This window comes from Peromyscus maniculatus, chromosome 20 (genome assembly GCF_049852395.1).
Source record: "Peromyscus maniculatus bairdii isolate BWxNUB_F1_BW_parent chromosome 20, HU_Pman_BW_mat_3.1, whole genome shotgun sequence".
NCBI classification, from domain to species: Eukaryota; Metazoa; Chordata; class Mammalia; order Rodentia; family Cricetidae; genus Peromyscus; species Peromyscus maniculatus.
Window position 1 is genome coordinate 67,577,822 of NC_134871.1, and position 284,639 is coordinate 67,862,460.

The 284,639-nt window shown below is 47.2% G+C and overlaps 7 protein-coding genes, 1 long non-coding RNA gene and 1 pseudogene across 36 annotated transcripts; 4 read left to right on the forward strand and 5 right to left on the reverse strand.

Moving 5' to 3' along the window:
• The first annotated feature begins 18,120 nt into the window (after positions 1 to 18,120).
• On the forward strand, positions 18,121 to 25,184 carry Tmem106c (transmembrane protein 106C). 4 transcript variants are annotated; one of them, XM_076556691.1, is made up of 8 exons: positions 18,121 to 18,239; positions 18,776 to 18,969; positions 20,217 to 20,280; positions 22,068 to 22,227; positions 22,325 to 22,465; positions 22,875 to 22,924; positions 23,377 to 23,430; positions 24,445 to 25,184. In XM_076556691.1, exons 2-8 carry the CDS (start codon positions 18,786 to 18,788, stop codon positions 24,539 to 24,541), a joined length of 750 nt encoding a protein of 249 aa, XP_076412806.1. In that variant the 5' UTR covers positions 18,121 to 18,239; positions 18,776 to 18,785; the 3' UTR covers positions 24,542 to 25,184. The 4 variants fall into 4 exon arrangements, with proteins under 4 accessions (XP_076412806.1, XP_076412809.1, XP_076412807.1 ...); XM_076556694.1 differs by lacking the exon at positions 18,121 to 18,239 and adding an exon at positions 18,264 to 18,286; XM_076556692.1 differs by lacking the exon at positions 18,121 to 18,239 and adding an exon at positions 18,328 to 18,389.
• Positions 25,185 to 29,846: 4,662 nt separating this feature from the next.
• Positions 29,847 to 59,915, reverse strand: Col2a1 (collagen type II alpha 1 chain). The gene is made up of 54 exons (XM_006974352.3): positions 59,213 to 59,915; positions 55,362 to 55,565; positions 53,974 to 53,990; positions 53,552 to 53,584; positions 53,428 to 53,460; positions 53,274 to 53,327; positions 53,023 to 53,124; positions 51,990 to 52,067; positions 51,295 to 51,339; positions 51,141 to 51,194; positions 50,714 to 50,767; positions 49,985 to 50,038; positions 49,632 to 49,685; positions 49,445 to 49,498; positions 49,111 to 49,155; positions 48,546 to 48,599; positions 45,847 to 45,891; positions 45,383 to 45,436; positions 43,812 to 43,910; positions 43,479 to 43,523; positions 43,274 to 43,372; positions 43,052 to 43,105; positions 42,567 to 42,674; positions 42,154 to 42,207; positions 41,973 to 42,071; positions 41,798 to 41,851; positions 41,224 to 41,322; positions 40,793 to 40,846; positions 40,319 to 40,372; positions 39,987 to 40,040; positions 39,707 to 39,760; positions 39,431 to 39,475; positions 39,156 to 39,254; positions 38,819 to 38,926; positions 38,292 to 38,345; positions 37,944 to 37,997; positions 37,551 to 37,604; positions 37,182 to 37,235; positions 36,787 to 36,894; positions 36,306 to 36,359; positions 35,854 to 35,907; positions 34,958 to 35,119; positions 34,681 to 34,788; positions 34,366 to 34,473; positions 34,097 to 34,150; positions 33,861 to 33,968; positions 33,618 to 33,671; positions 33,406 to 33,513; positions 33,107 to 33,160; positions 32,557 to 32,664; positions 31,937 to 32,225; positions 31,371 to 31,555; positions 30,873 to 31,115; positions 29,847 to 30,420 (listed from the first exon to the last, which is right to left on the reverse strand). The coding sequence occupies exons 1-54, from the start codon at positions 59,295 to 59,297 to the stop codon at positions 30,274 to 30,276; spliced, it is 4,458 nt and encodes a 1,485-aa protein (XP_006974414.1). The 5' UTR covers positions 59,298 to 59,915; the 3' UTR covers positions 29,847 to 30,273.
• Positions 59,916 to 95,237: 35,322 nt separating this feature from the next.
• Senp1 (SUMO specific peptidase 1) lies at positions 95,238 to 162,856 on the reverse strand. Of its 11 annotated transcripts, none has more exons than XM_006974355.4 (19): positions 162,728 to 162,856; positions 156,404 to 156,451; positions 154,720 to 154,850; positions 153,475 to 153,553; positions 152,488 to 152,529; positions 148,022 to 148,181; positions 143,682 to 143,853; positions 129,416 to 129,519; positions 129,050 to 129,333; positions 127,511 to 127,565; positions 116,546 to 116,584; positions 115,403 to 115,487; positions 114,703 to 114,858; positions 113,149 to 113,280; positions 102,321 to 102,524; positions 101,539 to 101,618; positions 100,109 to 100,193; positions 99,373 to 99,468; positions 95,238 to 97,358 (listed from the first exon to the last, which is right to left on the reverse strand). In XM_006974355.4, exons 2-19 carry the CDS (start codon positions 156,405 to 156,407, stop codon positions 97,296 to 97,298), a joined length of 1,971 nt encoding a protein of 656 aa, XP_006974417.2. In that variant the 5' UTR covers positions 156,408 to 156,451; positions 162,728 to 162,856; the 3' UTR covers positions 95,238 to 97,295. The 11 variants fall into 11 exon arrangements, with proteins under 11 accessions (XP_006974417.2, XP_015848725.1, XP_015848723.1 ...); XM_015993239.3 differs by having other exon boundaries at positions 162,155 to 162,733; XM_015993237.3 differs by having other exon boundaries at positions 162,100 to 162,733.
• LOC102923589 (sorting nexin-3 pseudogene) lies at positions 159,870 to 160,370 on the forward strand (annotated as a pseudogene).
• Positions 162,773 to 209,338, forward strand: Pfkm (phosphofructokinase, muscle). 6 transcript variants are annotated; one of them, XM_015993235.3, is made up of 25 exons: positions 162,773 to 163,017; positions 163,826 to 163,916; positions 164,502 to 164,618; positions 188,558 to 188,650; positions 194,962 to 195,035; positions 195,939 to 196,016; positions 197,351 to 197,540; positions 197,747 to 197,912; positions 199,116 to 199,160; positions 199,548 to 199,656; positions 199,774 to 199,869; positions 199,976 to 200,068; positions 200,848 to 200,973; positions 201,975 to 202,039; positions 202,516 to 202,579; positions 203,263 to 203,412; positions 203,827 to 203,897; positions 204,401 to 204,488; positions 204,563 to 204,715; positions 205,152 to 205,316; positions 206,308 to 206,369; positions 206,571 to 206,682; positions 208,307 to 208,406; positions 208,488 to 208,593; positions 208,813 to 209,338. In XM_015993235.3, exons 2-25 carry the CDS (start codon positions 163,835 to 163,837, stop codon positions 208,955 to 208,957), a joined length of 2,550 nt encoding a protein of 849 aa, XP_015848721.1. In that variant the 5' UTR covers positions 162,773 to 163,017; positions 163,826 to 163,834; the 3' UTR covers positions 208,958 to 209,338. The 6 variants fall into 6 exon arrangements, with proteins under 6 accessions (XP_015848721.1, XP_076412819.1, XP_076412821.1 ...); XM_076556704.1 differs by having other exon boundaries at positions 162,843 to 163,013; XM_076556706.1 differs by having other exon boundaries at positions 162,922 to 163,081.
• A 2,678-nt stretch (positions 209,339 to 212,016) lies between these two features.
• Asb8 (ankyrin repeat and SOCS box containing 8) lies at positions 212,017 to 246,719 on the reverse strand. 9 transcript variants are annotated; one of them, XM_042264565.2, is made up of 5 exons: positions 246,598 to 246,719; positions 226,193 to 226,284; positions 216,303 to 216,466; positions 214,693 to 214,797; positions 212,017 to 212,860 (listed from the first exon to the last, which is right to left on the reverse strand). In XM_042264565.2, the coding sequence occupies exons 3-5, from the start codon at positions 216,429 to 216,431 to the stop codon at positions 212,228 to 212,230; spliced, it is 867 nt and encodes a 288-aa protein (XP_042120499.1). In that variant the 5' UTR covers positions 216,432 to 216,466; positions 226,193 to 226,284; positions 246,598 to 246,719; the 3' UTR covers positions 212,017 to 212,227. The 9 variants fall into 9 exon arrangements, with proteins under 9 accessions (XP_042120499.1, XP_042120501.1, XP_042120498.1 ...); XM_042264567.2 differs by having other exon boundaries at positions 216,303 to 216,462; positions 246,598 to 246,714; XM_042264564.2 differs by having other exon boundaries at positions 246,581 to 246,712.
• A 1,639-nt stretch (positions 246,720 to 248,358) lies between these two features.
• Positions 248,359 to 252,012, forward strand: Ccdc184 (coiled-coil domain containing 184). 3 transcript variants are annotated; one of them, XM_042264805.2, is made up of 3 exons: positions 248,359 to 250,677; positions 250,896 to 250,997; positions 251,281 to 252,012. In XM_042264805.2, the coding sequence occupies exons 1-3, from the start codon at positions 250,206 to 250,208 to the stop codon at positions 251,295 to 251,297; spliced, it is 591 nt and encodes a 196-aa protein (XP_042120739.1). In that variant the 5' UTR covers positions 248,359 to 250,205; the 3' UTR covers positions 251,298 to 252,012. The 3 variants fall into 3 exon arrangements, with proteins under 3 accessions (XP_042120739.1, XP_042120738.1, XP_076412810.1); XM_042264804.2 differs by lacking the exon at positions 251,281 to 252,012 and having other exon boundaries at positions 250,896 to 251,135; XM_076556695.1 differs by lacking the exon at positions 251,281 to 252,012 and having other exon boundaries at positions 248,359 to 250,943.
• Positions 252,013 to 256,910: 4,898 nt separating this feature from the next.
• Positions 256,911 to 263,513, reverse strand: LOC121824292 (uncharacterized). The gene is made up of 4 exons (XR_006066121.2): positions 262,104 to 263,513; positions 261,761 to 261,849; positions 257,824 to 261,342; positions 256,911 to 257,110 (listed from the first exon to the last, which is right to left on the reverse strand). It is a non-coding gene; the product is annotated as an uncharacterized LOC121824292 (long non-coding RNA).
• A 5,416-nt stretch (positions 263,514 to 268,929) lies between these two features.
• LOC121824248 (olfactory receptor 10AD1-like) lies at positions 268,930 to 271,696 on the reverse strand. The gene is made up of 2 exons (XM_042264548.2): positions 271,692 to 271,696; positions 268,930 to 269,942 (listed from the first exon to the last, which is right to left on the reverse strand). The coding sequence occupies exons 1-2, from the start codon at positions 271,694 to 271,696 to the stop codon at positions 268,994 to 268,996; spliced, it is 954 nt and encodes a 317-aa protein (XP_042120482.2). The 3' UTR covers positions 268,930 to 268,993.
• Between the last annotated feature and the right edge of the window lie 12,943 nt (positions 271,697 to 284,639).

Sequence of the window (284,639 nt, forward strand, 5' to 3'; positions counted from 1 at the left end):
CCACTGACCACACCCTCCAGACAGCCTCCCTCACCTCCAGGCAGGCCCTGGCCACTCTAGCTTCCCTAACCTCTCTCTCCTGAGGTTTGAAGGCTTGAAGCACCTACCCCAACACCTACCCCAGCACCCTCCCCGACACACACACACACACACACACACACACTACACTGAACTTAACATCACAGGGCCCTTCACCCCGAAAACTGTCAGCTTTCTTTCAGAATTTTTCCAAATGTATCTTATTCTATGTATTATTATTGCATGACACAGCCCACACGTGAAGATCAGACGACAACTTTCAGGAAGTGATTCTCGGCCTCTGCCGCAGAGGTTCCAGGAATCAAGCTTTGCTCATCACGTCAGCCTTGGCTGTAAGCACTTTTAACCAGCGAGCTCTCTCACTGGCCCCAGTTCAGTTTTCTCACAAAACTGAAGATTTTGATCCATTGAAGGAACACTACTGACTGTGTGTGTGGTGTGAATAGGAACTGAACCTAAGTTCTTATTCTTGGCAAGTGCTCTCTGCCACGTAGCCGTATTCTTCTTAACTTTATATTTCAAGACAATGTCTCACTAAGTTACCCAGGAGAGCCCTGAACTGGCTCTCCAGCTCCGGCTGGCCTCGAACCCTGTGGTGCTCTTGCTTCGGCCTCCTGAGTAAGCTGTACAGATGCAGGGAACAGAGACGCTCTACTCTCCAGCAAGTCTCTCCAGGTCATGCCAGGAGGGAGAGCAGCCCTGCTCCGGCTTCAGCCCCAGCTGCCCTTACCCAACTCTTCTCAGGGGGGCCGTGAGGGCAAGAAGGTACCAGCCCGAGGGAGGGGCCCTAGCCTCCCCTTCCTGAGCAGGGAAGGAAGGTGAGAGCCACTGACCCAAGAAGTTTCCATGAAAGCGGACCTTGAAGGAACTAACAGGTGAGAGGCAGAGGGCGTGCAAGCCCTTCCCAAGCAGCTTCCTAGTCATAAACTGAATCCTGTGGCAAACAGAAGCCAGAACTGCCCAGAGGGAGGGGAAGGGCTGGGACCCTATTGTCCCCAGGTGTTAGAGGGAGAGGCCCTGGTGACTAGGGGTCAACCCAGGGCAAGAGGACCCGGCGCCTAGGAAGGACAGCCAGGACTGTGCCATAGCCATCCCTGCTCCCAGGGCCTCTGGCACAGGTGCAGGCCGTTGGTGGCTGAACTGTAGGAACGTGGATGGGGGGGGGGGTGTCACGCTGGTCCAAGGAAGCGCGGAGTTCCTACACCGGCTGCTGACTCAGCCTCCCCCCTCCCCGCCCCCCCCCCCTCCGCTCCTCCCTCCCAAGCTGATGGGGACAAAAGATGCCGAGAAAGTTTCCAGTTATAAAAACCGGAGAGGGACAATCAAGAACAAAGATCAAGGCTTCAGATTTTCCATGACATTGGCACAGGGGCGGGGGCACCATGCCTACCTGGCACGGTCCCCATCCCCGGTGCCTTCTGGGAAGCAGGAACCTGTCATGTGCGCATGGCAATGCCTGCCTCCCCTGGGACGCCCTAGAGGAGGTGTGCGCCCTGGACTTCTGAGCCTATCTTCCTATTTCAGGGTCACTCGGCGGCCCCAGTTCCTTCTGTCTCTTTGAAGTCAGGCTCAGGGGCCAGGGAGCCCACCCAAAGGACCCCAGACAGGCATCAGGGTGCAGGGGTCAAGGGTCAAGAGGGGAGAAGGTAGAGAACTGAAGTCCCAGGACAGGTGAAGGAGGTATGGACTTTGTGTAGGTGGAGTCAGAAGGGTGTTAAGAAAGGCAGAGCTGGACTCTGTAAGAGGTCAAAGGGCAGCTAGAACATGGCTGCTTCTGGGGTGGGGTTGACACTCTGAAGCCAATCTCCTGGTCCTCTCTCAGCCCCCTTGCCTGCCACTCAGCTACTGGGAATCTAGGGCACCTCCACACAGGGAGGCGTACCCTTCCCGCCAAAAGCACAGAATGGCACATTCGTTTATGGCACTCTTCTGCTCTGGAGAGTGAGACAAACCCAGTCGTCAACAAGGTCTAAGCAATAGAGGAACAAACTGAGCCAGGTGTGGGGGCGCACGCCTTTAATTCCAGCACTCAGGAGGCAGAGGCAGGGGCATCTCTGTGTGTACAAAGCTAGTCTGGTCTGCAGAGTGAGTTCCAGGACAGCTAGGGCTACACAGAGAAACCCTGCCTCCAAAAAAAAAAAAAAAAAAAATCACCCTAATTCTACTGCATTTGGTTGCCTGTGCCCAGGCAATAGCTCTGAATGGCAGAGGAAGAAGTAGAGAACGATGAACGGTAAAGTCTTGTAGCTGAGATGCGGATTCAGATTAGAAGAGACTGTCACACTTGGGTCTTATCAGAAGCCTGTTGGCTTTATCATCTAAGAGAGAGAGAGGTGGGAGGGATAGAGACGGCCCAGCATCAAGTCTACAGACAGGGCACACAGCAAGCATCCCTAACCTGTCATGGAGGGTGCACCATGCGAATCAGGCAAACCCTGGGAGTGCCTGGCTCGGTACACATCCACAGTCCTGGGTACTCGGTACACACCCACAGTCCTGGTACTCAGTACACACCCACAGTCCTGGGTACTCAGTGCACACCCACAGTCCTGGGTACTCAGTACACACCCACAGTCCTGGGTGCTCGGTGCACACCCACAATCCTGGGTGCTCGGTGCACACCCATAGTCCTGGGTACTTGGTACATACCCACAGTCCTGGGTACTCGGTGCACACCCACAGTCCTGGATACTTGGTACATACCCATAGTCCTGGGTACTCGGTGCACACCCACAGTCCTGGGTACTTGGTACATACCCACAGTCCTGGGTACTCGGTGCACATTTACAGTCCTGGTACTCAGTACACACCCATAGTCCTGAGTACTCCGTGCACACCCACAGTCCTGGGTACTTGGTACATACCCACAGTCCTGGGTACTCGGTGCACACCCACAATCCTGAGTGCTCAATCCTGAGTGCTCAGTGCATACCCACAGTCCTGAGTGCTCAGTACATACCCACAGTCCTGAGTGCTCAGTGCATACCCACAATCCTGAGTGCTCAGTACATACCCACAGTCCTGGTGCTCAGTACATACCCACAATCCTGAGTGCTCAGTGCATACCCACAGTCCTGAGTGCTCAGTGCATACCCACAGTCCTGGTGCTCAGTGCATACCCACAGTCCTGAGTGCTCAGTGCATACCCACAGTCCTGAGTGCTCAGTGCATACCCACAGTCCTGGTGCTCAGTACATACCCACAGTCCTGGACATTCTCAGCTCTGTCAGTCCAAACCCAAAGTCCTTTCAGGTACCAATCCCTGATCAATCCCAGCTTCCCTTGCTTCCTAGCCTCCATCCTCTCTTCCCCAGGCCTCCACCCTTTCTCACCTGGGTGCTCACAAAGCAAAAGAGGTGACAGTTTCGGGTGGGGTCAGGGCACCCAGAGCCAGGGCCACCCCTGGAGTTAACTGTAGACTCTCGTTTGACAGACACGGCACCCTAGGACACCGTCAATGATAACTATGCCCTGCTCCTGCCACTTACTTGTTCGTTGGCCTTGGCTAGTTATTATAACCTAAGCCTCAGCTTCCTCATCTCTAAGATGGGAATAATAAAGCCATTGTGAAACCCCAAGATGATAATATCTAAGAAACTCTACGCGTTTTGGAAGATAAACAAGGAAATTAGAGTCTCAAGTCAGAGTGTGTGTGGTGGGGGGTGGGGGGTGGGAGGTGGAGGGTCGGGGGTCAGGTATGTGGGATGAGATCAGAGAAGACGAGGACTTCTGGTATGAGGTCGTGGTCGATCTTGAGCTGGGTGGTAGAACATAGGTGTTTCATTTGCGATGCTTTATTAAACTGTACATATATGCTTAGCGCACGCATGTTCCGCTTCACAATGAAAGAAGAAAACGTACCTTCTTTGCAAACCTCACATGTGAAGTATAAGCCCAAAAGAGTATCAGGCAGGGTACAGTCCCTGGGAACTGCAGGATGCTTGACTTCATCCAGCTCCCCGGCGTGGAGAGCAGCAGAGCTGTGGCCTGAACGAGCTGAGTGGCAAAGGTCGGCTCAGTGAAGCTGTTTCCCGTTCAAAGGCTGTTGTTGTCCTTGCTGGGGCTTGCCTAGAAAGGTAGTGGGGCCTAAGGGGTTTAGATCGCTTGGGACAAGGACTAAGGAAGGCTGTCAATCCACTCCGATTAGTGTCACCTTCCCCAGGGCTCATCCCCAGGGCAGACTGCTGAGCCCTCTCCACCCTGACTGGCTGGCTGAGGTTGTTCCGCTGCCCACTGCCCGACCTAGGTAGACACCCTTCTTGCCACACCTTCCCACCACCCCAGATTCTCCGAGAGCCCCCCTCTGTCCTCCGGGCCAGCACTTCTTGCTGTGCTGGCTTCCCCTCTTACTTGCCAGGGGTCCTCAGACAAAGATCCCCAGCTTTCCCAGTCCCCTTCTAGACCCAGCCTCCCCATACTAGGTTCCCCTAAACTGCGAAGAACTCACCATTCTCAGGGCTTCTAAAGCTAGGCCTGTACAAGGGCTACATCCACTTTCTCCACCCTGGCCAACAGGCTTTCCCCAGCCAAGTGGAGGCAGCGCCTAGAAGACCCAAATTGTGGAGGGCAGGCCCTCCTGCCACTCTGGCCCAGGACCCCATGCTGGGCCCCCCACGCTGGCACCAAGGAGCCCTCAGGGCTGAGCCCACCCTGCCATCAGAGGCCACAGGAATGTCCGTGTGGGCTAGCCAGGGCCTCCCCCATGGCTGACCTCCCCCTCTGTCTCTCTCTGACTCGGCTTCTGTTTGACTCTCTGATTTGGTCCCTCTCCCATCCTGGGTTTTTTGTGGCGCTCTGTGTCCACAGTCCATCCCAGCCCTCAAGGGGCAGCGGGCCTACCCTCCTGCCGTGGGAGGGCCAGGGCTTCTGATCCAGGCCTTTGGCCTGTGCCGCTGCCACCTCAGGACAGCTGCTGCCCCTGAGAAGCGACCAAGGAGAAGTTTTCCTCCCACAGCCCCAAAGTCCAGCGCTGCAGTGGAGGGCAAGGTAGAGCGGGAAGAGGAAGCGGATAAACCTGGGGGCAGAATAGGAAGCCGGGGAGGCGAAGGGGAAGTTTTACATTATTAGGTGCCTGAAGAGCCACTGGGCTGGGTGGGGCCTGTCTGAGGCCTTTAAGCTTGAGAGTGGAGAAGGAAGCTGAATTCTGGAGAAAGACAGGGTCTTGGGTAAAGTACCTGTGGTCTGAGGCCTGGATCCTGATAATCAGAAGTTCTCCCCAATGTCCAACCTCAAGCTTTTCTACTTTTTCTTGAGTGTTAATTCCTCACCTACTCAAAATGCAAGTACCTTGCTTCACAAGCAACCCCACAAAGTGCTTGTAGGGGGCCCAGAGTCTTTCTCCCCGCCTGGGAAGCTCCACAACCACCAGAGACCAAGCTGTGGGCAGAGCCAGCTCAAGCCATGCAGACAATCTTCCTTTCACACGCTCCTTTATGATTCTCTTCCCACCTCTCCATCCCTTCCCCAGCAGTGGCTTAAAATATTTCTCAAACAGAAAAAAAAAATCTAACCACAGCTGGAGCCCAACCCAAAAGTTAGTCTGGAACGTGGGAGCTGCCAAGGAAAGTCGCCTGGGCTTTGGCTGGCTGGGGGAGGAAGGGCCTCTGTCTTGGAGACAGGCCTCCTGCAGGGCTGTGCAGGCGGTACCCAGGCCCGGGGGAGGACAAAGGCTCCATCTCCAATTCCACAAATAGCCAGCAGAGATGCTGTGCACCAGGCCCTGTACCAGACTGCAGAGGACACGAGCTGGCTTAATAAAAGAGTGACGGGCGTCACAAGAAGGTTAGGACTTAGACTCTTCAGTGGCAACGTGCATTAGGGAGTGTTCGCAGCCCAGGAGACTTTGGCCTCAGCGTTTCTAAATATGATGGTTCATTTTAACCCCCAGTGCGGCAGAGACAGGCAAATCCTTGGAACTCACTGGCCAGCCAATCCAGCCAATCAGTGAGCTACAGGTTCCATGAAGTCTCTTCTCGTCTCTAGAAATAAACTGGAGAATGATAAAGGCACCAACACCAACATGGACTGATCTCTGTCATTCACAAACACACCCACCCCTGTGCATGGAGACCAACACAATGAAAGAACAAGACCTTGTCTATGGCTGGCTGGATCCTCAGACCCACTGACATCGAGGACCAACCGCATTTGAAACAAAGCTCGAGTTATTATTCCCCGAACAATACCATATAACCATGCCTTACACTGCCCTACATATTATATACAGTCTAGAGAAGGTTACAAGCACACAGGATATGCGTGGTCTCTATGCAATGACCATACCACTTTACAAAGAGGACACAGGCAGCCTCGGGCTTCGCTGTCTGCAACCCTGACCCCAATCCCTGAGCATGCTGAGGGCCTGCTGTATAAGCAGCCTGAGATTTCAGAGTGAGACGATCCCTAGGAGAGGGTCAGCATCTTTCCCAGGTCTTTGTGGAGAAAACAACATCTGTGTCTGGCAACACCACGAGCCTTTGAGCTTCTCCGTACAGGCAGATTTAGAGAGATGAAGAAGGGACAGGGCCCAAGGCGTCTTTCAATGGATGACATCCGGCACTGGAAATCCTCACAACAGCCCAGGGCCCACCAGGGATACTGGTCCGAGGAAGATGCTCAGGCAAGTGGAGCTCAGCCATAGCTGTACAGCCCCTGGGGTTGGCGCACACACACACACACACACACACACACACACACACACACACACACAGAGACACACACACACACAGAGACACACACACACACACAGACACATACATACACACAGACACAGACACAGACACAGACACAGACACACACACACACACACACACACACACACACACACCCTCCGGGTGTCCTGGCTTTTTTTCACCTCCTAAAGGCTCAACTTGTCTTGTTTGGGATGGTGGGGCCAGCAGGTTAGCCACACAGCTCTAAACCTCAGGACTCAGGGAAGAGAGTGTCGTAGGCCAGAGACTTAGAGTCTTCCCCCACCCCTCACCTTCCCCCCACACCCCTATGACCTTTCTTGGGGCCTCTAGCCCCTCTGGACAGACACCCTTTTTAGGAAACCTCCAGGAGCTCTGGATGGGCACTGCCCTTTTCCACACCTGAGAGCTAGTCACAAATGCCCCGCCAGATGGATGCCCAAGTCTAACCCAAAAATTGTGGCAGAAATGCCAGGACACTAGCCTGGCTGGCTTCGTGGGTGCTTTAGATGCAAGCTGCTAAGGACCTGTTGGTGGAGAATCAACCGAGTGAGAATATTTTATTTCATGTCTCCGAATGACAAGCACTGCTCTAAAAACCTTTACGGATTAATTTCTCTGATGGTTTCAACAGTCCTCCCGAGAGGATATGACGGTGTGGAAAGGGTTAAGTGAGGGTCCTGCAGCTGGTGACCCGCTGGGCTAGCACTCACATCTAGGCCTCCAGGCTCTGGAGCCTGCCCTTTTAATGCTGGCAGAGATCTGTCTGTGGCCTTTTGAGTGAAGGGCCTGCAAGGCAAGGATGTGTCCTGTTCCTCACTGTGTCCCGGGGCCTAGCCTAAGGCTGGGCACAGGTGGTGCTCAGGATGAGAGCCAGGCCTCCCAGGACCCTGGCAGACAGCGTTGGCCTTGACTAGCTCCAGGTAGGAGGTGTATGTGGTAGAGGTGGAGTTACAGAATTGCGGGAGTCCAGGACTCTGTGCAAGTAGCCTCCCCGTGGCCCATGACATCATGGGTAAAGGAATTCGAGCCCTTTCCCAGCTCTGGATTGACTAGACCCCAGAGGTAGCCTCCAGCTGCAAGAATCTACCTGTTTCAAGGTGGCCTTGCCAGCGGGGGCACCAAAATCCCTTCCTGCCTCACTGTGCCAGACAGACCAGGCCAGCCCGTGATCTGTACCTGCAGGCAAGTCTGTGTTGTGTGGGTTTCCTCTCTCTGACTACCCTGCTTCCTGAATCCTTCTGTGGAGGGGTCCACTGCCAATCCTCTTGAGGATTTTGTGGGAGAAGCGAGTCTTAAGTCTCAAGGTGCCATCTACTAGCCTCCTGCGCCCCCTGGTGGAAGGAACGAGGAATGAAGCGTCCTGTGCATTGCAATCTTGAGTCTAACCTTCCAGGACTCCCCTTGGCCCTCAGTCCCGTCTCTTCTCATGTCGATCCAGCTACCCTTGATTCAATTCCTGTTCAGTGGCTTCCGGGAACACATGTGATGGGGATGCTGTGTGTAAGTGTGACACTGCCCATCTTCCAAGATTCATCCTCACTCTCTCTCCCCCACTGACTTACTCATTCCTACTCTTTGCCAGGCTCTTCAAGAGGTTCCAGGGGTATCATCCCTGGTCTCAGAGAGTTCCAGGACACACAGCCTGGATGGACTGACAGGATGACACACGAGTCCCAGAGTCCCCAGAGGGCCAGGGTCCAACACAGACTGACCAGATGTCACAACAGCAACCCTGACTGAGCCGTGGCTGGTGTGAGCACAGGAGGAGTGTGTTTCTACGTGTGAAAGAATGATAATCCGTGCTGGTGGCAGCGCTGGTTACCGGCGGAAAAGTCACGGGCCACGGCCACGACTATCAGAGTTACAGAGAGCTTTATTGGAAGGAAGGAGGGTAGAGGAGAGAGGAGAGCCAGGCCTGGAGAGAGAAAGAGATGGCAGGAGCAGAGCAGAGCAGGGAACAGAGAGAGATGGGGGGAGAGGGGGGGTCCGCGTCCGGCTTTTTTTTTTTTAAGGCGCAGATTGTGTGACCACGCCACAGTGCCCCCGATGACGTAAGATGTAAGACCCAAGCTTACAGGAGTGCAGGAGTGAGGGCAGGATCCTAACATTCCAGACTTTCTGCTTATTGTAAAAAAGTGAGTGAATAGGAATGGGGCGTCGTTTCTCCTGGAAAAACTGCTTCCAGCTGACTTGGTGGGCATTGGTTGGCTCTTGGGGGGGGGGGGCGTGTAGGGAAGGGGGCCTTTGAAGGTAGACAGGCGTCCTGGGATGGTGGGTAAGGCTGTCCTGCTGCCCTGGAGCTGTCCATCCCTCTTGTCTTGGCACTCTGGCCTCTTTTGTGTCTGGCAGGATGCTGGTGAGACAGGAAAAGCCTGAAGTAGATCCGACCTGTCCAGATGGATTTAAGCTGGTTTCTGGAGCGTGGGAAAAATTTTGAACATGTTAAGAAGCAGCCATGAGAAAATTAGTGACCATTATGGTATTTAGTACTCTGCTTAATTTTTTTTTTTTTTTTACGTGAGATAAGCTTTATTAGAGGCAGTTTGTTTAAGGCACCTGTTTCCTTTATTAGTTTAACATTCAGGAGACACAGGTGACCAACTGTTGAGAGCATTTAACAGTGATAGACTGTTACATTAAAGTCTGTTTTTGCAGAGCCCAGACACTTTTGGGCCTGGGGGTGTAAATACCTTTTGATTATTACTGTTTCTTACTTGATGATCCCTGAGCTCTAGTTCTGTGGTGGTCCTGTACCATTAGCTGAGCAGTGAGTTAGGAGAGGGAACCGGGAAGAGAAAAGCTTGTGGTGCATGAGAACTTATTTCTCTGGAATTAGGGACAAGGCAGAGATCAGGGCCCTGTCTGTCTGTGTGCATGAGGAGGAGAAGCACTGTGACAGTCTGGAGCGAGGCACATGGAGGGAGCAATGAAATGAAAGCTCCTACCTTAGCTGGAAAATCTTTTTCCATTAAGTAACCCTGAAAGTACAATTAAATCTGGGAGCGGGGAGATAAGGCTGTCCTCTCTACCCCAACAATAGGGAAATGAGGAGAGGTAAGACCCCAAAACTGAGTAAGTGGCTCTGGTGTCCAGAAGGAAAGAAATGGATCGCTTCCATGCTGCATTCTGGGTTCCCTGCGAGCGAGCCTGTGGCCAAGCCTAGGTCTGCTGGAGGCCTTTGTCCCCATGCCACTCAGGGCCTGGGTGCAGTCAGCTGACCAGTTGTCTCTCTAGGTGGCACTTTTAACAAGGCTCAGTTGATGGCCTGGCAGGACAAGCACTAGCCCGAGTGGCCTTCTTTGGGACCCAGCGGCTTTTGGGAGCCAGTCGGACAGCGTGTGCCAGCACCTGGCAATTCTGTTCTCGGGCTTTCTCATCTCTCCCCCGGTACACCTTAAATGCCACAGCTGACACTTCCACCTGTGGGGTCAGGAGCCTTGCTCTCCAGATGCTCCAGTTTTAGCCCTAATGTCAGGGAGCTCTGGGGGACAAGTGACGGATTTTACTCTGTGTCTTGAATTTTTTTGATGCCTGCTGGCTTGGGGACAGCTTTAGGAAGACCCTCCAGGAGGCAGGCTACAAACTGTCCTCTGGCTAAAGAGCCATCCTGACTACTGTCAACTTATTTGCATGGCTCCTAGCCTGCTTCCAGGCCCGTCTGTGCTTCTCAGGGCAGCCTGAGTACGGAGTGGTAGGAGTTAAGGTGAGTTAAAGCCCGCCCAATACTAGAGAGCCGAGAATGGAAGTCAGATAGACAGACGTGGCTGCACATGGCCGAGAAAGAATCAGAGATGGAGAAAGGGAGAAAGTTTGGGGGTAAGGGAACTCTTTTTATTTGCCTGTTGGCTGGCAGAAGTTAAATAATTCCCGTGAAATATCGGGGTTGAAGCGGCCAAATTTACTGGTATCTGCCCCTACGTTCCATGGCTGCAGCGCCAAGAGAGAAAATTTTTGAAAATTAAAATAAAAAAAAGGGGGGGGGGGATCAGACTCCAGTCCCAGGCGTCCCCGAGGTCGGAGAAGGCTCTGTGAATCAGCATGGGTTACTCCCTGCTTCGTCAAGAGAAGAGTAAGGGCTGGGAGCATACACAGCACAAGGACCACCACCACCCCCTCCTGGGGGGGGGGGTCCGACAGCATTGACCCCTTCATCAAGGGAGAGAATGAGTCGGTGTCAGCGCAGCCCAAGGATCCCCCCCCATGGGGGTCCAGTGCGAGAATATAGCTCAGGCTTGGCAGCCCGTGTGGTGGGGGGGAGACGTGGTGGCGGCAGCAGTCTCGGAGGCACGAGTACAGTCCCGATGCAGTACCGTGGTGGCGGCGGCGGCGGCGGCGGCGGCGGCGGCGGCGGCGTATCGGGCAGTCGCAGGTCCTCGGCATAGGTTTCCAGCATCACTCAGGCCCCGGACACCGAGTGAGCAGAATTTCCTATCCGAGTCCAGGGCCCCAATGAAGGGATGATAATCGGCACTGGTGGAAGCGCTGGTTACCGGGGGAAAGTCACAAGCCACGGCCAAGACTACCAGAGTTACAGAGAGCTTTACTGGAAGGAAGGAAGGGAGAGGAGAGAGGAGAGCCAGGCCTGGAGAGAGAGAAAGATGGCGGGAGCAGAGCAGGGAGCAGAGAGAGGGGGGGTGGGGGGTCCGCGTCCGGCTTTTTTTTTTTTTTTTTTTTGGTTTTTTTTTTTTTTTTTTTTTTTTTTTTTTTTTTGGTTTTTTTTTTCGAGACAGGGTTTCTCTGTGTAGCTTTGCGCCTTTCCTGGAACTCACTTGGTAGCCCAGGCTGGCCTCGAACTCACAAAGATCCGCCTGGCTCTGCCTCCCGAGTGCTGGGATTAAAGGCGTGCGCCACCACGCCCGGCACGGCTTTTTTTAAGGCACAGATTGTGTGATCACGCCACGTGTACGTAGTCTCCAGTGCCCATGACGACGACGACGACGACGACGACGACGACGACGTAAGACACAAAACCCCAAGCTGTGGGTGTGCAGGAGTGAGAGCAGGATCCTAACAATGTGTGCTCTCTGTGGACGTGTGTGCACATGTGTGCACATGTGTGTGTATGTGGAAGAGGGCAGGAGATACGTTTGGACAACCCGGGCTGTGCTTTGACAGCCACGGAGGGGATGTTGGGGTGGAGAGCAGGATGACTGAGAACAGAGACTATTTGTCCCAGAAGCATGCAGTACAGGCATGTCTAGGAAGCTACAAATAGAGCTCTGTGGTTGGAGTGTGTGGTGAGTGGTTGGAGTGTGTGCTGAGTGGGAAGAGGGCAGAGGGAGAGAGGAAACCATCTTGGGCTGTGTGGGGTTTGGATCTCACCCCATGGCTGGGAGGAACCACTAAGGCGTTAATATGTGGAAAAAGGAGATGCCCACACTTTCACTTTACAAAAGGACACCAGACGAGGCCACTAGACCCACTGGACAAAGAGGAAGGACTGCAGACATGCTGGAGATGCTGTGGTCCATCTATCCCGGGCATGGCATGCTAGGCAAGCCTCATCACTCTGGGAGCCGTACACACCTCACCTGTCAGACGGGGGAGATGCCATCCAGCCTGTAAAGTTTGGGAAGATCAAATGAGATGACATGTCCAGAGCAGCTAGCTGTCTCAGTGCCTGATCCGTAATACTCAGTCAATTAGCATATTGAATCAAGTCAGGGAACCAGCCGAGAAGGCTATTGCCTTTGCCCTGGGGCCTCAATGGATGCAAAGGACCTGGCTGCCATCGCTCACTAAGGAAGGGGCGGGGCGGGGGGGGGGCACCTGAGGATGAGGCAGGGACTCTCCTTTACAAACTCCTGCAGTTCATCACAGCCCCTCATCCTCAGGCACCTCTCCGGCTCCTGCGTGGCTATCGCCCTCCTGGGGTTGCCACTGCCTACTCTTTAGTCTACCCACTTCCTCAGGGTGAATCTACCCATCAGTCCTTTGCCTAGCTGGCCTCAGGAAAGGTGGTGGGAGTAGAAGGAGGCTGCCAGGAGCTTTGCTGGCTGAGCCTGTGAGTTTACGATCCCGTACCGCAAGTCAACCCCGATAGTCAAACACAAGCCTCTCAGGTGTGCGTCTAGTCACTGTCCCTGACAGCATGAAAAGGAATTCTGGGACAGGGGAGACTGGCTAGGAAAATTAGCTAATGCCTGGCTTTTGTCACTCGCTCTCTGGGGAGCTGAAATCCAGCAAGCCCGCCTCTGGCCCCTCAGGCACAGTTCCTAAAATTCACCAGTCTGGCAGCCTTTCCTCCCACACCTGCCCTAGCGTGCCAGCTCTTAAGATGGTTCCCACTGGGGAATAGTCTACCAGCGCTGGAGGGGGTGGGAAGGGAAGTAATTTATGGTACATGTGACTAGTTTGTTCCCCATTCTCCTTAGAGCATGCGGTCCTCTGGTTGCCAGCCATGTGGGATCCTAAAACTACCCCCCACCCCCCCACCCCTGACCCCAGCACCACATAGTGATGACATCTTCCCAACCATGGGTATAGTTAACATGTTGTAGGCCAGCTGGTCATCCCTTGGGTCTATAGGTCTCTTTGCAAGAGAGTCTTAAGATGTTAGTGCTTGGGGCTGGACCAAATTTCAGTTCCTTTTCCAAGGAGCTAACCCAGCCCTTCGGATTTCTTTATTTAGTGTGATGTAGTTTTGTTGTTGTTGTTTGTTGGTTTTTGTTTGGTTTGGTTTGGTTTGGTTTTTTGAGACAGGGTTTCTCTGTGTAGTTTTTGGTGCCTGTCCTGGATCTCCTGTAGACCAGGCTGGTCTCGAACTCACAGAGATCCACCTGTCTCTGCCTCCTGAGTGCTGGGGTTAAAGGCGTGCACCACCACCGCCCGGCATGTGATGTAGTTTTAATTTCTCAAATCCAGTTCCTTGAAATGTTTTCCATGAATGTTTTGGTAGGCTAACGGGTGGCAGTAGATGCTCCTGGATGCTGGTAAGGAGCCAAAGCAATGTAGGAGCAAGAGGAGCTGGAGTCTCTGTGGAAGGAGCTTGGGCAGGCTAGACTTCAGGTGCTTAGTGAAGAAGGTTGGAGACCACAGCCTCAGCATCACTGACGGAAGGGGCAGGAATTCCCAGGGGAGTGGCCATACCACACACTGGACACACCAGGTCCCAGCAGCAGCTCTGCCTACCTGGGCAAAGATACTTAGTGTTTTAGTTAAGGCTTCTATTGCTGTGAAGAGACAGTATGACCATGGAAACTCTTATAAAGAAAAAAACATTTGATTGGGGTGGCTTACAGTTTTGGAGGTTTAGTCCATTATCATCATGGTGGGACAAGGCAGCATGCAGGCAGACGTGGTGCTGGAGAGGTAGCTGAGAGTTCTACATCCTGTGCAGGCAACAGGAAGTGGTCTGAACCACATGGCATGGCTTGAGCATATATGAGACCTCAAAGCCCACCTCCACAGTGACCCACTTCCTCCAACAAGACCACACCTACTCCAACAAGGCCACACCTCCTAATAGTGCCACTCTCTTTGGGGGGTGCATTTTATTTCAAACCACCACACTTGACCTCTGAGAAGAAAGGCCTGTGGGATTCTGGACCAAAAGTCCAGTGTGCCACAGGCTAAACCAGAGTGGTCTTTCCGTGCCCTGCCTCCTGGGCTCTAAAAAAGCATGTCCCAGAATTGGAGTGACCTTGGGAAAGGAGAGTTGACCTCAAAAAAATCAAGGAGTTTTCAACTCCAGGCTAATACTTGGGAGAGGCTTCTGAATTGGAATTCCACTTAAATAGGATTCCTTCTGGGTCCCCGGGTTGTGAAGGACTTTATAAAACCCCTTGCAGCTAAGATGTTCACGGTACACCCCTGAGCTAGATCTCTGGCAGCACATGCAAGTGGGACCTCCTTCCTAGTCCTGCACACAGCTCATGCCTCTCCAGTGGCTCAGGAACCTGGCTTGGCAGACTGACTTGAAGCTTGGCTTTGGGGGGCCTCGGAAGTGTTATCAGTTCCTTCACAGGACTCTGTTCCGACCACCACAGCTGGGGCCGTCAGCTTCCCTGTATCTGGGTTCCTTCCCAGCGCTACAGAGGCTGCAGTTCTTCAATACCAAGGACTCTGTCCTTTCTTCTCTCTCTCTTTCTCCCTTCCTTGCCTTAAAGAACTGCCTTTGGGCCTTCACTTTGGGGACACATGAGCTCAGGGCTCAGAGATCTCAGGTTCATGTGAGAAAAATGGTAGCACAAACCCTTTAAAAGGATTTATGTGCCCCCTTCAGCCTGGGTGTATGTCACAGTGGCTTCAGCAGAGGGGCTAAGGCTCTGTTCTCCACGTGTCAAGGAGTAGGCAGGTCCTTCTGTCACAGCCACCAAGGAGGATACAGAGGTCCTATTGTTTTTCTCTTACTGAGGGTCATTTAATCTTACACAGCTTTCTCATCTGTGGATAAACCAAAGGGGCAGTATGAGGTGCCCTGAAGAACACTTCTAAGTCAAAGTCCTAAGTTTCCATCAGTGCAGAACTCAGAACTCTGCAACATCTGGCCCGAGTAGTGGGGATGGGGGTGGGGGGGATGAGGAGCTGAACAGAGACCCTCCCCGGCCTCCAAGACCTCTAGAAAGAGCAACACTCTCGGGGTCCCACTGTCCTCAGTCTGTGGTGCTAGGGCCCAAAATGGTTGTGGAGAAACTGAGGAGGCTGGGAACTCAGAGATGCTCGGGTGGCCCCACTCTGCCCTGGCCACCCGGAGAGCCCCGGTGAGCTCACGTCTACAGTTAACTCCACTACTCATAAATGGGATGGTGAGACAAATCTGGAAGCTAGACACGGGTGAGAAGCGATGGCTGTCTCCTCAGGAATGTGCTGGCCAATTAAGACTCTCAGATGGCTCAAGAAGATGCAGGGGCTACTCCCTTGGGCCATGCTGGCCAGCCTCCAGGCTGGGTAGTTGTGCAAAGATTTGCTAAGGGTCTACTGCACACCGGGATTCCAGATGGATGTGAGCTAACACTGACCCAGGTGTGTGGTCCATCTGCCCAAGCCACACTTTGAGGAACAGACGGTCAGAGAGCCCCAGGATTCACTGGTGGTGATCCAGGCTCCCTGTCTTAGCCCAGGAACCCAAGCCTTGCCCCTTCCTGACCATAGGTTTTCTGCTCTCAGCCTTTCTTCCCCATTGTGAGGCAGCCCTGCCCTCAGTGTCCGAGGCTCTTCGTCCTCTGGAGCTGGCAGGTCCAGCTGCTGCCATCTGCTTCTCTCTGCTCCCACCATTTGCCCGTCCATGGTGCGGACGTCAGGCTTATTTGCATGTTACCACCAGCAATGTGTCTGGCAGAGGCTACACGTGGGGACACCTTTGTGAGGACAGGCTTTTGAGAGGTAGCATTTGACCTCTTGGTAGAGAACAGGGTTATCCTGCAGGTGATTTACTTACCAGAGGCTTCTTCATGTAGGAATCAGCCAGACAGGGCTCTGACAGCTCTGGGTCCCCCTCTCTAAGAGCAGAGGATAGAAACTATGTGGCCTACACCGTGTGGCTAAGGCAATGTGCACAAGTTAAAACCAAGCCTTTGCTTGGGCATGGTGGCACATACCTTAAACCCCAACACTAGGGAAGCAGGGGCAGGCAGATCTCTGAGTTTGAGGCCAGCCTGGTCTACAGAGTGAGTTTCAGGACAGCCAGGGCTACATAGAGAAACCCTGTCTGGAAAAACAAAACAGAATAAAACAAAACAAATGAACAAAAACAAAAACAAACAAAACAAAACAAAAAAAAAAAAACCGGAAACCAACCATGGAAACCAACCAAGACTTTGCTCTTTATTTGCATAGTTTCTGTATCTGTTAGGATTGTGTCCCACTGTGAAGACATGAAAACTCAGTAGCCAGGTATTCTATCAGGGACTAGACTTCTTTTACCCTTCTGTCCAGCATTCCTTGGGGCCTCGTGGTCACATTTCGGCTGCTGCCATCTCTAATATCAAGCCCAAAGTCCAAATAGGGGAAGTCAGAGGATCAACTTCTGTCTCCATCTCCTTTACATCCGATGTTCCCTAAAAAAAAAATTTCTACACTCTTGCCCCTCATTGGCCTGAACAGTATCACATGATCAGCTAATTACAAATGGGAGCTGAGCAATATATCTTTAGTTGAGTGTCTATTTCCCCCAACATCGTCAGATTTATTGAGGTAAGAAACATATAGTAGTATACAAATTTCAAAGAAAGAGTCGTGGAAAGACATTTCAGGGAATGGTTGGGGACCAAAGGTGGAAGTGGCTTGTGGCTCATTTTCACTCTAAAGGCTCACGCTAATGGCGGCCAGCTAAAGTTAGATAAGGCCTAGACAGTTATGAGAACCATCCACGATTCCCACAGTGATGTAAGGGAGGTAGCGGGTGACTAGCCTCTCTCCATTCACATGGGTTCCTTGTTCATCCAGTTTTAGAATATCAAAATAAGTCTTCTCTTTCTTACTATGTTTTGGTTGAAAACGGGGGTCTCACTTTACTGGCTGGCCTCGGACTCCGTGGCCTGGCTAGCCTTGAATTTGTGGCGACCCTGCTGCCTGTCTCTCAAACGCTGAGATTGCTGGTGTGCACCATCACATGGGGCTCCCGGCCTCATCTTTAGCCCCCGTCACCTGCTTCATTGGCTTCTGTGGCACTTTAGCTTTAGGAGGCTTCTCTGGAACCCTTTATGTCCATCACACCCTTTATTATTATTTATTATTAATTAATTTTATTTTTATTTATTATCTATCTACCTATCTATCTATCTATCTATCTATCTATCTATCTATCTATCTATCTATCTATCTATCTATCTATCTATCTATCTATCTATCTATCTATCTATCTATCCGAAATAGGACCAGCTTGCAAACCTGAGCTTTGGGCTTCATTCCCGTGACTAGCTAGCAGGACTCTGATGGAGCTTCCCCCAATTAGGTCTGGGGCCGCTGACCCAGTGGCCCTCCATAGGCTCTTAGGCATCGGCATCCTCTGCGGGGACCCGGGGCAGGTTCTGGGTGTCCGGTCTCTTTACCTTCCCTGTGCTGCGGGAATGACTCTGGCCACGGGGCGACGCCGTCCTCCTCCTGAACAGAAGCGCTCGGATCCGGAAGCTCTCGTGAGCTGCCTTTCCTAGCGTTTCTGGGGCGCAGAGGAGCCTGGCCTTCATTCACCCCCAGACCCCGCCACGCGCCCCCCACCCCCCACCCCCCACCCCCCACCCCCCACCCCCCACCCCCCACCCCCCACCCCCCACCCCCCACCCCCCACCCCCCACCCCCTGCCCGAGCGCTCCACTGCTCTCTGCCGCCCTCTACCGGCGGCTAGGTGCACTGCCGCTATGGGGCGGGAGGGCCGCCTCCGAGCTCAGAGCGCAGGCGCAAGCGCTCGCCCCGCGTCCTCCGGCCGGCGGGCCATTGTGCGCCTGCGCACGGGGCGGGGGGGACGGGGACAGGGGGTGCGCGTGCGGAAGAGTCGCTGGTGCGCGCAGGTGGAGGAGGGAGGAGGAGCGGCCCCGAGAGTGACTGCCCGGGGCTGGAGCGCCGCCGCAGGTCCGGGGGCGCCCGCGTTCCCTCGGCCTGGGAGGCGAGACCGCGGGGTTCGGAACGCGGCTTTCTGCGGGGGGGGGGGGGGGGGGGCCGTGACCTGCGCCCGCTGGGAGCGGGGGAGGCTGCGGATCGCTGAGGCCTTTTATTCCTTTGGTGCCCGTTTTGCTGCTTTGTGTGTGCGGGGTGCAGGTTGTTGGCCCTCCAGAGTTTGCAAACAGTAGGGAGGAAGCGGCGGGGCTGGACCACCCACGGCGGAGTTGGGGTTTCCCAAGCAGTGAGAGGCGGCCTGATCCAGCGACGGCCGGTCCCATTCCCTAGCTACCTGGGGCGGGGGACGGGGCGGGGGGCGAGGGGACACGGACGACCCATGACACTTGCAAAATGAGGGCCGCAGCAGCAATTGTACAGGTGCTGGGCCCACGGGCCCACACTTAGGATAGCAACTTGTCACTTAGTACTTTTTCTTTCTTTCCTGTAGTGGCCGGATAGAGACGCTAACACGCGCTCATTTACCGCCTCCCCCCCATCCCCCCCTGTAGGAGATGACACATGGGGTCTCAGCATTCCTCCTCTGCCCGCGCCTTTTGCCAGCGAGAGGAGGATGGCAGCCCGGAGGACTTGCTGGCTGATAGAGAGCAGGAGGAAGCCATCGCTCAGTTCCCCTATGTGGAATTCACTGGGAGAAATAGCGTCACCTGTCACACATGCCAAGGAGCGGGCTACATCCCAGCAGGTGAGACGGGGTCAGGCATCGTGGAAAGCGCTCTCTCTGGTGTCTGCTCCAGCCAGCCTCCACCTTGTCGTCACAGACTGCCCCGAACTGTAGCCCGCTCGGCTGACCTGATAAACCTGGGCAGATGGCAGGCCTCTCTTGATCATACATTTGGAAACCTTCCTTTTCTTCACCTCTACTCTGTGATTACCGCCATTAGTTTCTTCTCCGGTCGCTGTGATAAAAAATACCCTGACAGAAGCAGTTCCGGGCAGAAGGGTTTATTCTTGCATCCCAGCCCCGGGTCATGGGCCATCACTCAGGGGAAGTCAGGACGGCGGACTTTAAGATTGCCCGGTCACATTATAGTCCTAGGAAGCAGAGAGCAAGGAATGCGTGTACTCAGTCTTCCCCTGCCTTTTCAGTGAGTCCAAGACCCAGCGTGTGAAACGGGTGCCACCCCCATTTAGGGAGAGCCTGCCGACTTCATTTAACCCAGTTAAGAAAAATCACTTACAGACATGCCTGCCAGGCAGCCTAACCTAATCTAGACAGTGCCTCCTCGAGACTTCCCAGGTTCCTAACAGTAATGTCACTATCACCTCGGCCCCCCCCCCCTCTGGTTTCGTACATTTATTTCTCTGCTGTGGGATTTGTTGACAAGGCTGTTTCTCTACTGACTGACACAGCATTGTGGAGGAACTATCCTGGAAGCTTCTTTACAAAAAAGGCACAGTGACTCAGTAGCCTGAGGTCAGCAGAATACCGGGGGTGGGGAGGGACCCAGGCTCCGGAGTGGAGTCTGGAGTGTCTCTAGGAGCAGCTGTGACTAAATTGACCCTGGCTGGGGGTTGGGGGGAGTTCCAGAGTTCAGAGGTATTAAGAGCGTTGGAAGCCATGTACTCCAGAGCTCCAAATGAACAGTGAGGAAACTGACTTTAGGACATTCCGCGACTTTGCCAAAGACAGTACAGTAAGAATACGACTCTGGGTCCCCCAACCCCAGTGCCACGCCTGACAGTGCTGACCGATATTTTATAATTTGTACCATTCTCTATGGGTGTGTGTTTCTTTTTCCCCCCAGCTTCCTTTTTTTCTTTTTCTTTTCTATTTCTACACGTGCCTGTTTCTTGTTCATTCAACCAAAAATATACTTTTTAGTGTCTGGTCCCAGACGAATCTTTGCTGTGGCCGTTAGCAGCGAAATGTGAAGAGAGGGGCCTGCCTATACGTGGGATTTACAGACTGAGTCTTTGCTGCTTTTCTAGAACAACTCAATGAGTTGGTGGCTTTGATCCCCCACAGTGACCAGAGGCTGCGTCCTCAGAGAACGTGAGTTGGCCGGCTCTCAATCTGTTCACACCTCTTTCTGTCCCTGACTCCTTTTTTATGAAAGACTACCAGTTAATTATTCGAAAAAGATGCCTGTCCTTGTACCTGTCCCATTTCCTTTTTCTATTTATTTACTATTATTACGTACGTACGTATGTACATGTGTGTGTGTGTGTGTGTGTGTGTGTGTGTGTGTGTGTGTGTATGTGTGTGTGTGATACTGGGACTTGAATCCAGACTCTTTTGCATGCTAGACAAGCACTCGTCCACAGCACTAGACCCTACCCATTCCCATTTCCTTTAGTGCTTTTACTTAAGTGAAACGTCCCTGTCCCTGTGCCACGGACTGGCCCACCGGGAGTACCATGACCGTAGGAGAATCAGGGCTTGGGTAGTCAGGAAGGCAAGGATTCGGCGACTGACAGACAGACAACAAACACACTCAAAAGTGGTTTGAATCTGCTGCAATTTTACTTCTGCAAATCAGTAGTTTATATACAGAAAAGAAAACTATCAAGTCATACAGGGAACAACAAGAGCTTGGCAATAATTCAATTACATCATCTTTAAAAAACATCAAGCACACAGTTACTAATCGGCGCTAGACATATCCCTTCACTCACAAGAACTTTATGACCCAAAGAGCAGTCTGTGTTTTTTAAACTTAGTACAGTTCCTAGACTTGTGTAGGCTTCTTGTAGCTGTGTCCTTCATCTTTATCTCAGCCGCTCGCTAGTTTATTATTCATTTTTACTTTTCTGGTTCTCATGACCCATTTAGCCAATTTGAATGCTGCAGATCCTCCCTAAGTCTTTCTTTAGTTCTTTACTATATATCTCTTTTAATATAAAATCTTTTTACCTGCTGGAATATGGACACTTGTACTTTTACACCTGTAAGGGGAAAGGGTTCTGCTGTAGTCCTTAAGTTTTCCATGCTGAACTTCCTCAACAGAGGGGCCCACTATCTGCCTCCTATGAGATAATGTTTTCTGCCATAAATCTCTTTAGTTGGGATTCCTAAAGGATTCCTAGTGGGTGAGTGTTCATTTCCTAGAAGTGCCTGAACTATTATACTTTCTATTATCTAGTGGCTTGAGGCTTGAGGTCTTTAAGGAATAGTTCATTCTGCTATATCTAAATAAGGTCCATGTCCAGCTTCCCCTTTCCTCCATAGTTCACAACCCAAGCATTCATTAATTTTGGCTGTGTTTTATAGATTAATTAGAACATTATCAGGAAAGCAGTTATACAGAACCCATAGCCCAGAGAGCTCATGATCTGTGAAGCACGTCTCCTTCGAGAAGGAGGCATAACACGGGCACTCTGCCAGGGACCTCCAGGGAGCTTAGTCCCGTGGGACACATATCTCCCGTCCGCTATTATTGACATAATTGTTCATGTCACACGGACGACACTGGAGTTGGTGTGGCATCCCTGTTACCATCTGGGAAAAGAAATGCGAAGCTAGGAATATGTTGAGGGTCAGATGGAAGGACGGGATTGGAAGGAGCTGGAGAAGCGGGGGGTCCTGGGAGATGAGCAGATGTTTTAGGAAGTAAAGGGGTCAGTTTCTCTTCTCAGAGTAAGTGGTGTCCACATGGGTTGAGAAGTCCTCTCCTGCTCCCTGCCTTCCTGCCTAGTTTGTGCTTCCCTTTCACACGCACGCACGCACACACGCACGCACGCGCACACACACACACACACACCTGCCCCGTTTGCATCCGTTATGACCGTGTAGACCTTGACAGCTGACTACCCGACTTCGCCCTGTGCTGTCGTTTACAGCAAACAGTATGTTCTTCTGTCGGTCCTGCTCTGTCTCCTGGCCTCTGGCTTGGTGTTCTTCTTCCTGTTTCCACACTCCGTCCTGGTGGACGACGATGGCGTCAGAGTGGCGAAAGTCACATTTAATAAACAGGACTCCCTTGTGGTGCTCGATGTCACGGTAAGACGGACGTTGGCCCTCACTTCCTGGGTTGTGCGCCGGCCAGCCTTGGGGGACCGGGACACATAACACTCATTTCCTCCTGTGCCCTCTCCAGGCCACCCTGAGAATCAGGAACTCCAACTTCTATTCTGTGGCAGTGACCAACCTGTTCAGCCAGGTTCAGTACATGAAAGCCGTGGTGGGCACATACATGACCACTAATGTCTCGCTCATCCCCCCTCGGAGTGAGCACCCGGTATGCTGTTCTTGAAGGGCCTCCGCACACACACACACCAAGGAGGAGAGTGGATGCTGTGGGGATGCCCGGGGAAGGCTGTACTTCCTTCCCTCTTCTCTCGTTTCCGCCCGAGGAAGGCCTGGTGGGCTCTGTGACTATGGACCATTGGGAAGCGACAGAAACAGCTAAAACCACTTGATAAGAGAGAGACAGTTGTCAGATCAGGAAGAGGTGGGATTACAGCCTGAAGCCCAGAGGCCTCCAAAGGGAAGGGACCGGAAGTCTTCCTCCAGGCTCCCAGGCTGTGGAAGGAGGGTGGCTTGTATGGGATGGAGGAAGGAGCCAGCGTCTGTAGGTTGATAGCAGTAATGCTGTTATGCCAAGCTTGCTTATCACAGACTGATGCCAGGTCTTGTTTCATTTCCAGGTGAATTTTACGGTGAAGGCTGAGGTCGGAGGACCATCTTCCTATGTGTAGTAAGGACAGAGTTCTCTGTGCTGTGCTGTCTGCCTGGAGAGATTCAGAGTCCTCCTGGACCGACTGTGTCCCTGGCTCTGCCCTAAGCCCCAGATTCGGCCTGTGGACTCCTGAGCTTTGGCTTTCTGGAGAGTCTGGGGGGAGGAGATGTCATCTGATAGGTGACTGAAGTGCTGGATGTCTAAAGAGAACGATAAACCACTGAAACATTAGCAAACTCTAGCATTAAAGTATACGATGGCTTTGAACAACAGGAACATGATTTGGGACATTGGGAGTTTGAGGGTTGCTGGCAGTACTTTGGTTCAAAGCGGGGGCATGGGGAAGAGAAGGTCCCCCAGCAGTTGGACAGTATACCTCAGCACTGTCCTGCTGGTTCTCCTGGGACATTGTGGTGTTCTTGCTTTATTCTTCCTAACCAAGTGACCACGTCCATGTTTGCTGTCCACAGTTTCTTCTGCACGGTACCTGCCATCATGGTACACAACATCGTGATCTTCATGAGGTATGTTCTCTGTCCACTCTCCTGCTGGCTTTTCGCCGAGCCTGGGCCCCCTGGGAGCTTCCCACACTCACCAGAGGCAGGTGGCTAAGAGGAGGACCGTCGCCTGCCTCGCGGCGCAGACCCAGCCGACTCTCGGTGTTCTGTAGGGGTGGAGTGCAGAGCCCCTGCATAGGTTGCCAGGTGCCTGGTGAATAGTTAAACATAATGTCCTGGGGGCTGGAGAGGTGGCTCAGCACTTAAGAGCACTGGCTGCTCTTCCAGAGGCCCAGGTTTGAGTCCCAGGGTCCACATGGCAGCTCACAATTGTCTGTAACTCCAGTGTCAGGAGATCCGATACGTGCTTCTGGCCTCTGTGGGCACCACACATATATGTAGTGCACAGACACACATGTAGGCCAAACACCTATACACATAAAATAAGCGATTTCTTAAAAATTAAAAGAAATGTTCTGTCTGAAATGGGGTCTAGTTTAACTAAATGCGTGATCCCATCAGAGTAGAGGACAGACTAGTTTTCTCAAGGTAGAAGCACTAAGTATTGACTAGTTTACTCTCTGGTGACTGTTAAATGTGAAGATGGCAGGCTGTAGTAGCACAGACATTTGAAGTCTGAGGGTTGGAGTGAGGTGTGTCAGCGTTGGCACAGGTGACCTTTGGGCCCCTGAGTTCTCTGTTATCGGGGACTGCGCACTGTGGGTGCTTAGCAATGGCACCCCTTGTCTCCACTTGCTGCTGGGGGCGCTTACCACCCTCTGCCCGGCTCAGTTGTAACAACCCAAAGATACCCAGATGTTGCCCAAAGCTCTGGTGGGTAAGATCATCGCTGGTTAATAACCACTGGTCTAGAAGGTCACTCCATGACACAGCATGTTTGGACGTAGGTCCCCTGGCCTTCTGGTTACACAATCATGAAGATAGTTGCCTGGGACCCGGAGGAGTATCATGCCCTCAACTTGGAAGAAAACAGAAGTTTTTCCTGTTTATCTAGTCTCTTCGTGGTTTTCTTTTTGCCAGGACTTCTGTGAAGATCTCATACATTGGCCACATATCCCAGAGCACCGTGGAGACACAACACTATGTGGATTGTGGGGCGAATTCCACGGCTGTTTAGAGCCTGCCCTTAGTTCTCCCGTGGCTACACCTGTAGAAAGAAGCTGACATCTGTCCCACAGCCCAGCGTCCGTCCGTGCTGACCCCGCGTGGTGTAAGCGGAGGAGGAAGCGGTTCTCTTAACCCACAGAAAGCATCCTTCCGCACTCAGGAGAGAGCTGTCTTCACGGCACTTCGCGTTTTTCTTGGAACCAGCAGAATCACTGCCCAGTGCCTAGTCCGTGCCTAGCAAATAGTTTGCACTCAACTCCATCTTGAAGAGTTGAATTCAGACGTTTGGGCTGTCATTGAGTCATTATAAGTTGAGGTGAACCAGGGTTCTAGCTTTTCAGACCAGAGTGACATGAAGGTGGGATGCCGGGGTGCAGCTGTGGATGTGTGGGTACCTCATGCCCGTGCACAGAAGCACAGGGTGGGGGGGGACCTCCGGGGAGCCTCTGCCGCTGCATTTGTTACATTTGTTTCCATCTGTTCTCCAGGGCCCAGGGGCTTTGAAGAAAGGTTTGGGTAGTTTTTTCCCTTTCCCTTACAAAATTGTTACACACCCCCGACCCCGGTCTACTGTATGGCTTTGATGTAGCTTTGATCCACTGGCTGGACATGGATTGGGGGTTTGATAGAAAAATAAACCAAACTTTTGATTGCTCTGTCTCTGATTGCCTGTGTGCCTCTGCAAGCACCCATAAGAGGAACTTAGAAGAGTTGTTTCCTAAGGGGACCCCCGCAGGGTGTGCTGAGGGGAGAAAAGAGAAGGTACCCCAACTGTGTGTCCTCCTTGGCCCAGGAGCACCTTCAGATCAGCCACACAGCTGTGTGCCCAGCAGAGCGCTGCGCTTCCAGACCAGAGCACACAGCACCCTCTGGAGGTTGGAAATGACAGGCAGTCAGTCATGCCTGAGGAACAAGGAGAGGGTGACTTTTCCCAAGACCTGGTTTGAGGTGGGTTCCACTAGTCCCAGACTCAATCGCCTAGGCAGCCTCGGGCAGGAAGTGGTCAGGTCCAGAGCTCAGCCTCCAGGCTCCCACTGCCGCCCCCTGAGCAGCAGATGAGGACGGGGCTGATACTGGTTTTGCCCCCATTCTCCTGGCTTTTCAGTACCTTCACCCTTTGAATCTTCAAACCACGGTAACTAGTTTGCTGATAATGGCCATGATTTATGTAACAAAGGCAGGGCTTAGCGCTGTCATTGTGCTCATTAGGTTGCCCGCATGTCCACAGTTCTGGTGGCAGTGACCAGTGAAAAGCACACAGTCTTAAAAACCGATGCCCTAAAAATGACGCTCGTAAAACAGTGAGCTCCATGTCCAAGAAAACGTTTACACTGATTTCTTCAGTGTGTGTGTGTGTGTGTGTGTGTGTCTGTGTCTGTCTGTGCGCTCCATGTCCAAGAAAACGTTCACACTGATTTCTTCAGTGTGTATGTCTGTGTCTGTGTCTGTCTGCACACATGTGAAGAGGCCAAAGAATGTCATCTGTCTTCCTCAGTTGCTTTCTATCTTTCTTTCTTTTTTTTTTTCTCCTGACAGGGTTTCTCACTGAACCTGGAAATCAGACTTGTCTAGACTGCCTGGCCTGAAAGCTCCAGGGCTCCACCTGGCTCTGCCTCCTAGTGCTGGGTTATAGATGAACACCACCCTGCCCAGTTACTATGTGGATGATGGGGACCTGAGATCAGGTCCTCACGCTTCTGAGACAGGCACTACCCACTGAGCCATCTACCCACCCCTTGTTTTTTGTTTGTTTTCATTAAATATATATATATCTTCTGAAACGTTTTCTATATGGTTTTAAAAAAGCTCCTCATTGGATCATTTTTTGTGACCACGTGCCTCAGTAACATCTGTTGCTTGATATTACTGTAAAACCCAATTAATATCAAATAAGAGCAATTGAAGCTTTTAAACATGTACAGTTGGTTCTGGTTCTGTGAATTCTCACATCTAAACATATTCTTAGCATCCTAAACGTCACATTGGGATGCCCTGCATAGTTTAGCATGGTGTCTGTCAAATGTGTGTGTGTGTGTGTGTGTGTGTGTGTGTGTGTGTGTGTATGCACATATACATGTGTGTTCATGCATGTGGAGGCCAGGGGTCAACCTCAGGTATTCCTCAGGCACCATCGGGTGTTGTTTGTTTGTTTGTTTGTCTGTTTTTGAGACACGCTCTCACGGTGTTCGTGAAGTGGGACAGGCTGAGTGGCCAGTGGACCCTGGATCTGCCAGTCTCCTCCAGCACCATTATACCAGGGTTTTATTATTTTGTGTGCATGAGTCTTTTGCCTGTCACCTGTGTGCAGCGCCCTGGAGGGTCCCTGTGACTGGCGTTACAGATGATTGTGAGCTGCTATGTGGAGGCTGAACCACATAGCATGGACTTGAACCTCCATGGGTCCTCTGGAAGATCAGCCAACTGAGCCATCTCTCCGGCCTGGTAAGGTTTTTAAATGTGGGTTCTGGGGGTTGAAGCCTTTGCCCTTGTGGGCTGAGTGCCCATTTCCCTGGAGCTCAGCTCAGCCTTCACTACCCTCTCTCTTGACCTCACACTGCTGATGCTAGCCATCTGGTTGAGGACCCACTGTGTACAGAAATCTCCATTTGTTTGTTTGTATATTTACACATTCTCCCAAAGTGTTGAGGGTGGCCGTATGCATGACTTGCAATTTCTGACCCATTTTTCCAGCCACAGATAGGGATTTCTAACCATCATAAGCCACTTATGCATACCAGGCCCTAGTTTATCTCCAGGAGTTATTCTACCGTTCTAGTCACTCCACCATAAGACCTTCAAGATCTCTGTCAACTATCCTGGGAATTCTAGCCCAAAGTGTTAACAGATCAGTACAAGAATCTGCATAAATCAACAAGCCACAGGTTATTTCCCCTGGACAGAATAATCTTTTTCTTTATAAAAGAAATTCTTCATTACTTTGAAGATGCCATGTTCCTTTGGTTATTTAAAGGGGAAACTCCTTTGGTTATTTAAAGGGGACGTGTCTTTCAGGAAGTGAGCAGGCGGGAAACTTGACAGTACGTCTTACCTGGAGCTTGGACATCTGGCTCCTACTCTAAAGTCTTAATGGCAGATACTTCCAGAGAAAAGAACTGCAAGGTAGGAAAGTGACCCGATCAAGCCCTGGTGATCAGTGGGTCACTCTGCTCAGCCCTGCTGGCTCAGGAATGTACTTGATTCATTGTTCTGTCTGGAGAGACCTCAGGGATCCAGGACTTCATAATAGTCCCGATGGTCTTTGCCTTCCTCCCTGGGCCAGGTTGGGATGCAGAACAAGAGGCCAAGCATGCCTTTTCACTTGGCCTTTGGTCCTCACTCTGCTCCCCACTCAGCCCCTCCATTCCGCTCTGGGAACAGTTGCAATTGTGTCTAGGTTTTCCTGGGCAGGAAGTGGGTAGGCTACAAGGAATGACCCGGGAACCCCGTGGCTTCCCATAGAGCTTCCCAGCCATTGGGGTCTGCTGGACATTTTATTCACTCACAATGGTCACTGTGGAGGGTCGTGGACCAAGTCGGGAAGTTCTGATTCTCACCTCAGAACAGCTCTTCAGCTCCACCTGCTGTCTGAGACAAGTTTCACACGTGCCCTCCCAGTGGGCGGGGCCTCCCCTTTGCCTTCACTAGCTCTCCACTGATGGGAGTTGCTTAGTCTTCCTGATTATGTGTGGGGGGGGGGGGGGCGGGCGAGCATTAGGACTCAAGCCCAGGCAGGGGTTTGCATCCTGCTCGGGAAGCGCTCCACCACTGAACCACACTTCCAGCACTGATCATGTGTGTTTACACATGACGTGGCCGTTATACTTCCTTCAGCTCCACGAGCTAGCCCTGGTACTAGCACTTCATTCCGTTATTTTTACATCACAAGTTGAATATTAATGCACATAGTCTCCCCAAATTCTCTTTTTTATTTTTCTTACTTCTCTAAAAGAAAAGCTGCCAGCTTTAAACGAAGGGAGCGAGATGGGTAAGAGGGCCGGAGAGCAGCGTGGCTGTCGCGTTCATGAGATGTCTTGAACTTGGTTTCACAGATACCTGCTGTCATGGCATTTCCCTCCTGCCCACTTCACACATCACCACCCTCATGAACCCCTAGTGCTCATCTCTGCCACACACACACACACCCGAGGCATTGGATCCCTGGCCACAGGGCGAGGGAGGCTTCCCTTCCTGATCTGGAATCCAGAGAAGGTCCAGAGACGTTTTCAGCGCAGGTCTAGGGAATGGAGAACGGGGACCGGGGCGAGGAGGGACGGGACCGAGCGCCGTACTTTCTGCTCTCCTTGCCCCAGAATCCTACGGAAAGATGCAAATAATCATCCAGATCGCTTGCAGCGGTGGCCCCTGGGGGATTGGCTCCCCTGCCCACTGTCCCCCTTTCCACCCCACTTTCCACGAGGAACGTCTCCCATCTCTCTCACCCAGCAGCCTGTAGCTGTCCTGCCCACACATGCTAAGAGCTCGGTGCACCATGCCTATCTCCAGCTTGCTGGAGAGGTGTGCTCCATGTTCACTCTCAAGAACAAGGTCATCTGTCTGCTTCCGCAGACTTCCCAAACAATGGATCTAAAGTTTGAGTGGAGTGTCCCTCAAAGGTGTGTGTGCTGAGGTTTGGTCCCGGGGTGATGCTCTTAGGTGGTGGAGCCTTGAGAGGCAGGACATGGAGATCCTCGGGTCACTGGGGACAGACTCTCAAAGGGGTCTCTTCCTCTCACTCTGCTTCCTGGCTTGTGGCATGAGCAATGGCTTTGATGATGCTCCTGCTATGACACACTGCCTTCACCTAAGGTCCAAGTTAGTACGACTACCTGATTTTGTAAACAAATCCAACAAAACAGTCATTTTCTTATCCTACTTTTTTTTTTTTTTAATCATTTTTAGTCTCAAAACTGTGAACCAAAATGAACCTTGTTTTATTTCTTAGGCAACCCATGTCAAGTGTTTTGCTTCAGTAGCACGAGGCTGATTCAATTTTGTCTCTGGTCCCAGGTCACCACTGGATTCCACAAAGTGCCCAAGTTTACAAAAGACACCCCCCACCCCACCCCACCCCACCCCGCGCCTCTCTCCCTCTCTCCCTCTCTCCCTCCCTCCCTCCCTCCCTCCCTCCTCTCCACCTCCCCCCCACCCCATGTGTGTGTGTGTGTGTGGCCACCACACCAGGCAGTGTGGCCTCAGTGTGGCCTCAGAATCTGGACTGAAAGGTCACCAGGCAGCCCTGGGACCATATTTGGGCATGCCTACAGGATCAAAGTATTAATAGAAACAAACAGAAGAACAAAACACAAGCCAATATGTCCTTTCCAATAATTTTTTGGTTTTTAATATCAATTGATGTTTTAAAAAATACAGAGGTGTTTGACACAGAATAGCACCATTGTGTAGGACACAGTTCCTGCGCCCAGCACCTGGGGGGGTCTTCTGGCTGGGCTGGGGGCAGTCACTCAGGGGGGTGTTTGACTCACACCAGTTAGTTCCCTGCCTCTGCCTCGACCCAAAGGTCTTACAGGAAGACAATAAATAAATAGAACACCGAGATTTTATTTTGCAGTCTGCCCGGTTCAGGTCTCTCAGAAAGGGGGAAAATAGTCCGAACTGCGAGGGTTGGATGAATGGACGTCAGGTCAGGTTAGCCATTCAGTGCAGATCCTAGAGTGACTGGGATTGGAAAGTACTTGGGTCCTTTGGGTTCGCAATGGATTGTGTTGTTCTTGGGTTCGGGTTTTACAAGAAGCAGACGGGCCCTATGTCCACACCAAACTCCTGCTCGGGCCCTCCAATGTCCATAGGTGCAATGTCAATGATGGGAAGGCGTGAGGTCTTCTGTGACCGGTACTCGATGACAGTCTTGCCCCACTTACCGGTGTGTTTCTAGGGAGGAAAGGGGGAGATGTTATTCAGGAGATGTCTTAAAACAAGGGCCAGTTGCCAGTACCCCCCAAACTAAGCAACCACAAAGTGTGAACTACTACAAGGCTTTCTCCTGACCGGCTGAGCCCTCCTCCACCTTCCTGCCCCCCCTTCCCCACCTGTGATGCCCACCCCCTCCCCTCCTGTAGGAAAGCGCATACACTTCTTGTGAATACTTCGGTAAGAGTCACTGAGCATGCCAGTGTCTTTATCTCCTCTGAGGGAGGAAGTGGAGAAGCTGACACACGACAGATGCCTCCCCGTCACCTGTCACTCAGCTTCTCCCCTCACATATCCCCTTAACTCCAGCCCCTGAGGATCCCATCCCTCTAGGAGCACAGCACTCGCCACAGGCCACGGCACTCGCCACAGGCCACGGCACTTGCCACAGGCCACGCCTCAGCCTCACTCACCGTGCAGCCATCCTTCAGAGCGGTGTACGTGAACCTGCTGTTGCCCTCCGCCCTTATCTCCACATCGTTGGAGCCTTGGATGAGCAAGGCCTTCTTGAGGTTGCCGGCTGCTTCGTCCAGATAGGCGATGCTGTTCTTACAGTGGTAAGTGATGTTCTGGGAGCCCTCGGTCGACAGCAGACGAAGGAACGTCATCTGGACGTTGGCGGTGTTGGGAGCCAGGTTGCCATCACCGTAGCTGAACTGCGGTGGGCAGAGAGGTCAGGGTGTGAGACCTGAGGGCTGGCATTAGCTGAGATCAGAGGCTAATGGGAATTCAGCTGTCAGGGGAGTCTTGGGGGTTGGGGCAAGCTCAGAGGACCTCCCCTCCAGCTACAATGGGGACAAATATACTCCATTTCCTCTTTGGTGGAGGATGCGGGGGAGGTGCTAAAGTCTCCGAGGAGAAAGAAGAGCCATGGCGAGGGCCCGGCGGGGCCAGAGAGCCCGGGCACTCACGTGGAAGCCGCCGTTGATGGTCTCTCCAAACCAGACATGCTTCTTCTGGCCCTTGCTGCTCCACCAGTTCTTCTTGGGCACAGTCGCCGGGTTGGGGTAGACGCAAGTCTCGCCTGTCTCCATGTTGCAGAAAACTTTCATGGCGTCCAAGGTGCAGCCCTGGTTGGGGTCAATCCAGTAGTCTCCTGCCGAAGAGGGAGCAGCCTATCAGGCTCAGACTCAAACCCGAGGGCCAGGCTCGCTGTTAGCGGCAGAGAGCCTAGTGGGAATCTAGGTCAGCGGAGGCTTACGTGTGTGTCCCAAAGGGGGACAGACAGAAGGACCCGGGGATAAGGAAAGCCGTGTGGGAGACCTAATGCTAAAGAGGAAGTCGAGAAACAAGGGCAGCCGCAGTGCTCGCCTGCTGAACCCAGCCTGGAGTCACGTCTGTCACGGTCATTCACCAGAACCTTCCAGGTCTGATCCTGCCCCGTACTAAGGTGCAATGGGGTGTGTCTGCCTTCAGTAGCCACACTGGTGGGCTGACTCCCTTCTCTCTGGGCCAGGGGGCCTGTCTCCAGGCTCACCGCTCTTCCACTCTGGGTGGCAGAGTTTCAGGTCTTGGCAGGTTCGAGCAGGATTCTTGCGGGAGCCATCGGGGCTGCGGATGCTCTCGATCTGGTTATTGAGTGACTTGAGCGTGGCGTCCACCTCCACGTCATGCTGTCTTAGGGTACTGGCTGCCTCATCGGCCCGCATGTACTGCAGGGGATCAGGGCCCTTCTCTCTCTGGCCTAAGCCGGCAAAGGCTGACATGTCGATGCCAGGACCAGGTGGACCTGGAGGGCCAGGGGGACCAGGATTTCCAGGAGGACCCTGCAGCAGGAAATAGAAATGTCAGCCAGGAAGCTCGGGGAAGAGGTCCTCCTCTGTATCCACTGCTGTGTCCTCTTCCCGACCCTATGGTGGGGACAGAGGGCAGCAGGACCAGGAAAACCACGCGGCTTCCCCATCTCTGCCCTGACCCTTCTTTTCTATTTCCCAGAGCCCATCCTGAGCCGGGTGACCCTCTAAAGGGCCCCCAGCCTATAAGATGCCATCACCACTAGCTGCCAGCCTATGCCTCAAAGTTGTCCTAAGTACCTAGAACGTGCTAGGAATACTTCCCATGGCGGGGGTGGGGGGCTGGGGGGGCCAGGACACTTACAGCAGGGCCAGTTTCGCCTGAACGTCCACGGGGACCAGGAGGCCCAATGGGGCCAGGGATTCCGTTAGAGCCATCTTTGCCAGAGGGACCGACGGGGCCAGGTGGACCCTGCAGGCCAAGAGAGAGGAGATAGTGAGAAAACCGTCCCTCCCTCCCAGGAGCATCCGCGGAGCAGCCAAGCTACACGGGAGGCCATTGTGATGACCAGTCAGACCACCCTGCCTCCCGTTCTCAGAAATGCTCAGCCACACTCCCCAAGTCCATCTCCATTCAGCCAAGAACCAGCAGACAGCTCCATGTCTCTCCGATCCTCCTAAGTCATGTTTATAAAAACCTTTTTTTTTTTTTTTAAATCAGGTTTGTCTTCCAGTCACTGTGACCTCAGGTGCCGTAGCCATTGTAAGAAAGTCCTCCTTTTCTCGGGGTCACCTCCTGAGTAAGGGCTGCTGAGCCCAAGGCTCCCTACAGAAGCAATGCCCACCCCCATCCATCTCCTGGAGAAGCCACCCAGCTGAAAGGCTCACTCCCTCCCCAGAATCGGCTCACTTACTCTAGGGCCAGAAGGACCAGCCGGGCCGGAAGCACCCTGATCTCCAGAAGGACCCTGTGGAAAGGACAAAAATAGCAGGTGTCAGCACAGCTGGATATAGAAATCCGTCTCCTTCAAAGTGGGGAGCAAGCATATGCCCTGCCCACCCCCTCCTCTCTTCCCCTTCCGCCTGAGAGAGCCCCCCCCCCACCCCGGGGAAGACTTCAAGCCTTTTCGGTAGCAAAGGAAGCTCAGTGGGCCTGAAGAATGGAAGGCCTTGGGCCGCCCCCTCGTGGACAATGACGTGCAGTGACACCCACCGGAGGGCCAGGCAGACCCTGCAGTCCAGTGAAGCCTCGGTGACCCTTCAGTCCCCTCTCGCCAGCCTCTCCAGTTTCTCCTTTGTCACCTCGGGGGCCTTGAGGGCCCTATGCGAAAGAAAAACACCGATTCGGTCAGGTCCTGGCTCATATGTCTCTTGCCGGAGACCCTCCTCGGCAGGGGACTCAGTACAAAACGCTCCAGTACTTACTGGGATTCCCCGGGCTCCAGCGGGTCCTGAGGGGCCCATCGGACCTTGTGCACCCTGTGAGGGGAGAGTAAGAATAGCATCAGGACATGGAAGCTCATCTCCACACCTGCCTAGGGGCCCAGCGGTCCCCAGACCCAGGGGCTGGCTACCCCTAGGTGCTCAAAATGGGTAAGCAAGCGTGAAACACCCCCTGCCACCTGGTCACCCTCTTGACGGCAGCATCTCTGAGTTCAGGATACTCACAGACTCTCCTCTGTCTCCTTGTTTGCCAGTTGGGCCAGCAGGGCCAGGAGCTCCAGGGGGCCCGGGAGCCCCAGGGGCGCCCAGGGCACCAGTCTCACCCCGGTCGCCCTGTAGGAGCAAGGGATCAGGTTCAGCAAAGGACGTTCCAGAAGAGGTGAGATCCTTACTACCCAGACTGGCATGGTAAGCCCAGTCCGTCCCTCACCTCCCATCCAGGGTAGACACCCGTCACTCACCTTGACTCCAGCTGCACCATCTCTGCCGGGGGGTCCATCAGCACCAGGGCTGCCCTGGACAAGGGACGTAAGAATTCACTTAGATCTGCTCCCTGTTTGCCGTCTCACCCTGGCCTGAAGCCTGGGCCTGTTCACTTCTGCCCAGCTAAGGCTCTGGGTCTCACATCCTCCGTGAACTTCCACCCTCCCTCCCCCCTTGTACACACAAGTCCCAGCCTCGCTTGTCCGTCCCTCCAGATCCTCCCACCACGCCAAGCTCTTGGGCTCACCTCTCGTCCAGGTTCACCTGCAGGACCTGTCAGGCCAGGAGGACCCACGGGGCCAGGAGGACCTCTGTCTCCAGATGCACCGGGGGCACCCTGCTTGCCAGGCTCACCCTGCAAGAACAGAGACAAGGACGGTGAGTGTGCATGCTGAGCATCCCTGCCAGGACTCCACCACCCCCTCCAGGGGGTACAGCTGACAGAGGGATGCTTCCAAGGATGCTGAGTCGAAGGAAGGCAGAGGTGCCCGTGCAGCAAGAATACTTAGTTAGGAGCTCTGGGGCTGAGCCAGGGCTGAGGGGAAAAGCATCCTTCACTCACCGATGGCCCGGGAAGGCCGGGGAATCCTCTCTCACCACGCTGTCCAGGCAGACCAACGATGCCCCTTTGCCCAGCCAGCCCCTGGGGACCTGGAGGACCATCAGAACCCTAGGGGAAGAAGAAAGAGTTGTCACAGAGGCTGGCCCTGGCCGGGACCCTTCCCACCCATTGAGTACATCCTGTGCGGCTCCCTTCCCACAATTCCCACAGCACCGCACCTTCCTCCTAGTGCGTGGAGGAGCTCAGGTGCCTCTCCTGGGCCTAGCAGGGTACTTACAGGGGGGCCATCATCTCCAGGTTCTCCTTTCTCGCCAGAAGGTCCTGCAGGACCTTGAAGCCCAGGGTCACCAGCTCGGCCGGGGGAACCAGTGTCTCCTCGAGCACCTTTGGGACCATCTTTTCCAGAAGGACCAGGGGGACCAGGGGGTCCAGGGTTGCCCTAGGAGGAACAAATGTAGGAAGTGATAACTCGTCACCCTCCTCATCCAAGCTACTGAAGCCACCGTAGTTTCGGGGGCAAGGCATCCCGCAACTGCCCATTTCTGCTCTCCTCTCTCCTGTGAGAGCTCTGGGCAGCCAGCTGTGGCCTCCATCACCCTGCCTGGCCTTTCCTCACCCAGGTGGGTTTCTCCTGCTGGGGATCACCTTCATCCTCTATAACGGGTTCCTCCAGAAACAGCTCCAACATTGCCCCCTGTGACCCAGCCTTCTCTTCACCCAGCATCACTTCCTCCACACTCGGTGTTGGTGAACGGAGTTTTTCCTTCCTTACCTCCTCCCTCACTGAAGCCCACCCCCAGACCCCCTGAGTATCTAGTAGTCTAGGGCTTATGGGTTTCTTTAATGGAGTGTGGATCCATGTACATTGAACAGGCTTAGGAACCATGTCCCAGATGAAAGGCATCCTGTCAGCCCTTCCAGTATATCAAGTCTGAGGGTGATCCCAAGCCAACCAGGAAGGCTGAGTGGGGTGTCGTCCCCACCCCCCCCACCCACCCCCGCCACTCCCCCAATGGCCAGTCAGCTGTTCTTCCCATTGGTCGGAATGGAGAAGAGGACTCAAGGCTATAGGCTTTTAGCCCTATGTTTGGTGGACTGCTCCAGATGGTTCTGACCCTAGCTGGGTCTCCCATGCCAGGAGAAAGGTAGATCTAAATCAGGAAGGACACTTACATTAGAGCCTGGGGGTCCAACGCGGCCAGCAGCTCCAGGGAATCCAGTGGCTCCCTGTGGGCATGGAGGGGTGGGGAAGATCCTGAATACTTCAGGTTCTCGGCAAGCAGGAGAATCAAGTTGGTAGGTCTCGAGCGTATGTCTCAGAGGTGGGGAATCAAAGGGTTAAAGGCTACAGAGCAAGTGAGGTTCTAGAGGGAAAAGGGGACCCCCCTGCCCCTGGCCACATAATCAGGCCTGAGCTGGGACCACCCAGCCTTCAGGGAGCTGAGTGGCAGAGCTGAGGGCTGGGGACTCTGGGAGGACTGTGCACGCAGCCAAGTGAGGTGCCCTCTCTCCTGCCAGCCTGCAGAGTGGGCTCAGGCTGGGCATGGTTAGGGCTGGGGAGGGAGGAGATGGAGATTCCTGAAGCTAACCCATTGCAGATATCATGGGCCAGAACTCTTACTCACCGGGGGGCCTTGGGCACCTCGGGCTCCCTTAGGACCAGTCACTCCAGTAGGACCCTGGGAAGGAAAGAAGGCAGTGAGGTCTGGCGGACCTGGGGAAGGCAGTAAGCATCATCTGGACCTTAACGCAGGACTCCTGAGGGCCAGGCTTCTTGACACTAGGAACCCAGTCTACAAAAGGCTATCATAAGAGACTCCAGGATCTGACTCGGCAAGGCTTCTACAGGACAACCCCAGGGTTTCAACCTGGGAGACCTCTCTGCTCCCTCGGGGAACCAGCTGCTTTGTGGTCAGGGACACAGCCTGTACCTGGTGCTGGTGACCTAATACCCCATCTGCGTGCCCACGCACCATAACCTAACAAAAGCCCCTCCCTACACAGCTGAGGTGTCCACCAGGCTCCCAGTTAGACTCTGTCGGCCTGATCTACCAAAGCCCTCCTCCTGTCCCGGCAGCCCCTGCCTCTGAACTCAGCAATCCTCACCTGTGGCCCAGGAGCTCCAGAGGGGCCTTGGGGACCGGGGGCACCAGCGTCTCCTTTCTGCCCGGCCTCTCCTTGCTCACCCTTGGCGCCAGGCTGGCCGTCAGCACCCTGTAATAGGCAGAAGGGACAGATGAAGGAGAGGGAGGCAGCCTGACTGCGCCAGCTTCCGCCAATGGTTAGAGTACCTGAGCAGACACCTACCCGGGGCCTGAAAACTGGGTTTAAGACAGTGTTGTTATGTTGGAATGGAAATGTGAAAGGAGGAAAAGAAATTTCTCCCTCTATGTCCTGCTCGCCCTCCCTTTCTCTCTCCCCCACCAGAAGGTACCCTTGAGTTCTGGCTGTGGAGCCAGACTGCACACAGTCGGGTGGGAATGGAGTAGACAGATACTCACAGGAGGTCCAGCGAATCCAGCAGGTCCAGGTGGCCCGGTCTCTCCACGTTCACCCTATGAGGGGACCAGGAGGGGTCAGGTCCTGTTACCTGCCTCTACGCTCTCCTCAGAGTCCGAACCCACCGCACAGCCCAGGTCCAGGTCCAGCCTCCCCCAGAGAGAAGGTGTCTGGGCGTCCTGAGTCCCAGGGACCCAGAACAGGACGTCTCTCTTGGCTCAAAGGTCCTAAGCGCTGGCCGTCGCCCGGGCCTCTGTGCCTTTCCCCTTTCGACTCTCCTCTCCTCCCACCCCTAGTCCCAAAGCACAGGGTCAGGCTGGCTTCCTCACTGCCGGGGCCAGGGAGAGCCTGATTGAGAGGGACATGCTCACCGGAGCACCACGAGCGCCAGTACTTCCTGCAGGGCCAGCAGGTCCGGCATCCCCCTTGGAGTTGAGAAGGAAAGGATTAGAGTGGGCCCCCAAGGAGCCGAGTGCACCCAGGACGCCCTGATGTTGGGAAGGGCACCCCATCCCCACATCCAGCTCTTTTCTGGTCGCAGCTGCCCCAGCTGCCTCTTCAAGACCTGGGCTGAGGGCACTGTTCTACCAGGCTGGCTGCCCCACCTTAAAGGCCACACAGGTCATGCACTAACAGGACCCCACCCTTCACCCCAGGGTGGAAGGTGATGGCCAATGAGTGAGGTTTGGCTGTGTCTGGCAGGAGGTAAGGGGGAGACATTCTGGAGGCGGTGGACAGAGGGAGGAAGACCATCCACAACTCACCTTCTCGCCATTGGCACCCGCCGGACCTGGGGGCCCGATGGGCCCAGTCAGACCCTGGAGAGAGAAAGAGGCCGGTAAAGGAGGCAGGCAGGGTCAGGCCAGTGTCATTAGGTTCCTCAAGGATTCTGGGCGCCCTGTACCCAATAACTTTGGTGTACCCTTGCATGGTCTAAGAGCCCCCCCCCCCACTCACTGTCTGGTCCTGAGATCCAAAAGGGAAGTCCCCATGGTTTCCCAGCCCCTCCCCCGTTTTTGGGTGCTAGAGACCCATGGGAACGCCTGTATGGGAACACCAGAGGCATCTGCCCCCACGCCCGCTCCCAAGTCCTATAACCAACATTCACGTACTCGTGTGCCGTCCTTTCCAGGAGCTCCCTCTGGGCCTTTCTCACCAACATCGCCCTGCGGGAGAGAAAACCAGGTCCTTGAGGGGCCCTTCGGAACCAGCTGCCAGTTCAGCCCTACCTGGCTAAGGTTCTGGAACCCAGTCCTTGCCTAAGAGGTATTTTCTGTGGTCTCAGGGCTGGAGACAAGGGACTCAGAGGAGAAGGAAAGAATGTCACCGAAGCAGAGAGGGGCGTTTTCGGAGGACGGGAGGAGCTCCTAGTTTCTCCAAGAATGACCAGGACCCTCATCTTCAGAAGTACAAGAACGAGTGTGAGGGGCAGAAGTGTGGGATGAGTGTGAGGGGCAGAAGTGTGGGGTGAGTGTGAGGGGGCAGAAGTGTGGGATGAGTGTGAGGGGCAGAAGTGTGGGATGAGTGTGAGGGGCAGAAGTGTGGGGTGAGTGTGAGGGGCAGAAGTGTGGGGTGAGTGTGAGGGGCACAAGTGTGGCAGTTGTGGCTTTGGAGAGATGTGCAGTATTCTAGTACTTACTCTGTCTCCCTTGGGTCCAGCAATCCCAGCTGCCCCCCTCTCGCCAGGCATTCCCTGTAGACCTGGAGGACCCTGAGCCCCAGGGGGGCCATCTGGACCAGGTGCACCCTAGAGTGGAAGACAAGAGGAGTGAGCAGGGCCTCTCTCAGGGCCCCACTGTGTGCAGCCTAGGAAACCAGTGTCCCGAATGCTGTCCCCCCTTCAATCCCCTTCCCAGCACCACCTCCCACCAATCCCCCCGGTCCTCCTTCCTGTGTGTCCCCCCTCCGCCTCCCTCCTCTCAGCGGGTCTCCCTGGGGCTGGATAGAAGACCCCTGCAGGACTTGGCCTCACTTACTTTGGGACCGTCAGTACCGGGAGTGCCAGGCAGACCACGGGCGCCCTGCAGGCCTTGTGCGCCAGGAGAGCCACGTTCACCTGGGAAACCTCGTTCACCCTGTGGAAGAGACACCGGGCAGCAATCAGGCAAAAGTGGTGGGAAAGATGAGATGGGGGGAGGTGGAGGGTCCCCGAGAACCCAAGGCAGGCTGCCATGCTGGGAGGCATGGGCAAAACTGAATGGAGAGAAGGCAGGCCCAGGGAGACCCCAGCATTGGATGACAGGACACTCACCCTGGGACCCACAAGACCAGGGGCTCCAGCTTCACCAGGAATACCCTAGAGAACAAAAAAGGATGTAAGAGTGAAGGTCGCCTGCTCCAGACCCCAGAACATGCCTCCCACAGTGGCTGAACATGCGCACAGGAGGGCTGAGCTCAGACAGGTGTCGGGAGATGGGGAATCAGGTCTGGGACATTCCCAGGCTTCGTGGGGGCTCTTCCCACACCCTTTGCCTTGTCTCCCCGACATCAGCTAAACCTAAACAGGTTCAAAGAGCTCCGTACTTACCTGGTCACCTTGTTTTCCACCTTCACCTGGGGGACCGGGCGGGCCAGGAAGTCCCTGGAAGCCAAAATGACATGGATTAGCAAAGAGGTGAGTTTGCCTCCTTGGCCTCCAGGAAGGCACAGCACAGGGCAAACCATTAGGCGATAGCAACAAGGGCCAGGTAGGGGGGCCTCATCCCCTGGCTCCCCATGAGAGGAGTGGACCTGCTACCCATTGCGTGTGCCCAGAAAGTTCTAGACGTGGGAAGGGACCACACAGAAAGTCTGGTCCAGCCACCTACCTGGAACCCGGAGGGCCCAGGAGCGCCCTGCTCGCCTCGTTCCCCAGCGGGTCCCTGCAGAAGAAAGAAAAGGTGAGCCGAGGGGACCCTGGGGAGTGGATTAGAAGCCTTCCTGCGCTGACCCTTAAGAGGTCATGCGGCCAGGCTCTTCACCTCCGCCATCTACCCACACTTCCTTCCTCTAGGTAGGTCCCACTACCTCCAGGACCCCCTCTCTCATCTGGGGACGGTTCGGCCCAGATCCTTATCTGTCGCCTCCACTGCTCGATGGATGTAAGGTTCTTTGTTTTAGCTCCCACACAGCCCCCCGGAGACGTTGGGTAGATACTTACAGCAGGGCCAGGGGGTCCTGCAGCTCCTGTCTCCCCGTCCTTGCCAGGCAGGCCCTACAGGGCAGAGGAACAAGAGTGGTAATGACTTATGTATGCCCCATGGTGACACCTGAGGCCAGCAGATGTATTTTGGGGGGGCTGAGGTTTTCAGGTCAACCAGGCCCCGGATGGAACCTCCATCTCTACCCCTTCCTGTCCCTCCACACTGGACCCGCCATTTCCCTCAGCCTTTCTCCACCCAGACATCTTCCTCTGTACCCTGAGCCTTGCCTCTGAAACCCCTCAGCAGCCAATAGGCCCTCCGGGGAGATCCCAGCAGGCACAGCCTAGCACGTGCTCAGCCGTAAGAATCAACTCTTGATAACCAAGGCCCCGAAGGCCATGCCTAGGGAGTCCCACCTCCCATCCCTGGTAGGGCATTCCAGGGCATTCCACCACCACCACCAAGCCCTAGGCAGTGAGGAGAACACTTACCCTCAGGCCAGGGGCACCAGCCAGCCCCTTCTCACCAGCCTTGCCAGGCTCGCCCTGAAAGAAGGGGAGAGAGGACCGTGAGCTGGGTGGGTGAGGATGGAGTGAGGCAGAGAGTAGGCTAAGGAGCCCGCCCCATCCCGGTGCCCAGCAGGAGGTAACATCAAACATCAGCCCCTTCTCGGATACTCAGAGGCATCCAGGCCACCCAGGCTCTACGGCATAATGTCACAGAGGTGATGTCCTAAGGTTCTAAGGCACACAAGTCTCCCCCAGGCCACATGCATCCCTGGGAGGACATGGAGGACAGGGCTGTCCATGACACTGAGAGCCCATTGGTCACCTGCCCTGGGTGGACTCTGTTCAGAAAGCCGCCCCTTCTCCAGAGGATACAGAAGACGACAAAGGAGTTGGGAGAGCAGACTGTTACTTACGTTGGCACCTTTGGGGCCAGGGAAACCCATGACACCAGGCTGCCCACGAGCTCCCTGAGGACCAGGAGGTCCAGGGCGGCCGTCTTCACCAGGGACTCCCTGAAAGACAGGATGCAGTTCTCTGAACATAGTCCCTCTGATCATATGTCCCATCAATATCTCCTAAGTGCCTACTGTGTGACAGGTGTGGAAAGAAGTGCCAGCTGTGTGCATACATCTAGGCCAACCCCCCCCCCATATGGACCTATCTACAGGAAGGTGCTCCTGCCTCAGAAGTCTCCCCTGAACCTCTAATCTTTGTTCCCACTCCTCCTCCTAGAAGATGCTCAAATGCATTGTGTGTGCATGCGAGTATGCTTGTGGGTGTGTGTATGTACACGTGTGTGTGATTTTCAGAGCTCACAGTACAGGTCATGCATGTCTGGCCGTAAAACCTACCATCTATCTCTTACCCCATTCTCAAGATGTACAGAATCCTAGACTGCCTTCGCCCAGACTCCCTTCTCCCCTCCCATCGTCTCCTGAATCATATCCCCTATTCTCCCAGGGACCTCACTCAGAGTGATTGACTTACAGAAGGACCAACTTTGCCTTGAGGACCAGCATCACCAGGACGACCTGTAAGACCCTTTGTTCGGGAGAGAGAGGAGATCAATATAAGTCAGGGGCAGACCCCAAACCTCCCAATTCTAGCAGCACAGCTTGGATGATGTGGGTGGGAAGGCAGTGAGGGTCGCCTTCCTCCTTACCCGGGCTCCAGGAAGGCCAGGTTCTCCAGGACGACCCGGGTCACCATTGGCTCCCTTGGGACCAGCCAGGCCACTAGGTCCTCGCTCTCCAGGGGCACCCTACACCAGAGGAGACAAAGTCAGTGGAATGCTTTGTAGCCAGGGAAACGGGGAGAGACCAAGACTCTCTTTCTCCACTCACCTTGGGACCTGCCAGACCATCTTGACCCGGGAAACCGCGGTTGCCAGGGGCACCCTAGCGAGAAGTAGGCAAGAGGCAGAGGGTGAGGATGGTTTCTCTCCACCATGCCTGGAAAGAGTCCCACTAGGTTCCAGGGGGCCATCCCATCCACCCCCAACCTGTACAGTATCTTTGGGTGCAAAACCCCGAGAGCCTATAACCTAACGTCTAGAAACCTGTCCCCACCTCTCTAGGAAGAAGCTCAGTTTTATGCCCCCCTTGGGACAGGGGGCACAGACAGGCTAAGGATGCCTGTGTCCCTGGTGTTGGGTGGTGCAGAGAAGAGAACATTATCCAGAAAAGTCATGGGGCATGGCCAAATCAGAGAGCCACGGGACCAGACTTGTAGACCTGGGATCTGCTTGCTTACTTACTCTTTCTCCAGGGGGGCCGATGGGCCCAGCACCGCCTGGCTCCCCTCGGGCACCTCTTTTACCTTCTTCACCAGCAGGACCAGGGGCTCCCTGGGGCCCAGCAGGGCCCTGATGACAAACACAAGAGAAACAGAGTAACGTTTTCACCTTGCCTTGGGAAAAGCACTGGCCTGGTGTTCAGAGGAAGTAGCTTTGGGGACATGTTTTTTTTTTTGGGGGGGGGGGGTGGGCAAAGAGGGGCCAGACAGGATCAGCCATGGAGGAGCAGAAGCAGCCCAAGACAAGGAGATGGCTTGGACCTCGAGCTATTCAACCTGGGGGAGTAAGCCGTACCAGGGTCCCCTCGACCCTAGTTTGCTCTCCTCTCCAGGAACAACAGGAGAGCACCTGGGATGGGGAATGGCTGGGGGCAGGGGGCAGGGGGGCATCAGGGCGATCTGTGGGGCTGAACCACAGTAAAGGCAGACTTGAGGGCAGATACTCACGGTTTCCCCCTTGGGGCCCTGTTCGCCTTTGAAGCCAGCAATGCCGGGCTCACCCTGAGTGAGAGAAAGAAGAATGATCTCACTGTGTTCTCTCCCAAGAACCTGCCTGTCTCCCCACCCACCCACCCCCCACCCCAGAAACGTACTGCAGTGAGCCAGGGCAGGAGGGCACAGAACAGAGGGGCATGTGGGTAGGACGTGGGGATCATTTCAGGCTCTTACCATCTGGCCTTTGGGGCCCAGAGGACCAGTTGCACCTTGAGGACCAGGAGGGCCACGGGGCCCAGGGAAGCCAGGGGCGCCAGCAATTCCAGGAGCTCCCTGTCAGTGGCGGCGGGACGGGAGCAGAAGAGAGGAATGTGAGGAGAGAGGATGAGGAGGACCTGAGCCATCCCGAGGATGCAGCCCAGGGGCAGGCAGTACTTACAGCAGATCCTTTGGCTCCAGGAATGCCGTCAGTTCCTGGGTTACCCTGGCGAGGAGATCATATTGCCACAGAATTAACAACAAGGAACCCACCCAACCATCCTGCCCACCACGCCAGGCCACAATCTAGGGGTCGGGGACAAGGGCATTCAGCGGCATTGCTGCTGATATCTCATCAAGTGGACTATGGGCGGAGGGAGACAGGTCTAGGGGTCAGTGGGAGGAACCTTGCCAGCATGAAGGTTTAGTGGTTGGGCCCCAGCACCCCTTCAAGGGACGCATGCACGCCAAGGCCACAGATGTCGGCCCTTCCACGCCAAAGAATGGAACTTACAGAAGCGCCTGCGGGTCCAGGGGACCCAGGATTGCCAGGCTCGCCACGAGGACCTTGAGCACCTTCAGGACCACGGGCACCAGTGGGGCCAGCTTCCCCCTGGAGAGAGAGGGGGAGAGAGGGAGGGTGAAGGGAGGGAGGGGCAGCAGCCACTCAGGGAGACTCTTGCACATGCTCATACACCTGCGAGTGGGCAGGCGTGTGCACACAAGGGTGTGCCATTTCTGTTCCCACCTGGCCAAACAGCATGATGAGATGACATCCTGCATCTCTCTGCCTTCCCCACTCTGCACCTCACCCCTGCCCTGTAAACCCCACACGGCTACACAGATGCCTGCTGGGTTCCTGCAACAGGCAGCCTGGTGGTCCTACCCCGCCCTGTCAGAGAAGCCTGGGTTAGCGGATGTGCCATCTTAGGGCCCTGGGATGATGGGCAGGCGGGCAGTCCCTTTCCTTTCCCTTTGTGTTTTCTCTCTGATGGAAGAACAGAAGCCCAGGGTGATTCCCAGGCTCTCGGGCTTCTGTTTCCTCCAGCATCTCGGCTCAGAAGTGGCTTCACTTCTGTCCGGCCTGGGCGATCAGAGCTGCTCCAGGCTTTGGCCTCGGCTTGTCTGAGGTGCCAGTAAGCCAGGGCAGAAGCAAGCTGGGACAGGCTCCCTGACTCTTCTTTTCTCTGAGTTAACTGGCAGGCCTCTCCGATATAAAAACTCTCTTTTTATTTTCTTTTGTTCTTTTTTTTTTTTCCCTAAAAGTCACAGCTCGCTGCAATCTGGCTCTCTGGACTGGAGTCCCTGGGGAAGGCTGCTGACCTGGAGAGAGGTCAGCACCTCCTCAGGTTTCTTCACACAGCATTCTTGCCTCACTTTGGTAATTATTATTTTCTAAAGGTCAGGCCCCCTCACCTTCCGCTGTCCCTCCTCACAATGGGTCTCCTTCACCCGGCTCCCAGAGGCCTCAGACACTGTCTGGTTGCCATGGAAACCCCCAGGAGTGGAACAGCAACCTGATGCCAGTGTCACTGGGAGGCTCCGTATTCATTCCCAGGGACATTCACACTGGAATCCCTCCTGGGCCACAGGGGCCTTCCCCTGAGCTGGCTGGCCTCCCACCGGCCTCTATTAATCCTTGGAAGAACCACATTAACAAGGGCCTAGAACCTTTTTCTACAGTGATGCAGAAAAAGGAAGGGGGTCGAGGGCATAGAACTATCTCCTTCCTCTGTCCTCCCCTTCCCCTCAAGCTCCCTCAGGTATTTCAACTTTTGCACACCCCAGCCTCGACTTCTTTCCCTTTTCAGCCCCTCCCGGGTCTTTTCCCACAAGTCTCTAGGTTTCCCTCTTTCTCTACAAGGTGGACTTCCAGCCTCTGTCATCAGACCTTGCTGGCCCTCTCAGTGGGAGACTCTGGGAATACCCACAGAGGCTAGGAGGCAGGGACCCCTTAAAAGGAAGGAGGTGTGGAAAGGGACCCTTAGCAAGAGCTATGGGAAGAGAGAGAGTGCCTCTGAGATTCTCAGTTTGACCAGCAGATCACACACACACACACACACACACACACACACACACACGTACCTTGGCGCCAGGAGCACCAGGGAAGCCAGGACCACCTGCAGGACCGATAGGACCCTGGAGAGAAGAGGGGGATGAAGAGTGAACACTGGATCTAGGCAGATCAGAGAGACAACCCATCTCACAACTCCTTCCCCACTTGGATTGATTTTTGCTCTAGCCCGTTGTGGCTAGACGAAACTGTCCCGGCTGCTGTCCCCAGGGAACTTCAGAGGGATACTTTGCTTTGTCTGGCAAGTTTCTGAGTCTACATGTCATAAGGAGCCACATGGCTTTGACCTTTGACCTCTCCTCTCCGAAGAGACTGCTGAGGGCAGCCGGGGAAGTAGGCTGCATTCAGTGTTTCCAGTACTCTCAAGGGATGGGCCACCGCCTTCCTGATGTACAGCAGCCACCCCATAGGACTACAGGGCTGCTCCTAGGGCTACACAGCTACTACACACCTGCTAAGGAGGAGGAGGACTTACCGGAGGTCCAGCAGGGCCCGGCTGGCCGTCGTTGCCCCGGGCACCCTGTGTCCAAGAAAAAAGGAGCTAATGTAAGAGGTACCCACAGATCCAGCTGTGCCCGCTGTAGCCCACCTTCACATAAAGCGTGGGAACATGATGTTGGAGTGCCCCAGGCTGAGCATAAGCAAGGGGTGTGTCTGCAGCAGGGACCCCCTGTGGGATGTCTGCATGAGGGGGTGAACCGAGGCTAGCGGGGGAGGGGGGTTTGCTCTTGTGGGTAATGACGCTTGGGCAACTTCCCAATAGCCCTGTCACTTCTAAAACCTCAGCTAGGTCCCAAGTATTCCTGACTTTAAGCTGAATTATCCTTCAGAAACCCGGTGAACCGGGCAGGCCAAAGGAAAACAGCAGAGACAAGCGGCCACTTGCCTGTGTGCGCAGGCTGGGTTCAGGCTAAGGCAAAGCCTCCTCTCCGTGAATTCACAGGTAACCTCTGGTCCCTCCCAGACAACTGCTGTTCAGGACAGCAGGCATACCCCCAGGATGCTTCCTCCTGGCCTAGGGACCTACTCCATGATGAGGACAGGCCACCAGATAAACGAGCTCTTATCTCTGAGAGACTTGGCTTTGCCAAGCACTCAAGGCCATTCCTTCTCTACAGGACTTGTGCTTTCAGAGTCCACTAGTTTGTGGTGAAAACCTCAAAGATTCTCAAGTGCCTATGAGGAGTTCTACCCTAACTCCGGGAGCCATTACATGGGATACAACCAGGCCTAGGACCTGGCAGGGGACCCAGAAGGCTAAGGCAGTGGTCCTCAACCTCCCTAATGTTGCGACCGTTTAGGACAGTTCCTCATGTGGGGGTGACGCCCCCCACCATAGACTTATTTCCATTGCTGTTTCGTAACTGCAGTTTTGCTGCTGTTATGAATTGTAATGTAAATACTTTTAGAGAGGTTTGTCGGGGGGTCATGACCCACAGGTTGAGAACCAGCCGGCTAAGGGGAGCCTTCCTGCAAGTCCCTGTCTCTCCTCCGATGCACGAGGGAGGGATGCACTGTGGGACTCAGTCTCCTTCCTGGTGTGGACCGGCTCTCCTCTCGGAGCCTCCAGCCTGGCAGCCAGGGGTAGGCGGCAAGAAAGCAAGATTCGGTGGAAGAAATGGCAGAGGGGACGCAGACTCTGCTCCCTGGCTCTTCCTGGCTGACCCAAGTGCTCTGGAAAACTGTTTCTGGGGGAACCCCAGAGTAGTGTCCCTCAGGAGTCAGTCAGTCAGCCAGGCCTGCAGGCACACCGAGGCTCAGGAGGTCTCTGGGAGACCTCCGACAGAAACCAAGGCAGAGGGAGGAGGGCCACAAAAGGCCTCAGCACAACGCAGAGAATGTTCCAAGCCGAATCTCATAATTGCACTGCCAGCATGGCCGTTATGTGGACAAGAACCACCAAAGAGAACCAAGCCCCAGGACCTGCTGTGTCTAGTAAGGAAGAAAGCTAATGTGAGAGGCAGCAGGCTGTCTTCACCCCTTCACGAGGGAGCCACTCCAGCTTTGAGGCTCATGAGAAGCCCCAGGCCAGGGCTCCCCCACTCTGCAGAAGCAGCAGGCCCAGAGCCTCCTTCGCCTCACACAAAATGACCCTGGGGCTACGTCCTTGAGCAGCTCTGGTTGACAGTTCACAGACCTGCTACTGAGGGGCGCTTCCGTCACCCAGATGCATGCTGCATGCTCTAGAAAGCAGCAGTGTAGAGGGAAGCCGATTTGTTTCAGTTGCCCTGCAAGGACCTAGGAGGAGGGGCCTCTGAGCTTGGTTGGCTGGGGTGCAGACCAACAGAAAACCGTAATCTTTCTTAAACAGGGCTTTCATCACATCACTCGCCTGACCAAGCACCTACAAGGCCTCTCTATTGCCTGGGGATCCAAGCTACGCGCCTACATCTGCCACCTATGCCCTGCGTTGCCTGCCAGTCCCCTGGCTCATGGTTTCCCACAGCAGAGTCTGGGTCCTCAGTGCACAATCTGTTTATTCTTTCTAGGCCTCAATCCCCTCTTCTCTAGATGAGAAGAACAGATCCTACCTCGCAGGATGAGGGGAAGATTAGACAAAGCAAAGCATGCCAGGTCCTAAACCAAGGTGGAGCCACCAAGTGGAGGCCACCGGTGTCGTATCACGACACCACTCAGGGCAGCATCAAGTGTGGAGGTTCCTGTGAGCCAAGGCTAGCCTCTTTTCTCTCGTTCTAGGGTACTGTCATCCCCATCAAGAGGAAGTGCAGCGTTGATAGCCATCACTGTCTAAGCCTGTTCCCGAACTCTAACTGCACGGATTGGGGAGAGGATGCTGAAGGGCCTGACCTGAAGGATCCAGACGGCGGAAGAGAACCTTATTCTTACACCCCACAATCCTGTAGCGCTCCCCTCCGCCCTGCAGCCCCGCCCCACCTGAAGCTCGCGAGTTGGCAAGACTCAGGATGGAAACGTCTGGAATGACGATGCCCCTATACCTCACCACGTTGGGTGGTCTTTGCTAGGCGCTGGGAGGGTTGAGAAAGCCCTCGTGGTATTGCCCGACCTGGCCTTGAACTTGTGATGCTCCTGCCTCAGCTTCTCAGGCACGAGGATCACAGGGATGTAGCCCCTAGCCCAGCTTATCCCAGAGCTGTTTTGAGAGTCTATAAAGGGTTGAACACAGGGTGGCAACGGGCTTTGGGGGTCACTCACAGCAGCACCAGCAGGGCCAGTCCGTCCTCTCTCACCAGGCAGGCCTCGGGGACCCTGCAACCAACACAGTGCAAGTAGAAGTTGGCATAATGGTGGATGGTGGGTGACTTCTGCAGGAGGGCCCTTCCCGCCCACGGTGGCCCGGAAGCAAAGGGGAGCAACCCTGGTGGACTGTCTCGCCCCGAGGTCCTGCTCCCAGGGCACAGCAGAGCACGGTTTCATCCAGGCAGACCCATGTGTATCCCTGTCGCTGCCTGTGGAGCTCATTTTTTGCACCAGATGACATTGAAGACAGATTTAAAAAAAAAAAAAAAAAAAAAAAACCTGAAACATACTCTAGGTGTTTCTGACAGTTCCTATCTCAAGGAAGTACAGGCACGTGAAATTCTGAACAACCTGTCTATTGCATGTTGGCTTTGCTCATAATCAGATCAACCCACACAGCCAGCTATCTGCACGCACGCCTGGAGGGATGCTGTAGCTTGCGATGTGGCCCTCTGACGGCTGTTAGGGGAATCTTAAGAGCATATGGTGACTTTCCCACGGGTGGGTGGCTCATACTCACCATTGGGCCCGGGGAACCGTTCTCACCGGGGGAACCGCTCTCACCCTGGGAAAAGAGACATTCAGGGTCAATGTTTGGAGTCCTAGCGTTCAGAAGCTTCCTAGGTAGGTTATTGAAAGATCTGGTGGTTCAATGAGGGTGGAGACATGCCAGTTTCAATTCCAGGAGAGACAATCCCTCCCATCTCCAAGGCCTGCTGTTCATCTACCGAGATGTAGACTTGGGTGTTCCCAACTATGCTCTAGCTCCTTAAACCCATCAGCATCTCCTTGACCAGACAGACAGTCTCCTCCTGTCCTTTGTCACAATCCCTGTGTGTTTCCTGGTTCTTTACCTTCACACCTGGAGCACCAGCTTCTCCCTTAGCACCATCGAGGCCTGGGTAACCCTGGGAAACGAGAGGAAGCTTCCATCACACATCTGGGAACCCACACAGGAAATAATGTGCACACCCCAAAATGATTCCTCTCCTCCGGGTAGCCCCTGCTTTCCAACACCCTTACCCAATCCATGATACTTACTCTGTGACCTTTGACACCAGGAAGGCCTGGGGTTCCGGGGAATCCACGAGCACCCTGCAATGCAAAGTGGAGATACTCAGGGGAAAGAAAAAAAAAATGGGTGATGGCTGCTGTTGGCTGCCGGAGAACTGGCAGATGCAGCTCACGCAGGCAAAAGAAGCAGGCATCCAGGCATCTCCACAGCTCCCTCAGCCAAACCCAGACCATCACCTTGTGCTCACACAGAAATGATCGCCAACTTGAAGGCAGGACATACAAAGGACCCGTTAGCGCCCAATTTTACACGGAGCTAATCAAGCTAAGGGTGTGTATGGTCTACGGAGAGACACTGGAAACGCAAGATGGAGCTTTACCTGAGGGCCAGGAAGGCCTCTTTCCCCAGCTTTTCCAGGTTTCCCAGCTTCACCCTGAATAGAAAGAGAGGGGTCTCATTTTCCTTGGCAGGTCCCATAAGCAGGATTGGAGTGCTCCAGAACCACTCACTCGATGGCTGTGCATCTGCCTACCTGCCCATCTTGACCACCTCCTGCAGACGCCCCCTCCCTGAAAGCCTCTCCTGGGTCATGATTTATTCTTTAGCAAGTTCCTCAGAAGTTTGCCGCCCTCCCCAGAGCTCTGTGGGCTGGCCTGTATGCCCTGACCTCGAGAGGCTTTACTGTACGGTGCCAGCCATAAAGAGAGCTCAAGAAAGCGAGTTCCTGTCTCCACTGTTTTTCATCCTCTGTAGACATTTGGCTCGGGCTGAGCTTCCCTACCTCATTAACAATTGAGATGATGCTGGGGTGTTTGTGGAACGTGTCTTTCTTTGTTTTTCTACTCTACAGCTTTGTGCCTTGTGTTTTCCTTCCCTTTCTCTGATTTCTCAGTTTCCTTTCCTGAAGTTAATGATGTTTTAATTATTCTCCTTCTCATCAGATCTAAAACAGTCCCCAGAGACCTCGCAAGCTAAATTGCAAGTGGCGTGTGGGTGGTAGACAGCCGGAATTTAGGACTGGCCAGCCTTGTTCCCCGGGAAGCCTCTCCACCCCGAAGCCTCGGCACACACTCTCCCTGGGATATGGGGCCTTCTCAGGTCTACTCACGTCATCACCAGGTTTTCCAGCAGGGCCTGGAGGACCACGGGGACCCATGGGACCCTACAAATGGAGAATTGAAGAGACGGTTGGAAGGGAAATACAATGGATAAGATGCAGGATGGTAGTTTGGGGAGCTAGTTATCCTACGAGGGAGAAAAGCGAAAAGGTCAGAGCAAAATGCTCAAGGGGAACATGGTGGGAGAAAGTGGCAGTGTGGGCTAGTGACCCCCGGAAGGGGAAGTGTCATCGTGGAGTTCCTGCCATACTGGTTCTCTGGAAGAGTGTTCCATAGCTAGGGAGGAACAGCTGAGTTTTCTATGGCCCTCCAGTCGTGGGGAAGAGCCGGTAGAGCCTAGAAGCGGACAGTGTATCTTGGGTCTGCAGACTGTCCCTAGAAGTTCCTGGGAGAGGGTAGGTAGCCTATGGTACTCACAGAGACACCAGGCTCGCCAGGTTCACCAGGAGTGCCTTGAAATCCTTGAGGGCCCTAGAAGGGAAAGCAATGACACCGTGTTGACCCCCTAAACTGCTGTCGAAGCTTGATGAGCATCTGACAAGCCACCAAGAGGAAAAGAATGAACACTTACAGGGGCACCGGCAGGGCCTGGGGGTCCTCGAGGTCCCATGGGGCCCTGCATCGGAACAGAAAAAACGAGAGACTTACTGGGCCTGCGGTATCATCAGCTTCAGGGTCCCACCATCTACTAGTCAGCAGTCAGACAAAGGACAAGAAGATCTGGTGGGTGGGATGGGGCCGGGGGCAAGGGGCCTCCAGTGGCTGCTCCCTCTTCTTTCCCACTCCCCACTCAACCCCCTATTTTTTTTTTTCATAGGCACCATTTGGACCAAGAAGCTGGCCTTGCTCTCTCCTGGATGGCAGCCATGTTTACTAAAGTCTGAATTTCATTTAGCATGGGCCAAGCCAGCGCTGCAGGGTGAGATTTCCTGCTGGAAGCCTTGTGGATGCCGGGGGAACAGTAGCTGCTGTCTGTGCTCCTCAGTTCTCCTTCCAAGAGTAATAGCAACTGGCCGCCTAATCCATCAGCTCCATGCATCTCTCCATCCTCATTCTTCCTACTCACCCCGGAGCTTCATTCAAACCAGCACCCATCACCATTAAAAACCAAACTCCTCGGGCTCTAACTAAATGAGAGGTTTTGCGTAGCGGATGGAGATGAGATGCTCCCAACCGACCGTGATCTACAAGGCAGAGGTTGTTGGGACTCTGGCTTTCCTAAGGATGACCCGCTCCCTCTGGGGCAGCTAAGGACCGCTGTCTCACCATTGGGCCTTGCATCACCCCCATCTGGGCGCCGCCAGCTTTCTCATCGAATCCTCCAGCCATCTGAGCCGCAAAGTTCTGCAAACCAATGCAACAGCGTTAGGAGGCGGAGGGGCCCTGGGTCCTCCTTCCTGCTCGCCAGGGAGCTTTATGTGAAGAGAGAGAGAATTCTACCTCGTCTCTAGTGAGTAGAGACTGGCTGGGTATTGATCAGAACTACCAAAGGGACCACTGACCAAGTTTGGGGAATGTGTTCTTGAGACAGTGGAGGAATCACTTCCCTGGGGGAATCAAGTGCTATTGGTAATAGTCCCAGTCCCTCACGCTCTGCTTTGTAACCTTTTTGCCCTCTAAAACGTTACATAAATAAAGCATCACTTTCAAAAGGCGTTCTTTGTTCTCCCAAATGGGTGACGCCTGGCAAAGGCCTGAGATCTGGTCTTGAAATATTTCAGGAAGGGCTGGTTGTAGTAGGTGTCTGTGAGCCCACTTCAGCTGAAGAATTTCAAACATAGCAGACCTCCAAATGGCACACGTACAAAAGCCGGGCAGTCCTATAATTTGTTGGCTGGTGTGATTCCAAACACGACAGTCGCCACACACCTCCACTCAGTGGGGCTCTTTCATGAGAATGAATAGTCGCTTGGAATGTACTTGGCAAGGACCACGGACAAATGTCTTCCAAGGACAGTGGTCACCGCTCTTCCAGAGAAATACAAGTGCCCAGTCATTTTTTTTTTCCCACACCCCTACACCCACTCCCAAGACTCAACCGCATGATGGGGTGCCAGGAAGCCAGGTAGCTGAAGGCCTTCTTTACAGAAACCCAGTGAGGAGAAAAGCCAGCCTTTAGCCCCGTAGCCTCAAGCTTCCTATGTGATTCCACTCAATTACAGGCCCGAGGCAAAGCCTATGAACAGGCTATGTACACACGGCTGGCAGTCCTGGGGCCCGTCAGGTAAGTGAAAGTAGCAATTTAGAAGCCGCTGTTCTGGAGAGCCAGCCCAGAGAAAGGAGACATAAGGACACTTACTCCAGTAAGGCCAGGGGGGCCAGGGGGGCCTGGAGGGCCAGGGGGACCAGGATTTCCAGGGGTACCAGGCTCTCCATCTCGGCCACGAGGTCCAAGTGCACCCTTGCCAGGAAGAGAAAAAGGCATCCGTGAAGCAACACTTCCTTGGGAGCCCCCTGCCCTGCCCCAGGCGGCTCTCGGGGGGGGGGGGGGGGTGATCCGGCCTTCAGAGGACCCAGGGAACACACAAGTCAAGTTTTGTCGACACTTACCTTTTCTCCCTTTTCACCACGGTCACCTCTGGGTCCTTGTTCACCAGCAGGTCCCTGAAGGTGGGGGGCATGGTGGCATGACATGAGGCTAGAGGCCACCATGGCTCAGTTGCAGTAAGGGAAGAAGAGAGCGAGGGACCCTTCCCTTTCTTACCTGAGGGCCAGGGGGTCCTTTGGGTCCTACGAACTGTGGAAGAGAGAACCACAGGCCTGTTGGTTAGAGGGACCTATGTAGAACAGCAGGTACATGGGTTGTGGAGGGGATAATTGATACTTACATCCTTGATGTCTCCAGGTTCTCCTTTCTGGCCCTGCAACATGAAACATCGACAGGAGTAAGCTGAGCGGAGCCAATTTGCTCCAACACGAAAACCCGAAAACCCCACCCGGGGCCACCCTAGCCCGCGCGCGCGCGCGCGCCCCCTAGACTGACATCTTCTAAAGTCTAAAGAAGAGGCCCAGGCCAGATTAGCATCTCAGTGCTTCTGGAAAAGAGCATTGGGGAAGCAAAACACGGAGCCACCGAAATGGCCCAGTGGCCAAAAGCTCTTATGGCACCAGCCTGGTGGCCTATGGTGGGAGGAGAGAAGCAACCCCTCAGGGTCATCCCCTTCCGCCTCACACACATGCACCATAGCACAGGTGCGTCCGCACTCACACACACCTCACGTGGGAGGAAGTTAAAAACAGTGTGCCTTACCTTTGGCCCTAGTTTTCCTGCAAGGGAGAAAAAGAGAAGAAGATGAGACAGGGACCATTTCTTGTCATGCAAACTCTCTTTGGAGGATCAAAGTAAGGGACCACAACCAAGGAAGGAAGCAGGTTCCTCTGTGGCTCCCCCCCCCATCCCTCTGTTGGGGGGAGGGGGTTGTTAGGATCACAGAGCCCTTTTGTCACTGAGGACTCACAGGAATGGAGGTGTCTCTAACCTTGTTAGTCAGAAAGCATGCATAGTGTACAGGAGTGGTTGGTTGTGAGCAGGAAAGAGGCAACCAGGAGGCAAAGCAAAAAAAGACCCACAAGTCAGGCAAGCATCCCAACCCACGCCCTCCCGAAGAAGAGTTGTGAGCCGAGGAAGCCTTACATTAGCGTGGAGTCTCCTTGAAGCAAGCACAAAAAAGAGCAGGACACAGACGTTAGGAAGAGTATTGCAGCCAGAGCCATCCCAAACTCGTAAGCCCCTACCCCACCACAGCAGCAAAGGCCTATGGGCCATCAACACTGCACTGGTATGGGGGCCCTCAGACACCGAGAGTGTCCGAAATCTGCACCATACCAGGCATCAGTGTTGGGGAGGTATTCAGGAAAGGCAACTTCTCGATTCCTGTTCAACTCTCCTCTTGTAGGAGAGAACAAGGAGCCATGGGGAGGCTCCTGCTTGTGCCCACCTTCCCTGGAGGGAGATGGGACACTGTGTGAGCGCTGGGAAGCGGTCACCTGTATTCATGGCAGCACTGGTTCTAGCTGGGAGTTAATAACTGTCACCTGCATAAGGGAACATGGCCACCCTTTCAGCTCCCAGAGCCCAGCCATCCCTTCAGCTCCTCTGCTTCTTAAATGGTGGTCAACACCAAGAGGAGGTCAACATGCAGAGGGAATATCACCATTGCATTCTACCCCCAAAGTAGAGTACAGTGTCCTCTGCTCTGTCCCCCCTGCTCCCTGACAGAGGTTTCTCCGCATTAACGGCCATGTCCTTGAAGGTTTTCTATAGAGAGGACAAGATATGGGTGGCAGAAGATGAATTAACTCGTGCTGTAGCTAGACAGAGCCTGATTTCCACTGTGTGGCTCTGCTAATGAGCAGGCTTGGCTCATGAAGGGGAACTTTTGTGGAACCATAACGGTAATTCCATAAGTGTCAGAAACATCCTCCTGAGGTATCAGGCGAGGGAGGGTCTCTCTGATGACTTAGTCTCACCAGGTTTCAACCCGCAATCGAGAAGTGGCCTTGCCTTCTTCCTGCCCCTACTGCTGGGGTCAAATGGATAACGCAGCTTCTCAGACCCGGGAGAAGACCGACATCCACGGGGAGCTCGCTGCTGCAAGTAATTTATTTATGTTGAGTAAGAAATAAATAAATTACGACCACTGGCAGGGGGCAGTTCAGCCGTGCAGATGGGGCAGCACTCTCCGAAGGGGACTTCGGGATTGAGGCAGTCCTTGTCTTCACAGATTATGTCGTCGCAGAGGACATTGCCAGTGTCACACACACAGATGCTGCAGGTCGTGGGCTTCCATACATCCTTATCTTTGTACGTTTGCCCATCGTGCAAACAGCTGCCCGCCTCCTCTGTACCAAGCGGGAGGGAGTGGCCGAGTGCCAGCGCAGGGAGGGAGCAGAGGCAGGGAGAAAGAAAAGAGGTGGCCATCAACTTGACATCGTTCAGACGCTAAGGAATGGGGGACAGCCAGACCACACCAGACAGACTGAACGTACAAATTCGTTTTGGAAAACATGGCTCATCTTTCTGTGCATTCCGGGGTATCTCTTATGTGTCTTGTGCAAGATGGGTATGTTGGAGGGGGCGGGGGGGGGATGCGGTAGGAATCATGACCCAGCAATAAAGGAGAGTGAGATGCTCTAGCTGAAGAGCAAAGACTTTTTTCTTTTTTCTTTTTCTTTTTTTTTTTTTTTTTTTTTTTTTGGTCATCCTCTAGGGATAATGAGACAGCGAAAATTCAGAGAAAATGCAGAGACGTCTACCCACAAACATTAGAAGATATAAACAATATGTTAAACAATAACTTAAAAGGCAAGCTGGGCCCTCCCGCAGTGAGTGGCACTTTGGCCAGGAGTCTCAGTCTGAAGCTGGCAGCCCCACTATGGGGGGCGGCAGGCTCTAAATGTCTGGCCTTGACTGAGGTTGACCAGTCTAGACCTGCATCCTCCCAGAATGCAGAGAATAGCTCGGACTGGACCCTCTCCACCAGCGCCCTGCCGTCTGGAATTCGCCCTGCACACGAAAACTGTGCTGACAAGAGAGCTTCTCAGAGCGCCAGGGACCCAAGAGCCCGCACCACGTGCTAGGCAGCGCCCAGCGCTGTTTTTCTCATTAAAATCTCAAAAGCAATGGCCAAAGCGGAGGGCGAATAATAGCCGGGAGAGCCGCAAACCCAAGGGGCGTGGAGAGAAACAAACGCGCCTGCCTTCTGCTCTTGAAGGAGAGCGAGAATCCAAAAATCAAAGTCTCCCTTTTCTTTTCCACTGGAAGGAATCTATCTAGCCTTCAGGCAAGACAATCAAGAGGAAGGTGAGGGGGCCCCAGGAAATATGTCGAAGCTGCTGGGATACCCCCTTCCCCAGCGGAGCTAAAATTAGCTGGAGGTGATGAGAGGGCAGCGTCAGCTAATGGTGTCCAGTCCTGACTGAGAAAAAGCACTCTATCGCCCACGACAGCCTGGAGGAGCCCGAGGAAAGCCGGGGGAGGGTGCATCGTGAAAGCTGATCGGGTTCCCCAGGAAGGGAGCCCCGGGGGCGGCGAGGGCCAGGGGCGGGGCGGGGCGGGCCCCTGGGTGTGAGAGCCACTGGCCGACTCTTTGTGGCTGGGGCTCGGGACACTGCCCTCCGGCAGACAGACACCCGGAGAGTAAAAAGTGGGATTAAATGACTGCCCCCAGAAAGGAGCCAACACCGTAACCAGATCCCCTAGGTGCGGTCGGAGGAAGCCAGCACCACCCTTAACTGTGGCACGAAAGGGGCTACAGATAGCATCCTGGCCGCCCGATCGGGTTCCCCTCGTTACCGCCGCGCGGCATAAGTGATTCTTTGTGGCCGGCCAATTAAAAAGCTACCTCTTTCGGGGAACTGTTTTGCTTAGTCGCCGCTGCGCGCGGGGCCAGAGCCCGGGAGGTGGCGGCAGGCGGGCACAGGGGGGCATTGTGGGAGAAGGGGATCGGGGAGTCCGGGCGGGGGAGGGGGGCGCGACCCACCAGGCCTCGCCTCTCATGAATGGGGCTTTTCTCGAGCGCATACAGAGCCCGATTCACAGGTCTCCGCGAGGAACCAGTTTAAATAAATATGGGCAGGGTTTCAGCCCATCTGGAAGCCATCGCTGCCAATCCCCCAACGCAAACACGCTTCACAAAGGAGGACTGAGGTCTGCCCCCTCCACCCCCCCCCCCCCCCCCGCCACAGCCAGCAGCACTTTTGGAAGCTAGGGCTGAGATATGCAGATGTGGGTCAAAGTCCCCGGGGCCAAGAAGTTTCCCAAACTCGTGGAAAGATGGAGAGGAGGAGCGTAGTGGACTCTAGGTTTCTGACATTGCTGACGTCCATCCAGGCTACGCCTTTCCGTACATCAGGTCTTTGGGTCCTATGGACCCAAGGCTGGAGTGTGGGGGTGTTTGCGTAGATGGGACGACGACCCGGGATGCAAAATCAACAGGTCAGAGGCAGAATCGTATTCCTCCTAGGAGGAGGAGACTGGAAGTTTTAGACCGCCCCCCTCCCCACCAAAAAAACAAAAAACAAACAAACAAAAAAAAAAAAAACTGTGGAGTTCACTCTCTGCCAAGAAGGTTGCGGCAGACAGAGCTCTTCACCACTTAAGCCAGGGCCTCTACTATCCGATGGAGAATTAGGGAAATAGTTCAGACACAGCTCACTCCATTGCTCGCTATAGAAAACACCGGTCAAGACCACAACTTTGTGGATGTGTGCTTTCAAATTTAGGACAAAAATAGTCAGGCTGAGCTCAGACCACATACAAACACTGGACATTCCCCCGGAGCTTGAGCGCACGACCCCGGCTTAGCTCGCCACCCTGGGCGGCGGGGCCGGTAAGTGCTATCCTGGGCTCCACATTGCAAGGCTCTCCACTCCAACCCTGCCCCCGCTGCGCCCGTCCGGGGTAAGGAGAAGAAAGTCCGCCAGGGCCCGCCGCCTTCCAAAGCATCTCTGGAGACAGCCTGGTGGCAGGGGGAAAGCGCACAGTCTCAGAGGCAGAGAGAGGGTCTTTGATCCCCACCCGCTACCCAAAGAGTTTCAACTGCGATTGATTTACAGTCTGTAACATAAAAAGAGAAGACTGGAATCCCAGCCGTCGGAAACGTGCCCAAACACGTGGAAGAAAATTCTCTCTACCTAATACACTTTCCAGGCTTCGTTTGTCCTGAATATAATCCCAGACAGTGGATCTTACCCAGGGAGGAGGTGGAAAGGTGCGGGGAGCCGCCCTTGGACCAGGGCTGTACAGTTGCAACTACAGCCACGAACGGTTCTTTGGCCTTCCCCTTCATCCGCTGCTACAGACACAGTAAAGTAACTCATGGTAGACCCTCAGGAGGGAGGGTGTGCTCTGGGGCGCGCGGGGGCGGGGGGGCATTTGGAAAGCAGGTCTGGTTGGAGTGTCAATGTTTTTCAGACGTTCCCGCAGCCCAAAGGAGGCAAGGGGAGAGCGGAGTTTCAGAGAAAGGCCGGCTGCACCTTACTCTGGGCCAGCCTGGAGGGGGAGGGAGCTCGCGAGCGGCGCCGAAGTCGCAGAGAACCTCTTTTTCTTTGTAGCCTCAGATTTCAACCCATCAATGTCAGAGTTAGTCCTTTGTCTAGCGCCCCTTTGAGCCCCGCAGCCTCTAACCCCTGGGCTCGGCTGAGAAGTCAACCCGTAGGCGTCTCTCGATCTCTCGCCTATTTTGCTGAGCTCGAACCTCCTGATCAAAGCTGATGGAAAGGGGCGCGTTTACATCTGCGTTTAAACCTGTCGCCTCCAACGCTCTGCAAGTTCATATCCTTGCTTCACGCAGGGACCTGCAAATGTCTCCACTCACAACTCTCATCGAGGATGCTGCGACAGAGTTCCTCACTCGCGGAATTCGGCTCAGTGGACTCCTGTGCACTGTGCGCCTAGGTCTCGGCGCCCTAAACCCGGATCGGGGCTGGGCAGGGGGAGGAGAAGGGACGCAAGTCAGGAAAGCAGGCAAGGGATGTGGGCGACTTACCGGCATCCAGGCCCTGACACCGAAGGACCGCGGCGACGAGCAGCGTCAGCAGCACCAGCGATTGGGCAGCCCCGAGGCGGATCATGGCTCACCGTGGGGCCTGGCAGAGCCTGGCCCGGGCGAAGCGCAGCGAGGCGGCAGAGCACGGAGCGGGTCCGGGTCTCTACCGCGCCCTCATGCAGGAGGCCCTAGGGGCAGGAGGAAGAGGCAGGAGACCCGGCAGCCCTGCAGCGCTCTGCGTCTTCTCCCGGCAGAGGCTCCCGTTATATGCGCCCGGTCGCTCCAAAGGCTGGCAAAGCGGCCCAAACCGCGGGCCGCCCCCCAGCCCCCCGCGGGGCTGTAACCTGAGACCCCGCCCCCGGAGCCCGCCCAGGCCGGACCAGAGCCCACACCTGCCAAGGCCAGACTCCCCTCTCGTGAGCCCAGCTTCCCGCCCCCCATGTGCCCAGTGGCCTGATCGGGCGGGGCACCGAGACGGACTCCGGTCGCCCCCGCTTGGGACCGCCGCACAGCCCCCTCCAACCACAGGCGGGAAGGGGGGCCTCCGGCCCCTCCCCTCGAAGTTCTGCTGGGGAGTTAGAGGGGAGGGGGTTGTTTGCAGAGGCATAAGCCTGGAGCTCTAGACCCAGGACAGAAAAGACAGGGAGGACGAAGCAACAGAATCAAGGAAGGTGGGGATGGGAAGTTTAGGGGGCGGGTGGTGAATGGGGGACCCAAGTATGAGCCGATGGAAGTTGTCCGGAATCCTAAATCTGGGGGGACAGTTGTCCAGACCTGCCTTCTAGCCCCTTTGCAGAGTACCTGACCCTGAACTCCCACCTGGAGGCTCGCAACGACATCCTCCCTCACCCATCCCCCATTCAAGTAGCTATGAAAGGGCCTCCGCTGCAGCCTCGGCAGACACTGAACTGAACGGATGCCCAGGACAGGGGCTGGTGTATTCCTGCACAGAGGGAGACCTGTGTGGAGGTGGGGGCCAGGGGCAGCCCAGGGAAGGGACTGAAGGAATCGCAGAGAACCAAGGGAGCGGGACAAAACGGTGCACGCCGCCGCGGGATTGGAGATACTGTCTGGTTGGTCTCTTTCTGGCCCAGGTCCAGGCATCTCCGGGGAAGTGGGCGCCCTTAGCCTAGATGGAGCAGCGCTGGCCAGGGACTGTTGGCAACTCTAGCCAGAGAGTCTGGAGGCTGCTCTGGCTGGACTCAGTTTTGTGAGGGGCGGGGAAAGCGCCAGAGTTTCCTAGTTGCGCCCCCCCCCCCATTACTCTCCATGTCTTCCCCACCTCTGGGCTTCCAGCCTCGCTCACCTTCCCTGCCTGTTCCCCCCCCCCCACACTTAGCCCCAAACTGCCAAGGTCCTAGGCTCAGTCTGGCACTTTTTTTTTTTTGGTATAATTTTCATTTTCTCCCTTATATCTACTGAATTTGCTTCACCAAGCAGCGTGGAAGGTCTGTGAGAACACAGCTGTACTGAGCACAATTTTCAGCACAAAGGGGGAAATTTTGGTCAGCTCATGTGGACTGAGTTGTTAAGATTTTAAAAAAAATAGAATTTATTTTGCACTTCTATTTTTTTTTCATGTGTGCATACCGGTTCTGTCCTTCTAACACATGGGTTCTGAGGATGGAAGGTGAGAAGAGCCTTTATGCCTGAGCAATCTCACTAGTTCCTGCAAAGTAGACTTTATTTTATGAAACAAGTAACGCATAGGTACCTATAAAGTTAGTCACTCAAATAATTGGTCTCAATGCAAAAAAAAAAGTGGGCTATTCTTGATTTTTCCTCTAACTCTAATTCATTGTGACCAAAGGGCAGCATCTACGTATAAGAACCCTGCATCAAGGTTTCTGTTTCCCTGTAGTTAAAAGCAGAATTATCAGGGATGGGAACTAATTAAAGTAAATCCATTGAAAGCTCAAATCGACAAAGCCAGAATAAATGGAAATCATTGACACTCCACAGCCAGATATAGACTCTCATTGTCCGGAGCCTAGTGATGGGTCTGGAAAGAACCGAAGAGCCAACATCTGAGTAACCACAAGTTCTGCATCCTTCTTACTGGGTGTCTATCGGTTCATAGTTAACACATTGCTCCAAAGGGAGTGTCACCTGACCTCACTAATTAGATTCACACAAATAGAGCAGCTGTTTCCAGACAACACAATGAATACAGCAAGAGAGCCGGGAATGTGGTCAAGTGGTAGAGAGTTTGCCTAGCATCCATGAGGTCCTGGGTTCTATCCCTAACACTGGAAGGCGGGAAGGACCATTGCTGATAACAAACAACAAACACACAGACAAACAAAACCCCAGCAAATGGAGCTGGGACAAGACAGAGAAGCAATATGAAGTTGACACGAAGAAGATAACACATGAATGTCCGGGGTCAACAGGGAACAGGGAGCCTCAGTGGCAATGGCTCCAGAGAACATCCTGACGTACAGCCTCCTGCCTTTTCTTATGATGGAGACTGACCTTAAAGCCGCATTCCTGAGGGCTAGCTTTCATGGAAACAGAAGGTACAGTGCAAGCTTCCACAAAAAGAGAGCAACCAAGAGCCCTACACACAGCTAGGATGCCTAGGAACACAATGGCCAGTGTGCATGATAACCCTAAGGGTACAGGATGGCAAGAATACCTGGGCAGTAACCAGCGGCTCTCTAAGTGGACTTAAGACCTTCTTAAAAAGAGGGAAATCATGCCTGGTACTGGAAACTTAGCTAACTACTCCGAGCTAATGAAATCATGGATCTTGGAAGAGCGCCTACAGCCACCACTTTACTAAACTAGCATAATTCCTAACTACATTCTAAATATTTGTCCTTATACCCACAGATAAGTGTGGTCCTCCCCCCTCATCAAGGAAAGTTCTCTTTGACAGAGACCCACTACAGAAAACCACAACCAATCAAAGTGCAGAGTTGTGGAGCCCAGTCCCAACGGATTCATCTACAATACAACTCCCCCACCTAAGGCTCAGGGGTCATTGCAGAAGGCGCCCCCCCCCCAAAGATTGTAAGAGCCAGAGGAACAGGGAGTTAGCAGTGAGACTGTGTGTCCTGGGAATGTCAGAAGGTATGCCCACAAAGTCTCACCAACATGGCTACCTCAACATGAGCTGAACAAGGACAATGATAAACATGCTAACAAGAATTCAGGGGAAAGGTGGGTGGGTGGGTGGGTGGGTGGAGCCCAGGAGGCCTCAGCTCCACACACAAAAATCTACAGAACAGTAAGGAATCCTGAGAGTGGGAGAAATAGTCTTCCCCAGAGAAGAGTACACCAATTGGTTATCCAACCAAATGGTCAGTCCTGAAAACATAATATGCAAGTAACATTATACCAATTGAGCAAATTGTAGTTATGTGTTTCCTAATATATATACACACACACTTTGATTTTTGAGACAGGGTTTCTCTGTGTAGCCCTGGCTGGCCTTGAACTCACAGAGATCTGCCTGCCTCTGCCTGCCGAGTGCTGGGACTAAAGGTGTATGCCACCACTGCCCGGCTTAAACACAGTTTCGTAATGTGAAAAACTTTTATGCCGACATCAGATAGATGAGGAGATGTCACAATCTCTAGATGGAACTGGAGCAAAGAATTTCTGTCTGTCCCATTCGGGAGGAAAAGGAACCCGATTGTCAGAGAATAAGGGCTCCATGTGGCACCGTCATTTGCTCTTTCCTTTGGGAAGAGGTACACGGTAGGAGTTAGGAGGTTAGAAAGTAGACAGACAGTTGGTGTCTACCCTAAATCAGACAACTCACAGAACAGATAGGTGGATGGCTTTGTGTTGTGTAGACAGAATAAGTACTGCACTATTTTTCTTTCTTTATGAAGCTATTTAGACTTTTTTTGTGGTGCTGGGTTGAACTCAGGGCCCCACACCCACCAGACAAGCACTCTCCTGCTGAGCTATAGTCTCAGCCCAAATTTAGACTTACGTAGACACTCCCTTATTGGGAAAGATATTAATAGGAATACTGTAAAGAAAAGACCTCTTTCTCGTCCTCTACCTAAATCCACTTAAAAATAGTGATAAAGTAAGGAAGGATCCACATTCCGAAGAGGTAAGCCCACCCCAAATATGGCAGGTGGTGAATGACATGCTTCACCCAGCCTTGGAGGAGGGGTGGACCTGGCTCCCCCTGACACTCAGCCTCTGTTGGTTGGGCTTGGTTCAGACGGCCTTTCAAGACGTGTTTATGTTTTCTTTTGGCATTTTTGGGCCACAGTAACAGGATCATGACTGTCCAGGATAGGGTTGTTCCAGATTTATGGTGTACATTCCATTCCATAGGAGCATAAATGCGCTACTGTGTGTTCTCAAATGCAAACAGTATTAAGAATCCCACCCAGACTCGGGCCTGAACCAGTGCCACACAAATCCAGTTTAGTACTTATGCTAGACCTCTACTTCTCCACAAAACAGAGACACAGTGTGAATTTAGATGCTACCTCTGAATCCAAGGGGACGCAAGAGAAATATGATGATGAAAAATTATAGGAAATAAGCTTTATTTCAAAGGAAGGAAAGGGGGGAAGAAAAGGAACATTGATGCCAAGGAAGGGCTGAGAAGAAGGGATGAGAAAGGAAGGAGAAAGGAAAGGAAGTATTACAGAAAACAAATGATAAGCAGAAGCCAGTTTCCTGAAGGAAGTGAGTCTGAGGATGCCTGGGTTTGGAAATACAGATGTCCAGTGAGAATAAAGTTCTATATGAAAGCAAAGAAGGATGGGGGTGGGGAAACCAGGAGACATGGCAAGGGGTCCAAGAACAGTGTAAACTCCAAGGGTCTGGGGGGTGGGGAGGTGGGGATAAAACATAGAAATAAGGGAAGAAATTACAAATAGATATGGAGGGCTCCTTGAAAGGTACTAGTTACCTGTATTACTTCTTTCTTTGTCTGTTTGCTTTGTTTTTGAGACAGGGTTTTCCCCATGTAGCCCTGACTGTCTTGGAACTCTCTGTAGACCAGGCTGGTCTCAACTCACAGAGATCCTGTCGGCCTCTGCCTTCCAAGTGCTCGAATTAAAGGTGTGCGCCACCGCCACCCAGCTGCCTGCATTACTTCTATTTTATCCACTTCTATTTATCTCTTGAGAGCCAGACCTCTGGATGGAGCCGGGAGAGTAGAGATGGGGGAATAAAGATGTCTGGTATTTTAGACTTCCTTTTGTGGGGAGGCCATATTTTTACCCATAAGGATTTCCCCATGCTGTTTATTTAACCTTTTTAAACAAAACCTCTTATACCAAACCTTGCACTTTCTTGAAGCCTTCTGGCTTTAGGAATGTGAGTCTCTCATTGGCTCTCGATGGTTCTAGGGGCACAAGAAAAAATGCAACCCCCTCAAAGAGGACTCCCGACAGATGTGCACGTGAAGGAACTGGTTCTACATCACATGCAGCCATTCCCTAGAGCCAAAGAACGTCAAACGACCATATAGCATGGTGGCTCCAGGAGACCTTTGAAGGGTCCGTAACTCATGAGACAAAGACTTCCTCCCTCTGGCTCCTTTGAACTCTTCATGCACTTGCGCATGGCAAGCACCTTGGAGCTGTGCCTTAGTCAGCCCTCTCTCCCTCAGCTCGGTTAGTAAAAGGCTTGCCCCACAGGCATGAGGACCTGACTTCAATGCCCTGCACCCATGCAAAAGCTGGGTGAGGTGGTAACAGTGTCTGTAATCCCAGCACTGAACCTGGAGAGACCCAAGTTCAGCGAGCGACTCAATCTCAAACAATAAGATGGAGAGAGATCAGTGACTGAGGAAGGCCCTTGGCACCTCACCTCTGGCCTCCACACATATGCTTACACTCATTGTTTGCACATCTGCACACTCACGCATGCACACACACACACACACACACACACACACACACACACACACACGAGAAATAAATAATAAATCCTGGAGCGTAGGTAACCATGTGTAGCCCTAGCAACAGAGAAGATGTGGCCAGCATGGCCACCAGTTACAGGTATCTCCCTGGGCTCATGTGTGCTAGATGCAGGCTGCTCCGAGGGCAAGGGTAGGAGCTGAGCGGACAGTGTCAGGGAAGAAACCAGTTAGGGAGAGTGTGCTGTGGCTTGAACATGACTCGTTCACCTGAAGCTCATGGAGTTTACCCTTGTGGCAGCGTTTGGAAAGGGGGTGACCCCTCAGGGCAGGGGGAGGGTATGGGTTTGTTCTTTCAGGAGTAAGCTAGTACGAAGAGAAGATGCCTCCCATGTTCTCTCTCCCATACCACCTGCTTGCCTTTCCCTTTTCTGCTAAGAGTTGCAACCATAGGAAACCCTTGCTGGGTGGTACCAGTCTCCAGAGCTGTGAGCCAAAACAGCTTTTGTTATAACATCCCAGGAATTTTGTCATAGTAACAGAAATTGAACGGAGACAGAGAGCATTGAAAAAAGGCCTATTTCAGAGGTGTGGCTGTGACATCTTACAACATTCCTTCCTTCACAAGTAGGTGACAGGCCACTTCTGCGCTCCATTTCTTCAGTGGGAAAGGGGAGGTCAATGCTGGGGGAGAGGCTGACACAGAGGAGGCCTTGGCCTGTTGGCTCCACAGTGCCATGGAAGAAGGAAGAGGAGACAAGATTCGGTTACAGTATCCTCCTTCCCACTGTGCCCAGCTCCCCACAAATCATGGTCATCCCACTCCAGGGTGGGATGGGCCTTCCAGGAAGTCCCTAAAAAGCTCAAGAGAACATTTGGTAAGTTTTTAGTGGATTCCATCGCCAACAACAACACAGAAAGGAAACAGAAGGACAGAGTGTCACAAACTCAGGAGGATACCTAGTCTGTTGCTACCCCGGGCACCTGCCTGAGGCAGCCAAGGTGCCACTGTCCTCTACATCTTCAACTAGACTCATGTGTGTGCACGTGTGCGCATACACACACACACACACACACACACACACACACGCACACGCACACGCACACGCGCGCACACACACACGTGCTCACAACCCCCACTGCCCTGACACTCTCCCTCCTTGACTGTCTCTCTCACTCGGCCTTCCTCCCCGACACACGCCCCAGGCTTCCCTGTACAAGAGGACTAGCTATGCGCCAGGCACTTACCAAGAGGTACAGGACACAAAGGGCGATTCCGAGTGGATCCTTCCCCGAAGCCCATTAGCCCTCTCAGCGGAGGGGAGATCGTGGCATGGAGGGGAACAAGTTGTAACGCACCGTATTGTGAGATGGCATGGAGTAGTCTGCTCTGCTGCAGAACACCACCAGTGCCCTCCATCCGTCCACAACCTTGCCTGCCTCTGAGCTGAAAGCCCTCTTCCTGACACAGGCCGGGCAGTGAAAGGAGCCCGTCAATGTGGTGGTATTGTGTTCCCCAAAATATTGTGTACCCTAATAAATTTATCTGGGGTCAGAGAACAGACAGCCACTAGATACAAAGGCTAGAAAATGGTGGCACTCACACCTTTAATCCTAGCATTCAGAGATAGAAATCCCTCTGGATCTCTGTGAGTTCAAGGCCACATTGGAAACAGCCAGGCATGGTGACACACGCCTCTAATCCCAGAGAGTGGTGGTAGAAAGCAGAAAGATATATAAGGCGTGAGGACCAGAAACTAGAAGCATTTGGCTGGTTAAGCATGTGGCTGGTTAAGCATGTGGCTGGTTAAGCATTCAGGCTTTGAAGCAGCACAGTTCAGCTGGGATTCATTCTGGATGAGGACACAGACACTTCCAGTCTGAGGAAACAGGACCAGCTGAGGAACTGGTGAGTAAGAACCTTTAAGATTCCTGCTACACATCTGCATTTGTCTCCTGTAGTATCCAATATTTAAGACCTCGGACATTTGCTTCTTGGCATGCTGCCCTCTGGATGTAATATCGGGCTACCAACACGGGCCCCATGGTGGCTTTTGCTCCCCATTTCTTGGGGGAACTGGACCTGACCCCGTAATCCTCATCCAGTTGTATCTGGATTATGTTCTCATGAGGCCGAGAGCAAAGCACACTGTGTGCTTCACGCTTCCCTCCCCCGACATTGTGTGATCCGTGTAGAAGCAGCAGCAAGTGGGATGCTTCCACACAGCGCTGTACCCAGGAGGCTCGGAGGGTGGTGTACAGCCATTAAAGCCCCTTTCTTTGGTCGGTACTCCAACACGCTTTTCCCCCAGGAGGGATAACCACCTTCAAGTTTGTCCTGCAGCCTAGGAAGACCAGGATAGCAGCCATCGGTGGCTGCCAGACTGAAACAAGAAGGATTGATAAAGCTGGGAAGATCTGTAGTGGGGAAGAGCTGCCTGCAGGGTCTTTGGTCTGGTGACTCTGGAGGACCCAGTTCCAAGGTGAGAGAGAGAGAGAGAGAGAGAGAGAGAGTGAATGAGACAGAGACAGAGAGAGAGCTCTTTGTATTTCCACTTCTGCTGTCCCTGTAATCTTGGTCCACTTGCTCTGTCTTCTTTTCCTTTACCTCTACAGTCCTAATGGGATCTCCCTTACTCTCAGAAGCCTCTGGATCAGATACTAAAGTGAACCACTGAGAAGCTGAAGTGTGGCATTGCTCGGCCACAGCTGTGACTTTCCTACCTAGCGTGGCCATGACAGGCAGCTCCCTCCATTGGTAGCACTCAGTATCTCTCACATGGGTTCACCTGCTCTGGCATCTGTGACACTTATTTAAGGACAGAGAGCAGTGAGCTGGGAGCTAAAGCCAGCCCTCTCCAGGCACTTCCTTCCATGGTCCAAGAGAAAGGCCTCAAGACACCCAGAAAGTCCCAAGTAGTTGTACCTGCCACTTTGGCCGGCCTCCTGGCCTTTGGTGACTAACACCAGGTGGAATCTTTGGCGGGGGAGACCACTTACATCCCTGACTGTCACAGCCTGACCCATGCACCTGCCAGGCACTCACCACTGGCCCCTGCCAAGCTGACAGCCACTGAGCTGTGTCCTCTGTGCCACCCCATTAGAATGCTAATTAATGTCCAAGCAAACAGCAGCTAATTAGCTAGTATTTACATGACAGCAGTCTTTGGAGAAAGCTTAAGCCCCTAACTGGGCTAGCATTAATTAAGTACCTACTACAAGTCTAGCCACCTTGTGAGTAGTACAAAAGAGCCATTTCAGAGTTCCCACCACCAAGAAATCCTCCACCCACATTCCAAGAGACAATTACTGCTGTGTAGGAGTTAAGAGACAAGGTGTTGTTGGGCTGGCAAGATCTCAGTGGGTAAGAGTGCTTGCCACCAAGCCTGAGCACTTGAGTTGGATTCCCGGGACCTATATGGTAGAAAAAGAGAGTCCCCTGTCAGAAAAACTGATTCCCGAAAGTTGCCTTCCGACCTCTACACATGCACCTGGGACTGTACCTGCCCTTCTGCATGAATGAATGCAATTTTAAAAATCAAGGGGGAGGAGGACCACTGCTCTAAAACATGGCGGCCTGGTGGAACCTTCCTGATGACGGAAATCTCTTGGTGCTGTCCAGTAAGATGACTACAGCCATGTGTGTTCTTAAGTACCTGAAATGTAGCTAAGACAATTGAGAACGTGAGTTTTTAAAGTAAGCTTAGTGTTAATTGCTTTTAATCTTAAGTAGCCATGTGTGGTTGAGAGCTACCACACTGCGCCATGTAATGTGTTCTACTCAGTGCAGTTTGCAATAAGGAGCATTGCCTCACCTGAAGTCCTACTTTGGACCCACAGAATCAGAACCTTCATTTAACAAGGTCCTGGGGGGCAAATGCATATTACATATTGAGACTTAAGCATGGTCTAGGGCAGTGGTCTCCATTGCTGTTTATATGCCAGAATCCCGTGGGAGAACTTTTAAAATCCTAATTCTGTAACCGAAACCCAGATGAACTAAACGAGGATTTCTCGGATGGGCTCTCCAAGGCACAAGCATTTTCAAAGGGCCGCGGGTGATTGCAATGTATGTCCAAGGCTGAGAATCACCACTCTCCAGGCATACTGTCGGGATTGCTCTACTAGAGGAGTCCATGTGAGAGGGAGTGACTCTCCTCCCAGCCTCCGAATTCACTTGCTGGTTCCAGCCAGCTGGGAAGCCAACGGGACTTATTCATCCTTCTGCAAGTGTAAGAATTGGCTGGGACCTGTGTTTGTTTCCAGAATCTAAGTGAGATGTTCATTAGCTTTTGACAAAACATGTCCAAATACCACACCAGGAAAAAAGGTACTGAACAAGCCTGGGTGACCGAAGGCTGATTCACTTCCTCCCTCCGGGGCCTGCAGAACCCTGGCATCCCAGAGCAGTCCCCATGAAGAGAGCCATTCTTCCCAGGCAGGGTGGAGGGAGGCTGCTGCTTTTTCCAAGGTTGGGAGAGCCTTCCGGCTCCTCCTGCTGCACCTCCGTGCACCAAGGGGCACTGGGGCCAGAGAGAAGAGGCGAGTTTTCCTCAAGAGCTGGGATCTCTCATGGTGTTGATCTCAACCAGGCTTTGGAGGCCCAAAAAAATGTTTTCTAGTGACGAAAGATATTTGCCGGGATCCGTCTTCATCTCTGAGGTGGTGAGGGCTTGAGAAACTCCCGTCCGAATACGTTTTGAGGAAACTGAGTCCCATGAGCACCAAAGGTGTCCCAAGGGCTAGAGCATCAACGGACAGGTTCACTGAGGAAGAGCATCTTTGACCTTGACAACGTGGAAGCGCAAGCGTTTCCCCTTGAAAATGGGATCTCCCAGCTATTAGATCTTCAGCTTAACATAGCTGTCTCTCTGAGCCTGTGGGATTTCTTCAGCTTTCTAGTCACAGGTCTTCTCGTGCCTTGGTTTCAGACAGGCCATCAAGGACTTGATGAAGACAAAAGTGCCCTTGGGAAGATTATAGAAGATCAAGCCACGGTGCTTGGTCAACCTTGGGGCAAGGGAGAAGAAGACGCCATCACTGGCTGTGTCCCAGGACACCGGAGCAAGATGACGTTGCTGGCCTGCCCTCCTCAGGCGGGTTACAGGCATCGTGGAGGTATCCTTAGAAGGCTCTGTCACCACTAGGTCCCTGGACCACAAGCCACACCTGAGTGAAGCCTCCCTGTGTTCTGACTGGGTCTAAGCCCTGTTCCTAAGGAGAGTCAGGGAAGAGTCAGGGAGCCCCGTTTCCCTTCCATGCTGGTGGCCACCGATGCCCGTGGAAACAGCAGGAGAAAGCTGGCCAAACACCTTTACCTCCTTCAGGGGCTTTAACCCAATGGCTTTTCCTTGTTTCCATGAAGTGGTGCCCCACCCCCTGGTCCCCCTGCTGTCTGGGCTCCACAATTAGCACTTTGTGAAATGTTCCCTCATTTTCAATGGCACTTCATTTCCAAGCCATAAAACATCAGAGCCCAGCAGGCTCCCTGATGGTCAAATGCCTTAACCTTTTTGACTTAGAGACACAGGGCGAGAGGATGAGCGGGTGGGTGGGTCTTGGGACAGTGCTAAACCCAAGAAAAACGCATTAATAACGATCCATCTTTATTTGAAATTATGATGTTTTGCCATGGATTTCTTACACTAACTTATATATTTGAAATATAATATATACTGTTCACCTTAGCGACTAAGGTTCTTGATGCTAACAGATTAACAGGAATGTGTGTACTCTGAGGGCTGAGGGTGTAGCTCAAAGGACTCTTGTACAGCATGTGTGAAGCTCTGGGTTCAATTCTCAGGACTCCAAAAAAATAAATAGAAGTCGGGTGTGGTGGCCCACGTCTGTAATCCTGGCACTCAGGAGTTAGAGGCAGGCAGATCTTTGTGAAGTTAAGGCTAGCCTGGTCTACATAGTAAGTTCCAGAGCAGCCATCAATAATACATAGTGGGACCGACCCTGTCTAAATAAATACATGCAACAATAACACCCAACACTGATTCTGTACACCGAGTGCAGTAGGACAGGGCTGTAATCCCAGCGCCTGGGGAGACTGAGGCAGGAGGATCAAGAGTTCAAGTCAACTCATAAAGTGGGACTCTGTCAGAAAGAAAGAAAAGAAGGGAGGGAGGGAGAGGAAGGGAGGGAGGGAGGGAGGGAGGGAGGGAGGGAGGGAGGGAGGGAGGGAGGGAGGGAAAGAAAGGAAGGACATGAATTGGCATTCTCGGCCAGGTCCCGGCAGGGAGAGTACTGACTTGTCCAAGGTGACGCTAATGTCAGAAATAAAACCAAAGCATGAGTAGTTTTTCTATTTCCTTCTTGTCTGTCAACTCCAGTACTTCCCTGCTTCTCCAAGTAATAGAGAGTCCTCCCTCCCTGGTGGCATCATACGTCCACACGTTATTGTCCAGCCAAAGAAGCAAAGACACCTTAAAGTTCAATCAGCTTCATGCTGCCCCCTAAATATGGTGTAGCTGCTGCGGATAAAATAGAGACGTGGGTGCAGCAGGGAGCTGGGGCCCAGGAACACACGCCAAAGTGTGTTCTACTAGTGTAGACCAGTTCCCCAACTGGCCCGCTGACCTGCATTGCCCTAGAAGCCAGGAAGCCTCATTCCTTACAAACCCAGCTGACGACTTTCCAAACCTCACTTCTTTGACAAGGGTTCGCCACGCTGTGTCTTCTCCACACACTCCCTTCCCCACAAATGGCCTGTGCTGCACCGAACAGCTTGGGACACAGGGGGAATGAAAACCTGGCAAACAGACGTGAAGGTCACCTCCTCCAGAGTTGCAACAAGCATACTGCCTGGTGGTCCTCGCATGGCCAGGCCCTGAGTTACCAGTCCGTTGCCCAGTGGTTGACTTCTGGCTCTCTCCTCTCCCTTTTTGGCCCCCTTTTTCTCTAGGGTTGAATGGCAGGACCAGGCGACATTCACAGTTCCCACACACAGAGTGCACTGTAACACCTCTTGTTGTCGTATGTTCAAATCTATCCTATTTTTGTTTTATGGCAGATGGCTTCTTTTGCATATTTTCAAAATTTCTCTGAGGCTGAAGAGATGGCTCAGGGGTTAGGAGCCTGGGCTGCTCTCCCAGAGAACAAGGGTTCAATTCCCAGCACTCACATGGCAGCTCACAACTGTCTATAACTCCAGTTCCAGGGGGTCCGGCATTCTTACACAGACATACATGCAGACAAAACACCAATGCATATAAAATAAACAAACAAACAAATAAATATATGAGCCAGGCAGTGGTGGTGCATGCCTTTAATCCCAGCACTTGGGAGGCAGAGGCAGGTGGATCTCTGTGAGTTTGAGGCCAGCTTGATCTACAGAGTGAGTTCCAGGACAGCCAGGACTGTTATACAGAGAAACCCTGTCTCGAGAAACAAAACAAGACTTCTCTTGGTGCCTTTGGATTTCTTTCTGGTTTCATATTTACATTTCAATACTCATTCGTTCATTCATTTGTTTGTTTATTACTTTGGGTCTTTTCGAGGCAACATTTCTCTATGTAGCCCCGGCTGTCCTAGAATACACTCTGTAGACCAGGCTGGCCTCCAACTCAAAGATCTGCCTGCCTCTGCCTCCCGAGTGCTGGGACTAAAGGCGTGAGCCACGACCACCGAGCTGAGACATCAGCTTTTGATCTGCACACAGTTGATGGTATTTTGTGGCTTGAGAGGCACATCTGGATTGTTATCTTTCTCTACTTAGCTCTAGGACATCTACATAAAAGGCAGGCTGTCTTCTGTTCCTGTTTGGAAAGACAGCTCTGCCCTGTGGTAATCCCAGATGTGTTGGGGCACATCAGCCCTGCTTGTTGGTTGCACGACCCCGGCACCAAGTCATCCTCTGACCTTTGAACAGCTTGCGGGCTTGTTCTTGAGTCTGGGGCTTTCAGAGTTTGGCAGTGGGATGGGAGGGCTGGGGGAATAGCAAAAGAGTTGGATATTCAGATCCCATCACTGTCTCCAAAGAACCCCACTCACACATCTAGAAATGCTTCCTCTGGTGACTCTTCTCAAAAGAAAAACAGCCAAGCGTTAATTCCAGGCAGAGGCAGGTGGGTTGCTGTAAATTGGAGTGTAGTCTGAACTACACAATGAATTCCAGAACAGCCAAGGATGCATGGTTTGAGACCCTGTCTCAAAAATAAATAAATAGAAACAACAACAACAACAACAACAAAAAAGCAAAACCAAAGACCCAAAACCAGAAAACATTGTGATGGTTTGAATCAAAATGGTCCCCATAGGCTCATAGGGAGCGGCACTATTAGGAAGTATGGCTTTGTTGGAGTGGGTGTGACCTTGCTGGAGGAAGTGTGTCACTGGGAGTGGGGTTTGAGGCTTCAGATGCTTAAGCCAGGCCCAGTGTCTCTCTCTTCCTGATGCCTGCCCATGCAGACACCATGTCTGCCTGCAGCCTCCATACTTCCCACCATGACGATAATGGACTAACTGTAAGCCACCACCAATCAAATGTTTCCTTATAAGAGTTGCCGTGGCCATGGTGTCTCTTCACAGCAGCAGAACACTGACTAAGACACGCTTCTTTTCAAAGAGAAAGAAAGAGACGGGAAAGGGAAGAACTAGAAGGTCCCCGCTATAGCTCCCAGTCGGGACTCGAGGTCCCATGTGAACAGAACTAGCCTTGATCTTAAAGACTTTACAAGGACCCTAACCAAACACCGTAATCATTGCTGAGATTTCTCTGCTCCTTCCCATCTGTGCAGAGTCGGCTCCCAGGCAAGCTGCTTGGCTGCCTCCTGCACGCCGTCTCCTGAATCTCTCGTGGGTCTTGGCCTCTTCTCCTTGGTCCACCTGGACCCAGGATGGCTGCCAGGCATTCAGTCAACACTGATTGCCACTAAAACCACCGCCACCAGAGTCACCTCCTTCAAAGAAACAACCTACCGGCACAGGGGGACAGCTAGAGATCCCTATGTGCACATGACTCCTCAGGTTTCAGGAGCCTGCACCTGGCTGTGACTGTCACCTTACAGGCAGGCCTGTAACAGAGACAGTTTTTTGGGATGTGGGACGAGGAGACTCCTTGATGTTCCTGAATCCAATACTAACATGAAAACTAGGTACCTGTGAGGGAATGATGAGATTCTAGGATTTGCTCCAAAATATTTGGGGGGGAGGGGGAGGCAGAGACGGAGTGCAGCACGCAGCTGTAGCTTGAACAGTTTGGCCATAAGTTAAAGCTGGTGAGTGATGGCTGCTTGGGAGTTTATTAGATTGTCCTCTCGTGAAAAATGGAGGGGCGGGGGAGGAGGGGCAGGGGAGGAGGGGCAGGGGAGGAGGAGAGGGACATGGGAGAGGAGGGAGGGACTGAATATGCTAGATTGCACTAAAGGCCTAGCCAGCCCATCGTGTGAAATCTAGCTTCCTAAGACTGAAGCCTCGCTGTCTCTCTGTAGCATCCTGAAGCTGGCACATTTGCCAGGACAGACCCAAATTCCTTCCTTCCTCCCAACCCCCACACGCTCTCCTCTGCATCACATAGCGAGAGGGACAGGCGTCCTCGAGGTCATCTTTGTCTGTCTGCACCCTCTCTGCCAAATCTCCCGTCAGGAGCTATGTGGGGGCAGGGAAGGGGTCACCTGAGGCCTAGGGCTCTGCCTCCATCCCAGGAAGACGGAGCCACACTGGCTGGGTGAGCTTGCTCGGGAGACAGAGAGGACCACATGTCTGGATGTGCTGGAAGTAGAAAATTCACAAATTCCAAGTTCTGATCCCAAAGCAAACTCCCCAGCCCAGGTGGCTGTGTCTCGCCTGTCCCCTTCACCAGCTCCGTGGAGCCTGGGAGGCCAAGCCGGAGGCTTTGAAAACCAGTTTGTGTTGGAGTTGTGAAAGCACCAATGTCTGTGGTGTTGGTCCAGCAGAGAAGGGGCCTATTTTCTCCCTTCCAAATGCAAGCTCGAAAGATGCTCCATGGATTTTTTTTCTTCAGACTTTCCACAGGAAACACAAACAAGGAAGAAAAATGACTGTAGGTGCTGAGACCTGAAACGGAATTTCAACCCCAAAGGAACTGCTCAGGAACAAGCGTTCTCTGTCCCAGGTCAGACTTCAAGAGAGTTGGCTGGAGTTTCCTGTGAGCGGGCTTCACAGACAGGCTAGGGGAGGGCCTGGACCAGTTCTTAGGTCTGACTCTACCATGTGTCTTCTACAATGAATGAATGAATAGCCCTTGCATGGGCTTGTCTGCTGGGAGATTCCCTAGGTAGTGTTAAAAATGTGTGGTGTGTGTGTGTGTGTGTGTGTGTGTGTGTATGTTTTCACGGACGTAGGTGCACACTGGTGGAGGAGTGCATATGGAGGCAAGAGAACCATGGGGTGTCATCCTCAGGAATGTTGTCCACTTCCTTTTTACCTGGAGTCCACCGAATCAGCTAGATGGGCTGGTGAAGGAGCCCCAGGGATCCCCATTTCTGCCTCCTCAGCTCTTAGGATTACATATGTACAACACCGTAAGTGCCATTTTTATGTGAATTCTTGGGGTCTAACTCCATCCTCACACTTGCAAGGCAAGCACTTTACCCACTGAGACATCCACGCAGCCCTCTCATTTATCTTTCTAGATGGTGTTAAATGGGGTGCTCCCATGCTAAGGGCTCATCAGCCTTGGGGACATGCACCCCAGGAGCCTGAAGCCTACAGTCTACTGGCTTTCTCTACACTAACTTTCACCTAGGAATGATGTCCTGTCTGGATCTTATGATTTGCAGGCCAACACAACACAAGAGCAGTTGTGGTGTCTGAGTGGCCCTGACATGCTCTGCGGATTTGAACAGGCACAGAGTCAGATATAATAAGTGTGTGTGTGTGTGTGTGTGTGTGTGTGTGTGTGTGTGTGTGTGTGTGATGTATGCGCGTGAGTGAGATGCTACAACACACACTCGGAGGTTGGAGCGACAGCTTTTGGGAGTGCTTCTCTCCTTTCACAGTGGGTTTGGGGATCAAACTCAGATCTTCTTGCTTGCTCAGCAAGCTCTCGATTGTGCTGGCCCGGGAGTCAGCACCTGTCCATAGGTTAGTGCTGCCGACCGAGGGCTTCCATGTTGGGCGTTCGCAAATTAGACGTCTCAAAACCAGCTGAACCTAACAAAAGGCTCCAGACCAAGAACAGTGCTGTGAGCTCTGTGGCTGTCCCGGAGGCTTGGATGCAGTGCACTAGCTGATTTGTCCTGAGCTGCAGGGCAGTAGATAGAATGCAGTCTCCTGGGGCCATGGGTGGAAGGCCTCACCCCCACTGCTTCAGTCTCTTTGGCGTCTGAGAACTTTATTTCCTTTCTTGTAAATTCTGTCTAGTGATGACTTTGAGCGTGTTTACGTCTTAAAGTATCTGTACTGTCAATTCATATAGGCTCTGTGCTGAGCCCACTGGAAAAAGCTGGGAGTGTTGTTGGGAGTTCGTACTTCCAACTAGAGCGTTGATGTGTCAGATTCTGAGAAAGACTCAGCAGCACTGCTTCTTTTGGCCGAGATCCATCTGTGTCCTGCGGAGATAAAGCCACTCCCAAAATCCAAAAAGCTTTCAGCGGTTACAAAGGATGCTTGGCTGTAGCCAATCAGCCCGTCCCAGGAAAGTCATCCACCTGGGAGTAGCTGTCCCGTAGCTGTCTGGTGCCTCTTCTGACACTGTGACATCAGGAAGGGGATTTCCACAGGTATTTTTGTGGAGAGACACACTCACTGTGGTTGGCTCTGGGAAGAAATTTGGAGACAGCCAGGAAAGAAATCAATCTGGTGAGGTTGAAAAAGATATAGAAGTTATCCAGGTGCAAGTGGCTTGGCCCCACTGTCGTAAATCTGCATCCAGACAGTTCACTAGGCTCTTCCGCTCAATCGCTAAGCAACTCGATGTGTTTGTGTTTCCTGACATGGGGATGTGAGGTCAGAATTGTTCCTGATTTCTATTCCCCCCCCCCCCAGATTTTAGAATATTTGCATATGCTTTGTGGTATCTTGGGAGATGTGACCCAAATCTAAGCATGAAGCTTACACTGTTTCTTATACATGTTAAACACATAGCCTGAAGGCAATTTTTATTTCAGCCCTGAGGGTTGAACCCAACTGCACAGTCTGGGCAGTGCTCCACCACTGAGCTACACACACCCAAGGTCCTGAAGGTAACTTTATACAGCATGTATTAATGCTTATGCATCTTGACCGAGACCTGTCACATAAGGCTGGGTGAAACTTGTCTGCTTGTGGGCTCATCTATGGGACAGGCAAAAAGTGTCAGCTTTTGCCACTGTTCTAGTTCTGGGATTTGAGTTGGGGATGGTCAACCTGTCCCAACCTTTTATTTATTCATTTACTTAATTCATTTGTTTGGTTAGTTTTTGTTTGTTTGGGGAGGAATGTTGTTTGTTTAGACAGTGTCTCACTCTGTAACCCAGGCTGTCCTGGAACCTGCTTTGTAGTCCAGGCTGACCTCAAGCCCACGATGATGAGCCTCCTGCTCAGCTTCAGATTACAGGTGAGATCCACGACAGCTGCCCAGCTGTTTGGTTACTGTTGTTTTTCGTTTGTTTGGTTCTGTTTTTGTTTTCACTTTTGGAGTGCTTGTATCATTAAGTAAAACAAACTAGAGAAGGGAGCTGGTACCATGCCAGTTTCGCAGCACAGGCAGTTCAGAGCTGCTCTAATTATGCCGGGGTGGAAAGAGGTCAAAGCGGGTGTGCGGGAGAACAGTGGAAGAGGCGCACGCAGAGTCTTGACCTGCAGACAGCAGCCCTTCACCCAGCCTCTGGAAGCCAGGTATAGCCAGCATCCAGTCCAGTGAGCTCTGATGTTTATTAAGAAACCATCTATAGCAGGGCGGCAGTGGCGCACGCCTTTAATCTCAGCCCTCAGGAGGCAGAGGCAGGTGGATCTCTGTGAGTTTGAGGCCAGCCTGGGCTGCAGAGTGAGTTCCAGGAAAGGCGCAAAGCTACACAGAGAAACCCTGTCTCGAAAAAAAAAAAAAAAAAAAAAAAAAAAAAAAAAAAAAAAAAAAAAAAAAAAAGAAAAGAAAGAAAGAAAGAAAGAAAGAAAAGAAAAGAAAAAAGAAACCATTTATAAAGTTACTGGAGAGATCTGGAGAGATGGCTCAGGGGCTAAGAGCACTTCCTGCCCTTGTAGTGGACCTGGGTTTGGTTCCCAGCATCTACTTGGTGGCTCTCATCTACTCTAGCTCTTGGGGATCCGACACCTCTTCTGACCTCCGTGGGCTCCTGTACCGATGGTGCACATCCACACAACCAAGCATACACATACATACAAAATTAAAATATTTTTATGCCCTTACTGGAAACTGCATTGACGGCACCATCTCTGCACACAGCTTTGCTGCTCAGGAGCCCTCTGCAAGGCCTCACTCACTTCCCTAGGCCCCTTAGTCTCACAACCCAAAGTCCCCCCCCCCATCCTCGTTTAAAGAGACCCCCTCCACCCCCGCCTTGCAGGACTTCCTTCCCTCACCGGCACTGAATGATTTTTCTGACACGTCTTTTCCAGTGAGGTCTCTTCTAATGAATGAGGTCACTCAGCTGGGAAAGCAAGGGGCAGGCAACAAGGTAACACTTCCTGAGAGCAGAGGCTGCTGGGTGATTTGGGGAGGGTCCTGTTGAAATGGTTAAGGCAAAGTAGGGGGACTGAGAGGCCGACGAAAGAAACTACTGAGCCAGCCGCAGTCTGTGCTGACCTCTGACTCCATACATGATCCCAGTCCTCCACACTGCCTGCATGTGGCAATCTGATGACTGACAGACACATTTGGTCCCAACAGGAGAGTCTGCCCTGGATGCTCCAGGTCCAAAGAGCTCCAGGGATCTGTTCTGGTTCATGTGACCAAAGTTTTCCTGTCCTCCATCTGTCTGCACTGGCCAGGCTCATGCTCTCTGTCTCTCTTTGTTGTTTGTTTGTTTGTTTTTCAAGACAGGGTTTCTCTGTGTAGCTTTGGTGCCTGTCCTGGATCTCGTCTGTAGACCAGGTTGGCCTCGAGATCACAGAGATCCGCCTGGCTCTGCCTCCCGAGTGCTGGGATTAAAGGCGTGCGCCACCACCGCCCGGCCCAGGCTCATTCTCTTTAAGAGCTGCCCTTACCAAAGAGATGGCTGCTAACTCTTGGATTGGCCCTCCAGAGCCTGTTCACCACAACAGTCCCATCTCTACCCCAGGTCAGCCCCTCCATTACACCCAGGTGCTTCCTGCTTAGGGCAGTGGGATTCCTTCCTTTGGTCTACCCTGGGCTCAGACTGCTCTATGAGTGTGACTTGCCTAGCAGAGTTCTGCCTGTCTCTCGCCCTTGTGCCCTCCCTGTGGGTGAGACAGCTAGCCCAGCCCGTGATCAAAGACAGCTTTCATTCAGTGTGATCCTGCCACAACAGCTTTGCAGCTTGTGTCCTCCCAGACAGTTGTCTCACCTGCAGGAAGGTGAGGGCAACCATATCTGCCTCCCCCAGCTCTGCTGGGGAAAGTGAATGGCATGGGGCCCCGGGAACAGAAGAAGAGCTACACCAACAGGTGACCAGCGATGCTGCGTCTTCACTGAAAATGGAATCCAGCTCTTGCCAAAAGCAGTCTTGACACTCATTTTTCACGGAGCAGGTATATGGTAAACATTTGTTGGTTGCTTGGGTATGTCCTGTAGTGGTTCCCTATGGGTCTCTTGATTGGAGGTTCCCTAGAGCCCGAGAGCCGAGTCCCTTTCTGTGGAGACTTGAGGGCCATCTATTCCCAGTCATCCCACGGCCTCCTCTTCTCTGTGTAGTTACGTCTCCAAGGCCCTTTCTTAAGCTTCGTCTTCTAAGGTCAGTTTGCCCCAATAACCGGCATCTTCCCAGGTGTGGGTGTGTAGTGGAGGTGGTATATGGTCTTCCTCAGTGCAGGGAACTAGAGGGAGATGACAGAGAGGGTCCCGGGGGACAGGCAGGGTGTCTGAACAGACTTGAGAGAGGCTACCAGCACTCACCAGCCTCTGCTCATAACAGCCGTCAGACCAGGAGCACCCTGCAAGGTTCAAACCCTGCTCCTTGGTCCTGGTTCCTTCAGTTCTTGTTGAGGTGGCCACCACGTGTGGGGGTGCGATGAGTCCTGAGGCCACTCTGGAGCATGCCAAAGGAAAAGCAGGCCCCAGTTGCATGCAGCTCCACACTCCCTGCCCCCATGGGCTTTTCAGAAACTGCTGTGTTCCCTCCCTGCCTGCCTGCTTGCCATATCTCCTTCCCGCAGAAGCCTGGTCCCCGGGGTGGCAGTCCAGCAGTCTGTAAGCAGGCTTCCCAGCTACTCATGGCTTTGTTAGAAATCTCATTAGCCGTGACAGAAAAGCAAGAGGCAGCTCAGGGAGGCAATCCAGGTGTCAGTTAAGAGAGGCCAAGGCAGGAAAAGGCCGTTAGAGCCAAAACTAAGGTCAGCCCCCAGAGAACACGAAACAATAAACGGAGGCCCGGAGAGGGGCACGTGGTAACCAGAGAGTTGGAGGGTAGGGTCTCCAGCCCAGGCTGGGTCTTAAGGGACTGTCGGCTCTCTTGCTTGATTTGGGGGTGTCAAGAGATAAGGTCAGAGCAGCCTTCATTGTGTAAGTTTTGGGAGTCGGGGCAGGGCCCAGGAGCCTGGATCCCGGAGTCTCAGTGTAGCTAGCTATTCCCAAGCCTGAATGAAGGAGTCGGGATTTAGCCAGGGTCCTGGGGAGAAGGCCAGTTGAGGCTCCTGTGCACTGAGCATGGAGGTCAGGGCTGGCTTTGCCCGGCCTATCTAAGTTCTTAGCTCTTCAGTGGCCTGCGTACTATTAGCTCTGCTGTACAGATAAGGAAGCTGATACCTGGATGGGTTATTTTGGGCTCCTGGAGAACTCACTGGAGCTCAAGCCCCCCACCCCCCACCCCCCATGACACTTGGCGCTTCTCCACAAGGGCCACATTCCTTCTCTCCACCATCAGCCCTTCCTAAGGATTCCGAATGTGTGTTGAGGCTGAGGTGACGCTGGAACCGATTCCACGTCTCTCACAGGGGAATTAGTGTGAATGTCCGGTATCTGGAGTGCTCTGTCCTGCCAAGGAGGAGGGATGCTCCCCGAAGTTGGGGCACAGGCTCCGCTCAGGGAGGCTGAGGTCAGTGGCCGTCTGTGTGGACACCAAGTGTTGCTCCAGGGACCTGTTTGCCTTTGCTGTGCAGGGCCCTGCCGCCGCTGTGTATTTTTGTCATGCCTGGCCGGGAATGTGCATGATTTATGTTTTTTTTTTTTAAACCCGAGGCTTCGTCATAAAGGAGCTTTGTGACTCCAGTGGACCTGGTTATGAAAGGCCTTCCTCTCTGAGAAGAGACTTCCTTTCTTGGGCTCTGTCAGGGGAGGCGCCATTGCCGACGGCCCACCCTCAAGGATTAGGGAATGCTGTGCCCACCTTAGGTCTGGAACGGCCCGAGATCCCACCAAATCTGCACACCAGCCTATGCCTTGTCCCCACGTCCCTTCTCGGGCTTCTCACTCTCTATACCTTCTTAGCTGAAACTCTTCCCTACAGGGAACCTGCTGGGGAGGGAGATCCCTGAGTCCCTGGTGCTTGCTGCCCTTGACTTCAAAGGCACACATGTCCCAAGATACGTCACTTATCTCAGCAGGTCTCAACTTTGCCCACCCTAAGGAGAGCATAGAACCGTGGGCCTCCAGCTGTTGTGGTGTGGCAATAAAGGTCCCTCCCCGCAGCGGGTAAGCGTGCAGCAGAGCCCGGCCCATGTGTCTTGTTTATTTCTGTCTGCTGAGCACCTAACACAGTGCCGGGCACACAGCAGTGGGTACTGAGTGCTGACTAGTTCCAGGTGAATGGAGAATGTGGGGAATGCCCCTGAGAGCGGCAGGCAGGCCTGGCTGGCTGGCCCTCGATCAGCACTTAGGAAACCATCAACTAGGCCGGAGTCTACATCTTTCCCTACCAATGCAGAGCTAGGGACCCCACCCTGCCCCTGTGCTGAGAGCCCCTGCAGAGTCCCAGCTGACCCCAACCTCCTGCTTGGGGGGGGGGGGCAGAGGACTTCTGTCAGTTCCATTTGCCAGCCCAGGCACCCTTCCTCCAGCCTGGCCCCTCACTTCTGGGAATGGGCAGCCACTCTTGGGCAGTGGGTGTCCCCACATCGGCTCAGCCAGGTTGGGCCCCTCTTCAGGGAAGGGGCTGTGGGGTGTGAAGGGCTGGTGTGTGTGTCTGACTTTGTTTATTTTCTCTGAAGGATCCTGCTATAAAAATAACCTGCCTGGAAACCTCATCTCTGAGGGGGAGAAAGAACCTTTTGTACCCAAGGAAGTAGCTCTAACTGCAGCCCTGTGCCTGCCTCAGCCCCACCATCCAGGAGGGGCGGCTAAGGTGAGGAGGGGGCAGGGCCCGAGGAGGGGCAGGGCCCACGGAGGGCTGGGAGCCTCTCAGTACTGGAGGCCTTTCACAGGCCAGCTGGGTCTAGAAGTTCTGAAGGAGGCATAGGTAAGGTAATGAGAGAGGAAAGCTGAGCTAGAACAGATGTAGAAACAGAGAGCCTGGAAGAAAGGGAAATCAAGTCCCACAGAGTGGGACTGTAGGGTGATTGGAGCCTGAAGTCAGAGGAAAGCCAGGGGCTGTTCAACTTGAGAGCTACGGAGCCTAAGAACTCAGCACGTCGCCGTGGCCATGTTTCTAGACATAGCTAAGAATTTGATCCCCTATCTTCTCATCACCGAGGGACAGACACAGGGCAGGAAATGAGCTGGCCGGTTGCTTTGCTGCCCAGCCCAGTCCCCACTGTGGCTCAGACTGTGACGGAAAAGACAAAGGACTCAAGCACCCACCAGGCAAGACTCTGGGCTAGGTATGAGATGAGGACCTGCTTGGGACCCTCAAGGTTCTCTTGTCCAGGGTCCAGGTACAGCAGCAAAGAAGGACCTGGACTTTCAGGTGGGCCATTCTCCATTGTCTAGCTGGCTGGTCTTATGCAAGCCATTTAAATCTTTTTCAGACTATTATTCTTATCTATAAACTACAAAGAATAAACTTCCCTTGCCTTCTCCCTGAACCATCAAGCAGATCCACGGCACAGGGTCTTAATGGTGCCCACAAGGCAAAAGGAACTGTCCCGTTTGGATAATTTCCTCCAAGCACAGCAAGTTAAAGGCAGTTGGCTGGTGCTGACCTAGAAGCCACCAGAATCTTAGGAACCAGCACTCCTTGTGCCTAGAAATCCATAGGACTGGCTATGTTTGCTGTTCCAAGAAGGCCAAAGAGCGGCCCATGGACCAGCTGTGGACTAGATATCAAGTGATGTGAACTATACACAAAGTCTTTGCTCACAGAACTTTCCCATAGGGTCTTCATCTCTCAAACTCGGGATCAACCCACATAGAACCAGGAGTTGGTAGGTACCATTGACGGAGCCATTGAAGATGTCCCCTGAACATTCTATTTAGGAGAGAAGGTTGTGTCCCTGAGAGAATAGGAGCTTGGTAAACATTTATTTACCATAAGTTGTGGGACTGGTGTTGGAAGAGTACAAATCAAAGAACAGAACAGAGCAAGGGTCCAGGATGCCTCAAAACAATGTTGAGAGGAAGAACTTAAAATGTTTTGGCCATAAAGGAAGCTATTCGGTAGACTAGCTGCTGGGTGGAGCTGGGAGATACAGGGCTGCAGGAACCATGATCAAGAGTGGGATGGTAGCGCTCCAGAGCTGAAAGGATTCCCTGGGACCTGAGGCTAGAGGCTTAAGAGAGAAGCAACATGCAGAGACTGTAGCCACGGGACCACTCTGAAGCACTGAGGTAGGCTTGTACCAGCCAGGGTGCCCATAGGTAGATGAATGGATGCAGAAAGCATGGTACATACACACATGGGATGTTCGTCTACCATAAAAAGAATAAAACCCTGTCTGTCATTTGCGGCAGTGTGGATGAAACTTGAGAATAATTACATTCTAAAATTAGCCGGGCACAGAGAGACAAATACCACATGTTTTCACTCTTTTGTGGAAGCCAAAAATGTCAGTAGTCAAAGAAGAGAGTGGAATACTGGTCACAAGACATTGGGGGTGAGGGTAGAGATAATGTGTCCCAAAGATAAACTCCTTTGAGACACTGGAGAGATGGTTCGGCAGTTAAGAGCATTGGCTGCTCTTCCAGAGGACCTGGGTTCGATTCCCAGCACCCACATGGTGGCTCACAACATCTGTAACTCCTGTTCTAAGGAATTCATCAATTCCCTTCTGGCCTCTGTGGGTACCAGGCACATACATGGTGCACAGACATACATTCAGAGAAAACGCTTCTACGTGTAAAATAAAAACAAGTAATTCTTAAACAGGAGCAATTCCTTCTTACTTTTAGGAGACATTTCACAACTAGAAAATAACCCAGTGTTTCTCAACATACACAAATTTTAAATGTTTGGGTGGTGGGAATCCTGTTCATCTACTATTCATCTACGAATGGCCATTATACACTACATAGGTATTAAATTCTCCGTCTGCGCTCCACACATATATATTCCACGGCAAACAGATCCCCAAGCTAGCCCTTAGTGAAGTGTTGGGAGCAGTTTCACGGTGTGTGTCCGGGACAGCAATAATGCTAACAATTAATAAAAATGACAGCCCTTCCTACATGCCAGGTCCTGTTCGAAACCCTGTATGTTATCTTATTTAGCCCTTATGAATGCCCCTTATAAATAATACTTGACCTGGCTCCCCCAGCATCTGTCACACTCCATACTACTGTGCAGAAAACAGCTATTCTGATAGAATCCACTCTAATCTCCTAATGACAGAAAGGACCTGATTGACCTGGGTCAATTAAGCTAATTCCAGGACCCACACAAGAAATTGATTTTTTTTGTTAAATTTTTTTATTTTTAAGTGTGTGTGTGTGTGTGTGTGTGTGTGTCTGTGTGTGTGTCTGTGTGTGTGTAGATGTGTGTGTAAGTGCAGGTATCTGCAGAGGCTGGAGGAGTCAGATCCTCCTGGAGCTTGAGTTACAAGCAGTTGTGAGCTATCTGATGTGGGCGCTGGGAAAAGAACTCAGGGTCCTCTGGAAGAGCAGTGTACTTAACCAATGAACCATCTCTCCAGCCAAGAGGAAGTTTTCTTCAGTTTGGTCCATACCAAGTATGGGACAAAGCTTGCTTTAAAGACAGGGAAGTAAAAGACCCTTCTCTCTTCTTGTGCAAGATTTGTGTTGAGAAGGGGCCCTTACTGTGAGGGGCCAGCATGTTAGGAAGGCAGAGTCAAGGGAGTTACTGGAAACAAACTAAAGCTTGATCAAGCTATCCTGAACCTCCCATGATGTTCAGTTCTGTGAATTAATGTCTGTTTTGAAAGGCAATTGGATTTTTTTTTTTCATGAGACCCAGGGTGTGTGGCCTTCTCTCCAGTCTGGTGGTTACAGGCTGCTCTGGAAGGGCCAGGAATTGTGTTACCCCCTTTTAGAGAAAACCGATTTCAACCTTTAAAAAAAAAGTGTGCTCAGGCGCATCTCTCTCTGGAGACTACACCAAGGTGAACATTAAAAGGGATGGGAGTCTGCTTTTAGCCCAGTGTTAGAAGAGCTTTCCTGTTACTAGACAGCAGGCCAGGGCTTTGGGAGACCACTGGTGCCCATGTCGGGTACACACTGGATTTGACACAGGAAAGCCTACCCCAGGCCTCAGTTTCCCCCTGTGCGTGTCTGGGGCAGTACTAGGTAAGGGCTGTCATCTCAGCCAGCTCTAACATTCTGGAATTCCCACAGGCAGGCCTCCAGGCCCCAGGGCTGGCTGAGAGAACAGAGCTGTGGCTGTTTGTCAGTGTGGCAGAACAGTGAAACCCATTGAACCCGTGGGCTCCTGCAACAGAAACAGCCAAATGGCACATGTAGAAAAGATAAATTCATCTGTGGGGCTGGTGAGAGGTGCTGAAAAAAATATGCAGCTCTTGGGGGCTGTCCAGGGAAAGCCAATTTTCAATTCACAGGCTGGGACAACCATATGTCTGACAGGCTACACTGAACTTCATTCTGCCGCAGCCGGAGGGGAGGTGGGACTGTGGGAAGGCGGTGCTCATGGACACCGAAGGACTAAGCAGACTGTGCTGTGGAGAGTCATGCCTCTCAGGGTCCTGGTTTTGTGGTTTGTAAAGCAATGATATCCTTTTTAGAAATAGGCCTTGAATGGAATCTATAGTTCATGTGAAAAAATGTTTATTTCAGCAACTTACACTGCCTTCAGCAAACCGAACCCTGAACTGGAGGGGTCTGGGGTCTCCTTCCCTGGGGATCTTTGAGTTGAACTTGAGGCCAGGATGTAAAGAGCTGACATCTTAAGTCTTCTAGTGGCCACTCATTGACTTTCCTCCCATCCTCTTCACCAGTAACTAAGCAGACGGATGGAGTGACCGCTGTCAGTGTGCTTTCGTATCTGAAACCCATCTGCGGTTACTGCGATCTATAAAGAGACCAGACGCTGTCGTGTGTATAGATGAGAGCTGGGAATACTATGGCGAGGTGGGCTACAGGGAAGGAAGGCAAGCCAGAGGCCCCTTAGTTAGCAAGTGAGAGCGCTGAGGCGAGGACCAAGGCCCTGGCCCCGCATTCTCTGGTTTTCCATAGCACATGGCTGTTTCTCCTCCCCCAAGATTTATGGTGAGGGACTCGAGTGTTTCTGTTATTTGAGGGCAATGCAGAGCCCTTAGTGCTGGATTAAAACCTTTAAGAGTACCAATCGTTGAAAGACTGGCTTTAAAAAAAAAAAAAAAGCAGTTGTAATGGTGGAGATTTCTAAAATTCTGACTTTTCCATAGTGATCAATTGTTTTGACACATAATCAACATTGGAGTTAAAAATTTACATTTTGGAGCCGGGCGTTGGTGGCGCACGCCTTTAATCCCAGCACTTGGGAGGCAGAGTCAGGCGGATCTCTGTGAGTTCGAGGCCAGCCTGGGCTACCAAGTGAGCTCCAGGAAAGACGCAAAGCTACACAGAGAAACCCTGTCTCGAAAAACCAAAAAAAAAAAAATTTACATTTTGGGAAGCACTTGTCCTTTCCTGGTGTGTTGAGGAGATTCTGGGCCGCCTTTGGATCCTCCAGCCTGCATTTCCCCTCATTACACAGGACCCCCGGGCCGGGCCTTTCAGGGTAGGAAGCTAGCTTGTGCTGGAGCAGGAATGGCAGCATGGACCCCGGAGAGGTGTGTGGTGAGGGGGTCCTCAGGAAAGCTGGAGAAGCTCCTGTTAGGGAATGCCAAGTTCACCCTTGCACAGGCATGGAAACATCCAGAAATTGAGGTTCTCATGGTAGTGTCCTCATATACTTCCCGACACATAGCATCACGCTATTTTCCCGGCACCTGCCATCTTCTCTTGGTCCCTGCAGAGAGGGACCCAATCCAGGAAGTGGTGGGTCCATCAGATGAGAGCATCGCTGAGAGACGGAGGAGTTTCCAGAGCTTGGGGTGTAGGCACAAGGATCATAAAGACACTAGGGGGAGGGTGAAGTTGACCCTGACCCTGCAGGGCTGGGTGGGCTTAAATAGCAATGCTTGCATCATCACTTAAAAAGAACCGACTCCTGAAATCAGAAAATTCACTGCTTATTTATTTACTTTTTAAAAAAGTTTTTTGTGCGTATGGGCGTTTTGCCTTCATGTATGTCTGTCCGCCACATGCGTGCAGTGCCCACAGAAGCTAGGAAAGGGTTTCAGGTCCTCTGGAAATGGAGTTAGAGATGGTGGTTAGCCGACACAGGGGTGCTGGGAATCAAAACCTGGGCAGGTCCTCTACAGGAACAAGCCAGTGCTCTTAACCGCTGGGCCACCTGTACAGGCTCAGCTCGCTGGTTACGTTTGGAGGGGCCTCAAAGGCTCCTGCTTTGCACATCATTCCAGAAGGCTTACATAGGGCCCTTACGCAAGCTCTTCTCTCCCATTTCTCGGTAGGGAAACTGAACCCCAGATGGGTAAAATACCCAGCCGAAGGTCTCAAAACTCACTAGTGGTACAGCTGGCATTTTCCAGCTCCATGCTGTTCTTTGGCTAAGGTGATGTCTCTTTCTCCTCCGAGATCTGGGAAGTCTTGCAAGCACCACTAAGGTGGGCTGCCTGGGGTCCAGGAGTTTCTTGGCGGCAACTCCAACCGGCCTAACATTGGGTACAGGATTGAGAAAGGCCCAGCCAGAGTCTGAGCCAAGAGGTATGTGGTGGGGAGGGGGGAAAGAGCTTGAGTGTGGCTTTTGTGTGCGCTTGAGGGTAAGGCTGCATGTGCAAAGACGCACGTCGCTCCCTTGCACGCTGGTGGGACGGGACCAGGACTACAGGCCAGCCCGAGAGGTGCTTTGCGGCTCCTGGAATGAATGGGCCTCTGTCTTCAAGGCTGTGTGAGCCTCTGTGTATGCAGGTCCTGTTAGCTCAACCTCAGCCACACGCAGAAGGGGGAGAGGCCCCGCGAAGCCCAAAGCACACAGTCCTTCTGATTTTAGAATGAAGTCAAGTATGCAAAAGATAACACACGGACTGCAGCTCAGATCAGTGGGTATGTCAACGCCCCACCCGGCGTCCTGTCATCATCTCTCGTGACCCTGCTGCTAGTTGCCTCTTGAGCAGGCTCGAGCAAGCGAACCTATGTGCATGGCCACGTCACCTTCACTCGGTATGTGCTCCCCGCTTCCAGTGCCTGCGACCTTGAGTGTGGCTTTCTCCTACCTCACCTTTAGCATCCTCTTTGGATGCTCACACTTCCAGCGGGCTTCACTTGCACAACTGTATCTGTAATGGACAGGCAGACTCAAGTCCTGTCCAGGGGCCCTATGTTCCCATCCTCCCCCCCCCCCTTCCAGACTTCTCTGGGCCCAGACCCCTGTTGCCCTTGGCCGTAGTTTGTTTAATGGAGTGATTCCTGTCTGGGAGCAGCCTGGAGCACAGCACATAGGGAGACAGTTGTCCAACTTGCTTTTTTTTTTTTTTTTTTTTTTTTTTTTTAATTTCTTACCAGCGGAGCCAAACCACAATGATGGGTCCAGTGGCCTGGCTGGGTGCCTTCCTCATCCCTCCAACCACTATCCTGGCCCCAATTACCAATGGCCTCTGGTTTGAGACTTCTAGTTATCCACTAGAAGACCTCCTGGGTTGGTGTCTGATCCCCCACATGACAGAAGGGAGACCTGGCCTCTGAAGAAGCACCTGGAGCTGAGAGAAATTCCTGGGGACCAAAGGACAGACCCATGGAGGCCAGCAACCATACCATATCTTCCCTATACCCCCAGTGCCTGGCACCGAGTAGGACCTAAAGCAGTTAAGTGAGCGGATGGTTGAGTAGATGGTAGGAGACAGATAGGCAGATGGATGGATCTATAGATAGGAATACATTCATTTGCCCATAAAGGTATTTTTATCAAAATCTGATGTCTTGACCCAAACGTGGGAAAGACAGTATGATCACTCATCACTGAACTTAAGGGAATGTTGTTAGCCCTTTCTGGCATGTCTGAGACGACCTTAGAGGTCTGAGGCTGTGTGAAACTGGTCCACTCTGCATCCTTACTTCTGCCTCCCCGGATCCCTCTCACAAAGGATGCAGTGCCCACTAGAAAAGGCCCTGTGCAGCCGAGTGAAGAAGCTGAAGTGAGTCAAGATGAAGTGAGGGGATAACGGGGCTGTAGCTCAGGCTGCCGGGAGCCATGGCCCTGGGTAAGACACAGGGCTGGCACTATAGCGAGACGCTATGTGCTTGCACCAGGGGACAGAAAGCATCTAGTCCCTAGCGCAGGAGCCTGGCACACTGCAGGTGTCGCAGTGAATACTGAACCAGTAAAACACTTCCATGCTTTCTCTCTGGCTGTCAGCCCCAGATCATCTTCTGACCAGTGTATTAGACCCCCCGGGACCCTCTTCCTGGAGGTAGAATGAATCGCATCAGTAGCCCAGCCGAAGGAGAGAGGGACGACGTTATGCGCCACCCCCAAGCTCTCCAGCTCCGCTCAGGAGTCCTGCCATTCCCCGGTACTGAGAGTCTTAGGGAAGGAAATGTCCAACGCCCCCAGGTCCTTGATCTTCAAGTCTGGTCACTATTCTCTGCGAGCCTTCCGTCTAAATTGCATCTGGAAAGCCGGAGTTTGAAGCCCAAAGAGGCACGCCTCCCTCACGGAGTCCATGTTCTCTAAGCAGATGCAAGAGAGCTACTGGCTGAGAGCAGCCGAGAAAGGCCTTGGAAGCCAGGGAAAACAATTAGGAGTAATTACCATCAAGCGGGGCCTCTGGGAGGGTGGCAGCCATCTGTGATGGAGAGTAGCAGAATGGCTTGGGCAACAGCCGGGGGTGGGGGAAGGGCGGAGAGCGCAGGGCTTTTCTTTTCCAGGCCCAGGGTCAGGACGCCTCCCACTCAGCTCCTTGAATAAAATTTCCCTCAGAGGGCAGAGGGGCTTAGTGGGGGGGAGGGGGTGGGGATGGAAGACCCAGGGACAGCACTGGGTTCTGCATTCCTGAGATTCTCAAACCCGGGCAGAGGCAACTCCACACGGACAGAAGGAGTGAGGCAGTGGTGAAATCAGAGAACGGACCACTGGAAATGTCTCCAGACTCGTGTGTGTGTGTGTGTGTGTGTGTGTGTGTGTGTCTTCACCTAGCGCAAACCTTGCCTGCCTCCTGAGGCCATGTGCACGGACGGGCTGGGGCCACCTGGCGTCTCTGGATTTCATCACCCTCTGTCCTTAGGGTTATCTTTTTCCCGGTTAGACAAAACTCTAAAGGAAAAGGAATGGACAGGCAGTGAAGAGAGAAAGGACCCTGGGGAAGGATGGGAGAACCTTGTCTGAAGGAGCCAAGGGGACATCCTGCAGGCCATCGGACCCCGCCTCTCCCTCCCGCCTCCAAACTAAGGTGGAGAGGGGAGTAAGGACCCCATCTTGTTCAGGAGAGCCGAGGATGGCAGAGTGGATCTCACCCAAGGCTCTCTGCCTGGGTTTCAGCTGGGAGGGTGACCTGGAAGACCCCAGCGCGCTCTTGGGGGTCTCCGCTCTGTTTTCTCATTTCAGAAGTGGTGACCTTGGTTCCTAATCACAGACTGCTGAGGGGCGGGCGATGAGGCAATGCTTATTATTACATAATTATTCTATAAGTGGCTGGCATGTAGGTATGAGAGCAGGGCCTTGAATTTTACTGTTATCACACTATTGGTCCTGTCGGAAGGGGGCTCTAGCTGCCAAGTAGAAAACAAAAGAAACCTGAAGCCAGAGACCGTAGCGGACAGGAAACAGAAATGAGGAAGTAAAGAAGTTCATCAGGGGCCAGCCTAGCACTTGGGAGGCTGACAGATGGGGATCTCTGAGTTCAGGTGAGTCTGGTTTACATGAGTTCCAGGTCAGCCAGAGCTACACTTCGAGATCCTTCCTCCTAAACAAACAAACAAACAAAAGTCAAAGTGGAAACTCTCAAGAAGAAATGTATGGTATGTCGGCACATGCTGTTAATCAAAACAGTTCAGGAGAACGAGAAGGATCAAAAGCCGGGCTATACCATGAGGCAACCTCAAAAATAAACCCATGGGGCTCGAGGGATGGCTCTTCCAGAGAACCCAGATTGCATTCCCAGCACCCATGTGGTGGCTCAGCTGTTGTTACTCTGGTTCCCCGGGGGCCTGGCGCCCTCTTCTGGCCTCTGCAGTCATATATGTCTCTGTAAGAGGGGTACAGAGACATACATGCATGCAAAACACTCATATACATAAAATCAAACTAAATACACTTAAAAGCATAATAAAACACGAATCCAAAACAATAAAGGCCAGTTGTGATACACAACTTGGGAGGCAGAGAGAAGGATCAGGAGCTCACGGTCATCCTTGGCTACATGGCAAATTTGAGGCCAGCCTGGGTTACATGAAAGTAACTGTCTTTCAATTACCACACAACTTGTGAGACATCAATAGCAATTCATCCACCCCCTTCAACCAGCCCGTCTCCTTCAGCTGGGCTAGACACCTGGAGGAGAGCAGACATTTCAGCAGGAGACGCATAGCACAAGCCAGTAACTAGCATCATGCCCAGACACTGGGAAACACAGAGGAGAAGGATGTGAGTGAAAAGCTATAGACTTTGGGTCTGGGGCTCCAACAGTCAGAGGAAACAGTGAGGCCACGAGGCCAGAGGCCAGGCGGTAACACTCGGCAGCCCGGGAGAGGAGGAGGGCGGCAGAGAGGTAGTGAGCCAAATGCAGGGTTTGCGGTCATAGCAATGGGCTGATGGTGAAGGCACACGGGCAGATGAGGAACTAGCTCGGGTGTCAGTGTGTCAAGAACAAGCACCCATCCCTTTCCTGCAGAGCCATGACCGGAGAACGAGGAGCAGCTGGGGAGAGGTGTCTTTTATGGACACTGGTGCAGGTGCCACTTTGAGAAGTCTTCTTGTTTGGTGTCGGGTGGAGAAGATTCAGGCAATTGCCAGCTAGCTAACCAGAGTCAGGAAGTACACGGTTTAAGGGTTTCGTTCCTCACTCCAGCCACTGGACGATGTCTGAAAAATCTTAATCATGCCAAACCACCCCCAAGAGTTCTAAAATCTGTCCAGTGACAACCTGGGCTCTTCTAACCGACAGACAATGCTTCTCCACGAGGCTGTGCGCCGCTGTACGGTCAGTGTTTCACTCCTGTGAGGAGGCAAGGTTGTGAGAAAGGCATGCAGGAAACCAAGGAGGCAGCATGGCCTGGAGCCCTGACTGGTGCGCCAGGCCCGCCACCCGCCCGCCCGCCCGCCCGCCCGGCCTCTAGAGAGCTCTCTGGCTGCCTCTACAGACAGGGTTAGTTTGTGAAAGCACCAGAAAGCCACACATTTGCATGTTATTTGCGCCCCGGGCTTCACTTGCAGGTATGTGGAAGGAAATGAATGAATGAACAGTATTCAGTCTCCTGGTTAAGGGGTGGATTCAGAAATCCAGACCACAGTGAGGAGCCAATCACTGGTCCAGTTTGGATCAGCAGACAGTTGGGGATATCTATCTGTGTAATGTATTCGTGTATATATAGATATGTACACACTCACACACACATAATCTTATATATATGTGAGGAGACAGAAACAGTCTCAGAGACAGACAAATATATTATTGAGTCCAGTCCCCAGTCAAAGCACAGAAGCAAAATCCACAGAATTTATTTTAAATAAATCAATTAAAAAAAACCCCAAACTAAGGAGTGACACACGGAAAAAAGGCAGAACCCTGACACATCCCCACCCCTGGCCCACTTCGGCTTCCCTCTCAACTATGCTAATGACAAGGTCTGCTCGTGTCTGCTTAGCCTCCCACATCAGCCAAACTATACACTACAGACTGTGGACCCCAGGACAAGGTGGCCTTTATTTCCTTGGTCAAACCATCTTTCTTCCCCATTTCAGGGCCCTTAAGTCCAGTGCTTGGCCTCACACTTACGAAACACCTAGACAGGGACTCCCCGTGTTTCAGGTATGGAAGTGCCTTTAGAGGCCCCCATCATCCGAGTGTGCAAGGAATATCGCTGTCAATAAAAAGGATGGAGGAGAAACCTACCCAAAGGGTTAAAAAAAGATGTTCTGAGAAGCCTCTTGGGGTATAGTCTGAGAACCCCAAATGGCAACATGCTGAACTGCTGAGGAGGAAGGTCTTCTGCTGGAGACCAAGGGGAACACTGCGATCAGAAGGAACCCTTTGGGACTACAGCACTCGGAAGTCCTTCCTCACATCCTTACAGCACTGTTATTCTAAAGAAATGCTTCAGAGAAACGAGCCCTGCCGTATCCTCGGCACCATCAACCCATTCTCCCGCCTCAGCAGCTCCGTGCGTTGGTCTACCCTGCGAAGGCAAGCGGGAAGTTACCCCGTTCCCTCAGGACTACAGAAATCCAGACAGATTTTAAGATCATGTGACCAGAGGGCTTTAAGGTCAGATGTGGGTGTATGTAATCAGTAGGTTAAGAAAGGACTAAACTGAAGAAGGGTGCCTGAGCAGAGTGCAGTCTGGGCTCTTGGGTACCTCTCGCACTTGCCTTTCTTAGCAGTTGGGTTCCGTCAAGGGTAAGACAATCCCCAGAAGTCCTTAAATGACTGATGGCTGTTCCTCAGCTTAGAAGGAAGACAAGCCTGCCTTGCATCAAGGTCTGTTCTCTTTAGGCAAGGTTCTTGATTGACACTGATCTTCAACCTCAGTCTGAAATCATCGCACTCTGTCTAGCATCGGCAGACAGAGCAAGGCAAACAACACAACCCGTGCCCGTCACTTTTCCTCTGGGATTTTTCAGGGCTTGGAGGATGGCAGAGCGATTGGAGGGTCAGATTTTAAAAGCCAAGGGGCTCCTTCACGAAGCCTCTCCTGGATCCACTAGAGATCGTTGCCTTGGGCCGTGTAAGACCAGGTGGTGATGGCGGCCAGGCTGCGGGGGTAGGGTGGGGATGTCTGCCAGGTTATCTGTTCTATCCTTGAAGCACTAAGACACTAAAGCCACCAGTGCCGAGGACAGTGAGCAGAAGCGGCTAGCGTGATCACACTGGCTAAGGAACAGGAGGTGGGGTCACAAGGAGCACACCTCGTATTTGGAGGAGCGAACCGACAGCAGGTCTCTGGGCTGTATGACGGAGACACTTACACCAAACACCCCACAGGACTCCTGGGAGTCACAGTGGATCTCAAGCCATCAACCGGATGTAACAATCTTCCACACATCACACCACATGTTCTCCAAAGGGCAGAGACCAATCTTATTTTCTCTGCACACAGTCCAGGGATGACGGCTGGGACTGTGGTGTTTTTGGTTTTGTTTTGTTGTTGAAAAGTTTGTAACAGCCATGCAATCCTTATCATCCTTCAAACAGTCCTTTCGTGGGGGAGGGGGATGGATACGAGCACTAAAGCCAGGGGGAAAGAGACAAAGAGAAGGAAAACAAGAGGCACATTTAGTTTAAAGCAGGTTAAACAGATACGGAGCACACCCTTGGCCACAGACTACAGAAACTCTTCAGTCTTGGTCATCAGAGCTCACTCCAGAACTAAGGAGTTTCCAGGTACTTGCCCTGCTCTGGCTGGCTGGCTCTCGAAGAACGGCTTATTACACAATCTGTACACACTCCCGAGAAGCCACTCCTATTAGTCCTGGGATGGGCAGTGGCCTTGGGGTCACTAGCTTTCACCTGGTACACATTCAAACTGCACTGGAGAAAGGGAGCCAACTTCAGACAGGCTCAAGAACTCCTTATATATTTTGCAAAGTGCTTTTGTTGCATGTCTCATATTCTGCTATACATGGCAATAAATATTGGTTGCTTTGGTCCACACAAAAAGTCTCTGAGGAAGATAAAACAGATATTGTCTAAAGGAACAAACAATAAACACAGAAAACTCTCTTTGATGAGCCCCAGATAGTAGTGAGATAAGCCTGAAAGCTTGTCTTTATAGTAACAGTCCAAAGTGCCACGGAGTAAGCTGTCACTTAAATACAGCAAGTACCAAGTCAGACAGTATTCTAGAGTCCTACAGTGAGTCTGCACGCCACAGTTTCCTACCAGAGTGTGAAAGGTCCCAGCAACTCAGACACAGAAAGCTATTTATTTCCTATGGAAAATCAAAAGAAAGAGAAAGGGAGGGCAGAGGAGAGAGGAGCAGAAGAAGGAAACGTAAGTGTACAAAGGGGTCTCTTCCTCCAACATGCAGGGGCAAGGAAGAGCGGGGACACTGGGTGCTGGAGTGGAGACGCGAACATTCAGTTTAACAATGGAATATTAAAAAAAAATAGTTGTTGTTGTTTTCAAATTGTAACCTGTGGTAAAACATAGAAAAATGTACTAAACAAGCCTGGTATAAAACAGAGTAGAATTTTCAAATAAGCCCAAGGAGGAAGCACAATGCTGGAAAGGACGGAGCTCCGGGGAGAGGAGGAGATTTTATATAAAACTACCCATTACAATACAGAAAAGTATAAAATGTTCCTGCTCTGGAACGTAAGTACAAAATGACACTGGCATTGGATCATCTCACCATCTAGACCTTAGGAGCTCTCGGAGGGTGGGAGAAATGCTAGAAAGAACAAAAGGAATAGCAGTTTGAAAACCTCAGGCTTAGCAATCTAGCTCCACCCTTGTTTGTTTTGTTTTTCAGCTGAAAATGACGTTTACCTTGATAACCTTTACTCCTAAGTCAAATTCATCCAGGTTGCAAAATACTCTTAGGAAGTCTACAAACACCCAATGCAGAGCAGCTGGTCGGAGCAGCTGTCGGGGTCACTGTGTGCTGGAATTTTAAAGATGAAAATAAACCTACAGACTAAATGGTGAACACATTCAGTCTTTTTTTTTTCTTTTAAAAGCATATCCCTGTGAAATATATATTTCACGTGTGTGTGCATATATGCATGTATATGCACACACATATAGATAAGTATATATGTATATAAAATTCTCTGTGGTTAGAAACATATTTAAACTACTAGCCACAGACCATCTAGACCTGTATCCATCCAACTCTGGCATCTGATGCTAAAGACCGAGGTCCTTCTTCTTGGTCAGAAGCAGGCAACAGTGAAGTGGGGCCCTGGTGCTGACTCAGCACTTCTGGGGGCGTCCTCTCCACAGCACATGCGCTAGCACACGCGAACCCCTGCCTGCCAGGAAAGGACTGCTCGTTCAGGGTCTGCCAGGCTTGTGCGCTGTGCTCGGCGTGGGATGACTCTACCAGTGATCAAACAGCTCTGAGGAGAAGCCGTTGGGTTTCACATCAGGGCACAGAAACAGGAAGGGTTCTGCAGGGGGGGACTTAAGCGTGGGCCTCCAAGTCCAGTTTACAGTCCCACTGTTACCTCTGCATCTCGGGAATCGTGTATGTCTACGTGCTGGTGGTTTTTATCCCTACCTGCTGTCTATGCCCTTGCCTACTTCTTGGTAAGGCCTAACGACAAGAGTTTATAAGAAACCAATATTCTTCCCAAGCTTTCCGTGCGCTCCTAATTTGGGACTCAGTGAGGCTGGAGCCCTCTGGAAACAAGATGGCAGAAATGAGGTGAAAAGCAGTCTCTCTCCGGCTTAGGGGTGTCCCTCACCCCTTTCACAGCACCAAAGTTTCTTTGCAAAAATAGTATCTGAGATACAAAAGGAAAGGCAGATGTGCTTGTGAGTGCATCTCGCCTGGGCTGGTCCAGGATCAAGGGCTGCACAGGAACAGGGTGAGGAGCAGCTGTCCCAAGGTCTCTGGCTGGAGATGGCAAGGGCTGGTCCCCATACTCTCACGTCCGTTCTCTGAGACCGTCTTCACAAGAGCTTCCGGTGGAGGATCTCCCAGACCATTCGCTTCCGGAAATACGGCATGTGTTGCTGTAGGGGCACAGACACACTCTCAATTTTCACTTTTGTAGGCACAATACTCCTTTCTCCATACTCCCTTTTTTCTTAAGGTTTTCAACTAACAGACTCAGTGACATTTCTGGTTTTTCAAACTTCTCATTCATGGTTCCATGCAGTCTTTTCTTATTGTTCCTTTCCAGTACTATTTACACTCTGTACCTGAAGGAGTTACAGTGGGCATTATCTGGAGTCTCCAGGCTAGGCCCAAATGACTCCCAGAATTCTGAGAATGGTGCCTATCAATTCTTTTATATTGGTCTCTTAAGAGAGTATGAGACTAAGGTCTGAAAATGAAAAATACTTTCTCAGAGAAGAACTAAGAAAGAGAACCTCAACCATTATCTCAGTTTGGTCTAGGTCCCAGTGTCTTAATTTTTAATTTTGTTTTAAGACAAGCTCTCATTAGGTAGCCCTGGCTGACCTGGAACTCTAGATTGACCAGGCTGCTCTCTAACTCATAAGAGATCGGGCTGTTTCTGCCTCTGAGCGCTCGGATTAAAGGCATGTGTCACCATGCCCAGTTTTCCCAAAGGTTTTTTAAATGATACATTTCATTTGTGTGCAAACTCACTTTTGTCCTTAATCAACTGTAAAATTACTTGTATACCAGAGAACTGTTTTAACATAAATTCTTTGATTTATTGTCAGCATATGTTTCATTTATCTATTTAATATCTATCTAGGGTCGTGTAAGAACTTCTTGGGTGAAAACAAATGGTAAGTTTTTATCTCATTTTAAAGACTTACTTGTTCTATCTGTATGAATGGTCTCCCTGCACACACGTCTGCGTCCCACGTGCATGCAGTGGCACCTGGGACAGCCAGAAGGGGGCGGTCTTTGGGAACTGCAGTTACTAGCAGTTGTGTATGGCCACGTGGGTGCTAAGAACTAAACCCAGGCCCTTTGGGGAAGAGCAGCAAGTGTTCTTAAACCACTGAGCCATCTCTCTAGCCTCAGCAAGAGGAACAAATTTAAGAAGCCCTTAGGTTCAGACAAAATCTAGAAAAACCACTCATTCAAATAGAAGTAAAAAGTTAAGTAGAAAACATACTAGAATAAACCATAATAATTTCTGGTCTCAGTCAACTTTGGTTCAGGACAATAGATAGAAAAATGACCTGCTGAGATAAAACTGACCAGCCGCACCGAGAAAGGGGACAAGGATGGGGTGTTAAAACAAAGTATATAAGGAGATGAAGTTGTGGTCTGTGGTGGTCTGAAAAAAAATGGCCCCCAAAGGGAGTGGCACTATGTGGAGGTGTGGCCTTGTTGGAGGAAGTGCGTGGCACGTTGAGGAGGCGTGGCCTTGTTGGAGGAAGTGCGTGGCACTATGAGGAGGCGTGGCCTTGTTGGAGGAAGTGCGTGGCACTATGAGGAGGCGTGGCCTTGTTGGAGGAAGTGCGTGGCACTATGAGGAGGCGGGCTTTGAGTCTCTTTTGCCCAAGCTTCCCTCAGTGCTACTTTCAGCCAGCTTTCTGTTGCCTGAAAGATGTAGGACTCTCAGCTCTTCCTCCAGCACCATGTCTGCCTGCATGCCACCATGCTGATAATGGACTGACCCTCTGAGGCTGTAAGTGAGCCACCTCAATTAAACGTTTTCCTTATAAGAGTTGCCATGGTCATGGTGTCTCTTCCCAGCAACAAAAACTAAGACAGAGTCTATTCCAAAACCTGAACTGAAGAATGCTTTCTCTGGTTCCAGTTTTGTGTTTGTTGTAAGACTACAGGTAGGTTGGGGCGATGGACAGAGAATAGAGAATGCAGCTTTCTTTTTAATCAGCTCACTCACTATCATGTGACACACGGTTACCCAGGATGTGGTCAGTCCCTGTCTTCTTTGGTGCAGTGTTACAGACTGTGGAGAGTGTTATGAGACACAACCCGAAGCAAGCAAAGGTGTGGCAGAGGCCACAGAACAGAGAGAAAGGCAGCTACGGACAGCTGGGGGTCCGGTACCCAGCCCTGTCCTGAGGCCCACCTCACCTGGGTGAAGTTGATTGGTCTGTCTTTGGTAATGCAGTCAGCGTATTTGCAAGCAAACATCCCACAGTCACTTCCATTCATCTGCTGCGGAATTTCCTAAAAGACCAACAACACACTGTTTGTGCAAAGCTTCTTTATCAATTTTACACCATTTCCCTGAATTTTGAACATACGACCTTGGGTTGCCTATTGGACAATAAAGTTTAAGGGGGATTTTTTTAAAGTAGTATTTTCATCCCACCTTTCATCATCTGGGGAACTATCTCAGATTTTCATGGTACTGAAGGTTATAAAAACTGGTCTTTCCACTAAGCATCCAACAGTCAAGTATTTCTGACAGGAGTAAAAACTAGGCAAAACAGTCTGGCATTTAGAAAAGTTTTACACAGAACCATGTTATGAGCTTTCCCACAAATAATTCACCTTCCTCGAGGAAGTAGACAAAGTTGAAGGCAGGCTAGACATGAAGCCAGAAAATCTCTGGGAATCAAACAGCAGATCAACCCTCTCCTCCCCACACCATTTTCAAGGACCTACAGGAGATCCACAAACAGCAGATCAACCCTCTCCTCCCCACACTGTTTTCAAGGACCTACAGGAGATCCACAAACAGCAGATCAACCCTCTCCTCCCCACACTGTTTTCAAGGACCTACAGGAGACCCACAAACAGCAGATCAACCCTCTCCTCCCCACACTGTTTTCAAGGACCTACAGGAGACCCACAGGACACGTACCTGGCTCTTCTTGCTGAAGAGCTGCCAGCCATTGGTGTCGAACTCTCTCCTTTTCTTGTCAACACTTTCTTGCTTTAGGTATTGCCTACGGCAGTGGACGAGAATGAGCTGAGCTGTGTAGAGCTCTAATGGCAGCTGCCACCCACAGAATGGGGCTGGCAGTCCTTGGAAGCCAACCCTTCAAACCCCCACCACCACCCACACTGCCAACCCCGGAGCGCCAGGACCTCTGCTTCTGATGGCATGAGAGCAAGTCTTCTTCCCAAAGTCCTTCAGTCTACTTATCTCCTAAGGAGCAACCTATGAATATATTTCTTGGTTTGTATGGTCCTTTTAGTGCCATCAATCTAATGGATAATTTATTATTAAATTATTAAAAATGTCTCTAGCAGTATCAGGGTATGTATTTTAACACTGGTAGGTTTGGATCTTCTTGTAAAAGTTCAGTTCAAACCAACAATTCAACAAGTACAAATGCAAGCAGGGTGGTGGTGGCACAAGCCTTTAATCCCAGCCCTTGGGAGGCAGGTGGATTCCTGAGGTCAAGGTCAGCCTGGTCTACAGAGTTCCAGGACAAGCCAGGGCTACAAGGAGAAACTCTGTCTTGAAAAACCAAAACCAACCAAACAGAAAGTACAAATTCACAAAGACTCCTAATTGTCACGTGCATGTGTTGTAATGTGACTGTGTGCAGTTGTGTATGTGTTCACACACATGTGGGTATGAGTACGTTTGTGGTGTACATGTGGAAGGCTGATGTTGACATCAAGTGTCATCCGTGGTCACTCCCCAGCTTATTCACTGAGATGGGGTCTCTCACTGACACTACCAGTCTTGCTGACGAAGCCATGCGAACATATCACTATGTGAGTCCTGGAGATCCGAACGAACCATGGGCTTCATGCTTGTGCAGCAAGCCCTCTGACCTCCGGGTCTCTCCCTAGCCGAGAGCATTCTGTGTAAGTATTAAACGCTCACCTTCAGGAACATCTTCCCCCAGCCATATACCAGACGCACAGCAAAAGACCAGGTGTTTTAGAAAGAGAAGCAAGTAGGGTATAAGAGACCTACATTCTAATTTCCAGGAGAGCCACTCACTAAGTATTAAGAGGCAAGGAAACCAAGGTCGCCTCTCTAGGACTTGAGTTTTTTCATCTAAAATTTCAGAAAGCTGAATTCAATGAGTTGTGTTGACTTAATCTCTATGTATATAGTTATTCTATATTTTAGTGTGTCAAGACAGCAATTGCCCTCATTAATACACATTGTAGTATTATACTGCTAAATTTTTCTCGAATTTAAACTATGCATTTCTACGAGATATGACGATGTCATCCGTCACGTTTCCGAAGGTCCCAGACAACTGAGTTTCACTGCCGGAGAAACAGAGAAAGCAACAACAATTTGGTCTCTCTTCAACTCGCACTCACAAGAGGATCCTGCAGGCTTCATTGTTTATTCCACCCATAGAGTCGTAGTAGGTGACACTTTTCTTTCTGAAGTCTATGACCTGGAACAGAACAGAGCAGTGAGGGCCCTGCTGTCGCGCCAGCGTTTCCTCCCCGACCTTCTGTGACACCGTGAGATGCTGGGGGGGTGTTCTGATCGTACTGTCTTAATAGCAGTGGGTTGTTCATGGAGATGATGCCAGGGGCTCATCAATTCGAGGGCCTAGTGACTGGCCTGAAATCCTTTTCTACAGTGCAGTTTTCCCATGATCAACAACCATGATTCAGAGAAAACTAGTTAACTATCTTAAGATCATTTCCACAGTTTAAGATGATGACAAGATTCTGGGTTTGTCTTTAATCTTGATATTTTCTTTTTCAATTGGTATCTTCTAAATGTAATTCAACACAAAATATATAATAACTTTTATTAACATTAAATTAATGTATCCATACTCCCCGAGTCATAAAAACAGAGAGCAAGCCACAGCCAGGCAGGAAGTAGTGGCCAGAGCTGGAGCTGGCAGCATCATGAACATGCTTCCCCCTGTCTTATGCTGAGGCCAGTAGCCGGCTGGCAGCTGCCAAGGCTAAGCATCTCCTACTCTGATAGGAAATTCACTCATTCACCTCATTTCTAGCCAAGCTACCACTATTGAATCCTATCTTCCCCTGTAATCAAGCAAAGATGTAGAACTCATGACTCCCTAGGTTCTCTTTGTAGGTTTTTTTTCCATGTCATCAAAAATAAAGGAGCTACTCACAGCTAGACACCAGTGCACACCCAAGTGAATGGGTACCAGAAGAATGTCGACAGAAAATACATCCACTTTCTTTGTCCAACGTTTCACCGCCTGATAGCCAGCCGTTTTTAACTTAGTGAAGAAGAAGGTATTAAATGCATGGACACTTGGGAATCCCGTCTCTTTACTGCGCTCCATCAGCATGTTCATGTAGAAATTGATGATCTGTAGGAAGAAATCACACATGACAAAGTCACAGCAGTGGAGCAGCAGGGGAGCAGCTATACTGGATAACTAACCTGCCATTGACATACCGGATAACTAACCTGCCATTGACACACTGGATAACTAACCTGCCATTGACATACTGGATAACTAACCTGCCATTGACATACTGGATAACTAACCTGCCATTGACATACCGAATAACTAACCTGCCATTAACATACTGGATAACTAACCTGCCATTGACATACTGTATAACTAACCTGCCATTGACATACCGCGTAACTAACCTGCCATTGACATACTGGATAACTAACCTGCCATTGACATACTGGATAACTAACCTGCCACTGACATACCGCATAACTAATCTTCCATTAACATACCAAATAACTAATCTGCCATTAACATACTGAATAACTAATATGCCATTAACATATGTTTATGTGTTATGCTTTGAATCCCAACCAACTCAATGAATGCTTCAACAGACAGATTTAATATATCCAGTTTTCACTTACTATGAAGATTTTATCAATCATACTCCAGACAATCAAAAAACTAAGCTTAACTGCTGGACGACAGGACAAACAGGCAGACACTAGCAGGACTTGGAGAGACCCGAGAGTCAGGAGAAGGGGAGGATCCCGAGGGAAGGAGATGGAGTGGGCTGCAGTTTCTCTAATATTTTTGTGCTGAGTAAGTGGATCCTGAGCTCAGTTCTTATTCCCCCCATACGCCCCTTTCTCCTTCTTTTCTCCCTCCCTCCACTTTCTCTTTCCTCTTCTCCCTCCCTCTGTTGAAACAGGGTCTCACTCTGAAGCAGACTGGACTGAACTCACTATACAGCCCAAGCTAGGCTTGAACCCATGGAACATCTGTTTGAGACTTGAGTGCTGGGATTAAAGATGTGGCATGTGACATGATCTTGTATGGAGAGAAAATCCAGCTCCATATCCAAAGCCACACCAGTCACACCGCAGAGGCACACTGCTTCGGTCTCAGGCAGAGCTAAGCAACCAGAAAGCCAGGAGACAGACCAGGAAACCCCTTGCAACAGCACGGCCATTTCACGTAGGAGCAACGTCTTCTCCAACAGTAACGAGGCTGCCTGTGGTTCCTTTAGGTCCAGGGCTCCCTGGTGCTAAATCTTAAAAGTTACAGGCCAAAAATTACGGCATACTTGGTTTATGTGGATAGCTAAAGCCAGGCCAGTGTCTGTCAACTGAAAGGAATGAATGGGCTAACTGAGCCACAGCCTGGAAACATGGCTATGAAAACAGGCACATTTTTCAGAATGTTTTTTGAGGAATGGGAAAATGCCCCTGTCCTTTGACAAATATTTATACACCAGGATGCCAGAGCAGTGAGCCACTGTCCAGCAGCAGGGAGCAGGGCCAGGAACACAGGCGAGCATGGTCCAGCCCAGAGAAAGGGCCTACAGATCCACACACAGAGGCAGCTTCAGGGAAACTTCACCGAGGGCTCGAAGATGATGGGGGCCAAGTCTGAAGACACTGTTCTGGCGCAGCACAGACCCCAGAGGAAGCAGAGGACTCAGGTCGCTGTGGCTAATCCTATGTCCCGAAGCTAACTGGTTCTTAGTTATTTTAAATAATGAAAAGGAATCTAGGTACAACTGGATGGAGTATTTTCAAATCTAGGTATTCAGTTTAACTGCCTGAAAATAATGGTCCTAAATGATATATCTCCGTTTGTGAAAGCATCTACTAATACAGGCATACCTGCCCAGCAAGCACAGATTTCTAGATAGCAAACTATGATCTCCATTGAGAGAAAATTAATCAAAGGGAATGGTAAGTTTCCTCTTAGAGAATCAGGTAGAATCTACCTAGTCTATTATGTTATCCGTGTATATATCTTATAAACATTATAAACATATATTTACTGTACCCAAAGCTACAGTACACAGGCAGATAGCCAGACAGTTACTGAGAGTCAAACCTTTTTGCAGGGGCTGTCGGGTTACATACTTTATCAGGCAGTGAGGACTAAAGGAAAAGGTGAAAGACCACAGGCAGAGAGATAAGGACAGCCGAGCACACAAAGCCAGGCAAGCACTTCTCTCCCAGGTATCTACCAGAGTGTTAAGCTCTGCGATCGTTAGCTTGAAGCTTTAAAAAAAAAAAAAAAAAAAAAAAGCGGGGGTTGACATGTTATACCTAAGTACCCTATTTTTCAGAAGGAAAAAGTTCTAAAGACTAAATGGTTTTGAATAGTCCAGTTTTTCCTCGCTCCCTGAGGAACCAATATAAAGCTAGATTGACGAGAACAGAGAATCCTTTCTTCGTTGCTTGTGTCTCGACCCCAGCCAAGGTTGGTTTTTTTTTTTTTTTTTTTTTTTTTTTTTTTTAAATGGGGAAGGAAATGGCTTCTTCCCACTAGCCAATAGTTAATTAGCTCGATGGAATGATGTGAGTTCCTTTCCATTTTCCTATATTCCAGCAGAGGGAGTTTGGTGGCCTCCACATTCCTTCCCATTAGCTGAGAATTTGCAATCTGATATCTAGGCTGAGTTTAGATACAAGTCTCTCTCCTCAAGTGAGGAAAACTACCATCGTTCAGCCAAGACACAATCATACTCAAAAGAAGACACACAAAGACTCCTACATGTCATCCCACAGAGTGGGGCTGGGGATAAAGGAAAAGAAACGAGCGAAGGGGTCCTAGTGTCCAAGGTGAGAGAGAAGGAGATGCCACCACGTGTGCCCGCTTAATGAAGACCAAGGTCCTGCCTGCTCCACTGAAGAGCGCTCTCTGACACAGTCTCTTGGCCCAGCAAGTCTTAAATCCCTTTGAAATGAGGGCTGAAGTCCACCAGTCCTGTGTCTGCTGTTTGTCCGGCCACTAAAGCACACCCGAAAACCAGTGCTGGCTTTGTTGGACCACGTGCCGCCCTCTGGTGCCTACCAACTGCCTTCCTACGGTCTGAAGAGCCCTGGCTGGAGCGTCTGCTTGTCTATGCAGCCTTGTCTGAAGACAGGAGAACTGTTTACAGTCTCTGTTCCTTTTATAGTCTATTTGATGAGTTGCCAGCCTGAAGTTGCAAAGAAGCTTCTCTTTTTTTTTTTTTTTTTTTTAAAGATTTATTTATTATGTATACAGTGTTCTGCCTGCAGGGCAGAAGAGGGCACCAGATCTCATTACAGATGGTTGGGAGCCACCATGTGGTTGCTGGGAATTGAACTCAGGACCTCTGGAAGAACAGCCAGTGCTCTTAACCGCCGAGCCATCTCTCCAGTCCCAAGAAGCCTCTCTTTAAAGGAAAAGTCAACAGTCTTTTCTTTTTTAAATTAAAAATACATATTTATTTATTTTATGTACATGGGTGTTTTGCCTGAATATATGTCCATGTACCATTTGTATGTGGGTCCCCTGGAATTGAGTTACAGATGGCTGTAAGCTGCTATGCGGGTGCTCGGAAGAGAACCTGGGTCTTCTGCAAGAGCTTCCAGTGATCTTAACCACTGAACCATCTCTCCAGCTCCAGAAAAATCATACAGTATTTTCAAATGAAGACTGGGCAGAGAGATAAGGATTTCCCCCCTGAATGTTGACAGAACGACATAAATGATCGCTGGTATTTGTATCTTTTGCTTGCCCAATAAACTAGATAAATCTAGAAGGAAAGCATTCTCTAGCAGTAGTCTTCATGTCTAACTCTTCCACGGTTACTCTCAAGCCCACTGCTGGGTTTAGGAAGAAATGTCCCAACAGTCTTGGGCATGACAATACTCCTGAGCAGACACTGAGACAAGAAGGTAACAAAAGAGCCCCACTTGACTATTATGATTCCGAGACCATCCAATCAAGAGCTAGACTAATATAGAGAATACAGCTTCCCTACTGTATAGGACTTTGTCTCCTCATGTGTACATTCAAGAACACATGGTCAGAATCACTGCTGAAGTTTTAAAGAAGGACAAGCAGGCAGCACCTCCGTTTACGGAGAATAATTACTACTTTCCAAAGGACCTTGCCTAAGATCTTGGTTTATCCGCGGTAGCTTGGGGAACATTCCAGAGGCCAGCTGTAAGACGGGGAAGAAGCCTGTGTGTGATCCTAGAAACAACAGCTCTACTCTGATGGCTTCATTCTCATGGGTGAATCACATCTAGCCCGTCTATCATATTCCCTTTTCTAACTAGCTTTATCTCTCAGTGTCTTTCCTTTTTACACAGATTACCTCTTCCCTATTAAAAAAATGTATTCTCAGGGTTAAGTTTTGTGGGCTGTTTCCTCTCTACTGAGCATTACCAGGATCTACCTATTTCCTGGAGAGAATTATCAACTATAACCACTATCACCCACCCCTTCCATTATGTGTGTGTGTGTGTGGGGAGGGGGGGGGTGCTGAGGCTAAAACCCAGGGCTCTGTGCCCGGCAGGCAGGAGCTCTACCACTGAGTGAATACTATGCCTGGACTTCCACTAAATGCTGTGTCCTGAAAGTTAGAATTCTTGACTAAAAAGCACGAGCTCCAGTTCTAGATCTCAATTCTGCCATAAAATCCACTGAGCACGGTACTTCCCTGTAGCCTTACTTTTCCACTTTCCCACAACCAATCAAACAGGAACACTGTCTCCATATGCAAGGCTACTGCAATGGTGAAGAGCTGCAAGGCGCCTCTCAGGCTTACAAGTGGTGGCTCACCGGTCAGCTGGGGCCTCAGTGCACCTGCGCTCTCTACGCGGACTCTACCTAGTTCCTCCCTCTTCTCACACTGGTGGTGAGATTTCCCCAGGACCTCTCCTTCCCAAGTGAAGTTACAAATACCACGTCCTAGTATTTCTGGATTATTTTATTTTGAAAACGACTGGTAATAGTCAGTACGGCACTGTAAACCAAGTAGACACCCCCGCACCACCACCCAAAAGGGGCAGACACATCGTCCTGCTCGTTTCCAGTTCACCCGTGTAAATTCGCTGTTAGCAATGATTTGGGGACGAGGCTCTTGGGAGGGCAAACGAAGCAGGGACGTGACCGTCCGGCTGCTGCTTCACCCTGTATTGAGTTCTGCGTATCCCGTGGTTACGGAGGGAGAGCGGGTGCGGACAGCGTTCTTCCTCCTCCTCTGACCTCCCCCAGCGCTGCTTCACGTTTTCAATGTGTCAGGAAAATGTCTATGCATTGGGCTGTGAAGCTTTCTGGGCACACTGACCTCTGTTACTGTGAGATTCCTATCACTGCTAACAGCCCTCACTCTAAAGTAAACTTCCGGGCTGGAGAGATGGCTCAGTGGTTAAGAGCACTGACTGCTCTCCCAGAGGTCCTGAGTTCAATTCCCAGCAACCACACGGTAGCTCACAACCATCTGTAATGAGATCTGGTGCCCTCTTCTGGCCTGCAGGGACACATTCAGGCAGAACACTGTATACATGATAAATAAATAAATCTTTAAAAAAAAAATAAATGAAAAAAAAAATAAAAATAAACTTCCAATACTTTAACAGTCACTTTCTTTTTTTTTAATTAGTGCTTGCATGGTATAACTTTCCCATCCTTTAATTTGTAAATCCATCTGTATCCTTACATTCAGAATAGCATCTTGTATGGTTGGTGTGTGGCTCACTACAGAGCACATGGCTAACACTCACAGGTCCTGAGTTCAATTCCTAGGAGTGCAGGGAAGGACGCTTCTTACAGACAAGAAGCGTCTTTTACCCAGTCTAACAGTTTCTACTTTGAAACCCAATGCTTTTTTATTTTTTTCACTCACACTTGTCCAATACGATAGCAACTAGCCAAGGCTAATCTGAGCTATGACTATTACAAACTAAGATGTAAAATTTATAGCCTACTTCAAAGAGGAAGTAAAATAACTCATTAATATTTTAATATGGACTATAAACCAAAATGACATATTTTGGATATACCTGGGTTAAATAAAACATATTAGAGTTAATTTTTATTTAGTTCTTTTTCTTTTCTTTTTTCTAGTGCTAGAAGTCCAAACCAGGGCCTCATGAGTGCGAAGCAAGCACTCTACCAACTGGACCCCATCCAGCCCCTCTCTAAAAATGGCTACCATTCAATTTAAAGTAAGATACATGGCTCACATTGTAGCGCTACCAGACAGGGCTGGTCTAGATCATTTTGATTTGATACTGATAAGGTTGAATTAAATCTACTACCAGACTCATTTGTAGCATTTCTTCTTTTTTATCTTTTTTCCTTCTTTTGGATTTTTGAATTGCACTTTAGCTTATAACTACACTTTTGCTTGTTTTTCAGTCACTGCTCTAGATTTGAATTACGTAGGTCTTTAATGTTATCAGTCTATGTTCATAACATTATACGACTACACATAGAAGGGAGAACCTGATGGTAGTCAGCATGAACTTCAATTCTGTTTTCTCCTTTATGCTAGAATTATCAAACATCTATTTCTTACATATGTTCCACTAAAACAATATAGTTTAGTTCTGCTTTAGTCAATGTTCTTTTAGAGATGAGAACATCGCTAATCTCTTCACGCCTTTGCAGACTGATTTTCACTTGACGTTCTTGTGCCTGAAGGACAAGTAATGTGTGTTCAGTACCTGTCTGATGGCAATGGTCTATCAGCACTATGTAAGAAAGCATGGCTTTCAGCGGGCTAGACAGCTTACTGAGTAACGGTGCTCGCTGCCAAACCTGACAACCTGGGTTCAATCCCTGGGACCCACAGTGGAAGGAGAGAAGCGATTCCCGACAGCTGCTCTTTGACTTTGCATGCACTCTGGTATGTGCACACGCACACACATTACAAGGGATAAGAAGTAAAGGAGAGCAGAGCCTACTCGGAAAGGGTATTTATGACAGTGTTTGTCGTCTATGTCTTAGGGCCTGTGTGGATCCTAACAAGTCATTCTTTGTCCCTCTGCACTTAATGTGCCTCTCTCTGCCTCCCGGGCCCCCCCCCCCCCCCCCCCCCCGCCACCTCTTGCTGCACTGACTATTTTTCTCTTTAGTGCTGGTTTTTGGCTAAAATTATCCATTTTAGCATGACATTCTTCTACTCTAGATATCTTAAATTTCATAGATGTCAGTTCCTGGCTTCAAGTTCAGGACACCTTCCATCGCTAGTTCTTAAACAGTTTTTTATAGACATTGCTAATGCCTCTGGGATTCCAATCGCAAACTCAGGCTGCTTAACAACATCCTGGGACTCACTGATGATCCTGCCATCTTTCTTTTTCCATGCTTCAACTTGGGTGTCTACTGTCATACCTCCACAACCACGTTTTTATAAACTATAGCATATACCCCCTTTACCTCACTGCTCTCAGGGACCACTGCTGTACTCATGAAAACTGTTGTTGTTGTTGTTTTCTTTTTTAGTATACAAAGGAAGTTGAAAGGGTAAACCTTTCCCTTTCGCAATATCCTGAGCAGAAGCAAAACCAGTTTTATCTATACAAATACCTAAATTATTCCCATGTATTTCTAAATTTATTTAATGATCTATAAAACAATGCCCAAGGGGCTGGAGAGCTGGCTCTATCCTGAGCAGAAGCAAAACCAGTTTTATCTATACAAATACCTAAATTATTCCCATGTATTTCTAAATTTATTTAATGATCTATAAAACAATGCCCAAGGGGCTGGAGAGCTGGCTCAGCAGTTAAGAGCACTGGTTCCAGAGGACCCAGGTTCAATTCCCAGCACCCACATAGTGGCTCACAAGAGTCTCTAACTCCAGTCTCAGGGAATCTAGCACCCTCTTCTGGTCTCTGTGGGCACTGAACATGTGTAGTGCACAAACATCTATTCAGGCAAAACACTTACACACATAAAATAAGATAAAATAAAATAAAAATTTATCTTACAGTTTAAAAAACAAAAACAAACAATGCCCAGGCCTTCAAAGAAGCAAATCTAACCTAAAACAGCCCTCTTATCAGAATGATTAACACAGACTCTTAAAGGTGGATGATTTTAGAAGTCAGGGAAGTCAATCTCTAGGATTTAGTAATTGTTGGTACTGACATCCATTTGAAAATGCTTGCTTCTTCATGCCCACTTCCCATCTACTTCTGCGGGTATGCTTTCTCTTTTCTCTCTTTCCTCTTCTTAGACATTATTGACCGATTTACTGATCCAGGATAGAAACTCTCACCTACAGTATCAATTTTATCAGTTCTTTATAGTGCCTGGTTTTTATAGGGTAGTCAGTTTCCAAAGTCTGTTTTTGAGAAGTTTGGTTTTCTAATATGGCAGTAAAAATCTCAAATTAGTTCTCTGAAGCTATACAGAATTTAGTAAGTTCATTTTTGAAAATCTACTGAATAACAGGCATGAAGGTCTATTTTTCTTTTTAAAAAGAGATCAGGGACCAGGAGTGGTAGTGCACGCCTTTAATCCTAGCACCGTGGAGGCAAGGGCAGGTGGATCTGAGTTCAAGGTTAGTCTAGTCTACATAGTTCCAGAATAGTCAGGGCTATGTAGAGAGAACTGTGTCTCAAAAAAAAAAAAAGAGGGAGAAGGTAGCATATGGCTTTATAGATATCCCAAATACAGGATTTCTGGATTTTATTTCTTTTTATTATTACACTTATTAATTTACATGTCTGTATGGACACAGATGCACATGGCAGACCTGAGTGGAGGCCAGAGGACAATTTGTGGGAGTCGGTTCTCTCCTACTCTGTGGGTCTTGGGGATCAAATGCTGTCACCAGCCTTGGCAGCAGACCGCTCTGCTTGCTTGGCCATCTTGCTGTCCCGGGTGTTCTCTTCTCCCCTCCCTTTTTTCTTCTGGAGAACTGAGGATTTTATCTTCTTTAGAAACTAAATCTGATTCCTTTCATTACCTAGCATTTCTTTTATTTTGTCAAGGGTAAGAATAATTTATGAGTTACCTTATTTACAGAGAATTTTAATATATCCTAGAATATTGACAGGACACACAAAACAAAAATGGTTATTTACAAGAATATTTATTTGAGAGAAGAATAGAATTGAAAAAATATAATTTAAAAAGAAAAGTATCTGTAAAATAAATATCAGAATTTAAGCATATTTAATAGTTCATCAAAATGTTGGCTATTTAAGCCTAAGAAATATGATACTTCAAAACTGGTGCTTCTTAAAATAGTTCTTGTTATCATCTTGAAGGTATGACTTTCCACCTGCTTTCAAAGTTAATACTCTGAACTCAGAAAAAAAGCACTCCTCCCAACATTCTAGGCAGGTGTGGTAGGGATAAGAAGGACTCTCTCCTCCCCAAATCTGTCCTAAATGACTCATTGCCATTAATTCTCCATGCTCCAACTCCAGCCTCTGGTGGGTCTGGGGAAGGGAAAACAGGCCCTGATGAATACTGCCTCTGTAAGGAATCTCTCTGAGCAAACTGCCACAGTAGAGGGCAAGAATTCAGCTTCTATCCTGCTCACTGCTGCCCCCTAGGCTTTGTCCAATTTATAACCAACAGGCTACAGTCCTTTTGGAATAACTGACTTCCTTCTCCAGCAGCGGTAGGAAAAAGAGAAATGGTAAATGATTATAGACCAAAAATAATTTATAAGAGAACACTTTTGATTACTGTTGACTTTTTTTCCCCTCATTAATCTGGTGAGCTCTTCTCCACTACAATTTAATCCAGTGTTCTATTACCCGAGGAGCCAAAAGATGTGAGTGAGGTTTCTAACAGACATCAAATCATGTGTTCCTTACCATTGCTACTCAAAATAGTACTCAAGGAGTGAGAGGCCACTGAAATTCTTATCTTCTAGACTAACCACTGCCACAGACAACGGAGCAGTTCTGCTGGCCCCGACATGATGCATGGTCTTAAGTTCTATACATCGAATCCCACAACAGATCCAACTCCAGACTCTGAGGCAGTGGTCTGCAGTGACTACCAGTGCCTGGGTTGAGCCCCACTCTGCTAGTTACTGTAACATCTATGACCTTGGGAATTTCTTCATCTTCCCGTGCTTTGTTTTTTCACATGCTCAACTTGTCATATGCACATAATAATAAATAAAAAGTAGGAGTAAACCCTTCTAAAGTAAATAGGTTTCTAAAGGTCTAGGGTGAACAGGTCAATTTAAAGATCACGCCTTAATTCCTCTATTTAACTGGAACTGGGAGGTGCAGTCATCCCCCCTCCTGCTACATATCAACTACATAAAAACAATTTAATGTTTTTACTGTCATCTTTAAAAACATCATGAACAGATGAAGGCTACTTCAGAAAGCTTATCACGAACAATGTAAGTAACTGAAAGCCAGGAGACGAGGAAAAGGAAGTAGACCTGGTTCCCACCTAGAGATCCCCAGCATTCCCTCATGCTGCAGAAAGGTCAGACAGTCAAGATCTGCTCAGCTCTATGAACTGCAGAGCAGGTGCCTGAAGCCGAGTGAGGACACCCGTGTGAACGGCCTTTCCCTCAGTGTGTACAAGAGCAGGTGAACTCAGGAGACTTAGCCTGTAAGCACACAGAAGCATTCTAGAGACCTCCCTTCTCTGCGCCACATTCGTTCACACAGAGAGGCCTGGGGGGAGGGGTTCAGATGCAGGTGTCATCTAAACCACATCTGAAGAAACAGTGAGATGATGCCCTTAGTTTTCATTTACTATTTACTTACTATTTGCATATAAGTAAGTGCAAGATTACCTCATCGTTGAGCCAGTTTAGATGGTTTAGAGTTTGAATATCTTTGCGTGTAATGGTCAAGCGGAACGCTTCACTGAGGACTTCATCTTGGTTACCATTACGAAATACATTCTTTATTTCTTTCTCCATTTCCTGAAACAAAAGATCAAACATAATGGTTTGGCTTCTCACCAGTCCCCAGACTGTACTTACGATAGTCACTACCTACGGTTTACCGTGGTCTGTTTACATCTATCTAATGTTTTCTCCTGGTTACTCCCTCCCACCCTCCTGGCCCTCTCTTTCTTTTCCACACAGTGTGCAGATCTTGGTTTCCTATCAGCTCCTGAAGACTGCAATAACCTTTGCTCAAAACGTCCAAGCTCTTCACAAGGCTTCTTTACGTTTTATATTTCTGGTTCAAACGGTTCCCCAAGAAACAGAAGCTGACACAAAGGTGCCATGGAGTCAAAGGGAGCACCTTTTAGTCAGGTGCACTTTTCACAGACTGTGTCTCGTTTTACTTTAAAGGTAAGCTATGGAATTCGTACAACTAGAAGATGGGATGGTCACTGGTTACACGCGGTTCTTTTCGCATTAATGGTGCTGGCCATCAAATGCAGGGCCCCGGGTCTGGCACGAGTGCAGCGAGCTTGCTATAGGCACCAAGTGCACCCTAGGTCCAACAGTGTTGGAAGAGGTGTGAATGAGGACACGGATTCAAACACAGACTTCTAAGTACCTTCCAAAACGGTCACAATGATTACTGCTTAAAAAGAAACACTACAAAACAATGTATGAAAAGGTCATAATGAAGCCCATTTCTTTGCATGCTAATTAAAAAATAAGACAAAAACAAAAACACAAAAAGAAATAGTACTTCTCAGCTCACAACATGCATCAAATGATTTCCTATGTGGGCCTGGAGGTGCAAGCAGTATGTACGAAGTGGTGAGCTCAATTCAAAGCACACCAAAATCTCCCAAGCCAAACCCAGCAACAAAAATTATTTTTTGAAATATAATATATAAATGTTCTACATGCTTTTTCACTGAAATTGCTAAAACCCACCCATAATCATCTTAATTTTTTAATCACCTTTATAAGTAAACATTGGTGCATAATACAAATACAACTTAAATGTAGGTACTCTACTGAATTATGTTTGGAACTGTCCACAGCATCCTTTCTAAACAAAAAGCAATTGTAGATTTTTTTTTCAAGACAGGATTGAATTATGCGGCTCCGGCTGGCCTGGAACATCTATGTACACCAGGCTGGCCTCAAATGCAGAAATCCACCTGCCTCTTCCTCTGGTGTGCTGGGATTAAAGGCGTGCGCCACTACACTCTACTGCAGGAATTTTCTTTCCTTCTTTCCTCCCCCTCCCCAAGCCTTCTCCCTGATTTTTTGAGACAGAGTTTCCTTTGTGTAACAGCTCTGGCTGTCCTGGAACTTGCTCTGGAGACCAGGCTGGTTTCAAACCCACAGATCCACCTGCCTCTGCCTGTCGAGTGCTGGGATTAAAGGTGTGCGCCACCACCACCCAAATGTAATTTTCAGTGTGCATTTTACCTCTGTAATTTCAGGAAATTCGTCTTCACTATCAGTTAGCTGGTGACTTTTTTTCGCGGTTTCCTGGATGGCTGTGACAGGAATCTCCTTTTCAAGAGGTACACGAAGGTGCAGTTCTATGGAATCGAGAACTGCATGTTCCTGTTCCTGCAATCTCTGGAGACAGAACTTTACAATAAGCGGGACAAAGAAATGGACCACTGGACTTCTGTGAACCACTGGACTTCTGTGAGGTGAGTCAGTCTGGCACATAAGCCATTTAAAGTAAATGCTTTGCTACTGCATGAGCGCACAGCCATCACTCAAGCACAGCTAACCCCAGCAGCTCCAACCTGGGCGTGCTAGTTATTTCATAGTCTTTTCCAAAAAACATTTCCTCTATTTTTATTTATTTAATTTATTTACTATGTATACAGTGTTCTGTCTGCATATATGGCTGCAGGCCATCATTACAGATGGTTGTGATCCACCATGTGGTTGCTGGGAATTGAACTCAGGACCTTTGCATGAGCAGTCAGTGCTCTTAACCGCTGAGCCATCTCTCCAGCCCCTATTTTTACTTTTTATGTGTGAGTCCTCTGCCTGCACGTACGCATGTGCACCAAGTGGGTGCCTGGTTTCTGAGGAGGCCAAAGAGGGTGCCAGATCCCCTGGGACTGAAGCTGCTGATGGCTGTGACCACCTCAGCGGTCCTCCTCACCTGGTTTTGAAGCTGCAGTGCCAATGCCTTCTGCTCTTCAATCTGGCGGAATCTCTCCCGGGCTCGAGAGTCATACACACTCGTTCTAGAAAACAAACAAGAGCAGCAGCATCACGCCCGCATCGCAGCCCGACTGTGCCCGACTGTGCCCGACCTCGCCTCTGCAATCACTGTGGTAACCAGCATTACAGAGCGCACACTGTATACAGACTCACTCAGACCTCAGCACACTTACGTTTTAAGACACAGTAAAACAACGAGGTTATTTAAACTATTCTATCATGCTTACTGGAGTAATTTAAGTATAACAGGTGTGACTTCTGTGGGTATTTGTAAATAAATTGTCTCATTTCAAAAGCGTGCGTCTTAAGAAGGCTGGTGCAAGGAAAGCTGAACTCTAGAAATTCAAAAGCAGAACTGAGTCCCAGAGAAAACGGCACACTGTCAAGGCTACAGCTAAATATTGTGTATTTAGACTCACAAAGACCAGGGGCTGAGGAGAACTGAAAGGGTTTTGGTGCTTTAAACTAAATGCTTTCAATTATTTCTTAGACGCCCTAACAACTTAACTGTTTATCCTATGACAGAACAAAGGCATCTACTTTTCTTTCTATGCAGCGTTAACTTTGGAATAGTTCCCAATTCAATTTGGCTTCAGCAATTGTTACACAGTTGACAAATCTGAAAACAGACATCTCCTAACTGGGGCTGGAGAGATGGCTCAGCAGTTAAGAACCGCTGAGGACTTGGGTTCAGTTCCCAGCACCCATATGAAGGTTCACAATGTAACTCCTGTTCCAGGAGATCCTGCTCCCTCTTCACAAGACGCACACACATACATGCAGGCAAAACACTCATACACATCAAATACAAATACATAAAATCTGAAAAAAAAACAAACTACTGTAACTCGAAGAGAATCTTAAAAACCCAATACTCGAAGAGTACAAATAGACAATTCTTTTTGTTTTAGTTTTTGGTTGTTCCAGGGTTACTCTGTGTGTCCCTGGCTGTCCTGGAACTCTCTCTGTAGCAAATAGGTAATTCTTATTGAGTAAAAACAATTAGGATAATCTTAGTTGTTTAATTTCCTTCTAAAAGAAAATAAAATGAGAAGAAAAAATATCAAAAACAATGACTTACAATTCTTTGATCCATAGCTCTGCCTGGAAGAAAGCAGGACTAGAGATGGGGAAAGAAAACAAACAGAGTTAAGGGGAGATTCAAATCCTTTCCCCAACAAAAGCAATCATTGTAAAATGACTTTGTAATTATGGAATAAAAGATATCCAACTGACACGAGGTAACTTGCTGCGGGCCACAGGACTATATCATAAGAACTCAGCTGGTTATGGCAAAGTCACTACCTGGAGGGATCAGGAGATTCCTCCAGAGGAAGCCAAATTCCAAGGAGCTTTTGGCCTTACTTGGCTTGTTATATATCAGCTGTATTCTGTTATGAAAATCATGTGTGCCTTCATAGTTTTCCCAGTTGACTTTTCCTAGAAGGGCTAACAGTGTGGATTCATCACTCTCTGAACATACAAATTACAGGAATTTGGAGAACTGCCTCAGGAAAGGCTTTCTCTGGAATCAGGTATCTATCTCCCTTAGCCACTTTCAAGGACTAACAGGAGACACCGCCTAGGTTGACGCCCAACTTCCAAGGACTAACAGCCCACATGCAAGTCTCCTGACTTACAGTAAATTCCACAAGGAGACACCACCTAGGAGAGGTGGACGTTAAGTAATAGCTTTACACAATTTAGCTCAGACCCTCCCTTTTTATACCGGGACTTCCAGGGCACAGGACAGAGAAGAGAAAAGAGAATGGAAGAACAAGATGGGTAAGAACTAGCCGGGCGTGGTGGCGCACACCTTTAATCCCAGCACTCGGGAGGCAGAGGCAGGCGGATCTCTGTGAGTTCGAGGCCAGCCTGGGCTACCAAGTGAGCTCCAGGAAAGGCGCAAAGCTACACAGAGAAACCCTGTCTCGAAAAAACCAAAAAAAAAAAAAAAAAAAAAAAAAAAAAAAAAAAAGATGGGTAAGAACTTGAGAGGAACAAACTGAGATGGGGAAGAACTAGATTGAAGGGCTAGAAGAGAGGACTAGAGGAACGAGATGGAAGATGAGGAAGAGCCAGGTGGGGAAGAACAAGATGAGGAAGAACCAGATGAGAGAGAAGGAGACGGGAGAGGAGCTGATAGGGGAAAGAACTAGATGGATGAGAACCTAGAAGGGACAGGAGATGAATATAGAGAGAAATCAGGCAAGAAAGGAGCTAGACATGAGAGCAGAATAGAAGCTGTGTAGAGAGAGAACTATCACAGAATAATAAAGTGTATGGACTAAGGAGTTTCGTGTACATAGATTCATTTCTTTTCATCAAAGATTAATTATCAGCTGGTTGTAGATTCTTCCCAGACCCTGGGAGGGGACTATCGAGGGACTGAACCTCTTAGTCCTCGATACCTGGCACCACGAACAGACTTAACTGTTTAGGTACTCAGGGGACTGATAGGAAGTAAAGTTTGGAGCATATCCAGGGAGAGAGGTGTCACTTCACAGAGGGTTGCCCAGTTACAGGCTCAACTCTTCAAGAGGTTCGATTTTTGGAGATCTCTGGAGTATCAGCTACAATCAGTCCTCACCGAAGGATGCTGCAAATCCCGGGGACACTGACCCCCGTTTGGAGCGGTGAGTAGCCATGAATACCCCCCCACCCTAAAAATAGTCAGAATGAGTCTGAAGAGAAACAGCTTTTGATAGAAGTTACAGGACACAGGCTTAAGATGAAAGGCACTTCAGTCCGCTTCAGTCAGTTTACAAGCTTAAATAAGGAAGCAACAGACTATCTTAATTCCATAAGGCCTCCTAAAAAATGTAAGGAAAGATTTAGGAGACCCCTAAAAGCTGCCAACCTTATGAAATTGATTTACCGTCAGACTATGATAAGCGGCAGAAATTCTAACCCTTCCCTTTTAGGGAGAAACCTGCTGTTACTTCATTCAGGGTCTTACAAGGAGGTAACACAATATTATCACACTACAACACCTCCTGAGTGCTTAAACTAGAGCTATGAAGTTCACTATGTTCTCCATACTAGCAGCAACATCCTGCTACAAACAGCCTTTCTTGTCAAAATTAATTGAAATCCAAAAGCTAACTTGAGCTGTAAACTTCTAATTGCTAACTAAAAGCTTGATCCAGCATCCTTCATTTAAATAACTATGCAAGCCTCACAGCCAGAGCCGGTTTAAAAACTAATGGTAACATCCTAACGCTCCTAAAAAAGTGTTCTTTTCTCTTTCCTCTTTTTGGGGTTGGCTTTTTTTTGTTAGTTTGCTTTTTCGAGACAGGGTTTCTTCTCTGTGTAGCTTTGCGCCTTTCCTGGAACTCGCTTTGGAGACCAGGCTGGCCTCGAACTCACAGAGATCCGTCTGCCTCTGCCTCCCAAGTGCTGGGATTAAAGGTGTGCGCCACCACCGCCCGGCTTGGGTTGACTTTTAAGTTCTTGGTAATTTACAAAAAATCTCGGCCAAGTACAAGAACTTTAGTTAACCCATTTCAAAAAAACAGGTCCTGGTTAGGGGACGCCCTACTATAACCTCTATGGATTCATCAGACCCCTGAAGACATTTGGGGATTGGAATCCTAAACATCTGCCGCCTTCTCTCTGAACCTAACTATCTGCTATCTGCATCTCAGCTCACTTCCACCCTTCTCCTCACTTTGCCATTCCCGGTGGCGGTCTGGCTTGATACAGACTGGACAAACTGGCTGCAGCTGCTACAAAAAACAAAACAAAAAAATTCTCCTCCGTTTTAGTTTGGGCCTTTTACTGTGCTTATATCATTTCATGATACACCTTAAGGGATTTATTAAATTGTTACTCTCCTCATATACTATATTTTTGAATAAGAGTTCCTGCTTCTATATTAAAATAACTTCAGTACAAACCTAATATTTTTTAAAGAAGATTTATTTATTTATTTTGTATACAGCATGTATGACCAGAAGAGGGCACCAGATCTCATTACAGATGGTTGTGAGCCACCATGTGGTTGCTGGGAATTGAACTCAGGACCTCTGGAAGAGCAGTGCTCTTAACCTCTGAGCCATCTCTCCAGCCCCAAACCTAATATTTTTAAGGCTAAACCTGACAGGTATAAAACCTAAGTTCTAAGTTTAGAGATAATTATCAGGATACAAATTAAAACCTGATCATCATAAATGATCAAATTCTCTAATGTATACAAAATCATATTTATATATATGCTAAATTTCATATAATTAATTACTTAGCCACCTAACATTTAAAAGTTTAAGCTTTGGACAAAACTGCCATACCCCTTATTGCCAAGGTTTTGTCCAAACTATGCTTTGAGATAATTTAGATTATATTTCCATTTACCAGGTTTAAAGATAATTTGCCTTACTATCCAGTTTCAAGTTAAAGACAGCTCACCTAACAGATTTCAAAATGACCTTTTACTGTTCCTTTATTAAAAGAAATTCACTTTACATTGGCTATTCTCAATAATCAATCACTTATTTCTCCTGACAAATTTAATACATAGATGCTTTTGGGTGTAAAGTGTTTATAGGAATATAAAGGTTTAGATATAGAGAGTGTTTAGCAAAGTTAAAAAATAACTTACGATATACGACTGACAGTTACTAGGATAGATCAATGTAACACATAAACGTCTAGATATGTTATAAATGATACATGAATCTCAGTAATAACCTAGAGATACTGAGGATGTATGCCTGCTAGATCTATAGATAAAGTTTTTTTTATTTTTATAATTTATTTATTTTTATTTTATGTGCATTGCTGTTTTGTTTGCATGTATGTCTGTGTGAGGCTTCTCTGGAACTGGAGTTACAGAAAGTTGTGAGCTGCCATGTGGGTGCTGGGAAGTGAACCCAGGTCCTCTGGAAGAGCAGTCAGTGCTCTTAACCGCTGAGCCATCTCTCCAGCCCCTGGATAAAGTTTTTATTGAGGTCTGAGATATATAAGCTTTAGGAGTGGACTTATATGTCTTAATACAAGAGTCTGTGGACCTCCCCAGAAGGGACACTGGGGCTAAATATAGGCTGTAGCTCTTCTGCTGTACAAGGTATAAAAATTGTCCCAGTAAAGGCTGATCCTGACTTTACTAAAGAAATTAAGATTATTGTACAACCCTCTACAAAAAACAATTCAGATTCATGCAAGGCGGCGACTAAGGGAGCTGCTGGTGTGGATTCCAGTGATATGGCCTTCTGGGTTCAGGAAATTAAATATTCCAAACCAACTAAACACTTAAAATACAGGGGAAAAAATAATTGGCTTGCTAGACATAAGCACGGCTGTTTCTTATATTTCAGGAAAAGATTTGCCAAGCACTTAAGATGACTATTACTCCTTCATCTCTTATAGGCCTAGGTCAACCTAATATTATTGCTAGCAACTCAAAAATATTAAGATGTTCAGATAGATAAAATTATGACATTCTGACCATATGTCGTTCACCATACCTAACACACTATGGGAAAGAGACGTATTGTAACAAATGGATGTACCATTAGTCTCTGCTAAGAACTAATATCATCTCAAATGCATTAGATGGGTTTTAAACTTAAAGGAACTTGAGTAAACAAGCTCAAGGCATAATTGAGCCCATTATCCCAGAAATCATAAATGGCAGACATGGCCTAGGCTGTCAGGATTTGTCCTAGGAGCTACTATGCCCTCACTGCTGACCACCTTTCAGGAAAATCTGATGCTCCTATCTGGGTTAAGCAATGACCTTTAAATGCTGAGAAAATTATAATTGCTACCTGTCTGGTGGAGGAAAAACTTAAATATTGGGCATATAAGGCCCCCACCAGCCCTTAAGTCACCCAATATCTTTTTATTTAGGAAAATCAGGCTTATAGACTGTTACAAGACCTTAAGAAATTAAATAAAATTTATTAAAGCCAAGGGGAAATCTCACAGCCTAGCTTGCCATCTCCCATGGCCACCAACAGAAATCAAAAAAATAATCGTCATAGTGCTTCTTTGCCATACCTCCTCAATCTAAAGATTGTCAGCATTTCACTTTTAGCTTGCCTACTCACCCTGCCATGATGGAAGCCAAAGCTGACATACAGAGCAGGAAATGCAAGTTCTGTTTATCCAGGACTCATTCACTGAACAGAATTCCTCCTTTTATATATACAGACTAACTATCAGAACTGTCAATTATAGCTTCCCCACAGTCCCCCAACCTAATGATATATGTGTGTGTGTGTGTGTGTGTGTGTGTGTGTATGCATACACACATATATCTTGCAATATACTTATTACACAGATGATATTATATCAAACTATGAAACTTATGAGTCTATAGATTGGCAGATAGCTCTACAGGATATACTGGCACCTTTTCTTATGTCTGTCCAACAATTACAAATTCTCTCCTTATGGAAGCTCACCCAACAAGGCTTACATCCTTATGATTTATAGTTATAAAATAAGAAGTAATACACCATTTATTTCACTGCTTTTCAATTTTAAGAATGCCTACAGCTCATATATAGACAATGGCCTTACATATACTCCAAGAGCTCTTGAGAACTGGTGCTTAATTTTTCAGATCCCCCACTACAGGCATTCTTTATTGCCCCCAGGCCAAGCCTCAAAGTTACACCTAAGCCTCTGTGATCTTCTCACTGGTATTTGAAAAGGTCCTGATGTTTTCATACTGTCAGGAAGAAGATATGCCTACATGTCTTCACAGGACACTGACCTGCCTTTATAAATCCTGGATTGCCTGGTCACACCATATATTGGCAGCTGCAGGACAAAGGCACTCTAAAGCTGCCAGACTGAATACAGGCTGTTATTTACCTCTAGATTCTTAAATATTGAGTTTTGAATATGAATAAATTGATACAATTCCAGATCCTTTTGATGAACTATTCATCAATGATATAAAACTCATAGAAATATCATTAGAAGTAATAATTCTGTTCTAAATATATTTTGTTAATATTTGTCAAAAGATAAATGAGACTTGAGAGATAAATAAATGACACACTTCAGATCTCTGGCTATCCTGATGTTTTGTTGAAGCTCCAAGGATTCATAATTTTGCTCTGACAAAATTTACCACTGTTATATTGCTAACATGTCTAAGCTTTTGTCCATTAAGAAGGTTCTTAGCCGGGCGTTGGTGGCGCACACCTTTAATCCCAGCACTCGGGAGGCAGATCCAGGCGGATCTCTGTGAGATCGAGGCCAGCCTGGGCTACCAAGTGAGCTCCAGGAAAGGCGCAAAGATACACAGAGAAACCCTGTCTCGAAAAACCAAAAAAAAAAAAAAAAAAAAAGAAGGTTCTTATAAACTTCAGGAGATCAAAATTTGCCAACGCTCACAAACCAAGAAGGACTGGGAGGAATGCAACCTAACTACAGTTCTTATCTCCCACTTACAAAATTTCTTTTTCTCCTCTGGGTGGGGGAGGAGCCTTCCCTCTCCCTGGCCTGGTATCCCCTTCTCTTATCTGCTAACCATGAATTTAATATTCCATAGGTACACCTAAGAGAAAAAGTTTCCTCTTTAAAACTCCTCATCTTTAAAACTCCTCAGCTGCATGTTCTACCATTGATACACATATTTGTTTCCAGCAGAAATTCTAACCATTTAAAGAGTTACAGGTTGTCATCCTCTGGACCACGGACATGCTGTCTAGCTGCAGGTCTGCACCCCACCCTCCAGCCCACACCAAAGTGCTGTCCAGCCCAGCCCTGCATCATGACCTCCAGCCCACAAGACAGAAAATTCTGCTATACTGCGTTTCTCAAAGAGCCTGAAACAGCCTGCGCTTCCTGGGTTTCCACTGCACTCCAGGCCTCAAGATCCCCAGCTTTGCCCCCATATCCGCAGGAAGTAACCATGAGAGATTTCTACAGCCCCCTTTGTCACGTACCCCTCTTTGTGAACTGAACTCTCCAGCCCAGGGGCTGGACTGCCCTTAAAAAATGCTCTATTATCAATTGTATAAGTTCTGCCCATGATCCTGAAATGTATGTACTATCAGATATTCTCCTCATGTACTTACGACAATTGTTCTGTATGTAAGTCTTGCTATGTATACCCTGACACGGGTTATTACTGTTTTCTCATAGCTAGTGGTTTAACATTGCATTGATTACAAATTTAAACTAGGTAAGCTTCAGCTGCAGCCTTGGTCCCACAGGTGCTCATGACTTACTCAGGTAACTCTTTACCTATGCCTCCTTAAAATACAGGTTAACCAAAAATTAATACCACTAACCGAAGATTAATAGATAGAAGTAATATTCCAAACTAACCATCTCTTTTTGATAAGTCACAATCATAGTATTCAGACACTTTTAACCACATTATGCCATACTAGCTAAGGACAGATTTCTTTATGATTACTCATCTGCTCCCTTTTGGAGACAGAGATAGTCTAACTATATATAGCTATACCTATTAGATGGTTAAACTAATCCTCAGCCTGCCATCTATACTGGGGACTCCCATAGTCCCTGATAGTAACTAATTGAAACTTTAAGAACATGTACTAAAAGGATGACCCAACGCTCAGAGGGAATGAAGTTCATGTATGAGAGTGGGTATGTAAAAGGGAATTGATGAGCCACGGCAGAGATGTCCATCAGCTCTACTCCAAAGATGACAGGCCTATGCCAGTTTACAAGGCTCTTGTGGACAGGGTCACAGGAATGCTAACTGCTCTAACAGCTTTCCCCCTCAACTGCCTTCTCTCTTTGCAAACCCCTAACTAAGGGATCTAGCATGAACACTTTTCCAAAGGAAACCTTTGAGGTCCATAAAACAAGTAAATGGAGCTCCAATTTCAAAGTTGGAGACTTGGCTCCATTTAGTTCTGTGGTTCTGAGCAAGTCACTTCCTGTCAGCTTCAAGGTGTGTAAAGTACAGTGGGTTAGAGTTCCGAGTTCCTAGTCACCCTTAGGCTGTGACTTGGCAAGGAGAACACTGTTCTGCCTCCTCCTGTCATTAAGGTTAATGAAAGCTGCTCACCTGGGGCTCGATGAGCACCTGATATATCAACCAAGACAGAGAGCTCGGAAACCCGCAGCCGCAGCAGCAGTGTGGTTTTAGTGTATGACGAAGAAAACAAACCAACACGAGAAGATGTTTATTACATGATACAAAGACGGAAGTCAGTTACTCAGGGTTTCACATGAGCAGGTCATGAGTTTGTCTGCATTCCATATCAAAACACAAATTTGACTGAATAGATTTTTGTCTATTTATAAATTACTGTATCCTCTACAACTAGAATACTGTCTGGTACAGAGCAGACCCATGATGGCTGAATAAATGTATAAACTTCTCTTCACTGGACTGAGGTATCTGTTGGCTCAGGAAGGACAATTATTAGGGAACTGCATTTCTGAAGAGATCACATAGCATTTCTTATATAATTGAGGCACACAAGAGCTACAAGCATATTTGAACACAGCTGTTTTCAGTGCTCTGTATATAAAACTGCTATAGTAGTTTTATGATTTTTTAAAATGATTTATTATGCATACAGTGTTCTGCCTGCATCCCTGCAGGCCAGAAGAGAGCACCAGATCTCATTACAGATGGTTGTGAGCCATCATGTGGTTGCTGAGAACTGAACTCAGGACCTTTGGAAGAACAGCCAGTGCTCTTAACCTCTGAGCCATCTCTCTAGCCCAGTTTCATATGTTGTTAAGCCTCATGAGAATCTCCACATTAGTTCATCTTCAATATAATATGTAACATGAAATTATTACTCATACTTTACAGAAAACAAAACTACCCTGAGGTTCAGAAGGACAATCTGTATTGGAACAACTAGTATTATAAGCCTTATTGGTCCAATTCCAGACTATGTTTTTTTCTTCTCACGTTGAAATGCCTTTCGGGATGCTAACACATTAAATAACAAGGAAAGCTGAGTACTTGGGCTACTTAAGAGGGCACTGGGGGTTTCCAGGAAGATCACTTATGTAGGAAAGATTGACTTACTAAGCACCCATCACATGTGAGGCACTAACATTAGCGCTGGGTGGCTGGTTACATGCAAAGATATTATTGGTAAAGATACAGGGACGGTGGAGTCTCTAATGTAATCTGGGAAACTCAGACACCATCTAGAGAAAAATAACATCTGAATCAGATTTTAAAAAGGCAGAATTAATCAGTGGTCAAGCAAAGAAAGGGAATCCCAGGCAGAAGACTCAAGAGTGTATAGAGCAGAGGTGTGGATGCCACATTCTGGGCAAACTGGGCAGGTCCTCACTGTAGGAACGTAACTAAAAGGCAGCGGCTAAAACTAAACCTAGAGGCCAAGCAGCCAAATCCTGTAAAAGCAGCTTTAATCCAGCCAAGGACACCACTCCGTTTGCCTTGTTAAATAGCTCACGTTTCAAGTCAATAGGAGAAATCCCCCATAAAAGAAAGGCATACTTACTTAGTAAAGAACCAATGAGAAACTGGGAGTATTCTATCTACTATCACCGTCTTCCAGGAAAGAATCCTAGCTTTTGTTTACTGTGAGACACGTGTGAAAGCACTGACCATCTTACTATTACACATCATCATCACGTGACAAGGTCTCATGCAGTCCAGGCTGGGTTCAAACTCACTGTGTGCATGACGATGACTTGATCTTCCTGCTTCCATTCTCTAAGTGCTGGGGTTACAGGTGTGCACCCCCATGCCAACTTTATGTCACTCTCCACACTGACAAGTGTGGGTCAAGAGAATAACAGACTTACATGAAGGCCAAAAAAGCTAAAGGCAGAGGTCAGCCCTGACTCCAAACACCACGTAGAAACAATGAATCTAACTAACAAAGTCTCCGTGGAAGACTTAGCAGAGAGAACTTTAAAGAATACCTGAAGCTTAGACTAAACGTGGGGGCTGCAAAGAAGGGACTGGCCTGAGAGCCCTCTGTCACCTGTAACCATCTCATGAAACTGGCTACTGTGATCACTCGAGCAGCCACACTACCAAGGCTGACGCACACGATTGATGCACAGCAGTCTGCGGACTGTTACAGAGGAAGAAGGGCTTGCTTGACACCCCAGAAACAAAGCTCTATACGGAGATCACATCTGAGCTGAGCTTTAGACCGCTGTCAGGCAAGCTAAAGGAGAGAACACATTAAAGACAGAAGGAACAGTGACAGAGGACCAAGTGTACTTGCAGACTAAGAGTAGTCCAGTGTGTCAGACACACACCCATCTATTTACAAATACGGCTTCCTCCGTGACTTCCGTCGGCTGGCACTTGATCGGATTTGCCCTAGCCACCTCAGATAAACAGTCCCCCTAGTCTCCCTGACTTCGTTACTCTTCACAGCATTGGTAATTACCACTTTTTGCTCCCTACTTGTTTCTTATCTTATATAATGTGAAGCTCCTTCTAACTGGGTGTGCTGGCACACCTTTAATTCCAGCACTTGGAGGGCAAAGGCAGGCAGCTCTCTGTGAGTTCAAGGCCAGCCTGGTCTACATGGCAAGTTCCAGGCCAGTCAGGGTTACACAGTGAGATCCCGCCTCAAATGCAACAATAACAAAGCACCAAACACAAAAATAAAATGCAGCTCGCTGAGAACAGGGAGTCTCAGTCACGCTTGCTATCCTAATGTCTACACCAACACCTGACACACAGTAGGTTCTCAGTAAATACTCGGTAAAGGAAGAAAGCGCCAGAGAATCTGAGACTTGTCAAGGTGTTCTTTTTCTCACACGTAGCTGTTTTGGCTTAACCCTAACATCACTAAGGTATCCTTGAGTGATGAATAATTTAATTAAATTATTAATAATTTAATGATTTAATGATCATCGAAGCTCTTTACTGATTAGATACGTATTTTAGAAAGATAACTGTGGTTACAGCATGGAAGGCAGACCATGGAAACTCAGTATGGTGGGAAGCATAATGAAGAAGAGTGAAGGCTGAAGGAAAAAGATGGGACAGGAAGTCACTGAGATAATCTGAACACACAGTTTTATGCCATGAGACTTTCGGTGCAGAACTGTAGCTAAGGAGGGAAATGGCTGACCCTTCCCCTGGGTTTACCTGGAAGCTGGAGTTTGAGATTCTTTCACTTTGAGTAAAATCACAGAGTCTGATCCTAAACAAAGAAACACAAGAGCGTGTCATTATGAGTAAAATCCCACCGTTTCCCATGTCCGCCTTCAGTTCAAGCTTCTGCACTGTTATGTTCTCTGTTAAGCATAGGGTAACTGACAGATGGAAAGAGGAACAGTCTCTTTCCTGAGCCCAGACACTGGTCTTGGGAAGAGCTGTGCCTCACAAATAAGGAAGCCATTAGGAGCAGAGGCATGTCTGTCTGTCAGCATCGACCCTCTTCCTGTTGCCACAACTTTAAAAGTCTTGAATTTATAACGTGTACTAAATAAGGTGAAAAGAAGGGAACAAAAAAACGGGAGGAAAGTGAAAGACAAAGGCAGGGTTTATAGAGAAAATTTCATCATTGTATTTCCAAGTCCTTCTCTAGTACCAGGACTATTCCCTCACTCAGAATATTTATTTACAAGGACATGATGCAATGTCGTGTTGAATGTTTACTCCAGTCTAGCTTTATCTCAGTATCTCCTACGTGACATGCACTTCTGAGGCTTGAGTACTTTTTTATTTAGATTTCTGGAAAATAAAATAGTTCTCAGCAAATCATTTCATAAAATGTAACACAAGTTTTCAAGTGTAGTTAAATAGTGATATCACTAAAAATTAAATTCCCAATTAATAATTTTCAGAAAGTAATGAGTATAATAATAATAATAATAATAATAATAATAATAATAGTAAATCAAATGAACTAAGAAAGGAGGAGAGAGCTTTAAGAGATGGGTGCTGTGTGTCAAAAGAACCCTACTATCTGACCACTTAATCTAAATGAGGATAACTACATAACAAAATTGTTACCACCACCATTGCTCAGACTGGATAGTTGGGTGAGCTGAGAGTTAGGCAGGATATTCTTGTTTCTAAAACTTTCAACCACCCTGAAATGCAAAAAGCGTCTATCAAAATTAAAGATTATATGATAAATACTTGTTTCATGTTTGAAAATTCTCAGAACTTCAGAGAACCCCATTTGCATTGTCAAGTAAAAGAAACAAAAAGAAATTACTGAAGCAGCTGGGTTGAGTGAGCTTAGACTCTTGGCTTTGCTCAGGAAGTTAAAATATTTAGCCTAGCAAGGTGAAGCATGCCTATAATCCCAGCTCTCTGGAAGCCAAGGTGGTGTAGGACTGCCACAAATTCAAGGCCGGCCTACCATATAGCAAGTGCCAAGCAGCCATGGGTACAAAGTAAGACCCTTTAAAAAACTAGTAATAATATATTATACCAAGTCATTTGTATGCAGGAAAAAAGAATACCCTTTAAAAAAGGAAGGGAGGGAAGAAGGGATAGAAGTGGGGGAGAGTAAAAGGGGAAAAAGGAATGAATTTTATTTGTGGGTTTGTTTGGTTTCTTCATGGCATGGCTAACTGAATTTAATTAGACTTCCGTATGTATTAAGTTACATGTATCACGGTTTTGCCTTCAGCAGCTACACTGAACAGTGAACTGGCTGACAGTGTTACTCACCTTCAGACTGTGCACTTGATGCTGGCAAGTTTTCTGGCTGAGGTGGGGTGGAGAGGTGAGCGTGAGACTGGCGGTAAGGAGCAGATGCTTTGGGTCCAAATGCAGCATCTCGGGCACAAGACGACAGGGGAAACGCACTGCGGGACAGCGGTTCCTGCGCAGTTATAACGCTAGCAGAGCCAGAGGATGAAGTATCAGAGCCAAAGACGTGAGATGCACAAGAGTTCCCATTTCTCAACAGGGAGTCTTTCAGGGAGTTCTTACTGGAACTAAGACATCGAGATCTGGTAAAAGAAGGATACAGTTTCAATATCGAACAGCAAATCGTGAAGTTACGTTCACATGAAAGCTACTTTTGTGACTTACAGGTGCAAAGGGAAATGTGTGGTGGGCTTGGCTACGGAGAACTGTTTCCCTGTGACCATCTGCAACAGCTGCCTATAGAGCTCTTTTTCCTCTTCTTTAACGGTCTGTGAGGGAGAGAAAAGAGAAGATCTTAACCACGAGGCAAGCAATTCTCAGGTTAGCATGTAGATACTCAGAACCTCTGCCAAAGCTCTAGCAGTCCTGAAGATAAAGAACTACTGTACACTGATGACACTCTCAAAGTATGCATAAGAGGAGCTAAGCAGAATTAAATCTCAGAGACAGCTTGTTTTGGGAAACTATGGTAGATAGAACAGTGCTGAGAAGCTATTGAATATGAAAGCAGAACGCCATGAAACAATTATTTAATCACTCAAATGATAATGAGCCCAGAAATGAAACATTTAAACTTCTGAATTAGAATCCTGATCAGTCCCTTGAGTCCCCAGGAGGTAAGCACACAGCGAAGCTCTGTCAGAGGCAGTTACCTTGCCAACAGCCCCTTCTTCCATGCAGGTGCAAGTATGTTCTGAAGATGGAGTCCATCTCCACCATTTAATTATTTATTGTTCTCTAAGTCTCAATGTAGTATTTAGGGAAAAAAAACCAAGACCACATATAATCTGTAACATTTACTCACTGACTTGAACATCTACTATGTTCACTTTTAGTCACTTGAGATTTGGCATTGAATAAAATAAATATGCAGCCTTTGTGGAGTTTATATTATAGTTATTACAGGGACTATCAATCAAAACTTGTTCACAGTATGAAGAAAATTAAAGAGCAAGGAGGATACAAACTGGGAGGGGAATAGCAGGAAGACACAATCTCTCTAAAAAGATGACGTTTCAGCAGAAACCTAAACTAAGGAGGGTAGTACATTTTACTTACACTTACATACTTACACATACACACACACACACACACACACACACACACACACACACACACACACACACACGCAAATGCAAAGTCCAAGACAGGAATGTACTTCAAGTTTTAAGACCTGTGCAAAAGAAGCATAGAACAAAGGAGGTCACTGGGAGAAAGGATTCTGTAAGGACCCATAACCCTACAAAGCATCTACTCTACAATGTGGAGCTCACTAAAAAATGCCCAACTACTTTTTTCAGCTGCCAGTCTTCACAAAGTGAATTCATTGTGTTAGGGTTTCTATTATGACATTTCAGTAAGCGTATTAACATTTTATGTAATTACAAATGTTTGGGGTTTTTTGAAGATCTATTTATTTATTATGCATACAGTGTTCTGCCTGCATGCATACCTGCAGACCAGAAGAGGGCACCAGATCTCATTACAGATGGTTGTGAACCACCATGTGGTTGCTGGGAATTGAACTCAGGACCTCTGGAAGAGCCATCTGAGCCATCTCTCCAGCCCTACAAATCAGACAGATCTCTGTGAGTTTGAGGCCAGCCTGGTCTATAGAGTGAGTTCTAGGACAGCCAGGCTGTTCCACAGAAGTCCTGTCTTGAAAAAACAACAACAACAAAACCAAACCAAACCAAAACAAAAAAAACTAAAACAACAACAAACCCAGAATTAACTAAAGCAGTAAGTACAAAAGGGAAAAGTGAACAGACACTAACACTTTTCTTCCTGAATTGTTCACTGTTGCTGCAAAGTAAATTACAATTATATTGTCATTATGTTACTCATTTGCTAGACGGATTTAAATTGTGAAGCAGGACAACTCCAACTATCCTGAAATTTGAACAGCTAAGTGATTAAAACAAAAGGAAGAATTAGGCAAGCATTTGGTGGACGAACAGACCCCAAGGAGAAAACAACAGCTTGCGACGTTCTCTGCAGGGCGTTGGGGTCCACACTGTTTTATGCCCAGCACGTTCATACTGTAGCCATAATACTGATGGATGACCTAATCTAGTGTTTGAGATAATGCTTAAGTTCTTCAGGATAAAGAGCTGGAGGTGCTTGTGGGATGCCATAAATGACAACAGTCAGGGGGACAGAGGAGAGACTATTCCAAGAGAAAGAACATGAGGAATCAGGAGGGGACGGGATAGCTCAACAGCATGGAGAGATAGAAAGGTGACCTGAAGGAACACAGGAACTGGAGAGACTCTTAAGAGTGAGGCTGAGAGCGGACACAGCCCGACTGACAACCAGCAGTTCCAGATTCAGGAGTCTTCCTAAAGGGCAGGCTTCCCTTGGAGGAGAAATCCATTACAACGCATCCCATATCCTGGATTGCTATGATCAGTGCCATTTTTAGGTAGCTAGTTAGACGGCAGGCTTGAAGGACCTTGGGGTTAGACCCTTCTTTGGTAGCCAGCATCCTGTGAAATCAAGGACTGAGCAGCAGGATTTCATTACCAGCCAGAAGAGTAGGACCTGAGTCTTCCCTCTGACCCTGAAGGAATGATGGTAGAAAATATTACAAGTCTTTGTTTTTTGTAGACTAGTCTTTTCCTTTAACTTTGCTTCCTTCTTTCTTTCCTTCTTGTGTTCCTTTGTCTAATCCTTTTATTTTTATTCCTTTTACCTTTATTAATCTTTAAGTTACCAGTATAGTTTACATTATTTTTGCCTCCCTTTTCTCTATGTTCATGGTCTAGAAGTCATTGTAATTGTTTTTGTATGTTTGTTTTGCTTTGTGTTGTTGCTGTCATGGCAATTTGATTTTTCCCTTCTGAGTGATATGAGGACTGAGCCCCCAGGAAAAGGCTGCTCCTCCCAAGTAAAACCATAACGACAGCTATCCAAGCCAAGAGTAAGGCTCTTGGCACGCAAGCATGAAGATGCGAGTTTGGCTATTCAGAACCAACTGAATGCCTCTGGGAACGGCGGCCAGTCGGCAATTCCAGTGCTCACAAGGTGGAGACGGACTCCCTGGAGCAAGCTGGCTAGCTAGACTAGTTACATGGGTGAGTTCAGGTTCAAGTGAGGGACCCTGCCTCAATAAGTAAGGATGAAGACCCCTGACATGAGTTTGGGACCTCTACATGCATGCGTCCACACACAGACACAAAAATAATATGTCCCTCACACAAGTGAACACACATACATACACATGCACATTCACAAAAAAAGACATCCTTACAGATGTCCAAATCACAACATAGAAACACAAGATACCAATATGGTGGAAATAAGAGAAAAAAATGAAAAGATCTAGTTTAAGAAATGATCAGTTGGTTGGTTACCTTTCTTGTCACTGTGACAGAACACTTCCTAAAGTAACTTACAGCACCTACTGGCTCCCAGCTCAGGGGACGCACCCCCTCCCAGCAGGGCAGGCACAGTGGCTAGAATGGCCGCCAGTTGTCGGTGCCAGCCTTCGGGTCCAGGCTGGCTGTAGGAGAGCTCGACTACACCCTCCAGCTCTGCGCCCACGGCCCTCCCTCTGCCAGTGAGGGCCCACGTCCACAAGGTTCCTCTACCTCCTAAAACAATGCACCAGCTAGTTCAAACTTCACACTCAAACCTTACCCATCACTGACCCACAACACAATTTAAATAAACAGATGAATGAAGAAGTCAGCTGAAGATTTAGACAAAAAATTCAGCAAAGGGACAACACATTCAAAGCCATAACAAAACAAAAGAAAAAAATCGGAACGGAAAATTTGGAAATTTTCGTTTTATTAAGGGCTGCAGAAATGGTTCAGTGAATAAAGGCACAACCCTGATGGCTCACGTTTGATCTCTAGGACCTAAATGGTAGAAGAAAAGCACTGATGCCAGTGAGTGCCGTGATATGGATATGTACACACACACACACAACAAATAAATGTTAAAAAAAAAAATAAGATGACAGACCAGAGCACTAGGAAAGAATAAAAAGTACTGAAGACAAAGCTGAGGAATTATTACAGTAAGATATCAACAAAGAGAGGGAGAGAAGAAAAAGCAGTATTTTCAGCTGGGAAGTGGTGGTGCATGACTTGAACCCCAGCACTCGGAAGGCAGATGCAGGCAGACCTCTTAGTTTAAGGCCAGCCTGATCTACAGATAGAGTTCCAGGACAGCCGGAACTACACAGAGAAATCTTGTCTCAACAACAACAACAAAAAAAAAAAAAAAAAAAAAAAAAAAAAGCAGTATTTTCAAAACATGCATGTATTCCAACAAACCAGAAAAATTCAGAAGGACTATATACATTTTTGGATGTTATATGACCTAACAAAACTGAACTTGTTGTTATGTGCTGTGGGATGGTCTGTATGTCAAATTGCTCTGATTGGTCAATAAATAAAACACCGATTGGCCAGTAGCCAGGCAGGAAGTAGGTGGGACAAGGAGAGAAGAGAATTCAGAGAAGCGGAAGGCTGAGGCAGAGAGACACTGCCAGCTGCCGCCATAACCAGCAGCATGTGAAGACACTGGTAAGCCACCAGCCACGTGGCAAGGTATAGATTTATGGAAATGGATTAATTTAAGCAATAAGAACAGTTAGCAAGAAGCCTTCCACGGCCATACAGTTTGTAAGCAATGTAAGTCTCTGTGTTTACTTGGTTGGGTCTGAGCGGCTGTGGGACTGGTGGGTGACAAAGATCTGTCCTGACTGTGGGCAGGGCAGGAAAACTCTAGCTACAGTTATGTGCTGTGGGATGTTCTGTATGTCCTGTGGGAGCCCTTCTTGGGTTCTTTGTGGCGTTACCCAGCAGGTCCGCATAGAGGATGATTAGGACCATGGGCCTGAGTGCAGGTGTCTGAGATGGTCTGCACTTGGCTGTGCTGGGGGATGGTCTGTATGTCAAGTTGTTCTGATTGATCAATAAATAAAACCTGATCGGCTGTGGCTAGGCAGGAAGGATAGGCGGGACTAACAGAGAGGAGAAATAAAAGGACAGGAAGGCAGAAGGACTGGCTGCAGCCGCCGCCATGACCAGCAGCATGTGAAGATGCCAGTAAGCCACCAGCCACGTGGCAAGGTATAGATTTATGGAAATGGACTAATTTAAGCTATAAGCACAGTTAGCAAGAAGCCTGCCACGGCCATACAGTTTGTAAGCAATATAAGTCTCTGTGTTTACTTGGTTGGGTCTGAGCGGCTGTGGGACTGGCAGGTGACAGAGATTTGTCCTGACTGTGGGCAAGGCGGAAAACACTAGCAACAGTTATGAGATATGACAACAACCTAAACAGATCAATAATGATACTGAATCACTAATGAAATGAATGAATGACCAGACATTCACTGATTAAAAAAATCTTCCAGACTTAAGAACTAACATCAATTTTCTTCAAACTATTCTACAAGATAAAAAAGAAATAAACACTCCAAAACTCATCCTATAGAGCCAATACTACCCTAAGGCCACAACTGGATAAGGACACAATAGAGAAAAAATGATAAACCAAATTCTTTGATGAACATAGATGCAAAAGTCTTAAATTATTTCCAAACAAAATTCAACAACACATTAGAAATACTGTACACCATGACCAAGTTGGTTTTATTCCAGTGATGGAAGGCTGGTACCACACACAAATCAGGAAACATAAACAGAAGCCAGGGTAAGTATCACATCATTATTCTGATAGATGCAAAAACGAGTCTCTGACAAAGTTCAATGTCTTTCATGCCAAAAAGCCCCGAAGGAAAGACATGTCTCATACCATATAATACTCCTATAGCCTTTATGGGCTATGCTGAATGGGGAAAAACTGAAGGCACTTGTTACAAAAACAGGAACAAAACATAGGTGCTCATTCTTACTGATTTCTAGCTAGAGCACTAAAGCAAGAAAAGCGCGTTATAAATGGGAAAGAAAGACGTCATCAAGTCACTCCCATTTGCTAATGATATAATCTTGTACTTAAAAGACCCCAAAGACTCCATTAAAAGATGTGTATGCTTGGTAAAATGTGGTGATATTGTGTTCCCCAAAATATTGTGCACCCTAATAAACTTATCTGGGGTCAGAGAACAGAACAGCCACTAGATACAGAGGCTAGAAAATTGTGGCGCACACACCTTTAATCTTAGCATTCCAGAGGCAGAGATCCATGTGGATCTCTGTGAGTTCAAGGCCACACTGGAAACAGCCAGGCATGGTGACTCATGCCTTTAATCCCAGGAAGTGGTGTCAGAAAGCAGAAAGGTATATAAGGTGTGAAGACCAGGAACTAGGCTGGTTAAGCTTTCAGGCTTTTAGCAGCAGTTCAGCTGAGATTCATTCTGGATAAGGACTCAGAGGCTTCCAGTCTGAGGAAACAGGATCAGCTGAGGAACTGACTGGTGAGGTGGCTGTGGCCTGTTCTGCTTCTCTGATCTTTCAGCCTTCACCCCAGTATCTGGCTTCAGGTTTGATTTTATTAATAAGAACTTTTAAGATTCTTGCCACAGTAAATTCTTTCAACAAAGTAGCAGCATAAAAACTAAATACACCCCATTTCCCCCACCAGCCTTCTCCAAAGCCACTGAGGAAAAAGAATCATATAGATGTCTGCTACTCAGAATCTCTACTCTTTCAACCTCTTTGCTGATGCATGTAAGGGTAATGAACTGCTTCCTGCTGGCACTGAGGGTTGTATCCATGTAAGAACTCAACAGAGGCCAGGCAGTGGTGGTGCATGCCTTTAATCCCAGCACTCGGAAGGTGGAGGCAGGCAGATCTCTGCTAGTTCAAGGCCAGCCTGAGCTACAGATGAGTTCCAGGAAAGTTCAGGAAAGGCACCAAAACTACACAGAGAAACCCTATCTCCAAAAAACAAAAAACAAACAAAAAAAAAAAAGGAGAGAGAATTCAACAGAGATACAGCAGGAAGACCCTCAATACTGTCCAAGGGATTGCTGATGATTAAGATTAAAGAGAAACTAATTTAAAGAGAAATTTGCCTGCAATGGACTGTAATGGAGCATCAAGAATCCAGAATTAATTCAGTTACAGGGTGACCAGTTCAAGAATATATATGCCAGCTCCTGATAGACACTGGAGTAAGGAGGATCAGTGAGAGGATCATGGATCTTAAGTGGCTGCTGTTCTTTGAAGTTCACTTGAGGATTTCCTTGCAGTGAGTCGACTTTCCCTTCTGTCCCTTGTCCCAGGTTTAAAACCCTCACAGCTTGTACAAGGTAACCATTTGAGGGCCTCTACTTTTAACTTGGACTAGTAACTCCTTCATGTAATAAACTGCAAAGAGCTGCAAACAAAAAACCAAAAAAAAAGCAAAAACAAACAAAAAAGTGAAAAACTCCACTTTAGGAAAACAATCTATTCACAGTAGCTTCAAACACACAAACCGTGGCAGGGGAGGACAGATACAAAAGACATGGAGGACTAAATCTAACCACACAGGTAAAAGACTTCTTCAGTGGAAACTATGAAACACTAAAGAAAGTGTGGACCCTGAAGATAGTGAGAACTCTCGTGTTCATGGGTCAGCAGAATTAATGCTGTGAAAATAACTATTACTGAAAGTGATCTAGAGAGTCAATGACAACCTCATCAAAATTCCAATGTCATTCTTCACAGAAATAGAAGGAAAACAATACTAAATAGTTTAGTGGCACATGCCTATAATTCCAGCACTTGACTATGGAGGCAAGAGAATCAAGAGTTAAGGTCATCTTTGAACACAGCCTGGGGTCAATGAGACCCTGTTTCAAAAAACTAAAGGAAGAAAGACAGACAAACCGACCAACCAACTGACCTAAATTCCTATGTAAGCACGAAAGACATTAAACAGACAGAATAATCTCGGGCAAAAGGAGCAGCACTAAAGTAGTATAGTATACTATCTGTTGTCAGATCACACTAAAGTACTATAGTATACTATCTGTTGTCAGATCACACTAAAGTACTATAGTATACCATCTGTTGTCAGATCACACTAAAGTAGTATAGTATACCATCTGTTGTCAGATCACACTAAAGTAGTATAGTATACCATCTGTTGTCAGATCACACTAAAGTACTATAGTATACTATCTGTTGTCAGATCACACTAAAGTAGTATAGTATACCATCTGTTGTCAGATCACACTAAAGTAGTATAGTATACCATCTGTTGTCAGATCACACTAAAGTAGTATAGTATACTATCTGTTGTCAGATCACACTAAAGTAGTATAGTATACTATCTGTTGTCAGATCACACTACAAAGCCGCAGGAACACAACCAGCACGCTGCCATCACAAAACAGACACACAGACCAATAAAGAAGGGCTTCCAGAAATAACTCCATACACTTCTTAGCCACCTGATTCTCAATAAAAGTGTCAAAAACATACTGAAGAAAGTCAGTTTTAACAAACGCTTCTGGAAAAATTAGATGTCCACATGTAGAAGAGTGAAACTAGATTCCCAGTTTCTCATGCTGTACAAAAACAATTCAAAATCAAAGTTAAACCTTCACATAAGACCTGAAAAACAGAAAGTACCAAAGGGATACTGAATTTAAAAATTGGGCTGGAGGCCAGGCATAGTGGGTCATGCCTTGGACCCCACTGGGAGGTAGAGGAAGGCAAATATCCGTGTGTTCAAGCCCAGCCTGGTCAAGACAGCCAGGGCTATGTAGTGAGACCCCATCTCAAAAAAAAAAAAAAAAAAAAAAAATCCAACTATGAAATGGGTAAATAATGGAAGACAGTTCTCAAAAGAACAAATAATAAATACATAACATGTTCCACATCTCTAGCAATCAGAGAAATGCAAATCAAAACCACACTGGGATTCTTTCTCTCTCACTCCAGTTAGAAGGGCTGTCACCAAGACAACAAACAACAAGTACTTGGGAGGATGGAGTGTGTCAAGAATCTTATGTGCTGTTGGTGGGAATTCCCACTAGGGAAATCAGTAAGGAGGTTCCTCAAAAACCTAGTAACAGAAATAATACATAGTTCTGTGACACTACTCTTGGTTATATACCCAAAGGAATCAAAAAGATAATCAGCATACAATAAAGAAATCTAATGCTGGAGAGATGATTCAGTGGTTAGGAACACTAAATGCTCTTCCAGAGAACCTGGGTTCAATTCCTACCACACACATGGTGGCTCACAACCACCTGTAACCCAGTTCCAGGAGATTCAATACCTTCTTCTGGCTTCCTCAGGCACCAGGCTTACAAGTGGTGCATAGATATACAACCAGGCAGAATACCTGTACACATGAAATTAAAATTAATAAAACATTTTAAAAAATACCATGTTTATGGCTGCACTACTCACAATAGCCAAGTTAATAAATCAGCCTAATTATCCATGAAGGGATTAATAGATAAAGGAAATATGATACACAGACAGAAAAGACAGACACACAGATACACACACACACACACACACACACACACACACACACACACACACACAATTACTCAGCTATAAAAAAATGTGATCGTCAGATTGCAAGCCCAGCGCCACTTTGAGATCTTTGGCAGCAGTTAACGCTGTAGCTTACACACAATTGAGCCTGTATGATGAGTATTCAGAGACGGGTAATGCCTGAGGGGCGCTCACCAACCTAAGACAGAGCGCCTATGTGGCCTGGGCAGGTGTCTCCATGATGGGTAAGGTGACCTGCTGATGTCCCAAGCAACCTAACTCAGAAACTCATTTTTTAGTAAAAGGGGGACCTGTAGGGCCCTGGCCCCCTTTTGGGTAACTGTTGCCTTGCTTGCTGACCTTGACCTTGATATCCTCCCTATGCTAATTCTCTGCCAGGTTCCACCCTCCTGAATGCTTAAGGGAAGTTCCTTGTCTGTGTATCCTGCATAATGGGCGTTAACAGCTTAGATGCAAGATTGTAAAACATCGGTTCCGGGGTTCTCCCATTGTGCTGTAAGTCTGTATTTAAGACTTCTTCCCTCCTTCAATAAACAGCATTTGGCATTATATTAAAAAAAAAAAAAAAAAAAAAAAAAAAAAAAAGAATCCACTCTGAGGGAAAACATTTCATTCTGAAAAATTTTTTTTGCCCCTTCTTCCTGTTTCCAATAGTTCTGAATGTTAACATATTTTTTTTCATGGGGTCAAAAGGTACCTAAGTATACAATTGTGAGCAGGAAAGTAAGGGACAGGGGGTCAGGTACTGGCCTGTTTTTCTGTTTTCATCTTTGTGTTAAATTTTAGTATATGTGTGGGATGTAAAGGATTAATGCAAGTCAGAATGTTTCAATAACTGCATTTCAATAGTTCAGCTTTGTAACAGTTATAAATAAACCTGGTAAATTTTTCTAAAAAAAAAAAAAATGTGATCGTGTTGTTGGCAGAAAAACGAATGGAATTAGAGATCATAATGCTAAATAAGGCAGACTCAGACAAACCCTGTGCGTGTGTGGTGTGTGGACTTTAGATGAGGGGGGCGGGGTGTGGGGGTACACACGTGAAGCCATCACTGTGGGGCTGAGACAGGAGGACTGCTACAAATAAAGGCTGCTCTGAGCTCAAAGTGTCGAGGCAGGCCAGGAGAACACACTGAGACCTTGTCTTAAAACACTGAGAAGGAAAGGGAAACGGGTGAACTAATCTGACAGAGGAAAGGACCTGGGGAATGGAGCCATCAACAGCGGTAACTGGGAGCTTACAGGATCAAATACTTCCATGCATGCATGAAAATGTTACAATAAAATGCATTATTATGTGCAATGAATACATACTAACATAGAACAGATTCTACCACACAGGAAGAACTGAAGACTAAAAGAGATACACAACTTAAAAAGAGTTACTTTGGTTTCAAGCAGCTTGGCCAACAAGAAAATATTCGGTATGCAGCTTCTAAAAAGAATATAGTTCATTGTGGTTAAGATATTTTCTGAAGATGAAAATTGGAATGGTGAATAAAAGATGTTCATTATGTGCCTGCAGGTACACACATGCGTTCATCACATACTCACTAAGTGACGTCTATTAGTAACACGTGATTAACTCCTGCACTTAGGAGGTGGCATTTCTGTAAGAGTACAGTATAAAACTGAGATGTAAGACTGTAAAAACACAAGAGAATACAAAATGAATTTCAGCAAGCTAATAATCTATTGTTATAAATTACTGTAATTTAGAATCCTAACTTCATAGTCCTTATTCCATTTTGCATAATTTAATAGCTTTACATATAAATGAATCTGAAGCAAAATGGTTAAAAACGTTTCTGCTAAATCCAAAGTGTTTGGTTCATGGTGGAACTACTATAGCACCACGCAAGAGGAGAGGGAGGCACTCCCTTCCATGATGCTCCAACACAAAATGCTGCTCAGGGGCTGGCTCACGGCAGCACCTGACTGCAAAAAACATTTGTGGTTTTTAAAAATCTCCCTCCACATGTGTTTTAGTGTGAAGGCTAAAGGACAACTTGCAGGAGTTGGTTCTCTCCCTCCACCATGGGGTCCCGGGGATCGAACTCGCGCTGTCGGGCTTGGCGGCAGGCACTTTTACCTGCCGAGCCTCCTTCCTGGCCCTTGACTGCATTTCTGTTTAGACTTTCTACTGTCATGTCAATTTCTCCTTTCCAAACATTCTCTATTACAGCCCTACACAGCTTACAACAGCCCAGAATGCTCCCATCTGTGCGGCAACACCGTCATCACATGTGGCCGAGGTTCAATTAGTCGGAATGGTGCTAGATAACACAGCTCTTCAGTGGTGCCCTTGAATCAATAGCACAGTTACTACTTGTCCATTTTTAACCCTTTTTAAAATCCTTGTCTTAAGAGTCCTGTTTTACAACTGACCACAGCAGTGGTGGTATCTTAACCATCAATTTCGTACACAGTTCTGCACTGCAGAAGTTCAAAGACAAATCCCAATTCTTAATTAGGTATGAGTACATCATCTTCCTTCTTTACCCTAAGCAAATACTTTCTTCTTGTAGATTCCAACATTTCTGAGGAAATATTTTTTTTTTTACAGCTTGTAAATTCCCATAAAAAAATCTCTAGTTCCAGCTAGGTTTGGTGGTATGCACCTTTAATCCCAGCAATTGGGAGGCAAAGGCAAGTGGATCTCAGTGAGTTTGAGGACAGCGTGGCCTGCACAGTGAGTTCTATGACAGCAGGGCTATGTAGGAGACCCCATCTCCAAAAAACAAAAGCAAAACCCAAAACCAACCAACCAAACAAACAAAAAACAAAGCCTCTAGTTCCAGTGGGGAGAAAGTACTATGTCTGCATTACTGGTAATATTCATGATTAAATAATAAATAATCGGTTAAACATTTGATAGTGATGTTTGGTTATTCTCGCCTACAATGGCTTCACTGGAGAACACAGACCCAACTCCTCTGACACCTCACTCCATAGATAGCTGAGGTTCCACCTCATCCACCTCACTGTGCTGCAGGAGGAAGGGACCCCAGCTCCAGGCTCCCCATTCACCAGGTCTGTGGCCCAGGTTGGCCCGAGTCCTTGGGATGGCAGTGCAGGTGACAGGAAGCTGGGAAGGGACGGCTGGCAAGTGAGAAGCTGACAGAGAACTTAAGACCCTGGGGCTCCTGGGAAGCCTGACTCAGCTGCTCTGCTGCTGGTTCTCCTTTCCAGGTAGTCTTTCTATAGCTCATCCTAGAACATGCACAAACCCTTCAAGTCCAGTAATTAAGAAGAAATTAAGCTAGGGACGGTAGCTCACACCTGTAATCCTAACACTTGGGAGGCTGAAGCATCAGGATCAAGAATTTGGAGCCAGCCTGGACTATACAATGAGTTGAAGGTCAGCCTGGGCTACTGAAGTGAAACCTCTGTCTCAAGAAAACAAAAGAAAGGAAAAGAAAAGGAAAACTACTTATGTGTGTATCAATACATACTTGGTACAACATTCAATGACACAAAAGGTGAAGTACAGATGAACTGGGTCGGGAAGTCAGTCGAGCAGTCACCATGAACGAGGTTCTGGGCTGTCTCCATAGTAACCCTCCACTGCCCTCAGAATCACCTCCCTTCCATCCCTGTGGCTCAGCTCCATCTCCAATGGCAAATGTTCCAGTTTCTTGTGTAGACTTTGCTCTATTGAACGATTATTCTGCCATTCTTGGATATTTCAGACTCAATTCAAACTTAAAACTCAGGAGAGCACATCCTTACTAAACATCATTTTCAAATAGTCATCCATCTTCAATTAACAAATTCCGTAATTATCTAGCATGTAATGTTGTATTCTTGACTCTGTACCGTAAGCAAAGCCAGGAACCATATCATCATGTTGTGTGAAAGAAGCACACCAAAAAACTTCAGAAGACCTGCATTCTAGACCTGCTACACTATTAATAGCCAGGTGACTTCTTTCCAAATTCGTAAGGTATGAATACAAACTCACCTTTACCTAGTTCACTGGGTTAGAAGAACTCAATTATTTGATATACTAATATATAGAAAGCACACTAAATTCATTTGTATCTCTACAGAAACAAGTTAAAACTAAGAAGATGCACAATAAATATGGAACTGAATAAACATACACCTCCTGCTAGGCCAGTCATTTGCTGGAGTAGTCACAATCTCACCCTCTAGTTCACTGGGTGAAAAGAACAACTCAGGTGTCAACAGAACAGCTTTCTTCTGAGAAAGTCTACAACCTCCAAGATCCTGCTCACAATGAAAAGAGGTAAATAAATTCAACTGTCTTTAAAAAATAATGTGTGTGTGTGTTCATGTGTATGCACACACATGGGAGCATGTGCAAACATGTAGAAGCCATAGTTAACCCTGGGTGTCGTTCAAGAAGCTGTTTGTCTTGTTTTCTAGTCAGGCTGTTTCACTAGCCTGGAAGTCACCAAGGAGGCTAGCCAATGGACCGATGAGCCCTGGGCACCGGCCTGTCTCTGCCTCCCCTGCACCGGGATTATCAACATGCACCATCATGTCGAGCCTCGTATGTGAGTGCTGGGACCTGAATGCAAGTCCTGACACTTGATGGAAAGAAACTACTTCACCAGCAAAGCCATCTCCCCAGCCCCTAACTAACCTCTTAAAAAGGAGTTTCTTTTTGTCATGTACTTTGTTTTTATATTGAAGAAAACTGTTCCTAGTGAGAAGAGGAGATGCTCTACCAAATCAAATTTTACTAAAGCAAAAAATGTTGAACAGAGTTCACAGTTTTACTGAAGAAAACATCAGTTCAGAAAGGCTCTGAAACAATAGGGATAAAAGACAGCAGGAACATTAATGTTCCTCCAACATCTTAGAACTTAGAGCAGTTTTCAGAAGCGTAAGTATGGGAAACAGAGCACAAGAGGCTTAGGTGTACAATGGCTCCCAAGTGCCCGGTGAGGGCAGAAACGGCTTCAGGGCATGAAGGCTTGGGCCGCTCTAAGCATCTCGGCTGCAGCCTTTCCTTACCTCTTCTGCTGTGCTGAAATGCCGCCTCTGCATTTTCTTAGGGCTTAAAAGACTCCGACGACATGAACCACTCCAGGAGGGACTCGGGACAGGCTTAATAGGAAATGACTTTTCATATGCAGACACATGGCAGTGATGATTTGACTTTCCTGTAAAGGTGTGTGATAATCCACTAAAAAAAAAAAAAGTTTGTAAGGAAAGATAAACCTAGTGATTATTTTTCCTTTTAAGACATAATAAGAAGACAGACAGCTAGAATGACAGAAGTACATTTGAGGGAAATATGTAAGCTATAACACACGAGGTTATAACATCAGGTTCTGCCGCTTAAAAAGGTCTGAGATTGCTAAATCATATATTTTTCAAATAATTAAAACTTTTTCTTGGATCCACGATCTAGAATTTCCTTTCTCATGAACCAAATATCAGCAAATAATGAGGCACGAGAGAGAACAGACAGACTAGTCTTTGTTGGAAAGCCCAGAGTAGTAGCACACTAACCACATATGGTTTCTTCCTACCATATTTCACATTTCTACTCCACAGTCCTGTCCCTAAAGCTCTTTGGAAGGAATTACTTTAAACGTGTTAGGATGGATCAAGCTGAAGTCTCACAAGTGAACTTTTACAGTGAATTCTAAATTTTCCTACAGGGCCAACAGAGGGCTCTCCTCCTCCAGGAAAAGCACAGAAGGGTTTTTTTCCAGGCTGTACAGCACGCTCTGCGATCTACCAGGCTGTACAGCAAGCTCTATGATCTACAGCACACTGTGGATTCTTATTATCTGTGCCCTTTCTAGTGGGAAAACTGGCATAAAAAAATACCTTTAACAGTCTACCTAAAGCTTACTAGTTTTAAGCATTTCCCTCCTTATACGATGCTTTCCATCTGCCATTACCTAGCAAGTCTGAAGTACTTACTCTGATCAAAATGAACTTCTCTTCCACTTCATCCTCCCTGAGGACTCAATACAGTTGCACAGCTGACTAAGCTAGATTCAACAAATTAAACTGCGGTCTCAATAGATATGGTCTCAATCTAAATGAGCAGACCCCATCTAAAGAACAGCAAAAAGCAAATATACTCTCTTAACTTTAACAATCTATGGATTGTTATGTGTAACACAGTAGAGGAAGGAACAAGAGACTCCAGATCCCACCTGGGCTTATAACAATCTATGGATTGTTATGTATAACACAGTAGAGGAAGGAACAAAAGGCTCCAGATTCCACCTGGGCTTATGTTCTTGGGCTGGGGGAGCCCAGTAACAAGACTGCAGTGGTGGTACAAGTGTCTGCCAAAGACAATGGGTTTTCTACAGCATCTTTTGGACCTGTGCTTCCTGAAGTGTGTCTTCTCAACACTGAAATAACCAACTCCCAAAAGTATGAAGATATCTTGCAATGCCAGGAAACAAGCATCCTACCCACATTTGATGAGGTTGAGTCCACCAGAGCCAGAAGTAAGTTAAAAGGGGACCATGGCAGGAAAACCACGTCATTCAAATGCAAACAAGTAAATGTCCCCTTCCCAGCTACTCTAGGTTACCAAACCAAAGCCGTCAGCATATTAGCATTAAAAGACTAACAAGGATGGGCTCAGTGTCCCAGGCCTCCAAGTCCAGCTCCTCAGGAAGCTAGGGCAGGAGAATTACAGGGTCAAGGCCAACCTGGTGACTTAGGAGACTGACTCAAGCAGGAAAAGGTGGGCTGGGGGTGCAGCTCAGGAGACACTTGCCTATTAAAACATACTTAATTCATCATAATTAAAATTCATTTAAACTATATGAAGTAGTCATTCTTAAAAACTTACTTTGAAAGCTAGAATTTAAAAAAAAGAACTAATTGGGGTTGGGGATTTAGCTCAGTGGTAGAGCGCTTGCCTAGCAAACGCAAGGCCCTGGGTGCAAGGCCCTGGGTTCGATCCTCAGCTCCGGGGGGGGGGGGGGGGGGGGGGGCGACGATGACGACTCGACTAATCATCTATCCTACCTTTCCCATATTAGACAATGTTTTCAGGGTAAACAAACAGCCTTAATTTATGAAAAAAAAAAAAAACAGTGCCAACTAATAAACAATAAAAAAAAGTTTCATTAATTCTAAAAATCATTAGATAAGGATTTCTGGTTGATATCAGCAATTACTAAGGGATTAGATAAAGTGAAACTGTTCACTTACATAATGCCAAAGTAACCACATTCAGACGATACTCAAATCACACATGCTCTAACTGTACACCAGGGACCAGACTGTGAATTCTCTTGTCCAATGTCAATCTACCCTCACTAAGGACAGAAGAGCCGGAACAAGCGTGTCTTCTAGTGTGGTACAACACGGTATCATTATCTCTCTGAGTCCAAAAGTGAACTTACAAAGCACAGGGGTTGGAGACTAAAACAACGATACCATGAAGAAGGAACCTACCTACTCCAAAGGCAACTGTGCAGGAAAATGTCGGGCCATTAAAACACAAACAGCCCCGTGCCCTCCTCCCCAGCCATTCCAGACCACAGGAGACCTCAGGGAGACAGCTGACAAGTGCAATACTACATAGGATAGTGGTCGGATAAACGAGACATAACTGATACTAAGAAAGCTGAGGAGAAGAGTAGGCCCAGTATTCGGGGCTGGTGAAACAGTTTAAACACTAAAGGTACTTGCTGTACGAGCCTGATGACCTAATGACCCGTGGGACCCAAGTAAAAGTGGGGGGTATCAACTCCACAGAGCCGTCCTCTAATCTCCATACACATATCACATGCTAACAATAAATACTTTAAAAAAAAGAGTTGCATAGTGTGAATTAATCTTTGAAAAAAGATCTAAAGGCACCAAAGATATTTGACAGAAAAAGATTTTTGCAAGTTTGTCCTGAGGTTGATAGAAATATGATGTTTTATTTTTGCTTATTGATATTTTTAAATTTTTAAAAAAGCATATGCATTGTTTCTATAATAATTTCATTAAAAATAACAGTATGGTGTTACCAATTCTTAAGTCACTTGTTAAATAATGCATGAACATTTTAGTGAGGACAAAACCCATGTACTGCACAGTGTACAACATGAGTGTAGCTACCCGCAAGACAATCAGAGACAGGAAGAGATTTGGAGGAGCTTGTGGGAGTTTGAAGGCTTTCACTTGATTGTCAACACTTTAATTTTTACAATATAAATGTACTAATTCTTATATAATTGAGGAATTAAAAAAAGTGGTGAAAACAACCCCCAAGAGTCATGTATTCCCAGAGTCCATGTGCTGATAATCCTCAAGTAAATAAAAGGCACTCTGTTGGTTTCAGTCAATCAGAAAGCTTAGTTAACCAGGAAACTAAATGACCTCACATTCCTCAGACATGTACAGAGAATTTAAGAACTTATAAGAAGAAAAGCTTTATTAATACATGGGTTGGGAGCCAGACGTGGTGGCACATCTGTCATCTCAGAACCTAGGTGTTGGAGACAGGAGGATCAGAAGTCCAAAGTCATGCTTGCCTACATACTGAGTTTGAGTCCAGGCTGGGCTACATGAGATCTCATCTCCAACAAACAGAAATCAATACACTGATGGGCTGGAAATATAGCTCAGTGGTAGAGTACTTGCTAGCATACACAATTCCCTGGGTATGATTTCCCAACACAGTCAAAACTTAAAAAACAATAAAGTATCGGAGACACCTGTCTTTAATGAGCAATACAGCTCTGGCAAGGGAGTAAGTGCGGCTCATGAGCTGGAGAAAGGTTCTCAATGACCCTTTTCCTTCCTTCCTTTCCTTCCTTTCCTTCCTTCCTTCCTTCCTTCCTTCCTTCCTTCCTTCCTTCCTTCCTTCCTTCCTTCCTTCCTTCCTTCCTTCCTTCCTCCCTCCCTCCCTTCCTCCCTCCCTTCCTTCCTGAGATTACAAGATGCTTGGCTCTGACCAGCGCAGATGTGGAGCAGCGTAGATGTGGAGCAGCGCAGATGTGGAGCAGCGCAGATGTGGAGCAGCGCAGCCCAGGCAGCTCATGAGGAAGGCTGCAGCCTGCTGAGTGTGCTGCCACTCAAGTGTCGGGGACTGACTTCATGTCCACTTTAGAACATGCACTGGCTATCTGATCATTATCCTAGAGTCCTAAACACTTACACCCACCAGGACTTCCTTCAAAAGTGTCTCTCTCTTCTGGTGATTTACAAGATTTGGGAATCGTCCAAATTCAGTACAAAGGAAATGGATTGGTAATCTTGTTATGGTATAAAGCCCTAGAATGGTATTACTCATTGAAAATTCTAATGCACATCTATTTTATAGCCTTTTTTCGTATTCCTGAAGAAGGATTTAGGAAGAAGGTAGACAAAAAACGAACCTTGAGGTCTTTCGGGTTTCGAGGTAAAGACTTCGGCTATTTCTTGATTTTTGTAGCGTAGAGACTGATGCTGGAGTGGAGTTTCTCCACTGTCCATTTGCACTTTGACCGAAGGTTCTTGTGTCATCTGAGCCAAGGAAACTGTCTGAGGAAGGGTTATCTAAAATAAAATAAAAGTTTGAATAAGTTGAACAAATAACTAGATCTAGGTCTTTTCATGATTGCAACCATGTTCCATCATTGCATTCCAAAGTAACGTAGCATATTACCATGTCTCTCATGGAAAAAGAGCCCAGTCTCAACTGCCAATAAATCTGCAGTAAGGGAACTTCTACAAACTATAATTGATTCAGCCATACTAACCTGAAAATTGATGAAGGAGCTGAATCCTGCCACAGCCATGTGCCTTATCTGCATCAATGTGACTCCGTGGTGTCCACCAAAAGTCAACATTTTACCCCAACTATATCTTGCAAGCACTCCCAGGCCTGGGCCTGAAAGAAGGTAGGCCAGACCAGTAAGACAGCAAGTGGAGGGCCAAGGAGATCGTAATTCAAACGAACAACAGTTATTGCTTAATAAGCAGCTGGTGTCACTTTTTTCTGTGTGGCTATCATGTCCCCTACTCAGGGAATCTCTCAGAGTACAGATCGAGCTGCTGCCCATACAGGCTGGCTTATGGCAGGAATGACCGCTATCTACCTCCGGTTCTAGTACGATCTTCAGTTTCTTAAAGCCACAGTCATCAGATGGATCATTAATATTCCAATGTTTGCTACTACAATCAGACTGAGGATTGTTATTTTAATTTTATGAATCCTGGATTATGAACTAGAGTGACAAAAACTCTTCAAGTTTTAGTTAGGCGTAGCAGAATAATTTCTATGCCTTCCTTTCTCTATCGGGGAACCACATGAATTAAAACAGCTCTGACAAAGTAATTTCAGACAATAGGCTATGGAATTCTAAGGAGCTTCAGTGGAAACATATGAATGATAATTCTCTAGTCTCAGAATTTGTGTCTTATACTAACAATATTCTCAAGCTCTCCTTTCAAAGGACATTTAGAGAATTTTGCACAACAGTATGCATTTATGTTATTTAAAGTATTTAGGGTGGGTATGGTGATACACACCTGTAATCTCAGGACTTGAGAAGCTGAGATAGGCCAATCACAAGTTTAAGGCCAGCTTTGGCTACTGTGAGATTATCTCAACACACATATGCAAACACATATGTGTACGTACACACACACACACCTTAGTCTGTCTTCTAATACTCTACCCAAATATAACAGCCTTTAAAAAGAAGGCTCCTTAAGTAAACCATAAAAACGGGATTTGGGGCAAAGAGGATGAGGGGGAGAAAACTCAATCCAAGGTGCTGTTAGGATCAAATGATTCACCAGGCAGTGCAGTCACTTAGGCTCATAATTAAAATAAGTAAATTCATTTTCTTTTTTTTTTTTTTTTTTTTTTTTTTTGGTTTTTCGAGACAGGGTTTCTCTGTATAGCTTTGCGCCTTTCCTGGAACTCACTTGGTAGCCCAGGCTGGCCTCGAACTCACAGAGATCCACCTGGCTCTGCCTCCCTAGTGCTGGGATTAAAGGCGTGCGCCACCACCGCCCGGCATAAATTCATTTTCAAAATGAATCAGAACTTTCTTCCTCTCTAGTAAACATGCGTGACTACTGTTACTCTAAGGGCAGACATGTGAGAGTCGTAGTAAGAAACCCAGAAAACAATGCTTGCCAAATGCAAAGTAGTAACAGTAGAAATAATCGGCTTTCCCACTTTTTGCTAAATGATCTAACTAAAGATGTTTTGAGGAAGAAATCTGTTAAAAAATAGAAATCATCTTGATAGATGTGACATTTGAGATCCAGGGTGAGTCAGAACTGCCTTCCCTAGAGCACTCACTGGAGAGGGAAAGCATGGGCTCAGGCAGTTGGTCTGGCCCTAGCCAATGGCACTGCTGAAGAACCCTGAATCGCTGGCAGGGATAGGGGACTAATAGCAGGCTGCAAACCTTTTTTTTTTTCTTTAAAGAAAAATTTAACCTGTTATTTTGTCATCACTAAGAAATTAGAGTTACAAAGCCAGAAACAAGGTAATTTATTAAGTGTTCAGACATGCGCACAGAAGCAGAACACAATGGAAATGTAGTCGTGGTTATGTTCTGAGGAAATGACGGAGCGCTTTGCTCTGCAGGTTTTCTGCGGAGACAGGCTGCGTGTTTATGACCATAACGAGCCATATTAAAAACAAGAGTGTGTTCCACCGCTCAGAGGCTCACTGCTCCCCTCCCCTCAAGCTCTTACCTATGGAATCTATAATAAACTTCTCTCTACAACTCAAAAAAAGGGGAAGAATGTGTCAGATAATCATTCACTGTGAAAGTACCCCTTTATTTCTCCTGCTAACATTGGGATTTATTAGTTACTGTAGTAACAGGACACTAAAAAAAAAAACCAAACCTACTAAACTAGCTTAATAACCTAATTTAACATATTTTCCAAAGATATTGATAAATTTAAAGCAATAGAAAATTCTTTTTGTCTCCATCTACTTTTTTATTGCTCACTTGGATTAAAAACACGTCACATTTTTCCAGTGTGCTCTTCATTCATAAGAGTGGCTATGGCAGTCATAGTGTTGCATTTATGTTTTCTAAACAATTCAGAAAAGTCACTTCCTTTTGCCAGTCTGCGGAGACTTTCTGAAAGGCCTTATCCAGAGACAGACAGGTCCGACAGAACAATAAACCACGGGCTCCAGATGGGCCTTCCGGTCTATTTCCATCTTGCAGAAGACAGAGGATGGCAGAACAGCAGGCGAGCACCAGCAGTGCCATGGTCAGACTGCACCGGGTCCCTGGAGACCCACACCGAGCCCCAGCACAGGGTGCGCTCAGAGTGACTGACCGCATTCAGGCAGACAGCAGAGACAAGGCTGTGCGGGGCTTGGAAAGAATCAGAATGGGTATGCCAAGGAAAAAGGTTTTCAAGTATCTGGTAAAAAGGAGCTTTGTTTTTGTGTGGTGCTGGGGATCAAGCCCTGGGCCCTATGGATGTATAGTAGATGTAAAATTCTGACTGTCAGCTTGTTTAATCGAGAACTAGGTGAACCTGACAGATGAGCAGAGCCAGTTTCAATCTGCAGATAGTAAGTACACAGAGAATGAGGGAAAGAGCGCTCAGCCTTCCCTCTTCAGCAGGACTTCAGTCCTCAGTTATTTCTCTCTCGTGTATACAAAACTATTACCAAATACTTTTCTTTTCTTAAAAAGGTCACAAATTCAAGTGAGAGATCAACTTTAGTGAAAGATTTTTGGTATGGGGATCAACTTGTGGTATGATGATAAACACAGGAAAAGTATAATAACTCAACACTTTGTGGCTGGAATCTGGTCAAATGTTGCCACAGTCAAGAGAAAGAGGAACCGGGATAATCCCAGATATATCTTTGTCAGTATTAAAGTTCAACTAAAATTTAAGAAAAAAACTATATGAATGCTTTCAAGTGGTGTTAATAATAATCAACAATGGCAAAGGCACAGTGGACTTAAGCCCTAGGAAAAACAATGATGACCCAAATGAGGGCACTGGGCATTTACCCCAAATCATAAAGCCTTGGGGCCCAACTTTACTTCAGAATTACAAACTTGGAATTTTAGCAAAATAACCTGTTATTCTATGACACTTGCCAGTATAATCTGGAGCAGCCCTCTATAAGCAAATATTGGTACATGCAGCAAAAAGGGTATACTATTTATAGGGATAAGTGAAGTCAAAACAGACAACTCTTCATTTTAGCTCATGTAGGTTTTAACATCAAATCTAAAAAAATGTTTTTAGAGCTTTTGGAGTTTGAAACTACACATAAGGGATTATGACTGTGCCTAACAATTCCACAGATTAAAAATCAGCAGAAAGCAATAAATGTGGAGAACATGTGAATGGATAGAAAACAAATGTATGCCATGAATATATGCAGAGATAAATCAGAAGAGGTCAAAGAAAGTGGAGTTAAATAAGATTTGGTTTTTAATCAAGGGGTGTAAATAATTTTCTATATGACTGTTTATTATGAAGCAATTATTTTAAACAAATGGAATGCTTCTATCCTATGGTAAACTGGCATATGAAATAACAAGCAAACACAGCATGATTCAAATGGAAATATTAAGGATCTGATTTCATTAACTACTCAACTGTTTTTTCTGTAGGATTAATAATGAACTATCTATCACACCAGATTTCTTTGTTCACCAAAAAGCCCTTTTCAATAATAATGGCAAAAGAGTTACTTTCTGAGTTCCTTTTCACCACTGAAATCAATCACACATACTATGTAGAGGCCACTGCCCATCCTGAGGGGAAATCTAGTGCCCAAGGTGTAGTACCACCCACCTAAATAACCCACACTTAAATATAGTATATAAGTCTAAAAGAACATCATACTAACGTCTTTTTAGGGGAGGAGATCTCATCTTGCTGACAAAGAATCCTGAGGAAGCCAAATAATAATAATTATTATGTGCATATTTATTCATATTTATCATAAGCTTATCCTTACCAAAAAACCCTCTCATGTAGGCAGACTCTACGATATTCCTGTTATTCCCGTACCTGTGGTAAAATGGGATTTTAAGTGACAAGACCTAGGAAGACCACTGTAATCTTCCGGAGTCACGGTGCCCAGAGACCATGGGCAAAGTCTTAGTTATCCAGGTCAGGGGCAGAACACTGTCAGAGCCTAAACCTTAGGAAGAGGCAGACAACAAGGCCGCTGGCCAGGGACAGGAGTCACTTAGAGAATGCTAACTTCTATCCTGGGTCCCAGGTTGAGTAGCAAAGTCCTTGAATACACAGGCATATGGCTGTGGCAGGCGCTAGACAAAAACGTGTAGTTAACGTGTCCTGCCCTGAAGGAGGAACGAACTCGGACAGAAATACATTTTCAGGTTTAATTGTTTCAAGAATAGAAATAAGTTAGCCATGTGGTTTAAATCAATATGAAACAAATACCCTTTGTATTACATTCACAGTAAAAACAAAACAAAACCAAAAAACAAAGCTATTTTACTTTCTATAATAAAATAGACCAGGAGGAGATTACAAAAAAACTTTCCCAGTCAAAAATTAGTATTTATTTGGTTGGCATTAAATCCAAACTATCATAGCAACTAAATGCAAACACATAAATACCTTATTAAAACAACGTGTTAATGGGAAAATGCTGTGCTACTTTTGACAATGCTTTCACCTTTTTTTTAATAGTGCCAGCTGGGGAGGAAACCCAGGGCTTTGAGCATAACAGGTAAGTCTCTAGCACTGTGCCATGTCCCAACACCTGATAATGTTTTCACTTTTAGAGATGGTAAACACAATGTATTTGCTATAAGAAACATGAAGGGTGACTGGTGACTTGAATACAAGCAAGGAGCCATACCTGAGTAATGATGATAAGCTGCACTTCTTGTAGAACATGGGGAAAGTCGGTCCAAAGTCCCCTGCCTGGAAGGCAGGATCTAAAACAGAAGATTGTTTTCTTAAAACAGACTTTTGACAACGAGACTAGAAGACTACATAAACTAAGGAAAACATTACTAAACAGGATTATGATATACTCTGTAACCCACTATACTATGTATATATCTACTGTATTATAAATACAGTAGACAATTTGGTGAAATTATTCAGATTTAAGGGGAAATATGGGAAATAACTACCTGCTCTACAACTTACAGAATGTTCATTGGATGGCATAACTGCATTTACTATATTCTATCAGAAAATAAGCTGTAACATGTTACAGAAGCCGAGAATATCAACTTGGTTTTGATTCTTTTGACCACTTTACAGACTTGATAACAGGGATGCTGTTGCAATCTTAGCATGCACATAAAATAGAAACATATGCAAAACTCTCATGACTTGGGGGACCAGGATTTGAATTTGATCTCATTCAAATTACCAAGGGCTTTTCTACTGAGCAAGACTATTTTCTTTGTTTTAATTTAAAACATTACATTTATTTCTTGTACATCCCACGGCATAAGTGAAGAGGCAGAGGACAACTTGAAGGAGGCAGTTCTTTCCACTAGCAGGGCCATCAGGCTTGGCAGCAAGTGCCTGGATCTGCTGAGCCATCTCTCTGGCCCAAGGCTGCTTCCCAGCAGTGGTCCTGTTACTTTAGCATGCATACAAGTCAGCTAGGGATGCTTTTACAGTACAGCTCTGTTCCAGCGGTAGACACAAGACTCTGCATTGCCACCAGGCCCCCGGCAATGCACATGCTGCGTTCTGGGCCAGACCTTGAAACACTATGGATTACATACATCACAGCCAAGCTCTGTGATGGATGTGCTCTGAATGGCTGTGCACCCGCCCGCCTCAAGCTAATGCTTAGTGATTTTAAGACCTAGTTTAAAAGAACAGAGATCTATGTGTCAACAGTTTAATATCCAGAGGAACCATGAAGAGCTTTCTAAAAAATATTATTCTTAATTCATATATCATCTGTTTTGTTTTAACTTTCTTATCTTAAACCAAGCAGAAATTCAAACACTAAAATTATTTATTCTAAAAAGTTCACATGTTTGGATTTTTTTAGTGTGGCATTCAAACTGTATCAGATGAATATTTATAATGAACAAAACAATTAGTTTATTAAAGGGAAAAAATTATTCCTAACCTGCTGGTCAGAAAGTGAAAGCTGGTCCTCTGGAAAACATGACTGTGGCAGGAGATGAGTTTTGAAGGTGGAGTTGTGGTTCACTAAAGTCACTTCTCCAGCATCCATCTTCATCCCGTCAGCAGTATCGTCTAGGGAGAGTCCAGATTAGATCCAAGTCACACAACCTTCCAATAATAGTTTCCTACGAGTCAATCTTTTCACCTAATAAAAGTGATTCTCGCCGGGCGGTGGTAGCGCACGCCTTTAATCCCAGCACTCGGGAGGCAGAGCCAGGCGAATCTCTGTGAGTTCGAGGCCAGCCTGGGCTACCAAGTGAGCTCCAGGAAAGGCGCAAAGCTACACAGAGAAACCCTGTCTCAAAAAACCAAAAAAAAACAAAAAACCAAAAAAAAAAAACCAAAAAACTGTTCATACTGGTTCATTTCCTCTCCTCACTCAGAACAGTGCCTTAAACCTGAGCCAGGAGTCGGGAAGACGGCTCCGTGGGTAGGAGTGCTCACTGGACAAGTGGGAGACCTGTTTGAATCCCAGCCCCCATGTAAACTGTAGACCTGGCTGTGTCTGCCTGTAACCCCAGCACTGTGGGGTAGAAACAGGCAGATTCTGGGAGCACACTGACCAGTCATCGAACCTAGCCAAAACAGTAAGCTTCCAGGTCAGTGTTAGTCCGTCTTAACGGAATAAGACAGACAGGATATTCAAAATCCCCTTTGGGCAAGCATACCTACACATATATGTCATGTACCCTCCCCCCACATACCAGCCATTAAAAACTCAATCCACTTGATTTTGCTGTAAAATAAAGTAAATTTATTCATATGGCTCTTTGTATCATCTCATCTCAATGGCCACAGTACCATGGCAGAATCTGACTTCAGAAACATCTGTACCATAAAGAGCTGAGACAAGAGCTCAGTGACTCACACTGACAGCAGCCATGAGAAAGTGGAAACAGATGAGGAGAGGGAGAGGGAGGACCAAGAAAAGAAGAGAGTGCATGGGGGGGGGGAGGCATGGAGGAAAAGTAAAGAAAAGGTTAAGGTGAAGTTAAAGAAATCATGGATGCAGCCATTTCAACTTATTCCTAAACCAGCTGCTATTTCTGTACACCGAGCTCCTTTACAGATAAAATGCTGTGAATAGAATGGGGAAACGTTCTGATTGCAAAGTTTCTATATCACTAGCGACATCAACTATTTTCCTTCCTCAGATTCCTTATCCTACAGGAGGCAGTGAGCCCCAGTACTACAGAACAGGGCCTGAACTCTGCTGGATACAGTGTATGACTCCCAGCAGGTTTCCAAACCTGCATCTCACTCTCCGTATTGAAACACTGTTTTTACAATCCTGCATATTTTGTACACACTATTCGGTAATGAAATGAATTAACGTAAATTAAGTACTTGGAGTAGATACATAGCAGACATAATAAATACTGCTAGTGTGCATTTGTTTTTTCAATGAATAAGAAAATGATCTTAAATGATTCTGTAAGCAATGTATTAACAAAAGGAAAAGAATGCTGAGTATATGGTAGTATTTAATTAGGACTAAGATCTTGTAATATTATTACTATGCACAAAGACACAAACTTAGCAAATACTTGGAAAACTCGATCTTTCCCTCCAGCCTAACTAGTCAGTAACCAAGAGGGCTGAATGACCGCTTTAGTTAGTCTTACCCATTTCAGGTCTTTTTACATCACTGACTTTAGCAAAGATACAAAATCCTATAAAAGAAAACACAAAACATAAATATTACACCATGAAGCATCTAGTTCAAATATTATAACAGGAACTTACACAGATGTGACATTTATGTCATTAATGGAGAAAAATGGCAAAGGCTATTGATCTGTTGAGAAAAAAACTGAAAAATACAATCGGTCTGAGGTGTTTACAAACCCTGCTGCAAACTACTCTGCATTAGACAGCAGGTACAGACAGCCCGAGAACCACAGGTCATCAAAGCAGAAATCAAGAAGCCAACCCTCAGGAGACTGAACCATGTGGATAAAAATCAGACAGTTAGTGACTGCAATGAAATTACAACTAGGAATTCTTCCTACTCCACTGCTTTTCCTATTACCTCATAGTAAAACATTTTCTCAGCAAGTGACCGATTTTCTGACCCTAAGATTCTCTTCTGTAAATCGTGTTAGCGGACAACAAAATGACAAGAATTACTGAGTGCAGTCAAGGAACACTTTCAGTTGTACAAGGCACACTCCTCCTCTGCCACCCCCTCCAACATTATCCATCAAACCGCTGAAAACCAGGGTGGGAACACAGCTCGGTGGTGAACCCTTGCATAGCATATACAAGGTCCTTTATTCACTCCTAGTGCCAAACCAACCAACCAAACCAAATCAAACCAGCTTAAACCAAAGCTCCTCTATCTATACAGAGGTCCCCCTCACACAGGAGGTATGTTGCAAGGCTCCCGGTATATGTCTTGCTGGGAACAGGCAGAAGCACCTTGTCTTAAGTATTTTGCCTTCAGACTCCATTTTACCTGTAGGGTGAAATAAAGTTCAGGTCCCCAAGCCCAGGGGAGCTGGGAAACTTCCGATAGCTGACCCATCTCCTCCTTAAAGCACAGTTCTCTAGAAACATGGCTGTTCCCAACAACAGATAGGACAAATGAATCTGATTGGCTGTTCTGAAAGGCTTGCATTGTCTATCTGATGGAACATTCAGGAAGCCCCTAATCTTTGAATTCTGACTGGTGAAAATTATAACCTGGCAACAAATGTTTGTGATTTTTATGCTTAAATACTTGCTTCAACTGGCATTTGGGGTGGCAGTTCAGCCCCTCGGTCTGTTCTGCGGCCCTGACTGATTAGCCCCACCCCTTCCCCTCTTCTTTTGTGCGCCCTGCATGAAGTCTTGCTTTGTGGTAACTCCTTGTGTCTGCTTGTGTTGACTCCGAGCCTCGGAACACAACTGTCTGAAACAGCAAGTGGTACTGAACTGTGCACACACTTCCTATATACACCTGGGAAAGTTTAATTTAAATTAGAACAAGAGATTAACAACAGTAATAAAAACAGAACAGTTTGAGAGGCAGAGGCAGGCAGATCTCTGTGAGTTTGAGACCAGCCTGGTCTACAGAGTGAGTTCTAGGCCAGCTAGAGCCACACAGTGAAACACATACTCTGTGTGTATGTGTTCCTATATTGTCTGTCTCAAAATAGAGAATTTCCCGTTTATTTTCTAAATACGGTTGATTGTAGCTGCAACTGCAGAAAGTGAAGTTACAGATAATGAATTTTCCCAGAAAAGGGTTGGGGTAGTTAAGAGCCTAACTGCTCGGAGCTACTTAAATAACATAACCCACTTTCAGTGGCGTAGTTAAGACTGAGCACTTGATCATCAGGTCCACAGTCCTCCTGAATCCTCAAAGTAGTCAAGGGACTATGTGATGTCAACAGACTTTCTCAATGGTCCCAACGACAAAGAGCTTACAAGGAAGGCTGCCTCAGTGAGCAGAGTGCCTGGGCCTGCCAGGAAAGATTCCCCGGAAGGTTTAAAACTTAAGATTTAGGTTTCAACTATTTCTAAATGCTCAACGTAGCAAAAAGCTTCTCTTTAGAATTTCTGCAGGCTATCTTCCCCTTTTTATTTTAATAGGGTAGAATTCTTTTTTTTTTAAGATTATTTTATTTTATGTGTATGAATATTTGCCTGTGTACCATGTGCATGCCTAGAGCCTGTGGAGATCAGAAGAGGCCATCAGATCCCCCAGAACTGGAGTTATGCATACTTGTGAGCCACCATGTGGGTGGAGGGAGTTGATCCTAGGTCCTCTGGAAGAGCAGCCAGAGAGCTTAACCTCCTGCTATTCCTCCTGCCTTAGGGAAGAATTTTTTTAGGGTCCAGATTAATGTGGGGGGGAGGGGAATCCTACCAACCAAGGTCACCTTCTAATTGTGATTAGCCCACCCCACACACCTTTTTTAAAAAAGAATGCCAAGCCAGGTGGTGGGGGCCACACCTTTAATCCCAGCACTCAGGAGGCAGAGGCAGGTGGATCTCTGTGAGTTCGAGGCCAGCCTGGTCTACAGAGCGAGTTCCAGGACAGGCTCCAAAGCTACACAGAGAAACCCTGTCTAGCCAAAAAAAAAAAGAAAGAAAGAAAGTTCCAGGACAGCCAGAGCTGTTACATAGAGAAAATGAAGAGGAAGAAAGAAGAAGAAGGAAGGTGGAGGAGGAAGAGGAGGAGGAGAAGACAACCAATTTAAGAATAGGGTATCCAGACCTTAGAAGGCAGAAAGATTTCGAGTTTGCGGCCGCTCTGGAATATACAGCGAGATGCTCTCTCAAAAAGAAAGAAACAAACCCTCTGGTGTCCAGTAGAACTATCCCAGTTCATTTCCTTTTCATTTTGGAGATGTGCAGGGGGAAAACACTCTAGATATGAGTAATTCAGAAAAGTTCAGTGACTTGCATGAACTCACACAGATGGGGCAAGCGCACATCTGGAGCACAGCACAGCTTCAATCCTCAAACATCCCATTCAGAGACTCGGCTGGGCAACCGAAAAATAACCTCCAGCTAGCTTTGGGTACTCGATCATGGCTTCTATCTGTAGATGACTAAAGCTCCACATTTATACCTTAATACACATACACCTTGCTTCTGTGGTGTGCTGGTACCTTCATTCATAATGGTGTTGGAATAAGAGATTTAAAAAACAAACAGCGGCCAGGCAGTGGTGGCGCACGCCTTTAATCCCAGCACTCAGGGAGGCAGAGCCAGGCAGATCTCAGAGCTCCAGGCCAGCCTGGTCTACAAAGAGAGTTCCAGGAAATGCCCAAAGCTACACAGAGAAACCCTGTCTCAAAATTAAAAAAAAAAAAAAAAAAAAGATTCTGCATGAAGTCCTAGATAAGGAACCTTAGATGTCTTCAAATTCTAGCAAAGAAGACAATTTCTCCTTTTAAGAAAATCTTTCTTTCTTGCTGGGTAGTGGTGACACATACCTTTAATCTCAGCACTCAGGAGGCAGAGGCAGGCAGACTTCTGTAAGTTTGAAGCTATTCTGGTCTACAGAGTGAACTCCAGGATAGCCAAGACTACACAGAGAAACCCTATCTCGGGTAAAAGAAAAAGAAAATCGGCAGCGGGCGGCGGCGTTGGCAGAAGATGGAGGCGATGAAGAGAGCCCGCAGCTGCCGCGGCGACAGCGAAATGGCGGAGACCGAGATCACCAAGCCCAAGCCGCAGAACCTGAATGACGACGCCTACAGACCGCCCAGCAACTTCCTGGAGATCCACGTGAGCAACCCGTAGGCTGTGGGGGTGGGCCGGGGCCACCTCACAGGGTCAAGACAAATCTTCCTGTCTTCAAGCTGAAGGAATCTACTGTTAGAAGGAGATACAGTGACTTGGAATGGTCTCGAAGTGAACTAGAAAGAGAGAGCAAGGTGGTAGTTCCCCCGCTCCCTGAGATGGCAGCTTCCTTTTAGAGGAGATGATGGAATATTTGATGATAATTTCATCGAGGAAAGGAAGCAGGGCCTGGAACAGTTTATAAACAAGGTCGCTGGTCATCCTCTGGCCCAGAATGAGCGCTGTCTTCACATGTTTTTACAGGATGAAATAATAGATAAAAGTTATACTCCATCTAAAGTAAGACATGCCTGAGTTTGGACAGAAGAGGCAGAAACAAGACCATTAACGATTCATCCACACCAATGAAAAAGTTGTAACTAACTTAGCATGCTGCACAGACACTGGTCCACCTGCCTGGGTATACTAACACACACTCCCTGTCATTTCCCTTAGTTCATTTGCTTTAGTGGAACGCCCTCGTTGAGCCTCTCTGCTAGCTCTGCCCTGCCGTGTCCCTGTGCACACTGTAGCCTCACAAGCCCCTAGAACCCGAGTGCCTCACTAAAGTTGCTGACTTGGTCTTATCTGCAGGTTCTGTGTCTTGTTCCTTCTGGAATCCGACTGACTAGAACATCCCCCTACTGTGTGATGCCTCCACTCGGTCCTCATTTACGTGCAGGAGCACAGCGACCGTTTGTCTCCAGGGCCACACACACGAGGTGTGCTTTGTCTGCAGAGTGTGTCTTTCTTCGGGCCTGTAACCCCCTTCGCATGGAAGATTAATGAAGGAAATCTTTATATTCTGTATAAAAACAACATCAAATTTATATACTAAAATCATTTGTCTAAAAATTTAAGTTGTTTTCAAATAAAAGTTGAAATGCAAAAAGAAAAAGAAAATCATTCTAATAATTCATCCCTAGTATGCATCAGTCATTTAGTTTACAGAAAGAATATTAAGTAGCTAGTTATTAATGTGGAACACAAGTGAAAGAGAAACCTGGGGGGGGGGGAGGTGAAGTCTTGACTGCAACAGAATATAAAATGATAAACCAACTAAACTAACACCTTAAGCACCATGACATTCTACAGCTTTAAACAGTATTTAACTTCTTTCATACATATACTTTCTATACTAAGTGTGGAATGCTGGGATACAAATACAAGTAAGATCTGGTCTTTGCCACTTAGAAGTTCACAGGCAAGCCAAGTGTGATGCACACACCTTTAATCCCAGCACTCAGGAGGCAGGGGCAGGCGGATCTCTGTGAGTTCAAGGCCAGCCTGGTCTACAGAGTGAGTTTCAGGACAACCAGGACTGTTATCCAGAGAAACCCTGTCTCAAAAAAACAAAACAACAACAACAAAATTCACAGACCAGTAGAGGATGCCAGATGTGTTCCCAGATACAGCAAAGAAGTCAGTGAAAGAAAAGAAATTACATCACCTCAGCCACAAGTGGCAGAACCTGTTTGTATACTCATCCACTCCCTCTCTAGACTCAGTTCAACAGCTGAGTGACAGGATATCCCCGTTTGCAGTTGGGATAATTAACTGAATAAATCGGATAAAATGAACCAAGCTCTAAAAGGGAGGGGAGGGCAGGCAGTCTAACAGGAACGCTAAGGTTCATTCATTAAGTGTCACTGTAACCTCAAAGTCGGTGTGATCCACAATGTCAGCAAGAGTTCTGAACACAAATTATCTTCATGAAGAATACTTATGCATGTTCTACTTCATCCAGAATTTCCGATTCCAACGAAAACCTTAAGTCAAAGAGTTGGCAGACTATAAAAGACGACATACATTTTTACAAGAATCACCACCACTCCCAACACAATTAAGTATGCCACATGAACTACATAATTTTAACAAGTGTGAGTTTAAAGTGATAAAGGAGCAAGTTATTGCCAACAAGATAACAGAAAAACTGTCGAGGTACTGATAAAACAGAAATCACCAAGCTCAAGACCAGAGAAACCTAGCACATATCCAGAAAGATCACGTTAGGATATAAGAAGAAAAGGTTCGAGACAATTACCAAGATGAGATGAGCCAGGTAAGAAAACTGTGGCCGTTAAGGGGGGTTTCATAACCTGTGCAGAGGGGTCCAGACGCTTCTCTCTGGTGGTGGCACTAGCGGTATCACACCTCGGGGAAATATACCACAGGGTAAAAAGAGTTGGAGAACTGTTTGCGTGAGACACAGAAGTAGTCGAGAAGTATCAGTCGGGTCTCGGGGAAGAGGAGAGGTGAAGCAGGTGGGGATGGAAAGCGGAACTTCCTTGGTGAAAACAGCTCTCCCTGGGAGAGGACCCTGCTCTGGCGGGAAACTCCTGGACTCCCAACCGGCCTCTTCTCCGTGGACCAGGGGAGCCGGGCGCTGAGAAGGGCCTGCTGTGGCCTCTGGGCGGAGGGTCGGGAGCCAGAGGCCTGAAAGGGCGGCCTGGGCGAGCCCAGCTACCAGCCCCGGGCCAGACAGCCGCCCCCGGACAGCAGGGGGGAGTGGAGGTGGTCCCAGGGGGCGGGGCGGAAGAGAAAGCCCTGTCCCCACCGCGGTCCTCGCTTCCGCTCAGCCCAGCCGAGGCTGGCGGGCCCGGTCCGACACAGCCTCCCGGCCCAGTCTCCCTCCATCCTCACCCCTCCCCCAGTTTCCCGCCGCCACTCACCGAACCGGAACCGGCTGCTCGGCAAAGGAGTTTCCGGCCGGGCGCGGAACGCAAAGCCCGGGAACCTCCGTGAACCGGAACCGTCTTTATAGCACCGGAAGACGGCGAAGCAGCCGCCGAGGAGGGGAGGGGGTGGGGCAGGAGGTCAGAGAGCGGAGAGTTACGGGCTCGTGGGACGCCTGCGCGCGGTGGCCGGGCCTGAGGAGCCAAGGGAGCGTTTGAGTCTAGTCCTAATCGCCCCGTCACCCCAGACGCGGCCTTTTCTCTTTCTCACACTTGGAGTACAGTTAGTGCGTCCGCCGTCCTTCGCTTTTCTCTGTCCCTCGGCTCCCTTACCCGCTGTCTTCTGGTTCCGTTCGTTGATTTTTTTTTTTTTTTTTCCTCTTCATGCTCAGGTTTCCATGGTAGCTTTTCGCTGTGGTCCTGGATTTGTTCTCCCTTCCTTGACAAATGAGGATTTGAGATCTTAAGTCTGTTTCCAACTATATCTTCTGGAAATTAGTGTGCATCTTGTCTGATCACAGGAAGTGGGGCTGGGGAGAGACCAGAGACTGGGAAGAGAAACTTTGGGGACACCTAGGCTTAGACTCCGACAACACGCAGAACCTTACATAAGTGGAGGAATTTAAAACAGTGATTTCTAATGGGGCTCACCAGAGGTGTTAAACATGTAATCATGCCAGACTTTTTAAGAGAGAATAATGGAGAAGAAATAAGTTTGTTCATTCAGATTATTTACCAAGCTCCTTAATTTAGTAGGCCTGAGGCTCAGACGCCTTGAAGAGGTGCTTCAGAATAGGTATTCTAGACCCAGTTGATTGCCTGTCTGAATTCAGCCCTGAAGTAGGGAAAAGCTCTGGAACCTCCAGCCTTTCCCATACTCTCAGCCACTGGAAAAGGGAAGGAGGCGAACTTGCTTATTCAGGGATCCTGATTTGTATATATAAAAGTAGATCATTTAGATCACCTTATATACTGGTGTTTTTATGTGACTAAGTCCTAAAACTTGGTAGTATTAAGTATGCCTAGACTATGTCAACATTTGAGACTTTAATTATTCCACAGATCTATTTATTGGATTAAACTTTTTATTTCTAGGAAATAGCCATGCATAAAGAGGAATTTCATGTGAAATTTTTCATGTGTGTGATTCAGTCTCGCCGAGTAGTCAGGACTACTGAGAGCACAGGTATCATTAATTATGCTACAGTGACGGGGGACAGGTTTTCTTGGAGCTATACAGGATGAGAACTTCTGGTATAATTATAGACTTAAGGGGTGAACTGACCTATTTACTTCTATTCCTAGTTTGTGTTATTTCTTTTCTTTATAAGAGAGATGTTATCCTTATCCCAGACAAATAAGGAAGACTTGGGGAGTTGAGTCAGAATAAGATTTGTGGAACATGGGGTGGGTGTTGATTTCTATTTAATTTATGGATTATTCTAATCTGTCTGGGCTCATTTGTGGGAGTCCTTGTTGTTACTCTAATAGGAACCCCCAAATATGTAAGTCAAGGCCCAGAGAAAAGTGGTTTTCTACTCTAATCGGTAGTAATATGTTCTGCTTTGCCTCTGTTATTATCAAAGACTCGAATCTTCTGGAGGTAAACTAGTTATTTATTGAAAACAATCATCACTTCTTTTAATCTTTTTCACTGTATTTATGGAAAGGGAGGTTTTGCTAGCTAAGCCTCTTAGGCAAAATAAATGTGTAAAGAGCATCCTCTCCCTGAGTCCCACCCTGAGGGTGACCTACAGCTATTGCTTCTCAGATGAGGAAGCTTCAGCTTCCAACGTGATCATATCAACGCAACATCCAAAGACAGATCTCGTCAAGATACTAGAAACTGTGGATGAGCCAAACACCATGGGACCTGTTCTTGAAACTGGTGAGGCATGTGGGTAAACAATGTGGATGGGTGTGAAAAGAGGTATTGGATAGCAAAAGTTTTATTCATAGTATTATGAGTCACAGTAGGCCAAAGTTTAAATTTAAGACACAAGGGGGAAAGTGTGTATGGAGAGAGAGAGGAAGAGCGAGAGAAAAACTGTAGAAAGAAGAATAGTTCTTTTTCATTTCCTCAATATTTGTCTTACTTTTGTTTTTCTGTTGCTGTAACAAAATTACTCAAGGCTGAGTAATGTATAAAACAAAGAGATTTTGTTCACAGCTTAGGAAACTCGAAGCCCAAAAGTGGGCAACTTCTTTTGTTTGGCCTCTGCCAAGGATTCCCTTGGCTGAGCCACATCATAGCAAGATCCTAAGCAAGAAAGAGAGATCACGTAATGAAACAGAAGCCAGATAGTGGGGGAGGGGCCGGTTTGTCTATTTTGTAACATCTTTCTTTCACAAGAACTAACTGGGGTCCACAGGAACCCCATCCATTACTTCCCAGGTCAGTACCTCCAGTAACGTAATTACCTTCCACCAGACCCCACTCTCAAGATTTCACCTGTTCCTAACATTGCTGCACTGAATACCACATTTTCAACACATGAAACCTTGAGAGGTACACTCAAAATGTAGCACGAATCCTAATTGGTCTTAATGAAAAACCCGGAGCCAGATATGGGGGTAAATGCTGAAAGATCAGAGAGACAAAGGAACAAGCCACAGCCACCTCTCACCTCACCAACTCCTCGGCTGAAAAGATTGAGCTCCTTTCTCCTCCCGCCTTATATTCCTTTCTCCGCCCAGCCATATCTCTTCCTGCCTCTACCTCCCTTGTGCTGGAAGTAAAGTCATGAGATTCCAAGTGCTGGGAGCAAAGGTGTGTGCCACCACTGCCTGGCCTCTATGGCTAGCTAGTGGCTGGCTTTGCCCTCTGATCTTCAGGCAAGCTTTATTTGTTAGCGCATACACAAAATGTCATCAAATTATTTCCAGGCCATAGCGATGTTAAGTCATTTGACTACCATGTTCCTATAAACTATTTAATCTGACTTCCCTATTGTTAGTAAAATATAAATATAAAATATAAAAATGTTAAACTTCTACCTTTAATCTCAGCACTCATGGGTCAGAGGCAGGTGGATCTCTGTGAGTTCGAGACCAGCCTGGTCTACAGAGCAAATTCCAGGACAGCCAAAGCTACACAGAGAAACCCTGTCTTGAAAAAACAAAACAAGCAAGCAAAACAAAACAAAACAAAAAAAAAACTGGTGAAACTTCAATTAATAGATTAAATTAAAGAGTTATTATGTTACAAAATGATTCCAAAGACACTAAATTTTATCCTGGGAAAAATTGAACAACGGGTTTCTCTTGTATATTTTAATGAAGATTCAACTCACCAATACTTCATATTAAATTTTAAAAGCATCTATCTATATGTCTCTTCTCAACTAATATATCTTTATTGGAACCAGTTCACTGAAAATACTTGTTTAGTTTCCACTGTGAGCCAGTGACATATTACAAACGATATGTTATAAAACGTGCTGTGTTTTTCTGTTGCTGTAACAAAATGCTCTTGCCAAATAACTTAAGGGAAGAAAGATTATTTCTACTCACAGTTTCATATGTTTCAGTCTACTTTCCTGGGGAGGACACATGGGGAGAGCAATTCACATCAGGGGACTGGAGGTTGGGAGTTAAGCCTGTACTTCTGCTCGCCCCCCATCTCTCCTCCCTCTTATTCTGCCCAGGATTCTAGCCTATTCGATGGTGCCAGCAACACACAGCACCAGCTTTCCCTTCTTAATAACACTCTCTGCAAGCACCCTCACAGACATGTCCAGAGGTATGTTTACTAATTGCCTGTATGTGTACTTAACCCAATCAACCTGCTGATCTACCAAGAGTTTTTAAATTATTTCATAAAGTTAGAATACAAAATAATGCATTTCATCATGACATTTGTGCTAATCACACTGACTCCTCCCATTTATGTGTGTATGTATGTGTAAGTTTGTAGACAGATAGATAGACATATGACTTATCATTATTCTAATACTTACAGTTCAGAAAAGTCCTAGAAATTATTTAGCTCAAATTCCAGAAGGAATTTAGGGCTAAAAAGTTTTCCTTGGGAAGTTAAAAATTGGGGTCTAGAGAGATGGCTCATCAGTTATGAGCACTAGCTGTTCTTCCAGAGGATCCTGGTTTGATTCCGAGTCCACATGGTAGCTAACAACAGCCTGTAATTACAGCTCCTGAGGATCTGACACCCTTTTCTGGCCTCCATAGATAGTGCATACATGTGGTGCACACATACATGAAGCCAAAACACCCATACACATAATAGTAAAATAAAATTTAAAATAGAGGTTAACAATTGAATTAACTATTTGAGGGCCTGGGCAATAGATAACAATATTTATTCATACTTTTTGAGAACGTGCTATCTGAACTCCTTGTATTAGACTCAATAGAAGATGAGAAAATGAACTAGATGCTTTCCCTATTCCTCAGGAGCCAACGTTCCAGGAAAGGCGATATATGAAATTGCATATAAGTTAAGAGGTTGGTGATGCTGATTCATAATATTGAATTTCTAAAGATCCCATAGAGATGTAGAAATTAGTGGTGCCAGGCAAGTGCTTAGGCTGTCTGGATAGGTATAGCATGGATGCAGGGACCATTATCCCACATGATCTCAAACCTAATGCTGTCTTCTTAGTATATCCAGTATACAAAAATAGCTTATATCCAAGAATATAAACTTATTCAAATGCGTGGGGTACCGATTTGGCAACTGTGAATGTTCCTTTAATCTGACTTGCTTTGCCCATACACAGTCAGCAGCTAGCACCAAACAGTAACTCCAGCCAGCAGCTTTGCTCTACCAGTGAATATGTTCAGGTTGTTTCCAGGTGCCGCATCACTCCTGAATTTCCCATTCTTGTTTGCTCTATACCTAATACTCACCTCATGTGAGACTCTGTGGGAGTCCAGCTCTAACCTGCTCCCACCTTTTGAAGAGTTCTTAGGTAGAAGAGAGAGGAATTAAGAATTGATAGATAGGTCGGGCGGTGTTGGCGCACGCCTTTAATCCCAGCACTCGGAAGGCAGAGGCAGGCAGATCTTTGTGAGTTCAAGGCCAGCCTGGTTTACAGAGCAAGATCCAGGAAAAGCTACACAGAGAAACACTGTCTCAAGAAACACACACACACACATAAAAGTGATAGATAGAAAAATAGACCTAGCCAACGAGAAGAAAGAAACACAGAATCGCTCCAGGAGGACCTGGGTCAATACCCACCAGGCTTGTCCTTTATTGGAAAGGGCTTTTTATAATATGCCAACAGGAGAGGCAAAAGACCTTCCCCTTGCAAGATCAAAGCACACTGTACAACCAAGTGTAGACCCTTCCAAACACCTGGTAAACATTTCCGTGGCCAAATCATCTCCTTACGCAGCCCTGCTGGGTAAAGCAAGATCAGATTCTCTGACACTGAGTAAGTTTTCACTAGGAAGACTCTGTGGGCTCCCACAGGTCCCTCTTCTTAATAATATAAAGAGCCCCTCAGACTTCTCAGATGGACTGTGCCTGTCTTAGGTTGCCTTCTTCACTAGACAGCCTTTCCCGTCTTTGAGATACACTTTCTACCAAGTGTACTCAGTGTTAGGTTGACAGCTAGCAAAAAGGACATACTTGTCTCTGACTACCAGCCTCTGGCAGGGAAGGGTGCAGGGCTTAACCCTATACAGCTCTGAAAATGCTTTTCCACTAAGAGCTTGCAAGTAGCTGGAATTACCACAGCACTACTCCTGTTCCCTATGACTGCCACACCTCCCAGTAAAGGAGTAGAAGATGATAAAGATAGATGGCCTTTTTGAATGGGTCTAAGATGTCTATAGCACTCTTAGCTGCACCAAGCCCCTTTTTAAGTCAATAAACTCTTGATGCAACCACATCAAATAAATCAATAAACTTCTGTGCAGCCTCATCAAATCTAAAGACTCCTTAGCATCACCATTAACATTAACAGGTTAGCATAATTCTAGAATAAACATTACTGTACACAATTATAGGTCTTACAAACTTACATCCAAAAGCAAACTCTCAATAGAACTATTTACAATTTTTGCTAACAAAAATTGTGTACATTAATATAGGCTGCAATTAATCTACTCAAGGGACAAGAATATATATATATATATGTATATATATATGTATATATATATATATTGATTTATTTATTATATATACAGTGTTCTGTCTGCACATATCCCTGCAGGCCTGCAGAGGGCACTAGATCTCATTACAGATGGTTGTGAGCCACCATGTGGTTGCTGGGAATTGAACTCAGGACCTTTGGAAGAACAAGCAGTGCTCTTAACCTCTGAGCCATCTCCCCAGCCTGAAAATATATTTTTTAAAGAATTAAAGAGACTGAGGAATATTACTCCTCCCTTTCTTTATAATTTTTTCACCTGCATCTTAAGCCTGGGTAGAAAAAACAAATTTCTCTATACTTACACCAAACAGTCCCATTTTTACACAAAAGTTTCATGAGTCACCACAGTTAATAAAGTATATATGCATACACAAAACAGTTCCATTACAATTGAACCACTCCTGTCCATTCATTTCTTTCTTTCTTTCTTTCTTTCTTTCTTTCTTTCTTTCTTTCTTTCTTTCTTTCTTTCTTTCTTTCTGTCTTCCTTTCTTCCTTTCTTTCTTTCTTTTGGTTTTTCAAGACAGGGTTTCTCTGTGTAGCTTTGGAGCCTGTCCTGGAACTCACTCTGTAGCCCCGGCTGGCCTTGAACTCACAGAGATCCACCTGCCTCTGCCTCCCAAGTGCTGGGATTAAAGGCGTGCGCTACCACCGCCTGGCCCATCTCATTTCTGAAGTCTCAAAAGTTCAAAAAGACAGTTCTGGTACCAGCCTTAAAGTTCCTCTGAGCACTCAAAATCAGGGCTTGGCTCATCAGCTGCCCTGAAGTCCCTGTATAGCAATCCAAGTCATAATGACTCTGAAGCAAACAGCTCCAAATATGAGGACTCCCATTATAACCAAACCTTTTTTCTTTTTTTTGATTCCCTTGAATACAATTCGTTTTAAACCAGTGTCTCTGAAGTCTCACTCTCAGCCTTACCCTAGGCAAAAGCTGCTGGTGCCACAGTTAGCGTGGTGCAGGCCTCTTCAAAAGAGACCTCCATGCAGCCAGCATGATCCTTAAAGGAGCCATGCATTTGTTCACCACCAGCAAACAGAAGTGGCGTGACTTTAGCTGCTGGCTCCAAGCCTGCTCATTTTTACAGTTCTGGTCCATTTCTCATCTCCGGACCGTCAGCCCAGGGACCCTGTGTCCTGAGGCCCCAGCTCTCAACCTCCTCACATCACAAGGGCTCAAACCTCCTCCCAGCCACTATGAGCCGTGGCTTCCTCAGAACCCATTACCTGCCCTGCTGGTGACTCTGCATTCGGCACTCCAGTCCGGGGGTTTGCATGGCTGATTGCTGCCCTCAGGGCAGCCCTACGCTTCACCCTGCTGCTGGGAGCTTGGGCTGGCCTCCAGTGAGTCTCCACCATTCAGTCTGGAGCACTGCTGCTGCTGCTGCTGTGTGCTGCCACTAAGGACTCAGACCCTGTACTTTGCATTGCAATGGGATTCCAAAGCCTTCGCTGCTCTCTCCACACCAGAGCTCATCCCACCCCAGTGTCCTGTCAAACAGCAGTTTCCTCCTGGGTCTGCACTGCCTCTGCCAAGGTTCCACCCTTGGGGATGATGCCTGGCCTCTGCAGGGCTTCCCACTGCCACCCCCGACCCCGCCACCCCAATGCTGCTCACGGTAGTCAGGCCTACCTCAGTGTCCCCAAATGCACACACGCTCCTGGTGTGTGCTCCGAGGGCATCTTTCTCTGGAGGCTTTTTCTCTAGCACAGCTGCCACAGCACCCTGAGCTCTCGCTCTTCAGCTGCCCACATGGCTCCCCACCTCCATTCTCCCAGGATGTCCCTAACTGGGCTCTGGCCTCTGGGGACGCTGGCTCCCGGTGACCGACCTGCTCCGGTGGCTGGGGTCTGAAGTTTCTGCTTCATTCTCCCACTGCTGCTGCCTTCTGAATCTGGCAGTCTCTGAAGCAGCTTTTCACTCTCAGACGGCCAGGTTCACAGTGTTTGCTCAGGTCCTGGACGCTGCTTTCTGCGTCCCAGGTCCTGTACGTACGTACGTCCTCCTCAGGGGTGAGGGGAACTACTCTACTCTATGTTTCTATTATCACTAAGCCTTCACAATATCCCTATATTCACAATATACTAAATACCTAGAGCCTATTCTACCCTAATATACCTAAAGCCTATATTTCTCAAGCTAAACTTCACAAAATTTACAAGACTTACTTTAATAGAGACACACACAGAAACAGAGACAGAGAGATACTTGCTGTAGCCTAACTTTAACTACTCTGATTTATATTTACAATTTTACTCCCAAAGAATAGAATATCACCGCCTCAACTTAATTAATTATTGGGCATACCCCTGCTCCACAGTGTTCTTTCTCTATCCTCCGTACCTAAGTCCCTGTCCGGGCACCATCTCTGGGCGTCTGTGGGAGTTCAGCTCCAATCTGCTCCCAGATTTTGGAGCATTCTTAGGTAGAGGAGAGAGGAATTAAGAAATGATAGATAGAAAAATAGACCTAGCCAACGAGAAGAAAGACAGAAACATGGATAGCTTCAGGAGGGCCTGGGTCAATACCCACCAGGCTCATTCTTTATTGAAAAGGGCTTTTTATAATGTGCCAAGGGGAGAGGCAAAAGACCTCCCCCTTGCAAGATCAAAGCACACCATACAGCCAAGTGTAGACCCTTCCAAATACTTGGTAAACACTCCTGTGGCCAAAGCATCTCCTTATGCAGCCTTGCTGAGTAAGTTCTCTAGGAAGCCTCTACGGGCTCCCACAACCTCAACCCCCCTTTGCTCTGATGACTAATTTGAACTTAATTCTCTAGTTTGCACTAACCATCATCTCATGGACAAAATTAGAATATTCAGCTTCTGCATTTGAACATGTAGGCCTCATGTAAGAGCCACGCATAATCTTTTCAGTTTTCCTCCAAGAGAAAGGAAATTAAGTATCTTCCAGCCTCAGCGAGGCCTCCATGCAGACTTTCTGGATTGTTTCCATCTTTCCTTCCATTTTATTATTTCTCCTTCCTGTCTTTCTGTCTGTCTATCTATCTATCTATCTTCTTTTTTTTTTCTTTCTACTAAGAAAGTTTGTTGACCACATACTATGTCGGGCACTGTATTTAGCACTGGGGACAGAAGTAAACAAAACACACATGTCCTTCATGGTTATAGAATTAGAATGGTGTGAATTCAGGGAAGGAAGGAAAGCAGTACACAAACTCAGCATAGGAAGCATGGGACTAACTCAGGACAGCCAGAGGAATGACTGCAGTAGCCAGGTAGAGCAGAGAAGCGTTTTCCAGAAAGGATAGTTGGCTCTGAATCTGGGAAGAGATTGACTCATTGGAAAGGTAATGTGGCCCAGTAAGACCTGAGCACTGGGAAGAATGCCCAAAGGATTATCGGAACAAGACCAGTGGAAGAGATGGCTCAGAGGTTAAGAGCACTGACTGTTCTTCCAGAGGTCCTGAGTTCAATTCCTAGCAACCACATGGTGGCTGACAAGCATCTGTAATGAGATCTGGTGCCCTCTTCTGGCCTGCAGGCACACATGCAGGTAGAACACTGTATACATAATAAATTAATAAATCTTAAAAAAAAAAATAGCACTCGGGAGGCAAAGCCAGGCAGATCTCTGTGAGTTCGAGGCCAGCCTGGTCTACAGAGCAAGTTCCAGGACAGGCACCAAAGCTACACAGAGAAACCCTGTCTCAAAACAAAACAAAACAAAACAAAACAAAACAAAACAAAACAAAACAAAACAAAAAAAAAAAAAAAACCCAGCAACAACAACAACAAAGAGAGAGACAGAGAGCATGAGCCTGGCCAGTGCAGACAGATGGAGGACAGGAAAACTTTGGTCACATGAACCAGGACAGATCCCTGGAGCTCTTTGGACCTGGAGCATCCAGGGCAGACTCTCCTGTTGGGACCTAATGTGTCTGTCAGTCATCAGATTGCCACATGCAGGCAGTGTTGAGGACTGGGATCATGTATGGAGTCAGAGGACAGCACAGACTGTGGCTGGCTCAGTAGTTTCTTTCATCGGCTTCTCAGTCCCCCTGCTTTACCTTAACCATTTCAACAGAATCCTCCCCAAATCACCCAGCAGCCTCTGCTCTCAGGAAGTGTTACCTTGTTGCCTGCCCCCTGCTTTCCCAGCTGAGTGACCTCATTAGAAGAGACCTCATGCCGGGTGGTGGTGGTGCACGCCTTTAATCCCAGCACTCGGGAGGCAGAGCCAGGCGGATCTCTGTGAGTTTGAGGCCAGCCTGGACTACCAAGTGAGTCCCAGGAAAGGCACAAAGCTACACATAGAAACCCTGTCTCGAAAAACCTAAAAAAGAAGAAAAGAAGGAGGAGGAGGAGGAGGAGGAGGAGGAGGAGGAGGAGGAGGAGGAGGAGGAAGAAGAAGAAGAAGAAGAAGGAGGAGACCTCATTGGAAAAGACCTGTCAGAAAAGTCATTCAGTGCCAATGAGGGAAGGAAGTCCTGCAAGGCGGGGGGGGGGGGGGGGGGGGGGGGGGGGGGGGGGGGGGGCGGGGGACGACGACTTTGGGGTGTGAGACTAAGGGGCCTAGGGAAGTGAGTGAGGCCTTGCAGAGGGCTCCTGAGCAGCAAAGCTGTGTGCAGAGATGATACCGCCAATGCAGTTTCCAGTGAGTGCATAAAAACATTTTAATTTTGTATGTATGTGTGTGCTTGGTTGTGTGGATGTGCACCATCGGTACAGGAGCCTACGGAGGTCAGAAGAGGTGTTGGATCCCCAAGAGCTAGAGTAGATGAGAGCCACCAAGTAGATGCTAGGAACCAAACCCAGGTCCTCTTAGCCCCTGAGCCATCTCTCCAGATCTCTCCAGTAACTTTATAAATGGGTTCTTTTCTTTCTTTTTCTTTTTTCTTTTTTTTTTTTTTTTTTTTTTTTTTTTTTTTTTTTTTTTTTTTGGTTTTTTTGAGACAGGGTTTCACTGGTCTACAGAGCGAGATCCAGGACAGGCACCAAAACTAAACAGAGAAAACCTGTCTTGACAAACAAACAAACAAACAAAAAAGAACAAGACCACACAATGTCGTCTAGATTCTGTTAACATTTTCCCATTATGGGAAATCAAACAAACAAAAACAAAATCATTTCACCACAAATTCATTTCCTTAACAGTTACAGTGTTAGTGAGGTGCTCTATTTTGTTTTGATTTATGGTGCTAAATAGTAAATCCAGGAGCTCATGCATGCTAGGCAAGCATTCTGCCATTGAGCTACATCCCCAGCCCTCATATGTGCTTCTTTCCTGTTTTTTTTTTTTTTTTTTTTTTTTTTTTTTTTTTTTTTTTTTTTTTTTTGTGTGTGTGTGTGTGTGTGTGTGTGTGTTGGAATATTTTGTTTACTCCATCTATGGTGATTAAGAGTTTTGCTGGGTATAGTAGTCTGGGTTGGCATCTGTGGTCTCTTAGTGTCTGCATAACGTTTGTCCAGGACCTTCTAGCTTTCATAGTCGCTTGAGAAGTCTGGTGTTATTCTGATGGGTCTGCCTTTATATGTTACTTGGTTTTTTTTTTTTTCCTTTGCAGCTCTTAATATTTTTTATTTGTTCTGTATGTTTAGTGTTTTGATTATTATGTGGCGAGGGGACTTTTTTTTTTTTTTTGATCCAGCTTATTTGGTGTTCTGTAAGCTTCTTGTATCTTTATAGGTATTTCTTTCTTTAGGTAAGGAAAGTTTTCTTCTATGATTTTGTTGAATATATTTTCTGTGCCTTTGAGTTGGTATTGTTCTCCTTCTTCTACCCCTATTATTCTTAAGTTTGGTCTTTTCATGGTGTCCCAAATTTCTTGGACGTTTTTGTGTTACGACTTTTTTGGCTTTAGTGTTTTCTTTGACTGATGAATCTATTTTCTCTATTGTGTCTTCAATGTCAGAGATTCTCTTGCATTCAGTTGGTTATGCTTGCTTCTGTAGTTCCTGTTCTCTTAGTCAGGATTTCTATTTCCAGCATTCCCTCAGTTTGAGTCTTCTTTTTTGTCTCGATTTCAATTTTCAAATCTTTTTTTTTAAAAGATTTATTTATTTATTATGTATACAATGTTCTGCCTGCATGTATGTCTGCAGGCCAGAAGAGGGCGCCAGATCTCATTACAGATGGTTGTGAGCCACCATGTGGTTGCTAGGAATTGAACTCAGGACCTCTGGAAGAGCAGTCAGTGTTCTTAACCTCTGAGCCATCTCTCCAGCCCCTCAATTTGCAAATCTTGAACTGTTTCCTTCATCTGTTTAATTACTTTTCCTTGGCTTTCTTTGATTTCTTCCAATTTTTTGTTTGTTTGTTTTTCTATTTCTTTAAGGGAATTTTTTATTTCTTCTTTAAGGGAGTTTTTCATTTCCTCTTTTAGGGTCTCTATCATCTTAAAGTCATTTTTAGGATTGATTTCTTCTGCTTCTTCTGTCTTGGTATGTTCAGGTCTTGCAGGTGTAGAATCACTAGGTTCTGATGGTGTCATCTAGGTCTTTATGTTGTTGCCTGTAGTTTTGTACTGGTGTATATTCATTTCTTCCTCCGCTCGTTGAATGCGGTGTCTGTGTCTGAAGGTTCCTCTCTTGTTCTAATTGATAGTCTTGGTCCACTGGGAGTTCTTGGTCGAATCGGTGCTGTTGGGCTCTGTTTCTCCAGGAGAAGCTTAGTCCAATCAGTGTTAGTGGGTTCTGTTTCAGGGAGCAGCTGTTCCTAATTGGTGCATGGTAGGCTTATGGCTCTAGTGGTTGTTGGGTTCACAGGGGCTGGCTTTTGTTTGTTTGTTTTTTGTTTTTTGGTGAGGGAGTAGGGAAAGGTAGCTGTCTGGTCCCTTGAACTCCGATGGGTAGGGCCTAGGGGCTAGAGACCTGGTCTGCCAATCCGGAGATGGGGCCTTACCTGCTCCCAGTCAGTGTAGGGTGGGTTTATGATTCTGGTGATCTGGTTCAGTGGCTGGACAGCTCCTTCTCTTGCATTCTCAGGTCGCGGTTTGCTCATTCGTCAACTCCTCAGCTGATCTTGTTTCCTCAGACCACAGGTTCTGAAACCTCTCGAGAATGGATCTCGGCTGAGCAGGTTGATCTGTAGGGCAATCTCACCAATGCCTCCAAGTTGTTGGGCTTTGCAAGATCAGCAGCTGGGCCCTAGGTTGGCCTTGGACAGAATGTTGGGGTCCATTCTGGTCGCATCCCAAAGAGACAGCTCCTTCCCCGAGTGCTCAGATTCCTAGAACTCAACAACTCCTCAGACAATCCTGTTTCCACGAATCCTCAGCCTGAAAGCCTCTGAGTCCTCACCCAAATGCATCTCCCATATTTGCTTCTTAAAATGGTCTTCAGGCTCTTGGTAGATGACGGTTTAGAGGGAAACAAAAGTGGGGTCCTGCCTTAGGTGGCTGCCACTGCTTTGCTCTGTTCTTTGCCTACGAGACACTGGTGAAGAAGTCATGTCATCAGATGGCATCAGTGAACCCGGAGCTGTGATCACAAAGATGTGCCCAGACCCTGACCTGCTATCCGGCTGCTGCCTCTGCTTTTCTGAGGAAAGGAAAAAGTCGTAGACACTCTCCTCCCAGAGTGTTCTAGTCCTTGTTCTAAGTGGAATTATGTAGGGAGATGCTGCACTCTAGATTCCAGGAAAATGGAGCACACGTTTGCTTCAGGCTTGATAGAGGAGCAGCCATGGCTGCTGCTTCTCTAGCTCTTTGCCCATCAGTATACACAGCTGTGCCTTGTGCATTGCCAGGCTAGTGTGTGTATGTATGCTTCTGAAGGACAGAAACTCAACTACCAACCACCATAAGATACGTGGTCCTGCAGTGAGGCACCTCAAGGAACATGACCTGTGGGTCACAGAGGCCTCTCTTCCTACCCTTAAGTCCTGCTCCCCAGCTTTTGTAAAGAATGGCAGTTAAGCTGGGCGGTGGTGGCGCACGCCTTTAATCCCAGCACTTGGGAAGCAGAGGCAGGCGGATCTCTGTGAGTTCGAGGCCAGCCTGGGCTACCAAGTGAGTTCCAGGAAAGGCGCAAAGCTACATAGAGAAACCCTGTCTCGAAAAACAAAACAAAAGAAAAGAAAAGAATGGCAGTTAATATTCCAGGATACCCAAGATACTGCTAAATATCTCACAATGCACAGCAGTTCCCATGACAAAGAGCCATGTGCCCTTTGCTGAGACTGTATTACTGAGACTGATAGTAATCTTGGCTATTCCTCAGTCATTTCCTCCAGTTTTTGCGATTGTTATGAGCAGTCACACTAGAAGCAGTTTCTTTTTAAATGTTTAGAAGTTGTTGCAGTTCTTTCGGGAGGTGTAGAAACACTGTTCTCCTCCCTGTGTGAGAGGATCTCACCACAGTTCCCTCACTCAACACACGTGAGACATCTCACTGGAAGAGAAACCCCAAAGAACACAGGAATGCATTTTTCAATGTTTTATTATAAAAAATGACCCCAGCTCATTAGTGTTTAGTCTTTATTCTTTTTTTTTTTAAAGGTTTATTTATTTATTTTGCAGGCCAGAAGAGGGCACCAGATCCCATCACAGATGGTTGTGAGCCACCATATGGTTGCTGGGAATTGAACTCAGGACCTCTGGAAGAGCAGCCAGTGCTCTTAACCTCTGAGCCATCTCTCCAGCCCTAGTCTTTATTCTTAAGGTGGTGTTTCTATAAATAACCAGTGTTCTTCATCTTAAAAGTATACATAGTATTTTTATCTTGCCTGTATCTCAGTTTTCTTCTGGATAGATTACCCAGTAGGATATTCAGCATCATATGATGTACTGGATGACATCTGGTGTCTAGTTCAAATACATTGTGGTATCTTCTTTGTTCTTTGTTTTTGTTTTTGTTTTTTGAGATAGGGTCTCTCAAGATAATCCTGGCTGTCTTGGAGCTCACTGTATAGATGAGGCTGGCCTTGGACTCACAAAGATCTGCTTGCCGCTGTCTCCTGAGTGCTGGGATTAAAGGCCTGTGCCACAGTGCCCAGCCGTTGTATGCCTTCATCATATGTGTCTTTTGGTAGGTTTGTGGCCTGCTGTCTAGCCGAGGCTTCTATATGTGTACAGTTGCCTCCCCAGCGTCCACTCTTGTCCTTGCCTAAATCAAAAGTATCCAGGTCTATCAGAGTAGTAGAGTGTGTTGTATTTTAAAACTCTCATATGAGTTGTCTTACAATTACGGTCTATTCCCCGTTACTCTAGCCTTTGACAAATAGGTGGATGCCACTGAGAATACTTCATGGATCCCCTATGTGCTGTGTTCTCTGTCCACTTCATTACTTCTCGCCTTGCAAAAGTCCAGTATCTAATGTTAAAAGGTCCATCTCATGACCATGGAAACAAAACTCCACTCCACAGAGGGCACTGTGGCGAAAAATCACAACTGAGTGGGCTTCCCCGTGGCCTTTTTTGCGCATCAGTATTAGTCCTAGGTTTGTTTGTTTTTATCTTCAGACTTCGTAATACTTGAGGGAGAACATGATCGCTCATTTATGCTGCGAGACACAAAACCAAAGGCAAGATAGCTGAATGTGGGACAGAGCTGCCTCCAGGGGCAAAGCTTTGGGGCAACATGCAGCTTTGTGGGCCAGGCTCTGGTCCAGCAGACCCAGCTGCCCACTTGATGTAAATCCCCACTGTGCCTAAGGACTTCACTGGTAATCAGCGTGCCTCAGTAACCAGTGACTCGTGACTCCTTCTTACTGAGTGGGAAATGGAAGAGCAGTCTAAGGAATAATGCTCTCCTCACTACCTCCTGTTACAGCTTCTCTGTAGAAGACCTCACTATCACGTGCTTCCCTTCATCGGACACCATTTTTACTCATATCCACTACTGTCACTACCCTAAACCCTAAATTCGATTATACATTTCAAAGGATGAAGAAGTCTAAAGTATATTTTATTCCAAACCAGGTTTTCAAGCAATATCATGCCTAATTCTTGTACTTCAGTAATTGAGACAGACAAATTCAGGAGTCCCCAGGCTCTTCTCCAGTGTAAGGCAAGACTTTGGCTTTCTTTTTTTGGAAGAAGGTATGCGACGTGCTTTTGTAGCTGCATTACACTGTCCCAGCAATGAAACTGACCTGAGTTTTCTCAAGGATTTGAGGTGTCATGTAACTTCTGCATTCCTTTCCTGACCCATCATCTGAGTCTGCTGACACTCTCCTTAGGCACTCCAGCTTGTATGATAATGTTCAGATGCCTCCCTTAGTCATCACATGTTAGCCTGTAGGTTCCATTCACCAATGTTCTGCTCTCAGGGATGCATCTCAACTCCAGTTAGATGGAGACTGAGCATACACCATGTTTTCTAGAACTACTTAGATCCAAACATTGTCTCCATTACCAGTTCAGCAGTGGTTTATGAATTCAAACTCTGATTCACTAAGTAAACCGACAATAGCTAGCTGAAAGTGCCTCATTCAAGTTGTTACTGTTCATGGAAAATCATATTTTGAATGTAAAAGTTGTCTGATGAAAGAAAATTTGGAAAAAGAAAAATGTTCTGTTTTGAGGTTTAAAATGAGAAAGCAAGAGAAGCCATTTGTAATGAGTTGTCCCTGTGTGGCCTCAGCCTCTGACTCTAGTGCTGGAAAACTGTAGTCACTGGTGCCTCTTCCCTGAGCAGTACTGAGTGAATAATATCAACAATTTACTATTCTGATCTGTTTTTCACTTTATTTACTTTCAACTAACATGTTCATGTTGTAAGAATTTGATAAATTACAGGTGTTATGGGGTTACTGACTTACTCAGTTATATTCCAAGTCTAATAAAATAAATAAAAATAACTAAAATAAAAACCCCAAAGAGAAAAACTTCTTTCTAAAAACTGTAATAAAACCGAGTTCTATCCTGTTCAGTTTCCTCTGTGTTTAGCATCTTTCACAGGCACAGCACACTTGTTGCAACTGATGAACCAATATTGATACGCTATTACTAACTGCAGTCAGTAGTTCACATTATGTAGTCCTACAAGTTTTGAGACATGTATAATGTCATACATGTACCTACCATTACAACATTACTGAAGGATTTCACCTCCTTCAAGATCCTCCATGCTCTGCATATTCCTCTCCTTCCTATTTCAAGCCCCAAGTAACCGCTGATCTTTTATCTTCATAGTTTTGCCTTTTCCAGAATGTCAGAAAGTAGAATCTTATATACCAAGTATCCTTTTCAGACTGCCTGACTTGCTGAGAAAGATACATTTAAGGTTATTCCATATCTTTTTATGGCTTGATAATTCATTTCCTTTATTGTTGAATAATACTTTGCTGTATCAATATACCATGCTTTCTTTACCTATTTACCTCTTGAGAGATGTCTTGGTTTCTTCTAGTTTGGGGCAACCATGAATAGAGCTGCTGCACATATGTGTGTGCAGTTTTTTTTTTTTTTTTTTTTGTGTGTGTGTGTGTGTGTGAATATAACATAACTTGTTTAAGTAAAATAGGAATTCGATGTCTGTGGTAAACCCACATTTACCTGTTCAGGAAACTGTTAAGCTGTCTTTAAAGTGTCAACAATTTCTGCCAACAATGAATGGTGTTCACTAATGTTCAGTGCGGCCTTGCAGTATAGTGGCTAATTTTATTATTCTATTAATGAATACAGCTCAGGAGTCAGATATTAGGGTATAAACCTGTGGAAACAGAAGCAAAACCTCTTCCCCAATGTAACACACATCTTGGTTTCCATTCTGAGGTCAACACATCTCTGAAGTATACAGGCTGATTTAATTCAGTTTTTTTCTATTATCCAATGTCTCTCCAACAGCTGCCATTCCTTTCTCATTAGCATTCAAAAATTTAAAGTTAATAGAGCATTGTGTAATCTATATCTGGGGGTCTTTATTACCCCCTTTCTGTTTATTAAGCATTTCTTTTAAAGTGTAATTAGATCTTATGAGACAGGCCCACAACTAGCTGGGAGGGTTTGGGGTGAGTGGGGGGAAGCCGGCGGTGGCGGCTCTGCTGCTTTGGCGTGATCTGTGGCCCATGTTGGGTGTCAGATATAGCGACTACTTTTATTGTGCAATTAATAAATAAAGCTCCCGAGTCAGATGTTAGGGTATAAATCTGATATGTCTACAGAGTGATGGAAAAATGATCAGCTGACCCTCCTCTCCACCTTCCCAGATTGAAAAGGCCCTCAAATATTCCCAAGCCCCTCCATATTCCTTCCTGTGTCTCCCTATCTTCATGGGTCCACCAGAAAACTCTATGGTTTATTCTGGCCAGCTGAATGTGAACTCCACCCTCTGAATCAAAGTTTAACTCCATTGGTGGTCTCGTGGTGACAATATAAACAAACCTCCCACAACACTATAGTCTCATAATTATTTGGTATCATCTTTTCTTATCTGAGTTATTTGAAAGGCAGGCAAGAGTCTCTCACTCTTTTTCTCACAGCTCCTGATGACAGAACAAATGAGTGTTTTTTTTTCTTGTGCTTTTTTGCACCTCTATGTCTTTGATGAATGTCTGATCAGATTCTTTGCCATTTTTAACTATTTAATTATTAAATTTTAATTATTGAAAGAGGGTTTTTCATGTATAAATATTTTTAAAATTAGTTCTGTAATAGGTTTGAGCTCCCTACAACGTGTACATATTCAATGTGATCATATTCATCCCTCCCCCAACTCTTCTCAGATCTACCCCACCTCTTCCCTAACCACCCAACTTTGTGGGTTTTTTTTTCTCCTTTTAACCCTTCAATAACAATGTGTGCTGTCCAAACATTCTTGGAAGTGGTCTTCCATCTCTCTCTCTCTGTCTCTCTCTCTGTCTCTCTCTCTCTCTCTCTCTCTCTCTCTCCCAGCAGCTAACACTTGCCATTTGCTCCATGATTGGGATTTGTCCAGCTCCCCTCTCCATGATGGATTTGGTCTGGCCTTGGCTTGCATGGTTTTCTGGCATGCTATTGAAATTGCTGTGGATTGGTATCTGTAGTATCCTGAGGTGTCCAGAAGATGATTTTCCTTGTAGTCAGTCACCACCCCTGGCTCTTACATTCTTTCTGACCTTCTCTGGACGTGATTCTTGAGCCTCTGGGGCGGAGGGGTGACCTCTTTTTTTTTTTTTTTTTTTTTTTTTTGGTTTTTCGAGACAGGGTTTCTCTGTGTAGCTTTGCGCCTTTTCTGGAACTCTCTTTGGAGACCAGGCTGGCCTTGAACTCACAGAGATCCGCCTGCCTCTGCCTCCCGAGTGCTGGGATTAAAGGCGTGCGCCGCCGCCAGCGCCCGGAGTGACCTCTTATTTGTTGCACTTTGTCCAGTTGTGGGTCTCTGTGTTTATCTCCATCTTCTACAGAGAGAAACTTCTCAGATGAGGGTTGAGAGATGCATTGATCTGGTGGTGGGTGTGTGGGGGAAAGCAGTACAGAAAGGCAGGCATGAGGTGGGTTACCAGGCACGTCTGAGGGCTTCCTTTCCTCTACATTCTGGTCCTTTATCAGATAAACAATTTGCAAATACTTTCTTCCGTTTCACAGGTCGTCTTTTTTACTTTCTTGATGGTGTCATTTGCAACATCAACGGGTATAACTTTTCAGTCAAAGCGTCTCATTGCCCGTTCGCTTGCCTTCCTGTTGTTGGCAGCCGGAATGTGCAGGGCAGAGGCGAAAGTCAGCAGGAGAAAAAGAAGAGTGGAAAAGTCAGTAGAGAAACAAGAGTGGAGCTGACTGTGGCAGCTTTGAAGGAAGCCAAGGCAAAGGGCGGAGCCAAGAGAGCGGAGCGAGGGTCTGAGCCTGGGATGCGGGTGCCTCAGGGAGCACAAAGCCACTGTTCCCAGAGTTCCCAGAAGTCTCCCGGAGGTGCTTGCTCGCTTCCAAAAAACCCTGCAATCCTGCTGCGGTCGACCTGAGGAGGGGCTCTTTCCTTTTGGTACCCTGCTAGCTGGGTTAGCCCTCGTTTCTCTCATAGAAGTGATGCAGATGTGGGAGTTTTGTCGTTACTCTGTAAGAGACACCAGTGTTGGGTGTTTCTTAAAGGCAGGGATCTAATACAAAGTCTGGCACGCAGACTCCACATAAGATGTTTGTTGAAAGAGCGACAGAGGTGGCCAAGTGCGGAGGGGAGGATTTCAACAGTGGCAGGAGGTATTTGAACTCAAGGAGTCGCAGGCAGTCCAGGAAGTGAAAAGTTGGCTCAGTTGGAAACAAAATCAGCAACTACGTAATTTCTAACTCACCACGTACATGAGCCCAAGATAAAGATGCGGTCCCCGGGAAGCAATGCAAAAGCAGCCGAATTCTTAAGGGGAGGAGGAAGAGGAGGAGAGAGGCGAGCAGGGGAAGGCGGAGCCTCCTTGCCAGCTTTGGCCAGTGGAGGTTTGGAAGCTTCTCCTCCTCCCGCGGCTGCCTCCACCTGGCTCCTCCCCGTGTTCGCCGAGCTCCCCTCCCCCTTTCCCCAAGGACAATCTGCAAGAAAGCAGCGGCGGAGGAGAGCTAAAACTACCAGGCAAGAGGGAGGCCTTGGGTGGGGAGCGAGGGGCGAAGCCTGGAGTGCGGCGGGAGCGAACGTGCTGGGAGCAGGCGGTGGGGAGGACAGAAAGGACAGAGGGCCAGACGTGACAAGGCATCCGAAATCGCAGGCGAGAGGGGGATGGGTGCTGGGGACGCGTGAAGAAGCCGAGCCCCTCGCTTAACCTCCCAGCATTTGTGGGCTCAAGTCCCAGATGCACGGCCGGCCCGGGGTGCTCAGCTGCTTTGCACTTGGCTGCCTGACCCCCTCCCCTGGCACATAGCCTGTTCAAATTGGTGCACCTATGATGCTGCCAGCTGCGTTCCTGCTTCCTGCGTGCTTACACACACACACACACACACACACACACACACACACACACACACACACACACGATTCTGTATATTTATATTTAGTATCCGTGATTCTGTCCACATGCGTGTCACTGTGGGTCCTTAAAGGATGCGGGTGTCCGAACCGCATGCGTGTTTGTGTCCTATGCCTCTTGACATACAGATTGAGGAGGTGAGCCCTCTCTCACTGAAACTATGACATAGAGGCATCTAGGGGCTTCTACAGGTGATGAGCCTCCCAATCCGGTGATGAACTCCAGGAGGGAAAGAAAAGAGAAAACTCAGGGTTTTAAAGAGCAGCATAGTCAGATGTCTGCTTCTTTCTATTCTAAATTTTTAGGTTCCTATTTCTTGCAATCATGTAGTCTTTCTCAAGAACAACAGAAATTGAGAGGTTAACATTCTAGGTATATGTATGTTCATGTTGCTTTTCCATTTTGCCATTTTCTAAGTCCTAGGTATGCCTGAGTGTTTTTTTTTTATTTAAAATTACCATACAAGCTATTAGATATCATTATGACACTTTAGAACAAACTGTGTCTGAGTAGATCTCCCCACCACGCTGCTACCCCGATTTCTTCTTGCACTCCTTGGTCTCTTTTCCTCTTTTGTGTTCCATCTCCCCCCTCCCCCCCATACATCCTTCATCACCTGTTTTTGCACTCTCTTGGTCTCCTTACTAATTTTCTTACTCCCGTTCTTGGATATACAGGTACACTTTACAGGACAGGATCATCGTCTGAGAGAGAACATGCAGTTTTTGTCTTTCTGAGTCTGGGTCACCTCACTTAATATTGCATTATGCAGCCCGTCCATTTTCCCGAAAAATTAATAATTTAGATTTTCTTTACAGCAGAGTAAAATTCCTTTATGTACATGTATACCACGTTTCTATTACCCATTAATCTGTTGGTGGTTCTAGACTGATTCCTTTTCTTGTTTCCTTCCTCCCTTCCTCCCTTCCTTCCTCCCTCCCTTCCTCCCTCCCTCCCTCCCTTCCTTTTTTTTTTTTTTTTTTTTTTTTTTGGTTTTTTGAGACAGGGTTTCTCTGTGTAGCTTTGCGCCTTTCCTGGAACTCACTTGGTAGCCCAGGCTGGCCTCGAACTCACAGAGATCCGCCTGGCTCTGCCTCCCGAGTGCTGGGATTAAAGGCGTGCGCCACCACCGCCCGGCATCTTCCTTCCTTTTTAACTGTGATGCACTCAACCCAGGGTCTTGCCAGTGCTGCACAGCTGCGCTGTGTTCCCAGCCCTGAGTTTTTAGGAGTAGAATATGGAGCGCTGTCCATTCCCAAGCCCACTCTTCATACATGGTGTATCAGTTCATTGATGCTCTCCAGCACTTGTTACTGAGCTTCCCCTGTGGACATGCTCTTCATTGGGTAGGAATGTTTGTAAGTGTTTTGTCTGAATATATGCTTGTGTATGGCATGTGCACCTCGTGCTTGTGGAGGCTAGAAGATGGTGTCCAATGGAGATGAGTTACACACAGTTGTGAGCTGCCATGTGGGTGCTGGGAATTGAATCCAGGTCCTCTGGAAGAGCAGCCAGTGCTCTGAACTTCTGAGCCATCTCTCCAGCACTGGAAGTAGCTGTGAAAATGCTCATATTCCCCGCCTTGGAGGAATTTGCAGTCTAGTTAGGGGAAGTGCATCTAACAACAATGCAGCCCAGTGGTCAGGTATCGGGGACTACGGGGGTCCAGCCCCTCGACAGTCCCCTCCCAGGGTCTGGGAAGAATCTACAACCAGCTGATAATTAATCTTTGATGAAAAGAAATGAATCTATATACACGAAACTCCCTAGTCCATACACTTTATTATTCTGTGATAGTTCTCTCTCTACACAGCTTCTATTCTGCTCTCATGTCTAGCTCCTTTCTATCCTGATTTCTGTATATTTATCTACTGTCCCCTCTAGGTTCTCATCCATCTTGTTCTTTCCCATATCAGCTCCTCTCCCATCTCCTTCTCTCCCATCTAGTTCTTCCTCATCTGGCTCTTCCTCGTCTTCCATCTCATTCCACTAGTACTCTCTTCTAGCCCTTCAATCTAGTTCTTCCCCATCTCAGTTTGTTCCTCTCAAGTTCCTACCCATCTAGTTCTTCCATTCTCTTTTCTCTTCTCTGTCCTCCACTCTCCACGTTCTACCTAAGTCTCCCTGGAATCTAGTTATATCAAGCCCCTGGTCGATCAAGGTCACCAGGCTTGAATTCTACAGGGTCATAAAGGCAGGTAAGAATTTTTCCTCTGGCTGTGACCACCAGGCTTTCTTTAACAATCCAAAATGGGAGTGGTAAAAGAGGAGGTCAGCTGAGTGCTAATGACTGGTTAGCATATCACTGTTAGTCCTTGAAAGTGGCTAAAAGATATCTGATTCCAGAGAAAGCCTTTCCTGAGGCAGTTCTCCAAATACCTGGAATGTGTGTGTCCAGAGAGTGATCAGTCCACACTGTTAGCCCTTCTTAGGGAAAAGTCAATTGGGAAAACTATGAAGGCACACATGATTTTCATAACAGAATACAGCTGTTATATAACAAGCCAAATAACACCCAAAACTGCTTGGAATTTGGCTTCCTCTGGAGGAATTCCCTGATCCCTCCAGGTAGTGACTTTGCCATAACCAGCTGAGTTCTTATGATATATTCCTGGCCTGCAGCAGTCAGGAAGCTTTGCTAACAGGACACAGGGGATTTTAGGGTTTGCACACCAGCAGGTCTTCTGCAGCCCCTGCCCAGAGTTAGAGCACAGAATGCAAGAGGAAAAGGAGAGCATGGACATGCCTTTTCTTTTTCCCTCGCTGAGACAGGTTGCCAGGCTGGTCTTGAACTCTTGAGTTCTATCAGTCCGGAGTAGCTGGAACTACAGGCAAGTACACAGCTCCATGGGGATTTGAACTTCAATTCTTCATGTCATAAAATATCTTTGCAACCATTTAAAATATAGGACCCTTCATAGTTTGCTGCCATACATAAGTGAAAATGGCTGGGTTTGTCCTCCAGGCTGTAGTTTACTGACCCTTGGTCTGGTCTGGCCCTCCTATTAGTGTATAAGAAGCAATTAAAACGTCATTAAAGTTGTATTTAAATACTAAATGAATGATTATTTCCAAACAATATGTGACTTGTAGAAGATGAAGAAGGCTTTCAGGACCTCTGATGGCTAGTAAAGATTTAATAGGTTAAAAAGGGTGAGGAGGTGTAGCTTAAAAGGATAGAGTGAGGTGTGTATTTATGTATGGTTGGATGGCTGAATGGCTGGAAAGAGACAGGTTAGCCTGGCCAAAGGATGCAGATGGGATGAGCACAGTAATGCTCAGATGGCAGTGGACCAAAGGATCCATGGGTCGTGAGGAGGTTGAAGCGATATGCAGGAGCTCAGTCGTAGGAGCTCTGAATGCCAAGTCAAGAAGCTTTGGCCGGTCAGTGCTGACTTTGTAGTATGTTTGTGAACCTTTGTCTCTAACTGTGTGTGTCTGGTTTCGTGTTTGTCTCCCCACACGTGTTTTACTGGCACCTGTGGGTTTGTATGCTTACCTGACTTAGTCCCTATAAGCAGCTATCCCAATTTCCCCAGACGCTGGACGGAAGCAAACTTCCCTTGAGGTTCTTGTTCCTCTGCAGGGCTCCTCCTCCTTCCACCAAAGCCTCAGGGGCCTGCAGCCTTCTCACCAAAGTTTAGTTTGTGTTCCTAGTAAAGCGAAGAAGAGCAGTGCAAGCTACTGTGTTAAGGGAGATAAGCTCCAACTATTGCCACCAGGACTCAGGTAGAAGGAGGTAACAAGGATAGAAAAGGGGATGGGCAGGGAAGAGAAAAAGGAGGGGCAATAGGGTTTAGTGGCCGTGTTGACTCTGAGAGGCAGGTGAGACACATTTTTAAAGTAACAGGTTTTAGCCTGGGTAACGGGGAAGGATGGACCTATTGGCATTTTATGGATATAAAAGTATGTCTTGTGTTTTATATTACATATATATGGCTATATATATATGTATATATGTGTATATATATATATATTTATATATATCCTATAAATGGCTATATAAAGGTCTCCTCACAATACTGGTATGCTTGTGTTTGCGTGTGTGTGTGTGTGTGTGTGTGTATTTGTGTGTGTGTGTGTGTGTGTGTGTATTTGTGTGTGTGTGTGTGTGTGTGTGTGTGTGTGTGTGTGTGTGTGTATGGTAGACATTTTGTTACCCTTCCATTTGAATAGTATGTAATGTGAGGGGCAAAGCCCAAAGACAAAGGCTTCAGCAGCTGCTTAGAAAGCTGAGAGCGTGAGAGGAACGGGCAGAACTGCAGAAGGACCCTAACCCTTCATAGAATTGACATCTTTATTTTGTCCGGCTCTGCTGTGCCTTTATAAACCAAACACCAGTTCAGCTCCCAGTCCCGCAGCCTGGCTCACTCACGTCTGCGTCACTCCACGCTGCTCTTAGCCAGAAGCCAAGCTGCGCTCGACTGCTTGCTTCCTCATTGCTGGTTCTCTGTCAGGACCGCAAACCTCACCTGACTTAGGCCCTCTGCGGCACCTCCTCCCTTCATGAAAAGGGAGGACCCCAAGATGCACTCAGAGTCCCCCCTTGCTTTCTCATTTCGTTCAAGTCAAGTGCCCTTTCCTCTCGACCTCAGCCTGTTCTGAAGACTGGTTCCAGTTGGGGTGGGAGGGGACAGGGAAGGCTGAGCCAGGACTTATGTAGTCCTGGTCTAGATGACTCGGACACTTTAGCTTGTCACTCCGAGAGGGTGCGGCTCTCCTCTGGAAGACTTCCAAAAGCTCCGTGACTGCACAGCCGCTTTAGTGGGAGAGTCCGACTGAGTGGCTCTAGCCAGTCTAAGGCAGACGCTTCTTGAGCAAGTGGCACCTTGATCCATTGCATCTTAACTGACTAATTGTCTTGAATTCTAGAGTGGATCATGACCCATGAAGAGCATCACGCAGCCAAAACCCTGGGCATCGGCAAGGCCATTGCTGTGTTAACCTCTGGTGGAGATGCCCAAGGTAAGTGAAAGGGGACAGAAACATGGTTGCCATGAGCCTGGAGTTTCTTGACTCCCTCAGTCTGTGGACTAGAACTACCCTAATGTAGGTTCACACTGGATCCTGGATTTTCCTAGAAGTTCTGACACGAACCTCTATTTAGATATTGTTTGCTCTGCTACAGTTGACCTGAACTTTCGTAGAACTTTTATCCAAGTTTCTCTGGAAGTTAATGCTGTTGGTCCTTGAGCAGCATTGTTGAGAATTTGAGACGAGATTGTTGAGAAAGCAATAGATGGATTCATTTCAAGGACTTGGGAGACACTGGGAAAGGGAAGAGACTCAGAGTTGGTGTTGGGCCACCCAGCTGGGGTCTCAGGAAAGCGTCTCCACTCACCAGCGCCAGCCAGCGCTCTACCGTCCTGCTTCCTTCGGTTCCATTAGCCCTTTAAAAAACGGGAAGAGCATCCCTTAATCGCTACAGATGCAGTGGGGCTGGAGGGGCAGCAAACAGAGAGAACCTTTCTCTGAACAGAGTCTAAGAAACCGTAAAAATAAAGTATTTGGGAAAGATTAAAAGGGGGAGATGAATGTATGATTCAAGAACAAAACAATTCCCATTTTCATTTTTTTTTTATATGTTTGAGTTGATAGTATGCTGTAGAGAAGAATCTCTTTGAAGGGTTAACAGGACATGGAGACATGATAGACAAAGAAATGTAAGCTTTCCGAGGGTACTGGGTGACTTAGGATTGAGTACTAAGCACTCACTTTGTGCAGAGCCCAGTTGTGAAGAAGCCAACTTCTCTTGAGAGAGATCCTGTTTGTCACTGGGGTTCTTACTTAGGCACATGAATAAAAGTAAGCCAGTGTGCGCTGGCCATGTTGGCTGTGATAAGACCTGGTGAGAGGAACTGAGAAATACTTCACAAGAAAAATGCCTAAAAAAAAAAATCCAAAACCCAGCCGGGCGGTGGTGGCGCACGCCTTTAATCTCAGCACTTGGGACGCAGAGGCAGGTGGATCTCTGTGAGTTCAAGGCCAACCTGGGCTACCAAGTGAGTTCCAGGAAAAGCGCAAAGCTACACAAAGAAACCCTGTCTCGAAAAACCAAAAAAAAAAAAAAAAAAAAAAAATCCAGAAAGTGGATTGTTAATGAATAAAACGAATTATTGAGCATCGTCTGTACTCAGAGTGGCAGGTGCTAAGGAAGCATCTGTGAAAAAGATGATATTTGCTCTCATGGTATTTCTGTGTGTGTGTGTGTGTGTGTGTGTGTGTGTGTGTGTGTGTGCATGTATGTGGAGATTAGTGGTCACTGTTGGATGTCTTCCTCAGTCTCTCTTCACCTTCTTTCTTTCTTTCTTTGGAGACAGGGTCTCTCTCTGATTACATAATCATACCCCACATGGCTAGTGCGCACTGGTCAGCCAGCTCCGGGGATCCACCTGTCTTTGCCCTTCAGCACTGGGTTTACAGACGCATGCTGCTGTGCCCAGCTTCACGTGGGTGCTGGAATCTGAGTTTTTGACTGACTGAGTTATCTGCCCAAACCTTGTGCCATGTATTTTCTATTAGTGTATTTACAAACCAGGCTTTAAAATTTTTAACATATTTATATTATACTTATGATGTATGTAACAAATAAGAATGAATAGTGAAGAAACTGAGGGAGGAGGCTATGGCACAGAGGCCTGAGTCATCAGATTAGGGATCCAGAACCATGGTGGTGGCTGGAAATGCTTCTAACCCAGATTCTATTGCTTCTTCTCTATTGGTAGAATTCCATGCCAGTACTGTGATCTTTAACATACACCTTTTAGTGATGCACCTGTGTCCTGTGTACTTAGATGGTTAGGTCAGGAAAAGAGAGAACCTGGGGGAAAACCCATGAGACCATTTGAAAGGAATGAAAGAAAAGGACCTTCTCTGGAGAGGAGGGGAAGAGAGGATTGAGAGAAGGGAAGGGAGAGAAGGGAGGGGAGGGGAGAAGAAAAGAAACAGAGAAAGAGAGCCAAGGCCTCTGGGACTTTCCGAGAGTTACAGTATGTCATTTGTGAATCCATATAATGTGATTGGTGCATGTCAGGAGGGATCCAGAGAGATAGAAAATGAAATTCTAGGAGACAAGAAACTAGAACAGAAGTCTGAAATACTGCTAGACATCCTAGCTGAAGGAGAAGTCCCAATACAGTGGTGACTTTCCCAGAGACAGTGAGCTGGGCCTCGGAGGAGGAGAGCACAGGAAAGCTGCTTTTCCCAAGGGGCCAGAGGCATCATGGTAAAGCAAGCGTGACCTCTATAAAACCAACAGAAGCCACAGCTGTCATTCTTGGAGCTCAGCAAGGCCAGTATCTTGAAGTAGGAATATGGCCATTAATAGATGTCTTGAGCTCAAAAGTCAAGAATTCTGGAATGTTAGGCTGAATGGAATAAATACTAATTCACACTCCTTTTCTAACCCCAAAAGGCCACAGCCCCACTGATCATACCTCATTGAGCCTCCTGACATTGGCATATCCAGCCTTGGAAAGGACCTCAGCCATCTGTTCTAGCCCTCTGTCTCTAGGCCATAGCTCCAAATGTGTGCATATCCTGTTTTTAAAGGAGTACAGGACTGGGATTTTATTATCTCTCTGGATAGTTATTATAGGGTTTATAATTTTTAGTATACATCCGTTAGAAAGTACAATTCACATATAACAAACATTTGTCACGATTTTTAACGTTTCCAAAGCCCAGGAAGAAACTTGTCAGTACCAACTTCCCAAACCCTTGTGATCAGGTTGAAGATGTGGCTCAGTTGGTCGAGTGCTTATCTAGATGCGTGAAATACCGCACATCCTGGGTATGGTGGTGCACACCTGGAATCCCAGTCGGGAGGTAGAGGCAAGAAGATCAGAAATGCAAGGTCATCCTCAATGAGCAGTTTTTATTAGCTTCTATTTTCTGCCTAGTCTTGTGCAGACACCAAGACCCACCTCTTCTCCCTTTAGGATTCCCCAGAGGCTGCCATTGGCTGCTTCAGATTGCAAGCCTACAGCGTTCTTCAGAGCCCCTCCTGGTTGTCCCAGAATATCTCTTGCATGCTTCCTGTAATCCTATCCTTCATCTTGCTTCTAATAACTCATGCAGCTGCTCATAGAGGGTTATTTGGGGAAACATGGAACAGCCAAGAAAAGTCAGGCCAGGACTGGCTTAGGGCCAGACTAGGCTAAGCCATGAGGTTGGGTAGAAGAGACCAAGACTTTGGGGGCTCTGCCTTTAAACTCTACTTCCCAGTCTGACGTTTCCAGGCGCCTAGGGTTAGAGCACAGGAGACCAAAGGAGACCCTCAAACTATCAGGAAACACCCAGTCCGTGCGGCAGTGGGTTAGGTGGCCTCTGCAGATTGGCAGGACTGAGGTTGGGAAGTGGGGAGGGAGGGAGAGCAGGTCTTCCTTACCGTGGGGTTTTTCTTCTTCCCAAAGATTTGGATATTCCTGCCAACTAGTGCTTGTTTAACAGGGAAGACCTTTCAGGTCATGTCTTTTCTTTTGGGGGTCAGAAAGAAAACTCTACTGTGAGGACAGAGCAACAGTTCTTCATTTCCTCAGCTCACCCATGTGTAGTCCCGAGCTCTGGATGCAGGAAGGCATCCCAGGCTGTGTGGCAGCCCGGAGAAGCAGCAACAGTCTCAGGTCTGCAAAGGTTGTTTGGAGCTGGCTTTATTCATCTGTTCGGAAGTATCAAGGGCTCTGCCCTGATTCTCACGCTCCCTTCACACACACTGGAGCCTCTGAGAAGCCTCTCCCTGTGCAGGTTTTTGTTGTTCCAGATCATTCCAACTAAATATATGAACTTAGACTTTAGACTTTATGGAATTTGCCTCAGTGATGCCACGAGGTAGCTGTGTTCACAGGTGCCTCTGCTGACCAGCCCAACCCTTCCATCTTCATCTCAGATGCACTCTTAGATGCATTTGGAACAGCTCCTGCTTTTGGAAATGGTTCTTTTGGCTTCTAAGGTGTTGCTAAGCCCTGCTTCTTCTTCTTGTATCTGTCTTCCTACCGTTTATTAGCAATCACAGTCACTTCTCAGTTCAGCGCCTTGTTCTTTGCCTTTCTAATCATCTATGTTTTCTCTTCCAAGTTGGTGTGCATGTCCTGCAAGGACTTTAATTTCAGCACATCCTGATGTGAACATACCATCCCCCACACCTACCTTCCCAAACCAGGCATGCCAGTTAAATGCCCAGTTAATGGCACTTCAGTTTACCCTTTGCCTACGTCCGAAGCGGGGAACCTCTCTCTTCGGGGTGTGGAATCTAATCACCTTGCCTATTGGATCCAAGTCCCTTTCTTTGTTCTCTGAGTGTCTTCTGTCCACTATCACTTTTGTCCCATGTGCCCCTTTCTAGTGAGGCCTCCTCCTGTCTTATCTTGGATGCCAGAAGGTCCCCTCTTCCCAGTGACCCCTCTACCTGGCTGCCTGTCACCCTGCTGCCAGAGCCCTTCTGATATGGAATGCAAATCTTATCATGTCCCTCAACTCTTGAAATTCTTAGAGATTCTTGATTATCTGTAACTATTTTTGTGCATGAGAGAGTCAAAAGCCCCTTTAAGAATCATGAGCGATATGGGCCTTCTCCCAGACAAAACGTTATGGCCATTAAAACTTTCATATAGTTTTATGGAGCTTATGGATTTGCTGAAACTGATCACACACCCATGGATCCCCAGTTAAACCCAGACCTACAGAATAAAAGTCAGACTTCTTCAAATGGCATGTGGGCACCTTCCTCCTCCAGCATTCTCTCTCCTCACTTTCTCTTCTGCTTTCTACTCTTGATGATACTGAATTACCTGAAGTCATTTCTTGGCCCCCACCTTCCTACAGTTTTTCCTGCCTAGAAGGGTCTTCCTCAGTTGTCTATCTGACAAAAAGAACAGGAAATAGTGTTCTAGGTTTCAGGACAAGTGCTGCAGTTTTGGACCACTCCTGACAAGCTCAGACGTCTGCTCATATTGCGCTTCCCTGCTCCTCTCCCTTAGGGATCATTATACCTCTGTCATTTTTTACGTCTTGGGATGGTAGTTCTCACACTATATCACTCACTGCTGTACCCTCAGTGCTCAGCACCATGTCAGGACCATGTGTGTCCTGTTCATCTTTGTTCAAGGGCTGAATGGACCCGCAGTCTGACTTGGAGCTAATAACTAAATAATAGATACTATGTAAGGGGTGAGGTAGAAGAGAGGAAAAGAAAGAAAAAGGAAAGCTTATTCTTATTCTATTCTAAGCAGCTCTGGATTGTTCAATAGTTTGCAATGGTTTTCAGTTTGGTACTGCACTGGTTCCAAGAGTAACAGCCCCCGAGTGTTTGGGGGATTATGATCTTTTTCCAGGCAGGATTTAAGAATCCTATGATACCTTTTATGTTGAGAGAGGGTGGCTACTGCAGTTTTAGAAACTGACTTACTTTGTCTCTGAGATGTGCAAGCATCATCATGAACCCTGGTGATGTTACAAGGCAGGACAGTGGGGCGTACATGCCTCACCAATCACAGCTGGGTGGCACACGTAGAGATGTGACAACTCCAATGGTAGCTCTGTGTGTGCGTGTGTGTGTGCGCGTGCTTGTGTGCATGTGTGTGTGTGTGTATGTGTGTATGTGTGTGTCCCCATCCCAAAAGAATACACTCCACCATACAGTAGTAAACATATTTAGAAACAAACTGTATTCCATCAGATCACTTAGCCATAGAAAAGCCATGTTTCCCCATGAACAGCATCCTAAAGCTGGATGTCTCTATTCAGTGCAGAAAACAAGGGAAACCCAGTGAAACCGCTGTGGTTAGACGGACTTGCCAGTCTAGAGTGCTGATGTGGACATGTGAGGACTTGGCTTCAAATCTGAACTTTGGCCTTATGGCCTTGACACCTTTGAGCTTCCATTTTGAAGTCTGTGAAATGGAGGAATCTCCAGGTTATGGGAGAGATTAAATAGACACTACGTGACCAAGTCTGGTGGTTCTAACTTACAAAATGCATTGGAGGAAGTGCTTGCTTTTTTCACTGCTGTTATTCTCAGGACGCCCTAGCAGGAAGAGGTCTGGGAAGGCCCAGGTTTAGGGGCTGGAGGGAAGTGGACGGGGTGTCTGGAGCTCCATTAGCTCTGGATGCAGTCACTGAAATGGGGGAGGGCAGAGGGCTTGGGTGAGAGCAGTCCAGATTCAGAGCAAACCCTACCACAGGACTAACTCCAGTCTTCAGCAGGACGTAACTATGCATTCCAGGGCCGCGCTTCTTCGGAGTGACCTGTCCCTGACTTTCTCCTCCCCTCCTCACAGGTATGAATGCTGCTGTCAGGGCTGTGGTTCGAGTTGGTATCTTTACAGGGGCACGCGTCTTCTTTGTCCATGAGGTTGGTTTTCACTTTGTTCTCTGCCTAACCTGCCTCCCCCCCTCCCCCCACCTCCTCACCTCCTAGCTGACTTGCTGTGTTTTCTTGTCCTTGGCTTTCTGTCTCACTGAGTCATCCCTTCCCACTTTTGATTTCTGAAAACTGGGTCCTCACATTGCCTGTTGAATTTAGAAGAGGAAATCCATAGAGAAAGAACCGAGATGGGATGTCTTTTCCAGAAAGTTTAGTATAACCGAGGGGAGAGCCCAGGCAGGCAGGGTCTCACTGTGTTTGTGGGTTTTCCTAGCTTTCTGAGGTTCCTGCTCCTCCTTGGCTCCCTTTGCTCCGTCCTCTCATGCCTCGCCCACTCTTCTGTGCCGTCTGTTTGTCCTTCTGCCAAGTTTGGTAGTTTTATGAGAAGTCCTGTTTCTTTCCTCCCTCCCTCCATCCTCTTTTCTCCTTAGGTTACCAAACCAGCTGTCTTCTAGTTCTCCTGGGAACATCTTGGAGGGCATGGGATGAGGGGGAAAAAAAGAAATTAAGATGGAAGGGTATTTTGATATTTCAGGAATGGGAGAAAGCCAGGCATGGTGGCACACACCTTTGATTCCAGTACTCTGGAGGCAGAGGCAGGCAGATGTCTGTGAGTTGGAGGCCATCCTGGGCTACATAGTGAGTTTTAGACCAGCCAGAGCTACACAGTGAGACCCTGTCTCAGAAAAGAAAAGAATGGGAGAAACTGGAACATCAAAAAGGTTGACATGCCCCTCTTTGGACCGATTTACTAAATATAACATCCTCATGGTCATCCAGGGGTCATTACTGGAAGGGTATGGCTTGAACCTCCTCCTAGGGAAGCTGTCTCAGTCTTGGCCATCCAGAGAGTGCTTAATGGAGGCTTAATGGATATACTGTTCCCTTCAGGGTTACCAAGGCCTGGTGGATGGTGGTGAGCACATCAGGGAGGCCACCTGGGAGAGCGTTTCCATGATGCTTCAGCTGGTATGTCCCGGAGAGCTCGTGTTCTCTGTACTGACCTCGTCTCATCCCACTCCGGTATCCCAGATTCCCCGCCACTTGGTTCAGTGTGGAGGGTTTCGGTGACAGATGAGGCTTATATTTGCCCTTTACTCTTTGCATTTGAAAACATCATCCTGGCTTCTGGCAGAGGTGAAGGGGTGGGAAGGTGGTTCTGGGATGGCTTGCCCTTTATAGAAAGGTCATAGCAAGACTTCTGCCCCTGGCACATCATAGGCAAGTTCTGCTCTGGGGTCACGGGGAAAATCTGGCCCTGAAAATAACCTTAGAGGACTGACGCCAGCAGCCTTGAGCTCAGCCAGTCCTCATGTGACAGAGGTGACAGCCTGAAACTGGACTATTTAAGGGAGAAAGGGAATCGAGACCGTCCTGCAGCGTCTCAAAGAATCCCAGGGACACTGGTTTTTTTTTCTATCTACAGCCCTCTGTAATTATTCCATGTTGTTCAAGTGTTCTAAGATGTGTCCAGTCTGGGCTAGCTTAGAACCATAATCCTTCACTGGTCCAGTCAGAAATTTGTATTTGTTTCCTGTTCCTTACCTAAATCCACTAAACGTTCCATGGGAAGCCACTTACTATGAAGTTGGTCTGGTGAAGTTCCCATACAGGCAATAGTGCCCTCCACAAGGTGGCCTGAGAATAAATAATCATTCTCTACTAATACCCTAGAGTCATGGATGCCCAGGAGCATCTATTTATTATTCATGAAAATTCTTAAATCTACCTATCTCTCGGAGTGTCTGTAAGTCCTGGGGATATCAAGACTTCCTACACAGCAATTGTTTCCCCTGCCAATACCTGGACACTGACCCCTGCCACTAACACCACAGATCCCAAGGGACTCAGAGGGACAAGGTGACAATTGTCTGGGTAATCTCAGGTCCAATTCCAGTGTGTCAGAGAGGAAGAGATACTTAAAATAGTTTGGATACAATCTACTGATGCCAGGCACTAAGGAAAATCCAGACTGAAGTCAATGTGAAAGATGGAGATAAAGCTGGAATAGAAACTAACGTATATACGAATTCCCTTATTCTTGAAAATAATCACTTTGATGATAAAATCTCCAATGAAATAGTTATCTCAGTAGTCTCCTAAGATGTGTGACAGAATATGGGGATGACACTGTGATATCCAGCACCACTTTCTTTTCCTCTGTAAGGGACACATGACTCAGGGATGTTGGGAACTTAAGGGACTGGCGTGGTGATGCTGGTCTATCACTGGGGAAATGGGGAAATCTTAGCATGTGGAACTCAAAATTGCCTGAAGACTTGAACTCTACCTCTCCCCTGAAGGGAGGCACAGTAATTGGAAGTGCCCGATGCAAAGACTTTCGGGAGCGAGAAGGACGACTCCGGGCTGCCCACAACCTGGTGAAGCGGGGAATCACCAATCTGTGTGTCATTGGAGGTGATGGCAGCCTCACTGGAGCTGACACTTTCCGTTCAGAGTGGAGTGACTTGTTGAATGACCTCCAGAAAGATGGTGAGACATTTTCTTCAGTATTGATTTTCATGTGACTGTGTGTCCGTGCCTGGGTTATATCTGTACTCTTAGATATAATGTTAACTTCACACAAACAAACAATCTTTGCTCTCCTATCTACCATTGCCTACAGTCTCTCTAGTAATCAACTCTGTAGGTGTGGAAGATTCCTCAGCTGGTGGCCTCTGGTTTGTTTCCCCTTACAGGGAAGATCACGGCTGAGGAAGCTACAAAGTCTAGCTTCCTGAACATTGTGGGCCTGGTTGGTTCAATCGACAATGACTTCTGTGGCACTGATATGACCATTGGTACTGACTCTGCCCTGCACCGGATTGTAGAGATTGTAGACGCCATCACTACCACTGCTCAGAGGTAAAAGCATCCAGGAGGGAGGCAGTAGGTGGGAGGGAGGCAGTGGATGATGGGGGGAGGCAGTAGGTGGGAGAGAGGCAGTGGATGATGGGAGGAGGCAGTGGATGATGGGAGGAGGCAGTGGATGATGGGAGGAGGCAGTGGATGATGGGAGGGAGACAGTAGGTGAGAGATGCAGTGGATGATGGGAGGAGGCAGTGGATGATGGGAGGAGGCAGTGGATGATGGGAGGAGGCAGTGGATGATGGGAGGAGGCAGTGGATGATGGGAGGGAGGCAGTGGATGATGGGGGGAGGCAGTGGATGATGGGAGGAGGCAGTGGATGATGGGAGGGAGGCAGTGGATGATGGGGGGAGGCAGTAGAGAAGTAGACAAGAGGACAGGCAAGAGCGAATGAGAATGAAAAGCCACTGTGAGTGCTGTTCTGGAGCTAGAACCCCTTTTCGGAGACTCACCCCTAGAAGGCTGAAGTTGCTCTGCCCCCTAAGTGACTTTCTCCCACTCTCCAGTCTGTTTTTCAGGCAAGTTGCTCTGGGGTCTTTCGTACCTACGATCTCTTATGTCAGTGGTTCTCAACCTTCCTAATTCGGTGACCCTTTAATACAGTTCTCATGTGGTGACCCCCTAACCATAAAATTATTTCATTGCTACTTCATAACTGTAATTTTGCTACTGTTATGAATCGCATTGTAAATATCTGATATGCAGGATATTTGATATGTGACCCCGAGGGGGTCATGACCCACAGGTTGAGAAACCGCTGTCTTACGTGGTTCAGTCTAAGGCGGATCTGGGGAGTTCACAGTCTGAGCTGTGAGTTGCCCTGTCCACCTGTGTGGATGCCATAAGCACCACTGCCCAGAAGTAAACAGGTCAGGTAGGGGGTCAGTGGAGGAAATGGGAAGACAGTTGGCTGCCAGTTTACCCCAGGGACGCTTACAAGACTCCAGGCTAGCCTAGCCCCATATCCACATCTTTTCTATTTCTGTCTGCTCTTGAGACTCATCCTTTCTGGAAATGGAGTCTCCATGCCGCTCCAGGAAGCTGAACTGCTGCTCCCATGTCTTCATAGTCTCGCAGGAAACCTACTGGATAGCTGGCAGCATAAACGCATCTCCCAGAGGCCAAGGAGCCTGGGTGTGGATGGGGTCTTGGTCCCGGCCACAGGGACATGCAGACTGTAAACCTCATCTTCTCTTGCAGCCACCAGAGGACGTTTGTGTTGGAAGTGATGGGCCGCCACTGTGGGTAAGAACCCCAATCCTGACCCCTGTGTTCCTAGAGATGGCTCTTTCCTCTTCCCCGAGAGTCCTGTGGAGTCTGGAAGTGTAGATGCTCCACACAACATGGCCCTCCTTCCCTGCCTCTGCACTGTCTCCCCTACTTACATGCACATATGGGCCATGCTCAGGTACACACGAAAGGATGGGCAATCTGAGCTGGGAAGCCAGTAAGGTGGTGGTGACCTTCAAGGACAGCATCTCATTGACAGGCCTAGTGCTCATTTGCTTCAGGAATGAAATGCAAGGTCCCTGTATCTTTCATCGCTGTGGGGACTGAGAGATCTTGCTGGGTGTGATGAGGCTATTTGTGAATATAAAGGTTTCTAGTCCATGCTTCTGGCTCTCACCTCAGATATCTGGCCCTTGTCACCTCTTTGTCCTGTGGGGCCGATTGGGTTTTTATTCCTGAATGTCCACCAGATGATGATTGGGAGGAACACCTTTGTCGCCGGCTCAGTGAGGTATCGATGTTTTATCTTGCCCTTGGGGAAAAAAAAACCCTCACACTATTTCATGGGTGACCTATTTTCTCCTCTTCAGTTTAATTCCATTAACCACTTTCTCCTGTTCTTGACCAGACAAGGACCCGTGGTTCTCGTCTTAACATCATCATTGTTGCTGAGGGTGCAATCGACAAGAACGGAAAACCAATCACCTCAGAAGACATCAAGAATGTTAGTGTGAAACCCTGTCCCCAGCATGCTTGGCCACACCCTTGTTGGCCTCTGAATCTTGACATTGCATCTCTTTCTTTGTGTTTTCCTTTCTTCATCCTTTTAGCTGGTGGTAAAGCGTCTTGGATATGACACCAGGGTTACTGTTTTGGGACATGTGCAGCGGGGTGGGACACCATCAGCCTTTGATCGGATTCTGGTAAGTCACAGAATTCTGTGTTCCTGTACCTTAGAGCCCCCCAGTCTTGCAGTCCTGCCTCTGTGGGGCTCATCTCATTAGCCATGCTATCCCTCCACCAGCCTCTAGGCCACAGTGGTCTTCATCTGTTCCCATACAGAAAGATGACGGCAGGTGACAGCACCCTAGGTGTGAGGATCACTATCTACGAGCTCTAACATCAGTGAAGCTACTGGGATCTAACTTGGATACTGAGTTTATCATTCTTACCCTGTTTCACTTGGAAGAAAAGCTATCTACTTCTTTAGCAGGAACAAGAGAGTAGTGCTAAACCCCCATAACTTACTGATCACAGTATGACATGGGCATGCCTCTCTGGAACCAAGTACAATCCTTAGGGTTCTGATGACAAGAGGACAGAGAGCCATCAAGCTTTAGGTGAGATCTGGGCAGAGAGCCATCAAGCTTTAGATGAGATCTGGGCAGAGAGCCATCAAGCTTTAGGTGAGATCTGGGCAGAGAGCCATCAAGCTTTAGGTGAGATCTGGGCAGAGAGCCATCAAGCTTTAGGTGAGATCTGGGCAGAGAGCCATCAAGCTTTAGGTGAGATCTGGGCAGAGAGCCATCAAGCTTTAGGTGAGATCTGGGTAGGCAGGCAAAGCACGGCAGGTACCTGGATGCAGCCTTTCAATTGTGGAACTCAGCCCTAGGATTTGGAAAGGGCCCTGAGCATCCTGGCTCTTAGCTAAGACAAATAGGGGGAGGTCTAAGCAAATTCTTTGTCCCATGGACTCCTTCAGGGCAGCAGGATGGGCGTGGAAGCAGTGATGGCACTTTTGGAGGGGACCCCGGACACCCCAGCCTGTGTGGTGAGCCTCTCTGGTAACCAGGCAGTGCGCCTGCCCCTCATGGAGTGTGTCCAAGTGGTAAGTGCTGACCCTGTTCTGGGTCTTAGCAGTCTTAGACCCTTTCCTGGGAGCTCAGGGGGCACGAGACCAACTTCTACGGTCCCGGGAGAGAAAAAGATGGAGAGGCAGGATGGTGGAGAGAGAGATGGAAGGGCCAAGGACACAGTGGACTGCAATCCCAAGAGCTGAGACCACCACTCGGCATCAGTTTCCTCAGCTGGAATGTTCCTGAGGAAGAGGGAAGGTCCACATATTCTGTAATATTTTATAAGCACCAACCTCAAACCCTTTTCATGTAGTTATGTAGGAGGGACACAAATACAGTGTCTCTCCTAACAATACTAAGACTTGGGAACGCTAATTATTAACTTCTAGCCAGTTACCTCTATCTCTACATGACGTCTACCTTAAACGTGTTTCTCTAAATTAACAGAGGTGCCCACTGCTCACCTCCAGGGCGATAAAGACTGAGGAGACGCTGTGGTGCTTCTGACACAGTACCTGGAAAATGTTGGGTTCTCTGGGGTAGCCACTCCTTTGAATACACAATACGAATACAGTGGCTGGTTGCTGACTAGAGTGTTGGTCCCGTTTGTTGGGGCCGCCTCCATTTTGGGGCCTGCTTCTCTCTGAGACTTGAGAAACCCAATAACCTGCAGCCACGTTTGAGACTGCATCCCCAAAGCCCAGAAGCCAGGGCTCTGTGTAGAAGGCAGCCATTGAGCAGCACGTGGTGGGGACCCTCCTCACCTGGCAGAATCTCTTCATTGTCCAGTAGTCCTGAGGCTGGAGGGACCTGAGTGCAGAGGGGGAAGGTCCTGCCAGCCGCGAGCACCCCTCTATTCTGCCCAGAATTTAGTCCCTTCTTTGCTGCTCAGAAAAATCAAGAAGAAATAAAAGATGTTTCGTGATAGTATGGGGGACATGGAAAAGGTGGGGTGTAGATGAGCAGGGAGGAGATTTGGTCACGCAGAACCATGCCTTGGAGTTGTGACGGTTACTGTGACCCTCCCTCATAGACCAAAGACGTCACCAAGGCTATGGATGAGAAGAGATTCGATGAAGCCATGAAGCTGAGAGGCCGGTGAGAAAATGACCAGAAAGTTGCTGCCTATAGCAACCAGACACCAGAACAAAGCCGGAAATCCGTATCACTGTAGGCCGCCTTTTCTAATTACTGTCTGCAACAATCTCTTCCCCAAGGAAGTCAGTTGTGAGGTGCCCAAGAGGCTCAGTTCATCCAGGGATGCTCTCCTTGGAAAGAGCTTTTTATTCTAGTCTGTTCTGTCTAGATGTGGCCCTCAGCTAGGTTCTGGGTGTCCCTAAGCAAGGAACTGACTCATGCTGAGCACAGCACCGGGGACAGAAACACGCAGGGAGTGTTTGATGAACGACTAGCTCCCCGGCAAGCCCCTCCCTAGTCCCTGCTCGGCCTGGTCAGTTCCTCAGAGGTTTACCCTGTGGAAACTCACTGAGACCCCACTCCTGCCCTGGATTCCTGTGGCTGCTTGCACTAAGGAGCAGCCTGAAGACACCCTGTTCTCTTTGTACTTTTTATAGGAGCTTCATGAACAACTGGGAGGTGTACAAGCTTCTAGCCCATGTCAGACCCCCAGTCTCTAAGGTACTGGCAACTTGCCCTTCTCCCTCGGTTTCTCTTCATGCAGTGCTACCCACAGTCCACACCACCTCAGCCTTGCCATATCTTTGTCCCCACTGTCCTTCAGTGCTGGGACCCTGGCCCTGTGTGATGACTCTGTTAGCCATCCCAGACACTAGTCCTGTGTTTCCACCTGGTCAGTTAGAGAACCGAAGACTCACACCAAGTTCAGGGGTGGCAAAAGCGCAGGAAAGAGGGCTTTGATCCCGTGGGTATAGTCACACCGAGCTCTACCTCACTTCCGGTTCCCTTGAAAGAGTGGTTCTCAGTGTTTACTGTTCATCAGAATTGTCAGGGGTGCTTATGAAGTATGCAGATTCCTGGGCCCTTCCCTCGGCAGAAAGTGAGATGCAGAGCAGCAGACAGGAATGTGCTGTTCAGTAAGCATCGCAGGTGGATCATCGGGATGCCAGTGGCCCCAGGACCGCACTTTGGGAAGCGTTGTTCTCCAGGGCCTGCTCTCTCATATGATGAGGATGCGAATTTTGCTTCTATAGGACAAAGTAGCAGGCTGTGTATTAGCATTGCCCGGGGGAGTGATGTGTATTGTCACACATATTCCAGGGTCTCCGAGATCTCCTTCTCCTGGTGATCTCTCCTCTGGGGGTGTTTCTCTCTTCATTTCCTCCCTGCTTCCTTCTGAACAGGGCGGGTTGCACACAGTGGCCGTGATGAATGTGGGGGCCCCAGCTGCAGGCATGAACGCTGCCGTTCGCTCTACTGTGAGGATTGGCCTGATCCAGGGTAACCGGGTGCTGGTCGTACATGATGGCTTCGAGGGTCTGGCCAAAGGTCAGGTACGAAAACACTAAGGAAGAAGGACACACCCGTGCAGTATGGGGCCGGGGAAGGTCAGTGTAGGGTGACCTGTCCATTACCTCTGCCTCCTTGCCACCTCAACGTCTCTCCAGGGAGCATAGCTAATTTTAGAGTAATAAGGATAGGAACCCTGGACCAATCCTTTCCAAACATCACATCTTATTTATTTTCTCTGTCCCAGGGCTCAGCACAGTGTCTGCCTTCATAGATACTTATTCCCCAAGGAGTCAGAAGGGTGGAAGAAGTTCAGTGTGGGGAAAAGCCAGTGGCTAGGTTACCTTCCAACCAAGGGGGACTGTAGGGTCAGAGCTCAGGAAGTGGCCTCAGTCACACATGGGCTTCCTGGCACTCTAGCCAGGATGCAGAGCTAGCTGTGTGGCTTTTCCCTGCAGATTGAAGAAGCTGGCTGGAGCTATGTTGGAGGTTGGACTGGTCAAGGTGGCTCCAAACTTGGCACTAAAAGGTAAATGGTATTTTGAGAGCATCATCTCCCAGTTACCCTTTCAAGATGCCTTTGAATGGGGGCATCAATCCATTAGGTTAGGGCCTACATCTACTGCTCTGAAAACTAAGAGTGTCCTTAGGATAGACAGGCCCAACCACACAGCATGGAGCAGATCTGACCCCTTAGAGATCCAGTGTGTACTCTAGAATGATGTGAGATTGTGGGGAAGAATGGGGCCGTAGGTCCAGACACTAAAGAAGGCACTTTTTGTTCCTGTTTGTTTGTTTGTTTCTATTTGGAAAGGGTTTCTCTGTGCAGCCCTGGCTGTCCTGGAACTCACTCTGTAGCCCAGGCTGGCCTCAAACTCAGAGATCTGCCTGGCTCTGCCTCCTGAGTGCTGGGATTAAAGGCGTGAGCCACCATATCTGACTCACCTTTCTAATTCTTAACCTTTCTCCCATTCCATCTTGCTATCTCACCCCCAATTCCCTCCTCCCTGCTCCGCGCCACCGGTCAACTAGGACTCTGCCCAAGAAGAACTTGGAACAGATCAGTGCCAACATAACGAAGTTTAACATTCAGGGCCTTGTCATCATTGGGGGCTTTGAGGTGAGTGTCCCTCTGTCCCCTCCCCCCCCCCACCTTCCCTTTCCTTCTCACGTCTGGTCCTGCTGCTCTTTTAGGCTTACACGGGGGGCCTGGAGCTGATGGAGGGCAGGAAGCAGTTTGATGAGCTCTGCATCCCGTTTGTGGTCATTCCTGCCACTGTTTCCAATAACGTCCCTGGGTCAGACTTCAGCATCGGGGCTGACACAGCTCTGAACACCATCTGCACGGTGAGCACCTGCCACCACCACCCCCCCCCCACCCCGGGTAGCTGGAGTAGTGTTCTGGTCTTGGAAAGTGAGCCTCTTTTTTTAAACAAATAGCAGTGTTTGGGAAATACTCCATGCAGCCAGGCATCTGTGCTGGTATTTATTCTCTTCACTTAGAAATATATCATGGTTACCAAAGGGCCTGTTTTGTTATGTCCTCTGAAGTTATACAGTCTAATATCCCTATTCTGAATAACATTAAAGATAGATATGGCTTTCTTCCCAGGAGAGAAGTTCTACAATGTAGTGCCCTCTTTGAATGCAGGACCTTGATGAGGTCCAGGGGTCTCACTGGCCTAAAAGGCTGTAGCCCTGGAGTTGAATTAGTGGAAGAAGCTGAGTAAGAATAAGGATTCGACTCCTGACCCTATCTTTGTGTGGTCCGTTGTCTTTTCAGACTTGTGACCGGATTAAGCAGTCTGCAGCCGGCACCAAGCGTCGGGTCTTTATCATCGAGACCATGGGTGGCTACTGTGGCTATCTGGCCACCATGGCAGGACTAGCGGCTGGGGCCGATGCTGCCTACATTTTTGAGGAGCCCTTCACCATTCGAGATCTACAGGTAGATGGCCACTAGAGCTTTCTAGGTATCTCTCTCTGGTTCCAGCCTATCTTCCTGAGTGTTCCCATAGTAACCAGAGCTAGGCAGTTGGGGGGGGGGGGGAGGATGGAGCTGATGGGCTCAGCCCCACGCAGACTCGAAGGGCTCCTTGCAAGCGTTCTCCAGTACTGTCCCCCACACATGCCCACAGCTTCTATTCTGGGATGGCATTTTGTCGGGCAGCATGCTGCTGAGCCCTTTGGTGCTGTCTGATCGTAAAGCTATTGCTTCCATATTATGGGGGAGGGAGGTTCAGAGAGTTCTGAAACGTCAGAACTCCAGAGAGCAGGCAGTCTAAATGCTGGAAGAATCCATGATCTCTCCCCCCCCAGATTACTCTTCCTGCCATTCCAGTTCTGAGGGAAATAGCCCTTCACCTCTGCTCAGGACTCATCTCGTATTTCACAGAGGGATCAAATGATCATTATTTTTCCAGTTTTAAGTTCAATGGAGGAGAAGAAAGCTACAAAGTGGAGATTTAGCAGCACGTTGGGGGGAACTCCCAGCTCAGGATCCCAGCCAATCCCTGCCAAGAGCAGAGAGTGGAAGTCTTGTGTTCATGCTCAGCTCAAAGCTCAAATGAGGGTCCACATTCCCAACAGCCGGATCACTGCTTTACATACGAGCAACACGTCACAAGTGTGAAAACACACGCTGTGAGCAGTCACTTCTGAGGGCAGGGGAGCCAGAGGCTCCTGGTCAGAGGTGGGAGAGGGAGAATCGTGGAGGCTTTCCTAACGCTCCCTCTCTCTCACTTCTGCCTGTCTCGGATTGGGCCTAAGTTCCACTGGCCCTAAACTTAAGGGACACAGACCCAGTGCCAGCCCAGGCTGTGAGCAACTCTCTTCCACGCCCTCTCCACTCTGGGAAAGACTCGATGTAGAAGAGGACAGGGCGCTTGTCCACCCTGACCAACCCCAGCTAGGCTTAGGATTTGCTGGTTCATTTTCAGGTGAATGTTGAACATCTGGTGCAGAAGATGAAAACAACCGTGAAAAGAGGCTTGGTGTTGAGGTACCTTAGTAACAGTCTGTTTCTAAGTTAAGAAACTAGTCAGTGTGGCCGTGGTCCATCGATGGATCTGTGGTTGGCACACGGGAGGAATCGGATGTGGAAGGGCGTGGGAGTGGAGGGGCCTTGGGAGGAGGTGGAAGAGCCCAGAAAGCACAAGGTGGGGATGAAGATGGCCTCACAGGCCCCCGGTTTCCCTGGCAGGAATGAGAAGTGCAATGAGAACTACTCCACTGACTTCATTTTCAACCTGTACTCGGAGGAGGGGAAAGGCATCTTCGACAGCAGGAAGAACGTGCTTGGCCACATGCAGCAGGTAGTGAGACGCCCTTCACCAGTCACCCAGAGCTGTTGGGGGGCTCTGGGTGACTCCCATCAGTCCTCTCCAGTCTGTAGGGGCCTCACTGTCACCATGGAACAAGGTTGGGTCCCACATGGAAACATCTTTATCTCAGACACAACCTGCCTCAGTCAGGGTTCTATCGCTGTGAAGAGACACCATGCCCAAGGCAACTCTTAGGAAAGAGAGCGTTTAATTAGGAGCTTTGCTTGCAGTTTCAGAGGCTTAGTCCATTATCCTCATGGCAGGGAGCATGGCGGCACGCTTGGCAGCAGGCATGCACCTGCCGGAGCAGTAGCCGAGAGCTGCGACCTAGTCTACAGGCAGAGAGAGAGAGAGAGAGAGAGAGAGAGAGAGAGAGAGAGAGAGAGATGAAGAGAGGGAGGGAGGGAGGAAGGGAGAGAGGGAGAGGGAGGGAAGACTGACTAGGCCTGGCTTGGGCTTTTGAAACTCAAAGCCCAACCCCAGTGACACACTTCCCCCAACAAGGGCACACCTCCTCTTTAATTCTTCTAATTCCCAATAGCGCCACTCCCTGGTGATAGTGCATTCAAATGTATGAGCCTATAGGGGCCTTTCTTGTTCACACCACCACACAGCTCCAGAGATGCATGCGACCCACTCTCTTTGCTTAGGATATAGTTCCTCCACCTTGGAGTCACTGCCACTGGGGGACATTAGTTCTTCGCTGTGGGTGGCTGTTGTATGCATCGTAGGAGCTTAGTGGCACTCCTGGCCTCTACCTACTTAGAAGCCGGTCATACCTCCCCTTCACCCTCAATTTGAACAAGGACACCTTTGAACATGGCCAGATGTCCCCCCAAGGGATCTCTAATTGAGAACCAGTGATTCTGATGAGGAAACTGGGGTCTAGAGAGAAAAACATTTTCAAGGCCACTTACCTAATGTGAATTAGAGCTGAATGAGCCTAGCTGATTTTCCCACCTCACCTTCACCTTTCTCGAGCCTGGTGAGTGTAGGCTTCCATCTCCACTAATTGGGCTTTAGGAGAAAGGCCTCATTCATGGGTTCTACTAGTTCCAAATGGCCTCTTAAGCACCAACGCTTTTCTATCCACAAAGAATTCCCAGTATCTCAGGTCAAGGGAAGGTGCAGCCTCTGCAGGAATGGAGCCTTACTGTGTGTATGTGTGTTTATATTATATATATAATATATATACATTCATATATATGTATATATAATACACACACACATATATATATATGAATGAAGTCCTGTGTTCTCCCCGCCCCCCCCAACCTTTCTACCTGCCCTCTCTTAGTTCATAGAAAAACTGATACAGTACTCAGAGGTTCTACCTGGGACAGCTGGGTTGGGCTACAGAGAACAAGGATATCTCCACAGTGGTGATCGCGGTGGCCAAGCTGCCGAGCTGAACAGTGACACTGAAGTGGGGTGGGACCGCTGTGGAGTGGAGAGAGCCGGGATTGCCAGGTCCTTTAGTGACCACCCGCGTGCTGGATGATGGGCCAGCGCAAACTGTCCTTCCCTGTCAATCCAGGAGCCGTTCTTTCTGTAGACTCAGATCTCTGTGCTTCGTTAGGATCCCTCACTCTACGTTTTCTGACTCTCCCCTCAGGGTGGAAGCCCGACCCCCTTTGACAGGAATTTCGCCACTAAGATGGGTGCTAAGGCCATGAACTGGATGTCTGGGAAAATCAAAGAGAGCTACCGTAACGGTATGTGGGGCGGGAGGGTGAGCCCCTTCTCCAGAAGTTCCCTCCACAGTTGAGAGACTCACTGACCGCCCTTTATTCCAGGACGGATCTTTGCCAACACTCCAGACTCAGGCTGTGTTCTGGGGATGCGTAAGAGGACCCTGGTCTTTCAGCCAGTGACCGAGCTGAAAGACCAGACAGATTTTGAGTAAGTCATTGCACTCTAGAATGGCCCTCTCCCTGCTGCGAGCTGCCAAGCCCTGCTTCCCACAGCCTGTTACCTGTCTGATACTTGTCCTTTTGTAGTGACACCTGTAGGTACTCATGCCCTCAATCCAGCCTCTTTCGCCCAGCTTCTTCCTACAAGCCTTTGGTAGAAATTGACTGGCGTACGCTATCACATCGCCATTATTTCATCTCTCTGTAGGCACCGGATCCCCAAGGAGCAGTGGTGGCTGAAGCTGAGACCGATCCTCAAAATCCTAGCCAAGTACGAGATTGATCTGGACACCTCTGACCACGCCCACCTGGAGCACATTTCTAGGAAACGGTCTGGAGAAGCGGCTGTCTAGACCTCTTCGGAGTGAGGGGGAGAGCGTCTGACCATGGTCAGCTCATGCCCTGGTAGATCCAAGCCCATGATCTCTCAGTGTGTTAGCCCCAGCCCCCGACCCTATTAGGTTTCCTTGTACCCACAACCTTGATCAGCTGTGGCCAGGAGTTGGGGGAGGGGCAGTGAGTGAATCTCCTAGGTAACTGTCCTTCCTTCTGTCCCAGCTTCATCCGTCACACGGGCTGGATTTCTCTAGTGCTACTGCTAGACTTCAGCTACCCAGAGTTTTCCTAAAAATAAGCTTTATTTATTTCTTTGTGATAACAAAGAGTCTTAGCTTCCTTTACTTTTCCCAGTGATGAAGTATAACTACACTAATAAATGCCAGCTGGTCACTGTGCTTTGGTACTGTTATTACCTTCACAAGGCCACCATGTCCCAGAACACACCCCCCCCACCCCCCCCACCCCCCCCACCCCCCCCCACCCCCCGTCTCCTGGGGGAAGAGCACACGTGATGGTCCCGTGCACTTCTGCTTGTTGGAGGGTTTGGTTTTTCAGCATCTCTTGGTGTACAGTGTCCCTGAACACACAACACAGCACCGCCCCTCAGCCCCTCCCCCACAGTCGCTCTATCCTCTGCAGCCAAGACGTTGTGCCCGCCTCCAGGCCTGAGGTCACGGTTTAGTTCTTGATCGCGTACCTATTACCCAGGCTCACTTTTTCCTCGCCATCCCACAGTCTGCTCCTCAGCTCAGCATCCATCCTTCTCGACCCTTCCTTGGACAAAAGCCAGACCCTGACAGATCCTGACACGCACGTTTTGGGAAGCCTGGACAACAGAGACACCCAGTTCTGAACCTGTGTTGGTGGGTTGGTTGGAATACACATGCTTTAGAAAGATGTCAGATCTTACTCAGCCTCAGTCTGTCTTCTGCCCACTGTAGATGGGCCCCAGGAGTGGGACTAGGAACTGTACCCCAGGTTGACAGGAGGGTGTCCTATTTTTAATGTGACCGTGCCTCTCAGTTCCACCTATGCCTATCCGTCCCAGTCCGTACAGCCCTCTCCCTTGCCTGCTGGAGAGAAGACAGGACCGCAGGAGGCATTGGGCTGGCTGGAGGACTGCTTCACCCCCGAGTGGCAGCTCTAAACGCTCTTTGGCATTCTGTAAAGGCCGGGAAACAACAGGAAACACCAAGTGCTTCTGTGTTAGGCGTTCTACACATGACCAATGAATCCCCGGAAGAGCGTTATGAGGGGAGTCCTGACAACCCTCTCCAGAGATGAGGACAGTGTCTCGGAGTGACTAAGTATTGTCTCCTAGGTTTTAGAGCCTAACAAAACTGGGAGTCAAACTGATCTTTAAAAAATGTTTTTAGCCAAATGTGGTGGCGCACGCCTTTGATCCCAGTACTTGGGAGGTGGGAACCAAAAAAAAAGAATACTGATGCTTAGTCCCATTCTGAATTAATTCAGTCTTGGTGGGTAGAGTTTGGCTTTAGCATTTCATTTCCCTATATGGCCTTTAATTATTGTTAGGTTTGAGACCTCCTGCCTATAGTACTGGATCTTGTTCCCAGCTATACCTTCAAAGCCTCTAAGAACACAGCCCTTCCTCAGAAATTCTAAGCAGTATGTGTGAAATCTTGGCCTTGGTGTTTTTAAAGCTTTCTTAGAGCCTTAATGTGTAGCATTTTTCTTTTTATAAAATTTATTTTATTAGTGTGTTTGCCTACATGAGTCTTAAGTGTACCATTTGCATGTAGGATCCTATAGAGATCAGCTCTCCCTGGAACTGGAGTTACAGATGGCTGTAAGCCACCATGTGGATGTTGGGAGCTGAGCCATCTCGCTAGTCTTTTTTAGGGGTGCTGGTCATTGAACCTAGGGCTTTGAGCATGCTGGGCACGTGCTGTTACCATTGAGTTATACCCTGCAGCTAAGGTTAAGAATAAAAGCAGAAATTTCAAATCTGGGGTCAGGGGTACGACTGACGCAGAAGTTTTTAAACGCTATGCCTGGCTTTCCTGCTCACCATGCCCAGAATTACTTGCTGGGAGGAGACAGAAAGGTACGCTGAAGAGCCAAGCAGTTCCTTATAAATGGGCAGAAGAGGAAGCAGAGAAAAGTAGAGACAGTGGAAGCTGCCAAATTTGCTTTCAGAATTATTTATTTATTCTTTTTTCAATGGGCAAACCCGGCAACAGTGAAGGACAAAAGCAGGCAGGCTTTTTCAGTTAGCTGCGCCAGACGGCCCTATTCATTTGCGTGTAGTTCCAATCGGTTTTTTAAAAAGCGCTTTCCAAACTTGCATACTAACTTAAGGTCAGTACCAACTTCCATCTAGTTTAAGAACACTAGATGGAAGGAAGAATACTGTTCCTTTTGGGTAGGCAGGCCAGTTCCAAAGAACCCCTTTTATATTCTGTTCCCAGCTCCACTTCCCTACCGTTTCCTATGGCCCAATAAAAAGCAAAGGTTCCAAGAGGGTAGAAAAACCAACTTCAGACTCTTAGGGAGTGAAGCTCTGGAGAAAGCAGTGCCCTCACCCTGCCTTGCTAGAGCGACACCTCATCTAAGGTGCAGGGAACTGCTCAGCACACTAGTGCAGAGGAGTTTCCGGGAAAGAGCCACAGTAGGAGAATGGCCCCGTAATCTCAGGACTGCTGAGACTCAGTAGCTCTTCTTGTGGGGAGCAGCAAGACATTCCTGTGAAATCACACTATAGAAAAAGGCAAAGAAGTCAGTCATCTGGTGAGGAGAAAGAGCCAGTCCCTTCCGAATGCCCAGTTCTGAGTCTACCCCCACTAGCTGAAGTTTAAGCATTCATCCTTGGAACATAATTCTTATTCATTGGAATTGTGATTTGTCTTACACTTCAGATCAACTAAACATTTTTTAGGAGAAACTTCTGCTAACCCATGACCCCAAAGGAAAGACTGTATACTCTGAGTACTTTACATCTTCCTAGGGAAATTTAGTTACATTGTTGGCTCTCAAGTGTCCTACAGGGGGTGGGGGACCTCTTTTGCAGGGTTCACGATCAAAAGGCAACTAAGCAATAAAACAGCAAACAGAAGTGCGGAAAGTTTCTTATTTTGGGTTTGGTTGCTCGGTATGGGGAGGGGGGATGGTGCACACATTACTGTTGTGATGTGCTGCCTCAAAAATCTATAAACCACACAATAGAAACAAGTTCTTTCCTGTGTTCCATGACAAAGAGACGGTATTGCAAAGAAAACCTCACCCGGAGTTGTCTGCATGATGGCGGACATGTCTCCTCCAGGCTATTCTAAGAGTAACAGGTATTCCTTCAAAGAAGCTGGCAGTGGAAGACCCTTCACCGCATCGGGCAGGTACTGGAGACCCAGGCTATGGCGTACAGCATAGCGGGCGAGTGTCTTGAGAGTTCCTGGGGCTGAGCACAGCACAGTCAGTTTTTCACAGAGCTGCTGATCTTTGGTCACTTCTCTTGGCATGGCGCCATTTTTCCTTAACTCAAAGTGTCCAACAGCTCTATGGAGGAGCTCAAAGCAGGAGTCTTCTTTCTTTGTTCCAAGTCCTCTAACCAGCAGAGCCACCAGGCGGGAGATGGGTGTCTGGCCTTTTAAGTTGATGACTCTGACCTCAGCACCATAGTCAAGAAGGATGCTGACACTCTCAAGATTTCCCTTCATGGCAGCCCAGCTGAGCGGTGTATCGTTGTTGTAATCCAGGGCATTGACGGATGCCCCACTCTCTAGGAGAGCCCGCACACACTCAGCATTGTTCTTAAAGGCTGCCCAGTGAAGCGGGGTGTCTCTGTTGCCATCCAGTGCATTGGGGTTTGCACCATATTCCAACAGGACCTCTACACAAGCCTCATCTTTCTCTGCGGCATAGTGGAGGGCTGTCCGGTTGTAGCCATCCAGGGCATTGACCTACAGAAGGAAGGAGGGGGTTACAGTGGGCAACAATGCCTGTGTGATGCGCCCACTCCCTTCCTCATGCAATGCTCTCAACAATGAGGCAATGTGCAATTCCCCAGAGGTCCTGGTGATCGAGAGGAGATGACACAGATAAGGAACAATAGGAACTGAGAACAGCCAGCTCTCATCCCACCAGGCTGGCAGGACTGCCGTGTGTGTCTACTTCTCTACACTAGAGTCTGCCACACAGTAGGGACTGAAGAGGGAAAAGATGAAGTCCAAGTCTCTAACACTGCTCTGAGAGAAATTCTCCATTGTCTACCCCGACACTTTCTATATCCTGTGATTAGTGGACACCAGAAAGAAAAACAATGAAGTCAAAACTCTGTCCTTTTAGCTTTGTTGTGTTCTTTAAGATTGCAGATGAACTCATGTGGAGGAAAAGCACAAACTTCCCGTGCTGAAATGGCAGGTGCCTCACTGAGCCAATCCTTACCTCAAACTCCCGATCTACAGAGCTCCTCCACACCGTACGGTGCACTGGAGCCAAAGCAAACTGCTTACTGGAGCTTTCTCTGTCAGCCTCACCGTCCCTTGGTAAAACCGGTTTTTCACCTCAGGGTCACTTAATTACAAAAAGGTTTAACCACGGGATTATAGACTAGCTAGTGCTGCAGACAGCAGCATGGGTGTATGGAGAGGTCACGGTGGGACTTGCTGCTTCTGCTTCCTGTCCAGCGTGTTTGGGACTGCACGCCGGGGGGCTGGATGGCTTGTCTGATTCAGATTAGCACTCACTACCTGCAAGACTGCTCACCAACAAACAAAGCTGCCAGATCAATTTGTCATGTACGTTCTTAGCAACTGCTATAAGCCAGCGATCCAAACACTTTATAACCTTAAGGCATACCCTTTTTATAGATGGGGAAACTGAGGCAAAGACAGGGTTTAAGGAATCTGTTCAAGGTCACACAACCGAAGGCACCTGGGCTGGAAGTAGAATCCATGAAATTGGTTCCAAAGTCCTTTTGGGGAGGAGGGCTAGCCAGCTTCGAAGTCTTGTTATAGATCCAAGCTGGCTTCCACCTTACAGTCCTTTGACTTACCCCTCCCAGTGCTAGGGTCACAGGTGAACACATGCCATCATGCCTGGCTCCGAGTCCGTTCTTTCAATCATTCTTTATATTACGCTGCTTCTTGCCAGTACCAAGAGTCTACTTCCAAAAATTTTATTTTTATCTTAAGATGCAATTACAAAGAAGACAATAATCTCCAGAATTTCACATGTCTAAGAATATCTTACATGGCTTAGAATTAATTGGAGTTGAGAAGCCTCCGGACTTATGGTGACTGTATAGTCCACAGAAGAGGAGTCAACGGAAATATGAACAAACCCCAGGAGGTAGGCAGGGAAGGAAAGAGAAATAAAACTCATTTTTGGAGCCATGCACAGCTTAAGTGAATTTTTTAAAAAAGGCAAAGGGATAAAATCCTTAGAATGATCCTATGGATTTATGATTATACCTGGCTTTGGTAACATATGCCAATGTCACCAGGAGTTGCAAAGTAACCTGGAAGGTGCGAAGGGAAATTCTAGGAAACATGAGGTCAAGTGTTTTTTTTTTTTTCATTTTGTTGTTGTTGTTTTTGGTTTTTCTAGACAAGGTTCCTCTGTGTAGCTTTGCGCCTTTTCTGGAACTCACTTGGTAGCCCAGGCTGGCCTTGAACTCACAGAGATCCACCTGCCTCTGCCTCCCGAGTGCTGGCATTAAAGGCGTGCGCCACCACCGCCCGGTCGAGTTTTTATGACTCACTAATGTGGAAGTGTTGGAAACGTCACTCACCTCCGCCCCCTTTTCCAGCAGTAACTCCACGCAGTCGGCATCCGACACCATGCAGGCACAGTGCAGGGGCTTCAGTGTTCCGTGGGTGCAGTTCACATCTGCTCCCTGTGGGAAGAAGTTCAGAAGCCACAGAAGGGACTTGATGGGGGCGGGGGGGGGGGGGGGCACTCCTCAGCCTCAATATACTTTAACTCCAAGTACCAATTATTTCTAGTAATGAAGTCCAGTACTCAAACCCAGGGAATATTGAAGAGGAAGAAAAGGAAGTCATTTCTCCAGATGAAGCTATTAAATTTTTCCACAACACAGCCTGCCAAAGTGCCCCTCCCTCCCGGACACCTCTGAGGACATGGCCTTATGTGTAAAAGCTGTGGGAAAGCTGGCCCAGCCTCCCACTTTCTATGGCCACTGTGCTCTGCAAGTTATGAAAATGAGTCCCAGCCTGAGGCCAGAACTATCAGCCTCTTTTTACAATTCAACAAATGACGCTAACCATCAGGCTGTCTTAATGGCGTGTTTACAGACTCTTCAAGGTGGCCCGAGTCTCAGCATTACTCCTAGTCTGGCTCAGGTGAGCCATTCCCACCAGCAGCAGAGCTGGAATGAGAACAGACAAGTTCCCACTGCCCAGACTTCCCTCCCCACTGCGCTGAGAACGAGCTATGGCACGCCTTCCTTCGCCTGTGTGCTACTGACCCAAAGAGAAGATCCGCACGTTGCTGTTTTAAACCATGTAGTGTGGAGGAACCACATGGTCACATTTTCCAAAACATTACTCTCTCTCTAACTTCTCCTCTTCAAAGGAGGAAGGGTACCGAAGCTTTCCAGGGTACTAGTCATGTAACAGAGTTACTGGCAGCAGTGCTTAGAGATCAGAGAAAGTGTTTCCTTCCTTTTAAAGGAAGTGAGACTTACTTTTAATTATGCATGTGCGTGTGCGTGCGTGTGTGCGTGTGTGCGTGTCCATCCTTGCATGAGTTTCTCCCCGTGAGTGCATGTGTCTGCAGAGGTCCGAAGAGGCATCAGAGCCCCTGGAGATTCAGTCACAGGTGGCCGTGAGCCGCCTGACATGGGGCCCACTCTCCATCACTGAGTCTCTCTCAGGTCTCTAATTCTCTTGACCGGTAATTACTACACACTTCAGGGCACAGGGTCTGCCATGGAACTAAAACTAGCAGCTGTTGTAACCAAGCAGGAAAGTGAAATCTCTCCCTGCAATCACCATCGCCCAGGTCTGAAGGAAAGCTCCAAGGATTTAAAACCTGACCCCTACTTTGCTTGCCTCCTAAAACCCTCCGTAACACGTGGGCAGAAGACTTTGAGCTGCATGGCTTTCACATATGTGCATGCTCCATATCCTGTCAGGTTAAAAAAACCAAAAACATGCAAGAAGGGTTATCTAGAATATATTTTATGAAGGAAAACATCAAGGCCATAAAGGCAGATGAAACAAAAGTTAGGGAGCACGTATTTTAATGATCATGCTAACACTGATGAGCATGGAGTGTGTGCTCAAATCAAGGCTGCAGCTCAAACACCTATGGCAGTTTAGCAGGGATTCTCCCACTTCCCCTTTCAAAGGTCTGCTCTATCAAGAATGGGCCACTCACCCCTCTGATGAGGTCCTCTACGTTGTCATGTGGGAAGGAGCGGATGGCAGCGATTGTTCGGATCAGGCGTTCTGAGAGGGAGTATTTGCTCTGAATGCTCTGCATAATATACCACATACTGGAACTCATCAAGGCTCAGAGTATGTTCACATGCTCCAGACTGCCTGAAACAAAGAAGTTTTAGGCATATACAATATCGCCGAGTATACCTGTCCTCAGAGTTAAGCATTTTCTGAGGGTTTTTCCATTATAAAAAGTTGTCAAGGAGCTCAGTGATTAATCAATGCCACCTCCTGTAATAGTAAGGCAGATTACAATACCTGCTAAGATGTTAACTAAACCTGGATACTCTCTGATGCCTAGGACAAGATCTCCCTAAGAGGTCTGATACTAAGATCCCCCATGGGGCGCCACATGGCTAGCAAGGAGTAAGAGTTGAAGGCTGAAACAGGAAGCACTCTTTTCCGACTCTGAATTTTTGTTTTTATTATCAGTATCACCTCCAGGTTCCTTACAATATAGCTGTGCACACATTGTTGTTTTTCCATCTGAATTAAAATCAACTGGCCAGATAGGACACTGTCTTCTACTGTCCTGTTCAGTAAAGCCAACCACCACCTCCCGTAAGATGTAGACATTTAACACATATTGGTTGCTTAACAGGCTATGGAGATGCTCTCAGTGCCTGTGAGAAGAGGGAGGCTATGGAACAAACATATCTTGATGAAAGTCATCTGTGAAATATTTTCAAATATTTAGCAAAAAAAAACAAGAAATAAGTTAACATTCTAAATTAAGGAAGAAAGTGAGTGTATAACCACACTGGAATCAACCTAAAAAGTTCATACCAATAAAATATGCGTTTAGTTATTGGAAATAAACAGATTTAAACTAAAAGCATTTTAATAACTGACTAGTCAATGCACCTGACAAATATATTTGTGCAGATGTGTTGAAACCACATTAGGGCAGAGAATTCTAGGATGAAAAGAGAAAATATTCTACATACTTAGATTTATAATAAAAGTTTTAACAATATAAGATGTGTTAAATGATACATCTTAAAATGACAGCCAATAAAGTGATATGTTCTTTATGAAAAAAGCACCTATCAAAAACTGGAGTAAAAGTTGGCAGTGGTGGTGCATGCCTTTAATCCCAGGTAGAGGCAGGTGGGTCTCTGAATTCCAGGCCAGCCTGATCTACAGGGAGTTCCTGGACAGCCAGGGCTACACAGAGAATCAATCTCAAACAAAACAAAACAAACAAAAAACCTGGAGGAAAAATAATAAGCAGCTCCAACTCTTTGGTGTATTTGCTTAGGAATCTGTGTTTTTATTAAATATCAACCCCTCAAGAGTTAAGGTAATGGGAGGCTTTTATAGTAATGCCTGGTACATGAAGGTCCGCAACACACATTTTTTAAACTAATACTTGACTTGGCTTCATACTACCCATCACCCAGGATCCACGCACCAAACCTCTGGATCAGCAAAGTTGCTGTCAAGGTGGGACCCGGAAGCAAAAGCTTTTTTACTTTGGAACCTAACCGTTTTTGTCATGACACATGCAATTACTAATAACATGACTATGGAAAAAAAATGTGTTCAGTAATTCTGTATTATAGATTTGTTTTTGTGATGGGGTATCCCTTTATACACTGTATAATATAGTATAAACTCTGATAGTTTCTTTCTGCTAACCAGTAGCCTTTTCTATCTATCTCAAGGTGTCCAAGGCTGTGGGTCCCGCTTGGTATTAGAGTGGCTGCTCCTTGGAATTTGGCAAATCCTTTTCTCAACTCCTAGCACTCAAAATAAACTCACTCTCCTCAAAATAAACTCACTCCCTCACCCCCCACCCCCCACCCCCCCTCAGCCTCCCTCATCAGATCATCAACATCTGTACCTTACACTTTGTAGCAAAGGGAACAAAAGCGGGGGGGGGGGGGGGGGGGGGGGTGCGCGCGCGCGCGCGCGCGTGTGTGTGTGTGTGTGTGTGTGTGTGTGTGTGTGTGTGTGTGTGAAATGGGGGGTGGAGTGTGAAATGGGGGGTGGGGACGTGCAACGTGCCGCAAAGGTAGGTTTGTCCGGGGGTCCCAACACTGGTGTGGACAGAGGGGACAAAACCCAGGCTATCTAAAGGGGAAGGCGTGGACTGGTGTGGTTGTTAAGTTTCTGGTACATAGTTAAGTAGACGGCACTAAACCCTGCACTCATTTTACGAGTGTTCCTGGATTCCTGGTTCCTGGAACCCTAATCCAGCACGGCTAGCAGGTGTTCACCTCCTGCAGCCGTGAAGCTCCAGGTGGAAACAGTGGGACAGCATTCGCAATCAGGACCAGTCAGGATCGTCTAAGTCTCCACGCCCCTCAGTTTCCTCAGCTGGTGCTCACCCGCCCCATGCCCTGAGCTCTTTCCCTATGGAATGCACAGCAAACACCTTTATTTAAAAAGAAGAAAAAGAAGGAGGAGGAGGAAGAAGGAGGAGGAGGGAGAGGAGGAGGAGGAGAAGGAAGAAGAAGAAGAAGAAGAAGAAGGAGAAGGAGAAGGAGAAGGAGAAGGAGAAGGAGAAGGAGAAGGAGAAGGAGAAGGAGAAGGAGAAGGAGAAGGAGAAGGAGAAGGAGAAGGAGAAGCAGAAGCAGCAGCAGCAGCAGCAGCAGCAGCAGCGCAGAAAGACACTCAGCAGACGCCACCGCTGCTGCTCTGGGCAGGCCTGGGCCTCGCCGCCACAGGGACCATCGACCCGGACGGGGACACCCAACCCCATGACACCTGCTGCTGGAGGCTCGCGGCCGCTGGGCCTGGCGGAGCCCAGGGCCCGGGGGACAAGGGCACGCCATGCCAGGACTGCGGTGTCCCTCGCGGCGGCGGAGACCCCAGGGGCTCGCAGCAATCCCGGGGAGCCTCAGCCTGCACCCCGGGGCGCTGACACCGACTTGTCCCCGCCCCCACCACCCGCCCAGGCCGGGAAGGGGAGGCCCGCAGCCCTTGGCGGGTGGCCAGGGACGTTCCTGGCTGCGGGGCTCCCGGCTGGGGACCCGGCTTCCCACCGTCCCGCACCCACCCACGGCCGCACTCACCGAACCGTGGGCAGAGCTCGGTCCGGGAAGCCGCTGTCAAGCCGTGACCCGGAAGCAGAAGCGGCCCGCGGCAGCCCTATGTTTTCAAGCGCAAGACGGCCCGGGGTGCGTCGGCGCGCCTGCGCGCTGGCCAAGGCGAGAGAGCCGAGCGCGCCTGCGCGGACTCTCGACGCCGGGAAGGTACTTAGGTCTTTCCTAGGGTCTAGGGGCTCGGGGGCTGTGTTCCTGTGCTGCCTAAAAGCGGCGGGTGCAGGCGCAGTCTCAAACTCGCCCCAGCCTTGGGCCCCGTCCTGGCCCCATGGTGGGAAAGAAACACGGATCTCGGCTTTCAAGCCTAGTCTATAAGGCTGCGTCTGCGCAGACCCGGCCAGTGTAGGACCGTCCCACCGGCGGCCTCCCTGTGTCCGCGTCCAAAACACGGTCCTGGACACCTCGTCCTCACACCGCTCTTCTGCTTTGCACCATCCATTTCAGAGTACAAGCGTCCCATACCTGACCCAGTGAGGGGCTGGTGACTGCCTCTCTACTCTTGATCTGATTAACCCAGGGTATTTGAACCACCGCTCTCTCTCTTGAGAATTCACACACAACAAAAGCAGGTTTCCACCTGGGCCCGGCAGAGAGGACGGGGTCAGAGGATCCAGCAAGACAAAGCACTTTATATAACCTGGAGGGTGGCGTCCACCTCTCTTCGGAGGTTCTGGGCCCTGACAGCCCTGGTTCAATGCCATGCACCATAAAGAACAAGGCTAGGGCTATGGTTCTGAGAGTGATTTATTATTTCCCTCAGTTTCTCTGAGTATTAACTCCCTCGATGTGGGCTCTAATGATACTTAAAAATCCTTCTATTTTTAGAAATTTCTTTTTTATGTAGTTCCAGAGCAAAAGGACTTGCTTCCAAAATGCTTACCCATTGCCCAAATGAGAATAAGTATATGGCTATCGTGATGCTACCGTACTACAAAATGGAGCCCGCGAGCACTTCATTACAAAATTGCAAAGTCTATAGTATCTGTTCCACTTTTGCTTCTGCTGGTGCCTCCTTTCTAAAGGAAGATAAAGACAACGACGATTCTCAGTTTTAAGTTTGTTTTTTTTTTCTGTTTTAAGTTTTAATATTGTAGTTGGCTGTTTTGCTCTTTTGGGGAGGCCTACCACGCAGGTCCCAAATAAACCACACATGGAGGCTTATTCTTAATTTTAAATGCCCGGCCTTAGCTTGGCTTGTTGCTAGCCAGCTTTTCTTAAACTAGCCTGTCAACCTTTTGCCTCTGGGCTTTTACCTTTTTCTATTTCTGTATATCTTTCTCTCTCTCTCTCTTTTTTTTTTTTAAGATTGGACTGTAGGCAAGCCTAAATTTTCTTTTCTCCTCATTTTTTAAAAAAATGATTTATTTATTATGTATACAGTGTTCTGCCTGCACACCAGAAGTGGGCACCAGATCTCATTACAGATGGTTGTGAGCCACCATGTGGTTGCTGGGAATTGAACTCAGGTCCTCTGGAAGAGCAGCCTGTGCTCTTAACCTCTGAGCCATCTTTCCAGCCCCATATATCTTTCTTTTTTACTCCATTGCTAGTTGTGTAGCTGGGTGGCTAACCCCTTGTGTCCTCCTCCTCTCGCTCCCTCTCGGTTTCCTCCCAGATTTCTCCTTCTATTTATTCTCTGCCAGCCCCACCTACTCTTTCTTGCTATTGGCCATTCAGCTCTTAATTAGACCATCAGATGTTTTAGACAGGCACTGTAACACAGCTTCATAGAATTAAACAAACAATGCAGCATAAAAGAATGCAACACATCTTTGCATTATTAAATGTTCCACAGCATAAACAAATGTAACACATCTTAGAATAATATTCTACAACATATTATAGGGAAAAGGGGCTGGCTAAAGAAACCCAGCCTGACCCTAGAGCCCAGAACCAGTGAAAGAAACACATCCAAGATCTGGGACCTAAGCCAGAGAAAGAAACAGTTTATCCCCAAACCCAGAAACAAAGAAACATGTCCTGACTCTGAAACCAGTGCCAAAGAAATACACTTTGTCCCTAGAATCAGAGCCAGTGAAAGAAATATGCCCTGGCCTTAGAATTAGAACCAAAAAGCTAAGAAAGGCCAGTGAAAGAAACACAGTTTGACTCTGAAATCAGGGCCATCTCTGTCCCTAACCCACAAAACTAACCAATCCCTGAGCAGAAAAAACTAACCAATCCCTGGACAAAAAAAATCTTCTCCATGGAGAAACTCCACCCCCAAGAGATCCTATATAAACCACCCTGCCTGTTCAGCTGTGAGCTGTTCTTTCCCATCCTGGTAGAGGCAGCCACTCTCCTGGACTCCTTCCCAAATAAATCTCTTTCTCAAAAGAGCCTTGGGTGTGAAGATCGTCATTCATCCGGGCAGAGAAGAAGAACCTTGCTAAGTGAAGCAAAAGAAGCTCTGTTGGGAAGCCCCTGAAATGGAGGCTGAGCAAAGCTCAACTGTAGCAACTCTCTAGGAGAGGAGCAGGATTGCTGTATCCTGCGATGAGACCATCCCCCACGGCACCCCAACTCCAGGAACAGTCAGGACATCTTCCCCTCCAGAGCTGGGCTGTCCCATTGCAGCTCCAGCCTCCAGAGCTGTCCTAGCAGCTCCCGGTGTCACCTGACTCTGAACAGTCAGAATATCTTTCCCCCAGAGTTGCAACACTTGCCTACACATATTACTTTTGTTATAAAAATATTCAAACATACAGAAAAAACTAGAAAGAATAGTAAAATGAATCTTTTTTTTTGGGGGGGGGGGTGTTCGAGACAGGGTTTCTCTGTAGCTTTGGAGCCTTTCCTGGACTAGCTCTGTAGACCAGGCTGGCCTCGAACTCACAGAGATCCACCTGCCTCTGCCTCCCGAGTGCTGGGATTACAGGCGTGTGCCACCACCGCCCAGTGTAAAGTGAATCTTTATAACCATCACCCATTTGTAAAACATTGTCTGTCTGTCACATTTAAAATCTAACTTTATTTTTCTCTTGTTCATTTTTCAAGATTTAGCTTGTTATTGGTTTTCTTTTCTTTTTTTTCCAGACAAACTACTAAAAAATGTGTGTAATTTCTGCTGCTTTGGGGGATTTTTTTTTTCCAAGAAGACTCAATTATTTGTCTTGATGGTTTCCCCCTACCCAATTCATTCCCCAAATCTATTGACTGATAAATACTAAAGACTATAAATTATGAGGAAAAACTGGTATTTTATAAAGGTATGAATGATTGCATTTTGCCAGTAGGTGATGAAATAAACTACCCATACAGGTTGTTTTGACGTGTCTTGGAGACCTGCATCACAACAAAAGTAAGTTTTAGATTTGCCCATTACAGAACATTCACTGACCTCTTCTTACAGGCTCAGTTTTTCAGGGAGCAGAGATGAAGTGTGGCTCCTTTTGATGAAGGATTGGAAGGCAAACTTGATCATTGTGATTGCAGTTAAGGACCATCACATCGACAAAGTCAATGTTGACGAATCATTCTACCCCAAAAGGAAACCAAGGGAGTATAGGAAGGAGAGAGAGATCTGTGACAAGTTTTATAGGGAAAAATCTGTGCTGTTGAGTCCCCTCTGTCTGCCCACCCAAATACTTCTTTTTCCTCAAGCATAAAAATGAACTTCTTTGGCACTGGAGAGTTCAAAAAGTGTTCCCTGTTGCTAGAAAGTCAAGAACTACATCAGCATTTTTGCCTGACGTAAGAAAAAGAAGACTGCAGCTGCAGAGATGGATTTATCTCACCAAATGTGGGCCACAAAGAAGACAGACAATACCGAGTTGCCTACTGTCCAAAGAGAGGTCTAGAGGCATGGAGGAACCGGATGGCCTGAAGTTGGAAATAGATAAAGGAATCCTGAAATGCATAGTTGGTTGTAGGCCACCACTTCCATGTCTTTTTAGGCCAAATGCATTTACTTAAGAGGGCTCTGATGATAGGAATCTCCAAAGAACTGTCAAAGGCTTCCTTTAGGAAAAAAAATCAGCTTCTGCCATCTATTAGATACAGTGCTGGCCTTTCAAAGAGCAGCCCCTGGACTCTGGTGTCCTGCCTCCTCCCACTTTTACACAAGCAGATGGAATAGCATTGGCCAATGGGGAGGGGAGCTTTGGTGGTGTGTAAGGAGCAAGAGGTAGAAAGTCCAGGAGAAAGCTGAAGACTGGCAGCCACCAGCCGTGGGCCCCACCTGGGGGATGGAGAGAGCAGCCTTGGACTGACAGTACCTTAGAATGAATTTGAGACTCTGATTAACATTTTGGACGGGAAACCTTCTAATTACTAAGTAAAGTCATCTAGACCACCGTCTTTTTTTAATTTCAAGGGACTGTTCTGTACAAGACTATCAATTAGCAAAGAATAAACCAAAAAGTAAAGTTTCCATTCAGGAACCAAGGAAGATAGCAACCTAACCCCCACCCCTAGGTAAAATATTTGAAAACATGGTAAGAGCCTAAAGAACAAAGATGTGATTTGATCACATCCATGACTTGTGCATTCCACATCTGAATTTCATCCATAGGTTCTTACTATACACATAGTTATTTCTGCCCTTTGTAGCTTGAATAGAAGTGATTCATGGGTCTCTGGTTTGTGTGTGTGTGTGTGTGTGTGTGTGTGTGTGTGTGTGTGTGTGTGTGTGCTGTTTCCCATAAGACCATAGGTCATTCCCCACTATGTTCCTTCCAATTCTGCTCTCAAAAAGGGCCCAGTAGGTGGTGGTAATTGGCAGACAGTCTAACTAGTGTTTCTATTTTCAGAGCTGGGCGTAAACTTGAGCTGGAAACTTGATAATGCTGTTATGGCTGTACCCACTGCTGCTAGCAGCAATCAACATGGATTAGTATCCAGACCACGTAGAGGCCATGGGGGTGAACCAGGTGACAGATCTGATGTCCTGCCTTTTAAGCCATGTGAGTAATTCCTTTTAGGAGTGAACCATCTTTCTTCTCTTATTGGCTCCAAATATTTTCCTGGTTTTAAGCAGGTCTTTTGGAGTGACAGGAAGCTGCAGGAGAGGAATTCTGCCTTGCTAGCTCCTAAGTGGTGACAGAGAGCTTTTCATGACAGCTTTCTGGGCTCTGGCCAAACTCGTCAAATATGCTCCTGCCTCAGACCCCCTTCTCCAGGGCCACACGTCTAATGTTGATGGCATGTCCTTCCTAGAGAAAGGTGTCTTAAACGTAGAAAGAGGCTTTTCCCAAATACTCTTATCACCAAAAGAATAAAAGCCGAAGGGAAATTCGAGATTCTCTTAAACTTGAAGGAGAGAAGGGATAGGTCCAAAGCAATATGATAGAGTAAAAAATTAGGATCTACAGTGTAATCCACTATCTATCTAGTGGGAAAAAATAACTTATCTCCACTAACACAAGAGTAAATGTTACCTTTCTCTGGACTTATATAGTGTTGTCACTTAATGTAATTCTTTATATTTAGAAACAATATAACACCATGTAAGCACAGTAGGAACCAATATTCCATTTCTGAGCAAGTTGCATTCCATATCTCAGCCTCAGTTTACTGACCCAAGACCAGAGAGCATCTAATCTAAGGGTTAAGTTCACAAAACCTAGGCCATATTTGTGAAGAGCAGTTTTATATGCTACATAAAGCATTAAGGGCTATTATCTATGCCATCTTGATATTAGCTTGTGTTTGTTTAGAGAGATTGCCAAATGTTTTGTCCTTTTGACCCCATTAAGGATGAGATAGATTTCCTATGTTCATTCCTTCTGCATAAAAAATCCCAGCACATAGTAGGTGTGCTGGCTAGTTTTTTTTTTTTTTAATGTCAACTTGGTATAAACTAGAGTCATCTGAGAGGAAGAAATCTCAACTGAGAAAATATAAGATCAGGTTGTAGACAAGCCTGTAGGGCATTTCCTAATTAGTGATTGAGGTGTGGCGTTGCCCCTAGTCTGGTGGTCCTGGGTACGATAAGAAAGCAAACCCCACTGCCGGGCGCTGGTGGCACATGCCTTTAATCCCAGTACTCGGGAGGCAGAGGCAGGCAGATCTCTGTGAGTTCAAGGCCAGCCTGGGCTATAGAGTGAGTTCCAGGAGAGGTGTGAAAGCTACAGAGAAACCCTGTCTCGAAAAACCAAAAAAAAAAAAAAAAAAAGAAGAAGAAGAAAAAAAAAGAAAAAAAGAAAGAAAGCAAACCCCCAAATAAAACCTCCAGTGCTAGGAATGGGTTACATCTAATTGAATTGTTGGCCAAAGGGGCTCTCTGGAAACCCACAAATAACCCAGGCTATAGCCAAGGCTGCTGGTTGTTCTCTACAAACCTGGCAACTCCATGTTGCTGAAGACAATACCTACATAGCTCAGTGAACACAGAGAAGTCAAGCTGGTGCCCACCTAGAGCATCCCTGCTTCCTCGTGTTCATGGTGCTGGGAGGTACTCTTTCTGCATGCTACCAAAGGAGACAGGTAAGTAGCACCCCAGCTGCAAACCCGTTGATCTACAAGTGGTGGCCGGCCTGCAAGACATACTGGTGCAATAGTAGCACAAAATTTGTGGGAGTGACCGACCCCGATCTGATTGGATTTAAGGCCCACTCCAGGAGATGGAACCTATGCCCCACACTGCCCAGATGGCCAAGAACCTGAGACTAGACACATCATAGACCTAGAGGAAAACCTAACGCCATGGTTCTGCTAAAGGAACATAGCAATGAAATGACTCCTCACGGCATTCTGCCATACATAGATCAGCGTCTCTCTCAGCCGCTGTCAGAGGATCTTCCTCCTACAGTAGATGGGAACAAATGCAGAGACTCACAACTGGAGAATGTGCAGAGTGAGAGACCTTGGAACATTCAGTCCTAAGTGGGATGTCTCCATCAAATCCCTCCCCTCGGGGCTCAGGAAACTCTGAAAGAGAAGGCAGAAAGATTGTAAGAGCCAGGGGTGGGGTGGGGGGGACACCAAGGAAACAAGGCCATCCAGACACAATATGACGGATGCGACTATAAACTCAGAGACTAGCAGCATGCACAGACGGTACCCAGCTCTAAGCCAGATGGGGTCCTAGTGTGGGGAGGGGAAGCCAGACACAAGTCCCCATCCCTAACCCAGAAGCTATCTCCAATTGATAACTGCTCACAGAGGATAAATCAGTTTTCTACAATGGAGCCTCATTGGGTATACAAATAACACTTAGGGCAGGTCCCATGCCCAGCAGCAGATGGCCAACACCAAAGGAACTCACTGGTAGTTTTGGAGGTATTTTGTCACACAATGCTTTGTCTAGGCTTTTTTTTTTTAACCTTATGGATCTTTTGCTTATATATTATGGTGCCCAGTTTTGTTTTTATGAATTTGTATGTGTTTCTTATGCCTTTTCTTTGGCACTTTTTTCTGTTTTTGTTTGTTTGGTTTTTATTTTATTTAATTTATTTATTGTTATTTATTATTATATATTTCAGTTTGTAGTCTAAGAGAGAGAAAGATTGTAGATTTGGGTGGGTAGGGAGGATCTGGGAAGAGTTGGGGAAGGGGAAACCATAATCAGAATATATGGTATGAAAAAAAATCTATTTTCAAGAAAAAAATTAAACAGGTGCTTACCATATAGCCACACACACACACACACACACACACACACACACACACACACACACACAAAAAAAAAAAAAAAAAAAAAAAAAAAAAAGCAGCCCGGAGAAGCCATGCAGTGCAGCAAGCCAGTAAGCAGCACCCCTCCATAGCCTCTGCATCAGCTCCTGCCTCCAGGTTCCCACCTGCTTTGAGTTCCTGTCTTGGCCTCCCTCACTAGGCTGTGACTCAAGATATGCAAACCAAACAATTTTTTTTTTCTTTCTCAAGTTGTTTTCGGCTACAATGTTTCATCACAGCAGTAGTAGCCATAACTAAGGCAGAAGGTATACGGCAAGCCTAAGGTAAAGTGAACTACCGAAAAGTAACCTCCCAAAGACAGGGACACTAGGATGTCTTCTCTGATCCGAGAAAGAAAAAGGCTAAGGGATGAACTCAGAGAAAAACTGAGAAGGGGGTTTGGGAGCTAGAATAAAGAGAAAGAAAATTAGAAGAAGACAAGGCACATTAGGGTGAGTCACTCCGTAGAAGCAGAGCAGCATTAGTGTGCGGCCAGAGGAGCTCCCAGGACGCCTGGGGAGCAAACAAGGGCGTCTTTCAGAAGCAGCCTGAGACAGGCACCCTCCCAACATCAAGTGCCCTCCCCCTGCTTTCCTTTTCATTTTCCCCAGGGCTCAGGGAAATTAAGGAATCATTTAGGTTTTTAAGTGAAAATCACTGTACATCTATATTTTCATGGTTTTTTTGTCCTATAGAATCCCAATATTTTCCACTACCAGAAATAATTTCAAAACATTTAAATCTTCATAGAGAAAGAATGCTTGAGGGATTTTGAAAAAGAATTGCAGTAAAACACAATTAACATTAATAATATCATTGAAATAATACATACATGTTATATTTTTTCCAAAGACATAAGCATTGAAGTTTAATTATCTGACAAACACTAAAATGAATGAATTCTTTCAGAAAAAAAAATTTTATTGACTATGGAGGGAAACAACAGATACGAAATGCCCACTTGCCTGGCACCATTGAATGGTCTAGACCAGTAATTCTCAACCTTCCTAACGCTGCTGCGACCCTTTAATACAGTTGCTCATGGTGTGGTGACCCTCAACCTTAAAGTTATTTTCGTTGCTACTTTATAACTGTAATTGTGCTAATATTATGAACTGTAATGTAAATATCTGTGTTTTCTGATGATCTTAGGTGACCCCTATGAAGGGGTCATGGCCCACAGGTTGAGAACCTCTGGCGTGGAGTGTGTTAATAAAGAAGCAAGCAGATTGTCTGGAACCCGTTCTAGGGGGCTGAGAAGTAAATTAGGTTCCATCTCAGAGTTTTCTGTGTGGCATGGTTCATGCCAATTCTGATAGGAATATGTCTCCCCCTGGAGGGCAAAGAGAGGATTTGTTCTTTCAAGACTGCTTCCCCAAAGTTCAGTGATTAGTACATTCCTTGACTCATTGACTACTTTTGTTTTTTGATAGATTCATTCATTTATCCTTCCATCCATTCATCAGATACTTATTAAACACCATTATGATGGCCGTTAACTATGAGAGATGCTGAAGATACCATCAAGAACAAGATAAACATGACCCCTGACTCTAGCTAGGGAAATTACAGTTCCATGTGAGAAATAAATATTACAAAATCATTTGCATACCCAAAAAATCACAGTAGTGATATGCTCCATAAGATAAAGGTGCAATGAACTAAATGCATATGTCTTTCCAAATGTGTGTACTGAAATCTTGGTCCCTAAGATAATGGTATTAGGGGATGAGACCTCTGGAAAGTGATTGCTCCTGAATGTGGTTAACATCCTCATAAAAGACCCCAGAGAGATCCTTTTTCCTTCTGCAAGGTTAAAGGAAAAGAATGATGATGTATGAGAAAGTGGCTCATGAATCAGCATCTCGATCTTGAACTTCAAATGTCCATGACTGTGATGAATAAATTGGTTATTTATAAATGACCCAGCACATTAGATTTTGTTACACTGCATAGTAGAACAAGACAGAAAATTGAAGAGTAATAGGACTATTTGATGAAGGACATCGTTCAGGGTGGGAGGTCAAGAGAGTTTCCCAAGTGCAGATCTAGAAGACGGGTGGGGAAAACAGATTGAAGATGAGAAGGTTCAGGAGGGATGCTGAGGCAAATCAAGCGCCGGAGAGCACCGAGACTTGGAGAGGCAGAGAGCACCGGAAGCTAGAAGAGAAAGACCAGAATGGAAGGTTGCTGACACAAGCTGAGGCTAAGAACCATGGGGTGACTCCAGAACAGGTGGAGCCTGGGGGACGTGTTGGGGCTTCTGAACTGTGTCTCCAGAAGGTGGAAGCCCTGTACTAGGCTTTTCCTTTTGGGCCACCAACCAGCTCCCAAATCATGACATGGAGACTTCTTATTAGTTTTGAATGCTCGGCCTAGCTTAGGCTCGTTTCTGGCTAGCTCTTTTAACCTAAATTAGCCTGTTTCCTCTTTATCTACCTTTTGCCTCAGGGCCTTTTCCTTTCTTCTGTCTGTGTATCTTTCTTTCACCGGTTTTCCTGTCTGTCTGGCTCTTGGCTGCCTGGCTACTCCCAGGCATGTTCCTCTCTTTCTCCCCATTCTCTCTCTCTTTTTCTTCTTCTTCTCCTACTTATTCTCTCTGTCTGCCAGCCCTGACTACCTTTTCTCTGCCTACCTATTGGCTGTTCTTTTTTGTTTGTTTGTTTTTTTCGAGACAGGGTTTCTCTGTGTAGTTTTGGTGCCTGTCCTGGCTCTCATTCTGTAGACCAGGCTGGCTTCAAACTCACAGAGATCCACCTGGCTCTGCCTCCCGAGTGCTGGGATTAAAGACGTGCGCCACCACTGCCCGGCTTGGCTGTTCTTTTAGTTAGACCAATCAGGCAAGGTGAAACAGCAACACATCTCTTCATAATTAAACAAATGCAGCACAAACAAGTGTAACACACCCTTACATCATTAAATGCAGTATAAACACACCTTTACACAGTTAAAGTAATATTTATTCCACAGCATAAACAAATGTAACACAGCTTTGCCCAGTTAAAATAATATTCCACAACAGAGCCCACAAATAGGTTTCATGCAGGTAAATCAGTAGGCCTGCACTTTTAAAGGGTCACCCTGGCTTCCCGGGAGAGAATCTTTACACAGGGGCAGGGTAAGGATCAAAGAATCGAAAACAGCAGCCTAGGCAGCAATGATGGGCACTGAAGATGGCTGCCACAGAGATGTGGGAGAATTTGATATATTTCAATGTCAGAATTAGTAGGGGTTGGTGGTGATCGCAAGCTCAAAGTGGATGGTAGTGAAACATGGCTCCTCCCCCAACCCTCGGGCCCCTGGGAGCTCATGCATGGATTAAGGAGCCACTTGTGGTGATACATTGTGTTCCCTAATAAAAAACTTGCCTGAGGATCAGAGGACAGAGCCAGCCACTAGATTAGACATAGAGGTCAGGCAGTGGCAGAGAAAGGTATATAAGGAGTGAGGAAACAGGAACTCTCTCTTTAGGCTGAGGATTTCGTAGAAGAAACTAGTGGCTGACTCTATCCTCTGAGCCTCAGGCAAGTTTATTAGGGTACACAATATATCACCCCAGCCACTTACAAAATTATGACGGGAAAAAGATGAGTTGAGACCATCTTGATAGGCTGGGACAATCCGTTTCAAGGTAGACTTAGCAACTATTTATTGAGGCTCCCACTCCATGTTGAGTGCAATGCTTGGCACTGGACACTAACTGCTGACAAGCAAAGGTGCTCTAGGGCTCTTACCAAGACCCTTGCCTGCGGAGGCTGTCCTGCCATTAATGTGTCATTTAATGAAGTGGACTTACATGAGAATGAACACTGTTCAGTGGACATCCAGGGAAGGACTTGGCACCTCCTGGGAGTTCAGTGGAGACTTTTAGAGGGGATGGTAAGTGAGCAGAGTTTTGAAAAATTACAAGAACCAATTAAGAAAAGCGGGAGATCCCCCCCCCCCCGCCCCACCCAGGAAAAAGCAACATCAAAATCACTTAAGAGCTAAAGAGAGTTTTGTCATTGTGTGTGTGTGTGTGTGTATGTGTGTGTGTGTGTGTTCAAAACAGGGTCTCACTATGCATCTCTGACTGTCCTTGAATTCAATATGTAGACCAGGCTGGTATCTAACTCACAGAAATCTGCCTCCTCCGTGTGTCTCAATTGCTGGGACTAAAGGCGGGTGCCACCATGCCCAGCTGAGCTCTGTCACCTTAATGAAGGGCTGAAAAACACTGTACAGTATACATTTTATAATGTGTGCGTATGTGTGTGTGTATATATACATACATTATATATACATTTAAATATATATATTTTTAAAAATCATCTTCAGCTGGGTGGTGGCGGCACACGCACCTTTAATCCCAGCACTCGGGAGGCAGAGGCAGGCAGATCTCTGTGAGTTCGAGGGCTACAGAGTGAGTTCTAGGAAAGGCACAAAGCTACACAGAGAAACCCTGTCTAGAAAAATAGAAATAAATAAATAAAAAAGTAAGTCTTCTTCAAAGTAACCAAAGTGGTTGAAAATGAAACTTGAAAACCTTTGTTCCCAAATCCATTCCAAAGCAAAGCAAAGGAAAACTTCAACATTCCCAATTAAATATAAATATTACAATGCCACTAAGATACAAGGTAATACAAGGGAGAAAACCCACAGAGAAAGCAAAAAAGCTGAATATTAGGAAATAAAGTCAAAGCACAAAATGTCATAATTGTTTCAGGAATATAAAGATAGGTCAGCGTTAGGACATTTATTAATATAATTAAGTGATATATATATATATATATATATATATATATATAGCCTTGTTATTATCTCCACAGATGCTGAAAAAGCATTTGAAAACTTCAAAATGGGTTCCTACTAAAGTAATCTTCAAAAGAAGAACAAAGGCCTATGTTCATAACATCTCAATTCTTGTTTAGTGTATCGTACTGGAATCATGCAGAGATAATGGGAGGCTGTTCTCATTTCTAGAAGAAGACAAAGATGCCTATCATCGGGGTGGCACTTCCCATGATTCTGGAGGCACTTGTGGTGTACTTGTTTACTCTCTGGAGACAAGGTCTTGCTGTGTACTTCCGGCTGGCCTGGAACATGCCGTATAGTCCAGGCTGGCCTCAAACTCCTGTCAACCCACTTTCTTCTTCTGGTCTTACAGGCGTGCACCGCCACGCTTGCTGGCCAAGAAGAAATCTATTGGGCTTGTAAGAATGTGATTAGATGGTACATCTAGAAAAGGACGGGGGCGGGGGGGGGGGCAGTGAAAAAGCGCTGCAGAGGACAAGATGGCCCAGCGTAGAAGCAGCTCTGAAAGCCATAAACGGGCATCAAAATACAATTTTCCAAAGAAGCTACAATTGCAAAATCCCTACCTATGTTAACAAGAAATGAGTAAACTCTATGAAGAAATGTTCTTAACATTCTCTGCAGATATAAAGGTGGACATAAAGTAAAATGAAAAACACACACAATGTTAATAAAAAATAAATTCTAATTCCATTTGATTTTCGTCTTGATTTTTAGTTATACAAATTGACTCCTAAGTTCAGATAAAAAATAAATAAATAAACAAGAATATCCAGGAAAACACCAGAAAAAAAGCAAAGAAAAGGGGCCTGTCTTGCCAAAAAAAAAAAAAAAAATGTTAAGCCATCATACTAAGCTGGTATACACAGATGTACTGGCAGAGCAAACAGAAAATGTTTAGATATCAACCTAAAATATGTACAAATTTACTATTCAATAAAGGTATAAAACATTGAAAACTTTTAAAAGAAATTCTTTTGGGATGTTGGAGTACTGTCTGTGGTGGTGGTGGTGGTGGGGTCCCTGCAAATATCAGTGCCATCAGAGTCAAGATCCTTGATTTGTGGGAGGCAAGAAGGAAATCCGGCTCAACACAACTCAGTAGCCATGGTTGGTTCAAACTTCTAGAGTTTGACCCCCCTATGGTTTATTGTAAGCAAATTTAAATACAGTACAACTTGGAGAAAAGTTTTGTGGGTACACTTGTGTCCCCTGTACCCAAGGAGACATAATTACACTGAAACTCTTCTCTGAGTACATGTCACTCCTTGCATGGAGATGGGTTCTAGAGATAGGCTGCATGTGTTATCTTAAGGGCCTGGGGAGGATCTGGTGTGGTCTTAGTCATACAGATAGTGCAGAGGTCACCTGGGATATCAGCCACCTTTAGTCCTGGTTGTGGGAGCTTGGAGGAGCCCTGGGCCAAACAGATAGCACAAAGGTCACCTGGGCTATTAGCCACCCCCAGTCCTGGTTGTGGGAGCTTGGAGGAGCCCCTGGCCATACAGATAATGCAAACGTCACCTAGACTATTAGCCACCAGGGTCCTGTTTGTGAGGGCTTGATATGGCCTCACCCTACAGATGGCACAGATCATCAGGCTATTAGCTACCTCCATTCCCAGCCTTCTGGGTGGAAAAACAGGCTATTCATCTTTTTCTTTGAAAAGACAACCCTGCCTGTTTCTGTTCCTGGTTTCCCTAGTACTATCTGTGAGCACATGGGCTTTTGTGCCCCCAACAATTATCTGGGGGTGGTGGGAGAAGGTAAAGTAGAATCTATAGTTCTAACATACCCCAAGATAAAACCTGCCTAGGTCAGTTAAACAGTGTAGCAAGAATGAAAGACCTCCAGGTCTTACAGGGAAATAAATGTGTGTGGATCTCTGTAATTGGTCCACAGGGGTAGTGGGCATTTCCATGACTCTAAGTCCAAAGCCAGTATAGGGCTGTGAAATTCTAGGACATAATTTCAGATTTTGTGTGACCTGAGTACTATTAAAAAGGACAAAGTGAAAACGGTCCTTTGAACGTAGCATTTGTACCAGACACCACAGGAAAAGGTAATTTCTCTAATGCCCAAGGAGCTCCTAGAAACAGACAGAAATACAGTTGAAAAAATTAGCTAACACAAATAATTTTAAAAGTCCTGTAATTGACCTTTAAGAGAGTCTAAAGTTCATACAATTTGATTTTAAACTATTAAAACATACTCAACTCATTCGAAACAGAAAGTGAAATTATGTTGCTTTGACGTATCATTTCTTTTGGTGTCACCAAAATTGTGGGCCTACATTGGCAGCTATGTTACTGGTAGAAGTAACAAGTGATGTGCAGCTTCCAATCGGGCTTGTGGTACTGTTCACAGAATTACAAGTGAGTGAATTTATCCCTTAACCCAGCAATCGCATATTCCGGGGAATCTCTGCTGAAAGTCTGTACTGAAAATACATCTGTGCAAATTTGAAAAAATATGCACTCAGGCAGTTCTTGTGGCATTTTTACTGGCAAAGGCTGTAAACACCTCAAATATCTATTAACCAAGGAGGAGCTGAGTAAGTAAATAAAGTCTTGCATATACTGGAATACTGTGAACAACAGACATAATGAGGAGATTTGCTTACACCGCTAAGAGGATGATTGCCAGAATAGATGGTGTGAATCTGAGTGCTTGAGAGAGTATGGAAACTACTTTTGTTCGAAATGGAGCACTTGAAAGGCGATTCCAGAAACTTAACACACATGTTGAATATTGGGGATGGGGGAGGGAGAGGTGCGGGCAAAGAATAAGGAATGGAATGTTCAGGAGTTATTTAACTCCTGAACAGACATCCCAGTGTATTTTTTACTCTACAATCACTCTATATATTCAGGAAGGAAATTAAACCAAAAAGCTACAAAGAGTAATCAGAAACTAGGAATCAATGAGATAAATAAACCTAAGTGTATATGAAATTGGTAACATAACCAAACAGATTTATTTCAAATGACTTTTGAACACAGCATCTTGCCTTTCTTTGTTGGAAGCACAAAGGTCCTTACCCTCACACATAAGCCCTAAGGAGACCAGGATTGGAGAGATGTATAACCTGTATTTCCACTCAGAAGGCTGGGAATGGAATATCCTGGTCTATCTGTAGGGCCAGGCCTTACCAAGCTCCTACAACCAGAACTGGGGGTGGCTAATAGTCTAGGTGACCTTTGTGCTATCTGTTTGGCCCAGGGCTCCTCCAAGCTCCCACAACCAGGACTAAAGGTGGCTGATATTCCAGGTGACCTCTGCACTATCTGTATGACTAAGACCACACCAGATCCTCTCCCAGGCCCTTAAGATAACACATGCAGCCTATCTCTAGAACCCATCTTCATGCAAGGAGTGACATGTACTCAGAGAAGAGTTTCAGTGTAATTATGTCTCCTTGGGCACAGGGGATTGTATGACACCAGGAAACTTTCCCCCAATTGTATCGTACTTAAATATGCTTACAATAAACTGCTTAGGTTGACTAGAAGTTTGAACCAACTTAGTTTGACTAGAAGTTTGAACCAAAGCGGGCTCCTGAGTCGTGCTGAACCAGATTTCCTTCTTACCCTCACATCAGAGACCCCCCCCCACACACACACATTTCTTTAGTGGAAGGCATTCTAAGAACAAAATAAGCTACAAAATAAGCTGTATTCTGGTACTTTGTTGCTGGTACTAAAGACTGGGATTGTGAAACCTGTTTTGAATTTACAGAAGAAAGGAGGTAAGTTTGATGTGGGCTGTAATACAAATGTACAACCAAATAAATATAAAGGTCTAATGTTTAAACTGAGTCTTCAAGTTGCCAGAGCCCTGAAGATGTCATTTTAAAATGAATAAAAATGAAACATTTTCTAGGAAGAACTGAGAGTAAGTTGTAGATGACAGAAAACAAAATCAGAGAACCTAAAGTCAGAAAGATTAAAAAGGAAGGAACTAGAAAAAAAAGTGACTTTTGTATATAATAAATAGTTTAATATACATGTAACTGAAGTTTCAGAAGAATTATGGGCTGAAAAATATTTAAAAAACAATAACTAAAAATACCCCAAATTTGAAGCTCAGTTAAATGTAGATAGAATACAGAAAACTATGTCAAAGCACATTACAATCAAACAAATAAAAAACCAAAGAGAAGAAAAAATATAAGGGGCTGGAGAGGTGGCTCAGAGGTTAAGAGCACTCCCTGCTCTTCCAGAGGTCCTGAGTTCAATTTTCAACAACCACAGTGTGGCTCACAACCATCTGTAATGCCTTCCGGTGCCCTCTTCTGGTATACAGGCATACATGCAGGCAGAACACGGCATACATAATAAATAAATAAATCTTTTTTAAAAAGTTATTTTAAAAAAGAAGAAGAAGAAGAAATGTAGAAGCAGCCAGCTAAGAACACATTCCAAGGGCCCAGAGCAGCACCGGCCAGCTAGGGCTTAGGGCAACTACCCACAGCTGAGTAGCTGCCACAAAGACCACATGGCTTGCAAAGTGTAAAGTCTTGATAAAGAAGAAAGAAAATAATACTGGCATATTTCCTGCAGAATCTATGCAAGGCAAAAGAAAAGGCCAGCCCAGAAGTCTGTTGTTTCTCTTTCCCTAGCAAACAATAGCTATCTGTCTACCTACCTACCTACCTAATCCAGCCATCCCTCCCTCCTCCTTTTTCTTTTCTTCTTCTTCTTTTCTTCTTCTTCTTCTTCTTCTTCTTCTTCTTCTTCTTCTTCTTCTTCTTCTTCTTCTTCTTCTTCTTCTTCTTCTTCCTCCTCCTCCTCCTCCTCCTCCTCCTCCTCCTCCTCCTCCTCCTTCTCCTCCTTCTCCTCCTCCTCCTCCTCCTCCTCCTCCTCCTCCTCCTCCTCCTCCTCCTCCTCCTCCTCCTCCTCCTCCTCCTCAGAGTTTCTCTGTGTAGCCCTGGCTGTTCTGAAACTGTCCGTAGACCAGGTTGGCCTTGAACACAGAGATCTGCCTGCCTCTGCCTCCCAAGTGCTGGGACTAAAGGTGTGCGACATCACTGCCCAGAACAAATGATAATCTTTCAAATGAAGGTGGGATATTTTAAGACAAAAAATGAGACCTGCTGGAGTTCTTTTGGCAGAAGTTAAAGTGGGTAGAAATTTGAATCAATATAAAGGGATAAAGGTGCTATATTTAGATGAACTACAAAATTATTTTTTCTTGAAAAGATAATAACTAAAATAGAAATAAACTGAGCATGGTGGTACATAACTATAATCCCAGCACTCAAGAGGCAGAAGCAGGTAGATATCTGAGAATTGAGGCCAGCCTGGTCTATATAGTGAGTTCTAGGAATGCCAGGGCTACATGGTGAGACTTAGCATGGAAGAAACATAAAATAATAAGGCATTTGGGGTTTTATGACATGTAAATGAAATGTATATGATAGTAAAACCTCAAAGGCTACAGGAGGCATTAAAAGCACACTGCCACAGGATTCTTACACCGTGAAGAAGTGGATAAAATAAGCTGAAGGTAAAGTTGTAAACTGTGTAGCTGTACTGTCCACTGTGCTGGATACTCAACAGGCATGACTGTGTAGCTGTACCATCCACTGTGCTGGATTCTCAATGGGCATGACTCCCTAGCTAAGGACTGGATACTTTTATTGAAAGCACATTTGCAAACTCACACCCATTTAACACTTCAAATTAAATAGCAAACAGTGCTAGTGAGTCAAATGAATGGAATTAGACCAGAGTCACCCACTTCTGGTCTTACTGAAGCTCGATTGCTCTATATAAGCTCCTGATGGCTGGCTGTCAATCATCTGACTTGTGACTTTCTGTACTTGGGGCCCACACGTTGCTGCTTATTATTTAGAGCAATTTAGAGCAAGACTAATTCATGTCATGGAATATTTCACTACAATGTGAAGATATGTCTCTGTTTTACCTCACCTGCCTAAGGCACCTTCTGATTAGTTTAACAAATAGCTGGATGGCCAATAGCTAGGTAGGAGAGGATAGGTAGAACTTCCAGGCAAGGTAGGAATTCTGGGAAGAATCTGAGGCAGGGATTCTCCATTGAGACACCAAGGAAGTCAGATATACAGTATGGAGGAGGGGTAACGAGCCACATGGCAGAATGTAGATTAATATAAATGGGTTAATTTAAGTTATAAGAGCTAGTTGGGAACAAGCCTAAACTGAGGCCTAGCTTTCATACTTAATAATTTAAGTCTTTGTGCTGGCAGTCCAAAGAAAGACCTGCTTTGAATTCAAGGCAAAGAAAACCAAATATTCAGTTCCTTAACTATGGCAGTCACATTTCAGTCACCCACTAGCCACATCTGGCTAGTGGCTACCACAGTGGACAAATACAAATAGAAAAATTTCCTCATCATAGGCAGTTATGTGGGAAAGGACCTCTCAAGAATAACCATGACAGAGCAAACAAGGAGGAAAAGAAGAGTTAATAAAGCCAATGGTGGAGGTAGGAAGGAATCATTTTAAAATGCATTTCATCTAAACACAGGGCTGAAAATAAGTAAGAGTCAATGAACAAAAGTCAGGTGGGATGAATAGGAAACAAGTAGCAAGATGATAAAGTCCAGTTTAATCTTACCAATAATTGAAATAAATGCCATGGTCTGTACAGTATAAGTAGAGGGCAGAGATGGTAAGGGTGGATTAAAAAAGAGGCAAATATAAACTACATGTTAAATTTAACAGTTAAATTAATTATATTAAGTACAAATAACCTAATCTTGACAAAAGACAAGGAATGCCAAAATGAATAAAGAGAAAAACAAGAGGAACTGTGACTATAAAAGTCGTCTATGGGGACATACTGAAAACTTGAGACAGGCTGACAAGAAAGTACAATTGTATGAATATCAGTCAACATTTGACTTTAAAGCAAAAAGCACTACTAGTGAACAGAAAATCTGTCTAATCATAAAGACATTCAATTCACCAGAAAACATGACAATTCAAGTGTTTTAATCATAGGGCTGGAAAGATGGCCCAGCAGCTCTTCTTTCAGAGGACCCAGGTTTGATTCCCAGCACCCACATGCTGGCTCACAACCATCCTAACTCCAGGACCAGGGGATCTGATGCCTTCTTCTGACCTTTGAGCATACCAGATAGGCACATGGTGCACATACACGAAGGAAAAAAATTCATACATATAAGACTAAATAAATAAATACTTTTTAATTAAATTTTATTAAATTAAATTAAATTAAATATTAGTCATATGTGCATCACTCCAGAACATGCAAGGTCAAGCTCACAAACTTAATGGAGTAAGATGATAACAATGCTTTCTTGTTGTATAAGTAAAGAAAGTCATTTAGGACATAGGACGTTTTATAAATAATGTACACACTTGTTAAAAACTTGTTAAAAATGGGCGGTGGTGGTACACACCTTTAATCCCAGAACTTGGGAGGCAGAGCCAGGCAGATCTCTGTGAGTTTGAGGCCAGCTGGTCTACAGAGCGAGATCCAGGACAGGCACCAAAACTACACAGAGAAACCCTGTCTCAAAAACAACAACAACAACAACAAACTTTCCCAAATAGACATATATCCTTGTAACATTTTTTTTTTAACATTACATGTGCTTGAGTTATAAGCAGCAACTTGCTTTAATTCAGGTGTCAACAAACTTCAAAAGGCTGAAATTATATACGAAGTGTTCTTTAGCTGCAGTGGAATTAAGCTCCTCATCAGCAACAAAAAGACAGAACAGAAAATTCTTATTCTTGAAAATTAAGAAATTCTGACTTACTCAATATTTAATGTACACCCACTATGCTACAATTATTATTCTGAGAAACTGGAATTCCATAGAAAGCAAATCAATAAAAGTCTGGCAACACAAAGTGTTGGAGAGAATGTGGGTGCACTGGCTAGTTTCATGGCAACTTGACCCAAGCTAGAGTCATCAGAGAGGAGGGAGCCTCAGCTGAGAAAATGCCTCCATGCCATCAGGTTGTAGGCCAGCCTGTAGGGCATTTTCTTAATTAGTGATTGATGGGGGAGGGCACAGCCCATTATGGATGATGCCATCCCTGGGCTGGTGGTCCTGGGTTCTATAAGAAAACAGACTGAGCAAGCCATAGATAAGAAGCCTTAAGCAGCACCCCTCCATGACCTTTACATCAGCTACTGGCTCCAGGTTCCTGCTCTGGTTTGAGTTCCTCTCCCGATTTCCTTTGATGATGAAAAGTGATATGGAAGCATAAGCCGAATAAAGCCTTTCCTCCCAGCCTGCCTAGGCCATGGTGTTTCACCGCAGTAACAGTAGCCCTGACTGAGACAGCGGGCTGTGAGAACTTTTCTCCTGGTGGTTGACTGTAAGATGCTTGGCTACAGGAGAGCTGAAGTCTGTGATTCAGCAAATCCACCCACGCATAAAGTTTAGAGAAACCTGTGTTATAAACACCATGAGACATGTGCCAGGATATTCATAGCGGCACTGCCAGCGACAGCCTGATTTGAACAGCAGGAGGACTCCCTGACAGCATCCGAATGCGACAGCAGAATATGGTAAAATGCAATATGGGGGAGAAGCTCACACTGAGGGATGCTGAGAGCGAGCGGGAGAAAAGTCTACCCGCTCCCCAGGAAGAACACACCGATCGGTTATCCAATACCAAATGGTCATCCCTGAAAAAGTACCTACGAGTAACATTATACAGACTGAGCTGGTCGTACTTACGTGTTCAGGAACACACACACACACACACACACACACATAATTAAGAAAAGAGGCCATGAACTTGAAAAAGAGCAAGGAGGAGTATATGGGAGGGATTTGGAGGGAGGAAAGGGCAGGGGGGAGAGATGTAATTATAATCTAAAAAAAAAAAAAATTGAAAAATGCAATATGGCGCATTCATATAACAGAATACAACAAAACAATGAGACAGGAACCTGGGGCCCCGTGACCCTGATGACCTTTTACGAATACGCTGTGCAAAAGTGGCAAGATTTGGAAACTACCAGGATTCCATTCCTGTGAAACTGAAAAAGAGTAAAGGCAGGAAGCAGTGAGAAGTCAGGGCTGGTGGCGTGGGAGGTCTCCAGCACTTGTTAGGAGCTGGCATTTCTAGAAGACTCTTTGTTATTACTGAAAGGGGAGGAATGTAGGGGGTGGGTTGGGGGGGGTAGGGGAGAGGGGAGAGGAGGGCACAAAAGGGAAAGCGCCTGGCTGGAAATGTGAAGTGTGGTATTGTTTGTGGACCTCGGAAGGAGTGGTGTTGGGGAGCGTTTGAGACTGCAGCCATCCCCCTGTTCTGGAGAATGTAGCATGGCTTCATGATACAGCTCTGGGTTTGTGGTTACCCTACAGCGAGCCGGGCTGTGGTTGTATCTCAAAGCAGAGCACTCAGTCACAAAACTGTCTCCAGGCTTCCAAGGCCCTCTGGATGGAGCAGTCTTGCTCCTTCCTGTAGTAGAATATTTTAAGGGGTGTTACTTTTGTTTATGTTGCATTTGTTTAACTCTGTGAAGCTGTGTTACTGTGCCTGTCTGAAACAATTAATGGTCTAATAAAGAACTGGCCGGTAGCAAGGCAGGAGAAGGGTTGGGCGGGGCTGTCAGGCAGAGAGACTATATAGAGGGAGAAATCTGGGAAGAGGGGAGCTGAAGAAGCCAGAGAAGGAGGAGGACTCCAGGGGCCAGCCACCCAGCTACCCAGCAAGCCAAGGAGTAAGAGTAAGATTTTACAGAAGTAAGAGAAAAAGAAAAGCCCAGAAGCAAAAGATAGACGGGACAATTTAAGATAAGGAAAGCTGGCTAGAAACTAAGCCAAGCTAATTAATTAATTAAGAATAAGCCTCCATGTGTGAATTTATTTGCGAACTGGGTGGTGGTGGACCCCCCAAAAAGAGTAAAAAACAAACACCACCACTTTCCTTTCATTCCTCCATCACTCTTGGAAAGAGTTCTTTAAAATCTTGCTTAAAATCTGGGCAGTGGTGGAATACACCTTTAATCCCAGCATCGAGGGGGCGGGGTTGGGGTGGGGTGGGGGAAGAGGCAGGTGGATCTCTGTGAGTTCAAGGACTGCCTGGTCTACAGAGGGAGTTCCAGGACAGCCAGCACTATGTAGAGAAAGCCTGTCTCAAAACAGACAAACAAACAAACAAACAATCAAACAAACAGATTTTGCCTAGGCTCTCGTCTTGCCAGAGGATGAGAGAATAAAGCTAGCCTACTTCAGAGTTCAAAATCCAATACGAATTTTTTTTCTCTCTTGCATCTCTATTATTTCCTCTCTTAGGCCTCAAATCATAACTTTAGGTTTCAAAATGGCATCTCCATGCACAATACCCAGTTCTTGGAATCTTTCTCCACAATATTTTTTTTTATGAAAGAGGATATCCTCCAAAGACTAATAAAAGTCACAAGTATGAAAGAGAGAGGCATTATGTCCCACAGACCTTGTTGAAACTTAAATATCAGAAATTTCAGTGTGAATTATGTGAAATTGTGGACTTTTTTTTGTCTACCACACAGTAAGTGTCATGGCTAATAGCTTGCTCTGTCGAGCAGGGCTGTTAACGCCTCTGGTAAGAGGGAATGGGTTTTAATAATACAAGCAACTGGAGGTGGGGGGGGTGCAAATAATGGCGATGGATGGGCTGGATGGATCCTTGGGATGGCCCTCGGAGGACAATCTGGTCCCAGTTTAATTCACTTGATCCAGAGGGTCACCAGCAAATTTCATTTGAAGTTTGCTTCTGTTTCCTGGAGACCTGGGTAAAGCTTGTGGAAAGCAAGAGGCCTTACTGAGACAGGCCACCTTGGGCTATTTCAAGACTAACCCCGGTCCCTAGGAAGTCTCTTTTCTGCTCCGTGTTTGGTTCTTAATTAGATTCAGTTTTGCAGCCCTGAGAAGCCTGAGCTTTTTATATCCTCTGTTATATATTGCGGCGCATTCTTGTGTGGTTTGATTTTAGAACAGATAGGAAAAGACATGAGCAAGGGACATAAAGGCTTCTGCTTTATCCCAGTCAAAAGTCCACCCCTGGGCCGGCCGCTGGCAGGATGGCTCCAACGTGTAAAGGCTCTTGCTGCCAAGCCTGATGACCTGAGGTTAAAGGAGAGAACCAACTCCTGCAAATTGTCTTTTTGACCTCCAACAGGTGCAGTTGAACTGTGTACAATCCCCGAATAAAATAAACAAATCGATGAGAAGGCCGGGCAAATACCATGATAGGCTCCTAATAACTCAGTTAAGAACTAGGCTTTGCCAGGCTGTGGTGGTGCATGCCTTTAATCCCAGCACTCGGGAGGCAGAGGCAGGCAGATCTCTGTGATGTACCAAGTGAGTTCCAGGACAGGCCCCAAAGCTACACAGAGAAACCCTGTCTCAAAAAAACCAAAAAAAAAAAAAAAAAAAAAAAAAAAAAAAAAAAAAAAAAAGAACTAGGCTTCAATTCTTGCCTCTTGAAACTGAACAGACAGTTTCTGAGGAAGCCATGAACAAAGGGCAATCAATCACCAATACCTCTGACAGTAAGGATGAGGAGAATTGCAGGTACTAGGCCTGGGCAAACTCCTCTCTTCACCCCACAGGGACCTCAAGGCAATAACCAAATAAGGACAAAGCCTGGCACTTGTCCAGACTTGCCCAAGAATGGAAAAGCTATAGCCTTAGCCCATCCTGCTAGCCCTAACCAAAGAAATGTACTAATAGAATTGGCACTTGGATAAGCCAATCGTAGATAAAATGTTCTAACCGGCCCTGAAATTCCCCTTAGCTATGCTTAAAAGGAGCTTCCACGTCCCTCTCAGGGTCATTGCCATTTTGTATGTACAGGTGAAGGACTCCACACGCAGCACGCTGGTATAATAAACACTCTTGTTGATTGCATCATGAGTGGTGGTCTTTTATGGGACTTCTCGTGGACCCTAACAATAAATAAGTAAGTAAATAAGGTATTTCACTGTTAGGCCTGGTAGTGTTGGGGGGGAGCAGGCAAAACAGCTTGACCACACAGCTGCCATGACAGGTTTAGGGGCCCAGACACTGCTGCTGGGGGATGTTTTTCTGTACACTGTGAATATGTGTTGCTCCCATTGGCTAATAAATAAAGCTGCATTGGCCTATGGCAGGGCAGGATGGAGCCAGGCCGGGAAATCCAAGAGAGATAGTGAGAGGAGAAAGGCAGAGTGAGGAAGACGCTAGCCGACCTTCTAAGGAGCAACATGTAATGGGATACAGGTAAAGCCATGAGGCTGGCGGTGGTGGTGGTGGTGGCGCATGCCTTTAATCCCAGCACTCGGGAGGCAGAGGCAGGCAGATCTCTATGAGTCCGAGGCCAGCCTGGTCTCCAAAGCGAGTTCCAGGAAAGGTGCAAAGCTACACAGAGAAACCCTGTCTTGAAAAACAAAACAAAACAAAACAAAACAAAAAAAAAAAAAGTAAGCCATGGAACACATGGCGATACATAGATTAATAGAAATGGGTTGAATTAAGTTATAAGAGCTAGCTAGCAAGAAGCCTGAGCCATAGGCCATACAGTTTGTAATTAATATTAAGCCTCTGAGTGATTATTTTATAAGCAGCTGTGAGCCTATCCAGGAAAAGCCATAAGCTGATACCATCAGGGGATTCACCCAGGGTTGGACCAGCATCGAGGGGAAGAACCTGACATCCCAAACATTCTAACCTTTAGATAAGATTAGATAAAATAGTCAGATGTCCCGGAGCCTAGCACACACCTTTTTCCCCCTTTAACCAAGATACCCCTAGACAACTGTCAGCTAATTAGGGTTCTGAACCATGGAAATCCCCTCACCCCAAATTCTGCTATGATAAAAAGCCTACCCCGCCTGGGCTTGGGGCTCTCTGCTCTCACCACTGCACTGGACAGATAGAGAGACCAAGCCTGAGCTTGAATAAAGGCTCTTTGCTTTTACATGCAGTATTCAATCTCCATGGTGGTCTTTTGGGGATCCCTGAGATCTGAGCATAACAGCAGCACACATTTGCAATCCCAGCATCTAGGAGTCTGAGGCAAGAAGATAAAAAGCTCAAGGCTATCCTAAGCTACACAGTGAGCCCTGTTTAAAAAAAAAAAAAAAAAGGCGTGCATCAGAACACAAAGATGCCCTCAGAATATGACAAATGAGAAGGGAAGCCTTTGGTACACATACCATGTTACACAGGCACAGGTATAATTCCTTCCTGATTGGACTGAAACTGTGAGAAGTAATTTGTCAAGAAAAGTTGCCCCTGATGAACTAGAAATTATCCTTCTGTGTGATGATCCTGAGGAAATATGCCCCAGAAAATTTCCCCTCAGTGATACTGGTCTATTAACCGCAGCCAATTCATCAGTTCCAGCCAACCAGTATGATTGTCCTAGTAAAGCAAAGGTCTCACTTCCACAGATTGCTAACCCAAAATATCACACAAACATCTCCAATAATCTTTGCTTCCCTCTGAAACTTCAACAAACCAGGCCTCCACCATCTGCAATTCTCTTGACAGTGTCTTCCAAGTTCCCACAGACCAGTTAGTTCACTAAGAATTAAGCACTCAATAACTTTTCCAGACCAAAGTTCCAAATGCTTCTACAATCCTTTCCAAAAAGCGTGGTCAGGTCCATCACAGCAATATCCTAGTCCTGGTAACAAGTTCTTTCCTAGTTTGCTTCCCTATGGCTGTGATAAAATATCGATCAAAGCCCAATCCGGGGAGAAGTTTATTTGGCTTATAGGTTACAGCCCATTGTTGCAGGAAGCCCAGGCAGGAACTCAAGACGGGAACGTGGAGGCAGGAACTGAGGCAGGGACTGTGGAAGGATGCTGCTCACTGGCTCGTTTCCATGTTCACACTCAGCCTCCTTTCTTATACAACCCAGAGTCACGTGGCAAGGGTGTCACCACCCACAGTGGGCTAGGCCTTCCACAATCAATTAGCAACCCAAGAAAGTGTCCCAGAGATGTGTTCATAGCCCAGACTGCAGGCAGCCATTCCTCAGTTGAGGTTCCCTCCTTCCAAGTGTCCTTAATTTGTGTCAAGTTGAAAAAAAATGTGTGTGTGGGGATCCAGGGGTCATACTAAGATGAGCCCTAGGCAACACAACTTCATAAGTCATACTTGGGGAGTATTGTCTGGGGATTTTAGACTAATGTGTACCCACTGAACTTTCCGTTGACCTTGATTTAGTGACCTGAGTCCAGAGGCATCCTTATCAGATTCATTGAGCAAAAGCAGACCAGCTATTTAACATGGAGATGAGTAAGCAGCGCCAGAGAAGAACACGCCAGAGTCTACTCAGCACTGCCATGTTTGTGAGAATGTGATGAGTAGGACTGGGGACACACAACAGAGACCACCTCTCCAGTGTGAGGCTAATGAGAGCCGGATGACAGAACACAGCAGCTGCAGTGATACCCAAAGACCAAGGCGGGGGTGGGGGGTGGGGGATGGGGGGTGGGGGGTGGGGGAGAAGGCCGTTCAGGCTTTTCTCTTTCCTCTATGAGCAGTACTCTAAGTAGTTTAGTAAGACGGCTGGGTTACTCATCCACAAGGCCCGACATCCCAATGATTCAGCCTTATAACCCAACCCGCTAATGAAGGCTATGGTTCATTCCCCGTATATGGTACCCTTAATTTTCTGAGACTAGACGTATCTAGTCTCTGTCTATCATCGAATTTTCATGCAGAATTTATGAAGTGATCTGCTTTTGAATCAAACACAACCAGTATTTCCTCCCTACAGTTTCAAGTCCCACTCCCCAGGTGCCCACCTACCCTCTTAAATGTCTGACCTGGAACTGTCCTGGATCAGCCACACCCCTGGGCCTCTGCACCTGCTTCCCATGATCTTTGGTGCTTTTCCAGTAACTTCCCCCTCCCTCTTGGCCCAGGCCCCTTGTGCTCTCTGTGTACTGCATGGTCAGAGCAACATGATATCCTGACGCTGAAAGCCCTGACATACACAGTACCCTCAACAATAGCGGCAAAGGGCCCTGTGTGATGGCATAAGCCAGCTCCCACTGTGTGGGGCTGGGCTTGATAAAAGCTTATTCGGCAGCCGAGATGGGAAGCATGGACACTGGGTGCAGGATCACTCTTCACAAGTAGAAGGCAGGGGACAGGCTAGAAGAGAACTGGCAAGATAGAATCCTTCATGTGACACACCCTCGAGGAGATGGGCAGTAATGTATGGTGGTATTCTATTTGTACTGAAATGTGATTTTAATTGTATGTTAATAAATAAAGTTGCCTGGGGGTCAGAGCTATTAGAGCCATAGAAAGAGTGTGGTGGTGGTGGCTCCGGCGGCGGCGGCGGCGGCGGCGGCGGCGGCGGCGGCGGCGGCGGCACACGCCTTTAATCCCATAGATCTCTGTGTGTTCAGGGATACAGCCAGCATTGGAGACATTCGCCTTTAAGACCTAGAGGGCTGTACTTACAGGCAGTGACGAGGCAGTCATGCGTTTGGGTTTACAACCAATGAGAAGGCAGAACAGAAAGACTATTTAAAGACATACACATAGGAAATAGGTCTCTTTTGGGAAGCTAGGAGCACGCAGGAGGAAGAGTAAGATTTTAGCTCTGAGCTCTGACCTCTTGGCTTTCTCTTTGACATTGGTTCTGTGTTTCTTATTTAATAAGAGGGTTGGTTACATCTACAGTAATGGACAATGGCAGTAAGCCTGCAGAACAGGCCAGTCTTTTCTTGCCATAGCAAGGCTCTCACAGGAGTGATGAACAGCTGGGTGGATCCTGTAAAGCTCTGAGAACCTCTGCTATCGTGTGATCAGAAGTCATTCTGGGTAAGCAAAGCTGTGTTCTGCCCATTTCTAGCTTTCCTATAGCTCAAAACCAAACCAGCAAACTTTTGCATGCAAGCATACACATGTTATGGTGGAGGACAAACCATAACTTGTGGACATTGGTTTTCATCTTCCACCATGTGAGTTTCTAAGATCAAACTCAGATCATAGGTTTCATCTTCTATGTTTAAAAAAAAACAAAAAAACACTAACAAACAAAAAACATAGGGATACCAAGGAAAAACTTTCTGCTTTTTTTTTTTTTTGGCTTTTCGAGACAGGGTTTTTCTGTGTAACAGCCCTGGCTGTCCTGGAACTCACTCTGTAGACCAGGCTGGCCTTGAACTCAGAGAGATCCTCCTACCTCTGCCTCCTGAGAGGAGGGATTAAAGGCATGCACTACCAGTGCTGCCACCACCTGGCAGTTTCTGCACTTTTATGAGCCAGAAATTTAGGATTCATCTAACGTTTGTTAACCAGGTATGGCCCAAATGGCAGAAGCAAGAGGGATTAATGAAGGTGAGAATGCCACAGATTTGTTGAAGGAGCAGCAAATAAGATTGATCATTTTAGAAAACACAGTATTGGTCTCTCTCTCTCTCTCTCTCTCTCTCTCTCTCTCTCTCTCTCTCTCTGTGTGTGTGTGAATTTGTTTATATATTTGTTTTGAGGAATCAAATTCCTCACATCTTCCCAATATATACGCCTTGGGTTATTTATTTAAACATGATGACATGACGCTGGATAGTTCAGGATATTTCAGTTTTATTTTAACATAAGAGGCATAGACCAAAGGGTTCTTTGGTGCCACAAAAATTTCCTTGGCTAGATAGTCTTCATCACTAAAATGCACAGCCAGGGCAACTCAAGAACACACTTACTTCTACTAATGTCTGGTGACACTCACTCACACTTAATTTTTTTCTATAGTTAGGTGACAATGTATTTCTCCCTCCTAGATTCTTGTAAACTTTGGGGTTGAGATCAGTTGGTTTTCTCATTTACCGAAGTTCTATTAGTGTGCTGCAGCCTGCCAGATGACTACCCTCCCAATTTATGTAATCTCTAGATATATTATAACCCATTTTTCTTCCTTCTCCTCATTCTGCCCTTTAAGCAGGAGAAGGAGTTTCTACAAAGGACAGAGGCATTTAGTGGGTATCTAAACATGGGCACTAGGGGCAATGTATTCACTCAATTGTGTGGAGGTACAGTGTTAACTCAGATTTAGAAATATTGCAGTCCGGTATCCCAACACATCAACAAAAGAAAACAAAAAAACGATTCAGCTGAGGTCTCTGAATCATTAAGGGCAAAGACGAAATTGTATTCAGGCCGTTTGAAGTCTACTATGTGTGGGTTGGAGAATCCTAGGGAAGGGAATGGAACTTGGTGGCTCTTATTTAAGTATCCATCCTACAGACATTAAGCGTTCGCTTTCTGCGTCTCAGACGCTATTTTAAGCGCCGGGGATTCCGTGATGGAGGGTGCAGGGGAGGGAAATCTGTTGTTATGGAGTTTTCATTCTCAAAATGTAAGTACGAAGCTTCACCATTCTCATAAACTCACAGTAACCTGGGTAGGAACAGTTGGGTCCCATAAGGGACAGAATCTCACCCTAAGCTTCTGGAGCGAGGGAACTGAAGGGAGAGGCAGAACACGGTCATGCCCTCCGCCTCCCTCTGCACCGCCAGGCCCGGCGCGGCCAGCTCGCCTGGGATTATTAACAATCGCCTCGCTACCCAGTCCCGCCGGCCGCTGGAGGACAAGGACAGGATCCAGCTCTCGCGCCATCCTCCAAGGAAGGAATGCGGGGAGCTGGTGAAAAGCCCTTCTAGGCAGACGGTCTTTCTCGGGCTTGGGGGTGGGGGGCGTGCAGCAAACTGCTCTCTCATGCTGTCCTATTAAACATTGCAGCCACACGGTCTTTGCAGCTTCTCTGAGGCCACTGCAGCGTCCCCGCCCCGCCCGTCAGCCCAGAGAACACAGCTCCACTGCAGCTTCGGAGCCCTGTTCTCTTTCTTCTCCACTTCCTCGTTGCCATGGAGACACACGTCATTTACGTGCCGTGCGTCGCCTTGGAAACGGGGGAGCATCCGCGGCGCGGCCGGGAGACCCGCCCCTGCCGCTCCAGCCGCACTCGCGGGCTCTGCTGGTGGATGGCTGTGGGGGGAGTCCCGAGAACGACGCGCTGCAGGTCCTCGTCTCGACCCCGACCCGTCTGCGAGCGCCTCTGTGACCCGGAGAGCCTGTGGGCACTCTGCCGGTGGTTGCCGGGAGGGCGGCGGGGACATAGGCACCACCCGAGAGGCGAGCTGGCAGGGCACTTTTGCCCCTGGGCAAGCCCGAAGACGCTGGCCCCAGGACCCTAGACGGGTCTTCGTTCCGTCGACTCTTCTCGGCCTTCCGTGATCCTGCCGGCGCCCTCTGCCTGGGGCTGCTCTCTTCACGTCGGCTCCCCGCCCATCTAGGGAACCTAGGTGTCCCTGGGCTCCACCCCGTCCCTCCCGGGACCTCTCCCCCTCCACACCCTTCCCCCCCATCCTGGAGGCCCGGCTGGACGCGACCCAGAGCTGCCACCGCCCGCTTCTGCCACTCAATGGAGGACAGTCTGCTGGAGATCATGACCAAGGACGGCGGCGATATGCCGGCGCCTCTGGAGGTGTCCACGGTGCCCGCCGTGGGGGACGTGATCTCTGGGGAGTATAACGGCGGCATGAAGGAACTGATGGAGCACCTGAAGGCCCAGCTGCAGGCCCTGTTTGAGGACGTGAGGGCCATGCGAGGGGCGCTGGACGAGCAGGCCTCGCACATCCAGGTTCTATCGGACGACGTGTGCGCCAACCAGCGGGCCATAGTCTCCATGTGCCAGATTATGACCACCGCGCCCCGCCAGGGAGGCTTGGGCGTGGCTGGCGGCAAGGGGAGCTTCCCGAGTGTTCCCCATGAGCCGGAGACACCTTCGCCTGGGACTGGGGACAGCGGCTTGCTGGGTCGTGATCCCGGGGAGGAGGACGAGGATGAAGAGGAGGAGAAAGGGATACCCAGCCCCGCCACACCCACCAGTCACTGTGAGCGCTCCGAGAGCCCCTGTGCTGGTCTCCTTGGGGAGGATGGGCCACTTGTGGAGCCCCTCGACCTGCCTGACATTACCCTGCTGCAGCTGGAGGGCGAGGTCTCTCTGTGAGGGGGATCCCACGGGGCCACCAACTACCTGGGCTTTGGGTTTCCAAGTGCTTAATGCGAGGGAACTGAACAGTGTGCTTCACTCCAAACGCGGTTCTTATAGGTCAGGGAGAGAGAGACTCTCACAGAAGGATTTGTAGGGTGAAGGACTTCGGAAGCATCGCGAATTCCACCCAACCACGCATCATAGCAAAACTGCAGAAAGGTGAGGTTCCCGGAGAGGAAGTGCCCATCTCTGGGACTCCCATCCGTCCCCTTACCTTGCCCTCTCTCCCCTCTTCCCAGGAAACAGGAGGACCATTGAATTATGTAAATAAAATTCTGCTTTTTCTACTCTGAAAAAGGACTCACCTAGGACTTTGGCAAATAATCTCTATTTACCTAGAAATTAAGGAATTGGGGGTATATTCTGTTCTGGCAACAGGAAATTTACCCTTTTGCTGAAATCCAAGATATACAGTGCTCTGCAGAAGCCTCTCCCCTCACAGATCTCTGCGGCTGTTGATTGGTGAAGGAAGCTTGAGGAGGGAACTGCAGCCCTAGGAATCCGGGTGCATGGGGTTCCCAGGGCCCCTGGGCTGGGAGGAGCTATGAATGTGCATGAAGACACAATAGCTCAGCCTCCGGGATTTTGCATGCAGAGCCGAAGCTGCCCGTCACTGACTTCATCCGGGATTGCTTTCCACTCACCTGGACCTAGAGAACAAAGTGCCCTGTTCGCAGGCAGAGACTTGGGGCTGGTCAGCAACAGACCCGATGTAGGGGACGCTTGAGAAACTCCTGCAGGGGGGAGGGCGAGGGGCTGCAGCCCAAACCTGTCTTTTCCGGCTATGCCCGCTTACACTTAAGTTCCTTTTTCTGTCGGTATGTCACGACCCTCTCTCTCTGCTTTTGGCGTTGCCTCCATAATGTCTTGTGTTTTGTGCGTCCACTTGTGTAGTAGTGTGTGAGCCCTCAGGGGCAGGGCTTGTGGCTCTAGTATTAGGTTCAGGGGGCTGCAGACCCTTCTGTGAGCCCCGGGTTACCATGGCACTTCCCCTCTCTTCCCCCCTTTTACTCCACTCCTCTGCCAGGGCATGGAGCATGTGGCTGTCCTGAGGTTCCTTCACTGATGCGCCTCCCTCCCCACCTCCCTTCCGAAGTGGTGACTTTGTGTGCCCTTCCCCCTCCTTCGCAATGCTTTCCTTGGTGTCAACCTTAATAAAAAGACGTCATCTCCCCTCTTGCTGACTGGTACTAAGGGGGCTTGAGGGTGGGGCTTCTGGGTCTGCTGCGTGTGGCTCAGGGCTTAGTCGGAAACTTGGGGACCATGCCTTCCCTCCTCACTCCTGGCCTCCAGTCCCCAAGAGTTAACTGACCTTGTTCTGGTTGGGACAAGCATTGCCGGATCTGTCTGCTTAATCCAAACTGGACTGGGAAGTGTGCAGATCTGCACCGAAATACCCAGCTTACACGTTTTTTTGGTAGCCAGTATCCCACACCTGTCCAAGACTTCTTTTCAGTGAAGCATTCCTGCGCCCCCCCTTCCCCCCCCCTCCGCCACGGGGTGACTTCTGAACGAGAGCCCTGCCACAGCAGGCATGACACCTGTTCTGGGGATGGAGTGGCAGTCGCTGTTCTGGAGGGGTTGCCCAGGGTTTCTGGAGCAGAGTGACACATCACTAAGGAAACCACAATAACTGCCTCAGGCCTCTAGTGGAAGATGCCGGCAAGGTGTTCCCCCAAGAGTCAACACTGACATCATCTCTAGGCAGCTCCCTTGGGTGATGATGTCCTGAGGCTGCCCCAGAACAAAGGTTTGAGAGCAGACGAGGTTGTGTGTGTGTGTGTGTGTGTGTGTGTGTGTGTGTGTGTGTGTGTGTGTGTGTGTTTCTCTCTCTGTGTGTGGCATGTAAAATTGCTTCTATTGCAGAGAGCTCCAAAAAGGGCTAAAGGCACAGATATGGGTTTGAATCTTTAAATTCCAACACTGAATTGACTCTGAGACTTGGTTTTCAGAATGCATATGATAGGAATAAAAACTTGTTGGCAAGAAAAATACATGATACCTAGAGAGGTCTTGTGTAAATGTTAGTGTCTTTATAGTTCTCCTGGGGTTGTAGGGAGGTGACTGACTCCTCCAGGAAAGCAAAACCACACAGGGAAGGTCCTAAAGACTCTTAAAAAAAAAAAAGACTTATTATTTACATGTATGTGTTTGTGCCTCTGTGTGTGCACATGTGCATATGGTGTCCACAGAGGCCAGAAGAGAGTGTCAGATTCCCAAGAACTGGCGTTCAGGCAGCTGTAAGCCACTTGACATGCGTGCTGAAGAACACCCAAGTCCTCCGGAAGAGCAGCAAGTGACATTTCTCCAGCCCCTGTTTTGCAGATCTAATTTGTACTGCCCCCTTTCCTTTCCTTCTTGCTCTCTTTCTTTTCCTTCCTTCCCACCCTCTTTTTCTTTTTGAGACAGAGTCTCACTACACAGCCCTGGATGGCCTGGAACTCACTATGTAGAACAGGCTGGCTTTGGACTCAGAGATTTACCTGCTTCTGCCTCTTGAGTAAACTCTTTTAATATCATCCTTTCCCATGTAAAGAACCCTTACCCTTGAGGACAGAATTAAGGAAAAGGGCATGGCTGGCTTCTTAAGATAGCATGGGCCGTTTTATTTTAAGCAAAAGTAGGTATGAGCTACAGTTTCGACATTCAGCATCCCTTACCATGGTGATGATCAGTTATTGAATTCCAGTTTTATCTCCCAGCAGCTCTATGAGGTAGAAACTGTTATTACTTTTACATAACAGCTCAGATACAGATTTAAGACTTCAAGGTCACAGACTGGAAGTCGACAGAGCCAGTACCTAACCCAGAGATAGTCCAATTTCAAAGAACCCTAGATAGAAACCGTCTTTCTAATGGCTCTTTTCTTTGGATCTTCAAAGAGTCTGAGAGAGAATCCTGAAAAAGAAACCGACCTCACTTAGTCAGTTTCCACCTTCTCAGTTTGAAGAGATCGCAGTTCAGGTTTTGGTTCATGACCTTTCCAGCCTCGAGTGGATGATCATCTACTCACCGCACTGAGCAGATGGCTGTCTGAACCTGCTGTTGGAGTGGAAGAGGCCTATGCTTGCAGGCGTCCCTCACAGCTCCTCCCTCAGGTGAGCTCCCTTTCTGTTCCCTGTAGCTCAGATCCTCCATCATTTGACCTAAATTCCAAAGGCAGCATAGCTCATTTAGGCGACATAGAAAGTTCTGGTCGGGTCACTTAGCCACTGATGTCAATTCTATCCCTCTGCATATGTGCCCCCAGGCCCCTAGTTATTCCCTGCAAGTCCAGATAGATGAAAATCTTCCTACAGAAAGCAGTTCTTTTACCTACGCCAGCATCTCAGAGATTCTGCAAGGCTGCCCTGCCTCCCCCCCCCCCATTTCTGCTTTCCCAATTCCCACTGGCCTCTGGGGTTTCTTCTTCAGACTGTTGGTGAGCTTTGGTCAGTTTCCCATCCAGGGTTTATGGAAGGCCTCTGTTGAATTCCAGGAAGTCACAGCCATTGGAAATTAAACACAAAATCCTGCAAATATATATTCTCTCTAGAGAGAAAGGGCTATTGTCTCTACTTAATCCTTAAAGAGTAAGAATCAGGCTCTCATTAAAATGGTAAGAGCCATTGAGTGAAGTGTAACAAGATTTTTCAACTCAAAAAATACCCGTGAAAAAAAGACCTGTGTGGGGCCAGGATGTCCAGCATCCATGCCTCCCGGCGGAGTCTCTGGAGTATTTCCTGCCCAGAATTGAAATGGCAATCTCCACCTGATTATTCTCCACTGACTTGATGAATTTTAATTACACGGACACCTATCAGGGGGTACAATGCTGCCACCACTTCCAAATCCGCAATATTAGAAATCTGTCCAAGTGCTGCTGATGCCCGAGAACCTAAGAAATGTCTGAGATCTCCCGAGAACGTGAGAGCGCTCGTCTACTCACCAAAGACAAATCGAACGAATGATTCCATCCAAAGTCTAGATTGGTGAACTAGTGAGTTTATTGGGTTCTTTAGTAGAGGGTACGGGGGAGGCATTACTTCCAGAAGCATGGGTAACTCAAAGGCAGCTGCACCATGAAACAGCCCACCCCAGCATGGATGTTCCCCAAAGCTGCATCCCTGGAGCTCCCTGCCCCACTTACAGGCAGCTCCAGCAAAGAGTCTCTTATACACCAGTGTCACTGCTTACATAACTAACTGTTCAGGGGCGGGTCTTGTGATGTCCTACCTTTTGGGGCTCTGAGTTTTCAAAGCCTCCACCCTCCCTTCAGAAAGACGCCCTCCTCCCCACAGGGTTTCTATGTGTGTACCCCTGGCTGTCCTGGAACTCTGTCTGTAGACCAGGCTGGCCTCAGACTCAGAGATCCGCCTGCCTCTGCCTCCCGAGTGCTGGGATTAAAGATGTGTGTCCAGCATAGAGGCACATTTTAATTGAGAGGAAACAACTACCTATCAATCTCCGTGGCTTCAAGCAAAATTTTTCTGTTTGGAGAACACAACCCCACATACAACTCATAACAAGTCTCAGTTTCTAGAACTCTCATTTCTAACTGGCCCAAGGTACCTCTCTTTGAGATTAGCTCTTAATCTCAAAGACAAAGCACATCTTGTTTCATAGAAATAAGCTATAACTTCAGCCTGGCACAGCTTAATCTGCTCTTAGAGGATCCACTGCTTCCCTGTGACTCAAGCTGGCCTTCGACACGGCATGCAGATTTACGGGCTCTCAGTGGTGTGGCAGCTGAGAGTTTCTGCTTGCCATCTATAAACGGAAGTTCTCCTAGAACTAAGCTTCATCACTACCCCCCCAAATATATTTGTTTATTACTTCTCGAGAGACATAAAACTTCTTGCTTTGAAAGGCAGCGTTTCATAAACATCTTCTCTTATTTAACTGCTTAGAAACAGAACTTCACCCAGGGTACCAATTATATTGGATATTGAAACGCAGAAGGATTGATCATCAATCTTAGTCTAGCTGTCATTTCCCCGCTCCCATTCTACATTGTCCTCAGAAGGTGAATTCCCTCTGAAAAACAGCTTTTCTGCTTGGAAGCACTGTGTTTAGAGAAAGACCCGGGCTCAGTAAATAATGCTGTAATGGTGCCACCTGTCGCGGGATAAAGACATTACAAGAGGAACTCAAAGCGAATTTATGTCTTTCCCTTCAGGACTGGCGACTGCCTGCTAAAACCTTGGCTCCCTGCCATATGGTGGGTGTGAGGAGAGACAGGAAAGCTGAATGCGTAGGATGGATTTGAAGAATATAAAAAGCAACTGCAATAAACTAACTGCCCCTCTGCCTCTCATACATTGATACTCCAAAAATTAATCTTCCTAAACCAGAGTTCCGAATATTTATTCTCCTTGACAATCTGCAACTTCTTCCCAGTACTTCTTATATTAAATATAAAATGTGCATACATGCGTGCGTACATGCGTGCCTGCGTGCGTAGGGAGAAGAGAGTCAAACTCCTCCTTAACAAGGGCCTGGCATTCCTGCCCTACCCCATCAATACTTCATTCCCTAGCTACCTTTTAAAGACTGTCTTACCTCATCAGAAGCCCAAGTCATCCAGTTCCGTGCTGGGGATAATTCCCAAGTGTGTCCTGCTCCTCCAGTCCCTGGGTGAAGTCTGAATGGGTCTCCCTTTCTTCCCAGAGAAGTCAGGTGCAAACCACATCTCCAGAAATGAGCCTTCTGTTTCAGCCTCGGGCATCGTTTGTCTCTCTCCCCTGATCATTTTCCTCTCATGTTGCCTATGAGTGAGAAATCCACACAGAAACTATACAAACCTTTTTGATTGTGAATCTGTGCTTTTATTTCTAAGAGCAAGGTTCACAATTTTCACCCATTTCCTAATGGGTAAAGCTGAAAGGAATAATGAACTCTGCAGCCAAAGTGTACTACTCCTTATTCCCTGGAGACACTTTCATTTCCACTCATTCACTAAAAACCTTTACTTTGTCCTCTGGCCTCCAGTTCAAATCCTCTCCACTCTTCAAGGCCCTTCAGTCTCCCCTTTCAGAAATACAGGAATGTGACCCCATCCTCCTCTAAGGGGCTACATCTTCTTGTTTGTACCTGTTTGGGGAACAATAACCTCATTTTGTCTTGTTTCTATTCCTCGTGAGCTTTTGTTCACTCTGAGCACATTGTCCATCTATTTCCAGATTTATGGGTACCTTGAGAGCTGCAATTCTATCTCCATGCTTATCCTCTCTGAAGTGTCTACCAGTGACTCTAAGGTACAGCCGACTGAGGGGCACCTCATTTTAGGAACCCTGACAAAAGGAAACAAATATTGCCAGTAATGACCACTGTTTTCTTATCACTTGGGTCTTAAAGTGTCATTCTTATTTAAATATCATTTATTCTTAATTTAAAACGGAACTTTCAAATATCACTGCTGTGTACACAATTGTAACTAAAAGTCATTACAATGTTATTACTTCACCTGAGCTTGGGCACCTTTGAACCACTTTTGACCTTGAGTTGTCCATGGTTTTCCATGCACTTCTAGTAGGGGCCATATTGAGTTTTAGCAAAACAGAGCTTCTTATGAAGAAACTGTTGCCTCTGGGAGTTTCCTCCCGGCCCCAGTACCCAGTCTTAAACGCTGGCACTTCCTTTAATCTTGCCAGAGAGAGTTTAAGGCAAGTGTTTGAATAATGCCCAGGGCTAACATTTCTTCAGAGGATCCTTAAAGGGTTGATGAACTGAAACATTAAGGGACTGAAGATTCCCAGTCACACTACTTTAAATGATAGCGAGGGTCAGACTTGTGTAGGTATGATAGGTATGGTATTATGACTCCTGGGAGCTGGTAGGAATTGTGAGCGATCATCAGGTATATGAGACATTCTGTTTCAAAGATGTTTAGATGTGTGAGAATAAACAGTTTCAGGAATCAGTGAGATTTACATTATTACTATTATTGTTACTTTTTTTTTTTTTGAGAAAAGATCTATGTAGATCAGGCTGGTCTCAAACTCACCTGCCTTTGCTTTCAGAGTGCTGGGATTAAATGTGTGGCACCACCACACCAAGCAAAATTTACATTATTATACAGGACCATCTTGATCGTAAGCTGAAAAAGTGTTGAATAATAAGAGTGAAAATGAACAATTCAGAAAGCAGATGTGGGAATTTAACTGAAACATATTGTCATCTCTCAGAATCTTTAAATTTTTCTTTTTCTGAAAAAAAAAAAACCTGGGTGATAATGTTTGTACAGTTATTTTATATGTGAATTAGATTTCCAAAGAGACATCCTATGTGTATAAGAGATCTGATCAAATTTGACACAAATCCCAGTTCCCAAGCCAAGGAACTCTGCAGAATCCAATATGGTTTCTGCAGTGTCTGGTGATATATTTCCCTTTGTACTTCCACCCTGACCCCATGTACACAGCCTCAGCATGACTACTTAGCAACCCCGAGTCACACAAAATATAGTCCATTTACTAATTTCATCAGGGAATATAATTCTAGGAGACATTTTAAGCCTTTCCTAGTAGACAACTAGAAAAGTGGAATGGGCGGAGAGAAATGAGAAGAACAATCAGGAGAGGTCTATTGCAGAGCTTGTGACTTTCAGATGCTCCTTTATCCCACCTCTCCATGCCCTTAAGGAGCTTGCGGTCTATTCACAGGAGAAAGCTGTGTTCTTGAGCAAGGGCAACGTGCTTCTCAGAAGATGGAGGGGAAAACCTCTTTTCTGTGAGTTCTGCTGATTGAACTGGGGATATTCCCATGTAAAAAATGGCATGGTGTATAGGGAAAGTATTTGTGTATACAGGCGGGACAAGGTAAAATAGAAGCGAAGTAAAAAATGTTGCACAGAAAATCTGTAACAAGTTATACTACAAAGGACATGTAATATAACATTGGAAGACAGTAACAGAGACAGCATCCCACTCTGGAGTGGCGTTGGCCAAACCACCAACCTAAACTTCCCTAAATGAACCTACATATTGTGTCTACATCAATGTACAAAGTACATTTCTCTCTGGTGAGAGAACGCCAGCGTAGCACTCTATGTCACGAAGACAGCTTCCTATGCGTTGCTGTTATGTCCCAGAGAGTGGAACTCCAAAGGGAACCACTCCAGTAAATAAAAGGAGAGGAAAGAAGTATCTTTGTAAAAATGTGCTGGAAGTTAAGAAAACGTCTCAAGAACAAATAAAGGGCCAAAGCCAAGTTCCAGAAGGAAGGATGAAACAATTTAATGAAAATGTAATTGCTTGGAATAGAGGTTCTCAACTGTGACCCCCAGAGACCACCGGAGAACACAGATATTCACAAGTCATAACCATCAAAATGACAGTTATGAAGCAGCAATGAAACGATGTTATGGTTGGGGCTCACCACAACATGCAGAACTGTATGAGAGGGTCGCAGCGTTAGGAAGGTTGAGAACCCCTGGTTTGGAAGGAGCTGACAGGAGCAGTTGATGCTGCTCTGGATCTAATTGCATCCCGAAGGAAAGTCTTGAAAATAACCACATGGGTGAGTTCCTGATAGCCACAGAGATCAGGCAAAATACATAAACAAACCTGACTTTAAATACTTAGGTATAATTTTTGTAGTTGAAAAGTCCATGGGAATAAAAGTTCAAAGGTGATGTTTAGTCAATATAATTTCTTTGGAGGCATGTATGTCATGACTAGTGGGAGCTCACCAAAAAATTTCAGATACACAGATGTGCAGAAAATAAACAAACCGAGAGAGTAGGTACCCATATATCAGTACTTTCAAAAGCACCACAAGAACTCTGATTACAAAAATTTAAAATTTCTGAACACCCACACACCCACACACCACATGCACATAAATGCATGAAATAAATACCTTTTAAAAGTTAACACTGAGCCAGGCATGATGGCTTATGCATTTAATCCCAGCACTTGGAAGGTAGGGGCAGTAGGATCTCTGAGAATTCTAGCCTAACCTGGTCTACATAGAGAGACCCTGTCTCAAAACAAACAAAAAAGTTAACCTTTTAATATGCTAATGTTATATAGATAAAAATGTTACAAATTCAAACTCAAAGAGTTTTGATTGTAGCAGTAACAAGCATTCCATTTTCTGTAGCAGGAGCAAAGAATAAATTCGACATATTTATCCTCTGTTAGAATTTGTGAATTTCAAAGGGCATCACAGACAAAGTAGGTCGATGACTAACAAGAATGAAATACCATTCCAGAAATGTACAAATAACACCTGCAAAGAAACAGGAACAGAACAGCAGAGCGCTGGCACAAAGCAACAAGTATGGACAGGCAATTTACTAAGGAGGGAAACCTAACAGGTATATGGAAATTTTATTAAAGTGGTTAGTAATGTAATTGCAAGCTCAACCAAGGATGTGGTATCTCTTGATATCTACCAAAACCAGGCGAGGAAGTGGCAAGCGTTGTCAGAGTCCTGCACTCTTTTCGCCTGCTTTGCAGAGCCAGTCACTCAGAATTTCTTAGATACTTCAAACAGAGCCACAACCAGGGGCCTTACACAGTACAAAGGAAACCTTGTTACAGTTCTAGTATGGAGCAATCAGGGATGTCCCATGTACGGTTACAAAGTATGCCTGGAGCTGACACTGGAGTCTGGTCCTGCAAGAGTGGGTCAAGAGAGGCATCACCATGAGGCAGAGTAAACGTCAGTATCTGGCATAGGGTATGGATCTGGAAAACCACACTCAGTGAAACAAATAAAACACATGATAGGATATACATCTCCCCAACTTTGGAGAACTTGAAAAGTGTATGTCTAGGAATGGGGATATAGCTTGGCATTAGGCATTTACCGAGCATGGGTAGAGTCCTGGGCTCCATCTGCAGTACAGGAGAAAGATTCCACAAAGCAACTAAACACAGATATACACAGGAGAACATTATTACCTGCCATAAAAGGAGAAACAAAGATATGAACAAAACAAGAGAGTTTTTACTAGAAGACATCAATAATGGTGCATGCCATGGGCCAGAGTTATGGTTAATTTGATCCCTTGTGGAGCAAATAAAACAACCGAAATATATCAGAACACTATTTGGAAGATGAAAGGCTGGAATGAGAAAATCTCACAGAAAAGTCCCCCAATTCTGACAGCAAAATGAACTCTAAGTATAAAGAAGAGGTGCGTGGTGCCTGGGGTACACAGGGTGCTGCTAATAGTTGTTATGGGTGCGTGGTCACAATTCCGGGGTTTACTACAAGTAGACATAAATATTTCACACAAAGCAGGAGAGCCATTATCTTAGGCTCTTTCTCTTTCCCTCTGACTTCAATGCATTTTCTCTTCACACCAACTTTTTTCTCTGTGAATACAAGGCAGAAGTCAGGTGCTCCATAGCTTGAGGCTCTTGTCTGTTCCCATCTGACATAGTCTTCTCTACTACATAGCTATATACATTCTTAGGGGAAAAAAAGGTTACTATTGACTTATCTTGACAGGGTCAACAGTTGTAGTGATGGTGATATCTCATAGAATTTTCTTGGTGACAACGGTCCACTCCTGTGGGGGGAGAGAGTTCTTGAAAAAAATGTGCAGTGTAACAGATACACTCCAAAATATCTATGACAGCTCATAGGTTCATCAAATGAACGAATGAATGACAGCCCTGTGCTCAGGTTTGCCTCTCTCCAGAGCCCCTGTAGCCACTTTCAAATATTCCTATATGAGGTGATTATTTCTGCTTCCCAGTAAAGAAGGGGGGGTCTTGCGTTAGCATAGGATAATTTGAAGAGAATTTAACAAAGGGCTATTTTTAAAGGCCCAGGTGGGGGTGTGGGAAAATCACAAAAAATTTAGAAGCAGAGTGAGTTCTGTTCTAGATCTTGGAGGCAGAACTAGGTGGAGAGTGGGGATCAATAGCAGAAATTGTAGGTGAAAGGACTCCCTAAAGAGAAAGCCAGGGGACTAGATACTCAACCTTGTGCTCGGCCTTTGCCATTCATGGATGGAACCCCGTGGAAAGCAGAGATGAACGAGGGCAGTTTACGCAGGTCAGTCTTCCACGCCCTGAGATGGATGACACGGACGAGGGATTGAAGAGCCAGGCAGAAGACATCTAGATCTTTAGATTTAGTGTTACAAATTTTAGGTTTAGTGTTAACAAATACGTGCGTTTAATTTTCACGACCCGGATAAACCATATTTCTACGTACTAAACTATTTCAGAGGAGGTGACTCAGGGGCTTGTGTAGGGTCAGGACTCTGGAATACTCTCTCTCCTGTCCGGTAGGAAAAGCTTTGCTGCTGTTTGGTTAACGTACCAGGATTCTGCTTGATTTTATGAGGGATACCGTCACAACACCCCGTCACGGTCAAAGCGCTTGTGCCAAGGTCTGAAATTTTAATCACGTATTAGTTGGATAGAGAGAAAAGTAAATGAATTCTAAGACAACGAGGGAGTAGAGCGATCAGAAAGACACAAATTATGGGAACTCAGAGAGTCCAGTGACTCCAGGTACGCGTCAGGAGGCTTTCCTCGAGCCGTTAACTGAAAGGGGGCCATAAGGCGGCTGAGGACATTGCAGTTGTTTACCGGCGGTAAAGTGCAGCCCAGCATTACACAATTCGCTAAAAATGGAGCTATCGCTTGGAGAGATTTAGGCTCCGCATCCTTGGACTGGACTGGCAGCCACCGAGGCCTAATGTGATTGGTCGAGGTCCCCCGGCTATGCTCCGCCCCCTAGCAGCCTCCTCGGAAGGGGAGGGTTACTCGGTCGGGTGGGTATCTCACGCCTGGGGTTCCTGGGCTCCTGCAGCTGCCGACCGCGGCCGCTGCAGTCCCTTCCCGAAATAGACCTTGTTTCTCCGCGCTTGACAAATCTGGATCGGGCGCGGGAGGAGCGGCCGGGGAGACGGCGCTCATTGGCTGCGCAGCGGCGCGCCGAGAGGCGGAGGAAGGCGGATTGGTCGCAGGCTCGCCGGTCCTAATCAGGTCAAGGCCTGCCTGCGTCGCGGGGTGCTGCCGCCAGGGGAAGCTGGGCAGAGAGATGTGGCCTCCGCGGGGAAGGTGCCCAAGGATCTCAGAGATCGGCTAGGTTCCTTCCCATGCCTTGGTTCCTAGGGCAAGCCTGAGCTAACGCTAGAGCTTAATGGTGCTCCCTCCATCTTCGAGCCCTAGGACGAAATGGAGGGCTGGGCTGGGACGAGGCGAGCATTTTCCAGGGCCGTTTCTTTTAGTAATTGTCTGTTTTTTTGTGGACCCTGGGGCTCTTCCCTTCCAGGGGGCAGTCCGAGGCTGCAGGTGGGGAGAGCTGGCGCAGGCAGTGGCATCGCTTGTGAGCCCTTCCGACTGGGAGGAGGCCTTGGGAGAACAGTTCGAGGTCACCCCGGGTCTGATTTCTCAGCATTCCTGGCCCTAACTCGCCTTCTGTCATGCTTGTTGACCGCACATCTACAAGAAATAGATTCCTTTTCTTTTGTTTGGAGTTTTAGTCCTGACAGCCAGCATCCCTCTCTATTTAGCACCCTACAGCTCCTCAGTATTCTCCATGGCTTTGCTAACATCACCTCCTTAGCATTCTTCTGGACCTCCGAGGCGAGCTGAGGAGGACAGTAACAAAATCCCACCCCAGTGCAGCTGGTGAACCAATGAATTTAACTGAGGTCCGTGACAACTTAGGGGCAGGTACGCTACCAAAGAAAAGATTTCTCTCCTTGTAACCCTTAACTCTGGATATCTTGAGCCCCGCACCCTGTAACCATTAACTACCCAGGTGTCTAGGGAGGGGAGGGGCCTCGTAAGCCCCGCCCCTCCAGTGACATAGTTAATGGTGTATGCAGGTTATCTACAGATAATCATAGCTGCTGAGGAAGTGGTCAAGAGGACAGCAGCAGTGTCATGCTAGGAGAGGAGGGATAGGTTCTGGGCACCTGAGTGAGAACGGCAGCCAAGCCTTGTAAATAATGTATGATCTGAAAAGAAAAAAAAAAAAAACCACCCTCTAGGAACTTCGGGTTTTGATATGAAACAGGGTGGTAGTATCTCATAACGACCTTACTGTCATGGGGACCAGCTGGGAAGGGTGGTTCTGCTGCTGTTTCCTGTGCTCCAATAGTGCTTTGCATGGGCCTTTTAGCAGCGCTTGCTCTTTGGCTGAACTGCCCTGTTCATAATCTCATTGCCTACCAGTGCCAGGGAACCGTAAGGCGGTGGTTCTCAACCTGTGGGTTGCGACCCCTAGAGGGGGGTCAAGTGACCTTTTCACAGGGGTCGCCTAAGACCACTGGGAAACACGGATATTTACATGATGATTCATAACAGTAGCAAAATTACAGGTATGGAGTAGCAACAAAAATAATTTTATGGTTGGGGGTCGCAGCATTAGGAAGGTTGAGAACCACTGATGTGAGGCTATGAAGTTATTTCTCAAAACTTTCCAAAGCACCCTTTCTTCTTTCTCTGCCTTTCCTTTACCATTTTTCTTTTCCTCTTCAAAGGCTTTTTTGCAAATTGGAATTTCACACTTCGAGAAGCTAGGACTCCAGGCGGGAAGACGAGGCCTTCTTTTCCTCCACAGTGACCTGAAAGATCTAGACCTTCCTCTTGGTTTGATAACTTTCGACAGGGCCCTTCTTGCTTATAAGTCTCCCTTTTCTTGCTGAATCAGAATGCTTGGGATTATTAATTTCTCTCTGGTCCTTTGATATGTATATAAATCTTGGAAACTTACCTCCAGTTTATGACTTAGGAATTATTATGAATTCCAGCACCTGAGCTACTGAATGTCCATCATTAAGGAAGATGGTACCCATCTCTCGGTCTGGGGGTGCAGTAGGAACCTGACTCCAAAAAGTTAAACTAATGTCTTCTTAAAGACATAGGACAAGCTTACTTTTCCCTTAGGTAACACCAATTAGCAACACAGGGGCCCATTTCCTCTCCAGCACAGCCCCTCCCTCTTCTTAAAAAATATTTTTGTTCAGCTTACAAAGTAGATCTCAGGAGGCCTTTTCTTACCCTCTTGGTTTTTGTTAATTGCCCTGACCTTCTCTTCCTGTACTCATCCATGCTTCAACCTTCGCGGCTCCTGGACCATCCCTTTGCTCTCTCCTCTCACTTGAGCCCCTCCCCCTACACAGCCCTGGACCCCTTTCTAGCTTCCTTGTTCCTACAGACGGTCCAAGTTAACCACACAAATCTGCAAGTTTGACTCTAGGACCCACACGTTCTAGAACATATATCATTTATCTTTCTGGACCTGGGTTACCTCAGTATAATGTTCCCCCGTTCATTCCTTTTTCCTACAAATTTCATTTTTTACTGATGAATAAAATTATATTATATATAGCTACTATATTTTCAATGTCCATTCTTCAGGCGATGGGCTTCTAGGCTGGTGCCATTTTCTAATTATTATGAATGGAGCCTCTGATTCAGGATCTAGAGCCCTCTGTGTATCTGCCCAGAAGTGTTATAGCTGGATCATATTAGTTCTATTTTCAGCTTTTTGAGACACCTCTGCAATGCTTTTCTTAGTGGCCGCACTAGTTTACACTCCCCCACACAATGAATGAGGGTCTACTCTCTCTGCAGCCTCAAGAGCATTTGAAGGAAAAGGCTGGCACCATTCTTCCCTTTTATTCTCTAAACACTTTTTACACTTACTTATTTTTGTGAATGTGTGTATGCACAAGCACCTACATGCTGCGATATCTATAAGAAGGGCCAAGGACAACTTGTGGGAGTAGGTCTCCTCTTGGATCTTCTTCCATCTATGTGAGTTCCAGAATTGCCTTACTGCAAGCTCCTTTACCTGATAAGCCATCTCACTGACCCAGTCATTTATTTCCTTCCCTCCCTCCCTTCCCCTCCCTCCCTCCTTTCTTTCTTTCATGAGACATTGTCTCGATATATAGCACCGACTCTCCTAGAACTCACTCTGTAGCCCAGGCTGGCCTTGAATGCACAGAGATCCACCTGCCTCTGCTTCCTGAGTGCTGGGATTAAAGGTGTGTGCCACCACCACCTGGCAGACAGTTTCTTTTTGCTGTTAGATGCCTTTTAATTTCATGAGGTCCCATTTGTTGATTGTTGGCTGGAGTCCTACTCAGAAAGTCCTTACCTATGCCAGTATCTTGAAGTGTACCCCTACTTTTCCCCCCTAGCATCTTCAAAGTTTCAGGTCTCATGTTGAGGTTCTTGATGCATTGGAGTTCATTTTGGGATACCTTCAGGTAGACATCAGTTTCCGCAGAACCATTAGTTGAAGAGGCCGTCTTTCTGCAAAGTGTATTCTTAGCATTTATCTTAGTTTCTTTTCCCATTGCTGTGTGAGACACCCCAATAAAAGCGATAAAACAGAAGGGGTTTATTGCAGTTCACAGTTCAAGGGCATACAGCCTGTGATGGCTGGGAAGGAAAGGCAGCAGGGCTTGAAGCAGCTGGTCACATGGTATGCACAGGCAGGAAGCAGAGAGGATGGAGAAGTGTGCTCTGCTAGCTTGAAGCTTCCTATACAAAACTGGGAACAGCGCTGCCCACCTCGAGTGTGGCTCTTCCCACCTCAGCTAACCTAATCTACATAATTCTTCACCGGCATGCTCAGAGGCTGAACAATGCCTCACAAGTATGCTGGAGGCTCGACGCCCAGGCGATTACAGATCCTGTAAAGTTAATGATACACACTATCTTGGCCTCTGTCAAAAATCAGATGGCTGTAGTGACATGGGATTTTATCTGGGTCTTCTAGTCAATTCCACTCACCAGCATGTCTGCTTTGGTTCCAATATCATGCTATTTTTACTAGTCTGGCTCTGTCATATAACTTGAAATAATGTTGCAACACTTTAAGCGGTAATCCTTTTTCTCAGACTTGCTTTTGTATTTCCGTATGTATTTTAGTCTATTTCTGTGATGAAGGGCCCAGGGATGCATTTGCGGGGGCAGTCTTCCCATCTTCTAGCATCTTCCTCAATTTCTCCCTTCAGTGTTTTGGTTTGGTTTGGTTTGGTTTTTCAGGACAGGGTTTCTCTGTGTAGCGTTGGTGTCTGTCCTGAAACTCACTCTGTAGCCCAGGCTGGCCTCAAACTCACAGAGCTCTGCCTGCCTCTGCTTCCCAAGTGCTGGAATCAAAGGCGTGCGCCGCCGCCGCCGCCGCCGCCACCACCTCCCATTCCTTTGGTGTTTTGAAGCTTTCACTGTAGAGGGCTTTCAGTGTGTGTGTGTGTGTGTGTGTGTGTGTGTGTGTGTGTGTGTGTGTGTGTGTGTGTGTGTGTGTGTAATGGGATTGTTGCCTGGATTTCTTCTTCAGCATGTTGTCATTGGCACATAGGAAGGCTGTTGACTTTTGTCTGTTAATTTAGTATCCCGTCACATTGCCTAGAAAAGCTCTCGAAAATTCCTCTAGTGTGGACTTGAGTTCAATCTCCAGTTGTAATCGTTTTTGAAGTCTCTTGCGCCTGTTTAACTCCTTGTAGGTTTTTTTTTCTTTAACGTGTAGACTCTACATGTATTGCTTTTTCTACATATCAGTGCTGTCTCATTTCTTTCTCTTTACCAGGTTTTCATACATTTTTCTGATTTCTGGATACTCATAAGACGGTAGTGCCAGGGAGCGAAGCTATTGCCGTGAGTCAACCGTTACGGAGGGCAGCAAATGATGCGCAGGATGCAGCCCGAATATTGATGTTTGATGGCCTTCCAAATGGAGCGCAATCGCACCATCAAAGAGCATAGGTTTTAAAAGAAAACCTATCTGTTATCAAAGGGGCTTGAAAAACACGCAATTGGAAAACAAAGAAAACCACTAACAAAGGGGGTCCGGGTAAGGGAACAGGGTCCGGGAAGCCAGAGAGAATCAGACAGAGGCTCCTGCGGTGGCGGAGAGAGCGTGGGTAGCGTTCCTCGGAGTACCAAGAATAAAACAAATCCATTTACGGTGAGGAGGCAGGGGAAGTGATTTAATTTAGAATTCAGTCAAAGATGGAGGAGCAGGAGGAAGGCAGTAGGGTGGGTGGGGCATGATTTGGGTATTGTAAACATAAGGAAACTTGTGGCTTGTTGTTGCTGGAGGGCTTCTCTCCAGGTTCCCCAAGCCCCACAGTCCCACAATTCACTTATAAAATAATCACTCAGACGCTTATATCACTTATAAACTGTATGGCCATGGCAGGCTTCTTGCTAACTGTTCTTTTATCTTAAATTAACCCATTTTTATAAATCTATACCTTGCCATGTGGCTGGTGGCTTAGCGGTGTCTTTACATGCTGCTTGTCCTGGCGGTGGCTGCAGTGTCTCCCTCTTCAGCCTTCCGCTTCCCAGAATTCTCCTCTCTCCTTGTCCCCCCTACTTCCTGCCTGGCCACCTACTTCCTGCCTGGTCACTGGCCATCAGTGTTTTATTTATATAGAGCGATATCCACAGCAGCTTGTGGAGCTTGGTGGGGCACTTACTTATATGGAGAGGCAGATGGTTGTGTCACTAAAAGAAGCCGAAGGATTTAGAAGAAGGGGTTTGAAACACTGCCCTCCCCCCACCTGCCCTCCCCAGCAACACACAAACAATAAAGTTATGTAGTGTTGGCATTTGGGGGGTTTAATGGAGGGTAGTCAGTCCTGAAACCATATACGAACAACAAAGACAGACTCCGTAAGTTCTGTTTATATGTATTTGTGTGTACAGATACATACATACATGTACATATGTTACAAAAATAAAGAAAAAGAGGCTATCAACACGGAGTGTGGGTTTTAGGGAGGATAGCTGGGAGGGCCTGGAGGGAGGGAAGAGGAATGTAATTCTGTTTCAACTAAAAATATATTTAAAAACAAACTAATATGGCATGTTAAAAGGCTGAAAGATCATTTATTCCTAAATGTATGTGCAAAACTTATCCTGGAGAATGGCATGTAGAAGAATTATACAAGCAAGATAGAGTTCAATGCACTTATTCACCGAATCCTGAGGAACACAGAGGAAAAATTCAGGAAAGCCTCACATTTTCTTAAGGAAAGTCCATGGAAAACCAACTCTGGAAATGAAGTCAGAAGTGAGCCTTAGACATCAGGAGGAACTTCGATCTCTGAGCCTGGTGCCAAGGAAGCTGCAAATTAGAGCCTCTCCAGAACTGGAGATCAAGGGCTGGGAAAACTAACCATTCACCCCCCATTGAAGGAAACTTCTCCAGAGGGCTTCCTTCTGGGCAAGAGCAGCCTAAGCCAGGTTGCCTCTCCCAAGGGCCCTCCCCATGGCCCCCTTCATTTCCTTGTTACGGAAGCTGTAGATGATGGGGTTGCACATGGGCATGATGATGGTGTAGAGGAGAGAGAAAGACTTGTCTTTGTCAGGTCTGTGTGTACTGCGGGGGTTCATGTAAGAGAACATGGCTGAGGTGTATAAAAAGATGACCACAGTCAGGTGAGAGGCACAAGTAGAAAAGGTCTTCCCCCTGCCTGAGGAGGAGGCTCTGCTGAGGATGGAGGTCAGGATGCGGGCATAGGAGGTGACAATGAGCACCATGGGGCTGAGCAGCACCACAATGGCATCAAGAAAGATCAACTTCAGGCTGAACTGAGGGTCCCCACAGGAGAGGGCAATCACTATGGGGGCCTCACAGAAGAAGTTTTCTATGTGGTTGTCTTTGCAGAAGGGATTCCGGAATGACATGTACTCAAGAAAGATGCCATTGACCATCCCAAAGATCCAGGAAGAACACACCAGCCTGACACACACCTGCTGGCTCATGATCTGGGCATAGTTCAGTGGGTGGCAGATTGCGACATAACGGTCATAGGCCATGAAAGCCAAGAGGATGCACTCGGCCACACCCACTAGAAAGACCAAGTACATCTGGGTCATACAGGAGGCAAAGGATACCGTGTGGTCCTTGGTCACCAGATGGATCAGCATCTGTGGGATGGTGGTGGTGATGAAGCAGATGTCCAGGAAAGACAGGTGTCCAAGGAAGAAGTACATGGGGCTGTTGAGCCTGGGGTCAGTCCAGGTGATGAAGATGATGAGGCCATTCATGGCCATGGCGAGGCTGTAGAGAGCCAGGAAGAGGCTGAAGAGCAAAGCTCGTGTGGAAGGGGAACTCTGCTCGAAGCCCACGAGGATGAACTCGGTCACTGTGCTGCTGTTCCTCAGGTCTGCTGTCTGGGGCCTGTTGGAGGAGGGGCGGGGGCAGGAAAAGCATAAAGGACACAGTTGTGTGGAAGGTGAGATGTTTCCCTGGACCCAGAAGCCCAGCAAGAGGCTTTCCCTGGTGATTAAGTTTGGTAATTAACTTAGTAATCTTTGATGAGAAAATGCCAGGGTCACCAGAGGCTCTCTACATAAATTCTAGTTTTAGAAGCTGAGGAAGCGATGGTTCCCCTTTAGTCTGGATCACTGAGATGCTCTGTGAGATGGTGCATGTGGTCCAGGTCCTTCAACATCAAAGGGCTGCTTATGGCCAGGATGCATTCAGAGGGGGAAGACTAAAATAGCTATGCCTGGGGCTCATGTCAGATGAGGGAAGCTAAGAGCTTGAGGGATGGAGTGTGTGATGGAAGGAAGGTGGTGGTAACTTAAAGAGGATCATTTGTAGGATCCACCTGAGAGATATTTGAAGGTGTATTGTGTAATCTTTTTCTGTTTTCATTTCAATTCATTCCCCCCTTCATTTTCTCTCTCTCCCCCTCTCTCTTTCTACCTTCCACTCTTTCTTTTTTGAGACCAAGTCTCATGTAACACCAGATGGTCTTGAACTCTGGCCTCTGTTTCCCAAGAACTAGAATCACAGGCAGATGCCATTATAGCCAACCTGAAGGTGGTATTTTCTAAACGAGAACGACATTCAGTCATTTTGTACCTAATTTGAGGTGCTGAATGGATTGAGCTGTTGGGGAAACTAAGCAGGGCTGTCTCTAAAGTGGGAGTGGCTGACAGGCAGTCGTGTCTAGCTGTCTACTGTGATGGATCTTTCCTCAGACTCGCTCTCTGCTTGTTGTTGCTCTGCTATACACCAGAGACTACACAGCGCACGCTGGAGATTAGGATTGCTTGTATTTTTTTTTTTTTTAAATCAGGAAACCCCTTTCCCTCAGCAGTTGGAATCTACCCACTATTTGGTGGAAATAATTCAGCCATCCTCGTGAGAAAGAATCTCTGTGTAGGCCACACATGTTCCAACCCTTTTGCCTCTGTGAGTCAATGGTGTTCACGGCACATCCTCAGAAACTTAGCTCTGACTACTGTAGCTTTCGGGAAGTCACTGCATTCACACTAAATCGGTTGTGCTTTTCGTCTTGTTTGGAGTTAAGATGTATGACGTGCTTGTAAAGGGACAGTGCACCTCGGCTTCGCTTCCTTCTCCCACCAGCTTTTTTTTTTTTTTCTATTTCCTTTTCCCTACATCCTCACTCGGCCTTCTCTGTGAGCCCACTGTTCCCTTTGTCTGCCTCCTTCCGTTTCTCACTCTGGGAAGCACCAGACTCCCTCTAAGTGAGGTTTCTTGGTCATCAAGGCATCTGCTAGGCCTGTTCCTACCATCTTCACGTTGGAAAGTTCTGGTGCCTAGGACTACTCTGGTGGTCTGGAAAGGGAACGGAAGGTGAGGACACAGTTTAGTACGGGTCCACAATCCTGCACTCAGCAGACGTGTTGGGACTAAGCTAGTGAATGGTTGGGCAACATCAGTTGTCAGTGAGCTACAATCCATAGAATTCTTGGACTTGGCCAAGAAGAAGTTGGAATTTAACTGGAGGACACACTGAGCCCCACTGCAGGACAAATGCTTGCCTGTAGTTCACTGAGAAGGAATAATATTCTGTGCTGGCCAGCACTGAATGCCTTGGTAGATACCAGTAGCAGCTGAGCGGTCAGGCGTCTGTGTCAAGATGTGGGATGTTGGAAAGCAAACCACACCTACCTCATCCCGTGGCTCTGCTGCTCAGGCTTTGTCACTGAATCACTGTCCCTAGTGACAGAGATGGCGTGGTGTTTGAGGAGGAGCTGCTCCAGGGAGGATGGTCTGAGCTGGTGGGCCACTCTGGAAGACAGTGGTGTCTGGTGACCTTTTCAGTTCTTTGACATCAATGCTATTGTAGACAAATGTCTTCTTAAGCACTATTACCACACTGCATGTGTGCAGCACATTACAGAGCAGGGGGAGCTGCCTGCCTCACATTGCCATTTGGTAATGCACACTCTCATCTGCCTACTTGTCAGAGTGTGTGTTTTGACCCTCTTGCCCCTTTAAAGGTTTTTTTTTTTTTTTTTTTTTTTTTTTTTTTCAGATGGTTGTGAGCCACCCTGTGGTTGCTGGGAATTGAACTCAGGTCCTCTGGAAGAGCAGCCACTGTTCTTAACCTCTGAGCCATCTCTCCAGGCCCCCCTTTAAAGCTTTTGTGCCCATGCTTGACTTAAAAAATCCTCTGCTCTTCTGTTGATTTAAAAGTAGAAGAAAAAGAAAATGTTAATGCTCTAGTTTTAGAAAAGCTAAATACATATATAGTATTCTATTTAAAAAACAAACAAACAAAAACATTCTCACTCTCAAAAAATACTATTCTGACAAAGGATGTCTTAAAAATGAATTGTAGAGGGGCCAGCGATGTTTTGGTGGTTAAAGAGCACTTGCTGCTGCTATCAGAGGACCAAGTTTGGTTCCCATCACCTACTTCTGGTGTCTCAGGACCATGTGTAACTCCAGCTCCAGTAGGTCTGATGCCTGTGACCTCTGTGGGCTCTTGCCCTCATATACACACACCCACATGTAGACACACACCTCCACATAATTAAAAATAATAAAATAATAAAATAGGGGCTGGAGAGATGGCTCAGCAGTTAAGAGCACTGGCTGCTTTTCCAGAGGACCTGAGTTCAATTCCCAGCACCCACATGGCAGCTCATGACTGTTTTTAACTCCAACTTCAGGGTGTCTGACACCTTCACACATGCAGGCAAAGCACTAATGCACATGAAATAAAAATAAATAACTCGGGAGGCAGAGCCAAATGGATCTCTGTGAGTTCGAGGCCAGCCTGGGCTACCAAGTGAGTCCCAGGAAAGGCGCAAAGCTACACAGAGAAACCCTGTCTCAAAAAACCAAAAAATAATAAATAAATAAACAAACAAACAAACAAACAAATAAATAAATCTTTAAAAATAAAATAAAATAATTCTTAAATTTTAAAAATAAACTTATTTTATTATTTTTTATGTGTATGGATGTTTGCATACACATATGTCTGTGTACTCCTTTTATGCATGGTCCCTGCAAAGGCTGGAAGATGGTATCAGATCCCCTGGAACTAGAATTATACATGTTTATGAGCCACTATATGTGTGCTGGGAAGTGGACCTAGGCCTGCAGGAAGAGCAGCCAGTGCTTTTTCCCATTGAGTCATCTCTCCAGGCCTAAAATAAATCTTAAAAATAAAAACTAAATGGTAGACGTTGTTGTTACATCCTCTGCAACTAATCTTAAGCTCTGAAATGTATTTACAATGGGTTTAATTAATAGTAATGGTGATATCAACATACATATCTTTCTAAATGATAAATCTGTATACATTCACATGTACATTTGTGGGACTTCTTTGCTACACCAGAAGAGCATCATAATTGTCCTCTGCAGACTACATAGGGAAAAGACACTTTGTACAAGTATATTGAGTCCCTATTCTAAGACTGGAGGATTCTGTGAGCCCTTAAATTAGGAACAATTTTCAAAGTAGTTCGTATGCACCATATTGTCTGAGCCTGTATTTTGTTAATATCCCTTAATGAGGCAATTCAATCTCATTAAAGATTTGCTGACTAGTTATATTAGACAATGAGCTGCACATGGTTTGGCAGTAGAACAGGACAGAGAATGAACTCTCTGTGGGTCTAGTGTTATAGTTAACTGACCCATTGTTCTGATCATTTCAAAACCACCTGCAAGTAAAATAGGAACTTCCAAAATGTCCAAGAGCATCTCAGAAGAGCAGCTGTTTGTACCAGGGGATCAGCCATGTGAGAGTGGAAACTGGTCAACCATGGACAGAACAAGGTAGATGAATAAAATGGTAGGCACTGTTAGGTGGGGAAGAGAGGCACCTCGCTTATATTTTTGCTATTCCCTTCCACATGACAGGGATCATCTGACTTTCTTTACTCCATTACAGAGGACAGGAAGTGGCCACCTGAGTGTTTTGTTTTGTTTTTAATGAGAAACCTGTTACTTGTGCACCCTAGGGTGGGTGTTACCCCTGTGTAGGAAGGGTCTGGTGCTGTCTGGTGCTTCCAGCGGCTGGTGAATGAGCCAGCCTAACTGCAGGCACACACAAGTCCATGTTGGCTTGTTTGTTGTTGTTGATAAAGGTCATATATTGGCCCCTCTCTCTGTTGACTCCCCCCGCCCCATTTCTTCAGTTTATTCAGTACAAGATGAAAGAGCAGTAAGTACTTACTGGACCCCTCAAAGTCCCAAGTAGTTATTGTTAATGCTGATGCTATCCCATGTATAAAAATACAAGTAAACAATGAAATATGATAGAGTTTGGGTTGTAATGAAAAGCAGCTCTTATACCTGTCAGAATGGCTAAGATCAAAAACACTGATGACAGCTTATGTTGGAGAGGATGTGGAGTAAGGGGAACACTCCTCCACTGCTGGTGGGAGTGCAATCTTGTTCAGCCACTCTGCAAATCAGTATGGCGGTTTTTCAGAAAATTGGGAATCAACTTACCTCAAGACCCAGCGATACCACTCTTGGGCATACACCCAAAGAATGCTCAATCATACCACAAGGACACCTGTTCAACTGTATTCATAGCAGCATTATTCATAATAACCAGAACCTGGAAACAACCTAGATGCCCCCAACCAAAGAATAGATAAAATGTGGAACATTTATACAATGGAATATTACTCAGCAGTAAAAAAAAAAAAAAAAAACGAAATCATGAAATTTGTAGGCAAATGGATGGAACTAGAAAAAAAAAATCATCCTGAGTGAGGTAACCCAGACCCAGAAAGACAAACATGGTATGTACTCACTCATAGTGGATATTAGACACAAAGCAAAGGATAACCAGGCTACAATCCACAACCCCAGAGACACTAGGTAAAAAGGAGGACCCTGAGAGGGACACACATGGATCACCCCAGGAAGGGGGAATAGTTAAGATTTCCTGGGTAAACTAGGAGGGGAGGTTGTAGAGGGGAGAGGATGGGGAATGGGAACATGAGGGATCGAGATGGGCGAGTTATGGGAGGGAGGGAGAGAAAGGGAAAGCAATGCAAGAGATATCCCTTTATAAAGGGAGCCATTATGGAGTTAGGGAAAAAGTTGGTACTAGGAAAATCCCCAGGAACCCACAAGGACAACCCCAGCTAAGACTCCTAGCAATAGTGGAGAGGGTGCCTGAACTGGCCTCCTCTGTAATCAGATTGGTGACTACCCTAATTGTCATCATAGAACTTTCATCCAGTAACTGATGGAAGCAGATGCGGAGAAGAGAAGGGAGGAGGCATCACAGCAGCAAGTGAGGTCAAGATCATGATGGGGAAAACCACAGAGACAGCTGAGCCAAGTTGGTGGGAGCTCATGGACTCTGGACTGACAGCTAGGGAACCTGTGTGGAACCTAACTAGGCCCTCTGAATGTGAGTGAATGTGGCTTGATCTGTTTGTGGGGCTCCTGGCAGTAGGACCAGGATTTATCCCGGATACATAAACTGGCTTTTTGAAACTACATTCTCTATGGTGGGATACCTTGCACCGACTTTGATGCAGGGGGGACGGGCTTGGTCCTGCCCCAACTTGGTATGCCAGCCTAGGTTGACTCCCCAAGGGAGGTCTTACCCCCTATGAGGAGTGGATAGGGGTGGGGTGGGTGGGAGATGGCGGGGGATTGAGAGAAAGGAAGGGATAGGGAACTGTGGTTGGTATGTAAAATGAAAAAAATTTAAATAAAAATAATCAAACATGAATTGTGTGGGGGATTTGATGATGGGGGATATGGGGGGATGGGAGAATTGAATAGGGGATATGCAGGGCATATATGATCATATTTCTTTGTACACATATATGAAATTCTCAAAAATAAACATTTTTAAAGGTAAAAAAGAAGAAAAGAAAAGCAGCTCTAAGCCAATCACAGTATGTGGCAGGTCCTGAAAAGGAAAGGATTCTGAAGCCTTCTGTGTTCTGAATGACAGACAGCACAGGGTGGGTGAGCTAAGGGTAAGGTCTCCATTCACGACTACAGAGGAATGACGAAAAGAGTGTGGTACTACAGACCAGACCTGAGGGAGACGTCACATGCCAGCATGAAGCTCAGGCTCTTGCTGTATTTCCTGAAGATGAGGAGAGAGAAGAAGATCTGAGAGCTTGGTGGAGCCCTGACTGGATCCCTGAGCTCTACCTTCAGTGAGAGAGTGTCTCAAAACCTAAGATGGAGAGCAAAGGAAGGAGACACCAGACACTGATCTCTGGCCTCCATCTGCATGCATACGTACATGAACATGCGTAATGCTATACACACACACACACACACACACACACACACACACATACACACACACACAGAGAGAGAGAGAGAGAGAGAGAGAGAGAGAGAGAGAGAGAGAGAGAGAGAGAGAGAGAGAGCAACTTAATTATATTAAAAATAAAGGACTTGGATAGACACTTCTCAATGTAAGAAAGATACACAGCAACAGGCAAGTAAAAATATAAAGTTCAACGTTACTGATGATCAGGCAAGCACACTCTAACTCCAGTGACATGTGACTTCCACCAGCTAGAACGGTGTTGTAGAAGGAGGTAAAGAGGGCTGGAGTGATGGCTCAGTAGCAAGATCATGAACTTTTTGCAACGGACCCAAGTTTGGTTCCCAGCACCTACACAGGGTGGCTCACAACCACCTGGAATTCAGCTCCGGGGGATCTGACACCTTCCTCTGGTCTCCGTGAGCACTGCACTCATGTGCACAGCCTCCTCCACATGTCCTCATAATTACCTACAAAAATACAGTCAGGACTAGAGAGATGGCTCAGCAGTTTAGCATGGACACTGCTCTTCCAGAGGACATGAGTTTGGTTCCCAGCACCTTGTCTGGCAGCTGTCTGTAACTCCAGCTCCAGGGGACCTGCTCCCATCTTCCACAGGCACTAAGCTCACATGCATGCATGAGTATGCACATGTGTGCACACACAAGCACAACTAAAAATAAATGTAAATAAAATAATAATAAGAATTAAATCATATAATTAAAAATAAAATCTTAAACAAAGATATGAAAGGTAAGTATTGGCAAGGATGTAAAGAAAAGGGGCCCTTTTTGCACACTGTTGGTAGGAATATGAGTTCAGCTGTTATGTTAAACATTATGGGGTAGCAAATTCAAAATATATGTGTCATTTGATGCAACATACTTAAAGGAAATTAAATTAGCATGTTGAAGACACATCTTTACCACAGTGTTCAATGTAATGTTTACAATAGTTATGAAGTAGAATTAATGATCGTATTCTTCAACAAATCAACAGACTTTTAAAAAGTGTGGTATTTAATAATTAAATAGAATTCAACCTAAAAAAATTATGAAATCCTTTCATTTTGGATAACATGGACTAAACTTAAAGGATATTGTATGTGAAATCAATAGAAATTAATTCATTAATACCGTATGATATCACTAATATGTGGTATCTAAAACTCCATGCCAAAGGCACAGAGAGCAGAGAGGTGGTCCTCAGAGGTAGGGATTAGTCTAAAGACATAAAACTTGAGATAGCCATGAGAAATAAATTCATGAAATCTATTGTGCAACATGGTAACTACGTTTGACAATTATACAATTGAAAATTGCTGAGTAAATAGTTTGTAACCATCCTTACTTCAAACAGATACTTTTATGAGGTGATCAATACATCAGTTGCCTAAATTTAGCCTTGTTACAATATAGGCATATGTGGAAACATCTTGGGGCGCTGGGGATGTAACTCAGTAGGAGGGAACCTTGTCTACTAGAGGCAAAGCTGTGGTTTCAATCTCAAACACGTCAGAAAACAGACAAACAAGTGATAGACGCCATTTGTTTTTTTTTGAGGCTGGCTCTTACTAAGTAGCTCCAGCTGTCCTAGAGCTCACTGTGCAGACCAGGCTGGCCTAGAATTTGGAAAGCTCCACCTGCCTCTGCCTCTCGAGTGTGGGATTAAAAGGTGTGTGCCACCACACCTGGCCAAGAAACGTCATGTTTCACAACATCAATATATGTGGCATTTGTAAATGAAAAATATTCTTCTTTTGAGTCAGATTTGAAGCACAAAGTGAGGGGACATTGCTACTTGAAGCTAAGTGCCTTATGGGTAATTATTTTTCTTGAATATATAGTCTTTCCCCCATAGGCTATCATTCCAAAATGACCTATAAAGCTAATGTTTACACTGAAAAATAAAACACATTAATATTCGTGAAAAACAACACATCCCACCTTTAACCCCATCCCCAGTGGAGACACAGGGACTTTGGTTTGGGTTAGGCGTGTCTGAAATTCAACTCTAGGGTGAGTTGACAGGGTGTCTTAAGTTTTACCCCTAGGAAATGAGGATTAACTAAAATTATATAATTAGTTTTGAGTCGGTTTCCTTTTGTCTTCCCATGGCTTCACTCACACATCCAAGGACTGCTTCACAGATTGCCTGGCCTCCTCCCACTCACGAGCCCCAGCTGCTGTGGGCATCTAGAGAAGGGAGGAAGGACCTCACCCACCTTCTCCACTCTCCCCTAGTATTTCCTGCTTCTCATTCTCAGGGAGTTCTGTACACCTCACTTGTGTGTTTGTTTGCTTTCTGTTTTAAGTTCTCTTTCCTCTTGTCTGGCTCTGATAGACACTGGAAACACCAGTCCCACCCACCCACACCCCCAGAAAAATCCCCAGTAAAATGTGGAAGGCATGTCCTTTATCACAATCTCTGAAAGAGAACCATCCACGAGACACTTCCTAGCCTCCCTTTCCACAGGGAAGAAGGGGAAAATATCAGTTAACTAGAAAGCACTAAGACGTACAAACGTAAAGACAGAGGCTTAGGAAAAGCAAAATGAGAGAGCACAGCCTGAGAGAGGGAGGGTTAGCACCAAACAGTGTAGGAGGAAAGGAGTGGGAAACCAAGGGATTCAAGTGACCAAAAGATAACGAGCTATGAAAACTGTGAAAAAGGACAGGTCAGCACACAGAAGCACAGTAGGAGAGATTCCAGGAGCCTCTGCCTACGGATGAGAAGAAATGAGACAAAACCCCAACATGGAGAGTCAGGGGGGCTGGCAGAAGGCTTCGCACGCTTGGGTGCTGATGCAGAACCAGAACAAGGGAGCCAGGTCTAGCAAGAAAGATTGAGCTGGGTTTTCTTCCTTCCCAGCCTCCAAAACTGGACTCAACAAGACAGGAGAGCTCTCCCTGGGCCTCAGTGGTGTGGTGTCTGACTCAGCCAAGAGGGCAGGTGAGCAGACTGAGATCCTGATGGACGTGTGTGTGTGTGTGTGTGTGTGTGTGTGTGTGTGTGTGTGTGTGTGTGTGTGTGTGTGTGTTGGGGGCGGCATACAGAGGAGTGTGTGATACAGTGAAAGATCCAGGGCAATGGAGACTCTGGGAGACTCTAGAGAGAGAAACCGAGCAAGGGAAAGGTTAATGGAGTCGAATCTGTGACCTCTCTCAATGGCCACCGCGTACAGAGCCCTGTGTGATGTGAATGCTGAGAAATTCAGAGAATGCTTGGCTCTGGTGACAAGGTCAGAGACAAGGTCAGCTCCATAGCAGAAGAGAGTTCATTCACTGACCTTGACCCTGGGGCTTGGGACACGCTGATGAGGACATTGTGCTGGTCTTGGATGCAGAAGAGGAATCCAGTGGTTCAGAGTGAGGGTGCAGGGCATTGCTGCAGACTAGCTGTGCACTTATAGGGCTGGCCACCTGGGTTCCTCTCCCTCTTATCCTCCTTGCTATCTCTCAGGTGAGCTTGCCCGATTACGTGACCCCCTCCCTCTCCCTCCCCCAGGCAGACAGGAGCTTCTAGTTTGTTACTATGGCAGCCATCTGTAATAAGGCCAACTATTCATTCTTGAGGCCTGACCATTCCAAGTGTGTCCCTGGGGAGTAGTGTTACTTGGTCCTTTTTAAGGATCCCTTGGGAGGCTGTGTTCATGGAAAGTGGCCTGGAGGGCTAAATATATTTCCAGGTTTTCTTGAGAAATTGGTGTTCATCTGTAGCTAAGAGACCTGGTAAATATGATCCTTGTACCCCCACCTTTAAGTCAGGAAGTCCTTTCACTCTTTAAAAAATATTTTTGAGATTATAATATAATTACATCATTTCTCTCTTCCCTTTCCTCCCTCTAAACCTTTCCATATATCCCTCCCTTTTCTCTTCCAAATTCATGACCTCTTTTTCCATTGATTGTTATTGCATGAATATATATTCCCAAATATAGTCTGTTACATCCATATAATGTTTCTTGTGTATATGTTTTCAGGGCTGACCATTTGGTACTGGACAAGCAACTGGTGCGCTCATCCCTGAGGGGGGGTCACCTCTCCTGCTCCCAGCTTTCCTCAGTTGCCTGTAGTTCTTTGTGTAGGGTTGAGGCCTCGTGGGTTTTTCCCCATCCACTTTGGCATACTCATTAGTGTCCACCCTGTTTGGACATGTTTAGGTGGTCATGTTGGTCTGACTTTATTGGTATAGTTTCTGATGTTGCTAGAAGACATAATCTCATAGAAGAGTCCCTGATCTGTTGTGGAATAGAATATTTGTTTAACGATGTAAAGATGTGTTGCATTTGCTTATGCTGCATTTGTTTGACTATGTAAAGGCATGTTGTATTTGTTTTAGTTTGTCTGCTTAAGGCACCTGATTGGTCTAATAAAAAGCTGAACAGGCAATAGCTAGGCAGTAGAGGGATAGGTGGGGCTGGTGGGCAGAGAGAATAAGTAGGAGGAGGAATACAGGTTCAAGAGAGAACGAGGGAGGAAGAGGGAGATGCTGGGGTCAGCCAGCTGGGTGGCTGCCAGACAAACATGGAGGGAGCAGGAAAGTAGAACATACAGAATGAAAGAAAGGTAAACACCCTCGAGGTAAAACGTAGATGAAGAGACCAGGTTAAAATAAGTTATATACGAGCTAGTGGGACAAACCTAAACTAAGGCCAAGCATTCATAACTAATAATAAGTCTTCGTGTCATGACTGGGGGGCTGGCAGTCCCAGAAAGCCTACTATGCTGATCCACTGGCTCTTACAATCTTTCTCTTCCGCAATGTTCCCTGAGCCTGAGGTGTGGGAGTGTGTTCTAGATTGAGACTGGGGCACCACAACTCTGCTTATGATGGGTTGTGGTTTTGTGTAGTGGTCTCTATCTGTTTCAAAGAGAAGTTTCCTTGATCAGAGGTAAAGACTACACTTGCCTATGGATAGATGGGAAAATGTACAGATTGCTGGGAGGGATTATGGTGGTTTGGCAATTTAGTGGTTGTAGGTTCTCCCCCATTAGCCATGAATCCACTAGCACTGAGAAGTTGGCCAGGTTTCCAGTACCAGGCATGGTCTCCCTCTTGTTGAGTGGATCTTACATACAATTAGAGAGCAGTTGGTATCACCACAGTATGTGTGCCACTACAGCGCCTTAGGCTTATGGGGCCATCCTGGTTGTTGATGTGCTTCCTAGATGTCGTAGTTAGGTAGGATTTTTCATTGCCTGCCTTCTTTGGAAGACTGCATGGCACCTTCTGGTACCGTGAAAACCAGTCCTCAGAGAGGGGACATTCAGGTCAGTTCAGCTCAGGGACCGCTGGGCCCTGTTTCCCAAGTGCATGGTGTCTTCAGCAATAGGGACTAACCTTCCACTTCTGGGGGTTGTAGAGTGGCAACCTAGGGCACTAGCAATAGGCTGTATGTTTTGGGGAGTCTCTCAGGCATCCCTGGCTCACAACTTAAAATCTCATGTCTGATACTGGGAGTTTTGTTAGGTGGTCTTTGACTCTTGGAGGGAGTGCCATCAGCTTAGATGGGAAGAGTTCATTAAAACTATATATGTATATTTATACACTGAATCACATTACCGTATGGGATTTTTTTAGGTAAGTAGTTAACAGTACGATGTCTTGAGGCTCTTCAGCCATTCATATTGCTTTTTCACTCCCCCTCCTTCTTTTGTGTTTACCCCTCCCCCTTCCCTAAGGAGCCCCCCTTTCCATTTCCCCATCATATCTGTTGTAGCCTATTCCTCTTTACCCTCTTCTCACCTCCTTCTGTATTTACCACCTTCTCCCTCCCTAAAGAGCCCCCTCCTCCCACTTCCCTGATCTTATACTTGTACCCCTCTCTATTGTCCCCAGCCCCCCATGCTGGCAATCATCCCATTTCACTTTCCTGGTTTATGTAGTTACTACAGCCCAGTCTGTGTATTCACATCTGAAGATTTGGAGCCTCCCAGAGAGAACATGTGACATTTGTCTTTCTGGGCCTGTTCCATCCACGAACCTGCAAAGTTCACGATTTCCTTTTTCTTTACGGATGACTAGTATTCCACAGTGCATATGAGCCACAATTTCCTTATGTACTGATGGATTGTAGGACACTTAGGTCATTTCCATTTCCCATATATTGTGAATAGAATGGCAATGAAAATGTCCGAGCAAGTATCTGAGCAGTAGGATGTTGAGTCCTTTGGGCATATGCCAAGGAGTGGTGTAGCTGGGTCACTGGTAGATTTGTTTTTAGCTTTCTGAGAATTCTCCATACAGATTTGGAACCCCGCTGACAGCGAATGAGGGCTCCCTTTTCCCCTCATCCTCTCCAGCATTTGTTGTCTGCTGTCTTGACGTTTGCCATTCTGACTGGGGTAAGATGAAATCTCAAGGTTGTTTTGATTTTCATTTCCCTAATTGCTAGGGATGATGGATATTTTTTGAGATATTTCTTAGCCATTTTTCCCTTCTTTTAAGAACTCTCTATGTCTCAGGCCCATTTTTTTTGAATGAGTCCTTTTTTTTTTTTTTTTTGAGTCTTTGCTGTTTGAATTCTTTGTATAATCTAGATAATAATCCCCTGTCAGATGTACAGTTAGAAAGGATTCTCTCCTTTTCTGTGGGCTTCCTCTTCACCTGGATAATTGTTTCTTTTGCTGTGCAGAAACGTCTTAGTTTTATGAAGTACCACCTGTCAATTTTTGTCTTTAATTCTCGGGTAATTGAGTCCTGGAAGTTTTCTTCCTACGCTTACATCATGCAGGGCGCTGCCTACCTTTTCTTCTCACCGTTTCAATGTCTCCAAAAGTTTCAGTTTCAGCTGTGTGTTCCATGTGATGTTACTTTTTGTGCAAGGGGATGGGTACAGGTCTGATGTCATTCTTCCGCACGGGGGTGTCCAGTTTCACCAGCACCGTTTGTTGAAGATGCTTTCTGTTTCCAGTGTATGATTTTTTTGGCAGTTTTGTCAAATTATTTAGTGTCTGAAGTTACATGGGCTCATGTTTGGGTCTTTGATCTTCTTCTATTGGTCTAAGTGTCCATTTTTGCTAATAGCATATCATTTTTATTACTATGGCTCTGAAGTATATCTTAAGATCTGGAATAGAAATACCTCCAGCATGGTTTTATTTTTGCTGAGGATTGGTTTGGCTATCTGGGATCTTTTATGGGTCCCTATGAGTTTTAAGATATTTTTTTTCCCCTACTGCAAAGAATGAGATAGGGATTTTTATTGGCATTGAATTGAATCTGTAAATAGCTTCTGGTAGAAGAGCTTTTTTCACAATATTAATTCTACCAATCTACAAGTATGGGATGTCTTTCCATTTTCTATTATCTTTTTTTATCTCTTTCTTCAAAGGTTTAAAATTTTTATTGGAGAGGTCCTTCACTTCCTTGGTTAGGTTTATTATACACCAACAATAAACATACAAAGAAGGAGATCATGGATACACCCCCATTCACAACAGCCCTCAAATAAAATAAAATATCCTTGTTCTGTTTTGCTTCTCAGTCATAATGTGTTTCACCTCACCTCATGCTCAGGCAATAGTATGCTGCCTTGCCATGGGCCTGAAAAAAAAATGAAGACAGTCAATCAAAATTATCAACCCAAATAAATCTTCCTTCCACATACATTCTTTATCTTAAGTATTATGTGATAATGGGAAAAAAAACCTCAAACCAACCAAACAAGAACTAACACAAATGAATTAGAAATAAGGAAACATCTCAACTTTTAAATGAAGTTAACATAACTTCAGTACCAAAATCTGACAAAACAAAGTCAATCAATTTTTTTAGAATTATAGTTACAGAATCCTTAGACAAACTTTTAGCAAACTGCATCTTACAATGTACTAAAAATTAATACCTTATATTATAAATGGAGTTTATCATGATGACTCAAAATTAATTTGACATTAGAAAGTGAATTAATATAAATCACCATATTAACAAATAAATGAAAATGATAGATGATCTCTATCTATCTAGAAAATCCATCTATTTGATTGAAAATTCACACCTATATTTAATTTTTTAAAAAGCTTTCAGCTAACCAGGAATATAAAAGAACTTTTTTTAAAGCTGTTAAGGTTACAGACTAATAACTATAAACCCAGTTCCAGGAAAGGATTACCTGTTTTAGAGTCGCTGGCCAGTAAAGTCCCACAGACCTCCAGATATCACAGAATTTGACGATAAGCCCCTGTTGCTGAAGATACTGCATACTTGAGTCATACAGCATAGAAAAACCAAGTTGGTCACTGACCTGGAAGCCTCATTCCCACTGGCTCGCTTCACAGTGCCAGAAAGTGCTGAGTGCTACCAGGGGAGAGAAGTCATCGCCAGTCTCACCCAGC

Bases quoted from the DNA above. Each gene is read 5' to 3' on its own strand.
- Tmem106c (XM_076556691.1), top strand. From the start codon at position 18,786: ATGGGGTCTCAGCATTCCTCCTCTGCCCGCGCCTTTTGCCAGCGAGAG. The intron at 22,466-22,874 runs GTATGCTGTTCT...TTTCATTTCCAG, and splicing joins CCCCTCGGAGTGAGCACCCG to GTGAATTTTACGGTGAAGGC. The intron at 22,925-23,376 runs GTAAGGACAGAG...TGCTGTCCACAG, and splicing joins GGACCATCTTCCTATGTGTA to TTTCTTCTGCACGGTACCTG.
- Col2a1 (XM_006974352.3), bottom strand. From the start codon at position 59,297: ATGATCCGCCTCGGGGCTGCCCAATCGCTGGTGCTGCTGACGCTGCTC. The intron at 41,323-41,797 runs GTAAGTCAATCA...CCTGTCTTTCAG, and splicing joins AAGGCAAAGTTGGTCCTTCT to GGAGTCCCTGGTGAAGACGG. The intron at 34,474-34,680 runs GTGAGTGAAGGA...CTGTTCTTGCAG, and splicing joins CCGGCCTTCCCGGGCCATCG to GGTGAGCCTGGCAAGCAGGG.
- Senp1 (XM_015993237.3), bottom strand. From the start codon at position 162,151: ATGAAACCCCCCTTAACGGCCACAGTTTTCTTACCTGGCTCATCTCAT. The intron at 152,530-153,474 runs GTATGGCTCCTT...TGGCTTCCTCAG, and splicing joins AGCTTATCATCATTACTCAG to GATTCTTTGTCAGCAAGATG. The intron at 143,854-148,021 runs GTTCGTTTTTTG...TTTTTTTTTTAG, and splicing joins GAAACCCGAAAGACCTCAAG to TGGATTATCACACACCTTTA.
- Pfkm (XM_015993235.3), top strand. From the start codon at position 163,835: ATGCATAAAGAGGAATTTCATGTGAAATTTTTCATGTGTGTGATTCAG. The intron at 197,913-199,115 runs GTAAAAGCATCC...CTTCTCTTGCAG, and splicing joins ATCACTACCACTGCTCAGAG to CCACCAGAGGACGTTTGTGT. The intron at 204,716-205,151 runs GTGAGCACCTGC...TTGTCTTTTCAG, and splicing joins CTCTGAACACCATCTGCACG to ACTTGTGACCGGATTAAGCA.
- Asb8 (XM_042264565.2), bottom strand. From the start codon at position 216,431: ATGAGTTCCAGTATGTGGTATATTATGCAGAGCATTCAGAGCAAATAC. The intron at 214,798-216,302 runs GTGAGTGGCCCA...TTCTTCCCACAG, and splicing joins TAGAGGACCTCATCAGAGGG to GGAGCAGATGTGAACTGCAC. The intron at 212,861-214,692 runs GTGAGTGACGTT...TTCCTTCTGTAG, and splicing joins TGCTGGAAAAGGGGGCGGAG to GTCAATGCCCTGGATGGCTA.
- Ccdc184 (XM_042264804.2), top strand. From the start codon at position 250,206: ATGGAGGACAGTCTGCTGGAGATCATGACCAAGGACGGCGGCGATATG. The intron at 250,678-250,895 runs GTGAGCGCTCCG...CGGTTCTTATAG, and splicing joins CGCCACACCCACCAGTCACT to GTCAGGGAGAGAGAGACTCT.